This window comes from Heterocephalus glaber, unplaced genomic scaffold (genome assembly GCF_053883595.1).
Source record: "Heterocephalus glaber isolate CG9 unplaced genomic scaffold, H.glaber_assembly_v1.0 deba00001481, whole genome shotgun sequence".
NCBI classification, from domain to species: domain Eukaryota; kingdom Metazoa; phylum Chordata; class Mammalia; order Rodentia; family Bathyergidae; genus Heterocephalus; species Heterocephalus glaber.
This window is the reverse complement of record NW_028258317.1, coordinates 66,611,651-66,900,008: the sequence shown is the minus strand read 5'-3', so window position 1 is coordinate 66,900,008 and position 288,358 is coordinate 66,611,651. Positions and strand designations below refer to the sequence as shown.

General features: G+C 42.5%; 2 protein-coding genes, 7 long non-coding RNA genes and 1 other non-coding gene across 26 annotated transcripts; 7 read left to right on the top strand and 3 right to left on the bottom strand.

The window, feature by feature from the left end:
* Window positions 1-2,483: 2,483 nt before the first annotated feature.
* LOC147826007 (uncharacterized) lies at window positions 2,484-3,954 on the top strand. Its single transcript, XR_015439947.1, has 2 exons — window positions 2,484-2,637; window positions 3,286-3,954. It is a non-coding gene; the product is annotated as an uncharacterized LOC147826007 (long non-coding RNA).
* A 1,558-nt stretch (window positions 3,955-5,512) lies between these two features.
* Window positions 5,513-7,528, top strand: LOC147826006 (uncharacterized). Its single transcript, XR_015439949.1, has 2 exons — window positions 5,513-5,689; window positions 6,722-7,528. It is a non-coding gene; the product is annotated as an uncharacterized LOC147826006 (long non-coding RNA).
* Window positions 5,684-69,360, bottom strand: LOC147826004 (uncharacterized). Of its 5 annotated transcripts, none has more exons than XR_015439936.1 (13): window positions 69,146-69,360; window positions 56,881-65,384; window positions 52,435-56,615; window positions 48,521-48,669; window positions 47,187-48,255; window positions 31,796-39,891; window positions 27,347-31,529; window positions 23,433-23,581; window positions 18,980-23,166; window positions 15,067-15,215; window positions 10,618-14,800; window positions 6,703-6,851; window positions 5,684-6,436 (listed from the first exon to the last, which is right to left on the bottom strand). It is a non-coding gene; the product is annotated as an uncharacterized LOC147826004 (long non-coding RNA). The 5 variants fall into 5 exon arrangements; XR_015439938.1 differs by having other exon boundaries at window positions 56,881-64,970; XR_015439937.1 differs by lacking the exon at window positions 69,146-69,360 and having other exon boundaries at window positions 56,881-64,970; window positions 65,236-65,377.
* LOC147826005 (uncharacterized) lies at window positions 44,300-45,770 on the top strand. Its single transcript, XR_015439946.1, has 2 exons — window positions 44,300-44,453; window positions 45,102-45,770. It is a non-coding gene; the product is annotated as an uncharacterized LOC147826005 (long non-coding RNA).
* Window positions 69,361-69,380: 20 nt separating the features above from the next.
* On the top strand, window positions 69,381-70,841 carry LOC147826003 (uncharacterized). The gene is made up of 2 exons (XR_015439948.1): window positions 69,381-70,055; window positions 70,173-70,841. It is a non-coding gene; the product is annotated as an uncharacterized LOC147826003 (long non-coding RNA).
* Window positions 70,842-75,380: 4,539 nt separating this feature from the next.
* On the top strand, window positions 75,381-78,157 carry LOC147826002 (uncharacterized). The gene is made up of 3 exons (XR_015439950.1): window positions 75,381-75,676; window positions 76,246-76,278; window positions 76,992-78,157. It is a non-coding gene; the product is annotated as an uncharacterized LOC147826002 (long non-coding RNA).
* Window positions 78,158-89,669: 11,512 nt separating this feature from the next.
* Window positions 89,670-125,731, bottom strand: LOC110345414 (uncharacterized). Of its 6 annotated transcripts, none has more exons than XR_015439943.1 (5): window positions 125,484-125,731; window positions 121,240-121,369; window positions 120,650-120,744; window positions 103,648-104,801; window positions 89,670-102,932 (listed from the first exon to the last, which is right to left on the bottom strand). It is a non-coding gene; the product is annotated as an uncharacterized LOC110345414 (long non-coding RNA). The 6 variants fall into 6 exon arrangements; XR_015439942.1 differs by having other exon boundaries at window positions 125,499-125,729; XR_015439944.1 differs by having other exon boundaries at window positions 103,648-103,769; window positions 125,484-125,715.
* Window positions 125,726-222,654, top strand: Ankrd26 (ankyrin repeat domain 26). 8 transcript variants are annotated; one of them, XM_087183520.1, is made up of 35 exons: window positions 125,726-126,089; window positions 130,214-130,328; window positions 130,487-130,660; window positions 135,457-135,563; window positions 143,015-143,070; window positions 143,923-143,958; window positions 146,033-146,066; window positions 148,862-148,934; window positions 151,524-151,584; window positions 151,679-151,839; window positions 156,433-156,559; window positions 156,837-156,892; window positions 159,422-159,515; window positions 161,363-161,461; window positions 162,018-162,046; window positions 162,137-162,209; window positions 166,975-167,030; window positions 174,631-174,800; window positions 178,863-179,030; window positions 180,786-180,819; window positions 181,192-181,333; window positions 193,403-193,616; window positions 195,854-196,037; window positions 196,762-196,899; window positions 198,293-199,231; window positions 200,696-200,848; window positions 205,024-205,094; window positions 205,478-205,571; window positions 207,272-207,381; window positions 208,891-209,014; window positions 211,682-211,969; window positions 213,331-213,545; window positions 215,292-215,523; window positions 220,702-220,747; window positions 221,761-222,654. In XM_087183520.1, the coding sequence occupies exons 1-35, from the start codon at window positions 125,881-125,883 to the stop codon at window positions 221,889-221,891; spliced, it is 5,013 nt and encodes a 1,670-aa protein (XP_087039646.1). In that variant the 5' UTR covers window positions 125,726-125,880; the 3' UTR covers window positions 221,892-222,654. The 8 variants fall into 8 exon arrangements, 7 of the variants coding, with proteins under 7 accessions (XP_087039646.1, XP_087039648.1, XP_087039645.1 ...); XR_015439935.1 differs by lacking the exon at window positions 221,761-222,654 and adding an exon at window positions 217,363-217,493 and having other exon boundaries at window positions 125,727-126,089; window positions 178,860-179,030; window positions 220,702-220,718; XM_087183519.1 differs by having other exon boundaries at window positions 125,727-126,089; window positions 178,860-179,030.
* On the bottom strand, window positions 167,374-167,477 carry LOC147826001 (U6 spliceosomal RNA). Its single transcript, XR_015440178.1, has one exon. It is a non-coding gene; the product is annotated as a U6 spliceosomal RNA (small nuclear RNA).
* A 44,894-nt stretch (window positions 222,655-267,548) lies between the features above and the next one.
* On the top strand, window positions 267,549-283,913 carry Zfp62 (ZFP62 zinc finger protein). Its single transcript, XM_087184170.1, has 4 exons — window positions 267,549-267,671; window positions 267,921-268,085; window positions 268,117-268,213; window positions 279,334-283,913. The coding sequence occupies exons 1-4, from the start codon at window positions 267,549-267,551 to the stop codon at window positions 282,117-282,119; spliced, it is 3,171 nt and encodes a 1,056-aa protein (XP_087040296.1). The 3' UTR covers window positions 282,120-283,913.
* The last annotated feature ends 4,445 nt before the right edge of the window (window positions 283,914-288,358 follow it).

Sequence of the window (288,358 nt, the reverse complement as noted above, 5' to 3'; positions counted from 1 at the left end):
ACTATCAGGCCGTAGCATGGATGCTGCTTGCTACTTTGAGCCAGGTTTGTGCTGAAAATGAGGAGCAAAAGCCCATTTAAAAACTTTTCAGTCCCCCGCCCCCCCCCCCAAGAAAGACCTGTAAAGATGGAGCAATGGACAGCCTGGTGGATCAAAGATTAGCATTAAAAAGAATCCAAGTACTTTACAATAGGACAATGGAAAAGATGCCCTGAAGACATATAAGGAACCCACAAGGCCCAACCTTTCCAAGGCTCACAGTTGCAAAAGGGAAAGACTTTGTTTTGAGAGGAGAGCCCCAGGGCACCCTGCTTGAGAAGGGCCACCTCGGCCGGGTTCCCTGGGATTCATTCAGTTCACGGTGCTCAGCCATCCAGGCCCATGGATGCTTCTGCAGCCACGATGCACAAAGGCCTAAGGACTGCTTGGAGCCAGTGGTAGAACTTTGTGTCATCTGCAGGGTGCTGTTTTCACGGGTATGCAGAACGCAAGAGTTGAGTCAGGAAGGCTTCCACCCAAATTTCAAAAGAAGGCCTGGCAGGCCAGGCTGGGTGTCCCTGAGAGAGGGCAGTGCATGCAGCTGTGAGAGTTAAGCCGAAGGTGCACTGGAGAACGCAGGATGAGGGTGCAGTCAGGAACATGGAACACCTGCGGAAAGCCACGCACCCAAACATGTAACCCTCATCTAATCAGGAAGGAGACATCGGGAAAACTTAAATTGAGGGACATTCTATAAGATATCAGCTCAGTCATCCTCCAAACTGTCAGCTCATACAAAACGAAAAAAGGAAAAATTGTGAAAACATCAGTCAAGAGGCGTCTGAGGGATGCAACGATGAAATGCAATGTGGCAGCCCGGACGGGACTGCAGATTGTTGTGGAGAGCAAGTGGTGAAGGTGGATCTTAGTTAGTAATTATACATCAGTATTTGCTCCCTACTTGTACAGGATGTACTAACTAATGGATGACATTAATGGCAGGAAATGGAAGAACTGGGTGGCCATCTTAATTGTATATAAATCTAAAACTCGTAATATATATAAGCTGTACTATGAGTTTGTTGTTTTGGTATTTTAGGTTTTTCTCTCCTTTGGTACCGGGGATTGAACTCAGGACCTTGTGGTGGTGAGGCGGGCATGGTGCCACTGAGCTGAATCCCTGGCCCTTCAAGCTCTGTTATGTACACGTAGCCACTCCCCAAGTGATTGTGAACTGCACAACAAAAATAAACAACAGTGTAAACAGCAGGCCTACTTTCTAACACTGAATCTCCCACCCTCAGCCATAATACAACCCTAAATGTATTCCTAAACCTCAACCAAATTCCAACAAAAGCCGCAACCCAAACTGCACCTTGCCCCTTGGTCCTAAGCCACTTCCTCACCCTAAATGTAGCGAAATTGTGAGGATGCGACCTCACTTGCTTGGTATTAGAACCCAGCGAAACTGGGTGCCCTTCGGAATCTGTCTCCCATCCTGACCCTTGGAGGGAGACAGAGAAGAGGGGAGGACGAGCTGTTGTCATTTTCCCGCTCTCCGACGGTCTAGCCACAGAAAGGACCGCCATCCGAGCCTTTTCCGACCTTGGCTCAGCTCTGGCCACAGGTGTTTCCAGCTAATGTTCAGGAGGAACCCACATGTGAGAGAGGCAGTGCAGTGCCCGTCCTGGACGTCCGCGCCAGCCGTGACCTCTCATGGGCAGTGCTTCCCCTCATGCTCAATGTATGTAAGGGGCCTGTTTGGACAGGGGCAGGCTGTGAGGTGTCAGAGCTCTGTCCCGCCGCCCCACCACACTTCAGCCCCCACTTCATGGCTGGAAGTACAACAAACATGGCAGACTGCTATGGTACGCATTCTTTTGTACTACTTTGCTTGGAGCCCAGCCCCAAGTGCTCAGGTGCACGGAGTTTTGTGCCTGCCTCGCTCAGAAAGGATCATCAGTGTGAAGTGGAAACCCATGTTAGCATTAGCCTCGGCGGGGGGGGGGGGGGGACAAAAGTCAGCCAAGGCTAGGGCAGTCACAGAGGGCTTGGGGTGGGGTCGGCTTTCCTCTACACGGAGGCACAGAGGACCACACAAGACATGACACTATCTCAGAGAGGCAGGATAGAAGACAAGCCCGGGCCTCTGAATCTGCTGCTCACTCGTCTCTCCCCAGCGCCGCCTCTCCCATTTTGGAAACCTGGTCCGAATGGCACCATCCACCGGACATTCCCCAAATCAAGATCAAAAGGGCCGGCTTGCAAGTGAACTCACCTGGAGCAGACATGGAGCCTCCCTTGTGCCTTCCCCTTGCTCAGGTGGCATATCTAGAACCCCACGAGGCCGAAACAGATGGTGAGGGCCACAGCAGTCTGGAAGGCTTTCATGGCTTTTGGCTGGGCATTTGAATCCCCCAAATGGCCAGGTTGTCTTTTCTATGCTCCACAGGGAACTGGCAAGTGACTAACCCTGCTGAGCTTTCCTCCTCCTAGCTCCGGCTCCATGTCCAGAACACCATGGGCTGGCTCTGCAGCCGGAGCCAGCACCCAGCACCGGAGAAAGAGCCTCCTCTGGAGACAGGAGAGAAGCAGAAGCCAGCTCCACAGCACTCCTGCCTCTCTGCTGCCGCTGACGAGGACAGGTCCTTGCACAAGGTGCTCTTAGCCTTCTCTCCCAAGCTGCTGGCAGAGCAGCTGACCTTGATGGGTGCGGTCAGCTGCTGAGCTCTGTGGGATGGGGTGGGGTGGGGCGGGGGACACCCATCCTTCTCGCACTGATCTCCTCAGCCCTGACATTCCCAGTTTACCAGATCAAAGTGCCTTCTTCTACCAACTGCATCGCCTATACTTGTCTCTCAGCCCCAAGCCACTCCTGTCTTTGGGTGGAGGTCGACAGTAGAGACAGGGCACGCACATGCCCACTTCACACAGTGACTGTGATGTCAACTGAGATTGGACAATTGGGAAAAAGGGCGGGGACTCAGACCAACTAGCAGAGGAGGGTGTGCACTGAGGCGCATGCAGGACCATGTGTCACCTTGCCATCATTCTAGGAGACCTGGCCAGCCTCATCACTTTGTAGGCATTTGAGATTCATGGGTTCTACAGCAGACACCCACACAGAGCCCCCAGTCATAGCTGTCCCAGGAAATGTGCCACTGACCTGGGCAAAGGAGCAGAGGGCAGGTGAGGTTGGAAAGAAGACAATACCTCAGAATGAGCGGGACTGACATGTCTGCTCACGCTGGAGGCTTGGGAGGATGGGCACGGGGATAATGCCACTGATTTTTGCATCCGTGCTAGGTCCTAGGCCATAAGTTGGACATCACTAGTGCGCACTGAAGAAAAACCAGCTATTTGCAGAAGTCTCTGTCCATATCTGCAGCTTCCTGATCTCCAGCTCAGGCCACGGCCACCTGCCTGTGGATGGCTGAAGCCATCGACTCTCTGGGGTGGCTTCTGCCCGTGTGATGCTGTCTTCCTCCACAGGAGCTGTTCAAGAATGTGGTGCCCTGGGACTGCCTGGGCTCCATCTGGACCCGGAGACGCAAAAAGGGCGAAGAACCTCTGGCGCCCACCGTTCGGGCCACTATCACACATTTTAATCCCGTGGCCAACTGCACGATCACCTCCTGCTTTGGGGGTCCCAGCACGAGGGCTGGAGACGGGGCCAGGGTGGTGGAGCACTGGATTCGGGTGGCCAAGCTAAGTGGTAAGAGGGCGCTGGCAATTTCCTCTGGACATCTACAATCTGCCTCTTTCCCTCCGTCAGCTCTTGGGACTGTAGGCTCTCTTCTAAGATGTTCCATGATCCCCAGTGCCTCCTTGTCGTGGGGACCCTGACCTCGACTCATAGGTCATGTGGTGCGGTGGGTGCTGTCATGTGATCTAAGCTTCTTTGAGTTTCACTAAAATCCTCCTCCCTGAAAGATAGCCTATTTAATAAATGGTGCTGGAACAACTGGATTTCAACCTGCCAAAGATTCGAACTAGACCCATACCTATCACCATGCACTAAACTAGCCCCGGCTCCGGGCTCGCCGGTGTCCACACACGCGTGGCCCCGAGGCGGAAAGGGGCTCCTCCACAGGCGGGACCCGGTGCTTCCTGGGGCCCGGCCAGGCCGGGCTGGAACCACCCGCGCAGCCTGGGACCCAGCACCTCAGGGACCACGGTCACCGCGCGGGCTCGCTGCGTGCTCTGCCCTTCGGCACCCAGGGGAGCGAGCAGCTTCCGGGGCGCAGAAGCCCAGCAGAGGCGGCCCCCCTACAGGCCTCCTCCCGGACCAGGACAGCGGGGACACGGCCACGCAGAGGACCGTGTGGAAGCCAGGAGAGCGGCTCAGAGCGCGGGCGAACAGGAAGGGAGGAAGCCGGGACCAGCGCGGCCCAGAATTCACTCTCCCTGTCAGCTCAGCGCAGCCACCGGGGTCCCTGAGAGGCCCTGGGGACAAGGAAGGAAGCGCCTGTCGCAGGACGCGGAAGGCCCCAGGCCACAGGAAGGCAGAGCGCCAGGGCGGCGAACAGCTCACTTCCGACCCCCCTGTGCCACTGCGGAGCTCAGCTCAGGCGCCCAGCGGAGCCCTCAGGGCAAGGATCCCAGCGGGGCGTCACTGTGGCCCCAGGAACAAACCATCAGATAACTGGGAAAGGGCAGGGTCCTCCTATGCAGAGGAGTAAGGAGTGCTTGTTGGAGATGCTCTGCCCTCTGGGGAGCCTAGGTCCCCGCCCTCGCTGGGAGCTGTGCCAGGCCAGCATTCTCTCAGTTTTCCTGGAAGCTAAACCTCTTCCAAACAAAAGTTAATCAAGAAATTTAAAGACCTAAATTTCACAAGCAAAAGTTCAGGGTGTGATTTCTAAGGTCACTAGGGAAAAACAAGAAACCAGGTACATCACTCCTAACTGCGAGAGAAAAGGAAAAGTCAGGTGTGGTGGTGCTCCCCGGCAATCTCAGATCTCGGACACTGAGCAAGACTCTTCTCTCTCTCTCTCTCTCTCTCTCTCTCTCTGAAAAAGAAACAGTGAGGTGAATTACTTCTGAAGAAATAACGAAAAGCTTCCAGCCTACTTAGAGGAAGCAAGACAGAGAGGAAGACAGAATCAGGTGCTAGAAATAAGCACGAATATACGAACATATTCTCCTTATGCTATGCATCCTCATACAATACTGGCAGAGCTGGGGCCCCTGGCAACCTCAGAGCGTGATCTCAGCGCAGGGCTCTGCTGCCCTCCGGTGGCCGCTCGGTGTCACTGCAGGCCCCGCCTGCTCTGGTCCCAGGAGGAGAGAGCTCCAGTTTGGGAAGCTGACCTGCAGGGATGCGCGCCCCTCCTCCTGCCCCCAAGGTCGCCCTCCCATCCCTCTCCCTTGGGGACAGTTTAGAGCTACCTGTCCACAGAGCCTCACGCACTCACAAGCCGCCTCTGGGAGGTGATTGCCTCATGGGCGTGGTACACCTGGGTTGTCAGGAGGTGGGATCTGGGCTGAGAGAAATCGCCTGGTTCAGGGCCTGGAAGCCTTCATCTCGCTGCCTCTGCTCCCGGGACCCTGCTTTCTCTCTGCCAGGCCCCTCTGCCATGCCGCGCCGCCTTCGAGCTGCTGACTAGGGACTGAAACCTCTCCTCCTCGGTTAACTTGTGTGTGTCCGGTAGCGTGTCTCGGTGACCAAGTCACTCCCCTCGAGGTCCTGCCCTCGACACCTGCACGGCACGTGAGTGACACCTCTCGGGGGCAGGTCCAACCTTGGCTCTTGGGGAGGTTCTGGAGACGCGGTGGGGCAGCCCCCGGTGAGTCCTGGACGGGTCTAGGCCCCTGCCCCAGGTGTGTGGTCAAAAACAGTACGGTGTGTGGGTGCAGGAGTGGCTCTGCCTGTGTCCGACGCTCTCCACAAGGCCCCGGCAGCTTCCCGGCCGGACCTGTGCCCACCTCAGCCTGAGGGTGTGGGCCCACCTGAGCCACACTAGAGCTCCTGACCTGGCAAGACCCGTGGGGTCCTGATCCTTCCACGAGCTCTAGGAAGGCTCGGTCGGTCTCTGGGAGGGCCTGACTCCCCTGCTGCTCAGCCACCACACAGCGCCCAGTCATGTCCTGTCCTCGTGGGAGTTCTTCCCCAGCTAGCAAGGGCGGTCCATTGTGACCTCACTGGTGTGTAGGGCTGTCTTAGTCTGCAAGCTGCAGTCCTTCTGCCCCAAGACCTCTGCTGCTTTGCTGATCTCAAGACACTGACAATATTGCTTGCTGTCTGCTCAGGGCCTGGTCGTCTCCATGGCAAAAGGCTTTGGCCATTCCTACCCGTGTCCATCCGTTGCCTCAGCCTTTCTCTTCGGCCATAGCAAGTGCCCTAGCAGAGGTTCTTCAGCCTTCGTCAGCCCACTTTAGCTTGGCTCCTTTTCTTCCTCATAGGCACAACAGGCATTGGGCTCTCCCATCCCAACAGCAGCATATGCATCCTTTTCAACTGGAATAAATTTTAAAGTGATTTTTTTAAATAATGTCACCCGTAATTCATTCATTCATCTGTTATGGCTGAATTTGGGACCCATATCATTTAACCATATTTCAGGCTAAAAGTAAGAAATAAATTTGAAAGCCTTAAGTCACAAAAAGCTGGTTTGTTTGTTCAATTCTGACATCTGACTTCAGGAAGGATTAAAAACCTTCCAGCATTCACTGTGTTGTTCTCCTCCCTCAGACCTGGCTCCACTTCTGGGTTCTGAGGCATACCTCCTCTTATCTATTCCAGGCTTCCCTCGGGCCGTAGCAGCTCTCAGATGATTTCCCAAGATGAGAAGGCTCTCATTTGCATCATTTCAAATAACATTCTTCACGTTTGTTCTGATTGGGTTTGTGTAAAGGATGTATTCATAACCAACCTGTAGAACCATGGAAATGACTATCCTCATTGGGTTTAATCCAAACAAAATCCCCTCCCAAAGGTACACAATGGAGGTCTTGGGTTGAAGGTGGAGGTGTTCTCCCCAAACAAGCTGCGATGTTCCTACAACTGTGCGTGACAACAAGTGTCTGTTACAGGGTTCCAACTATCCCTGGGCATAAACGTACACATCCCATCCTCTTCCTCAGACATTACGTTGCCTAAATCCTCACCCAATACAGTCCCAGCTTCCGTTCTTTGTTGCATTTCTAATTCAAACATTTAGGTGTGAAACACATGTCACGCACACACATCCTTGACATCCACACCTGATTCAGTCTGAGATCACCTAAGCTGAAATAGCCCTGATAGCCACACTGTTCTTGATTATCACTATTCAACGCTTCTGTGAAATTCATATCTACTGCTGATGCAGGTACAAGTGACCAAAAGAGAAAGGAGGAAAGGGACACAGTTCAGAAACCCATCTGTGCCCTCATCCCACAGTTATGACTACTTCAAGGACCAAACTACTACTGCAAACAAAACAGGGTATTGGAGCAAAACATTAAAATAAAGACTCATCATCAGTACTAACTCCCATTCTGTCCCTCATAATGTGCATTACTGAAAAGAAAATTGTCTTCAATAAATTGTAAGGGTTTATGCTCTAAATATTTCATAGATTTCTTATAACACTTCTAGGTCACTTATCAGAAATTGCATCCTTTTATGGAAACTACAGGTTACGGATTCTATCTGGATGTCACCCTCAAGCCGCTTGCACCCAGAGGTGAGGGCTTCCAGAGGGTGACTGGGTGATGGGGGTGCTACGCCAGGCTTGGTGTCAGGATGTGGGCCTGGTTGGAAGAGGTGGGTCAGCGCGGGTGTGACCTGGGAGGGTGTACCTTGCTCCCTGGCCCACACTTTACCATGTGCCTCCTGGCCTCCACCAGGCAAGCAGCATTTCTATCAATGTGCACCTCTGACATGCCACCCTGCCATCCTGGAACTAGCTAACTATGAACTGAAGTGTGAGCTGAAACAAACCTCTCTTCCCTTAATGTGTAGTGCTGAGTATTGTGTTCAGGGACGAGCAAGTGGGTGATACAGATGTTGGTACAAGAAGTCTGGTCACTGCAGCGACTGTACCTCACCAGGTGGTTCAGAGGCCTGTGGAAGTGGTCCGCAGCACTTTGGAAAGGTTGGGAGATGCCAGCTCCTGGAGAAGCAGCCCTAGAATGCTCTAATCTGAGCTTGATGGAAGATTCTGGTCCGAGCACAGAAGACCGGAGTGCAGATAGATTGCAGATGAGAAAGGCCAGACTTAGGAGGTTTCAGTTGAGAAGAAGGATGCCAGTGGCCGTTGGATCCAGGCCATGTGTGTTGTGCTCCAGCAGAAAATATGACTGTATTGTGTTCATGTCCTGAGATGTGTGTGAGACCGATACTAAGGGTGGAAGAATCATTCATCTGATGGAGAAAATATCAAGGTAGCCTAACTATCAGGCCGTAGCATGGATGCTGCTTGCTACTTTGAGCCAGGTTTGTGCTGAAAATGAGGAGCAAAAGCCCATTTAAAAACTTTTCAGTCCCCCCGCCCCCCCCCCCCAAGAAAGACCTGTAAAGATGGAGCAATGGACAGCCTGGTGGATCAAAGATTAGCATTAAAAAGAATCCAAGTACTTTACAATAGGACAATGGAAAAGATGCCCTGAAGACATATAAGGAACCCACAAGGCCCAACCTTTCCAAGGCTCACAGTTGCAAAAGGGAAAGACTTTGTTTTGAGAGGAGAGCCCCAGGGCACCCTGCTTGAGAAGGGCCACCTCGGCCGGGTTCCCTGGGATTCATTCAGTTCACGGTGCTCAGCCATCCAGGCCCATGGATGCTTCTGCAGCCACGATGCACAAAGGCCTAAGGACTGCTTGGAGCCAGTGGTAGAACTTTGTGTCATCTGCAGGGTGCTGTTTTCACGGGTATGCAGAACGCAAGAGTTGAGTCAGGAAGGCTTCCACCCAAATTTCAAAAGAAGGCCTGGCAGGCCAGGCTGGGTGTCCCTGAGAGGGCAGTGCATGCAGCTGTGAGAGTTAAGCCGAAGGTGCACTGGAGAACGCAGGATGAGGGTGCAGTCAGGAACATGGAACACCTGCGGAAAGCCACGCACCCAAACATGTAACCCTCATCTAATCAGGAAGGAGACATCGGGAAAACTTAAATTGAGGGACATTCTATAAGATATCAGCTCAGTCATCCTCCAAACTGTCAGCTCATACAAAACGAAAAAAGGAAAAATTGTGAAAACATCAGTCAAGAGGCGTCTGAGGGATGCAACGATGAAATGCAATGTGGCAGCCCGGACGGGACTGCAGATTGTTGTGGAGAGCAAGTGGTGAAGGTGGATCTTAGTTAGTAATTATACATCAGTATTTGCTCCCTACTTGTACAGGATGTACTAGACTAATGGATGACATTAATGGCAGGAAATGGAAGAACTGGGTGGCCATCTTAATTGTATATAAATCTAAAACTCGTAATATATATAAGCTGTACTATGAGTTGTTGTTGTTTTGGTATTTTAGGTTTTTCTCTCCTTTGGTACCGGGGATTGAACTCAGGACCTTGTGGTGGTGAGGCGGGCATGGTGCCACTGAGCTGAATCCCTGGCCCTTCAAGCTCTGTTATGTACACGTAGCCACTCCCCAAGTGATTGTGAACTGCACAACAAAAATAAACAACAGTGTAAACAGCAGGCCTACTTTCTAACACTGAATCTCCCACCCTCAGCCATAATACAACCCTAAATGTATTCCTAAACCTCAACCAAATTCCAACAAAAGCCGCAACCCAAACTGCACCTTGCCCCTTGGTCCTAAGCCACTTCCTCACCCTAAATGTAGCGAAATTGTGAGGATGCGACCTCACTTGCTTGGTATTAGAACCCAGCGAAACTGGGTGCCCTTCGGAATCTGTCTCCCATCCTGACCCCTTGGAGGGAGACAGAGAAGAGGGGAGGACGAGCTGTTGTCATTTTCCCGCTCTCCGACGGTCTAGCCACAGAAAGGACCGCCATCCGAGCCTTTTCCGACCTTGGCTCAGCTCTGGCCACAGGTGTTTCCAGCTAATGTTCAGGAGGAACCCACATGTGAGAGAGGCAGTGCAGTGCCCGTCCTGGACGTCCGCGCCAGCCGTGACCTCTCATGGGCAGTGCTTCCCCTCATGCTCAATGTATGTAAGGGGCCTGTTTGGACAGGGGCAGGCTGTGAGGTGTCAGAGCTCTGTCCCGCCGCCCCACCACACTTCAGCCCCCACTTCATGGCTGGAAGTACAACAAACATGGCAGACTGCTATGGTACGCATTCTTTTGTACTACTTTGCTTGGAGCCCAGCCCCAAGTGCTCAGGTGCACGGAGTTTTGTGCCTGCCTCGCTCAGAAAGGATCATCAGTGTGAAGTGGAAACCCATGTTAGCATTAGCCTCGGCGGGGGGGGGGAGGGGGGACAAAAGTCAGCCAAGGCTAGGGCAGTCACAGAGGGCTTGGGGTGGGGTCGGCTTTCCTCTACACGGAGGCACAGAGGACCACACAAGACATGACACTATCTCAGAGAGGCAGGATAGAAGACAAGCCCGGGCCTCTGAATCTGCTGCTCACTCGTCTCTCCCCAGCGCCGCCTCTCCCATTTTGGAAACCTGGTCCGAATGGCACCATCCACCGGACATTCCCCAAATCAAGATCAAAAGGGCCGGCTTGCAAGTGAACTCACCTGGAGCAGACATGGAGCCTCCCTTGTGCCTTCCCCTTGCTCAGGTGGCATATCTAGAACCCCACGAGGCCGAAACAGATGGTGAGGGCCACAGCAGTCTGGAAGGCTTTCATGGCTTTTGGCTGGGCATTTGAATCCCCCAAATGGCCAGGTTGTCTTTTCTATGCTCCACAGGGAACTGGCAAGTGACTAACCCTGCTGAGCTTTCCTCCTCCTAGCTCCGGCTCCATGTCCAGAACACCATGGGCTGGCTCTGCAGCCGGAGCCAGCACCCAGCACCGGAGAAAGAGCCTCCTCTGGAGACAGGAGAGAAGCAGAAGCCAGCTCCACAGCACTCCTGCCTCTCTGCTGCCGCTGACGAGGACAGGTCCTTGCACAAGGTGCTCTTAGCCTTCTCTCCCAAGCTGCTGGCAGAGCAGCTGACCTTGATGGGTGCGGTCAGCTGCTGAGCTCTGTGGGATGGGGTGGGGTGGGGCGGGGGACACCCATCCTTCTCGCACTGATCTCCTCAGCCCTGACATTCCCAGTTTACCAGATCAAAGTGCCTTCTTCTACCAACTGCATCGCCTATACTTGTCTCTCAGCCCCAAGCCACTCCTGTCTTTGGGTGGAGGTCGACAGTAGAGACAGGGCACGCACATGCCCACTTCACACAGTGACTGTGATGTCAACTGAGATTGGACAATTGGGAAAAAGGGCGGGGACTCAGACCAACTAGCAGAGGAGGGTGTGCACTGAGGCGCATGCAGGACCATGTGTCACCTTGCCATCATTCTAGGAGACCTGGCCAGCCTCATCACTTTGTAGGCATTTGAGATTCATGGGTTCTACAGCAGACACCCACACAGAGCCCCCAGTCATAGCTGTCCCAGGAAATGTGCCACTGACCTGGGCAAAGGAGCAGAGGGCAGGTGAGGTTGGAAAGAAGACAATACCTCAGAATGAGCGGGACTGACATGTCTGCTCACGCTGGAGGCTTGGGAGGATGGGCACGGGGATAATGCCACTGATTTTTGCATCCGTGCTAGGTCCTAGGCCATAAGTTGGACATCACTAGTGCGCACTGAAGAAAAACCAGCTATTTGCAGAAGTCTCTGTCCATATCTGCAGCTTCCTGATCTCCAGCTCAGGCCACGGCCACCTGCCTGTGGATGGCTGAAGCCATCGACTCTCTGGGGTGGCTTCTGCCCGTGTGATGCTGTCTTCCTCCACAGGAGCTGTTCAAGAATGTGGTGCCCTGGGACTGCCTGGGCTCCATCTGGACCCGGAGACGCAAAAAGGGCGAAGAACCTCTGGCGCCCACCGTTCGGGCCACTATCACACATTTTAATCCCGTGGCCAACTGCACGATCACCTCCTGCTTTGGGGGTCCCAGCACGAGGGCTGGAGACGGGGCCAGGGTGGTGGAGCACTGGATTCGGGTGGCCAAGCTAAGTGGTAAGAGGGCGCTGGCAATTTCCTCTGGACATCTACAATCTGCCTCTTTCCCTCCGTCAGCTCTTGGGACTGTAGGCTCTCTTCTAAGATGTTCCATGATCCCCAGTGCCTCCTTGTCGTGGGGACCCTGACCTCGACTCATAGGTCATGTGGTGCGGTGGGTGCTGTCATGTGATCTAAGCTTCTTTGAGTTTCACTAAAATCCTCCTCCCTGAAAGATAGCCTATTTAATAAATGGTGCTGGAACAACTGGATTTCAACCTGCCAAAGATTCGAACTAGACCCATACCTATCACCATGCACTAAACTAGCCCCGGCTCCGGGCTCGCCGGTGTCCACACACGCGTGGCCCCGAGGCGGAAAGGGGCTCCTCCACAGGCGGGACCCGGTGCTTCCTGGGGCCCGGCCAGGCCGGGCTGGAACCACCCGCGCAGCCTGGGACCCAGCACCTCAGGGACCACGGTCACCGCGCGGGCTCGCTGCGTGCTCTGCCCTTCGGCACCCAGGGGAGCGAGCAGCTTCCGGGGCGCAGAAGCCCAGCAGAGGCGGCCCCCCTACAGGCCTCCTCCCGGACCAGGACAGCGGGGACACGGCCACGCAGAGGACCGTGTGGAAGCCAGGAGAGCGGCTCAGAGCGCGGGCGAACAGGAAGGGAGGAAGCCGGGACCAGCGCGGCCCAGAATTCACTCTCCCTGTCAGCTCAGCGCAGCCACCGGGGTCCCTGAGAGGCCCTGGGGACAAGGAAGGAAGCGCCTGTCGCAGGACGCGGAAGGCCCCAGGCCACAGGAAGGCAGAGCGCCAGGGCGGCGAACAGCTCACTTCCGACCCCCCTGTGCCACTGCGGAGCTCAGCTCAGGCGCCCAGCGGAGCCCTCAGGGCAAGGATCCCAGCGGGGCGTCACTGTGGCCCCAGGAACAAACCATCAGATAACTGGGAAAGGGCAGGGTCCTCCTATGCAGAGGAGTAAGGAGTGCTTGTTGGAGATGCTCTGCCCTCTGGGGAGCCTAGGTCCCCGCCCTCGCTGGGAGCTGTGCCAGGCCAGCATTCTCTCAGTTTTCCTGGAAGCTAAACCTCTTCCAAACAAAAGTTAATCAAGAAATTTAAAGACCTAAATTTCACAAGCAAACGTTCAGGGTGTGATTTCTAAGGTCACTAGGGAAAAACAAGAAACCAGGTACATCACTCCTAACTGCGAGAGAAAAGGAAAAGTCAGGTGTGGTGGTGCTCCCCGGCAATCTCAGATCTGGGACACTGAGCAAGACCTTTCTCTCTCTCTCTCTCTCTCTCTCTCTCTCTCTCTGAAAAAGAAACAGTGAGGTGAATTACTTCTGAAGAAATAACGAAAAGCTTCCAGCCTACTTAGAGGAAGCAAGACAGAGAGGAAGACAGAATCAGGTGCTAGAAATAAGCACGAATATACGAACATATTCTCCTTATGCTATGCATCCTCATACAATACTGGCAGAGCTGGGGCCCCTGGCAACCTCAGAGCGTGATCTCAGCGCAGGGCTCTGCTGCCCTCCGGTGGCCGCTCGGTGTCACTGCAGGCCCCGCCTGCTCTGGTCCCAGGAGGAGAGAGCTCCAGTTTGGGAAGCTGACCTGCAGGGATGCGCGCCCCTCCTCCTGCCCCCAAGGTCGCCCTCCCATCCCTCTCCCTTGGGGACAGTTTAGAGCTACCTGTCCACAGAGCCTCACGCACTCACAAGCCGCCTCTGGGAGGTGATTGCCTCATGGGCGTGGTACACCTGGGTTGTCAGGAGGTGGGATCTGGGCTGAGAGAAATCGCCTGGTTCAGGGCCTGGAAGCCTTCATCTCGCTGCCTCTGCTCCCGGGACCCTGCTTTCTCTCTGCCAGGCCCCTCTGCCATGCCGCGCCGCCTTCGAGCTGCTGACTAGGGACTGAAACCTCTCCTCCTCGGTTAACTTGTGTGTGTCCGGTAGCGTGTCTCGGTGACCAAGTCACTCCCCTCGAGGTCCTGCCCTCGACACCTGCACGGCACGTGAGTGACACCTCTCGGGGGCAGGTCCAACCTTGGCTCTTGGGGAGGTTCTGGAGACGCGGTGGGGCAGCCCCCGGTGAGTCCTGGACGGGTCTAGGCCCCTGCCCCAGGTGTGTGGTCAAAAACAGTACGGTGTGTGGGTGCAGGAGTGGCTCTGCCTGTGTCCGACGCTCTCCACAAGGCCCCGGCAGCTTCCCGGCCGGACCTGTGCCCACCTCAGCCTGAGGGTGTGGGCCCACCTGAGCCACACTAGAGCTCCTGACCTGGCAAGACCCGTGGGGTCCTGATCCTTCCACGAGCTCTAGGAAGGCTCGGTCGGTCTCTGGGAGGGCCTGACTCCCCTGCTGCTCAGCCACCACACAGCGCCCAGTCATGTCCTGTCCTCGTGGGAGTTCTTCCCCAGCTAGCAAGGGCGGTCCATTGTGACCTCACTGGTGTGTAGGGCTGTCTTAGTCTGCAAGCTGCAGTCCTTCTGCCCCAAGACCTCTGCTGCTTTGCTGATCTCAAGACACTGACAATATTGCTTGCTGTCTGCTCAGGGCCTGGTCGTCTCCATGGCAAAAGGCTTTGGCCATTCCTACCCGTGTCCATCCGTTGCCTCAGCCTTTCTCTTCGGCCATAGCAAGTGCCCTAGCAGAGGTTCTTCAGCCTTCGTCAGCCCACTTTAGCTTGGCTCCTTTTCTTCCTCATAGGCACAACAGGCATTGGGCTCTCCCATCCCAACAGCAGCATATGCATCCTTTTCAACTGGAATAAATTTTAAAGTGATTTTTTAAAATAATGTCACCCGTAATTCATTCATTCATCTGTTATGGCTGAATTTGGGACCCATATCATTTAACCATATTTCAGGCTAAAAGTAAGAAATAAATTTGAAAGCCTTAAGTCACAAAAAGCTGGTTTGTTTGTTCAATTCTGACATCTGACTTCAGGAAGGATTAAAAACCTTCCAGCATTCACTGTGTTGTTCTCCTCCCTCAGACCTGGCTCCACTTCTGGGTTCTGAGGCATACCTCCTCTTATCTATTCCAGGCTTCCCTCGGGCCGTAGCAGCTCTCAGATGATTTCCCAAGATGAGAAGGCTCTCATTTGCATCATTTCAAATAACATTCTTCACGTTTGTTCTGATTGGGTTTGTGTAAAGGATGTATTCATAACCAACCTGTAGAACCATGGAAATGACTATCCTCATTGGGTTTAATCCAAACAAAATCCCCTCCCAAAGGTACACAATGGAGGTCTTGGGTTGAAGGTGGAGGTGTTCTCCCCAAACAAGCTGCGATGTTCCTACAACTGTGCGTGACAACAAGTGTCTGTTACAGGGTTCCAACTATCCCTGGGCATAAACGTACACATCCCATCCTCTTCCTCAGACATTACGTTGCCTAAATCCTCACCCAATACAGTCCCAGCTTCCGTTCTTTGTTGCATTTCTAATTCAAACATTTAGGTGTGAAACACATGTCACGCACACACATCCTTGACATCCACACCTGATTCAGTCTGAGATCACCTAAGCTGAAATAGCCCTGATAGCCACACTGTTCTTGATTATCACTATTCAACGCTTCTGTGAAATTCATATCTACTGCTGATGCAGGTACAAGTGACCAAAAGAGAAAGGAGGAAAGGGACACAGTTCAGAAACCCATCTGTGCCCTCATCCCACAGTTATGACTACTTCAAGGACCAAACTACTACTGCAAACAAAACAGGGTATTGGAGCAAAACATTAAAATAAAGACTCATCATCAGTACTAACTCCCATTCTGTCCCTCATAATGTGCATTACTGAAAAGAAAATTGTCTTCAATAAATTGTAAGGGTTTATGCTCTAAATATTTCATAGATTTCTTATAACACTTCTAGGTCACTTATCAGAAATTGCATCCTTTTATGGAAACTACAGGTTACGGATTCTATCTGGATGTCACCCTCAAGCCGCTTGCACCCAGAGGTGAGGGCTTCCAGAGGGTGACTGGGTGATGGGGGTGCTACGCCAGGCTTGGTGTCAGGATGTGGGCCTGGTTGGAAGAGGTGGGTCAGCGCGGGTGTGACCTGGGAGGGTGTACCTTGCTCCCTGGCCCACACTTTACCATGTGCCTCCTGGCCTCCACCAGGCAAGCAGCATTTCTATCAATGTGCACCTCTGACATGCCACCCTGCCATCCTGGAACTAGCTAACTATGAACTGAAGTGTGAGCTGAAACAAACCTCTCTTCCCTTAATGTGTAGTGCTGAGTATTGTGTTCAGGGACGAGCAAGTGGGTGATACAGATGTTGGTACAAGAAGTCTGGTCACTGCAGCGACTGTACCTCACCAGGTGGTTCAGAGGCCTGTGGAAGTGGTCCGCAGCACTTTGGAAAGGTTGGGAGATGCCAGCTCCTGGAGAAGCAGCCCTAGAATGCTCTAATCTGAGCTTGATGGAAGATTCTGGTCCGAGCACAGAAGACCGGAGTGCAGATAGATTGCAGATGAGAAAGGCCAGACTTAGGAGGTTTCAGTTGAGAAGAAGGATGCCAGTGGCCGTTGGATCCAGGCCATGTGTGTTGTGCTCCAGCAGAAAATATGACTGTATTGTGTTCATGTCCTGAGATGTGTGTGAGACCGATACTAAGGGTGGAAGAATCATTCATCTGATGGAGAAAATATCAAGGTAGCCTAACTATCAGGCCGTAGCATGGATGCTGCTTGCTACTTTGAGCCAGGTTTGTGCTGAAAATGAGGAGCAAAAGCCCATTTAAAAACTTTTCAGTCCCCCCCCCCCCCCCCCCCAAGAAAGACCTGTAAAGATGGAGCAATGGACAGCCTGGTGGATCAAAGATTAGCATTAAAAAGAATCCAAGTACTTTACAATAGGACAATGGAAAAGATGCCCTGAAGACATATAAGGAACCCACAAGGCCCAACCTTTCCAAGGCTCACAGTTGCAAAAGGGAAAGACTTTGTTTTGAGAGGAGAGCCCCAGGGCACCCTGCTTGAGAAGGGCCACCTCGGCCGGGTTCCCTGGGATTCATTCAGTTCACGGTGCTCAGCCATCCAGGCCCATGGATGCTTCTGCAGCCACGATGCACAAAGGCCTAAGGACTGCTTGGAGCCAGTGGTAGAACTTTGTGTCATCTGCAGGGTGCTGTTTTCACGGGTATGCAGAACGCAAGAGTTGAGTCAGGAAGGCTTCCACCCAAATTTCAAAAGAAGGCCTGGCAGGCCAGGCTGGGTGTCCCTGAGAGGGCAGTGCATGCAGCTGTGAGAGTTAAGCCGAAGGTGCACTGGAGAACGCAGGATGAGGGTGCAGTCAGGAACATGGAACACCTGCGGAAAGCCACGCACCCAAACATGTAACCCTCATCTAATCAGGAAGGAGACATCGGGAAAACTTAAATTGAGGGACATTCTATAAGATATCAGCTCAGTCATCCTCCAAACTGTCAGCTCATACAAAACGAAAAAAGGAAAAATTGTGAAAACATCAGTCAAGAGGCGTCTGAGGGATGCAACGATGAAATGCAATGTGGCAGCCCGGACGGGACTGCAGATTGTTGTGGAGAGCAAGTGGTGAAGGTGGATCTTAGTTAGTAATTATACATCAGTATTTGCTCCCTACTTGTACAGGATGTACTAGACTAATGGATGACATTAATGGCAGGAAATGGAAGAACTGGGTGGCCATCTTAATTGTATATAAATCTAAAACTCGTAATATATATAAGCTGTACTATGAGTTGTTGTTGTTTTGGTATTTTAGGTTTTTCTCTCCTTTGGTACCGGGGATTGAACTCAGGACCTTGTGGTGGTGAGGCGGGCATGGTGCCACTGAGCTGAATCCCTGGCCCTTCAAGCTCTGTTATGTACACGTAGCCACTCCCCAAGTGATTGTGAACTGCACAACAAAAATAAACAACAGTGTAAACAGCAGGCCTACTTTCTAACACTGAATCTCCCACCCTCAGCCATAATACAACCCTAAATGTATTCCTAAACCTCAACCAAATTCCAACAAAAGCCGCAACCCAAACTGCACCTTGCCCCTTGGTCCTAAGCCACTTCCTCACCCTAAATGTAGCGAAATTGTGAGGATGCGACCTCACTTGCTTGGTATTAGAACCCAGCGAAACTGGGTGCCCTTCGGAATCTGTCTCCCATCCTGACCCCTTGGAGGGAGACAGAGAAGAGGGGAGGACGAGCTGTTGTCATTTTCCCGCTCTCCGACGGTCTAGCCACAGAAAGGACCGCCATCCGAGCCTTTTCCGACCTTGGCTCAGCTCTGGCCACAGGTGTTTCCAGCTAATGTTCAGGAGGAACCCACATGTGAGAGAGGCAGTGCAGTGCCCGTCCTGGACGTCCGCGCCAGCCGTGACCTCTCATGGGCAGTGCTTCCCCTCATGCTCAATGTATGTAAGGGGCCTGTTTGGACAGGGGCAGGCTGTGAGGTGTCAGAGCTCTGTCCCGCCGCCCCACCACACTTCAGCCCCCACTTCATGGCTGGAAGTACAACAAACATGGCAGACTGCTATGGTACGCATTCTTTTGTACTACTTTGCTTGGAGCCCAGCCCCAAGTGCTCAGGTGCACGGAGTTTTGTGCCTGCCTCGCTCAGAAAGGATCATCAGTGTGAAGTGGAAACCCATGTTAGCATTAGCCTCGGCGGGGGGGGGGGGGGGACAAAAGTCAGCCAAGGCTAGGGCAGTCACAGAGGGCTTGGGGTGGGGTCGGCTTTCCTCTACACGGAGGCACAGAGGACCACACAAGACATGACACTATCTCAGAGAGGCAGGATAGAAGACAAGCCCGGGCCTCTGAATCTGCTGCTCACTCGTCTCTCCCCAGCGCCGCCTCTCCCATTTTGGAAACCTGGTCCGAATGGCACCATCCACCGGACATTCCCCAAATCAAGATCAAAAGGGCCGGCTTGCAAGTGAACTCACCTGGAGCAGACATGGAGCCTCCCTTGTGCCTTCCCCTTGCTCAGGTGGCATATCTAGAACCCCACGAGGCCGAAACAGATGGTGAGGGCCACAGCAGTCTGGAAGGCTTTCATGGCTTTTGGCTGGGCATTTGAATCCCCCAAATGGCCAGGTTGTCTTTTCTATGCTCCACAGGGAACTGGCAAGTGACTAACCCTGCTGAGCTTTCCTCCTCCTAGCTCCGGCTCCATGTCCAGAACACCATGGGCTGGCTCTGCAGCCGGAGCCAGCACCCAGCACCGGAGAAAGAGCCTCCTCTGGAGACAGGAGAGAAGCAGAAGCCAGCTCCACAGCACTCCTGCCTCTCTGCTGCCGCTGACGAGGACAGGTCCTTGCACAAGGTGCTCTTAGCCTTCTCTCCCAAGCTGCTGGCAGAGCAGCTGACCTTGATGGGTGCGGTCAGCTGCTGAGCTCTGTGGGATGGGGTGGGGTGGGGCGGGGGACACCCATCCTTCTCGCACTGATCTCCTCAGCCCTGACATTCCCAGTTTACCAGATCAAAGTGCCTTCTTCTACCAACTGCATCGCCTATACTTGTCTCTCAGCCCCAAGCCACTCCTGTCTTTGGGTGGAGGTCGACAGTAGAGACAGGGCACGCACATGCCCACTTCACACAGTGACTGTGATGTCAACTGAGATTGGACAATTGGGAAAAAGGGCGGGGACTCAGACCAACTAGCAGAGGAGGGTGTGCACTGAGGCGCATGCAGGACCATGTGTCACCTTGCCATCATTCTAGGAGACCTGGCCAGCCTCATCACTTTGTAGGCATTTGAGATTCATGGGTTCTACAGCAGACACCCACACAGAGCCCCCAGTCATAGCTGTCCCAGGAAATGTGCCACTGACCTGGGCAAAGGAGCAGAGGGCAGGTGAGGTTGGAAAGAAGACAATACCTCAGAATGAGCGGGACTGACATGTCTGCTCACGCTGGAGGCTTGGGAGGATGGGCACGGGGATAATGCCACTGATTTTTGCATCCGTGCTAGGTCCTAGGCCATAAGTTGGACATCACTAGTGCGCACTGAAGAAAAACCAGCTATTTGCAGAAGTCTCTGTCCATATCTGCAGCTTCCTGATCTCCAGCTCAGGCCACGGCCACCTGCCTGTGGATGGCTGAAGCCATCGACTCTCTGGGGTGGCTTCTGCCCGTGTGATGCTGTCTTCCTCCACAGGAGCTGTTCAAGAATGTGGTGCCCTGGGACTGCCTGGGCTCCATCTGGACCCGGAGACGCAAAAAGGGCGAAGAACCTCTGGCGCCCACCGTTCGGGCCACTATCACACATTTTAATCCCGTGGCCAACTGCACGATCACCTCCTGCTTTGGGGGTCCCAGCACGAGGGCTGGAGACGGGGCCAGGGTGGTGGAGCACTGGATTCGGGTGGCCAAGCTAAGTGGTAAGAGGGCGCTGGCAATTTCCTCTGGACATCTACAATCTGCCTCTTTCCCTCCGTCAGCTCTTGGGACTGTAGGCTCTCTTCTAAGATGTTCCATGATCCCCAGTGCCTCCTTGTCGTGGGGACCCTGACCTCGACTCATAGGTCATGTGGTGCGGTGGGTGCTGTCATGTGATCTAAGCTTCTTTGAGTTTCACTAAAATCCTCCTCCCTGAAAGATAGCCTATTTAATAAATGGTGCTGGAACAACTGGATTTCAACCTGCCAAAGATTCGAACTAGACCCATACCTATCACCATGCACTAAACTAGCCCCGGCTCCGGGCTCGCCGGTGTCCACACACGCGTGGCCCCGAGGCGGAAAGGGGCTCCTCCACAGGCGGGACCCGGTGCTTCCTGGGGCCCGGCCAGGCCGGGCTGGAACCACCCGCGCAGCCTGGGACCCAGCACCTCAGGGACCACGGTCACCGCGCGGGCTCGCTGCGTGCTCTGCCCTTCGGCACCCAGGGGAGCGAGCAGCTTCCGGGGCGCAGAAGCCCAGCAGAGGCGGCCCCCCTACAGGCCTCCTCCCGGACCAGGACAGCGGGGACACGGCCACGCAGAGGACCGTGTGGAAGCCAGGAGAGCGGCTCAGAGCGCGGGCGAACAGGAAGGGAGGAAGCCGGGACCAGCGCGGCCCAGAATTCACTCTCCCTGTCAGCTCAGCGCAGCCACCGGGGTCCCTGAGAGGCCCTGGGGACAAGGAAGGAAGCGCCTGTCGCAGGACGCGGAAGGCCCCAGGCCACAGGAAGGCAGAGCGCCAGGGCGGCGAACAGCTCACTTCCGACCCCCCTGTGCCACTGCGGAGCTCAGCTCAGGCGCCCAGCGGAGCCCTCAGGGCAAGGATCCCAGCGGGGCGTCACTGTGGCCCCAGGAACAAACCATCAGATAACTGGGAAAGGGCAGGGTCCTCCTATGCAGAGGAGTAAGGAGTGCTTGTTGGAGATGCTCTGCCCTCTGGGGAGCCTAGGTCCCCGCCCTCGCTGGGAGCTGTGCCAGGCCAGCATTCTCTCAGTTTTCCTGGAAGCTAAACCTCTTCCAAACAAAAGTTAATCAAGAAATTTAAAGACCTAAATTTCACAAGCAAAAGTTCAGGGTGTGATTTCTAAGGTCACTAGGGAAAAACAAGAAACCAGGTACATCACTCCTAACTGCGAGAGAAAAGGAAAAGTCAGGTGTGGTGGTGCTCCCCGGCAATCTCAGATCTCGGACACTGAGCAAGACCTTTCTCTCTCTCTCTCTCTCTCTCTCTCTCTCTCTCTCTCTGAAAAAGAAACAGTGAGGTGAATTACTTCTGAAGAAATAACGAAAAGCTTCCAGCCTACTTAGAGGAAGCAAGACAGAGAGGAAGACAGAATCAGGTGCTAGAAATAAGCACGAATATACGAACATATTCTCCTTATGCTATGCATCCTCATACAATACTGGCAGAGCTGGGGCCCCTGGCAACCTCAGAGCGTGATCTCAGCGCAGGGCTCTGCTGCCCTCCGGTGGCCGCTCGGTGTCACTGCAGGCCCCGCCTGCTCTGGTCCCAGGAGGAGAGAGCTCCAGTTTGGGAAGCTGACCTGCAGGGATGCGCGCCCCTCCTCCTGCCCCCAAGGTCGCCCTCCCATCCCTCTCCCTTGGGGACAGTTTAGAGCTACCTGTCCACAGAGCCTCACGCACTCACAAGCCGCCTCTGGGAGGTGATTGCCTCATGGGCGTGGTACACCTGGGTTGTCAGGAGGTGGGATCTGGGCTGAGAGAAATCGCCTGGTTCAGGGCCTGGAAGCCTTCATCTCGCTGCCTCTGCTCCCGGGACCCTGCTTTCTCTCTGCCAGGCCCCTCTGCCATGCCGCGCCGCCTTCGAGCTGCTGACTAGGGACTGAAACCTCTCCTCCTCGGTTAACTTGTGTGTGTCCGGTAGCGTGTCTCGGTGACCAAGTCACTCCCCTCGAGGTCCTGCCCTCGACACCTGCACGGCACGTGAGTGACACCTCTCGGGGGCAGGTCCAACCTTGGCTCTTGGGGAGGTTCTGGAGACGCGGTGGGGCAGCCCCCGGTGAGTCCTGGACGGGTCTAGGCCCCTGCCCCAGGTGTGTGGTCAAAAACAGTACGGTGTGTGGGTGCAGGAGTGGCTCTGCCTGTGTCCGACGCTCTCCACAAGGCCCCGGCAGCTTCCCGGCCGGACCTGTGCCCACCTCAGCCTGAGGGTGTGGGCCCACCTGAGCCACACTAGAGCTCCTGACCTGGCAAGACCCGTGGGGTCCTGATCCTTCCACGAGCTCTAGGAAGGCTCGGTCGGTCTCTGGGAGGGCCTGACTCCCCTGCTGCTCAGCCACCACACAGCGCCCAGTCATGTCCTGTCCTCGTGGGAGTTCTTCCCCAGCTAGCAAGGGCGGTCCATTGTGACCTCACTGGTGTGTAGGGCTGTCTTAGTCTGCAAGCTGCAGTCCTTCTGCCCCAAGACCTCTGCTGCTTTGCTGATCTCAAGACACTGACAATATTGCTTGCTGTCTGCTCAGGGCCTGGTCGTCTCCATGGCAAAAGGCTTTGGCCATTCCTACCCGTGTCCATCCGTTGCCTCAGCCTTTCTCTTCGGCCATAGCAAGTGCCCTAGCAGAGGTTCTTCAGCCTTCGTCAGCCCACTTTAGCTTGGCTCCTTTTCTTCCTCATAGGCACAACAGGCATTGGGCTCTCCCATCCCAACAGCAGCATATGCATCCTTTTCAACTGGAATAAATTTTAAAGTGATTTTTTAAAATAATGTCACCCGTAATTCATTCATTCATCTGTTATGGCTGAATTTGGGACCCATATCATTTAACCATATTTCAGGCTAAAAGTAAGAAATAAATTTGAAAGCCTTAAGTCACAAAAAGCTGGTTTGTTTGTTCAATTCTGACATCTGACTTCAGGAAGGATTAAAAACCTTCCAGCATTCACTGTGTTGTTCTCCTCCCTCAGACCTGGCTCCACTTCTGGGTTCTGAGGCATACCTCCTCTTATCTATTCCAGGCTTCCCTCGGGCCGTAGCAGCTCTCAGATGATTTCCCAAGATGAGAAGGCTCTCATTTGCATCATTTCAAATAACATTCTTCACGTTTGTTCTGATTGGGTTTGTGTAAAGGATGTATTCATAACCAACCTGTAGAACCATGGAAATGACTATCCTCATTGGGTTTAATCCAAACAAAATCCCCTCCCAAAGGTACACAATGGAGGTCTTGGGTTGAAGGTGGAGGTGTTCTCCCCAAACAAGCTGCGATGTTCCTACAACTGTGCGTGACAACAAGTGTCTGTTACAGGGTTCCAACTATCCCTGGGCATAAACGTACACATCCCATCCTCTTCCTCAGACATTACGTTGCCTAAATCCTCACCCAATACAGTCCCAGCTTCCGTTCTTTGTTGCATTTCTAATTCAAACATTTAGGTGTGAAACACATGTCACGCACACACATCCTTGACATCCACACCTGATTCAGTCTGAGATCACCTAAGCTGAAATAGCCCTGATAGCCACACTGTTCTTGATTATCACTATTCAACGCTTCTGTGAAATTCATATCTACTGCTGATGCAGGTACAAGTGACCAAAAGAGAAAGGAGGAAAGGGACACAGTTCAGAAACCCATCTGTGCCCTCATCCCACAGTTATGACTACTTCAAGGACCAAACTACTACTGCAAACAAAACAGGGTATTGGAGCAAAACATTAAAATAAAGACTCATCATCAGTACTAACTCCCATTCTGTCCCTCATAATGTGCATTACTGAAAAGAAAATTGTCTTCAATAAATTGTAAGGGTTTATGCTCTAAATATTTCATAGATTTCTTATAACACTTCTAGGTCACTTATCAGAAATTGCATCCTTTTATGGAAACTACAGGTTACGGATTCTATCTGGATGTCACCCTCAAGCCGCTTGCACCCAGAGGTGAGGGCTTCCAGAGGGTGACTGGGTGATGGGGGTGCTACGCCAGGCTTGGTGTCAGGATGTGGGCCTGGTTGGAAGAGGTGGGTCAGCGCGGGTGTGACCTGGGAGGGTGTACCTTGCTCCCTGGCCCACACTTTACCATGTGCCTCCTGGCCTCCACCAGGCAAGCAGCATTTCTATCAATGTGCACCTCTGACATGCCACCCTGCCATCCTGGAACTAGCTAACTATGAACTGAAGTGTGAGCTGAAACAAACCTCTCTTCCCTTAATGTGTAGTGCTGAGTATTGTGTTCAGGGACGAGCAAGTGGGTGATACAGATGTTGGTACAAGAAGTCTGGTCACTGCAGCGACTGTACCTCACCAGGTGGTTCAGAGGCCTGTGGAAGTGGTCCGCAGCACTTTGGAAAGGTTGGGAGATGCCAGCTCCTGGAGAAGCAGCCCTAGAATGCTCTAATCTGAGCTTGATGGAAGATTCTGGTCCGAGCACAGAAGACCGGAGTGCAGATAGATTGCAGATGAGAAAGGCCAGACTTAGGAGGTTTCAGTTGAGAAGAAGGATGCCAGTGGCCGTTGGATCCAGGCCATGTGTGTTGTGCTCCAGCAGAAAATATGACTGTATTGTGTTCATGTCCTGAGATGTGTGTGAGACCGATACTAAGGGTGGAAGAATCATTCATCTGATGGAGAAAATATCAAGGTAGCCTAACTATCAGGCCGTAGCATGGATGCTGCTTGCTACTTTGAGCCAGGTTTGTGCTGAAAATGAGGAGCAAAAGCCCATTTAAAAACTTTTCAGTCCCCCCCCCCCCCCCCCCCAAGAAAGACCTGTAAAGATGGAGCAATGGACAGCCTGGTGGATCAAAGATTAGCATTAAAAAGAATCCAAGTACTTTACAATAGGACAATGGAAAAGATGCCCTGAAGACATATAAGGAACCCACAAGGCCCAACCTTTCCAAGGCTCACAGTTGCAAAAGGGAAAGACTTTGTTTTGAGAGGAGAGCCCCAGGGCACCCTGCTTGAGAAGGGCCACCTCGGCCGGGTTCCCTGGGATTCATTCAGTTCACGGTGCTCAGCCATCCAGGCCCATGGATGCTTCTGCAGCCACGATGCACAAAGGCCTAAGGACTGCTTGGAGCCAGTGGTAGAACTTTGTGTCATCTGCAGGGTGCTGTTTTCACGGGTATGCAGAACGCAAGAGTTGAGTCAGGAAGGCTTCCACCCAAATTTCAAAAGAAGGCCTGGCAGGCCAGGCTGGGTGTCCCTGAGAGGGCAGTGCATGCAGCTGTGAGAGTTAAGCCGAAGGTGCACTGGAGAACGCAGGATGAGGGTGCAGTCAGGAACATGGAACACCTGCGGAAAGCCACGCACCCAAACATGTAACCCTCATCTAATCAGGAAGGAGACATCGGGAAAACTTAAATTGAGGGACATTCTATAAGATATCAGCTCAGTCATCCTCCAAACTGTCAGCTCATACAAAACGAAAAAAGGAAAAATTGTGAAAACATCAGTCAAGAGGCGTCTGAGGGATGCAACGATGAAATGCAATGTGGCAGCCCGGACGGGACTGCAGATTGTTGTGGAGAGCAAGTGGTGAAGGTGGATCTTAGTTAGTAATTATACATCAGTATTTGCTCCCTACTTGTACAGGATGTACTAGACTAATGGATGACATTAATGGCAGGAAATGGAAGAACTGGGTGGCCATCTTAATTGTATATAAATCTAAAACTCGTAATATATATAAGCTGTACTATGAGTTGTTGTTGTTTTGGTATTTTAGGTTTTTCTCTCCTTTGGTACCGGGGATTGAACTCAGGACCTTGTGGTGGTGAGGCGGGCATGGTGCCACTGAGCTGAATCCCTGGCCCTTCAAGCTCTGTTATGTACACGTAGCCACTCCCCAAGTGATTGTGAACTGCACAACAAAAATAAACAACAGTGTAAACAGCAGGCCTACTTTCTAACACTGAATCTCCCACCCTCAGCCATAATACAACCCTAAATGTATTCCTAAACCTCAACCAAATTCCAACAAAAGCCGCAACCCAAACTGCACCTTGCCCCTTGGTCCTAAGCCACTTCCTCACCCTAAATGTAGCGAAATTGTGAGGATGCGACCTCACTTGCTTGGTATTAGAACCCAGCGAAACTGGGTGCCCTTCGGAATCTGTCTCCCATCCTGACCCCTTGGAGGGAGACAGAGAAGAGGGGAGGACGAGCTGTTGTCATTTTCCCGCTCTCCGACGGTCTAGCCACAGAAAGGACCGCCATCCGAGCCTTTTCCGACCTTGGCTCAGCTCTGGCCACAGGTGTTTCCAGCTAATGTTCAGGAGGAACCCACATGTGAGAGAGGCAGTGCAGTGCCCGTCCTGGACGTCCGCGCCAGCCGTGACCTCTCATGGGCAGTGCTTCCCCTCATGCTCAATGTATGTAAGGGGCCTGTTTGGACAGGGGCAGGCTGTGAGGTGTCAGAGCTCTGTCCCGCCGCCCCACCACACTTCAGCCCCCACTTCATGGCTGGAAGTACAACAAACATGGCAGACTGCTATGGTACGCATTCTTTTGTACTACTTTGCTTGGAGCCCAGCCCCAAGTGCTCAGGTGCACGGAGTTTTGTGCCTGCCTCGCTCAGAAAGGATCATCAGTGTGAAGTGGAGACCCATGTTAGCATTAGCCTCGGCGGGGGGGGGAGGGGGGACAAAAGTCAGCCAAGGCTAGGGCAGTCACAGAGGGCTTGGGGTGGGGTCGGCTTTCCTCTACACGGAGGCACAGAGGACCACACAAGACATGACACTATCTCAGAGAGGCAGGATAGAAGACAAGCCCGGGCCTCTGAATCTGCTGCTCACTCGTCTCTCCCCAGCGCCGCCTCTCCCATTTTGGAAACCTGGTCCGAATGGCACCATCCACCGGACATTCCCCAAATCAAGATCAAAAGGGCCGGCTTGCAAGTGAACTCACCTGGAGCAGACATGGAGCCTCCCTTGTGCCTTCCCCTTGCTCAGGTGGCATATCTAGAACCCCACGAGGCCGAAACAGATGGTGAGGGCCACAGCAGTCTGGAAGGCTTTCATGGCTTTTGGCTGGGCATTTGAATCCCCCAAATGGCCAGGTTGTCTTTTCTATGCTCCACAGGGAACTGGCAAGTGACTAACCCTGCTGAGCTTTCCTCCTCCTAGCTCCGGCTCCATGTCCAGAACACCATGGGCTGGCTCTGCAGCCGGAGCCAGCACCCAGCACCGGAGAAAGAGCCTCCTCTGGAGACAGGAGAGAAGCAGAAGCCAGCTCCACAGCACTCCTGCCTCTCTGCTGCCGCTGACGAGGACAGGTCCTTGCACAAGGTGCTCTTAGCCTTCTCTCCCAAGCTGCTGGCAGAGCAGCTGACCTTGATGGGTGCGGTCAGCTGCTGAGCTCTGTGGGATGGGGTGGGGTGGGGCGGGGGACACCCATCCTTCTCGCACTGATCTCCTCAGCCCTGACATTCCCAGTTTACCAGATCAAAGTGCCTTCTTCTACCAACTGCATCGCCTATACTTGTCTCTCAGCCCCAAGCCACTCCTGTCTTTGGGTGGAGGTCGACAGTAGAGACAGGGCACGCACATGCCCACTTCACACAGTGACTGTGATGTCAACTGAGATTGGACAATTGGGAAAAAGGGCGGGGACTCAGACCAACTAGCAGAGGAGGGTGTGCACTGAGGCGCATGCAGGACCATGTGTCACCTTGCCATCATTCTAGGAGACCTGGCCAGCCTCATCACTTTGTAGGCATTTGAGATTCATGGGTTCTACAGCAGACACCCACACAGAGCCCCCAGTCATAGCTGTCCCAGGAAATGTGCCACTGACCTGGGCAAAGGAGCAGAGGGCAGGTGAGGTTGGAAAGAAGACAATACCTCAGAATGAGCGGGACTGACATGTCTGCTCACGCTGGAGGCTTGGGAGGATGGGCACGGGGATAATGCCACTGATTTTTGCATCCGTGCTAGGTCCTAGGCCATAAGTTGGACATCACTAGTGCGCACTGAAGAAAAACCAGCTATTTGCAGAAGTCTCTGTCCATATCTGCAGCTTCCTGATCTCCAGCTCAGGCCACGGCCACCTGCCTGTGGATGGCTGAAGCCATCGACTCTCTGGGGTGGCTTCTGCCCGTGTGATGCTGTCTTCCTCCACAGGAGCTGTTCAAGAATGTGGTGCCCTGGGACTGCCTGGGCTCCATCTGGACCCGGAGACGCAAAAAGGGCGAAGAACCTCTGGCGCCCACCGTTCGGGCCACTATCACACATTTTAATCCCGTGGCCAACTGCACGATCACCTCCTGCTTTGGGGGTCCCAGCACGAGGGCTGGAGACGGGGCCAGGGTGGTGGAGCACTGGATTCGGGTGGCCAAGCTAAGTGGTAAGAGGGCGCTGGCAATTTCCTCTGGACATCTACAATCTGCCTCTTTCCCTCCGTCAGCTCTTGGGACTGTAGGCTCTCTTCTAAGATGTTCCATGATCCCCAGTGCCTCCTTGTCGTGGGGACCCTGACCTCGACTCATAGGTCATGTGGTGCGGTGGGTGCTGTCATGTGATCTAAGCTTCTTTGAGTTTCACTAAAATCCTCCTCCCTGAAAGATAGCCTATTTAATAAATGGTGCTGGAACAACTGGATTTCAACCTGCCAAAGATTCGAACTAGACCCATACCTATCACCATGCACTAAACTAGCCCCGGCTCCGGGCTCGCCGGTGTCCACACACGCGTGGCCCCGAGGCGGAAAGGGGCTCCTCCACAGGCGGGACCCGGTGCTTCCTGGGGCCCGGCCAGGCCGGGCTGGAACCACCCGCGCAGCCTGGGACCCAGCACCTCAGGGACCACGGTCACCGCGCGGGCTCGCTGCGTGCTCTGCCCTTCGGCACCCAGGGGAGCGAGCAGCTTCCGGGGCGCAGAAGCCCAGCAGAGGCGGCCCCCCTACAGGCCTCCTCCCGGACCAGGACAGCGGGGACACGGCCACGCAGAGGACCGTGTGGAAGCCAGGAGAGCGGCTCAGAGCGCGGGCGAACAGGAAGGGAGGAAGCCGGGACCAGCGCGGCCCAGAATTCACTCTCCCTGTCAGCTCAGCGCAGCCACCGGGGTCCCTGAGAGGCCCTGGGGACAAGGAAGGAAGCGCCTGTCGCAGGACGCGGAAGGCCCCAGGCCACAGGAAGGCAGAGCGCCAGGGCGGCGAACAGCTCACTTCCGACCCCCCTGTGCCACTGCGGAGCTCAGCTCAGGCGCCCAGCGGAGCCCTCAGGGCAAGGATCCCAGCGGGGCGTCACTGTGGCCCCAGGAACAAACCATCAGATAACTGGGAAAGGGCAGGGTCCTCCTATGCAGAGGAGTAAGGAGTGCTTGTTGGAGATGCTCTGCCCTCTGGGGAGCCTAGGTCCCCGCCCTCGCTGGGAGCTGTGCCAGGCCAGCATTCTCTCAGTTTTCCTGGAAGCTAAACCTCTTCCAAACAAAAGTTAATCAAGAAATTTAAAGACCTAAATTTCACAAGCAAACGTTCAGGGTGTGATTTCTAAGGTCACTAGGGAAAAACAAGAAACCAGGTACATCACTCCTAACTGCGAGAGAAAAGGAAAAGTCAGGTGTGGTGGTGCTCCCCGGCAATCTCAGATCTCGGACACTGAGCAAGACCTTTCTCTCTCTCTCTCTCTCTCTCTCTCTCTCTCTCTGAAAAAGAAACAGTGAGGTGAATTACTTCTGAAGAAATAACGAAAAGCTTCCAGCCTACTTAGAGGAAGCAAGACAGAGAGGAAGACAGAATCAGGTGCTAGAAATAAGCACGAATATACGAACATATTCTCCTTATGCTATGCATCCTCATACAATACTGGCAGAGCTGGGGCCCCTGGCAACCTCAGAGCGTGATCTCAGCGCAGGGCTCTGCTGCCCTCCGGTGGCCGCTCGGTGTCACTGCAGGCCCCGCCTGCTCTGGTCCCAGGAGGAGAGAGCTCCAGTTTGGGAAGCTGACCTGCAGGGATGCGCGCCCCTCCTCCTGCCCCCAAGGTCGCCCTCCCATCCCTCTCCCTTGGGGACAGTTTAGAGCTACCTGTCCACAGAGCCTCACGCACTCACAAGCCGCCTCTGGGAGGTGATTGCCTCATGGGCGTGGTACACCTGGGTTGTCAGGAGGTGGGATCTGGGCTGAGAGAAATCGCCTGGTTCAGGGCCTGGAAGCCTTCATCTCGCTGCCTCTGCTCCCGGGACCCTGCTTTCTCTCTGCCAGGCCCCTCTGCCATGCCGCGCCGCCTTCGAGCTGCTGACTAGGGACTGAAACCTCTCCTCCTCGGTTAACTTGTGTGTGTCCGGTAGCGTGTCTCGGTGACCAAGTCACTCCCCTCGAGGTCCTGCCCTCGACACCTGCACGGCACGTGAGTGACACCTCTCGGGGGCAGGTCCAACCTTGGCTCTTGGGGAGGTTCTGGAGACGCGGTGGGGCAGCCCCCGGTGAGTCCTGGACGGGTCTAGGCCCCTGCCCCAGGTGTGTGGTCAAAAACAGTACGGTGTGTGGGTGCAGGAGTGGCTCTGCCTGTGTCCGACGCTCTCCACAAGGCCCCGGCAGCTTCCCGGCCGGACCTGTGCCCACCTCAGCCTGAGGGTGTGGGCCCACCTGAGCCACACTAGAGCTCCTGACCTGGCAAGACCCGTGGGGTCCTGATCCTTCCACGAGCTCTAGGAAGGCTCGGTCGGTCTCTGGGAGGGCCTGACTCCCCTGCTGCTCAGCCACCACACAGCGCCCAGTCATGTCCTGTCCTCGTGGGAGTTCTTCCCCAGCTAGCAAGGGCGGTCCATTGTGACCTCACTGGTGTGTAGGGCTGTCTTAGTCTGCAAGCTGCAGTCCTTCTGCCCCAAGACCTCTGCTGCTTTGCTGATCTCAAGACACTGACAATATTGCTTGCTGTCTGCTCAGGGCCTGGTCGTCTCCATGGCAAAAGGCTTTGGCCATTCCTACCCGTGTCCATCCGTTGCCTCAGCCTTTCTCTTCGGCCATAGCAAGTGCCCTAGCAGAGGTTCTTCAGCCTTCGTCAGCCCACTTTAGCTTGGCTCCTTTTCTTCCTCATAGGCACAACAGGCATTGGGCTCTCCCATCCCAACAGCAGCATATGCATCCTTTTCAACTGGAATAAATTTTAAAGTGATTTTTTAAAATAATGTCACCCGTAATTCATTCATTCATCTGTTATGGCTGAATTTGGGACCCATATCATTTAACCATATTTCAGGCTAAAAGTAAGAAATAAATTTGAAAGCCTTAAGTCACAAAAAGCTGGTTTGTTTGTTCAATTCTGACATCTGACTTCAGGAAGGATTAAAAACCTTCCAGCATTCACTGTGTTGTTCTCCTCCCTCAGACCTGGCTCCACTTCTGGGTTCTGAGGCATACCTCCTCTTATCTATTCCAGGCTTCCCTCGGGCCGTAGCAGCTCTCAGATGATTTCCCAAGATGAGAAGGCTCTCATTTGCATCATTTCAAATAACATTCTTCACGTTTGTTCTGATTGGGTTTGTGTAAAGGATGTATTCATAACCAACCTGTAGAACCATGGAAATGACTATCCTCATTGGGTTTAATCCAAACAAAATCCCCTCCCAAAGGTACACAATGGAGGTCTTGGGTTGAAGGTGGAGGTGTTCTCCCCAAACAAGCTGCGATGTTCCTACAACTGTGCGTGACAACAAGTGTCTGTTACAGGGTTCCAACTATCCCTGGGCATAAACGTACACATCCCATCCTCTTCCTCAGACATTACGTTGCCTAAATCCTCACCCAATACAGTCCCAGCTTCCGTTCTTTGTTGCATTTCTAATTCAAACATTTAGGTGTGAAACACATGTCACGCACACACATCCTTGACATCCACACCTGATTCAGTCTGAGATCACCTAAGCTGAAATAGCCCTGATAGCCACACTGTTCTTGATTATCACTATTCAACGCTTCTGTGAAATTCATATCTACTGCTGATGCAGGTACAAGTGACCAAAAGAGAAAGGAGGAAAGGGACACAGTTCAGAAACCCATCTGTGCCCTCATCCCACAGTTATGACTACTTCAAGGACCAAACTACTACTGCAAACAAAACAGGGTATTGGAGCAAAACATTAAAATAAAGACTCATCATCAGTACTAACTCCCATTCTGTCCCTCATAATGTGCATTACTGAAAAGAAAATTGTCTTCAATAAATTGTAAGGGTTTATGCTCTAAATATTTCATAGATTTCTTATAACACTTCTAGGTCACTTATCAGAAATTGCATCCTTTTATGGAAACTACAGGTTACGGATTCTATCTGGATGTCACCCTCAAGCCGCTTGCACCCAGAGGTGAGGGCTTCCAGAGGGTGACTGGGTGATGGGGGTGCTACGCCAGGCTTGGTGTCAGGATGTGGGCCTGGTTGGAAGAGGTGGGTCAGCGCGGGTGTGACCTGGGAGGGTGTACCTTGCTCCCTGGCCCACACTTTACCATGTGCCTCCTGGCCTCCACCAGGCAAGCAGCATTTCTATCAATGTGCACCTCTGACATGCCACCCTGCCATCCTGGAACTAGCTAACTATGAACTGAAGTGTGAGCTGAAACAAACCTCTCTTCCCTTAATGTGTAGTGCTGAGTATTGTGTTCAGGGACGAGCAAGTGGGTGATACAGATGTTGGTACAAGAAGTCTGGTCACTGCAGCGACTGTACCTCACCAGGTGGTTCAGAGGCCTGTGGAAGTGGTCCGCAGCACTTTGGAAAGGTTGGGAGATGCCAGCTCCTGGAGAAGCAGCCCTAGAATGCTCTAATCTGAGCTTGATGGAAGATTCTGGTCCGAGCACAGAAGACCGGAGTGCAGATAGATTGCAGATGAGAAAGGCCAGACTTAGGAGGTTTCAGTTGAGAAGAAGGATGCCAGTGGCCGTTGGATCCAGGCCATGTGTGTTGTGCTCCAGCAGAAAATATGACTGTATTGTGTTCATGTCCTGAGATGTGTGTGAGACCGATACTAAGGGTGGAAGAATCATTCATCTGATGGAGAAAATATCAAGGTAGCCTAACTATCAGGCCGTAGCATGGATGCTGCTTGCTACTTTGAGCCAGGTTTGTGCTGAAAATGAGGAGCAAAAGCCCATTTAAAAACTTTTCAGTCCCCCCGCCCCCCCCCCCAAGAAAGACCTGTAAAGATGGAGCAATGGACAGCCTGGTGGATCAAAGATTAGCATTAAAAAGAATCCAAGTACTTTACAATAGGACAATGGAAAAGATGCCCTGAAGACATATAAGGAACCCACAAGGCCCAACCTTTCCAAGGCTCACAGTTGCAAAAGGGAAAGACTTTGTTTTGAGAGGAGAGCCCCAGGGCACCCTGCTTGAGAAGGGCCACCTCGGCCGGGTTCCCTGGGATTCATTCAGTTCACGGTGCTCAGCCATCCAGGCCCATGGATGCTTCTGCAGCCACGATGCACAAAGGCCTAAGGACTGCTTGGAGCCAGTGGTAGAACTTTGTGTCATCTGCAGGGTGCTGTTTTCACGGGTATGCAGAACGCAAGAGTTGAGTCAGGAAGGCTTCCACCCAAATTTCAAAAGAAGGCCTGGCAGGCCAGGCTGGGTGTCCCTGAGAGGGCAGTGCATGCAGCTGTGAGAGTTAAGCCGAAGGTGCACTGGAGAACGCAGGATGAGGGTGCAGTCAGGAACATGGAACACCTGCGGAAAGCCACGCACCCAAACATGTAACCCTCATCTAATCAGGAAGGAGACATCGGGAAAACTTAAATTGAGGGACATTCTATAAGATATCAGCTCAGTCATCCTCCAAACTGTCAGCTCATACAAAACGAAAAAAGGAAAAATTGTGAAAACATCAGTCAAGAGGCGTCTGAGGGATGCAACGATGAAATGCAATGTGGCAGCCCGGACGGGACTGCAGATTGTTGTGGAGAGCAAGTGGTGAAGGTGGATCTTAGTTAGTAATTATACATCAGTATTTGCTCCCTACTTGTACAGGATGTACTAGACTAATGGATGACATTAATGGCAGGAAATGGAAGAACTGGGTGGCCATCTTAATTGTATATAAATCTAAAACTCGTAATATATATAAGCTGTACTATGAGTTGTTGTTGTTTTGGTATTTTAGGTTTTTCTCTCCTTTGGTACCGGGGATTGAACTCAGGACCTTGTGGTGGTGAGGCGGGCATGGTGCCACTGAGCTGAATCCCTGGCCCTTCAAGCTCTGTTATGTACACGTAGCCACTCCCCAAGTGATTGTGAACTGCACAACAAAAATAAACAACAGTGTAAACAGCAGGCCTACTTTCTAACACTGAATCTCCCACCCTCAGCCATAATACAACCCTAAATGTATTCCTAAACCTCAACCAAATTCCAACAAAAGCCGCAACCCAAACTGCACCTTGCCCCTTGGTCCTAAGCCACTTCCTCACCCTAAATGTAGCGAAATTGTGAGGATGCGACCTCACTTGCTTGGTATTAGAACCCAGCGAAACTGGGTGCCCTTCGGAATCTGTCTCCCATCCTGACCCCTTGGAGGGAGACAGAGAAGAGGGGAGGACGAGCTGTTGTCATTTTCCCGCTCTCCGACGGTCTAGCCACAGAAAGGACCGCCATCCGAGCCTTTTCCGACCTTGGCTCAGCTCTGGCCACAGGTGTTTCCAGCTAATGTTCAGGAGGAACCCACATGTGAGAGAGGCAGTGCAGTGCCCGTCCTGGACGTCCGCGCCAGCCGTGACCTCTCATGGGCAGTGCTTCCCCTCATGCTCAATGTATGTAAGGGGCCTGTTTGGACAGGGGCAGGCTGTGAGGTGTCAGAGCTCTGTCCCGCCGCCCCACCACACTTCAGCCCCCACTTCATGGCTGGAAGTACAACAAACATGGCAGACTGCTATGGTACGCATTCTTTTGTACTACTTTGCTTGGAGCCCAGCCCCAAGTGCTCAGGTGCACGGAGTTTTGTGCCTGCCTCGCTCAGAAAGGATCATCAGTGTGAAGTGGAAACCCATGTTAGCATTAGCCTCGGCGGGGGGGGGGAGGGGGGACAAAAGTCAGCCAAGGCTAGGGCAGTCACAGAGGGCTTGGGGTGGGGTCGGCTTTCCTCTACACGGAGGCACAGAGGACCACACAAGACATGACACTATCTCAGAGAGGCAGGATAGAAGACAAGCCCGGGCCTCTGAATCTGCTGCTCACTCGTCTCTCCCCAGCGCCGCCTCTCCCATTTTGGAAACCTGGTCCGAATGGCACCATCCACCGGACATTCCCCAAATCAAGATCAAAAGGGCCGGCTTGCAAGTGAACTCACCTGGAGCAGACATGGAGCCTCCCTTGTGCCTTCCCCTTGCTCAGGTGGCATATCTAGAACCCCACGAGGCCGAAACAGATGGTGAGGGCCACAGCAGTCTGGAAGGCTTTCATGGCTTTTGGCTGGGCATTTGAATCCCCCAAATGGCCAGGTTGTCTTTTCTATGCTCCACAGGGAACTGGCAAGTGACTAACCCTGCTGAGCTTTCCTCCTCCTAGCTCCGGCTCCATGTCCAGAACACCATGGGCTGGCTCTGCAGCCGGAGCCAGCACCCAGCACCGGAGAAAGAGCCTCCTCTGGAGACAGGAGAGAAGCAGAAGCCAGCTCCACAGCACTCCTGCCTCTCTGCTGCCGCTGACGAGGACAGGTCCTTGCACAAGGTGCTCTTAGCCTTCTCTCCCAAGCTGCTGGCAGAGCAGCTGACCTTGATGGGTGCGGTCAGCTGCTGAGCTCTGTGGGATGGGGTGGGGTGGGGCGGGGGACACCCATCCTTCTCGCACTGATCTCCTCAGCCCTGACATTCCCAGTTTACCAGATCAAAGTGCCTTCTTCTACCAACTGCATCGCCTATACTTGTCTCTCAGCCCCAAGCCACTCCTGTCTTTGGGTGGAGGTCGACAGTAGAGACAGGGCACGCACATGCCCACTTCACACAGTGACTGTGATGTCAACTGAGATTGGACAATTGGGAAAAAGGGCGGGGACTCAGACCAACTAGCAGAGGAGGGTGTGCACTGAGGCGCATGCAGGACCATGTGTCACCTTGCCATCATTCTAGGAGACCTGGCCAGCCTCATCACTTTGTAGGCATTTGAGATTCATGGGTTCTACAGCAGACACCCACACAGAGCCCCCAGTCATAGCTGTCCCAGGAAATGTGCCACTGACCTGGGCAAAGGAGCAGAGGGCAGGTGAGGTTGGAAAGAAGACAATACCTCAGAATGAGCGGGACTGACATGTCTGCTCACGCTGGAGGCTTGGGAGGATGGGCACGGGGATAATGCCACTGATTTTTGCATCCGTGCTAGGTCCTAGGCCATAAGTTGGACATCACTAGTGCGCACTGAAGAAAAACCAGCTATTTGCAGAAGTCTCTGTCCATATCTGCAGCTTCCTGATCTCCAGCTCAGGCCACGGCCACCTGCCTGTGGATGGCTGAAGCCATCGACTCTCTGGGGTGGCTTCTGCCCGTGTGATGCTGTCTTCCTCCACAGGAGCTGTTCAAGAATGTGGTGCCCTGGGACTGCCTGGGCTCCATCTGGACCCGGAGACGCAAAAAGGGCGAAGAACCTCTGGCGCCCACCGTTCGGGCCACTATCACACATTTTAATCCCGTGGCCAACTGCACGATCACCTCCTGCTTTGGGGGTCCCAGCACGAGGGCTGGAGACGGGGCCAGGGTGGTGGAGCACTGGATTCGGGTGGCCAAGCTAAGTGGTAAGAGGGCGCTGGCAATTTCCTCTGGACATCTACAATCTGCCTCTTTCCCTCCGTCAGCTCTTGGGACTGTAGGCTCTCTTCTAAGATGTTCCATGATCCCCAGTGCCTCCTTGTCGTGGGGACCCTGACCTCGACTCATAGGTCATGTGGTGCGGTGGGTGCTGTCATGTGATCTAAGCTTCTTTGAGTTTCACTAAAATCCTCCTCCCTGAAAGATAGCCTATTTAATAAATGGTGCTGGAACAACTGGATTTCAACCTGCCAAAGATTCGAACTAGACCCATACCTATCACCATGCACTAAACTAGCCCCGGCTCCGGGCTCGCCGGTGTCCACACACGCGTGGCCCCGAGGCGGAAAGGGGCTCCTCCACAGGCGGGACCCGGTGCTTCCTGGGGCCCGGCCAGGCCGGGCTGGAACCACCCGCGCAGCCTGGGACCCAGCACCTCAGGGACCACGGTCACCGCGCGGGCTCGCTGCGTGCTCTGCCCTTCGGCACCCAGGGGAGCGAGCAGCTTCCGGGGCGCAGAAGCCCAGCAGAGGCGGCCCCCCTACAGGCCTCCTCCCGGACCAGGACAGCGGGGACACGGCCACGCAGAGGACCGTGTGGAAGCCAGGAGAGCGGCTCAGAGCGCGGGCGAACAGGAAGGGAGGAAGCCGGGACCAGCGCGGCCCAGAATTCACTCTCCCTGTCAGCTCAGCGCAGCCACCGGGGTCCCTGAGAGGCCCTGGGGACAAGGAAGGAAGCGCCTGTCGCAGGACGCGGAAGGCCCCAGGCCACAGGAAGGCAGAGCGCCAGGGCGGCGAACAGCTCACTTCCGACCCCCCTGTGCCACTGCGGAGCTCAGCTCAGGCGCCCAGCGGAGCCCTCAGGGCAAGGATCCCAGCGGGGCGTCACTGTGGCCCCAGGAACAAACCATCAGATAACTGGGAAAGGGCAGGGTCCTCCTATGCAGAGGAGTAAGGAGTGCTTGTTGGAGATGCTCTGCCCTCTGGGGAGCCTAGGTCCCCGCCCTCGCTGGGAGCTGTGCCAGGCCAGCATTCTCTCAGTTTTCCTGGAAGCTAAACCTCTTCCAAACAAAAGTTAATCAAGAAATTTAAAGACCTAAATTTCACAAGCAAAAGTTCAGGGTGTGATTTCTAAGGTCACTAGGGAAAAACAAGAAACCAGGTACATCACTCCTAACTGCGAGAGAAAAGGAAAAGTCAGGTGTGGTGGTGCTCCCCGGCAATCTCAGATCTCGGACACTGAGCAAGACTCTCTCTCTCTCTCTCTCTCTCTCTCTCTCTCTCTCTGAAAAAGAAACAGTGAGGTGAATTACTTCTGAAGAAATAACGAAAAGCTTCCAGCCTACTTAGAGGAAGCAAGACAGAGAGGAAGACAGAATCAGGTGCTAGAAATAAGCACGAATATACGAACATATTCTCCTTATGCTATGCATCCTCATACAATACTGGCAGAGCTGGGGCCCCTGGCAACCTCAGAGCGTGATCTCAGCGCAGGGCTCTGCTGCCCTCCGGTGGCCGCTCGGTGTCACTGCAGGCCCCGCCTGCTCTGGTCCCAGGAGGAGAGAGCTCCAGTTTGGGAAGCTGACCTGCAGGGATGCGCGCCCCTCCTCCTGCCCCCAAGGTCGCCCTCCCATCCCTCTCCCTTGGGGACAGTTTAGAGCTACCTGTCCACAGAGCCTCACGCACTCACAAGCCGCCTCTGGGAGGTGATTGCCTCATGGGCGTGGTACACCTGGGTTGTCAGGAGGTGGGATCTGGGCTGAGAGAAATCGCCTGGTTCAGGGCCTGGAAGCCTTCATCTCGCTGCCTCTGCTCCCGGGACCCTGCTTTCTCTCTGCCAGGCCCCTCTGCCATGCCGCGCCGCCTTCGAGCTGCTGACTAGGGACTGAAACCTCTCCTCCTCGGTTAACTTGTGTGTGTCCGGTAGCGTGTCTCGGTGACCAAGTCACTCCCCTCGAGGTCCTGCCCTCGACACCTGCACGGCACGTGAGTGACACCTCTCGGGGGCAGGTCCAACCTTGGCTCTTGGGGAGGTTCTGGAGACGCGGTGGGGCAGCCCCCGGTGAGTCCTGGACGGGTCTAGGCCCCTGCCCCAGGTGTGTGGTCAAAAACAGTACGGTGTGTGGGTGCAGGAGTGGCTCTGCCTGTGTCCGACGCTCTCCACAAGGCCCCGGCAGCTTCCCGGCCGGACCTGTGCCCACCTCAGCCTGAGGGTGTGGGCCCACCTGAGCCACACTAGAGCTCCTGACCTGGCAAGACCCGTGGGGTCCTGATCCTTCCACGAGCTCTAGGAAGGCTCGGTCGGTCTCTGGGAGGGCCTGACTCCCCTGCTGCTCAGCCACCACACAGCGCCCAGTCATGTCCTGTCCTCGTGGGAGTTCTTCCCCAGCTAGCAAGGGCGGTCCATTGTGACCTCACTGGTGTGTAGGGCTGTCTTAGTCTGCAAGCTGCAGTCCTTCTGCCCCAAGACCTCTGCTGCTTTGCTGATCTCAAGACACTGACAATATTGCTTGCTGTCTGCTCAGGGCCTGGTCGTCTCCATGGCAAAAGGCTTTGGCCATTCCTACCCGTGTCCATCCGTTGCCTCAGCCTTTCTCTTCGGCCATAGCAAGTGCCCTAGCAGAGGTTCTTCAGCCTTCGTCAGCCCACTTTAGCTTGGCTCCTTTTCTTCCTCATAGGCACAACAGGCATTGGGCTCTCCCATCCCAACAGCAGCATATGCATCCTTTTCAACTGGAATAAATTTTAAAGTGATTTTTTTAAATAATGTCACCCGTAATTCATTCATTCATCTGTTATGGCTGAATTTGGGACCCATATCATTTAACCATATTTCAGGCTAAAAGTAAGAAATAAATTTGAAAGCCTTAAGTCACAAAAAGCTGGTTTGTTTGTTCAATTCTGACATCTGACTTCAGGAAGGATTAAAAACCTTCCAGCATTCACTGTGTTGTTCTCCTCCCTCAGACCTGGCTCCACTTCTGGGTTCTGAGGCATACCTCCTCTTATCTATTCCAGGCTTCCCTCGGGCCGTAGCAGCTCTCAGATGATTTCCCAAGATGAGAAGGCTCTCATTTGCATCATTTCAAATAACATTCTTCACGTTTGTTCTGATTGGGTTTGTGTAAAGGATGTATTCATAACCAACCTGTAGAACCATGGAAATGACTATCCTCATTGGGTTTAATCCAAACAAAATCCCCTCCCAAAGGTACACAATGGAGGTCTTGGGTTGAAGGTGGAGGTGTTCTCCCCAAACAAGCTGCGATGTTCCTACAACTGTGCGTGACAACAAGTGTCTGTTACAGGGTTCCAACTATCCCTGGGCATAAACGTACACATCCCATCCTCTTCCTCAGACATTACGTTGCCTAAATCCTCACCCAATACAGTCCCAGCTTCCGTTCTTTGTTGCATTTCTAATTCAAACATTTAGGTGTGAAACACATGTCACGCACACACATCCTTGACATCCACACCTGATTCAGTCTGAGATCACCTAAGCTGAAATAGCCCTGATAGCCACACTGTTCTTGATTATCACTATTCAACGCTTCTGTGAAATTCATATCTACTGCTGATGCAGGTACAAGTGACCAAAAGAGAAAGGAGGAAAGGGACACAGTTCAGAAACCCATCTGTGCCCTCATCCCACAGTTATGACTACTTCAAGGACCAAACTACTACTGCAAACAAAACAGGGTATTGGAGCAAAACATTAAAATAAAGACTCATCATCAGTACTAACTCCCATTCTGTCCCTCATAATGTGCATTACTGAAAAGAAAATTGTCTTCAATAAATTGTAAGGGTTTATGCTCTAAATATTTCATAGATTTCTTATAACACTTCTAGGTCACTTATCAGAAATTGCATCCTTTTATGGAAACTACAGGTTACGGATTCTATCTGGATGTCACCCTCAAGCCGCTTGCACCCAGAGGTGAGGGCTTCCAGAGGGTGACTGGGTGATGGGGGTGCTACGCCAGGCTTGGTGTCAGGATGTGGGCCTGGTTGGAAGAGGTGGGTCAGCGCGGGTGTGACCTGGGAGGGTGTACCTTGCTCCCTGGCCCACACTTTACCATGTGCCTCCTGGCCTCCACCAGGCAAGCAGCATTTCTATCAATGTGCACCTCTGACATGCCACCCTGCCATCCTGGAACTAGCTAACTATGAACTGAAGTGTGAGCTGAAACAAACCTCTCTTCCCTTAATGTGTAGTGCTGAGTATTGTGTTCAGGGACGAGCAAGTGGGTGATACAGATGTTGGTACAAGAAGTCTGGTCACTGCAGCGACTGTACCTCACCAGGTGGTTCAGAGGCCTGTGGAAGTGGTCCGCAGCACTTTGGAAAGGTTGGGAGATGCCAGCTCCTGGAGAAGCAGCCCTAGAATGCTCTAATCTGAGCTTGATGGAAGATTCTGGTCCGAGCACAGAAGACCGGAGTGCAGATAGATTGCAGATGAGAAAGGCCAGACTTAGGAGGTTTCAGTTGAGAAGAAGGATGCCAGTGGCCGTTGGATCCAGGCCATGTGTGTTGTGCTCCAGCAGAAAATATGACTGTATTGTGTTCATGTCCTGAGATGTGTGTGAGACCGATACTAAGGGTGGAAGAATCATTCATCTGATGGAGAAAATATCAAGGTAGCCTAACTATCAGGCCGTAGCATGGATGCTGCTTGCTACTTTGAGCCAGGTTTGTGCTGAAAATGAGGAGCAAAAGCCCATTTAAAAACTTTTCAGTCCCCCCGCCCCCCCCCCCCCAAGAAAGACCTGTAAAGATGGAGCAATGGACAGCCTGGTGGATCAAAGATTAGCATTAAAAAGAATCCAAGTACTTTACAATAGGACAATGGAAAAGATGCCCTGAAGACATATAAGGAACCCACAAGGCCCAACCTTTCCAAGGCTCACAGTTGCAAAAGGGAAAGACTTTGTTTTGAGAGGAGAGCCCCAGGGCACCCTGCTTGAGAAGGGCCACCTCGGCCGGGTTCCCTGGGATTCATTCAGTTCACGGTGCTCAGCCATCCAGGCCCATGGATGCTTCTGCAGCCACGATGCACAAAGGCCTAAGGACTGCTTGGAGCCAGTGGTAGAACTTTGTGTCATCTGCAGGGTGCTGTTTTCACGGGTATGCAGAACGCAAGAGTTGAGTCAGGAAGGCTTCCACCCAAATTTCAAAAGAAGGCCTGGCAGGCCAGGCTGGGTGTCCCTGAGAGGGCAGTGCATGCAGCTGTGAGAGTTAAGCCGAAGGTGCACTGGAGAACGCAGGATGAGGGTGCAGTCAGGAACATGGAACACCTGCGGAAAGCCACGCACCCAAACATGTAACCCTCATCTAATCAGGAAGGAGACATCGGGAAAACTTAAATTGAGGGACATTCTATAAGATATCAGCTCAGTCATCCTCCAAACTGTCAGCTCATACAAAACGAAAAAAGGAAAAATTGTGAAAACATCAGTCAAGAGGCGTCTGAGGGATGCAACGATGAAATGCAATGTGGCAGCCCGGACGGGACTGCAGATTGTTGTGGAGAGCAAGTGGTGAAGGTGGATCTTAGTTAGTAATTATACATCAGTATTTGCTCCCTACTTGTACAGGATGTACTAGACTAATGGATGACATTAATGGCAGGAAATGGAAGAACTGGGTGGCCATCTTAATTGTATATAAATCTAAAACTCGTAATATATATAAGCTGTACTATGAGTTGTTGTTGTTTTGGTATTTTAGGTTTTTCTCTCCTTTGGTACCGGGGATTGAACTCAGGACCTTGTGGTGGTGAGGCGGGCATGGTGCCACTGAGCTGAATCCCTGGCCCTTCAAGCTCTGTTATGTACACGTAGCCACTCCCCAAGTGATTGTGAACTGCACAACAAAAATAAACAACAGTGTAAACAGCAGGCCTACTTTCTAACACTGAATCTCCCACCCTCAGCCATAATACAACCCTAAATGTATTCCTAAACCTCAACCAAATTCCAACAAAAGCCGCAACCCAAACTGCACCTTGCCCCTTGGTCCTAAGCCACTTCCTCACCCTAAATGTAGCGAAATTGTGAGGATGCGACCTCACTTGCTTGGTATTAGAACCCAGCGAAACTGGGTGCCCTTCGGAATCTGTCTCCCATCCTGACCCCTTGGAGGGAGACAGAGAAGAGGGGAGGACGAGCTGTTGTCATTTTCCCGCTCTCCGACGGTCTAGCCACAGAAAGGACCGCCATCCGAGCCTTTTCCGACCTTGGCTCAGCTCTGGCCACAGGTGTTTCCAGCTAATGTTCAGGAGGAACCCACATGTGAGAGAGGCAGTGCAGTGCCCGTCCTGGACGTCCGCGCCAGCCGTGACCTCTCATGGGCAGTGCTTCCCCTCATGCTCAATGTATGTAAGGGGCCTGTTTGGACAGGGGCAGGCTGTGAGGTGTCAGAGCTCTGTCCCGCCGCCCCACCACACTTCAGCCCCCACTTCATGGCTGGAAGTACAACAAACATGGCAGACTGCTATGGTACGCATTCTTTTGTACTACTTTGCTTGGAGCCCAGCCCCAAGTGCTCAGGTGCACGGAGTTTTGTGCCTGCCTCGCTCAGAAAGGATCATCAGTGTGAAGTGGAAACCCATGTTAGCATTAGCCTCGGCGGGGGGGGGGAGGGGGGACAAAAGTCAGCCAAGGCTAGGGCAGTCACAGAGGGCTTGGGGTGGGGTCGGCTTTCCTCTACACGGAGGCACAGAGGACCACACAAGACATGACACTATCTCAGAGAGGCAGGATAGAAGACAAGCCCGGGCCTCTGAATCTGCTGCTCACTCGTCTCTCCCCAGCGCCGCCTCTCCCATTTTGGAAACCTGGTCCGAATGGCACCATCCACCGGACATTCCCCAAATCAAGATCAAAAGGGCCGGCTTGCAAGTGAACTCACCTGGAGCAGACATGGAGCCTCCCTTGTGCCTTCCCCTTGCTCAGGTGGCATATCTAGAACCCCACGAGGCCGAAACAGATGGTGAGGGCCACAGCAGTCTGGAAGGCTTTCATGGCTTTTGGCTGGGCATTTGAATCCCCCAAATGGCCAGGTTGTCTTTTCTATGCTCCACAGGGAACTGGCAAGTGACTAACCCTGCTGAGCTTTCCTCCTCCTAGCTCCGGCTCCATGTCCAGAACACCATGGGCTGGCTCTGCAGCCGGAGCCAGCACCCAGCACCGGAGAAAGAGCCTCCTCTGGAGACAGGAGAGAAGCAGAAGCCAGCTCCACAGCACTCCTGCCTCTCTGCTGCCGCTGACGAGGACAGGTCCTTGCACAAGGTGCTCTTAGCCTTCTCTCCCAAGCTGCTGGCAGAGCAGCTGACCTTGATGGGTGCGGTCAGCTGCTGAGCTCTGTGGGATGGGGTGGGGTGGGGCGGGGGACACCCATCCTTCTCGCACTGATCTCCTCAGCCCTGACATTCCCAGTTTACCAGATCAAAGTGCCTTCTTCTACCAACTGCATCGCCTATACTTGTCTCTCAGCCCCAAGCCACTCCTGTCTTTGGGTGGAGGTCGACAGTAGAGACAGGGCACGCACATGCCCACTTCACACAGTGACTGTGATGTCAACTGAGATTGGACAATTGGGAAAAAGGGCGGGGACTCAGACCAACTAGCAGAGGAGGGTGTGCACTGAGGCGCATGCAGGACCATGTGTCACCTTGCCATCATTCTAGGAGACCTGGCCAGCCTCATCACTTTGTAGGCATTTGAGATTCATGGGTTCTACAGCAGACACCCACACAGAGCCCCCAGTCATAGCTGTCCCAGGAAATGTGCCACTGACCTGGGCAAAGGAGCAGAGGGCAGGTGAGGTTGGAAAGAAGACAATACCTCAGAATGAGCGGGACTGACATGTCTGCTCACGCTGGAGGCTTGGGAGGATGGGCACGGGGATAATGCCACTGATTTTTGCATCCGTGCTAGGTCCTAGGCCATAAGTTGGACATCACTAGTGCGCACTGAAGAAAAACCAGCTATTTGCAGAAGTCTCTGTCCATATCTGCAGCTTCCTGATCTCCAGCTCAGGCCACGGCCACCTGCCTGTGGATGGCTGAAGCCATCGACTCTCTGGGGTGGCTTCTGCCCGTGTGATGCTGTCTTCCTCCACAGGAGCTGTTCAAGAATGTGGTGCCCTGGGACTGCCTGGGCTCCATCTGGACCCGGAGACGCAAAAAGGGCGAAGAACCTCTGGCGCCCACCGTTCGGGCCACTATCACACATTTTAATCCCGTGGCCAACTGCACGATCACCTCCTGCTTTGGGGGTCCCAGCACGAGGGCTGGAGACGGGGCCAGGGTGGTGGAGCACTGGATTCGGGTGGCCAAGCTAAGTGGTAAGAGGGCGCTGGCAATTTCCTCTGGACATCTACAATCTGCCTCTTTCCCTCCGTCAGCTCTTGGGACTGTAGGCTCTCTTCTAAGATGTTCCATGATCCCCAGTGCCTCCTTGTCGTGGGGACCCTGACCTCGACTCATAGGTCATGTGGTGCGGTGGGTGCTGTCATGTGATCTAAGCTTCTTTGAGTTTCACTAAAATCCTCCTCCCTGAAAGATAGCCTATTTAATAAATGGTGCTGGAACAACTGGATTTCAACCTGCCAAAGATTCGAACTAGACCCATACCTATCACCATGCACTAAACTAGCCCCGGCTCCGGGCTCGCCGGTGTCCACACACGCGTGGCCCCGAGGCGGAAAGGGGCTCCTCCACAGGCGGGACCCGGTGCTTCCTGGGGCCCGGCCAGGCCGGGCTGGAACCACCCGCGCAGCCTGGGACCCAGCACCTCAGGGACCACGGTCACCGCGCGGGCTCGCTGCGTGCTCTGCCCTTCGGCACCCAGGGGAGCGAGCAGCTTCCGGGGCGCAGAAGCCCAGCAGAGGCGGCCCCCCTACAGGCCTCCTCCCGGACCAGGACAGCGGGGACACGGCCACGCAGAGGACCGTGTGGAAGCCAGGAGAGCGGCTCAGAGCGCGGGCGAACAGGAAGGGAGGAAGCCGGGACCAGCGCGGCCCAGAATTCACTCTCCCTGTCAGCTCAGCGCAGCCACCGGGGTCCCTGAGAGGCCCTGGGGACAAGGAAGGAAGCGCCTGTCGCAGGACGCGGAAGGCCCCAGGCCACAGGAAGGCAGAGCGCCAGGGCGGCGAACAGCTCACTTCCGACCCCCCTGTGCCACTGCGGAGCTCAGCTCAGGCGCCCAGCGGAGCCCTCAGGGCAAGGATCCCAGCGGGGCGTCACTGTGGCCCCAGGAACAAACCATCAGATAACTGGGAAAGGGCAGGGTCCTCCTATGCAGAGGAGTAAGGAGTGCTTGTTGGAGATGCTCTGCCCTCTGGGGAGCCTAGGTCCCCGCCCTCGCTGGGAGCTGTGCCAGGCCAGCATTCTCTCAGTTTTCCTGGAAGCTAAACCTCTTCCAAACAAAAGTTAATCAAGAAATTTAAAGACCTAAATTTCACAAGCAAAAGTTCAGGGTGTGATTTCTAAGGTCACTAGGGAAAAACAAGAAACCAGGTACATCACTCCTAACTGCGAGAGAAAAGGAAAAGTCAGGTGTGGTGGTGCTCCCCGGCAATCTCAGATCTCGGACACTGAGCAAGACTCTCTCTCTCTCTCTCTCTCTCTCTCTCTCTCTCTCTGAAAAAGAAACAGTGAGGTGAATTACTTCTGAAGAAATAACGAAAAGCTTCCAGCCTACTTAGAGGAAGCAAGACAGAGAGGAAGACAGAATCAGGTGCTAGAAATAAGCACGAATATACGAACATATTCTCCTTATGCTATGCATCCTCATACAATACTGGCAGAGCTGGGGCCCCTGGCAACCTCAGAGCGTGATCTCAGCGCAGGGCTCTGCTGCCCTCCGGTGGCCGCTCGGTGTCACTGCAGGCCCCGCCTGCTCTGGTCCCAGGAGGAGAGAGCTCCAGTTTGGGAAGCTGACCTGCAGGGATGCGCGCCCCTCCTCCTGCCCCCAAGGTCGCCCTCCCATCCCTCTCCCTTGGGGACAGTTTAGAGCTACCTGTCCACAGAGCCTCACGCACTCACAAGCCGCCTCTGGGAGGTGATTGCCTCATGGGCGTGGTACACCTGGGTTGTCAGGAGGTGGGATCTGGGCTGAGAGAAATCGCCTGGTTCAGGGCCTGGAAGCCTTCATCTCGCTGCCTCTGCTCCCGGGACCCTGCTTTCTCTCTGCCAGGCCCCTCTGCCATGCCGCGCCGCCTTCGAGCTGCTGACTAGGGACTGAAACCTCTCCTCCTCGGTTAACTTGTGTGTGTCCGGTAGCGTGTCTCGGTGACCAAGTCACTCCCCTCGAGGTCCTGCCCTCGACACCTGCACGGCACGTGAGTGACACCTCTCGGGGGCAGGTCCAACCTTGGCTCTTGGGGAGGTTCTGGAGACGCGGTGGGGCAGCCCCCGGTGAGTCCTGGACGGGTCTAGGCCCCTGCCCCAGGTGTGTGGTCAAAAACAGTACGGTGTGTGGGTGCAGGAGTGGCTCTGCCTGTGTCCGACGCTCTCCACAAGGCCCCGGCAGCTTCCCGGCCGGACCTGTGCCCACCTCAGCCTGAGGGTGTGGGCCCACCTGAGCCACACTAGAGCTCCTGACCTGGCAAGACCCGTGGGGTCCTGATCCTTCCACGAGCTCTAGGAAGGCTCGGTCGGTCTCTGGGAGGGCCTGACTCCCCTGCTGCTCAGCCACCACACAGCGCCCAGTCATGTCCTGTCCTCGTGGGAGTTCTTCCCCAGCTAGCAAGGGCGGTCCATTGTGACCTCACTGGTGTGTAGGGCTGTCTTAGTCTGCAAGCTGCAGTCCTTCTGCCCCAAGACCTCTGCTGCTTTGCTGATCTCAAGACACTGACAATATTGCTTGCTGTCTGCTCAGGGCCTGGTCGTCTCCATGGCAAAAGGCTTTGGCCATTCCTACCCGTGTCCATCCGTTGCCTCAGCCTTTCTCTTCGGCCATAGCAAGTGCCCTAGCAGAGGTTCTTCAGCCTTCGTCAGCCCACTTTAGCTTGGCTCCTTTTCTTCCTCATAGGCACAACAGGCATTGGGCTCTCCCATCCCAACAGCAGCATATGCATCCTTTTCAACTGGAATAAATTTTAAAGTGATTTTTTAAATAATGTCACCCGTAATTCATTCATTCATCTGTTATGGCTGAATTTGGGACCCATATCATTTAACCATATTTCAGGCTAAAAGTAAGAAATAAATTTGAAAGCCTTAAGTCACAAAAAGCTGGTTTGTTTGTTCAATTCTGACATCTGACTTCAGGAAGGATTAAAAACCTTCCAGCATTCACTGTGTTGTTCTCCTCCCTCAGACCTGGCTCCACTTCTGGGTTCTGAGGCATACCTCCTCTTATCTATTCCAGGCTTCCCTCGGGCCGTAGCAGCTCTCAGATGATTTCCCAAGATGAGAAGGCTCTCATTTGCATCATTTCAAATAACATTCTTCACGTTTGTTCTGATTGGGTTTGTGTAAAGGATGTATTCATAACCAACCTGTAGAACCATGGAAATGACTATCCTCATTGGGTTTAATCCAAACAAAATCCCCTCCCAAAGGTACACAATGGAGGTCTTGGGTTGAAGGTGGAGGTGTTCTCCCCAAACAAGCTGCGATGTTCCTACAACTGTGCGTGACAACAAGTGTCTGTTACAGGGTTCCAACTATCCCTGGGCATAAACGTACACATCCCATCCTCTTCCTCAGACATTACGTTGCCTAAATCCTCACCCAATACAGTCCCAGCTTCCGTTCTTTGTTGCATTTCTAATTCAAACATTTAGGTGTGAAACACATGTCACGCACACACATCCTTGACATCCACACCTGATTCAGTCTGAGATCACCTAAGCTGAAATAGCCCTGATAGCCACACTGTTCTTGATTATCACTATTCAACGCTTCTGTGAAATTCATATCTACTGCTGATGCAGGTACAAGTGACCAAAAGAGAAAGGAGGAAAGGGACACAGTTCAGAAACCCATCTGTGCCCTCATCCCACAGTTATGACTACTTCAAGGACCAAACTACTACTGCAAACAAAACAGGGTATTGGAGCAAAACATTAAAATAAAGACTCATCATCAGTACTAACTCCCATTCTGTCCCTCATAATGTGCATTACTGAAAAGAAAATTGTCTTCAATAAATTGTAAGGGTTTATGCTCTAAATATTTCATAGATTTCTTATAACACTTCTAGGTCACTTATCAGAAATTGCATCCTTTTATGGAAACTACAGGTTACGGATTCTATCTGGATGTCACCCTCAAGCCGCTTGCACCCAGAGGTGAGGGCTTCCAGAGGGTGACTGGGTGATGGGGGTGCTACGCCAGGCTTGGTGTCAGGATGTGGGCCTGGTTGGAAGAGGTGGGTCAGCGCGGGTGTGACCTGGGAGGGTGTACCTTGCTCCCTGGCCCACACTTTACCATGTGCCTCCTGGCCTCCACCAGGCAAGCAGCATTTCTATCAATGTGCACCTCTGACATGCCACCCTGCCATCCTGGAACTAGCTAACTATGAACTGAAGTGTGAGCTGAAACAAACCTCTCTTCCCTTAATGTGTAGTGCTGAGTATTGTGTTCAGGGACGAGCAAGTGGGTGATACAGATGTTGGTACAAGAAGTCTGGTCACTGCAGCGACTGTACCTCACCAGGTGGTTCAGAGGCCTGTGGAAGTGGTCCGCAGCACTTTGGAAAGGTTGGGAGATGCCAGCTCCTGGAGAAGCAGCCCTAGAATGCTCTAATCTGAGCTTGATGGAAGATTCTGGTCCGAGCACAGAAGACCGGAGTGCAGATAGATTGCAGATGAGAAAGGCCAGACTTAGGAGGTTTCAGTTGAGAAGAAGGATGCCAGTGGCCGTTGGATCCAGGCCATGTGTGTTGTGCTCCAGCAGAAAATATGACTGTATTGTGTTCATGTCCTGAGATGTGTGTGAGACCGATACTAAGGGTGGAAGAATCATTCATCTGATGGAGAAAATATCAAGGTAGCCTAACTATCAGGCCGTAGCATGGATGCTGCTTGCTACTTTGAGCCAGGTTTGTGCTGAAAATGAGGAGCAAAAGCCCATTTAAAAACTTTTCAGTCCCCCCGCCCCCCCCCCCCAAGAAAGACCTGTAAAGATGGAGCAATGGACAGCCTGGTGGATCAAAGATTAGCATTAAAAAGAATCCAAGTACTTTACAATAGGACAATGGAAAAGATGCCCTGAAGACATATAAGGAACCCACAAGGCCCAACCTTTCCAAGGCTCACAGTTGCAAAAGGGAAAGACTTTGTTTTGAGAGGAGAGCCCCAGGGCACCCTGCTTGAGAAGGGCCACCTCGGCCGGGTTCCCTGGGATTCATTCAGTTCACGGTGCTCAGCCATCCAGGCCCATGGATGCTTCTGCAGCCACGATGCACAAAGGCCTAAGGACTGCTTGGAGCCAGTGGTAGAACTTTGTGTCATCTGCAGGGTGCTGTTTTCACGGGTATGCAGAACGCAAGAGTTGAGTCAGGAAGGCTTCCACCCAAATTTCAAAAGAAGGCCTGGCAGGCCAGGCTGGGTGTCCCTGAGAGGGCAGTGCATGCAGCTGTGAGAGTTAAGCCGAAGGTGCACTGGAGAACGCAGGATGAGGGTGCAGTCAGGAACATGGAACACCTGCGGAAAGCCACGCACCCAAACATGTAACCCTCATCTAATCAGGAAGGAGACATCGGGAAAACTTAAATTGAGGGACATTCTATAAGATATCAGCTCAGTCATCCTCCAAACTGTCAGCTCATACAAAACGAAAAAAGGAAAAATTGTGAAAACATCAGTCAAGAGGCGTCTGAGGGATGCAACGATGAAATGCAATGTGGCAGCCCGGACGGGACTGCAGATTGTTGTGGAGAGCAAGTGGTGAAGGTGGATCTTAGTTAGTAATTATACATCAGTATTTGCTCCCTACTTGTACAGGATGTACTAGACTAATGGATGACATTAATGGCAGGAAATGGAAGAACTGGGTGGCCATCTTAATTGTATATAAATCTAAAACTCGTAATATATATAAGCTGTACTATGAGTTGTTGTTGTTTTGGTATTTTAGGTTTTTCTCTCCTTTGGTACCGGGGATTGAACTCAGGACCTTGTGGTGGTGAGGCGGGCATGGTGCCACTGAGCTGAATCCCTGGCCCTTCAAGCTCTGTTATGTACACGTAGCCACTCCCCAAGTGATTGTGAACTGCACAACAAAAATAAACAACAGTGTAAACAGCAGGCCTACTTTCTAACACTGAATCTCCCACCCTCAGCCATAATACAACCCTAAATGTATTCCTAAACCTCAACCAAATTCCAACAAAAGCCGCAACCCAAACTGCACCTTGCCCCTTGGTCCTAAGCCACTTCCTCACCCTAAATGTAGCGAAATTGTGAGGATGCGACCTCACTTGCTTGGTATTAGAACCCAGCGAAACTGGGTGCCCTTCGGAATCTGTCTCCCATCCTGACCCCTTGGAGGGAGACAGAGAAGAGGGGAGGACGAGCTGTTGTCATTTTCCCGCTCTCCGACGGTCTAGCCACAGAAAGGACCGCCATCCGAGCCTTTTCCGACCTTGGCTCAGCTCTGGCCACAGGTGTTTCCAGCTAATGTTCAGGAGGAACCCACATGTGAGAGAGGCAGTGCAGTGCCCGTCCTGGACGTCCGCGCCAGCCGTGACCTCTCATGGGCAGTGCTTCCCCTCATGCTCAATGTATGTAAGGGGCCTGTTTGGACAGGGGCAGGCTGTGAGGTGTCAGAGCTCTGTCCCGCCGCCCCACCACACTTCAGCCCCCACTTCATGGCTGGAAGTACAACAAACATGGCAGACTGCTATGGTACGCATTCTTTTGTACTACTTTGCTTGGAGCCCAGCCCCAAGTGCTCAGGTGCACGGAGTTTTGTGCCTGCCTCGCTCAGAAAGGATCATCAGTGTGAAGTGGAAACCCATGTTAGCATTAGCCTCGGCGGGGGGGGGGGGGGGGACAAAAGTCAGCCAAGGCTAGGGCAGTCACAGAGGGCTTGGGGTGGGGTCGGCTTTCCTCTACACGGAGGCACAGAGGACCACACAAGACATGACACTATCTCAGAGAGGCAGGATAGAAGACAAGCCCGGGCCTCTGAATCTGCTGCTCACTCGTCTCTCCCCAGCGCCGCCTCTCCCATTTTGGAAACCTGGTCCGAATGGCACCATCCACCGGACATTCCCCAAATCAAGATCAAAAGGGCCGGCTTGCAAGTGAACTCACCTGGAGCAGACATGGAGCCTCCCTTGTGCCTTCCCCTTGCTCAGGTGGCATATCTAGAACCCCACGAGGCCGAAACAGATGGTGAGGGCCACAGCAGTCTGGAAGGCTTTCATGGCTTTTGGCTGGGCATTTGAATCCCCCAAATGGCCAGGTTGTCTTTTCTATGCTCCACAGGGAACTGGCAAGTGACTAACCCTGCTGAGCTTTCCTCCTCCTAGCTCCGGCTCCATGTCCAGAACACCATGGGCTGGCTCTGCAGCCGGAGCCAGCACCCAGCACCGGAGAAAGAGCCTCCTCTGGAGACAGGAGAGAAGCAGAAGCCAGCTCCACAGCACTCCTGCCTCTCTGCTGCCGCTGACGAGGACAGGTCCTTGCACAAGGTGCTCTTAGCCTTCTCTCCCAAGCTGCTGGCAGAGCAGCTGACCTTGATGGGTGCGGTCAGCTGCTGAGCTCTGTGGGATGGGGTGGGGTGGGGCGGGGGACACCCATCCTTCTCGCACTGATCTCCTCAGCCCTGACATTCCCAGTTTACCAGATCAAAGTGCCTTCTTCTACCAACTGCATCGCCTATACTTGTCTCTCAGCCCCAAGCCACTCCTGTCTTTGGGTGGAGGTCGACAGTAGAGACAGGGCACGCACATGCCCACTTCACACAGTGACTGTGATGTCAACTGAGATTGGACAATTGGGAAAAAGGGCGGGGACTCAGACCAACTAGCAGAGGAGGGTGTGCACTGAGGCGCATGCAGGACCATGTGTCACCTTGCCATCATTCTAGGAGACCTGGCCAGCCTCATCACTTTGTAGGCATTTGAGATTCATGGGTTCTACAGCAGACACCCACACAGAGCCCCCAGTCATAGCTGTCCCAGGAAATGTGCCACTGACCTGGGCAAAGGAGCAGAGGGCAGGTGAGGTTGGAAAGAAGACAATACCTCAGAATGAGCGGGACTGACATGTCTGCTCACGCTGGAGGCTTGGGAGGATGGGCACGGGGATAATGCCACTGATTTTTGCATCCGTGCTAGGTCCTAGGCCATAAGTTGGACATCACTAGTGCGCACTGAAGAAAAACCAGCTATTTGCAGAAGTCTCTGTCCATATCTGCAGCTTCCTGATCTCCAGCTCAGGCCACGGCCACCTGCCTGTGGATGGCTGAAGCCATCGACTCTCTGGGGTGGCTTCTGCCCGTGTGATGCTGTCTTCCTCCACAGGAGCTGTTCAAGAATGTGGTGCCCTGGGACTGCCTGGGCTCCATCTGGACCCGGAGACGCAAAAAGGGCGAAGAACCTCTGGCGCCCACCGTTCGGGCCACTATCACACATTTTAATCCCGTGGCCAACTGCACGATCACCTCCTGCTTTGGGGGTCCCAGCACGAGGGCTGGAGACGGGGCCAGGGTGGTGGAGCACTGGATTCGGGTGGCCAAGCTAAGTGGTAAGAGGGCGCTGGCAATTTCCTCTGGACATCTACAATCTGCCTCTTTCCCTCCGTCAGCTCTTGGGACTGTAGGCTCTCTTCTAAGATGTTCCATGATCCCCAGTGCCTCCTTGTCGTGGGGACCCTGACCTCGACTCATAGGTCATGTGGTGCGGTGGGTGCTGTCATGTGATCTAAGCTTCTTTGAGTTTCACTAAAATCCTCCTCCCTGAAAGATAGCCTATTTAATAAATGGTGCTGGAACAACTGGATTTCAACCTGCCAAAGATTCGAACTAGACCCATACCTATCACCATGCACTAAACTAGCCCCGGCTCCGGGCTCGCCGGTGTCCACACACGCGTGGCCCCGAGGCGGAAAGGGGCTCCTCCACAGGCGGGACCCGGTGCTTCCTGGGGCCCGGCCAGGCCGGGCTGGAACCACCCGCGCAGCCTGGGACCCAGCACCTCAGGGACCACGGTCACCGCGCGGGCTCGCTGCGTGCTCTGCCCTTCGGCACCCAGGGGAGCGAGCAGCTTCCGGGACGCAGAAGCCCAGCAGAGGCGGCCCCCCTACAGGCCTCCTCCCGGACCAGGACAGCGGGGACACGGCCACGCAGAGGACCGTGTGGAAGCCAGGAGAGCGGCTCAGAGCGCGGGCGAACAGGAAGGGAGGAAGCCGGGACCAGCGCGGCCCAGAATTCACTCTCCCTGTCAGCTCAGCGCAGCCACCGGGGTCCCTGAGAGGCCCTGGGGACAAGGAAGGAAGCGCCTGTCGCAGGACGCGGAAGGCCCCAGGCCACAGGAAGGCAGAGCGCCAGGGCGGCGAACAGCTCACTTCCGACCCCCCTGTGCCACTGCGGAGCTCAGCTCAGGCGCCCAGCGGAGCCCTCAGGGCAAGGATCCCAGCGGGGCGTCACTGTGGCCCCAGGAACAAACCATCAGATAACTGGGAAAGGGCAGGGTCCTCCTATGCAGAGGAGTAAGGAGTGCTTGTTGGAGATGCTCTGCCCTCTGGGGAGCCTAGGTCCCCGCCCTCGCTGGGAGCTGTGCCAGGCCAGCATTCTCTCAGTTTTCCTGGAAGCTAAACCTCTTCCAAACAAAAGTTAATCAAGAAATTTAAAGACCTAAATTTCACAAGCAAAAGTTCAGGGTGTGATTTCTAAGGTCACTAGGGAAAAACAAGAAACCAGGTACATCACTCCTAACTGCGAGAGAAAAGGAAAAGTCAGGTGTGGTGGTGCTCCCCGGCAATCTCAGATCTCGGACACTGAGCAAGACCTTTCTCTCTCTCTCTCTCTCTCTCTCTCTCTCTCTGAAAAAGAAACAGTGAGGTGAATTACTTCTGAAGAAATAACGAAAAGCTTCCAGCCTACTTAGAGGAAGCAAGACAGAGAGGAAGACAGAATCAGGTGCTAGAAATAAGCACGAATATACGAACATATTCTCCTTATGCTATGCATCCTCATACAATACTGGCAGAGCTGGGGCCCCTGGCAACCTCAGAGCGTGATCTCAGCGCAGGGCTCTGCTGCCCTCCGGTGGCCGCTCGGTGTCACTGCAGGCCCCGCCTGCTCTGGTCCCAGGAGGAGAGAGCTCCAGTTTGGGAAGCTGACCTGCAGGGATGCGCGCCCCTCCTCCTGCCCCCAAGGTCGCCCTCCCATCCCTCTCCCTTGGGGACAGTTTAGAGCTACCTGTCCACAGAGCCTCACGCACTCACAAGCCGCCTCTGGGAGGTGATTGCCTCATGGGCGTGGTACACCTGGGTTGTCAGGAGGTGGGATCTGGGCTGAGAGAAATCGCCTGGTTCAGGGCCTGGAAGCCTTCATCTCGCTGCCTCTGCTCCCGGGACCCTGCTTTCTCTCTGCCAGGCCCCTCTGCCATGCCGCGCCGCCTTCGAGCTGCTGACTAGGGACTGAAACCTCTCCTCCTCGGTTAACTTGTGTGTGTCCGGTAGCGTGTCTCGGTGACCAAGTCACTCCCCTCGAGGTCCTGCCCTCGACACCTGCACGGCACGTGAGTGACACCTCTCGGGGGCAGGTCCAACCTTGGCTCTTGGGGAGGTTCTGGAGACGCGGTGGGGCAGCCCCCGGTGAGTCCTGGACGGGTCTAGGCCCCTGCCCCAGGTGTGTGGTCAAAAACAGTACGGTGTGTGGGTGCAGGAGTGGCTCTGCCTGTGTCCGACGCTCTCCACAAGGCCCCGGCAGCTTCCCGGCCGGACCTGTGCCCACCTCAGCCTGAGGGTGTGGGCCCACCTGAGCCACACTAGAGCTCCTGACCTGGCAAGACCCGTGGGGTCCTGATCCTTCCACGAGCTCTAGGAAGGCTCGGTCGGTCTCTGGGAGGGCCTGACTCCCCTGCTGCTCAGCCACCACACAGCGCCCAGTCATGTCCTGTCCTCGTGGGAGTTCTTCCCCAGCTAGCAAGGGCGGTCCATTGTGACCTCACTGGTGTGTAGGGCTGTCTTAGTCTGCAAGCTGCAGTCCTTCTGCCCCAAGACCTCTGCTGCTTTGCTGATCTCAAGACACTGACAATATTGCTTGCTGTCTGCTCAGGGCCTGGTCGTCTCCATGGCAAAAGGCTTTGGCCATTCCTACCCGTGTCCATCCGTTGCCTCAGCCTTTCTCTTCGGCCATAGCAAGTGCCCTAGCAGAGGTTCTTCAGCCTTCGTCAGCCCACTTTAGCTTGGCTCCTTTTCTTCCTCATAGGCACAACAGGCATTGGGCTCTCCCATCCCAACAGCAGCATATGCATCCTTTTCAACTGGAATAAATTTTAAAGTGATTTTTTAAATAATGTCACCCGTAATTCATTCATTCATCTGTTATGGCTGAATTTGGGACCCATATCATTTAACCATATTTCAGGCTAAAAGTAAGAAATAAATTTGAAAGCCTTAAGTCACAAAAAGCTGGTTTGTTTGTTCAATTCTGACATCTGACTTCAGGAAGGATTAAAAACCTTCCAGCATTCACTGTGTTGTTCTCCTCCCTCAGACCTGGCTCCACTTCTGGGTTCTGAGGCATACCTCCTCTTATCTATTCCAGGCTTCCCTCGGGCCGTAGCAGCTCTCAGATGATTTCCCAAGATGAGAAGGCTCTCATTTGCATCATTTCAAATAACATTCTTCACGTTTGTTCTGATTGGGTTTGTGTAAAGGATGTATTCATAACCAACCTGTAGAACCATGGAAATGACTATCCTCATTGGGTTTAATCCAAACAAAATCCCCTCCCAAAGGTACACAATGGAGGTCTTGGGTTGAAGGTGGAGGTGTTCTCCCCAAACAAGCTGCGATGTTCCTACAACTGTGCGTGACAACAAGTGTCTGTTACAGGGTTCCAACTATCCCTGGGCATAAACGTACACATCCCATCCTCTTCCTCAGACATTACGTTGCCTAAATCCTCACCCAATACAGTCCCAGCTTCCGTTCTTTGTTGCATTTCTAATTCAAACATTTAGGTGTGAAACACATGTCACGCACACACATCCTTGACATCCACACCTGATTCAGTCTGAGATCACCTAAGCTGAAATAGCCCTGATAGCCACACTGTTCTTGATTATCACTATTCAACGCTTCTGTGAAATTCATATCTACTGCTGATGCAGGTACAAGTGACCAAAAGAGAAAGGAGGAAAGGGACACAGTTCAGAAACCCATCTGTGCCCTCATCCCACAGTTATGACTACTTCAAGGACCAAACTACTACTGCAAACAAAACAGGGTATTGGAGCAAAACATTAAAATAAAGACTCATCATCAGTACTAACTCCCATTCTGTCCCTCATAATGTGCATTACTGAAAAGAAAATTGTCTTCAATAAATTGTAAGGGTTTATGCTCTAAATATTTCATAGATTTCTTATAACACTTCTAGGTCACTTATCAGAAATTGCATCCTTTTATGGAAACTACAGGTTACGGATTCTATCTGGATGTCACCCTCAAGCCGCTTGCACCCAGAGGTGAGGGCTTCCAGAGGGTGACTGGGTGATGGGGGTGCTACGCCAGGCTTGGTGTCAGGATGTGGGCCTGGTTGGAAGAGGTGGGTCAGCGCGGGTGTGACCTGGGAGGGTGTACCTTGCTCCCTGGCCCACACTTTACCATGTGCCTCCTGGCCTCCACCAGGCAAGCAGCATTTCTATCAATGTGCACCTCTGACATGCCACCCTGCCATCCTGGAACTAGCTAACTATGAACTGAAGTGTGAGCTGAAACAAACCTCTCTTCCCTTAATGTGTAGTGCTGAGTATTGTGTTCAGGGACGAGCAAGTGGGTGATACAGATGTTGGTACAAGAAGTCTGGTCACTGCAGCGACTGTACCTCACCAGGTGGTTCAGAGGCCTGTGGAAGTGGTCCGCAGCACTTTGGAAAGGTTGGGAGATGCCAGCTCCTGGAGAAGCAGCCCTAGAATGCTCTAATCTGAGCTTGATGGAAGATTCTGGTCCGAGCACAGAAGACCGGAGTGCAGATAGATTGCAGATGAGAAAGGCCAGACTTAGGAGGTTTCAGTTGAGAAGAAGGATGCCAGTGGCCGTTGGATCCAGGCCATGTGTGTTGTGCTCCGGCAGAAAATATGACTGTATTGTGTTCATGTCCTGAGATGTGTGTGAGACCGATACTAAGGGTGGAAGAATCATTCATCTGATGGAGAAAATATCAAGGTAGCCTAACTATCAGGCCGTAGCATGGATGCTGCTTGCTACTTTGAGCCAGGTTTGTGCTGAAAATGAGGAGCAAAAGCCCATTTAAAAACTTTTCAGTCCCCCCGCCCCCCCCCCAAGAAAGACCTGTAAAGATGGAGCAATGGACAGCCTGGTGGATCAAAGATTAGCATTAAAAAGAATCCAAGTACTTTACAATAGGACAATGGAAAAGATGCCCTGAAGACATATAAGGAACCCACAAGGCCCAACCTTTCCAAGGCTCACAGTTGCAAAAGGGAAAGACTTTGTTTTGAGAGGAGAGCCCCAGGGCACCCTGCTTGAGAAGGGCCACCTCGGCCGGGTTCCCTGGGATTCATTCAGTTCACGGTGCTCAGCCATCCAGGCCCATGGATGCTTCTGCAGCCACGATGCACAAAGGCCTAAGGACTGCTTGGAGCCAGTGGTAGAACTTTGTGTCATCTGCAGGGTGCTGTTTTCACGGGTATGCAGAACGCAAGAGTTGAGTCAGGAAGGCTTCCACCCAAATTTCAAAAGAAGGCCTGGCAGGCCAGGCTGGGTGTCCCTGAGAGGGCAGTGCATGCAGCTGTGAGAGTTAAGCCGAAGGTGCACTGGAGAACGCAGGATGAGGGTGCAGTCAGGAACATGGAACACCTGCGGAAAGCCACGCACCCAAACATGTAACCCTCATCTAATCAGGAAGGAGACATCGGGAAAACTTAAATTGAGGGACATTCTATAAGATATCAGCTCAGTCATCCTCCAAACTGTCAGCTCATACAAAACGAAAAAAGGAAAAATTGTGAAAACATCAGTCAAGAGGCGTCTGAGGGATGCAACGATGAAATGCAATGTGGCAGCCCGGACGGGACTGCAGATTGTTGTGGAGAGCAAGTGGTGAAGGTGGATCTTAGTTAGTAATTATACATCAGTATTTGCTCCCTACTTGTACAGGATGTACTAGACTAATGGATGACATTAATGGCAGGAAATGGAAGAACTGGGTGGCCATCTTAATTGTATATAAATCTAAAACTCGTAATATATATAAGCTGTACTATGAGTTGTTGTTGTTTTGGTATTTTAGGTTTTTCTCTCCTTTGGTACCGGGGATTGAACTCAGGACCTTGTGGTGGTGAGGCGGGCATGGTGCCACTGAGCTGAATCCCTGGCCCTTCAAGCTCTGTTATGTACACGTAGCCACTCCCCAAGTGATTGTGAACTGCACAACAAAAATAAACAACAGTGTAAACAGCAGGCCTACTTTCTAACACTGAATCTCCCACCCTCAGCCATAATACAACCCTAAATGTATTCCTAAACCTCAACCAAATTCCAACAAAAGCCGCAACCCAAACTGCACCTTGCCCCTTGGTCCTAAGCCACTTCCTCACCCTAAATGTAGCGAAATTGTGAGGATGCGACCTCACTTGCTTGGTATTAGAACCCAGCGAAACTGGGTGCCCTTCGGAATCTGTCTCCCATCCTGACCCCTTGGAGGGAGACAGAGAAGAGGGGAGGACGAGCTGTTGTCATTTTCCCGCTCTCCGACGGTCTAGCCACAGAAAGGACCGCCATCCGAGCCTTTTCCGACCTTGGCTCAGCTCTGGCCACAGGTGTTTCCAGCTAATGTTCAGGAGGAACCCACATGTGAGAGAGGCAGTGCAGTGCCCGTCCTGGACGTCCGCGCCAGCCGTGACCTCTCATGGGCAGTGCTTCCCCTCATGCTCAATGTATGTAAGGGGCCTGTTTGGACAGGGGCAGGCTGTGAGGTGTCAGAGCTCTGTCCCGCCGCCCCACCACACTTCAGCCCCCACTTCATGGCTGGAAGTACAACAAACATGGCAGACTGCTATGGTACGCATTCTTTTGTACTACTTTGCTTGGAGCCCAGCCCCAAGTGCTCAGGTGCACGGAGTTTTGTGCCTGCCTCGCTCAGAAAGGATCATCAGTGTGAAGTGGAAACCCATGTTAGCATTAGCCTCGGCGGGGGGGGGGAGGGGGGACAAAGTCAGCCAAGGCTAGGGCAGTCACAGAGGGCTTGGGGTGGGGTCGGCTTTCCTCTACACGGAGGCACAGAGGACCACACAAGACATGACACTATCTCAGAGAGGCAGGATAGAAGACAAGCCCGGGCCTCTGAATCTGCTGCTCACTCGTCTCTCCCCAGCGCCGCCTCTCCCATTTTGGAAACCTGGTCCGAATGGCACCATCCACCGGACATTCCCCAAATCAAGATCAAAAGGGCCGGCTTGCAAGTGAACTCACCTGGAGCAGACATGGAGCCTCCCTTGTGCCTTCCCCTTGCTCAGGTGGCATATCTAGAACCCCACGAGGCCGAAACAGATGGTGAGGGCCACAGCAGTCTGGAAGGCTTTCATGGCTTTTGGCTGGGCATTTGAATCCCCCAAATGGCCAGGTTGTCTTTTCTATGCTCCACAGGGAACTGGCAAGTGACTAACCCTGCTGAGCTTTCCTCCTCCTAGCTCCGGCTCCATGTCCAGAACACCATGGGCTGGCTCTGCAGCCGGAGCCAGCACCCAGCACCGGAGAAAGAGCCTCCTCTGGAGACAGGAGAGAAGCAGAAGCCAGCTCCACAGCACTCCTGCCTCTCTGCTGCCGCTGACGAGGACAGGTCCTTGCACAAGGTGCTCTTAGCCTTCTCTCCCAAGCTGCTGGCAGAGCAGCTGACCTTGATGGGTGCGGTCAGCTGCTGAGCTCTGTGGGATGGGGTGGGGTGGGGCGGGGGACACCCATCCTTCTCGCACTGATCTCCTCAGCCCTGACATTCCCAGTTTACCAGATCAAAGTGCCTTCTTCTACCAACTGCATCGCCTATACTTGTCTCTCAGCCCCAAGCCACTCCTGTCTTTGGGTGGAGGTCGACAGTAGAGACAGGGCACGCACATGCCCACTTCACACAGTGACTGTGATGTCAACTGAGATTGGACAATTGGGAAAAAGGGCGGGGACTCAGACCAACTAGCAGAGGAGGGTGTGCACTGAGGCGCATGCAGGACCATGTGTCACCTTGCCATCATTCTAGGAGACCTGGCCAGCCTCATCACTTTGTAGGCATTTGAGATTCATGGGTTCTACAGCAGACACCCACACAGAGCCCCCAGTCATAGCTGTCCCAGGAAATGTGCCACTGACCTGGGCAAAGGAGCAGAGGGCAGGTGAGGTTGGAAAGAAGACAATACCTCAGAATGAGCGGGACTGACATGTCTGCTCACGCTGGAGGCTTGGGAGGATGGGCACGGGGATAATGCCACTGATTTTTGCATCCGTGCTAGGTCCTAGGCCATAAGTTGGACATCACTAGTGCGCACTGAAGAAAAACCAGCTATTTGCAGAAGTCTCTGTCCATATCTGCAGCTTCCTGATCTCCAGCTCAGGCCACGGCCACCTGCCTGTGGATGGCTGAAGCCATCGACTCTCTGGGGTGGCTTCTGCCCGTGTGATGCTGTCTTCCTCCACAGGAGCTGTTCAAGAATGTGGTGCCCTGGGACTGCCTGGGCTCCATCTGGACCCGGAGACGCAAAAAGGGCGAAGAACCTCTGGCGCCCACCGTTCGGGCCACTATCACACATTTTAATCCCGTGGCCAACTGCACGATCACCTCCTGCTTTGGGGGTCCCAGCACGAGGGCTGGAGACGGGGCCAGGGTGGTGGAGCACTGGATTCGGGTGGCCAAGCTAAGTGGTAAGAGGGCGCTGGCAATTTCCTCTGGACATCTACAATCTGCCTCTTTCCCTCCGTCAGCTCTTGGGACTGTAGGCTCTCTTCTAAGATGTTCCATGATCCCCAGTGCCTCCTTGTCGTGGGGACCCTGACCTCGACTCATAGGTCATGTGGTGCGGTGGGTGCTGTCATGTGATCTAAGCTTCTTTGAGTTTCACTAAAATCCTCCTCCCTGAAAGATAGCCTATTTAATAAATGGTGCTGGAACAACTGGATTTCAACCTGCCAAAGATTCGAACTAGACCCATACCTATCACCATGCACTAAACTAGCCCCGGCTCCGGGCTCGCCGGTGTCCACACACGCGTGGCCCCGAGGCGGAAAGGGGCTCCTCCACAGGCGGGACCCGGTGCTTCCTGGGGCCCGGCCAGGCCGGGCTGGAACCACCCGCGCAGCCTGGGACCCAGCACCTCAGGGACCACGGTCACCGCGCGGGCTCGCTGCGTGCTCTGCCCTTCGGCACCCAGGGGAGCGAGCAGCTTCCGGGACGCAGAAGCCCAGCAGAGGCGGCCCCCCTACAGGCCTCCTCCCGGACCAGGACAGCGGGGACACGGCCACGCAGAGGACCGTGTGGAAGCCAGGAGAGCGGCTCAGAGCGCGGGCGAACAGGAAGGGAGGAAGCCGGGACCAGCGCGGCCCAGAATTCACTCTCCCTGTCAGCTCAGCGCAGCCACCGGGGTCCCTGAGAGGCCCTGGGGACAAGGAAGGAAGCGCCTGTCGCAGGACGCGGAAGGCCCCAGGCCACAGGAAGGCAGAGCGCCAGGGCGGCGAACAGCTCACTTCCGACCCCCCTGTGCCACTGCGGAGCTCAGCTCAGGCGCCCAGCGGAGCCCTCAGGGCAAGGATCCCAGCGGGGCGTCACTGTGGCCCCAGGAACAAACCATCAGATAACTGGGAAAGGGCAGGGTCCTCCTATGCAGAGGAGTAAGGAGTGCTTGTTGGAGATGCTCTGCCCTCTGGGGAGCCTAGGTCCCCGCCCTCGCTGGGAGCTGTGCCAGGCCAGCATTCTCTCAGTTTTCCTGGAAGCTAAACCTCTTCCAAACAAAAGTTAATCAAGAAATTTAAAGACCTAAATTTCACAAGCAAAAGTTCAGGGTGTGATTTCTAAGGTCACTAGGGAAAAACAAGAAACCAGGTACATCACTCCTAACTGCGAGAGAAAAGGAAAAGTCAGGTGTGGTGGTGCTCCCCGGCAATCTCAGATCTCGGACACTGAGCAAGACCTTTCTCTCTCTCTCTCTCTCTCTCTCTCTCTCTGAAAAAGAAACAGTGAGGTGAATTACTTCTGAAGAAATAACGAAAAGCTTCCAGCCTACTTAGAGGAAGCAAGACAGAGAGGAAGACAGAATCAGGTGCTAGAAATAAGCACGAATATACGAACATATTCTCCTTATGCTATGCATCCTCATACAATACTGGCAGAGCTGGGGCCCCTGGCAACCTCAGAGCGTGATCTCAGCGCAGGGCTCTGCTGCCCTCCGGTGGCCGCTCGGTGTCACTGCAGGCCCCGCCTGCTCTGGTCCCAGGAGGAGAGAGCTCCAGTTTGGGAAGCTGACCTGCAGGGATGCGCGCCCCTCCTCCTGCCCCCAAGGTCGCCCTCCCATCCCTCTCCCTTGGGGACAGTTTAGAGCTACCTGTCCACAGAGCCTCACGCACTCACAAGCCGCCTCTGGGAGGTGATTGCCTCATGGGCGTGGTACACCTGGGTTGTCAGGAGGTGGGATCTGGGCTGAGAGAAATCGCCTGGTTCAGGGCCTGGAAGCCTTCATCTCGCTGCCTCTGCTCCCGGGACCCTGCTTTCTCTCTGCCAGGCCCCTCTGCCATGCCGCGCCGCCTTCGAGCTGCTGACTAGGGACTGAAACCTCTCCTCCTCGGTTAACTTGTGTGTGTCCGGTAGCGTGTCTCGGTGACCAAGTCACTCCCCTCGAGGTCCTGCCCTCGACACCTGCACGGCACGTGAGTGACACCTCTCGGGGGCAGGTCCAACCTTGGCTCTTGGGGAGGTTCTGGAGACGCGGTGGGGCAGCCCCGGTGAGTCCTGGACGGGTCTAGGCCCCTGCCCCAGGTGTGTGGTCAAAAACAGTACGGTGTGTGGGTGCAGGAGTGGCTCTGCCTGTGTCCGACGCTCTCCACAAGGCCCCGGCAGCTTCCCGGCCGGACCTGTGCCCACCTCAGCCTGAGGGTGTGGGCCCACCTGAGCCACACTAGAGCTCCTGACCTGGCAAGACCCGTGGGGTCCTGATCCTTCCACGAGCTCTAGGAAGGCTCGGTCGGTCTCTGGGAGGGCCTGACTCCCCTGCTGCTCAGCCACCACACAGCGCCCAGTCATGTCCTGTCCTCGTGGGAGTTCTTCCCCAGCTAGCAAGGGCGGTCCATTGTGACCTCACTGGTGTGTAGGGCTGTCTTAGTCTGCAAGCTGCAGTCCTTCTGCCCCAAGACCTCTGCTGCTTTGCTGATCTCAAGACACTGACAATATTGCTTGCTGTCTGCTCAGGGCCTGGTCGTCTCCATGGCAAAAGGCTTTGGCCATTCCTACCCGTGTCCATCCGTTGCCTCAGCCTTTCTCTTCGGCCATAGCAAGTGCCCTAGCAGAGGTTCTTCAGCCTTCGTCAGCCCACTTTAGCTTGGCTCCTTTTCTTCCTCATAGGCACAACAGGCATTGGGCTCTCCCATCCCAACAGCAGCATATGCATCCTTTTCAACTGGAATAAATTTTAAAGTGATTTTTTAAATAATGTCACCCGTAATTCATTCATTCATCTGTTATGGCTGAATTTGGGACCCATATCATTTAACCATATTTCAGGCTAAAAGTAAGAAATAAATTTGAAAGCCTTAAGTCACAAAAAGCTGGTTTGTTTGTTCAATTCTGACATCTGACTTCAGGAAGGATTAAAAACCTTCCAGCATTCACTGTGTTGTTCTCCTCCCTCAGACCTGGCTCCACTTCTGGGTTCTGAGGCATACCTCCTCTTATCTATTCCAGGCTTCCCTCGGGCCGTAGCAGCTCTCAGATGATTTCCCAAGATGAGAAGGCTCTCATTTGCATCATTTCAAATAACATTCTTCACGTTTGTTCTGATTGGGTTTGTGTAAAGGATGTATTCATAACCAACCTGTAGAACCATGGAAATGACTATCCTCATTGGGTTTAATCCAAACAAAATCCCCTCCCAAAGGTACACAATGGAGGTCTTGGGTTGAAGGTGGAGGTGTTCTCCCCAAACAAGCTGCGATGTTCCTACAACTGTGCGTGACAACAAGTGTCTGTTACAGGGTTCCAACTATCCCTGGGCATAAACGTACACATCCCATCCTCTTCCTCAGACATTACGTTGCCTAAATCCTCACCCAATACAGTCCCAGCTTCCGTTCTTTGTTGCATTTCTAATTCAAACATTTAGGTGTGAAACACATGTCACGCACACACATCCTTGACATCCACACCTGATTCAGTCTGAGATCACCTAAGCTGAAATAGCCCTGATAGCCACACTGTTCTTGATTATCACTATTCAACGCTTCTGTGAAATTCATATCTACTGCTGATGCAGGTACAAGTGACCAAAAGAGAAAGGAGGAAAGGGACACAGTTCAGAAACCCATCTGTGCCCTCATCCACAGTTATGACTACTTCAAGGACCAAACTACTACTGCAAACAAAACAGGGTATTGGAGCAAAACATTAAAATAAAGACTCATCATCAGTACTAACTCCCATTCTGTCCCTCATAATGTGCATTACTGAAAAGAAAATTGTCTTCAATAAATTGTAAGGGTTTATGCTCTAAATATTTCATAGATTTCTTATAACACTTCTAGGTCACTTATCAGAAATTGCATCCTTTTATGGAAACTACAGGTTACGGATTCTATCTGGATGTCACCCTCAAGCCGCTTGCACCCAGAGGTGAGGGCTTCCAGAGGGTGACTGGGTGATGGGGGTGCTACGCCAGGCTTGGTGTCAGGATGTGGGCCTGGTTGGAAGAGGTGGGTCAGCGCGGGTGTGACCTGGGAGGGTGTACCTTGCTCCCTGGCCCACACTTTACCATGTGCCTCCTGGCCTCCACCAGGCAAGCAGCATTTCTATCAATGTGCACCTCTGACATGCCACCCTGCCATCCTGGAACTAGCTAACTATGAACTGAAGTGTGAGCTGAAACAAACCTCTCTTCCCTTAATGTGTAGTGCTGAGTATTGTGTTCAGGGACGAGCAAGTGGGTGATACAGATGTTGGTACAAGAAGTCTGGTCACTGCAGCGACTGTACCTCACCAGGTGGTTCAGAGGCCTGTGGAAGTGGTCCGCAGCACTTTGGAAAGGTTGGGAGATGCCAGCTCCTGGAGAAGCAGCCCTAGAATGCTCTAATCTGAGCTTGATGGAAGATTCTGGTCCGAGCACAGAAGACCGGAGTGCAGATAGATTGCAGATGAGAAAGGCCAGACTTAGGAGGTTTCAGTTGAGAAGAAGGATGCCAGTGGCCGTTGGATCCAGGCCATGTGTGTTGTGCTCCAGCAGAAAATATGACTGTATTGTGTTCATGTCCTGAGATGTGTGTGAGACCGATACTAAGGGTGGAAGAATCATTCATCTGATGGAGAAAATATCAAGGTAGCCTAACTATCAGGCCGTAGCATGGATGCTGCTTGCTACTTTGAGCCAGGTTTGTGCTGAAAATGAGGAGCAAAAGCCCATTTAAAAACTTTTCAGTCCCCCGCCCCCCCCCCCCAAGAAAGACCTGTAAAGATGGAGCAATGGACAGCCTGGTGGATCAAAGATTAGCATTAAAAAGAATCCAAGTACTTTACAATAGGACAATGGAAAAGATGCCCTGAAGACATATAAGGAACCCACAAGGCCCAACCTTTCCAAGGCTCACAGTTGCAAAAGGGAAAGACTTTGTTTTGAGAGGAGAGCCCCAGGGCACCCTGCTTGAGAAGGGCCACCTCGGCCGGGTTCCCTGGGATTCATTCAGTTCACGGTGCTCAGCCATCCAGGCCCATGGATGCTTCTGCAGCCACGATGCACAAAGGCCTAAGGACTGCTTGGAGCCAGTGGTAGAACTTTGTGTCATCTGCAGGGTGCTGTTTTCACGGGTATGCAGAACGCAAGAGTTGAGTCAGGAAGGCTTCCACCCAAATTTCAAAAGAAGGCCTGGCAGGCCAGGCTGGGTGTCCCTGAGAGGGCAGTGCATGCAGCTGTGAGAGTTAAGCCGAAGGTGCACTGGAGAACGCAGGATGAGGGTGCAGTCAGGAACATGGAACACCTGCGGAAAGCCACGCACCCAAACATGTAACCCTCATCTAATCAGGAAGGAGACATCGGGAAAACTTAAATTGAGGGACATTCTATAAGATATCAGCTCAGTCATCCTCCAAACTGTCAGCTCATACAAAACGAAAAAAGGAAAAATTGTGAAAACATCAGTCAAGAGGCGTCTGAGGGATGCAACGATGAAATGCAATGTGGCAGCCCGGACGGGACTGCAGATTGTTGTGGAGAGCAAGTGGTGAAGGTGGATCTTAGTTAGTAATTATACATCAGTATTTGCTCCCTACTTGTACAGGATGTACTAGACTAATGGATGACATTAATGGCAGGAAATGGAAGAACTGGGTGGCCATCTTAATTGTATATAAATCTAAAACTCGTAATATATATAAGCTGTACTATGAGTTGTTGTTGTTTTGGTATTTTAGGTTTTTCTCTCCTTTGGTACCGGGGATTGAACTCAGGACCTTGTGGTGGTGAGGCGGGCATGGTGCCACTGAGCTGAATCCCTGGCCCTTCAAGCTCTGTTATGTACACGTAGCCACTCCCCAAGTGATTGTGAACTGCACAACAAAAATAAACAACAGTGTAAACAGCAGGCCTACTTTCTAACACTGAATCTCCCACCCTCAGCCATAATACAACCCTAAATGTATTCCTAAACCTCAACCAAATTCCAACAAAAGCCGCAACCCAAACTGCACCTTGCCCCTTGGTCCTAAGCCACTTCCTCACCCTAAATGTAGCGAAATTGTGAGGATGCGACCTCACTTGCTTGGTATTAGAACCCAGCGAAACTGGGTGCCCTTCGGAATCTGTCTCCCATCCTGACCCCTTGGAGGGAGACAGAGAAGAGGGGAGGACGAGCTGTTGTCATTTTCCCGCTCTCCGACGGTCTAGCCACAGAAAGGACCGCCATCCGAGCCTTTTCCGACCTTGGCTCAGCTCTGGCCACAGGTGTTTCCAGCTAATGTTCAGGAGGAACCCACATGTGAGAGAGGCAGTGCAGTGCCCGTCCTGGACGTCCGCGCCAGCCGTGACCTCTCATGGGCAGTGCTTCCCCTCATGCTCAATGTATGTAAGGGGCCTGTTTGGACAGGGGCAGGCTGTGAGGTGTCAGAGCTCTGTCCCGCCGCCCCACCACACTTCAGCCCCCACTTCATGGCTGGAAGTACAACAAACATGGCAGACTGCTATGGTACGCATTCTTTTGTACTACTTTGCTTGGAGCCCAGCCCCAAGTGCTCAGGTGCACGGAGTTTTGTGCCTGCCTCGCTCAGAAAGGATCATCAGTGTGAAGTGGAAACCCATGTTAGCATTAGCCTCGGCGGGGGGGGGGGGGGGACAAAGTCAGCCAAGGCTAGGGCAGTCACAGAGGGCTTGGGGTGGGGTCGGCTTTCCTCTACACGGAGGCACAGAGGACCACACAAGACATGACACTATCTCAGAGAGGCAGGATAGAAGACAAGCCCGGGCCTCTGAATCTGCTGCTCACTCGTCTCTCCCCAGCGCCGCCTCTCCCATTTTGGAAACCTGGTCCGAATGGCACCATCCACCGGACATTCCCCAAATCAAGATCAAAAGGGCCGGCTTGCAAGTGAACTCACCTGGAGCAGACATGGAGCCTCCCTTGTGCCTTCCCCTTGCTCAGGTGGCATATCTAGAACCCCACGAGGCCGAAACAGATGGTGAGGGCCACAGCAGTCTGGAAGGCTTTCATGGCTTTTGGCTGGGCATTTGAATCCCCCAAATGGCCAGGTTGTCTTTTCTATGCTCCACAGGGAACTGGCAAGTGACTAACCCTGCTGAGCTTTCCTCCTCCTAGCTCGGCTCCATGTCCAGAACACCATGGGCTGGCTCTGCAGCCGGAGCCAGCACCCAGCACCGGAGAAAGAGCCTCCTCTGGAGACAGGAGAGAAGCAGAAGCCAGCTCCACAGCACTCCTGCCTCTCTGCTGCCGCTGACGAGGACAGGTCCTTGCACAAGGTGCTCTTAGCCTTCTCTCCCAAGCTGCTGGCAGAGCAGCTGACCTTGATGGGTGCGGTCAGCTGCTGAGCTCTGTGGGATGGGGTGGGGTGGGGCGGGGGACACCCATCCTTCTCGCACTGATCTCCTCAGCCCTGACATTCCCAGTTTACCAGATCAAAGTGCCTTCTTCTACCAACTGCATCGCCTATACTTGTCTCTCAGCCCCAAGCCACTCCTGTCTTTGGGTGGAGGTCGACAGTAGAGACAGGGCACGCACATGCCCACTTCACACAGTGACTGTGATGTCAACTGAGATTGGACAATTGGGAAAAAGGGCGGGGACTCAGACCAACTAGCAGAGGAGGGTGTGCACTGAGGCGCATGCAGGACCATGTGTCACCTTGCCATCATTCTAGGAGACCTGGCCAGCCTCATCACTTTGTAGGCATTTGAGATTCATGGGTTCTACAGCAGACACCCACACAGAGCCCCCAGTCATAGCTGTCCCAGGAAATGTGCCACTGACCTGGGCAAAGGAGCAGAGGGCAGGTGAGGTTGGAAAGAAGACAATACCTCAGAATGAGCGGGACTGACATGTCTGCTCACGCTGGAGGTTTGGGAGGATGGGCACGGGGATAATGCCACTGATTTTTGCATCCGTGCTAGGTCCTAGGCCATAAGTTGGACATCACTAGTGCGCACTGAAGAAAAACCAGCTATTTGCAGAAGTCTCTGTCCATATCTGCAGCTTCCTGATCTCCAGCTCAGGCCACGGCCACCTGCCTGTGGATGGCTGAAGCCATCGACTCTCTGGGGTGGCTTCTGCCCGTGTGATGCTGTCTTCCTCCACAGGAGCTGTTCAAGAATGTGGTGCCCTGGGACTGCCTGGGCTCCATCTGGACCCGGAGACGCAAAAAGGGCGAAGAACCTCTGGCGCCCACCGTTCGGGCCACTATCACACATTTTAATCCCGTGGCCAACTGCACGATCACCTCCTGCTTTGGGGGTCCCAGCACGAGGGCTGGAGACGGGGCCAGGGTGGTGGAGCACTGGATTCGGGTGGCCAAGCTAAGTGGTAAGAGGGCGCTGGCAATTTCCTCTGGACATCTACAATCTGCCTCTTTCCCTCCGTCAGCTCTTGGGACTGTAGGCTCTCTTCTAAGATGTTCCATGATCCCTAGTGCCTCCTTGTCGTGGGGACCCTGACCTCGACTCATAGGTCATGTGGTGCGGTGGGTGCTGTCATGTGATCTAAGCTTCTTTGAGTTTCACTAAAATCCTCCTCCCTGAAAGATAGCCTATTTAATAAATGGTGCTGGAACAACTGGATTTCAACCTGCCAAAGATTCGAACTAGACCCATACCTATCACCACACAGTAAACTAAGATCAAAGTGGATTTAATATCTAAATATTAAGAGAGAAACACTAAACTTCCTGGAGGATAAGGTAGGTAGAATGCTGGAAGACATTGACATAGGAAAAGACTTCATGTACAAAACCTCACCAGCCTAGGAACTAGCAGAAAGAATTCTCAACTGGGTTCTCATCTTATTAAAAAGTTTCTACACTCCAAAAGAAACCACGAACAGAGCTAACAGACAACCTACGATATGGGAAAATTTTTTTAGCAACTGTACCTCAGTGAAAGTACTGCTATCTCGAATATATAAAGAATTGAAAACAATCAGACCCCCCAAATTCAAAGACCCTATTCAAAAATGGGCATCTGAAATGAACAGATATTTCTCACTCAAGGAAGTAAAAGCAGCAAACAAATATATGAAAAAATGTTCAACATCTCTCTTCATTCGAGAGATGCAGATGAAAACAACACTGAGATTCCACCTCACACCACAAAGAACTAGCTGCTATCAAGACATTGTCCAATAATAAATGCTGTTGGGGTTGTGGGGAGAAAGGAACCCTTCTCCATTGTTGATGGGAGTACAGACTAGTGCAACCACTGTGGAAATCAGTATGGTGATACCTCAAAGACCTAGGACTGGAAGTCCTACTTGACCCAGCTATTCCCCTGCTGGGTATCTTCCCAAAAGAATGAAAAGAATCTTACCACAGTGATATATGTGCACCCATGTTCATAGCAGCACAGTTTGTAATAGCTAAAGCTTGGAAGCAGCCCAAATGCCCATCAACTGGGAACTGGATAAAGAAGATGTGGGTTTTTTTTTTTAATAAAATGGAGTACTACTGAGCCCTAAAGAACGAGAAACTAGAGTCATTTATAGCTAAATGGATGCATATTGAGGCCGTCCTCTTAAGTGAAATAAATAGGACACATGTGTGTAAATACCAAATAGTTTCTCTAGTGTGATAAACTGATTGTGTAAACAAGGGTTAAAATGATTAAAATGAATAATTGACAATTTGAAATAGGAAAAAAGGCCCAAAGACAAAGGGGTGAAGGGAGGGGAAGGGGAAAGGAAAAGAAGGAAAGGAAAAACTATGAGAAAAGAAAAAAAATGAAACAATGTCTATGTAAATAGTGAAGGGTGGAGGGGGTGAAGGGCACACAGGGAATGGGGAAAAAATAAGAACCAAGATGCATCATGTACAGGTACAAGCACCCAATGGTAAATGTAAATGAATTGTATACCTAAAATGTACCAATAAAAGAACTAAAAACAATAAAATAAAATAAAAACTCTTCCTCCCTGAGAGTGCTGTCATTTGGGCCCAGTTAGTCCCTGCCATGGCTCCCTGGGCATCATCTCACCCAGGAGGGGAAAGGCAGCTGAGGTAGCTGAAACTGGAACAGGCTGATCTCCAGCTGCCCCACCCTACATGCAATGGTTTCCTCCCTTCTCTCCCTAGGAGTGCCTAAGGCTCAGGAGCTTCTCCTCACTGCATGCCATCATCTCTGCTCTGCAGAGCACACCATTCCATCAGCTGAGTAGCACCTGGGCAGAGGTATCCAGGTGGGCCTGGCTTTCTCCATAGTGACACTGGGGCACACAAGGGCCCGTCTATTGTAATAGTTCTGACTCTGCCTCCTACATGACCCTGGGAGGGTTTGGGAAGCCAGGGACACAGAGGGGAGCCATCACCTTGTAGGTGGGATCCCTAAGCTTCCCTGCACTCACTTCCCTGGGTTTCTGACTCAGGTTACTGTTTTAGTTTCTTTTCTCTTTTCTGAGACAAAATAACCCACATCCAAAGTTAAAGGAGGAAAGGTTTAATTTCCTCACAGTTTGTAGTCAGTCTAAATTTGTCTGGCTCCCAGGAAGGGAGAATGGCAGAGGAACGTTGGAGAGGAGAAGCAGTTGATGGCAGAGTAAGGCAGGCCTAAGGAAGCAAAACAGCAAAGTAGTGAGGATGCAGCCAGCAGCAAGCAACAACAGCAGCCCTCTTCCGGTCCCTTACATTCTGTCCAGGATGCACACCGTTCAGGCGGGTCACACCCACAGCCAGGGTGGGCCTTGCCCTTATGTGCACCCAGAATTACGCCAAACCAATGAGTGGACTCATTTAGTAAGCACACCCCATTGATCCCAGCATCACACCCTCTGGATCCAGCCACCTCTCAGAAGCATGACTTGCCCCCACATGGGGCTCTGAGGGGACAAATAGACACAAGCCATAAGAGTTACTTAACTGCCAGGCACAGTTGTACACAAGGGTCTTTCAAGTGAGCACTAGACAGCAACAGAACTATTTGCCCAGCTGAAACCATAACTGCCAAACCTGACCAAACAGATGATCAGTGGAAATGGGGAGGGGACCCAGAGGGTCAAAGGAAAGGTCCCATCCCTGTCCTGGGGCTCTCATACATTTTAGATGAACCCAGCTAGACTCACTCACTCAGGCAGGTTGTGTCCTCTGGGTTCTCAAATAAAATGAATTTGAACTCACATACCTCCTATTATTCTGCAATTCCTCCTCACTGTTTCCCCTCTCAAACAGGAAAAGCTTCAAAAATTTCAATAAGTTGTGTGCCAAGGACACACAGAGAGCAGGAATCTGCTCATGAAGGTAATTTGGAGGCTCAGATCTGGGGTGAAAGTGTTTGAAACAGAGAGAAAGGGGTGACATTGGAAAAGGTTCTGTGCCAGATGGGATTGTTTTTCTCATTTGAAGCTTGAGAAATTCCAGTTGTATCTTCTGGAATCAGAGGACTGGCTGTATCTGTCTTTGTTTAAGCTGAAGGCCTGGGGGCACATGAGGCTTAAGGGATGTTGCTGGGATCTCCAGGGAGGGTGGATGAGCTGGCAGAATCAGCAGGTCTCTGGCTGCCATGCTGGTCCCTCCTGCTGGAAAGTGGCTTCCCCCATGCAGTTGGCTGGAGGTGGTAAGGCTTCCTTACTCCAGCAACTTGGCCCACAATATTTTAGGAAATCAGGACTTGTTCCTCTTCCATCTTCACTAAAGCTCTGACAGAAGGGGGCACCCTGACTATAGCAGAGAAATCCCACTGGGACAGGTGGTCAAGGGGAAGCTCAGCTCCTGTGCCAGTGGGTACACTTGGGACTGATTCATGGGTGTGCTGTCACTCCCCTCTGCTCCTTTGCTCACACTGATGGGCCTTCAGAGTCCTACTTCAGTGTCCCATTGGCAGCAACGCTGTCTCCTGATGGATGTTAGAACTATCTCGAGGATGCATGTATTCAATAGTAGATCCTAACTGATCCGATCTCAGAGCCCATTTCCCAAGGAAATCTGTCCTCATCACTCAGAGTTGACAACTTGGGAGGTCACATTCTCCGTGGCTGAGCAGAGGCTCTGTCAAAAGAACTCCCTTGGGGGATTCATAGGAGGAGGTGAGGTTGGGAGTGGCCTCCCATCTAGCTGTGGGGCAGAGACTGCGGGGGTCCAGGACAGGTAGGAGCTTCTCAAACACACTGTCTGAGACACGCTGCTCTATTCCATTGTGCATGGGCATGGCAGGGTCTCCAGACACTCATCAGGAGCTCAGAGGAGGGGACAGTGGGCAGGGCTGGTGCTGGGATGTGGGGTGAAAGGAGCTGAGCTTTTACTTCCAGTGGGCGAGAGGAGCTAGCTTCCCTTATACTGCTCTGGGAGAGTCTTTGTGCAGGCAGCAGTGTGGCAAGGAGCGAAAGTTGAGGTGCTTCCTCCTGGATGCTCCTCAGAGGGGTGAGGATTTCAGCAATAATTATGTAACATGGAGCCCTCAGGAGGTGCTGTGGGGCAGGTGCATGTTGAGATGGGGAAGCGTGCTCAGGGTTTCCAGGCCACACACCCAGGGTGACAAACCAAGGCAGCATGGGAGCTGGGAGTGAATGGCCAAGCATAGTCGAGTAGTAACAGAGCTGTACCAGCTGACAGGAGCCAGCTGTGCAGGGTCTCAGCTCAGGGAGGCAGTTTTATAAGGGCAGAAAAGTCTCCACATCCCTGCCTAACCTGGCAGGAGGGGCTCTCCAAGGAGGCCACCCTGGAGAACAAGCCCCAGAGAGCCCAGATGAGGCAGCAGCAGCAGAAGAAGGTGAGGGTCCAGGGGTAGGGAAGGTCCCAGGAGTCAGAGGACAGGAGAGCCTCCCTTCCTTCCAGAACATTTCACACCCAGAGAGCAGGGTGCCTTCCTCCTCCAGCCTTTCCCTGCTGTGCTGGAGATGCATCCATCAGAGAGGCCAGAGCAAGACCCTGGAAGGGCTGCACACAGAGCACACATGGGCTAGAGCTGGAGACAGGCACAGCATCATGTGACCCACACCAGTCATCCCCAGGGAAGCCAGGAAGGGTGGCACATGCCTGCAACCACGGCACTCTGGGAGGCTGAGGCACAAGGATCACAAGTTCGTGCCCAGTTTAGGCAACGTAATGACTTAGGAGGTCCCTGTCCCTGGGTGAACAATAAAAAAGGCTGGGGATGTAGCAAGGTGCAAAGGCCCTAGTTCCAGTCCTCAGGAGGAAATAAGAAAATCAGCACCAGGGAGGTAACTCAGGGTGTTCGGTGTCACAGGAAGCCTGGCAGGAAGATGGGAGGGAGAGAACTGGAAGGACTTAGTTCAGAGTTCCAGAGGGGGACAGGAGATGGCTGTGTGCAGGTTCAGGGGGACTTCCACGCTCTAAGTGGGAGCGGGGCTGGGTGCTCATCCTCTCCACTCCCCGACAGCACAGGGTTCCATCCCCTTCCTTGGCACGTTCCTCACTGACCTGGTGATGCTGGACAGAGCAATGAAGGATTACCTGGATGTGAGTGACCCTCGGGCAGCAGCTTTGGGAACAGGATCCTGGGGCTTGGAAGGGAAGGCCCCTGTGTTGAGTCCTCAGGTCCTGGCACTCAGCAACCTCACACCTGGCCCTGGGTGCTGGAGGCTCCAAGTCCATCCTGCCTAGGGGTGAAGCACCCTCCACAATGACCCCAAGTCCCTCTTTTCCAAATCCTGAAGCCGTGGAACTGCCTGGCTGCAAAGCTGCAGAGGCCCTTGACTGAGCTGGACTCAGTCTCTCCTTCAGGTGGCGTCCAAGGGAGGAGAGAGAAGGAGGGACCCCAAGGCCAGGAAGCACCTCCATGGCCAGTACTCCCTTCCTCTCCGAGGCCTCAGTTTCCCTGTCTGACACCAACTGCCATTTGGATTTACGTCCCTCAGCCTCAGCTCCCCTGTGCGTCCTCTGCAGAGCCCAAACCTGCCCGGGGTCCTCATCCTTCTCCATGCACTCCTGGTCCCAGGGGACCCTGCCATGATTCCAACAGGACCAAGGCTGGGGTGTGCTATTCATGGCTCAGGCTTTCTCATGCGCTTTTGCTATCTGCCTTGCAGGGCAATCTTGGCAACTTGGAGAAAATACAGAAGGTAAGCAGCTGTGTCCTGCACCTCCAGGAGGGTGGGAAGGCAGAATTCAGAAACCTCCGGGCTGGACGCTCCTTGGCTTCACCCTCTGCATTGTGCCTTATTAGGAGGGTTTTGTACACACAGAAAGATGGAAACCATCCCGATGGAGTGTGTGCACAGGAGACTGGACCCGACACATGGACAACTGCCTGGACATGGGGCAGTTTCGGCCCACGCCCGAGAACAGCTTAGGGCTCGGGTGGGATTGAGAGGATGGGGGGACAATTAAGGGAAAGCCCTGCAGGCCAGCCCTGAACTCTTCCTTCCTTGCTCACGGCCCTCACCTCATGTCCAGTGCCAGCCCTCTCAGAACCCGCCTGTTCCTCTTGCCCCAGGAAGCCAAAATTCTTCAGGAGATGCAGCTGTTCCCGGTGGCAGCAAGGAAATATCATTTTCAGTGTGAGGAAAATGTTGAGGTCTGGTTCCACTCGAGGGAGTGGCTCAGTGAGAATGAGGGGTGAGGCCAGGCAGGACTCGTGTGAAAGCCCAGGGTTGGGGGGGCTCTCCCTGGCTGCCTGCTGCGGAGAGCCTGTGGCCACGGCTCCAGTGTCAGCCACAGACCCTGCTGCAAGGCGGCTGCAGAGGCAGCAGGACTCGGGCTGCTGGGCGGGCCCTGGGAGGGAGACTCCAGGTGGGGCTCTCAGTGGACTCACAGATTCCTCTCTGTCCCACAGCTACAACCTGTCCTGCCTTCTGGAGCCCCGATCCCAGCAGGACAGCAGCACACTCAGGCAGAGGAAGACTTCATCCTAAGTCCCAGGAACCCCTGAAGGCCCGCGCCATCAGGCCCAGACAGGCTCGGCACTCAGTGAAGTCTGAGCTGTGAGCTCCCGACAGAGCTGGCTGTCATGTCCAGCTCCACTCTGACCAGCCTGGGATCAGGGTGGGGCGTCTCACCACTGTTCCTCAAGCCCCATTGTCACCAATTTGATTTGCCCTTCCAATGCCTTTTTCCTTTTTACATATCTTATTTACTCTGTGCTTCTCTTGTTTCTCAGTATTTTTATTCAAATTAATATAGATAAGTTATACATTGTGTTTTCCTCTTTTTGTGATTTTTTTCACTTTAGGCCATATAGTCTATAGGTCACTATAGGTCAATGGAGATCATTCCTTATGAATGTATTTCATTTTCTGCTATTAAATTTGAGTCTATCTGTCCGTCCATCTATACCACAGTCATGAAACATCTTTACAGCTTGCGGCTATTATAAAACCTGCACTGAGGCCAGATGCATGAGCTTCTTGATCTCTTCCTTCAGGAGGTTTACTGGACCACATGTGGTGTCTGTCTGTCTCTCTCGTATGCTTTCTTGCATGGGTTTTAGAATCCAGCTTCCAGCTGTCTAGTGCTACAGTGTCACCCTCTCTTTGCAGTGTTCCCATATTCATGATGTTTCAGCACTGCAGATCAGTTAAATCCTCAAAGAACACAGCCCAAGCTTCCACTGCCTCAGGGTATCACCAGGGAAAAGGCATAAATGTTAATTGTGTATGCTAGGTCAAACCCTGCTCCCACTCTTTCAAAATTGGACTGAAGAAAACATTTCCAAATTTACTTTAGAAGCACAATGTACCCTGGTACCTAAGCCAGACAAGGGTGTACAGGAAAATTATAACCCAACATCCATCATAAACATATATACAGAAATTCTAAACACAATTCTAGCAAGCTAAACTTGGCAGTATATTGCCAGGGCCATTTACATGATTGTGTGGAGTTTATCCTTGTGATGCCATGATATCTGAACACATTCAAGTCAGGAAATGTGGTGCCGCACAATAACAGAATAAAGGGGCAAACACCTAAACAGTCACCTCACCTGACACAGAAGGAACGCGTGCTAACATCATGCATCTTTTTATGATAGATGCTCTAAGCAAATCGAGTACAGAAATGTAAGACAACACAATGGAGGTCATTATCACAAGCCCACAGCTGGCATCATGCTTAGTGGTGAAAAGCTGAAAGCCTTGAATGTGGGAAACAGGACAAGGATACTCACCATCAACAATTCTTCTCAACATGGTGCTAGAAATGCGAGTCAGAGCAATGAAGAAAGCAAAAGAAATAAAAGTCATCCAGACAGAAAACTGCTGAAGAGCCTTTGTCACTCTTTAGACAGGATCAAAAGCTGTTAAAACAAATGCAGTGAAGTTGCAGGACACAAACCAACATACAAAGTGACACATGCAATGCACAAAAGAAATCAAGAGAACAATCTCTTTAATGAGCCACAAAAAAGAAAATAAAAACTTGGCCCTCTCTTTTTGAGAAGGACTTGTCCTGGTTTCAGAAGCCACTGTGGCTTCAGGATGTGGACAGACCTCTCAGTGCCACACACAGCACAACCACGGTGGCAGGAAGGAAAGGAAGGAAGGAAGGAAGGAAGGAAGGGAGAGAGAGAGAGAAAGGAAGGAAGAGAGAGAGAAAGAGAGAAAGAAAGAAAGAAAGAAAGAAAGAAAGAAAGAAAGAAAGAAAGAAAGAAAAGAAAGAAAAGAAAAGAAGGAAGGAAAATACTAGGAGTCTTTCCCTACATGCTTGACTTCCAGGTGCAGGGCTTGGTCCATTTTCTGGCCCCCTCCCAGGGTGTTGGGGTCACCAGAATATTTACATCACTGAGCCAAATGCATGCTGGGCTCAAGCCCTCTCTTTCTGTCCAAGCCCTGAAAGTCCAGTATAAACACATGCCCAGCCTTGGTAGGAAGTTCTCCACCCTTACAAGCTAGTGGGAAGTTTACATTGTTTTATTTGTTCTTCTTTTCAAAATTCCAGGCCTTGGACAATGAGCAGGGCCATGTGGATGGACAGGATAAAGAAGGACCGTGACAGCAGTAAATTCTGGGGTGGCCCTCCTCCAATGTTGATATCAGAAGTAGTATTGCTGGGGCCCCTTGTCTATTCCCATGGACTGCCTCGGCCTCCCTGACCTCACCGAGGCGCATGTGTGCCCTGCTTTGGCCCGATCCAGGCTCACCCGACCCCAAACCTGGCCTGGTTTTAGCACTTTGTTGTCACTGAGACACATTCCCTGACACCCACTGGAAGGAGCACAGATTTGTGGCCAACAGGGTCCTCTGTGTGGGTCCCCTGCACAGAAGTCTTCAGCGGGGTGCCCGGGACACCAGGTCTCCAGGGTGTCTACACGCACCAGCTCCCTGGCACATGCGTCCTCCACGTGCTGATTTGGACATCCAGGGGACCCCAGCCCAGAGTTCTCCCTCCCTTCAGAGGTGCCTAGCCCTGCCCTATCCCCAAGCCCTGCTCTCAGCCACCGGGCCCAGGCGCCTGCGGTTTCCGAGGGCGACTTCAGCAGGCGGTCCCTGGAAGCGGGGCCAGGACAGGACGGCGACGACCACAGGCGGAGGACGGCGCGCCAGGCTGCACTGGACAAGGTGAGGGGCACTGTCATCAGGGGGCCCAGGGCCGGAGTGCCCCGCCGTCCCCACTGCATGGGGCTCTGTGGCACGGTGAGGACCTCCGCCAGTCGCAGTCCAGACACTGCAGCGCCCCTGGGAGGCCCGCACCCCCTGCCACTCCCCGCGGTCTCTGCGCGGCCCGCGCGCCCCCTGCTGGTCCCCGGGCGCCACTGCGTCCTCCTGGGCCCGGCTCTGGGCTCAAACTGGGTGCGGCTTCCGTGCTACAGGAGCCCCAGCTCTGGGCTCACCGGTGTCCACACTCGCGTGGCCGCGAGGACAAAATGGCCTCCTCCGCAGGCGGGACCCGGCATCTCCTGGGTATGGAGAACACCTTAAAATAAGATGGAATTGTATAACTCTAAGTGTGGTGTAACCCTAAAGTGTGCTGTGACTTTAAGAGTGCTGTAACCTAAGTATAATACAATCATAAGAGTGATGTGTAACCATAAAATATGAAAGTAATGAAAGTAGAACCTTAAGTGGTAGGGAACTGATAAGGGTGTGGCCCAAATTGGACGGGGTGTACCCCCGAACTGGACAGGGCGTACCCCAAATTGGGCAGAGTATCGCCCAAGCTGGACAGTGTGATAAGTCTGAACCAATACCACGAACGCCCAGCTAGAATAGTATAAAAGGAGCTGAAGACCCCAAGCAAGTCGACGATCCGTCCCACCGACCAGTTGGCCAGTCAATCTGATGATCTGACTACCCACCAAGACATCTGCACACCTGATCCCGCTGGGAGGAGCATCGCCGCCGGCCAGACGAGACCAGAGGACGAGGAAAGCGGAGAGGCGGACAGCCTAGCGCCGACTCGACACCCTTCGTCTACGGATCCGACCCTCTGACCCTGCGGGAGGAAACGTCGCGCTCCCATTAAGGACTTGCGCAGTACAGGTACAGGGACATGGAAATTGGCAGACTTAATATTGTGTGGTAATTGTATTGAAATGAATTAGGATAATATAAGATAAGTGTGTGAATTGCCGAGTCCGAGTCCTCTTTACCCACGGTACTTCCTCGCGACACTGGGGCCCGGCCAGGCTGGGCTGGAACCACCCACGAGGCCTTGGTCCCAGCACCTCAGGGACCGCGGTCACTGCGTGGGCTCGGGCGCCCCCTGCTGGCCACGCAGGCTCGCTGCGTGCTCTCCTTGTCGGCACCCAGGGGAGCGTGGAGCTTCTGGGGCACAGAAGCCCAGAAGAGGCAGCCCCCCTACAGGCCACCTCCCGGACCAGGACAGTGGGGACACTGCCACGCAGAGGACCGCGTGGAAGCCAGGAGAGCGGCTCAGAGCGCGGGTGACCGGGAAGGGAGGAAGAGAGGATCAATTTCCAACAAAGCTACCAATAGCTGCCATGTGCTAGATACCATGATGTTCTACAGCAGGATGTCAAGCAAGTTCAGTACATGATGTGATGTTCACACACATGACCGTGTTAAACATGTGAGCATATGCATACTCTTAGAATTTGAGGATATTGGTCTATCATTATCCTTTAGCTAGCAGGAACCTGAACTAAGTTTAACTAAGTTTTTAAAACTCAAGCTGAACCTTGCAGGGCTTTCCACTTTTATCCTTGTAACAATATTTTCTCCCAGACTACATATAGATTTGCATTTTAGAAAAATCAGTACCCTGAATTTTCCTGGAGCGTGGTGAACCTTTGGGTTATACCTACATGTGCTTATCTGTGTGTAGAGCTTCCTTCATATTTTGACTCGTCTTTTTCTCTTCTCAGGAGCATTGCTATATTCCTAAGGTCAGTTCTATATTCCCAGTTTTCTGTGTCTTCCTCATCCCCATCACATTCTCATGACTGTCCTTTTTCTCTACGCTGTACGTATTTCCTAATCTTGGTTTCCAAATATGTGCTCTTTATGGCCTCCAATATGAATTTCTACTCTGCCTTTAATGTTTTGGTGTTATTTATCCTTATATACATTTAAACATATCCTAGCTTTATGCTCATTCTTTGTTTTTTTTTGTTTTTTGTTTTTTTTTGGTACCAGGGATCGAACTTGGGACCTTGTGCTTGCGAGGCAGGCGCCAGAACCACTGAGCTAAATCCCCAGCCCAATGCTCATTAATATAAGTCAATTTTGGTTATAAGAAATCCGCTTCATGAGAACTTTCTTTTAATACCTGTACTTTGGCTAATGAGGCAGATCTTCAGATTTTTGTTTGCTTCTTGAAGTATGATTTAAACTTGATATCGCTCACCCTTTTTAGGTATACAGTCTTGTGAATTTTGACACATGTATGCAGCCCTTAAACACTATCACAAATACATATATTACACATTTCAATTAGTCCTTACTAGATCTTAACCCTTTACCCTTAGCTCTAGTGACCACGTTTCTGATTTGTCCTTATCATTTTATAGTTTCTTCCAGAATATGATATAAGGTGCTACTTTTGAGTCAGAGTTTCTCATATAGCACAATGCCATCAAGAGTTATAATTTTGTTGCATATGTCAATAGTTTGCTTCTTTTCCGCAGGGATATTCAGAGTGAAAAACATCAATGAAGAGTACATAGGAAACCAGTAGATAAAAAAACGGGTGGGTAATGCTTAAGTTTCATGAGATATATTTCAAGAAAGCTTGGTTTCTGATGGAGAGCAGAGAAGAAAGGGGTTTAATGACACAAAAATTAGCAACCAAGGGATTGTGGAGAAAGCACTACTGTTACATTAGGATTCCACAGAACAAGAAGTGAAGAAAACACCACTGGAGACAGCCCCCAATTCAGAGCAGTATGAAAGGGCTTGAAAGGAGGGTTAGCCCTGCATGGTTAACATATTTACAGCAGGATCATAATTTAGAAGTCTTGCTGCCAGGTGGCTTAAACCATCGATGGCACATGTACGACTGTCCCATCAGGTGGTTTTTTATTAATTGTACTGGTAAAAATATCAATGAAAGTGATTAGATGTTTGCATCACCAGTGGTACAAGCTGCCTAATGGGACAGTGGTGCATGTACCACTGGTGGTTCAAGCTGATGGTAACATGTTAAACTCCAAGGTTAACAGCTGGCAGTCCTGGTAGACTCCTAGAGTAGTTTGCTTCTTTTTGTCTTTAGTAGTAGTCTTTTTGTGAATATATCACAATTTGCTCATCTATTCATCACCTGGTGGACATTTTGGTTCTTTCTAGTTTTTAGGGATTTTGACTAAAGCAATTACAAACATTCAGGTACACATTCATGTATTTATTTCTCCTAGTTAAAAACAACTAGGTAGCATTTCTAGGTTGTATCACAAGTGCAGATTTGATTTTATAAGAAGCTACCAAACTGTTTTAAAGTGGCTGGATCATTTTGCTTTCACAGCTTCAATATTCCTGCTGCTCTGCATGCTTGTCAATGCTTGGTACTTTCAGTTTATTTTTTGTTATTATTATTATTATCATTATTATTATTTCTTTTTCATTGGGGTTTTTGAGCCAGGACCTCCTTTTGTAGTTTAGGCTGGGCCTGAACTCACTGTGTAGCCCAGGCTGGCCTCAAAATCCCAGCGATCCTCCTGCCTCAGCCTACCCAGTGCTGGGATCACAGGCATGCACCACCATGCCCGGCTTCAGTTTATTTTTAATTATTATCCATTCTAATGTGTGTTGCAGTGCTTTTGTTTATTTTGCAGTGCTAGGATTGAGCTAGGGGCTTTATGCATGGTAACTTTCAATGTGGTTTTAACTTAGATTTACATAAGGACTCCTGATGCATGGAGGTTGGTACCATACATCTTTCCATGTGCTTCATGTGCTTGCTTACTGTTCATCTTTTTATTTATTTATTTTTGTGGTACTTAGGATCAAATTCAGGACCTTGCAATTGCAAAGCACGCATGGTGCCAGGGAGCTAAATCCTCAGCCCTGTTCATCTCTTTTTTATGAGATATCTTTTCAAATACTTTTAGTATAGATTTATTCAGATATTAAATTTTGAAAATTTATTATGTAAATGAACATATCAGAAAAACATTTGCAAATATTTTCTCTTGATCTAAGGATTGTCTTTTCATTTTTTGTTGTTGTTAAATTCTTTTATTGCTACATTTTAGGTATACAACACAATTACATTTCTCATTGGAAACTGTACCTTGACATAATGCATCTTGGTTCTTATTTTTTTCCCCATTCCCAGCCCTCCCTTCCCTATTTATAAAGACTTTATTTCCATTTTTTCCATTTCTCATCATTTTTCCTTTCCTTTCTTTCCTTTCCCCTGCCCCTCCCAAAACCTCTACCCCTTTGGACCTTTTCTTCCTATTTTGCATTATTGATTATTCATTCTAATCATTGGTACATTTTAGGTATACAATATAATGACATTCATCATTGGAAATTTGCACCTTTACATAGTCTCTCTTGGTTCTTATTTTTCACCCTTGCCCAGCCCTCCCTTCAACCCCTCCATCCCTCCCTATTTACAAAGATTTTGCTCCTATTTTTCCATTTTCTCATATTAATCCCATTCCCTTCTATCCTTTCCCCTAGCCCTGCCACTTCCTTCCCCTTTGCCCCTTTTCTTCCTATTTCACATTACCTATTATACATTTAGTCCTTATTTACACTTTCAGTTTCTCACACCAGAGAAACTATTCAGTATTTATACATGTGTGTCCTATTTATTTCACTTAAGAGTAGTGCCTCAATGTGCATCCACTTAGCTATAAATGTCTCTAATTTCTCATTTTTTATGGCTGAGTAGTACTCCATTTTATTTTTTAAAAACCCCACATTTTCTTTATCCAGTCTCCAGTTGATGGGCATTTGGGCTGCTTCCAAGTTTTAGCTATTACAAACTGTGCTGCTATGAACATGGGTGCACATATATCACTGTGGTATGATTCTTTTAATTCTTTGGGGAAGATCCCCAGCAGTGGAATAGCAGGGTCAAATGGGACTTCCAGTCCTAGTTCTTTGAGGTATCTCCATACTGATTTCCACAGTGCTTGCACCAGTCTACAGTCCCACCAGCAGTGGAGCAGGGTTCCTCTTTCCCCACAGCCCTGCCAGCATTTGTTATTGGTTGATTTCATCATAGCAGCCATTCCTTCTGGAGTGAGGTGGAATCTCAGTGTTGTTTTCATTTGCATCTCTCAAATGACCGGTGATGTTGAACATTTTTTCATGTGTTTATTTGCTGTTTCTACTTCTTTGTCTGAGAAATGTCTGTTCATTTCAGATGCCCATTTTCGGATTGTGTCTTTAAATTTGGGAGGTCTGATCTTTTTGAGTTCTTTATAGATTCAAGATCGTAGACCTTTGTCTGAGGTACAGCAGGTGAAGATATTTTCCCACATTGTGAGTTGTCTCTTCACACTGCTGGTGGTTTCTCTTGCTGTGCAGAAGCTTTTTAATAAGAAGAGATCTCACTTGTTCATTGTTTGTGCTAGTTCATGGGCAACTGAAGTTTTGTTCATAAAATCTTTTCCTACACTTATGTCTTCAAGAGTTCTACCTAACCTCTGTTCCAACTGGTTCAGACTTTATATTTTAATATTTAGATTAATCCATTTTGATTTTAGTTTAGTGCATGGTGAGAGATGTAGGTCTAGCTTTAATCTTTGGCAAGTTGAAACCCAATTTTTATGGCACCATTTATTAAAGAGGCTATCTTTCCTCCAGTGAGGATGTTTGGTTCCATTGTCAAAGATGAGGTGGCTGAGTGTGTCTGAAATTGTTTCAGAATCTTCTAATCTGTTCCACTGGTCCTCAAGTCTGTTTCTTTGCCAGTACCATGCTGTTTTTATCACAGTAGCTTTGTAGTATAGTTGCAGGTTGGGGATTGTGATATCACCTGCCATGTCTCTGTTACCTAGAATTGCTTTTGCTATTCTGAGTCTCTTGTTGTTCCAAATGAATTTTTGGATTGTTTTCTCAAGGTCCATGAAGTATGCTGCTGGGATCTCAATTGGAATTGCATTAAATCTATAGAGCAGTTTTGGAAGTATGGCCATTTTCACTCTATTAATCCTTCCGACCCAGGAGCAGGGGATGTCTGTCCATTTTCTGATATCATCTTCAATCTCTCTTTTCAGAGTGCCATAGTTTTCAAAGAGGTCTTTGATTTCTTTCATTAGGTTGATTCCTAGGCATTTCAGTTTTATGGATGCCATTGTGAAAGGAATTATTTGCCCTATTTCTCTCTCAGTGAGTCTGTCATTGGTGTAGAGGAAAGCTATTGATTTTTGTGTGTTGACCTTGTAACCAGCTACTTGACTGAATTTGGTTATTAAGTCTAGAAGACTTTTGGTGGAGTTCTTGAGGTCTTCTATATAGAGTATCATGTCATCTGCAAATAATGACAATTTGACTTCTTCATTTCCTATCTTTATTCCATTTATTTCTTTCTGTTGTCTAATTGCTGTGGCTAATGTTTCCAGAACTATATTGAACAAGAGTGGTGATAGTGGACATCCTTGTCTTGTTCCTGATTTTAGTGTGAAGGATTTCAGTTTTTGACGATTTAGTATGATATTGGCTGTTGGTTTTTCATAGATGGCTTCTATCAGTTTGAGGTAGAGACCATCTATTCCAATTTTTTGTGGGTTTTTTTTTTATCATAAATGCATTTAGGATTTTGTCAAATGCATTTTCTGCATCAATGGAGATAATCATATGGTTTTTGTCCTTGGCTCTATTGATATAGTGTATTACATTGATTGATTTGCATATATTGAACCATCCCTTCATCCCTGGGATGAATCCCACTTGATCAGGGTGTATGATCTTCTTGATGATCTTCTGCATTCTGTTTGCCAGTATCTTATTAAGGATTTTTGCATCTATGTTCATTAGTGAGATTGGCCTATAGTTCTCCTTTTCAGTTGGATCTTTCTCTGCTTTGGGGATCAAGGTGATGCTTGCTTCCAGCCACGAATTTGGGAGTATTGCTTCCCTTTCAATTTCATTGAAGAGTTTAAACAGTAGTGGCAGCAGTTTCTCTCTAAATGTCTTGTAGAATTCAGCATTGAAGACTTCAGGGCCCGGGCTTTTCTTAGTTGATAAGTTTTTAATTACATTTTCAATTTCATTGGATGATATTGGGTTGTTCAGAATTTTTAGGTCTTCTTCGTTCAACTTTGGTAATTCATATGTATCTAAGAATCTGTCCATTTCTTCTGTATTGTCCATCTTATTGGCGTATAGGTTCTGGAAGTAGGTATTGATGATCCTCTGGATTTCTGCTGGGTCTGTTGTAATTTCACCCTTTTCATTCCTAATTGCATGGATTTGGGCCTTTTCTTTCCTTTTCCTGATAAGGTTGGCTAAGGGTTTGTCAAATTTGTTGATTCTTTCGAAGAACCAAATCTTGGCTTCATTGATTTTTTTTTGTCTTTCTCTTAGTCTCCATTGCATTGATTTCTCCTCTGATCTTTATAATTTCCTCCCTTGTATGAGCTTTGGGGTTGTCCTGCTCTTCTTTTTCTAGAAGCTTGAGGTTCAGCATCAGGTTGTTTAATTGGGCTCATTCTGTTTTCCTAATATGCATATTCACTGCTATGAATTTCCCTCGTAAGACTGCTTTCATTGTGTCCCATAGATTCTGATATGTTGTATTGTCATTGTCATTTAATTGAAGGAACTGTCTGATTTCTTCTTTAATTTCCTCTGTGACCCACTGGTTATTCAGAAGTGTGTTGTTCAATTTCCAAGTGCTTATGAAGTTTTTTGAGTTTCTTTTGTTATGGATCTCCAATTTCATCACACTATGGTCTGATAATATACAGGGGATAACTTCAATTCCTTTGCACTTACTTAAACATGTTCTATGTGTGAGTATGAGGTCTATTTTGGAGAATGACCCATGTGCAGCTGAGAAGAATGTGTATTCTGATTTTGTGGGGTGGAAGACTCTGTAAACATCTGTTAGGTTCATTTGTTCAAGAGTTCAATTGAGTTCTAGTATTTGATTACTTATTTTTTGTCTAGTTGATCTATCTATTTGTGACAGTGGGGTGTTGAGGTCCCCCAGTATAATTGTATTAGTGCATATATGGCTTTTCATGTCCATTAGTATTTGTTTTATATAGTTGGACACACTAGTGTTTGGTGCATAGATATGATTGTCATCTCTTCCTCTTGGATTCTTCCCTTTACAGGGATGTAGTGTCCTTCTTCATCTCTCTTAATCAGCGTTGGTTTGAAATCTACTTGATCTGCCAAGAGGATAGCTACTCCTGCTTTTTTCGGGTTTCTGTTGCATGGAGTATTGTTTTCCACCCTTACCTTTCAGTCTATGAGGTTTTTTTTTAATTGTGTTTCTTGTATGCAGCATATTGTTGGATTTTGCTTCTTGACCCATTCTGCCAGTCTATTTCGTTTGATTGGTGAATTGAGACCATTAACGCTGATGGTTATAACTGAAACGTATTGACTTGTCATTGCCATGACTTTTTCTTTTTGTTGGGTTCTCCCCCTTTACATTTAATTTCTTGTCATGCCAGATGGGTTCATTCTGCTTTGCTTCCTGGGGTTGTGATCCTCAATGTCTGTTCCTAGGATATTGTGTAAAATTCTTTGTAGTGCTGGTTTGGTATTCACGAAGTTCCTAAGGTGCTCTTTTTCATGAAAGTATCTTATTTCTCCATCAGTTTTGAAAGATAGTTTTGCAGGTGGCATCAATCTGGGTTGGAGGCTGTTTTCTTTTAGGGCTTGGCATATGTCACTCCAAGCTCTTCTTGCCTTGATGGTTTGTGTTGAGAAGTCTGCTGTGATTCTGATGGTCTTTCCTTTGTATGTGATTTGTTTCTTTTCTCTAAAAGCTTGTAGAATTTTGTTCATCTGTCGACTTTCTGGAATCTTAACAATTATATGCCTATGTGTAGATTTTTTTTTGATCAAGGCTAGCTGGAGTCCTATATGCCTCATTTATCTGTATGTCAAGCACTTTTCCCCTGCTTGGGAAGTTTTCTGCCATTACTTCTGTGAAGAGTTTTTTATGTCATCTGCACTCTCTCCTTTTTCTTTATTGAGCCCAATCAGTCTTATGTTATTCTTCTTTGCATCATCTAGCAGCTGCTGGATTGATTTCTCATGCTGCCTTATAATTTTGAGGCAATTTTTCTTCTCCTGGTCACTAATTGCAATCTTATCTTCTATATCTGAAATTCTGTCCTCACATTGGCTCATTCTGCTGTGTAGACTTTCAATGGAGTTTTCATCTCCTATAAATCTATTTGCATCTGTTTTATGGATTCCATTTTTTTCCTATGTTGGGATTCCATCATGTTCCTCAGCTCCTCTCTAGATTTATTAATCATGTCTTGCACTAGGAGCACAATTTCTCCTGTTATCTGAGAAATTATATCTGATTTCATTTTTTCCAGATCCCCTTTTGTTGCCAGTTCAGTGGGTCCAGGTGGTTGAGTATCAGAGTGTTCCATCTCATTTCCCTTTGGGGTTGCTGTACGTGATCTGGAAGGTTGGTTTTGAGACTTATTTGTTTTCTCATTTCAACTGGGAGGCGGGCACTGTTGGCGCCTGCATGGATTACCTCCTCTGAGCTGGGAGAGGTGGGACAGGGGCCGGGAGCAGTGGTAGGGATGGTGACCCAAAAGCCCTTTCCTCTGGGCTGGGAGCAGTGGGAGGGATAGCAGCTGTGAAGCCCCTTCCTCTGGACCAGAAGCAGTGGGACAGCAGCTCAGAAGCCCCTACCTCTGGGCCACGAGCGGCGGGACTCAGTACCATGGTCTGGTGGTCCGGTGTCCTCTGTGTCTTTGTAGTGTGGAACCAGGTGGCTGCCTGTCTGCAGTGGGCTGATTCAGCATGTTCTGCACAACTCTCAACCTCAGTAGGGCTGTCTTTTCATTTCTTAATAGTACCTTTCTCCCAAGCATAATTTACAAATTTTGATGATGGTATATTCATGATAAGTTGCTTTTTTATTTTTAAATGTATTACTTTCTATTTATTAAGTCTTTATTAAGTCTTTTTCTTAAGCTCTACTTTATCTGATATCAATATAGCCAATACACCATTTCAAAGTACGATATTTATGATATATTTTTTCTCTTGGGGGCTTCTCTTTCTACATTTCTATTTCTATTTTTTTCTATTTCCCTTTGCACTCAAAGTTCATCTCTTTTAAAAAGAATTTGACTTGACACTGCTCTTTTATCCAGTCTGATAATCTCCTTAACTGAATGCTATATCTTTTAAATTCAGTGAAATTACCTATATGGTTAGTTTTCAGTTTACCATTTTGTTATGTGTTGTTTCTTTGTCATATTTGTTCTTTTTCTCCTTTTCCTCCATTCCTCCCTTACTCTGAACTGCTATTGCATCACTTTGGGTATAAGAACTTTATCTTTTTGAATTTTTGTGTTATTGATGTCATCAATTTTCCTTCCATGTGTATTTTAATAAAAACTTGTTATTATTTTTACTTTAAGCTGCAGGTTGACAAATATATTCTTTTTTTTTTGTACTGGGGATCGAACTCAGGACCTTGCCCTTACAAGGCAGGCAGTGGAACCATCCGGCTAAATCCCCAGGCCCAGACAAATATATTCTGTAATAGGGAAGTTAGTAGTAGACTCCTGAGGCCCAGGAAAGTTGTGCTCCCTACAAGTTGCCTTCCACACCAGGACAACACTTATTTATTTTCAAAGCTCACTTATTGATTGCAAAGTGCCAACACTGCAATTAAACCTGAGTACTGAGGTGTTAGTTTAGAGAAAATCAACTCTTATGTGATCCTCAGCTGCCAGGGCGACTTAGCTCATGTGGCAAAGGAGAGGGTTCAGGGAACCCACGGGAATGGGCACCACAGGTTCGCCACACCTGGTCTGGAGGACCTTGTACAACTCACGATACTGCAGGGAGTGGTGTGGCCTGCTTGCTAATGTGACATGAGAGTATTCAAGCCACATTTCACCTCAACAGAAAATTTAAATATATATCCATACACATATGGCCCAGCATTCTCTAGCTATGTTCACTCATGGTCCCCTCTGCTGTAAGACTTCCACTGGAGCCTAGAGACCTCACTACAGAGCATCAGGAATGCATTCTGCGTCTCAGGCCAAACTTGCTCAACGTTTGAGAAGTAGCTTGTGCCTTTTACAAGAGCCTAAACCCCTATTTAGGATCAGTATCTGAGATTGCCACTGAGCCATTTCTGGAAATAAGCATCTCCCTCACCCTACTCGCTTACCCTGCAGTATGGCACACACTGTCCAGCAGGGAAAGGTCCAAGCCTTGAACAGTTAGATCATCTGGCACTGTCATTCCCTCATGAAGATGCCAGTTGAACATAAGTGCCAGCTGTGTTTCTGGATGGTGGCTCAGTACACTTCTCAAAACTTCTCCTACTGACGTGTTCTAAGCCATATTCACTTTCAAGGTTTTTGGCAACTATAAAACATTAAACATTAAACTTGTTTAATTTCACATATTCATTGGTAAACCTTACTTTCAGGTTCTGGTTAATGACATCAACAACAAACTATTCTCCATATTCTTCAAACAAATTTTACAGATAAAATTGCCCCATTTTACTGAATTAACAATTGTCAAAGATCAGTTCTTATTACTTCAGGTTTGTGGCTAGTGAATCTGGTAATGAGCCAACTGTGTGTGTGTGTGTGTGCGTGTGTGGGGCTCTGTGTTTGTTTTACAACCAAACCGATGTTTAACCGATGCCTTTCCTGATTCATGTGGTGGCAAAATTCTTCACAGCACTGTGCTAATACCATGTGTACTCTCAAATATGTGTGCCATGTATTTGGCACTATGTGAAAAATGACAGTGAAATAACCTGTTTCTGTGGTTACCACTCCCAACTGTCTGTTTACAGATTTCACACTGCACCCTATACAGTTAATCATTTAGGAAATAATTTTTTCATACCTAATATGATAACAGTGATTTATAGCTCACAGGCAACTTTTCTTTGGTGACCTTATTTGATATTTTCAACAATGAAATGAGAAATCAGATTGTTGTGTCTATATTTACTCCTTTGCTCTAGATATCAATATCCTAAAGTTGTGGGGAAATATCATCATCTCTTGACATGAAAATGACTCTTTTGTTATGTTAAGAAGTTTAAATTGTCAGACTTTACATCTGAAGAGCTGGACTTTGTCTTTCCCCTTCAGTCTCTATGCAGTCGTGGAACTCTATTGTTTTTCTTTGAAATATGTCCTGTATCTCTTCTTTTCATTTTCTTCTTATTGTGACCAACTACTATTCATGTTGTACTCATGACATCTTGAAATACAACAACCAATTTTTGCAACAATTGTCTTAACAACCACAAAAACTACAGTTCAAGTTATACAAAATGCAAACATTACAGGAGTAAAGTGTACCAATTACCTTTTCAACAATTATTAAGATTACTGATTTGCACTTTAAAATTCTTCAGTTACTGAGGATTGAACCCAGGACCTTGCGCATGCTAGTCAAGTGCTCAACCACTGAGCAACACTCCATCTGTTCTTAAATTTTATTTATTTTTGGTACTAGGGATTGAGTTTGGGACCCTGCACTTTAGAGGCAGGTGGCAGCACCACTGAGCAGAATCCTATGCCCTTTAAAATTTGTTTTTAAGACAAGGTCTCACTAAGTTGCCCAGGATGGTCCCAAACTTGCAATCCTCGTGCATCAGGCTCTTGAGCCACTGGGATTATGAGTGTCTGCCACCACCCCCGGCTGGTTTGTACTTTATCAACTACGGTCATGCACCATTTAACAATGGGATATGTTCTTATCAGTACTGCTGTCTAGGATGTCCATGATACAGAAAAATACTATGATTGTCAAGAACCACCACTGTGTGCATGGCTGGCATTGACAGAAGTGTCACTCAGTGTATGACTATTACTGTAGGAGTGTATGTTTATAAAATATTTAATACATTTTAAACATATACTCGTTTAAGATATTGTTCAAGGTTAGGGTTAGTGCAGACTATTGCCAGGCTATTTTGGTTTGGGCCTATGTTTCAAAGTTTACTGGACAGATGAAGAGCAGGCATATCTGCCCTTGTTCCCCACCTTCGGGAGAAAGCATTGTATCATCTCCATTCATATAAGGCGTTTTTGCTGGAAGAATGGAGTACATGGCTTATCTGTTGAGAAGGTTCTGTTCTACTTCTAGTCTCCTGATAGCTTTTACCATGAACAGCTGTGGAATTTAGTCCAATACTTTTTCTCTAACTAGTGACAGGATCATATGGCTTTTTCCTTTCCTCTGTTAAAATGATGACTTTTGGGGGTGGATCTTCCAATGCTGAACCAACACTGCTATCCCTATAATAAAACCACTTTCTACATCCTGCCAGATCTGACTTCTAATTGTTTTGTTAAACAAATTTCTATCTATGTTCATACTTTTTCTTCTATTATCTTTATCCAGTTTTAGGATTAGCACAATGTTGATTTCCTAAACTGAGGGGAGAAGTGTTCCTTCTTTTTTCTGCTTTAAATGTTTGTTATAATTTATCAGTTAAAATGTTTATGAGCCTGTTGTTGTCATATAGGTAGGTTTTCAAGCTAGGAATATACTTTCTTTAAAAGGTGTTCTTCAAATTTTATATGTCCTCCAGAGTTAGTTTCATTAATTTGTCTTCCAAGTTACTTCTTAGAAGTTGTCAAATTTATTTCAAAAAAGATTTTTGTAATATGCTTTCTATATCCTTTTAAATTCTGTAAAATCTGTGGTAATGTCTCCTAGATCTTAATATTGTAATTTTTAAAATGTATAACTGATATTGTGTAACAGGAAGAAAAGGTCTAAAAGAGCAGGGGAATTGGGAGGGGTAGGGGAAGGGAAAAAAGGAAAAGGAAAAAATATGAGGAAAAAATGGAAACAAGGTCTTTGCAAATAGGGAAGGGTGGAGGGGGTGAAGGGAGGGCAAGGGAAGGGGAAAAAAAATAAGAACCAAGAGACTCATGTAATGGTACAAGATCCCAATGATGAATGTAACGGTATTGTATACCTAAAATGTACCAATAAAGTTAATGGGGGGGAAAAGATTACTATACAATTCTTAAAATTTTTTGAATTATTTAGTCTTCTTCCTAGAAGTACCTGTATTTTATTAAAGCAATATTCAGAGAGTATGGTTTTCAGATACATTTGATGAAATTACCTTTACAGAGTCCCAGTAGCCAAACGAGCTTGTATACTTGTAGGTAAAGCCAAGCATTTTCTGGGCAAGGTGTGCTGATACTGCATCACATGTCTCAAACAAACTCATGCACCCACCAGTTTCATATTCAATGTATATTGTACCATGTGGATTTTCTGAGCTAAATGTACAGAAATTATTGGTATCAAAAACTTCTCAAATTCTTACTAATGAGAAAAATCATAGAACCTAATATATCTGGTGGGAAAAAAGTCATTCATGCACAACACATAGACACTTCTGGTGACCACTTCAGTGTAACAAACAGGTCTTTTCCAGCCTCCAAGTGGCTAAGTGCTGGCAGCTAACCCTCCTCTGACCCTGTGAGGGCTCACAGTTGCTCTTGATTTATGGAATGGTTTTCATTATTAAGTGGTACTGACAAAGGAAACAGAGGCCTAAAATATGTGCTTCTTTTGAAATGTAATCTTGAAATAAGGCATTAGCCAGTTTGCCTTGGTTTCATGCTCAAATGTTACATTTTGAATTATGAAAAATGAAGGAAAAGTCATAACATGTATCATTTGTAAATTATTCAGATCTGTTTCAAATATTTCTCCCACTTCACTTCTCAGGCGCTCAACTGCATCAATTTCCTGCTCATCTTCCTCACTCATCTCTTCCTCATCTTTTGTAAAGACAATGTCATAATCGTCCTCATCAGGCTCTTCCTCATCATCTTCTCTAACACTAACCTAAGAAAGAAAATATTCCCTTTCACTACACACTCAGCATATGTGCCAAATGACACTGGTAACACATCAGCAGGACTATTTTGTAACAACTTGGTATTAGTTGGTATCCTGTAAAAACAGTCATCTGGTAACAGTAAAATTTTAGATATCTGGTGTTCAAGACTGACACCACAGCAACCCCATTCGTAAATAAATAGATGAGTATTAAATGCTATTAAATGTGTAGAGTTGTGAGAATGCTACTTATTTTTGATGGTCTTCAGAAACAATACATAATGCAGCTCAAAGAGCATAGAAAATGTATTAACAGTATTAACTGGGATGAGATTGGTTCCCTTACCTGTAAAATAGGAGCAATAAAAGTGAGGTAGCTTACAAGGCTTAGGGGAACATTAAATGACTTAACATAGCAAATTTTCTTTCTTTATTCATTCATTGATAGGCATTTAGGCTGTTTTAAATGACTTAATAAATGGGAAGCAAAATCCAGTTATGATGGCGTGTGCCTGTAATTCCAGCACTTGGAAGACTGAGGCAGGAGGATTGCAAGTTCAAGCCCAGCCCCTACAACTTCATGACTTAGTGACTCTGAGACTGTCTCAAAATAAAAAGTAAAAAAGGTCTGGGTATATAGCTCAGTGGCAGCGTGTTCCTGGATTCAGTCCACACTACCTGAAAAAACATACACACACACACACACACACAGAAAGTTCCCAGAAAAGTCTGTGGCACATGAGGAACAATTGTCGTTTGATATAAAGCACTGTACTGATAATGTCACTGCCCTGACCTTTTAGGAGACTATAGCCTTCCTGAGAAACAGGATTATTTCATGAATGATTCTTAAAGATCACGGCAAGAATTTGGTACTAAGTTGTGTACAGAGACATAGAGTTTAAATGCTATTGTTCCTTTTGCACACACAAAAAGATGTTTATTATGTGTCCCCTCTGCCCTGCCTCCACATTATTCTCCCTGCAGTAGTCCTTGTCTCAGTTGGAGCTTGCCTGGCCCAGAAGCCTCCTCCTGGGTGCTGGAAGTGGCTCACTTCTTCTGTGCTGGGAGTGATGGAGGTACAGCAGCCTGGAAGCCTCCTCCTGGGTGATAGGAGTGGCTCACCTCCTCTACACTGGGGGTGGGGTGGTACATCGGTCCAGAAGCCTCCTCCTGGGCACTAGGAGTGGCTCACCTCCTCTGTGCTGGGGGTGGCAGTGGAACAGCAGCCCAGACACCTCCTCCTGGGCCTGTCTTTCAAGTGAATACCCGGCCCTTGTCACACCACCACCCTGCTTGGCCGACCACACTCAGTCACACTGAACATTCTCCTATGTGTGTCTGCTATCTGTGAATGCAACAGGGTGAAAACACATCTCTGCCACATTAGCACACATGCTAGACTGAGCAAGGTTCTCCTATGGCCCCAAAAGGGTCTCTTTCTCTCTCCTCTCTCTCTCCCTCTCATCCTCCCTTCCTTTCTTTCTTTAGAAACACATTTATTTTTCTGGAATGGCTTTAGGTTCATGGCAACTTTGAGCAGAAGGTAGAGAGTGCTCCCAGGTCACTGGCTACACTGATAGATGACAGATGAATGCATGCACTCATGCACAGCCAGAGTGTTCCAGGAATCACTGTCACCCCAGCCACCTCAGTATTGTCCTGCTTCTAGGACCTAGCCATATTTCTAATCTGCCCTAATCCTGTTTGTTCATCTCTAAGGATGGGAGCCACTGTTTCCCTGTTCGGGAAGGTTGACTGAAAATGGTTGGATCAAAGATGGGCACAAGCATGACCACCAGACAACCAACCCTGCCCTCCCTCAGAATCCCCTACCTGCTGGACACCACAAGGCTTGCCCCTCGGTGCCATGACAGTTGATGGTTGCCATGACAATGAACCGAAGAAACTGGAAGAGGGGCTCCACCAAGATTCGCAAAAAACTTCCACCCCATTTTCAGAAAAGACATGACAACTTCTCCCCTCCTTAAGCCCACCAATGCCACCCCCACCAACCCCCACACACACTTCCTTTTCTCCTACTTCAGTCACCCCCCAGCAAGGCCCTGTTCCCTCCCTCTTCCCCACTTCCCTCCTGGGCCAAAAAGCACGTCTGTCTGCAACTGTGAACAACCTCCCATTTCTCCCATTTTAGGCCAAGAACAGAATTTTCTCCTCTGTCACTGTTTCCACAACCCCATGAGGGGGCAGAGGGAACTAGCATGGGGGTTAGAAATCCATAGCATGAAACTGGACTAAGGAAAGAGACTGGTCTTCACACTCCCCCACCCAGAGTTAACAAGAGGGCTCGCTCCTCCATCCATTCCTGGCTTTCACCAACCAATGCTGCCTGCGCCCTTTCAGATTAGTTCTCACCTTCCCAGGGCACACAGTGCAAATTTCATGTCACCCACAAATTCAGGCCCAGCCTGGGAAACTCAGTGAGACATTGCAGAGAGAGAGAAAGAAAGAAAGGGAAGGGAAGGCTGGGGAATGTCGCTCCAAATGTCAGATACATGAAATGGAACCTTAAACCTAAACCTAATCCGAACCCTAACCCTAAACCTAAGCAACAGAATCAAATCCCAATATCCAGGTACCTGACATTTGACATTATCCCTAACACTCCCCATGAACTTACACTAATACTAACTTTCCAACCCACACTGGAAGACACAGGCATTTCAATGTCAATCCTATCTATCACCCTGACCCTAACCCTAACCCTAACCCTAACCCTACCCTACCCCTAAGTCATTCTCAGGTACCTCTATTTCAGAACTATCCAGGACACATGGGAAAAGAAGAACCCTAACCCTAACAATCATAACCATACTCCAAATATCAGGTACATGAATTGGAACCCTAAATCGAAACCAAATCCTAACCCTAGCACTAACCCTAAAGAGCGGGACCAAAACCAAACACCCAGGTAACTGACATTCGATATTATCCCTAACCCTCCCAATGAACTTACGCTAATGCTAACTTTCCAACACACACTGGAAGACACAGCCATTTCAATTTCAATGCTATCTATCACCTTGACCCTAACCCTAACCCTAATGATACCTTAACCCTAAGTCACTCTCAGGTACCTCTACTTCAGCACTATCCATGACCCTTATGAAAAGAAGAACCTTAAACCTAACAATCATACCCACACTCCAAACGTCAGGTACATGAATTGGAACCCTAAACCTAAACCTAAACCTAAACCTAATCCTAACCCTAACCCTAACCCTAAGTAGGAGGACCAAATCCCAATACCCAGGTACTTGACATTCGACATAATCCTTAACATACACCATTGACTTCTGCTGATACTAACTTTCCAAACCACACTGGAAGACACAGTCATTTCAATTTCCCTGCTATCTATCACCCTGACCCTAACGTAACCCTAACCCTAATCCTACCCAAACACTAAGTCATTCTCAGGTACCTCTATTTCAGCACTATACATGACCCTTATGAAAAGAAGAACCCTAAACCTAAAAATCATACCCACACTCCAAATGTCAGGTACATGAATTGGAACCCTAAATGTGAACCTAATCCTAACCCTAACCCTAACCATAAGCAGCGGGACCAAATCCCAATACCAAGGTACTTGACACTGGACATTATCCCTAACACACACCATTAACTTACACTAATGCTAACATTCCAACCCACACTGGAAGGCACAGGCAATTCAATTTCGATGCTATCTATCACCCTGACCCTAACCCTAACCCTAAACCTAAACCTACACTAACCCTAAGTCATTCTCAGATACCTCTATTTCAGCACTATACATGACACTTACAGAAAGAAGAACCCTAACCCTAAGAATCATACCCACTCTCCAAACGTCAGATACATGAATTGGAACCCTAAACCTAAAAGTAAGCCTAACCCTAACCCTAAGCCTAAGAATCGGGACCAAATCACAATAACCAGGTACTTGACATTCGACATTATCCCTAATCCTCCCCATGAACTTACGCTAATAATAATTTTCCAACCCACAATGGAAGACTCAGGCATTTCAATTTCAATGCTATCTGTCACCCTGACCCTAACCCTAAGATTAACCCTAACCCTAAACCTACCTTAACCCTAAGTCATTCTCAGGTACCTCTATTTCAGCACTATCCATGACCCTTATGAAAAGAAGAAGCCGAACCCTAACAATCATAATCAACCTACAAACGTCAGGTACATGAATTGGAGCCTAAACATAAACCTAATCCTAACCCTAACCCTAACCCCAACAATCATACTCACACTCCAAACGTCAGGTACATGAATTGGAAGCCTAAACCTAAACCTAATCCTAACGCTAACCCTGACCCTAGGCAGCGGGACCAAATCCCAATACCCAGGTACCTGACATTCGACATTATCCCTAACCCTCCCCATAAACATACGCTAATGCTAACTGTCCAACCCACACTGGAAGACACAGGCATTTCAAGTTCAATGCTATCTATGACCCTGACCCTGACCCTAACCCTAACCCTAACCCTAACCCTAACCCTAGCCTAACTCTAAGTCTTTCTCAGGTACCTCTATTACAGCACTAACCATGACCTTTACGAAAAGAAGAACCCCAATCCTAACAGTCATACCCACACTCCAAGCGTCAGGTACATGAATTGGAACCCTAAACTGAAATGTAATCTTAACCCTAACACTAACCCTAAGCAGCGGGACCAAATACCAATACCTAGGTACTTGACATTGGACATTATACCTAAGCCTCCCCATGAACTTACACTAATGCTAACTTTCCAACCCACACTGGAAGACACAGGCACTTCAATTTCAATGCTATCTATCACACTGACCCTAACCCTAACTCTAACCTAACCCTACCCTAACCCTAAATCATTCTCAGGTACCTCTATTTCAGCACTATCCATGAACCTTACAAAAAGAAGAACCCTAAACCGAACAATCATACCCACACTCCAAACGTCAGGTACATGAATTGGAACCCTAAACCTAAACCATATACTAACCCTAACCCTAACCCTAAGCAGTGGGACCAAATCACAGTACCCAGGAACTTGACATTCAACATTATCCATAAACCTCCCAATGAACTTACGCTAATACTAACTTTCCAACCCACACTGGGAGACACATGCATTTAAATTTCAATGCTATCTATCACCCTGACCCTAACCCTAACACTAACACTAACCCTACCCTGACCCTAAGTCATTCTTAGGTACCTCTATTACAGCACTATCAATAACCTTTACGAAAAGAAGAACCCTAAGCCTAACAATCATACTCACACTCCAAAGGTCAGGTACAAGAATTGGAACACTAAACCTAAACCTAATCCTCCCCCTAACCCTAACCCTAAGCAGCGGGACCAAAATTCAAGACACAGGTACTTGATATTCGACATTATCCCGAACACTCCCCATGAGCTTACACTAAAACTAATATTCCAACCCACACTGGAAGACACAGACATTTGAATTTCAATGCTATCTATCACCCTGACCCTAAATGTAACCCTAATCCTACCCTAACCCAAGGTCATTCTCAGATACATCTATTTCAACACTATACATGACCCTTATGAAAAGAAGAACCCTAACCCTAACAATCATACCCACACTCCAAACATCAGGTACATTAATTGGAACCCTAAATCTAAACCTAATCCTAACACTAATGCTAACCCTAAGCAGCGGGACCAAATCCCTATACCCAGGTACTTGATATTCGACATTATCCCTAAACCTCCCCATGAACTTCTGCTAATACTAATTTTCCAACCCACACTGGAAGACACAGGCATTTCAATTTCAATGCTATCTATCACCCTGACTCTAACCCTTGCCCTAACCCTAACCCTACCCTAAGTCTATGTCATTCTCAGGTTCCTGTATTTCAGCACTATCCATGGCTTTTACAAAAAGAAGAAGCCTAACCCTAACAATCATGCCCACACTCCAAATGTCAGGTACATATATTGGAACCCTAAACTTAAATCTAATCTTAACCCTAACACTAACCCTAAGCAGCGGGACCAAATTCCAATGCGAAGGTACTTGACATTTGACATTATCGCTAACCCTCCCCATGAACTTAAGCTAAATCTAACTTTCTATCACACAAGGGAAGACACAGGCATTTCAATTTCAATGCTATCGATCACCCTGACCCTAACCCTAACACTAACCCTACCCTAACCCTAAGTCATTCTCACATTCCTCTATTACAGCACTATCCATGACCCTTACGAAAAGAAGAACCCTAACCCTATCATACCCACACTCCAAACTTCAGGTACATGAATTGGAAGCCTAAACCTAAACATAATCCTAACCCTAACCGTGACCTTAAGCAGCGGGGCCAAATCCCAATACCCAGGTACCTGACATTTGACATTATCCCTAACTGTCCCCATGAACATATGCTAATGCTAACTGTCCAACCCTCACTTGAAGACACACACATTTCAATTTCAATGCTATCTATCACCCTGAACCCTAACCCTAACCCTAACACTAACCCTACCCTAACCCTAAGTCATTCTCAGGTACCTGTATTACAGCACTAACCATGAACTTTACGAAAAGAAGAACCCTAACCCTAACAATCATACCAAACTCCAAGCGTCAGGTACATGAATTGGAACCCTAAACCTAAACGTAATCTTAACCCTAACCCTAATCCTAAGCAGGGAGACCAAATCACAATACCCAGGTACTTGACATTCGACATTATCCCTAACATCCCCCATGAACTTACGCTAATACTACCTTTCCAACCCACACTAAAAGACATGGGGAATTCAATTTCAATGCTATCTATCACCCTGACCCTAACCATAACCATAACCCTACCCTAACACTAAGTCATTCTCAGGTACCTCTATTTCAGCGCTGTCCGTGACCTTTATGAAAAGAAAAACCCTAACCCTAACAATCATACGCACCCTCAAAACGGCAGGTACATGAATTGGAACACTAAACCTAAAAATAATCCTAACCCTAATGCTAACCCTAAGCCTAACCTTAACCCTACCCTAACCCTAAGTCATTCTCAGGTACCTCTATTTCAGCGCTATCCATGACCTTTATGAAAAGAAAAACCCTAACCCTAACAATCATACACACCCTCCAAAAGGCAGGTACATGAATTGGAACCCTAAACCTAAACCTAATCCTAACCCTAGTGCTAACCCTAACCCTAAGCAGCGGGACCAAATCCCAATACCCAGGTACTTGACATTTGATATTATCCCTAACCTTCTCAACGAACTTAAGCTAATGTTAACTTTCCAACTCACACTGGAAGACACAGGCATTTCAATTAGAAAGCTATCACTCTGACACTAAACCTAACCTAAACCTAACCCTGAACTGAACTCTAAACCCTAACCCTAACCATAAACCCTAACCCTAACTCATAACACTTAACCCTAGCCCCTAACCCTAACTCACTAACACTAACGCCCTAACCCTAACCCCCTTACACTAACCCTATCCCTAACCATAACCCCTAACAATAACCCTCTAAACCTAACCCTAAACCTATCCCTAACCCCAAACCCTATCCCTAATGCTAACCCTAACCCTTAAAGCCTAACCCTAACACAAACACCCAAACCCTAACCCTAAACCATAACCTGATCTCTATCCCTAACCCTAAGCCCTAACCACTAAACCCTAACCCTAAACCCTAAACCTAACCCTATCCCTAAACCTAACCTTAAGCACTAACCCAAACCCTAATCCCTAAATGCTAACCCTAACACCCTAACCATAACCCTCTAACCCTAACCCTAACACCTAACACTAAACCTAACCCTACCCTAACCATAACGCCTAAACCTTAACCCTAACCCTATCACTAACCCCAAACACTATCCCTAACCCCCAACCCTAACCCTAACTCCTAACCCTAACCCTAATCCTAACCCTAACCCTAACCCTAAGAGTGAAAATGAATGTACAACACATTATCATTTCAGGGACTCAGAAACAGGTACTTCAAAAGAAATTAAAAACAATGAATATACATATTACAAAAGTAGATAGGTCACAATATCAGAAAGTTAGAGAAACAGTAGCAGCATAAAAATGAAAATCACTCAACAAATAGGAAATTTTATTGCTCATTATTTGTATAATTATAGACAATAAGTTATTAAAGTATCAAAGGCATTATTCAATAATTAATGTAATCCATTAAATAAAATCTAGAGAACAAAAATTGTAAGATCTTGTCAGTGGATACAGACAAAGCAGAAGACTAAAAAGAAATAAGTGGAGGGGCCAGGGATTTAGCTCAGTGGTTCTGCCACCTGCCTCACAAGCACAAGGTCCTGAGTTTGATCCCTGGTACCAAAAAAAAAAAAAAAAGAAATAGATGGAACACACAAAATTGTCTTTACTTGCATATAATATCATGGAATATGCTGGAAAAATTAAGGTATTAACAAAAACCTAATGTAATTACTAAGACATTGTACCATAGAGTATATCCCTAGCTTAATATATAATAATATGCCATGTAATTATGTATCAGATATAAACAAATGGATTGGAAATTATAAACTTTACATCATATGTAGCCCTCAGTGACACAATTTTACAAACATTAAAATCCCATAAATTAAAAAGGATCTACACCAGATGTAATAAGCACAAGATAAAACTACAAAAATATAATAAAATATATTAGATGGACAAATATAAATAAAGCTATTCCACATGTTGGCAAAACGATAAGGCACATCTGTAAAATATTAGATGAATATTTCATATGAAAATTTTTATTTTGAATTTTCATCATTTGTACATCAGCACTTTTCTTATTTTATCAAAAATTCTAATTCATTATCATTTGAAGAAAATAATCAATAATAATAGTTTAATCACATCAAAAAGATTTTTTTTTAAAAAACCAACTTGCAATACCCCAAGCTCAGAGGCAGTAGAATAAGGGAATGAAGTGGCTGAAACATGAATTTCCCTACAATCCTATGGGCAAACATTTGAGGCAAAGAAACCACAAATAATCTTTTCAGTATAATAATAATGATATACTAACCTCAATTATTAATTTACTCAAAATTCCAAAGAATTGAAACCAAATTAACATTTTTGCTTGAAGAAATTGTTAAGGTCCAAAGAGCTTCCAGAAAATCCATCCTGTGGCCACCTTGGGGGAAACTAGATGAAATCAGAGAGATGCACTGGAAGAAACCATAGGTGGTTTGCTGACCTGCATCATAATTCTATGGATCTTTAGGCATATTTATGAGAAATGCAAAACTAGTCATTTACTTATAAACTTTTTTGCTTCTTCAGAGGTAAATCAATTCTCTATTCCTTTTTTTTTTTTTTTTTTGGTACCGGGGATTGAACTCAGGACCTTGTGCCTGTGAGGCAGGTGGTGGAACCACTGAGCTAAATCCCCGGCCCTCCATTCCATTTTTAACTGCAAAACTTACCCATCTCCAATAAATTTCCACCACCTAAGAGCACATTCAGACACTGAACTCACCAATGAATTAATAAACCAATCAACTTTCAGATTCATGGGACATTTAGGAGACACTGAGGATATAAATCATAATACCTGGTCTGCTGCTGAAAGAAAAAACAGGGAAGCCAACATATCAGTTTTACCCACACAGAAACCTCACATACGTGTCATGAGTCTCCCGTCAACTCTCCCGCTCCCTGAAAAGCATGGTGACTGAGCTGGCAAAGCCAGAGTGCTGGCCATGGTAAAGTCAATTCACTGGGACAAGACAGGATCCTTAAGTCCTGGCAGATGTCTCAGCCCTGCCCAGAGGGTTACCAAGGACCAAATGTGTACCAGTGAGAGTTCACATACAGGAACAAAGATTCCCCAACTGATCCAGGGAGGCCCAGATCCTGCCAAAGCTAGTTCTGTCCACTTCTAACCAGAAGTTACACGTCCACCACAAGACTTGCTCCTAGTGTGGGCCATTTGACCTTGAATAATCACCATTTTGAGGATTGAGAGTCTCCCAGGACCTTCCCATCCAGCCACACTCAGTAGCAGTCATAGAGCAAGTGAGGCCAAGCCAGGTTGGGAGTCTCGGCAGCACACTGGGAGCTTCTGACTTGAGTGCCTGACAGAGGATTCTATTCTCTGGCCAGTGTGGCTGACTGGATAGTTCATAAAACAGAAACTCTTCTTCACTGATACAAGGCTGCTCCATTTTCTGCCCACTGAGCCAAGAGGGAGAAGAAAAACAATACAATAGCTGCTTCAGTAAGACCCAAATGAAAGACTGTAGACAAACCCCTTCTCAGCCCAGGCTTCCTCCTTGAACACTGACTTGATCCAGCCTGTTGGATCACTGTATTGAGGAATATTTGCTCCTAGTTTTGCAGAGGTGCCTGTGTCTCCTTACCGGACTTATGGGCTCTTTCTTTTCTGTTGTCTTTGAAAATAGGATCACAACTGTGCCACTGAACTTTCAGAGTCAATGTCACATGGAGAGAATCACTAAACCCAAAGAAGAATCTCGATCCAGGCAAGAGAAGAACACAATGTAATAGAGGGAAAGGCCTAAGGTTGTCAGTGGGTAGAAAATTAAAGGAGACACTTAGTTTCATGGCACAGACTTCTCAAACCTTATCAACATTTTCATTAAATTAAATAAAATCATGCCAAAAAGGGAAATATGAATATGTAATAAATGAAAAAGCTGTTATAATATGGTGACAGTATTATGTTAAGGAATTAATGTGAAAGAAAAGGAATTATTTCTAATGTCTCAGACAGGAAAGTCACTTATTCCAAGATCACAAAGAATTCTAGAACTCTGAAGATTAATCTTAGGAGAAGGGCCAGAATAATATTTGCAATGTAGCCCCACCTTCAATCACTTCATGATGAGGTAGGAATAGCTAAGACCTTATCAGACTGAATTCTTTATAACATACTGTTCCTTTCTCACAGATTAAAAGTTTCTTCTCTCTTTCAACATATTAATTTCCCCAAGTAAAGTTCTCACCTGGTATCATGTGATGGTTAGACTTACTGTCAAATTTATTAGCCTGAAAGATGCTATTAGTAAATTATATGTCTGGGGTTGTCTGAGTAAGGCAAGGAGACATGACCTTAAATATTAACTCTGATCCAATACCCCTTCTTCTCACTCTTTCCCTACTAAAGAATCTCCACTGAAAGGTTGAAGAGTTGGCACTGGAAGCCTCAAGGAACTGGAGACCAACACCCAAAGGCAATAGCAGATACCAGAGCTCCTACATAGAACAGAGACTTCCTTTCTTCCCTATTTATTCCATCTTAGGTACAAGCTTATTGGTTGGTGCTAACACTATGCAGGGTGGGTTTTCTCTGCTTAGCTTGTGTCCCACAAGCCAGTCACTCACAGACACACCCAAAGCTTTACTAACTTGCTAGAGTTTCCTACTCATCAAGGGTATATCACAATTAATGACTACAAAAACCTAAATGTGTCTTTCTTTCTCTAAGCATTCCCTGCACAAACATTTTTCATATGTACAAATTCTGGTGTGAAGTCAGAAAATGTTTGCAAGTAAAACAGCAAACATTTTTCAGTAAAAGCCCTATGGCAATGTGAATCACCTCCACAAAAAACCAAACCCCCAAACCATCTGTACATGAGACACCTGCTTTCCCACACTCTGTAGCTTGTTATGGTCAAGAGTCCTTTATGTTGAACATAAATTTAAAGCATGAGAGTATTTTTTTCTTATGTAAAAGCAAAGGTGCCAAAAACTCATTTTTAAATAGCAAGATTTATAATAAAATATGAATTAAATGTGAATTGTCCACTTTTTCCTGAGCATTGGTTGCTTTCATGATTCCAGTTCAATATAGTCCCAAGCTGCTGTGTGCCTAATGACTGGCATGTTATGCTTATTTAACTTTTTTCTTTAACCCTACATCTCAATTGACCTATGTAGTTATTTCAATAATAAATGCTAAACATCCTAGAGGTTCCTCCCTCTTTCAAAAAGTACAACTTCCATACATTTGAATATTCCTGAGGCAGAACTGTATTCATCAGTTTAAATTGTCTATCTGAAGCAGTGTTAAAGGAAAGATGATAACATTTTAGGTTTACATTAAGGGCATACTTCTTGTGGCTATTCTAAATGGCCTGTCACAGGACAGGAAAAAATGAGAACACACATGGAATACTATATCGGGCTATATTCTATGGATTATGATGCAAGAGTTTCTAAGACTCTTTAAATCTATGAAAGAAAGAAGGAATAAGAAAATTAAGGAAGGAAGAAAGAAGAAACTAAACAACAGAGGAAAGTGAGGAAGAAGTGAGAGGAGCAAAAATGGAGAGAAAAGAAGGAAGAAAAATGGAGGCCATAGTGTCCCTATTAACTACATCTCTAGCCAAAATACTCTGAGGTAAGAGTTTTATGAGTAAGGCCTTTCTTATGTTGTTCTGATCCTTGTTCCTGAGGCTGAGTATGAGGATATTATGACTATTGTATGCAGGACTTTTGTGGAGTCTTTCTTATTTCTAAAATTGGTGTAGAAGTAAATGACAAAGGAAAATACAGAGTACTTTTACAAGCACAGTAAGGTTGATTGCTGGACATCTGCTGTCTTTCAGCAGAGTGGATCCTTCAAATGGCAGCCATCTGATGGCAGGAGAACACAATAACTACATAGACAATGAGATCTGACACATGATGATTAACATGCTTCAAAATAATTCAACATTCATTGCAAAATGTGGCAGAGACAATTTTGAGTTACATTTAGATACACATAAGAAAAGGGGCAAAATTATTATTGTCACCAAAATGCTGAAAATGAACAAATTTCTCTGAGTTACTGTTTCAGCACTGAGGTACAATACCCCATCACCCACAATTTAAAGGACAAAAGGTTTAGTTTATGTAGGTTATAATCCATAGTTGTCTGGCTCCAAGGCAGGGTGGCTTAGCAGAGGGTCATGGCATACAGAAAGCTTATACTTGGCAGGGTACTGGGAAGCAGCAAGCCATCAAGGGAGGAGGAATGATATATGTATACACCTTTCTAGGGCACACCTGCAGTAACCCACCTCTTCCCACCCGGCTTTACTTCCCAACATTATATACAGCTATAAACCCATTAATGTCTAATCCAGTCCCACACTCATGATCCAGTCACCTCTCAAAAGCTCTAACTATAAGTCCATGATGCTTTGGGAGAACACCTAGATTTAAACCTTAACAATATCTCAGGAAAAACTCCAAGATAGTCAGAGAGCTACTGCACAGAATGTAACACAGGGCATAAAAAGTGCATATAGGGGGGTTACCCAATAACCATGAAGAAGGGTTGAGTATAGCAAAAGCTGAAGAACATGCGATTAGCTTATGCCACATATGACACAGCAGTGGAGGCAGGACAGGTTGATAAACTTTGATTATCACACAGAACATAATTTTAGAGATGGAGAAAGCAGACAGTAGGTACATAAATGTGTGCAGTATACATTCACTGTAGACAGTACCCTCAATAGCAGATTCCCCAGCAGTGTGAACAAGTACATCAACAGGTGCAACACAATGAGCACTTGCAGGAGCTGCCACAGAAAAGCTAAGAAGCCAAAAATGATAAACCAAAATCAGGTCCAATAGCTCTAAACAAGCACTCCTGTTTTACCTTCTGGGATCCAGAACAGAATGAAGACACAATGGTGAAAACTCTGACTGTGACACAGCTCAAATAACAACTTAATTGTATGCTACTGAACAACTTGCTAGATCTTATAGTGCTTTTACATCTATTTAGAAATAAAGGTCATAACATTCACCATGTGAATGTTATTCACCATGTGAATGTTATTCACCATGTGAATGTTATTCACCATGGTGACAGAGTACATTAAGGGTTTAAACCAGGGTTTAGCAACTTACTGTGCTTTATTAACACTGACTACAGAAAAGTGCATGCATTTGGAGTTATTACTGATAGGAATGGAAAGAGGTATGCCAAATCTCATAGTGCACATATTCTAGGAAACATATATTTGAATATATTTATAAAATGTACTCCCCAAGAGTCCATCTGTTCTTGATATTTTAGAAAATACTGATTTACATTTATTTTATGTCTGTATGATTGTTATTCACTCCAGACATCAAACTTCCTGTTGCATGGGAAATGTAGGGAACTGAAAATGCTCCTACACATTTGCAAACACAGTTTCTATATTATCTAAAGCAAGGCAGTCACACTTTCAATGTCAAAATGGGCAATGTAATATGACTTTGTATTCCTGGGCAATCAGCATAAAATTGCAAATATATTTGAAATTTCTCAAGTACTAGAAACCATAATGTCAGACAGCTGTTAAGTTAAAATATTTAAATCACTAATACATAAGAAGTATGACTGAAGTTGCAAATTTTAACAAACTTCAAAACTGCATTGCAGCAATTATTTCTTCTAATATTGACACTATATATGAGACATATTTAGACTCTACAAAATAAAGAACAAGTAGGTAACTTAAAATAAATTTGGTAAGGTCATGAAATCTTTATATATATTATGATAAAATATAAATATTGTATTTACAAAATATAAAATTATAATAAGGAAAGGTCAGTATCACTCTCTTGCTTTCCACCTGGAGAAAGGTTTGAATTACTTTAAATATCTTTCCAAGCTACATATAAAACATTACTGTTTCCATCCCGTTTAGTAGATACTCATTTGCAGCTAGAATGAATTTGATTCAGTTTATGAGCTCATTCTTTCTTTTCAATTTGCATAGTTTAACATGCTTCAATTTTCATGGGCAACTACTAGAACAGTGACTATTTAACATCCGGGCAAAAGATGTTTACTGTATGATTTTTAAATGAATACAGACTTTGATGATTAAAAACACAGTGTATCCTAGTAAGCCTTTTGGCCAGAAGTACTTATGAAATTCAAGAATGCCAAAGCCACATTTCAGCAACAATAGCAGTTATAAGATTTAACTTTCTTTAGTTATGGAGCATTTGCTATACAATTTGTAGTCATATCCCTTAATATTAATTAATGCTTATATATACTAGAAGAGGGATACTGCCTGCTTCTTTTAAATCATGAACACATGACAAAATATACCAGAAAATATTTAAAATGACAAGCTGATGTATTTATACACTATTGTTATTATTAGCTGTTTGCAGTTCTACAAAACAGACGTTTAGAATCATGATTTAGTGTAGAGACTACTGGATGTGTCTGACCAAAAGTCCTTACTAAGGATTATGTGATCATGGAGCAGAAGGAGCTGTGGCCTTTGGAGAAGAAGGGAGAAGCTGTCACAGCGTACAGCTGATGCATTCTTGAGAACTGTTTCAGTTCAGCTCCATCATGGAGGAATTCTGTAATCTCAAACCTCCCATTAACAAGCCTAAGTAATAATACAAATTAGTTCTAAAATTTCTTCACAGGAGAGATCAACTTAAATATATAAGACCTGTTCTCTCTATTCTGACAGTTTAGGAATCCATCTTTTAATTCAATCCACTCCATTACAATGTCTTTCCTATGAGTCCTTTCATGATGTGATGACTTTGATTCACAGTCTGCGATTCAAATACCATGATTCATCATTTATTTGCCATTAAATATTTTATTCTTATGTTTTTTACAATTCAATAACTTTAAACAAAGTTTAATTTTCTGACCATACTTTCTTAAGAGCCAGAGGTTAATCAGAAAGGGCAATTATGCAGCACAGAGGAGGAGACTCCCGGGCTGATGTACCACTGCTCCCAGCACAAAGGAGGTGAGCCACACAGGCACAAGGAACCCCCCCCCCTTCAAAATGAGAAGACATGTAAACAAGCCTCAAAACCAGACTTCCAGATCATCTACAGCAACCCCAAAGGGAAACAAGATGGAACACTCTGATACTCAACCACCTGGACTCCCTGAACTGGCAATGAAAGAGGATCTGGAAAAAACAAAATCAGAAATAATTTCTCAGATAACAGCAAAGATTGTGCTCATAGTGAAAGACATGATTAATAAATCTAGAGTGGAGCTGAGGAACATGAAGGAATCCCAACATAGGAAACAAACGGAATCCATAACACAGATGCAAACAGATTTCCAGGAGATTAAAAACTCCATTGAAAGTCCATGCAGCAGAATGAGCCAATATGAGGACAGAATTTTAGATATAGAAGATAAGATTGCAATTAGTGACCAGGAAAAGAAAAACTACTTTAAAATTGTAAGGGACCACAAGAAATCATTCCAGCAGCTGCTAGACAATGCAAAGAATAACATAAGACTGATTGGAGTCAATGAAGAAACAGGAGAGAGTGCAGATGAAATTTAAAAATTGTTCACAGAATTGATGGCAGAAAACTTCCCAAGCAGGGGAAAGGAATGTGACATACAGATAAGTGAGCCATATAGGACTCCAACTAGTCTTGATAAAAAAAAATCTGCACTTGGGCGTATAATTGTTAAGATTCCAGAAACCCAACAGAAGAACAAAGTTCTACAGGCAGTTAAGAGAAAAGAAACAAATCACATACAAAGGGAAGCCCATCAGAATCACAGCAGACTTCTCAACACAAACCGTCAAGGCAAGAAGAGCTTGTAGTGACTTATTCCAAGCCCTAAAGGAAAACAGCCTCTAACCCAGATTGATGTACCCTGCAAAACTATCTTTCACAATTGATGGAGAAATAAGATACTTTCAGGACAAAGAGCACCTTAGGAACTTCAGGCATACCAAACCACCATTTCAAAAAATTTTAGACAATATCCTAGGAAAAGACAAGGAGGATCATAATCCCCAGGAAGCCCAGCAGAATGAATCCACTGGGTGCAACAAGAAATTAAATGCAAAGGGGCAGAATCCAACAAAAAGAAAAAGTCATGACAATGATAAGTCAATATGTATAAGGTATAACCATCAATGTTAATGGTCTCAATTCATCAATCAAAAGAAATAGACTGGCAGAATGGGTCAAGAAGCAAGATCCAACAATATGCTGCATACCAAAAACACATTTAATTCAAAAAGAAACTCATAGATTGAAAGTTAAAGGGTGGAAAACAATACTCCATATGATGGGTACCTGAAAAAAAGTAGGAGTAGCTATCCGCTTTGCAGATCAAATGGATTTCAAACCAACACTGATTAAAAGAGACAAAGGCCACTACATCCTTGTAAAGGGAACAATCCAAGAGGAAGAAATGACAATCATAAATACCTATGCAACAAACACTAGTGCACCCAACCATATAGAACATATTAACAGACATGAAATATCATATAAGCACTAATAAAATCATAGTGGGGCACCTCAACACCACACTGTCACAAATAGATAGATCAACTAAACAAAAAATAAGCAACAAACTACTAGAACTCAATCAAACTCCTGAAAAAATGAACTTAACAGATGTTTACAGAATGTTCCACCCCACAAAATCAGAATACACATTCTTTTCAGCGGCACATGGGTCGTTCTCCAAAACAGACCACATACTCACTCATAGAACATATTTAAGTAAGTGCAAAGGAATTGAAGTTATACCCTGTATATTATCAGACCACAGTGCGATGAAATTGGAGATCAACAGCAAAAGAAACCGCAAAAATTTCATAAACACATGAAAATTGAACAACATACTTCTGAATAACCAATGAGTCACAGAGGAAATTAAAGAAGAAATCGTACAGTTCCTTGAGTTAACTGACAATGACAATACAATATATTGGAATCTATGGGACACAATGAAAGTAGTCTTATGAGGGAAATTCATAACCCCTGTGTTTTCATATTAGGAAAACACAGTGAGCCCAATTAAACAACCTGATGCTGAACCTCAAGCTTCTGGAAAAAGAAGAGCAGGACAAACCCAAAGCTCAAATAGGGAGGAAATTATAAAGATCAGAACATAAATAAATGCAATGGAGACTAAGATAACAATATAAAAACTCAATGAAGCCAAGAGTTGGTTCTTCGAAAGAATAAACAAAATTGACAAACCCTTAGCCAACCTTATCAGAAACATGAAAGAAACGGCTAAAGTCCATGCACTTAGGAATGAAAAGGGTGAAATTACAACAGACCAAGCAGAAATCCAGAGGATCATCAATACCTACTTCCAGAACCTATATGCCAATAAGATGGAAAACACAGAATAGACAGATTCCTTGATAAGTATGAATTACCAAAGTTGAATGAAGAAGACCTAAAAATTCTAAACGACCCAATATCAATCAATGAAATTGAAAATGTAACTAAAAACTTACGAACTAAGAAAAGCTCATGTCCTGATGGCTTCACCACAGAATGCTACAAAACATTTAGAGAGGAACTACTGTCACTACTGTTTAAACTGTTCAATGAAATTGAAAGGGAAGCAATACTCCCAAATTCGTTCCTGGAAGCAAGTATCACCTTGATCCCCAAAGCAGAGAAAGACCCAACCAAAAAAGAGAACTATAGGCCAATCTCACTAATGAACATAGATGCAAAAATCCTTCATAAGATACTGGGAAATAGAATGCAGAAGATCATCAAGAAGATCATATACCCTGACCAATGGGATTCATCCCAGGGATGCAGGGATGATTCAACATGTGCAAATCAATCAGTGTAATAAACTACATCAATAGAATCAAGGACGAAAACCATATGATCATCTCAATAGATGCAGAAAAAGCATTTGACAAAATCCAACACGCATTTATGACAAAAATCCTACAAAAAATTGGCATAGACAGTCTCTACCTCAATCTGATAAAAGCTATCTATGAAAAACCAATAGCCAATATCATACTAAAAGGTCAAAAACTGAAATCCTTCACACTAAAATCAGGAACAAGAAAAGGATGTCCACTATCTCCACTCCTGTTCAATACAGTTTTGGAAACATTAGACACAGCAATTAGACAAGAGAGAGCAAGAAAAGGAATAAAGATAGGAAACGACGAAGTCAAATTGTCATTATTTGCAGATGACATGGTACTCTATATAGAAGACCCCAAGAACTCCACCAAAAGTCTTCTAGACTTAAAAACCAAATTCAGTCAAGTAGCTGGATACAAGGTCAACACACAAAAATCAATAGCTTTCCTCTACACAAACAACAGACTCACTGAGACAGAAATAGGGCAAACAATTCCTTTCACAATAGCATCCCCAAAACTGAAATACCTAGGAATCAACCTAACAAAAGAAATCAAAGACCTCTTCTTCGAAAACTATAGCACTCTGAAAAGAGAGATTGAAGATGATATCAGAAAATGGACAGACATCCCCTGCTCCTGGGTAGGAAGGATCAACATAGTGAAAATGGCCATACTTCCAAAACTACTATATAGATTTAATGCAATTCCAATTGAGATCCCAGCAGCATACTTCATAGACCTCGAGAAAACAATCCAAATATTCATTTGAAACAAGAAGAGACCCAGAATAGCAAAAGCAATTCTAGGTAACAGAGACATCGCAGGGGGTATTACAACCCCCAACTTGAAACTATAGTACAAAGCTACTGTGATTAAAGCAGCATGGTACTGGCAAAGAAACAGACCTGAGGACCAGTGGAACAGATTAGAAGATGTAGAAACAACTCCAGACACACTCAGCCATGTTACCTTTGACAAAGGAGCCAAACACCCTCAATGGAGGAAAGATAGCCTCTTTAATAAATGGTGCTGGTAGTATTGGGTTTCAACTTGCCAAAGACTAAAACTAGACCTGTATCTCTCATGCACTAAACTAACATCAAAATGGATTAAAGATCTAAATATTAAAACAGAAATGCTGAATCGGCTGTGAGAGGTTAGGTAGAACTCTTGAAGACATTGGTGTAGGAAAAAATTTTATGAACAAAACCTCAGTTGCCTGTGAACTAGCACAAAAAAATCAACAAGTGGGACCTCTTCTTACAAAAAAGCTTTTGCACAGCAAGAGAAACCACCAACAGAGTGAAGAGACAACCCACAATGCGGGAAAAAATGTTCACCTGCTGTTCCTCAGACAAAGGTCTACTATCTACAATCTATAAAGAACTTAAAAAAAAATCAGACCTCTCAAATTTAAAGACCCAATCCAAAAATGCACATCTGAAATGAACAGACATTTCTCAAAGAAGTAGAAATAGCTAATAAACATATGAAAAAATGTTCAACATCACTTGTCATTTGAGAGATGCAAATGAAAACCATGCTGAGATTCCACCTCTCCCCAGAAAGAATGGCTGCTATCATGAAATCAACCAATAACAAATGCTGGCAGGGCTGTGGGGAAAGAGGAACCCCACTCCACTGCTGGTGGGAGTGTAGACTGGTGCAACCACTGTGGAAATCAGTATGGAGATACCTCAAAGAACTAGGATTGGAAGTCCCATTTGACAGAGCTATTCCGCTTTTGGGTATCTTCCCTAAAGAATTATAAGAATCACACCACAGTGCTATATGTGCACCCATGTTCATAACTACACAATTCATGCTAAATAAAAGTTGGAAACAACCCAATCGCCCATCAACTGGAGAGTGGATAAAGACGTGGGTTTTTTTTTTATAAAATGGAGTATTACTCAGCCATAAAGAATGAGAAATTAGAGACATTTATAGCTAAATGGATGCACATTGAGGCCATACTCTTAAATAAATTAAATAGGACACACATCTGTAAATACTGAATAGTATCTCTAGTGTTAGAAACTGAACGTGTAAATAAGAACTAAAAGGTATAATAGATAATGTGAAATAGGAAGAAGAGGTGCAAAGGGGAAGGGGAAGTGAGAGAGGGAGGGGTAAAGAAACAAGGGAATGGAATTAATGTGAGATAAAGAAGAAATGGAAGCAAAGTCTTTGTAGATAGGGAGGGTTGGAGAGGTTGAAGGGAGGGCAGGGGAATGAGGAAAAAATAAGAAACAAGACGGATTATGTAAAGGTGCAAATTTCTAATTATGAATGTCATTATATTGTATACCTTAAATGCACCAATAAAATTAATTTTAAAAATAGATTTGTAGAATGCAGAGTGAATACTTCAGGTCCTGGGCTTTTTGTTATTAAATTCTTTATTACTGTGTCAATTTCCTTGTTTGTTATTGGGTGGTTAAGCATATTTATTTCTTGGGTTAATTTTTGGTAATTCATATATGTCTAGGAATCTGTCTTTTTCTTCAAACTTTAATTTGTTAGAATATAATTTTTCCAAGTATTCTATCTTCTGGATTTCAACAGTGTGTCTTGTGATTTCATCTTTTTCATTTCTTATTATAAATGTGAGTTTTTTCTCTATTTCTGTTGGCAAGTCAAGCTAAGGGCTTATCCATTGTACTTTTTCTTTCAAAGAATCAGCAGTTCAATTTGTTGGTCTCTTTTACTGGTTTTTTTCACTCTCAATTTCATTGATTTCTGCTCTCATCTTCATAATTTCCCTCTTTAATTTTGGTTTAGGGCTGGCTTCTTATTGTTTCTCAAGTATGCTGAGATTTTTCAATAGGTTATTTATTTGGGGCTACTATGTTTTCCTAACATGAGCATTGATTGTGATGAGTTTTCTTCTAAGAACTGCTTTCACAGTGTCCCAGAGGTTTTCGTGAGTTATATAATCATTGTCATTAACTTCTGGAAAAATTTTTCATTTCTTCTTTGGTTTCTTCTGTGATCCCCTGGTTCTTTAGGAATATGCTGGTAATTTTCCAGTAGATTTGTGTTGTCTGAAATTTCTTTTGTTCTTGATTTCTATTTTCATTGCACATTGGTCTGACAGCATGCATGGGGTAATTTCAATTCTTTTATATTTACTTAAGCAGGCTTTTGAACTAGTATGTGATCTATTTTGCAAAAGGATTATGTTCTGCTGAAAAGAATGTATATTCTATTGTACTGGGGTAGAACACTGTAAGTATCTATTAAGTACATATGTTCAATGGTGTGATTCATCTCTAATATTTCCTTATTGGTTTTTTTGTTTAGTTGATCTCTCTTTGTGAACATGGGGTATTAAAATTCCCTAAATATGATTATGTTAGTGTTTATCTTTTAATTTTAGCAGCTTTTATAAAGATAAGTGCTCCACTGTTTGGTGCCTATATCTTTATCAATGCTATCTCATTGGATTGTTCCTTTAACTAGTATGTACTGACCTTCTTTGTCTCTTCTAATAAGTTTTAGCTTGAAGTTTACCATGTCTGATATCAGAATTACTATTCCTGTTTTGGGGGTATGGTGCATAAAATATTGTTTTCCAATCTTTAATTTTTCATCCATGAATATCTTTTTGGATTAGATGAGTTTTTGAAAGCAAAAGATTGTTGGATTCTGCTTTTGATCCAGTCTGCCAATTTCCATCTTTTAATTAGAGAGCTGAGAGTGTTTACACTGGGAGATATGACTGAGATGTGATGATTATTTACTATCATCATCTTTTTTATCTATTGGCAAATCCTGGGGTTTTTTTCTTGACCTTTTCTATTGCTGTTACTCATTGACCTCACTAGTCTCCCTGTGCTTTTAGCTGTGTCAATTTCATTATTTCTGTCAAGAAGGTTCTTCATTATTTTGAAAACTGGTTTCCTACTCATATCTTTTCAGCTGGTTTTTGTCATTGAATACCTTACTTTTCCATCTATTTTAGCTTTGCTGGATTGGAAGTTACTACTTCAAGGGCTTAAAATACTTCACTCCAAGCTCTTCTAGCCTTTAAGGTTTGTGTTGAGAAGGCTGCTGTGATTCTAATTGGTTTACCTTTACATGTGATTTTTTTCTCTTTGACTGCTTTTAAAATTCTGGTTTTGACCTGGGCATGGTGGCATATTCAGGGAGCTGAGGTAGGGGAATCATGTGAGTTCAAGGCCAGCCTGGGCTACATTATAGTGACTTCAAGAACCTTGTCTTAAAAAAAAATGCAGGGCATTTAGCTCAGTGGTTCCACCACCTGCCTCGAAAGTGCAAGGCCCCAAGTTTAATCCCAGTAACAAAAACAACAACAAAAACAAAAAAACAAAATAACAACTAAAAAAACCATAAAATTCTGGGGGTTTTGCTGGATATCTGGTAATTTAATAAGGATATGCCTTGGCAAGCTTTTCTTATATTTGGAAAATTTTCTTCTATGATTTCTGTAAACATGTTAGTAAATCCATCTGTGTTATCTTCTAGTTCTTTTCTAACTCTAATTAGCCTTAGACTGGTCTTCTTCTTGTCATTTAGTAACTGTTGAATTATCTTCTCTTGTTCTCTTATCTTCTTTGTGGCTCTTTTGAGGACTTATCATAAATCACTATTTTGTCCTCAATTTCAGACACTCTGTCTTCACACTGGTCATTTCTGCAATTTATTAATTCTATACAACTTTTTATTTCAGGTATTTCTGTCTGACATTTTTCAAAGATTCTATATCCTTATTGAATCTTTCATTCAAATTTTGAACTGTTTTCACCTATTTCCCTGAAATTCACTATGGGTATATTGAGTGAAATTGCTGTAACTTTGGTCTTTCAGAGTCCTGCTACCTGGTATTTCCTTTTCTCTCCCTTTGTGGCCCCGTGCTCTGCCTTTCCTATGTGTATTTCTATTTTCCCCTCCTCTATTTCCCCCTCCTTTTTAGGGGAGTACTGCAGGTTGAGGACTAGAAGAGTGAAGAGACTTTGTGGTTCATATGGAAATTTTTAGTAGGATGTAGCCTCCCCATGAATAATTTTCAGCTTTGTATGTACAGTGCTACTATTTATTGCTTCTGTTATTTACTTTATGTGATTTTAACTGTGTCCCTATCATTTGCTGAAAGAATTACTTCTAGTTATAACAGCATCAACAGAGTCAGTCATATAACACTTCTATATGATAGTCCTTAAATTACATTTTCCCCTTTTGTTTATCCTCTAGGTACACTATGACGATTTTACTATTTGGAGTTGTTCTGCAATGAGGCAGGTGAACTGGAGGGAGAAGAGAAAGTGGGTGGGTGAGGAGTGTTAAACACTAAGGGGGAGGTTTAAGGAGAGACAGTGATGGATGAGAAGAAAATTTTGATGTGGGGTCTTACTCTATTGGAGTAATTTTAGTTAAGTTGAAGAGTTAGTAATGAGAGCTATCAGAGGATATTTGTGGAGGCAAGAGCAAGATATGGGAGAAAGGAGATTTTCTTTGTGATTGAAGAAACTATGTGGCTGTCAGAACCTGCTGATTGGGGAGACAATAGGCTCAGTAAGATATAGAAAAGCCAAAGGCTTACGATGGGGAGAATTGAGGGTTAATACTAGAGAAGACAGGAGTGACTGCGAGGGAGCTAAGTATGGAGAATTGAATACTTCAGAGGAGGAGTTTATATATTTGGAAAAATAATAAAGAAATATGGAAATAGTATTGCTTTGTGGGTTCAAGGTGAAGAAAACAGATATGGAGCTGCAAAGAGGGAGAGAATCTAGACACTTATTAAATCACAGCCAATGGAATTAAAATACCCAAAAGTAAAACACAATAAACACAAGAATCCATAAAAGAATATAACATAACCCCACATTAGTAAGTAAATCAAGAAACAAACAAAAACTCAAACCTATAAGATATCCAATGGGAACTCAGATTAAATATTCCAATGAGACCTTCCATACGTAATTCCTAAGTAGCTTTATCAGAGAGTCTGAGTACTCACACTCCCATAACTCTTCTGATCCTCTCACTGGAATACTGAAGCTAACTCAGACTCAGGACTTCTTTCTGCCAGTTTGCATGCATTCTTACACAGGCTGGTCCAGTCTGAGTTCTTGGGTTAGGAAATCTTGCGACCTGCTCTCTGAGTGTGGTGATAGAATCAGTGGACAGATTCACTGCACAAAAGTTTCCAGTGAGCTAGAGCATTCCTATATGCAGTCAAATCAGCTATAGTAGTAACAATCTAATCAGTTACAGTGGTATCTATCAGAGCAAATTGATAAATAACATACCATGAGATCCAAAGATAACCTTTAGCCTAGAGAAGAAATCCACAGTTACAGTGTTAAGCATCATAACAGCCCAAGTATTGACCAAAGCTAATATGCACTAAATGCAATAGCTATATCTCTTTTAATGGTGGAAAAAAGCATTCAACAGTAATTTTATAGAATCAATTATCTACAGCACAACAGGTTGTGGACCAGGTAAAGCCAGGGGATGGGAGGAGAAAAAACAAACAATAGTTTTTGTAAGTCTTCTGCTATGTGGTATGGGAAGGAGGAAATAGGAAGGGAGCAAAGGATCCTAATGGCAACAGAGGCCTGTTATATATTTAGATGTGGCTAACAAGGAAAAAGGTGCACAATCACTAGTGAGAAATGGGGATGTGAAAGGATTCTATGACTAATATAAATATCGGAGAAAAAGGGAGACAAATGAAAAGGGGGAGAAGCAAGAAAAGAAAAATAGAGAAAGAATAAGAAACAACAAAAATAAGTCAGGTAAAAAGATATGGATAAAAACAGAAAGAATAATAACAATAACAACAAGGGAGAACTACCTTAACCCACTATAAACTCTTTTGGAAGAAAAAAGAAAGAGGAAGAGAAGTACACACACTAATAAAGGGAAAATAATGGAATAAAAATGAGGAGATAAACAGAAAGAGGGAAACTGCAAGAAAGAAAGTTAGTTTTCTATTGTTTTAGATATGTCACTATTTTCCACAGCCTAGGATTAAGAAGCAGAGCTCAAGCCAAGATGTATCTCTGTTCACACTGGAAGACTAAGGTGCCAGTTCACCCCTGGAATGGTGCTGGATGCAGACATCGGCATACAGTGGTAACAGGGTGCCAATGTGACTTTCCAGTCCTGTGTAACTCAGGTTGAATCTGGCCTCCAGTTGGAAGAGCCAGATCCCCATTCACCAGCTCCAGCCTGCTCTCCAACCACCAGCTGTCTCCTGTAGCTGTCCTTCCCTCATCCACACTGGGAACCTGACTGTGTGGGGAATGGCTAGAGTCAAGGGTCTGCTCTGGGGCCCAGGTTCAAACACTGATCTCTTCCCTACAATGGCATCCCCACCAGGTCTCACTCTGCAATTGTGCTGGTGAGTGCTGCACCAAGGTTACTCACCAACTGTTGACTGTGGAAGGTCACTCTGGAAGCAGTATCCCTTGATTTTCTTGCTGGTTCCAACTGCCATTGATTCTCCCAGCCCCAGAGAAGTTCTGTGAGTGAAAAGTTTTTAGTTTGACTTTGTCTCCTGGGTGGACAGCTAGCCAGCTGCTCAGCTGCATGGTTTGCAAATGGTCCCCCTCTCCTTCTGTATCATTTAAGCCTTTTTTCCTCTTTTGTCAGTACTCTCCTGGTTTCCAGGTAACCTCTTCTCACTCTGATTCCTCTCCAAGCTACTGTTTTCTAAACTCTAGAGCAGTGATGGCAAACTGTTGTAGTCAGGATTCGGCAAGGGAATGTATCAAATACAGAACACATAACTTATAAGGTTTTTTATGATAATTACCCAAAGAGTCAAATGCAAAGGAGTACAAGAAATTAATCACACACTAGAAGCCCAAAGGATTCAACTGAGGGCCTAGATCCCAGCAGTTTTCCACACAAGTCAAGCTGAAGGCCTAGAGTCCAAGACAATGTCCTCCCAAGTCCAGCCAGTGGCCTAGAGCCCATGGCAATGTGTCATGCTTGTCCGTATTGAGGATCTGTACCTGGAGGGCTCAAAGGCCAATGGTGGAAGCCAGAAAATCCGTGCTGGTGAGATGAAGGATTTCTGCCACCAAGCTGAGGGATCCATATTGGAGTCAGGACGTGATGCTCACAGTAAAGGTCAGAGCTCCCCTGAAGAAAACAGCAGCCATTACCAGTGACAGGGAGGTCCCGAGCTCCTCCTCCGAGAACAGCCTAGTTTGCATCAGGAAAACTATCTGCAACAAGCTTCTCCTAGCAAATCAACAGGCCAAGATCTACTCCTCCAGTTCTCTTTTTATGGTGATTGGTAACAATCTGAAGGTGGATCTTTCATGCCCAGACCACACTAATTCAGTTCAGTTGGATGTTTCAAGTTAACCACTAGTCAATCCACCACACAAACCTTTTAGAGACTGCAGCTGTGGCACATGTGCCATAGGCTTACCACTGCTGCTCTAGACACTTTGTCCTGGAGAAGCTGAGTTGCTGGCACTCACTAGTCTCTGTTATTTTCCCTCCAAGAACTTTTATAAAGGAGTCTTTGGGAGCCTCTTCCATATTGTGACATGTGAGGACACAACTCAAAGTCACTATCTATGAAGAGTAGAGACTCAGCAGACATGGATATCTGCCATTGCCTTGATCTGGAAGTTTCCAGGCTCCAGAACTATAGACCATAAATTTCTAAGGCATTTTTTAAGGCACTCTGAGAGGATGGGGGAAATGACACAGGGTGCAATAAAGGACAGCCATGAACATAAAATTTAAAGAGGCACAGAGAGAGGTCCAGGAGGTTTCCCAGGGCAGCAGCCTTTGGCCCCATGCAATCAGGGTGTATGACCTCCACAAGGATTTCCTCATTGATTCCCAAAACTATACATTCCAGGGGTTTTTCTGAAGATTTAATCATATAAGCATCACCAACTGTTTAATCCATCTCTAGCTGATGGGGTGAGGGTTGAAAGTGCCAAGCATGTTGTCTTACTTACTTTCTCATTGTTGAGACACAATACCCAACACCCACAAGTTACAGGAGGAAAGGTTTATTTTAGGTCACAGTTTGTAGAAGTTTCAGTCTACAGTCAGCTGGCTCCAGAGCAGGATGGCATGGAGGAGAAATAGTCCATGGTATGCCAGGCAGAAGGCAGCAAAGCAGCAACATTGAACCTCCCTTTTCCTTTTATTCCACTCAGGCTACAAGCCTATTGGATCATGCTACACCTAGGGTGGGCCTTGCCATTATCCACACCCAGAACTACACCAAACCAATCAGTGGACTAATTTATTTATCATGCACCCTGAATCCATACTCACACACTGTAAATCCAGCCATCTAAAAAAAGCCCCACCTATAAGCATATAAGGCTTGGAAGGAGGGTCTAAATACAAGCCATAAGGCATTCATTTTTACTTACTACCTTCCATCCAGAGTCCTTATGAGAATAAAAGGCATGTCACAATAAATATTTAATTTACTAAAATATATTGGAATAATATTTAACTGATAAATAAAATGTAAAAAATTTTGAGGGGAATTGTTCCATTTATCAACCTTAACCACAATCCTAACCTACCTACTGAACCCCAATCTGAACTAGAAAACTATCACTAAACCCTAACCTGAACATGCACCTCACCCCAATTCTTACACTGTAACCCTGTAACCCTCACCCTAAACCTGAGCTTAACACTAATTTCTAACTTTAGCCCTAAACCCTAACCCTAACCCTAACTCTAATTCCTAACCCTAACACTAACCCTAACCTTGTATCTCACCTTAATCTGGTCTAACTCTAAACATAACCTTAACTCAACATTAATCCTAATCCCTACCCTAACCTAGCATTAAACCTACCCCCAAGCCCAACTCTAGTATTAAGAAACTAGGGCAGGGATTTAGTTCAGTGGTTCTGCTGCCTGACTCGCAAGTGCAAGGACCCGAGTTCAATCCCCAGTACCAAAAAAAAAAAAAAAAAAATATATATATATATATATATATATATATATATATATATATATAAAGAAACTACCATTGTATTGTGGAAACTCAGACCATCTGAACCCTTTCCAGACACCAGGGCTGGGACTGCAGACACCCATGCTGTGGCTAACCAACAGCATAGTTCTCACACTTCCTGCAATCCAGTTCCTTTCTTGTTTTGATTCTCCAGTTCTATGGATGGCTGTACTCTTAGTTTAGTATAGACTTATTTTTTCAATAAAGTGTTCATGTTGTTCAGTCCTTTACCACAGAGGCTTTGCTACTTTGAAGCTGTTTGTATTATAAAAATCTATTTTCTCTATTCAATCTTTCCTTTCTGTATTATAGCCACATTTTCACTGTCCTGGACTAATTTCCAAAATTCCTCACATGTCTTATGTTTTACTATGTAGATCAAGAATTTCTTTTGAGAAATAAGGTCATACAGAGCAGAAATACACAACTTATGGCCTACTTAGCAGATTCATCCTACTTTCTATTCCTCTGTGACTCATGAGTGCCATTTTTCTTATTCTTTTGATCTTTTTGGTTCCCTCTCTCCCTACCCTGCCCACTATCAAAAACAGATCAACTGAAAAACAAAAACCAAAACCAAAAAAATAGATCAACTAGACAAAAAAATCAACAAAAAAAATCACTAAACCAAACCTTCAAACAAATGGCCATGATAAATAACTACAATGTTTCACCCAACAACCACAATATACACATTCTTCTCAGCAGCACATGGAACTTTCTCCAAAATAGATCACATGCTATCCCGTAAAGCATGCTTAAGTAAATGCAAAAGAATTAAAATTATACTATGCATATTTTCAGTTCATAGTGCAATGAAACTAGATAATGGCAAAAGACATCACAGAAATTATTAAAACACATGAAAATTAAACAATACCCTCTTGAATAATCAATGCATTACAGAAAACAATCAAGAAATTATTTCATAGAATCAAACAATAAAGCCAGTACAACATACCAGAAATCTATGAGACACAATAAGAGAGAAGTTTACAGCTGTCAAACAGTGAGTCCAAATACAAAACCTAATAATGTGTCTCACATTCCTAGAAAAACAAGAAAAATCCAAATCCAAAAGTAGTATTAGGAAGGAAATTATAAAGATCAAAGCAGAAATTAATGAAATTAAGACAAAAAATACAAAGAATCGATGAATCAAATAGCTGGTTCTTTAAAAGAATAAATAAAATTGACAAACATCTAGCCAGTCTTACCAAAAAGAGGAAAGCAAAGACCCAAACTACTGCAATTAGAAGTGAAAAAGGCAAAATCACAACAGACTTTGCTGCAATCTAGAAGACCATGAGTAACTAATGGCCTCTAATAAAATGGAGGATTCAAAAGAAATAGAACCTAAACATATATGAACTACCAAAGCTGAACCAAGAATATATAAAAATCCTGAATCATCCAATATCAGACAATGAAATTGAAATTGCCTCTTTTTGGCAGTGCTTAATAGATGCATTTATTCTTTTCCTTTGTTTTCCAAACAATTAGTAAACCCTTTGGCTTTTCAGCTAAGTCAATCCCATTTGTGTCCTATGCTGGGTTTTACCATTTTGTTATTCTTCCATCTTGAAGTCTGTGCCCTGGCTACACGTGATGCCAGCCCATGGACATTATAGGAGTCACAAATGATGACATTCTAAGGACTAGCCTGATCCCTCCGTGCAGGTGGGGACACTGCGGAGGCCCCCAGAGACATGAGGACTCGGGCTGTAACTGCAAGAAGTCAGAACCAGGCCTCATATCAACTCTGCCTCCTCCAAACCAGGCCCCAGCAACAGGCAGCCCAGGGGCGGGGTCGGTGCTGGTGCAACTGTGCACAGCTGAGGAAGTGCAGGGCTGTGGGGTGACTGGCCCAGAGGGACCCTGAGGAAAGTCCTGTGGAACGAGGAAGCCCAGGCAAGGGGCCCTCAAGAAGGACCTCTCTTCTGCAGGGCGTGATGGTGCATAAACGATTCTGAAGGTGCCCGAACATTAACCAGGAGGTTGAGGGCTCCCGTCAAGAGCTCTGCGAGGGGATCCTCAGCTCCCTCCTGCAACCGCAGCCAGGGACAGGACAGGACAGACCACATCAGGCCATGGAAATCTGTATGCGCGCGTGCATACACACACACACACACACACACACACACACACACACACACACACACAAGCAAGCTAAAATCTGGGGACCCGAGGGGCCTATTTTTCAGGAGGAGGCCGAGCCAGGAAGGTTCTGATCATGATGCCCGCCACCTTCAAGCACCGCACATGGTTCCTCCTCCTCCTCCAAGGATCTCCATGGTCCTCAGCCCTCTGCCTTTGTCAGCGGCCTCGCGTGTCGCCCGGCCCCACGGCTGCCCACACCGCTCTGGAGCGCAGCAGCCTGCAGGGCCCACGCAGACAGCCGAACCAGTCCACACCGCAGGCATGCGCACCAGCGTACTGAGAAGGCCTGGTGAGCGTGCCCTGCCACCGTGGAGCTGCGCACGCGCAGGGGCCATGAGGCGCGTTGCTTGGTGACTCCACCAGGTTGGAAGCCAGCAGCAGAGCCCCCCGGTTGTGACGCAGCGGCGCGCTGGGTCGGTTTAACTTCCGGGGTGGAGAAAGGTTGAAGCGGAGGGGCGGTGCCTAGGTTGCCAAAGCCACAGCCATGAGGCGGGTCTTCGGCCTCAGCAGTAGGGGCCAAGCGCCTTCGGGCTCTACAGGCCAGCAGGGCAGCTGCAGGGGACCGTGGCCCGGCGTCCGCGTCAGGGCCGTGGGCAAGCTCCATAAAGCTGCCAGCGCTGGCGATGTGGCCAGGGTGCAGCATCTCCTCATTCTGGGGAAAAGTGGCGTCAATGACAGAGACGAGAAGCACAGGTAATGGGGCTTCGGGGGAGGGCTGCGGGTGGGGCTGGGACTGTGCTGGAGCAGTGGAGGTCCGAGGGTTGTGAGGGCCGGAGAGGGTGAGGAGCGGGGAGAGGTGGGCAAGGGGAGGTCCAGAGGGGGTGAGAAGGGGGTGAGGAAGGGGAAAGGCGGGCAATGGGAGGCCTGGAGGGCAGGCGGGGAGAGGCAGGGAGGGGAAGATCCCACCACCCGGGAGGACACCTTGGGGGGGAGGGGTGTCTATCCCTAGGCAGCAAAATATTTATCAGCCGCAAAATAAACACAGCTTTTTTTTTTTTGGTACCGGGGATCGAACTCAGGACCTTGCGCTTTCGAGGCAGGCGCGGTGCCACTGATCTAAATCCCTGGGGCCCAGCACAACTTTCAATCAACAGTTATAGATCACTTCACTGACTACTTAAAAGCGATTTAACTACAATGTGTGTATAGTATTTTAACAAATGTGTAGTATAGTATAGTAACAAATGTGTGTATAGTATTTTAGTCTTCCTTTGTGTGTGTGTGTGTGTTTGTTTGGTACCGGATGGAACTTGGGACCTTGGGCTTGCAAGGCAGACGGTGGAACCACTGAGTTAAGTCCCCAGCCCAGAATTTTATTCTTAATATCACATTAAGAGAACTGTTGTATTCATTGTAGAAAAAAAAAAAAAGACACTATGAAACATTTCCCATAATATATCAAATTCAGGGCTAAAACTTACTCTGTTAAAATCTAGTATCCATTTTCTATCAGTCTTCACCTGTGCATGTATGCTCTTTACTGAGGAATCTTACAAGGAAACTGAGATGGGAAGATGGCTCCATGTTCTTGACTAGAAGGATTCATTAGTCCCAAAATGTGAACTTTCTGTTTATGAGTTTTATATAAACTCAATAAAAATGTCACATAGCACTGGGGTTCACCTACCCTCTTTTGCTATTGTGGTGTCACTAAGAAAATGTAGTGAAGACCTGCCTTCCTAGGTATCAAAACAAGCTATTTTCACAAATTGTTTGCTAACAGCCAAAAAGACAGATAAATGAATGTAACTTAATAGAAAATCCAGAAACACTCAAATATCTGTAAGAATTTAGAACTTGATACTAGTGACATTCATATTAGTTGGAAAATCAGAATTACCCATGAATGAAATGCCTGTGAACTATTTCAAAATATAGATTTTTTTCTTTCACAAAAGATCCTGGAGTATAGATTAAAATTTTTAAGTAATACAAAATGAGAAAAGTACCAAAAGAAAACACAAATGCCTATTTGTGCCTTCCTAAGAATGACCTCAGAAGCAAGCACTCTTTGTTTTTTTGTGCTGGGGGTTGCACCTAGGACCTGGTGCCTGCTAAACACACCACCTGCATAAAAGCAGGCATTCTGAAGTTTGACTATCAAAAGCAAAAATAAACTCTCCTTTATATTAGAAAAAACTTAACAAAATGAAAGACAACATACTTGGAAAACATTTACAACATGCATCAGATGAAAAATGTATCTTCATTTTACGGAAAGATTTTTCAAAACATCAAGGAAATATACTGAATTCTAATTTATTTATTTTGAAGCTGGAGATCACTGCTAAGCTATACTGAACTCTAAATTGGGTATTCTTTTGCAGATCTACAAGTGACCTATAAACATAGAAAAAAAAATGTAGAGAGTCCCTGGTAAGGGAATTTAATTTTAAAAAGGAATGAAATCCTGTTTTACATCTACAAAGTTTGTGAAGATGAAGAGTGGTTTATACTGCTGCTTAAAATTTAAGATGGCTAATGACTTTTTCAAATAGACTGTACCACATTTTTAAAAAGCGTGTTTTCACCCATCAATTCCATGATACTAAAATATCTTTAGGACACAGAGACACATGTAATTTCCTTTTCTTCAGCATTGTTAAAAATAGCAGTGTTTTAAGAAGACTCCATCGAAGAGATTGTATCAATTGCAGTGCATTCATAGAATAGAATAATATGACCATTGAAGTTGGCATAGACATTGATGTATGTTGACATGGAAAGATGCACTTTGGTATATCAAGTGAGAAAAAAGTCAGTGTAATTTTGCATACATACAAATAGACTGAAGTCTTGTGTTAGCCAAAAAATGTGTACAAAATGGGGTAATATTTGTTATTTTCAGGCATTTGAATAAGTGAAGTTTTCTGTTCCTTTTTTATTATTTAGAAATTTGTTCTGTTCCTAATATTTAAGGGTTTCTCATTGTCTGTTTGTTTCTAACCTTACTTTCATTGACACCAGAAAATATACTCAGTATTCAGTATTTTGACATTTTTTACTTGATTTTTTTTTTTTGGTACCGGGGTTTGAACTTGGGACCTTGCGCTTGTGAGGCAGGTGGCGGAACCACTGAGCTAAACTCCCAGCCCTTATTTTGACATTTTTTTGAGTCTTGCCTTTTGGTTTATCATGTGATAAGTTTTGTCAATAGTTCCGTGTGCCCTTCTTTACTTTCTCTTATCGTGATTTCTACAGTGAATATGTATAAAATCCTAATAAAAGTTTACTGTTAATAAACAGAACAACAGGAATATTAATTAGCACAGATAATAACTTTTCACTTTCTGTGTGTGTATGTGTGTGTACTGGTATTTCTGCCAGCTCTTAGCTTCTTCAGAAATAAAGGGATCATCTGTGCTTATAGATTGTATTATGTGTATGCTTAATTATATGCATTTTATTATAGATTTAGTACCTATTTGCAAGTATAGATCATTTTAATTGTATCTTTATGGAAGTAAAAGATATCAAATATAAATGATTATTACTAATACAGAAATATTGCTTTACTTTATACTCCCATTTTTATTTATCCCATTCTTTCAGTCCATTTTTTCACCAAACATAACCTGAATACCTATTATGTATTCTATGTTCAGGATCCCTCCCTCCTTAAACCATCATGCTTACTTGTTCAGTCTAGCAGGTTGAGAGATGTAAAATTGAAGTAAGAACTCAATTTCAGTTGAAGCTTTTCCTCTTTTTTTTCAAACAAAAACATGCTCTGAAGATAGGAAATTATAAGAGACTCTTTAAATGCTCTTTTGAAAATGTGTGAGAGTACTAAATGCTAATATTAAGCATAAGAAATATTTGATTCCTCTGCATCCTATAAATATACTGAGTAAAATGGGCCATACCTACCCATTTGAATCCTGTGTTTTATTCGGCTTAAAATGAAAATCAAAGTAAGGCTTGTTATTTTATTTTATCTTACTTTATTGTTATTCAGCCCTTTTCCTTATAGTAGTTTTTATATACCAACCATGTGAGCACAGCTGCCAGAGACCTGTTGCTATATCACATTTTACTTAATGTATGGCACTCTGGAGTATGTGATGACTCTGTAGGAAGAAAACTTTTAAATGCCGTTGCTGCAGGAGTTTCATGTAGAGAGGGGAGACATCAAGGCCTTTTTCCCAGGAAGCAGCTTGATTCATGCCTGCACTGACTCAGCAGATTGGGATTCGTATCCAAAGGCTGAGTGCAGGACATGGCATAGTTGCACCTTCTTATGCAATTGATTTTATTTTACTTGATAGAAATGTTGTCTTTGTTAAGTAGAAATTAAAATATCTAATAATTATTGAGTTGTTATTTGTTGTAGAAACTGTTTTAAATATTTTGCATGGATTCTTATTTTAACCATCACAGTAGTGTGCTGTGAGATAACTGTTTTCAGTCATCATTTTGTAGGTGAGAAAGTTGAGGCATAGAAAGGCTAAAAGATAGCTAGAAAGTAAGAGCTTAAAGGAGAAATTAAATCCAAGTTGAGCTCAATCCAAAGCGTGCTCTTCCTGTAACAGGAGGCTGCTCTCAGCTGGGGAGGGGGAATGGCTCAGTGTAGAGCTCTTGCTGCAAGACCCTGGCTTTTATCCCTGCACTACACACACAAACACAAAATCACCTGGCTGCTCTTCCATTAGCTGTTGAGTAATATGTATTGTACATTTTAGAAGAAAATTAGCTACTTGTTTTGAAATCTATTTAGCGTTCACAATTACAAGAATAATTGTGCATTGTGAAGTAGAGCTCTGTAATTTCCTAATAATCTTTCTCACTGTCATATATCATATATCTTTCTCATATAGGACTGCTTTGCATTTTGCCTGTGCCTACGGCCATCCAGAAGTGGTAACTCTCCTGGTGGAGAGGAAGTGTGACATCGATGCCTGTGACAGTGAGAAGAGTACCGCTCTGATTAAGGTAGGAAGTAGGCACCAGTTTCAGCATGAGATGGATTGTATTTAAATGCTGAAAATAACAGTGAATCGATGTAATTTAAATGTCCCTACTTGGTGAGGCATGTGGAAGGTCTCTTTTGAGTTCCTTGAGTTGACAGTCTCTTGTTACAATACCCACAGGCTGTACAGTGCCACCAGGAGGAGTGTGTGACTATTCTCTTGGAACATGGTGCCAATCCGAATGTTGCGGATGCCAACGGCAACACTGCTCTCCACTATGCTGTCTATAGTGAAAACACATCGATAGCAGCAAAACTGCTTTCACACCATGCAAAGACTGAGGCCAAAAATAAGGTATAGATCAACCCATTTTATTTCCAAAATATTTGAAATAGATTCATGTTAATAGTGACATATAGGTAGGGTCCATTTTTCATAAGCTCAAGCATCCCATGAATGAAAATACAGTATTTAAAACAATTGTTAAAGATTTCACTTTAAGTGTTGATAATTTTAAAGAAATACTAGAGAATACAGGTTTCTTTTATGCATTTATGACAATATTTGTGAAAACACTAAATTTTTTCAAAGTAAATCTTTTTTTTTTTTCTGATATTTCCACCAAAGTTTTTTTTCCTCCCCTTAATTAGTGTAAAACAACACAGGACAGCAAAATTTGCCTTGGAAATAGGCTTTATTTTAAAACTTAAACAGAACAACAGCATCTTATAGTAAGTGGAAATCATGTTACTGTTGACAAGTCATAAAAGTGATTCATTTTCAGTGATCTCGCTTAAATGGGAAAAATGAAAAGGTTAAGTGATTAGAAATATGCAGGCCAATGGGGGTTGTTTGTTTTTGAAAAAATACTTTTCTGGTTTATGTATATAGACAAGATCCTCTTTAATTTTTTTTTTTTAATTTTTTTTTTTTTTTTGGAACCAAAACGTTATTGTAACATTTTAGATATACAAATGATGACACTCATCATAGGGAATTTGCACCTGTACATGATATATCCTGTCTCTTCTTTTTTCCAGTCCCCTAATACAAAAGCTTTGTTTCTATTCTTTCCTTCTATTTTCACTTTCTTCTGATCCCTTCTTTCCTATCCCCCTTCCCCTCCCTTGTTCCCTTTCCCATTTGAACATTTTTTTTTTGCCATTTCCCAATATCTATTACACATTTTAGTCCTTATTTCCACTTCTTTTCTCACACCAGAGAAACAATGCAGTGTTTAAACATGTGTGTTCTATTTTCAGTTTTGAGAATAAAAATTCTTTTTTTTTTTTTTCAATACTGGAGATTGAACCCAGGGCTTTCACACTGGGCTTTCATCTCCAGCTCTTTTATGTTATTTTTTTATTTTGAGACAGGGCCTCACTTAGTTGCCCAGGCTGGGCTTGAACTTGCAGTCTTCCTGCCTCAGCTTCCCACAGTGCAGGGATCCAGGCATGTGCCACTCTACCTGGCTTGGGAATAAAAAGCCTTAGGAGGGCCAAGGATTTAGCTCAGTGGTGCTGCCGGCAAGCACAATGTCCTGAGTTCGATCCCCAGTACCAAAAAAGATTCTTAGGAAAGAAATGTGTAGCTGCAAACCTGCAATTTTAGGAGCACTCTGAGGAAGCCAGATTGGCATTGGCTGGATGGTGACTAGGTGGAAAACAAGGGGGGATGAACAGATAATTAGCAGACTTTCTGTCCTTTTCAGGCAGAAACAGCAACCGATAGAAGAGTCTAAATTCTGCTTTCAAACCTTTGAAGTCTTGCTGGGAGCTGGGAAGTGAGGGGCTTATATAATGAAGTCAGTTGCATTTTGAATTTACTAGTCCCTGTTCTGCCCTAACCAAGAGGATTAAATGGAGCTATCTCTTACTTTCCCTTTTTAAACTATCTCTTACTTTCCCTCCTTTTGACCAAATCCCCAAATGGTGTAAAGAACTGGCTGTGTGGATGAGAGACGAGACTGAAGTGACCTTCTAGGTTCTCTAGTTCTCATCTAGACCTGTGTTTCTCAATGGTCTGGGGAAAGTTTTGAAAATGTACATGTTGAGACTCACCCCTGAGATTTTGATTCAGTAAATCTGTTAAGGCCTGGACATGGATATTTTAAAATATTTCCTCAAGATTCTGATATAGCTCAGAACCATTTAATAGATAAGTATATTGATGAATTCCTAAATCTCAGAAACTTAAGAAATCTGGAAGAGTTTGATGAAATACAACTTTTCTTCCAATCTCTCCATTCCAACACATTACACAACTTTCATTTGTCTTTCTCTACCTCTGTCAATGGGAAGTTAAAAGGAGTATCATTGGTACTGTTGCCATGCAAAATACCACCACTCTCCCGCCAACCTGCAGTCAGTCACTGCCATTGAGAAGCTCTGCAGAAATTCACTTATGGTTAAGCTGAGGCTGAATCTTTAAGAGTTTTACATCTCTCTATTATCATTCAGGGCGTGAGGTCAACAAATGTTGATGATTTGCAGGATTTTCTCAGCTGAATAGTAGCAACCATGAGCCTGTTTTTCGTTGAAGGCATGTGGTAGACTGTCTCAATGTGGTAAGTTCAGTGAGCCCTGGCAGAAATCAATGAAGTTAGTAAGAAAGTAGATGAGAATGGTTTTTTAAAAAATTTATTTGTGTGTGTGGTACTGAGGATTGAACCTAGGGTCTTCCCACTGAGCTACATTCCCAGTATTCGGCACTCCTCACCCCTTTTTAAAATTTGAGAGTGGGTCTCACTAAGTTGCCTTGACTGTACACAAACTTGGATTCTGTTGCCTGCCCCCACAGAGTGATGAAATTACTGGGATGCACCACCGCGCCCAGCTGGGAATTCTTTGATAATTTAATTTGAGCACTCCTATGAAACTATTTAATTAACAGTCGGGGAGAATTGTGTACAAACGGAGGATAAGTTAAAGTGTTAGAAAAATTATTAAAATAGGTATAATGAATCTTTTATTACATTGTGGGACCTCACTTTTTTTTTGGTACCAGGAATTGAACTCAGGACCTTGCACTTGCCGGGCATGCACAGTGCCACTGAGATAAAGCACCAGCCCCTGGACCTCACTTTTTGGTAAAACATGATGTTAAAGGAAGGATTTTACATGCAAACATTTGCTTTGTACACAACCATTTTGGAACCACATGCACAGCAAAGATATAAGCAAAAGACTATGGACTGAATGTGGCTATTAGCTATATTCAGTTTGCCTCCATACATTGAGTCCACATTGAAATTTCAGGAAACTCCACCAGAACTTGAGGTTTCAAGATTCTCTGAAAAGGGCCAGGGATTTAGCTCAGTGGTGCCGCCGTCTGCCTCACAAGGGCAGAGTCCCAAATTCTATCCCTGGTACCAAAAAAAAAAATTCTCTGAAAGAAGAGAATTAGTCTGTCTCTTCAGAGCCCATGTGTCTGTTGAGGCATGCCCCCTGTATCTGATGCTCTTGTGTTTTCTTCAGTTTGCTATTGACCCACCTCTGTATTTCTTCCTGTCCACTACTGTGTCTTTATGAGTTTACAGCTCTTCAGCTAAGAGTAAGGAGTTTCATGATATTTTATATTAATTTATAAGAATGTCATCTATATGCCTTGAAAGTACAAGGTCCCAAGTTCGATCCCTGGTACCAAAAAAAAATAAGAATATCACCTATATTTTATGGTACCATCTTAGAAATGGAATTGAATTTAGAAGTTGTTTTAAAAAGCTCTTTCTTGCACTATATTAATAATCATGTTCCTGTTAGAATGTCTACAAGTGTTATTAGGTTAATTATGATTACAATTGGGAAAGTTATGCCTGTTATCACCAATATTATATCTTTCTCTCCAGCATTGTCCCTTGAAAATACAAGTGACTTAGTGACTTTCATTATGATAAAATTAATCCATATTGGGCAGTATTGGACTTTTTAATTGATAAACCATCATAGTTTTGCCTCTGATTTATACATATTTTGCGTAAAACATAGAAATAACCTTAGCAATTAGGATGGGAACAGAATGAAAACTTATTAAAAGTTTTCATGCATGTGGATCCCAGGATTGTCATAAGTGAGTATCAAGGTTTTGTACTGAGCTTTCTATCAGCTAAGATAAAATTTTCATCTAATAATAGGAGAAAAACCCATAGACAGTTTAGTAATAAGCAGTTAAAGTTTATTTGGAGCCTGTTTCACAATTGAGTGAGCATGTCCTGTGGACTCATTTGGAGCAGAATTGGTTAACATTTGTATTTGGATCCTGACACTATGCATAGAATCCAGCAAGTTTCCTCCATAACCCAGAAGAAACTTCCATGTTCCTGGAAAGTTCTCAACACTGTATCCCTGAAACTCTTAATAATTCCTCAGATGTTGATATTTGCCAGAAAAAAAGTATTGTCAAATAGGAATAAAGCAAAGTTAAAGAGACTTTAATACTGAATGAATAATGCAGTTTTATAATAATTTCTCAAACATGATTAGTGAATCTGTTGAGGCATAGAACTTTTGGAAAATTATTCTTTGGAATATAGACTGAGAAACCCTGCACTAGACATAATTTAGCTCATCAATTCAATAAAAATACTTCAATCTTTTACTACTATGCTTTAGGGTATGGTGCTACTGAAATAAAAGCTACAGCCTCTGCCCTCAAGATGCTTTTGATTTAGGTGGGAGGCATCTCATAACTCCAAAGTACCATGATAAATGCTGTGATAGAAGGAAAGATACTTGGAATCAGTGAATGTCTGAAGAGAGTTTTGACACTGAGTTCATGTAGTAACTTTAGGCAGAGGTAATGCATTTCAGGAACAGCACATGTGGAAGCATAAAGAGGAGGAAGAGACTGCTGTGTATTTATTCTCTATACAGTGGACCTTCAAGTTATGACTGGCCTGACATATGAACAACTTGGGTTAATTAGGTTAATGGAAGATTCATCTGCCTCTTGTTATCTATAGCGTGTACGCAGGTAAATGTCCAGACCTCAGCTGTATTGAATTAGTTACAACCTGCCCTTGGAACTGATTGAGTTCATAAGTCAAGGGTCTACTGTATTAGGTCAGAGCGATGGGCTCTTTTACAAGGTTTTCAGTTCAGTTAAGAAGTAGGCAATTGTGTGGATTATAAATTGTTTCTGCTCGTTCACAGGATGACCTCACACCACATTTGCTTGCTCTAAGGGAAAACAGACAGCAAGTAGCAGAATTGTGTATAAAGAAAGAAGCAAATATTCACATGGTGGATAAGCCGGGAAGGTATAGTTGTTTGTTCTTTTTTAAAAACAAGACTTTAGTGGTGTTCTAGAGAAGTAGTAAGTCAAATAATCCACAGCCAAATAAATCAATAGGAAGAAGGCTAATTTACAATTAGTGGGATATAATGAAAAATATCAACACAAACCATCAGAAAGCAATTATTTGGATTGGGCAACCCAAAGAACACTGTATAGGAGGATTCATGCTCTGTTTTACAGTAATATTGACTGATGTTTGCTGTTTTTTATGAAAAAATAAAGTTTCATAACAAAATAATAAGAGAATAACAATAGTTAATACCCTGAGTATTGTTATCTTCAAAGTACTTCTTCAGAGTACAAGACATAAACCAAAATGATTCTTACAAAAAAGAAACATATAACACAAAGCTTTCTTTTCAGTGATCTAAGATAAACTAGTAATATAAATGAAACAGATCAGTATATATATTAAAATATTTTGAAACAATGAAATAGGTAGTTTGGGGGAGTATTTGAACTTCTCCCTACTATTTTGTACATTTATATATATATTGTTTATCATATAAGAGAATATTTGAGCTTGTGTGTCAGACTTATTTCACCTATCATTATATTCTCAAACTACATCCATTTATCTATGAATGCCTCAAGTTTATCTTTCTTTATGGCAGTGTAGTACTTCATTGTACATAAATGCCATTTTCCTTTTGCATTTATCTGTTGATGGACATGAACACTGTTTCAAAGATGTAGCTATTATAAATTGTGCTGCTATAAATATGGATATGCACGTATCCCTGTACTTTGATTTTAACCCTTTCGGAAGTTCTCTAGAAGGAGCATAGTTGGATCAAATGGAATTTCTATTTTTAGAGTTTTAAGGAATCTCCACACTGATTTCCCTAGTGGTTGTACTAGTTTACATTCCCACCAACAATGTAGAATACTTCCTCCCATCCCCCTATTCTCGTCAACGTTTATTATTAGATTTTTTTTGATGATAACCATTCTTTCTGAGGTAAAAATATTTGCAATGTAGTTTTAATTTGCATTTCTCTGATGGCCATCAATAGTGATAATTTTTTCATGTATTTATTGGTCACGTGTACTTCTGAGAAGTGTCTTTTCTTTTTGGTTGCCCATTTTTAAACTGGGTCTTTTATTTTGGGAGGTCTAATTTTTTTGAGTTCTTCATATGTTCTTCATGTTAGTCTTCTGCCTGTGGAATAGCAGGAAAAAATTTTTTCCCGTTCTGAAGGTTGTCTCTTCACTCTGTTGGTTGTTTCCTTTGCAGTACAGAAGTTTTTAATTTTATATGATCCCATTTGTTGATTCTCTATATTATTTCTTATGCCTTTGGGGATCTGTTCAGAAAGTCCTTGCCTATGCCTATGTCTTCAAGAACTGTACCTATTTTATCTTCTAGCAGATTGTTTCTGTTTTAACGTTTAGATCTTTGACCCATTTTGATTTTAGTTTAGTACATGGTGAGATATATAAATGTAGACTCAATCTTATGCATGTCGGTATCCAGTTTTCTCAGCACCGTTTATTAAAGAGTCTATCTTTCCTCCAGTGTATGTTTTTGGCTCCTTTGTGAAAGATCACACAGCTCTGTGCCTAGGGTTGTTTCTGTTTCTTCTGTTCTGTTTCACTGATGCACATGCCTGTTTTTGTGCCAGTACCATGTGGTTTTAAGCACTATAGCTGTATAGTATAACTTCAAGTCTGGGACATGATGCCACCTGCTTTGCTTTTGCTACCCAAAATTGCTTTTGCTATTCTGGGTCTCTTCTGATTCCATATAGGATTGTTTCTCTAGCTCTGTGAGAAATGATATTGGTGTTTTGCTTGGGATTGCATTAAATCTATACATCAGTTTTGGAAGTAAGGCCATTTTGACAATATTGATTATGCCTATCCAGAAATGGGATATCTTTCCATTTTCAGATGTCTTGAATTTCCTTTTTCAGACTGATGTAATTTTCACTGTAGAGGTCTTTCCTTCCCTAGGTTGATATGTAAGTATTTAATTTTTTTGATCCTATTGTGAATGTTATTATTTTCCTAATTGCTTTTTCAATGCATTCATTATTAGTATATAGGAATGCTGTTGATTTTTGTGTGTTTATTTTGTATCTTGCTGTTCTGCTAAATTTGACTATCAATTCTAGGAGTCTTTTGGTGGAGGTTTTTGGGTCTCATAAATAAGAATCATGTCACCTGCAAATAATGATATTTTGACTTTGTCCTTTCCTATACATATAACTTTTTTTTTCTTGCCTGATCACTCTGACTAGTATTTCAAGGACTACATTGATTAAGAGTGGTGATAATGAACTTCCTTGTTTTGTTCCTGATTTTAGAGGAAAGACTTTCAGTTTTTCCCCATTGAATATGATGTTAGCAGTAGGTTAGCCATAAATGGCTTTAATCATGTTGAGATAAAGACTTTCTATACCTATTTTCTTCAGGGTTTTTATCATGAATGAATGTTGGATTTTGTCAAAGGTTTTTTTCTGCATCTATTGAGATGATCGTGTGATTTTTGTTCTTGTTTCTATTTATGTGATGAATTACATTTATTGCTTTGTGTATATTGAACCATCCTTGAGTCCATGGGGTGAAACCTGCTTGGTCATGGTGCATGATCTTTTTGATGATTTGTTACATTTAGTCTGCCAGTATCTTGTTAAGGATTTTTACATCTATGTTCATTAGAGAAATTAGCCCGTAGTTCTCTTTTTTGGTTGGATCCTTGCCTGATTTTGGATCAGGATAATGTTAGCTTCCAAGAATGGCTTTCAAAATACTCTTTATCTTTCAATTTTATTAAAAAGTTTGAGGAGTATTGATGTGAGATCGTCCCTGAAGTGCTTGTAGAATTTCACTGTGAACCGTCAGGTCCTGGGTTTTACTTAGTTGGTTTGTTTTTTGTTTTTTTTTAACTAATTCTTAAGTTTCCTTGCCTGAGACTGGATGGTTCAGGATTTTTATATCTTTGTGGTTAAACTTTGGTAGTTTATACGTAAAAATAATTGAGATTGGGCCAAGGCGAAAAGATGGTAGATGTTACTCATTCTCATAACATGAATCTTTTAACCATAAGCTCAGTTCTGAAGAACAAGTTTAAGATAATGGAACATGTGAAGTCTGCTGTGCCAGTGAAGTCATTTTGTTGGACTTATGAACAAATCCAACTTACAAATGTTCTCCTGGAAGAGAACTCATTCATGAGTTGAGAAACTTACTGTATATATATTAAGTCCATTTGTTCAAGGTTTGGTTCAGCTTTGATATTTCTTTGTTGATTTTTTTGTTTAGTTGATCTAGTTGTGATAATGGGGAATTGAGATTCCCCAGTGTAACTGTATTAATGTTTATCTGATCTTTTATTTCCATTAGAGTTTGTTTTATGAAGTTGAGTCACTGTGGTTTGGTGCATACATGTTTATAATTGTTATCTCTTCCTAATGAATAGATCTGTTAACTAGTGTATCTTGTCTTGTGTGTATGTGTGTGTGTGTGTGCATGTGCCTCCTTTGACCAGCTTTGGCTTGAAAATAGGGTAGCTCCTGCTTATTTGGGGGTTCTGATTGCATGGAATATTGTTTTTCATTCTTTGATTTTTTACTCTATAATTTATTTTTGTGTTAAATGTGTTTCTTATATATAGCATATTGTTGGATTTTGTTCATGATCCTTTCTACTAATCTGTGCGTTTTGATTGATGAATTGAGTCCATTTACATAGGCAGTTATAATTGTTAGGTATTGATTTATTCCTGTCATTGTATTAATTTTTTGTTACTGTTTTGCTTTCTTTCCCTTCCACTTAGTTATTAGCCCTTCCTGATGTATTCATTTTATTGGATCTTTGGCATTGTTAGCTTTATTTTCTTCTAAGATATCCTTAAAAGCTTTTTAGAGTATTTTGGTTTGGCAGTCATAAACTTCTTTAGGTTTTCTTCAGAGTGGAAATATCTTATTTCTCCATCAGTTTTGAAAGATAATTTTGCAGGCTATAACAGTCAAGGTTGGAAGTTGTTTTCTTTAAGAGCTTGAAACACTTCATTCTGTGCTCTCTTTGCCTTTAAGGTGTGTGTTGAGAAATCTGTTGTAATTTTGATGGGTTTTCCTTTACAGGTGATTCATTGCTTTTTCTCTAGCAACCTTAAGATTCTCTTCTTGTGTTATATTTCTAGGTCTTTTATTTATGTGGCATGGAGTAGTGTTTTTTTCTGATCATGCCTATTCAGGGTTCTATATGCTTCATTTATCTTATGATTTCTGCTATTACTTGCATAAACAGGTAATTTATGCTGTTCATGTGTCTTCTGATTTTCCACTAATTCTAATTGCTCTTATATTACTCCTCTTTGAGTCACCTAGGAGCTGTTGGATCAACTTTTCATGTTCCTTTGTTGTTCCTCTAGGTCTGACAGTTTTCACATTGGTTTCTTCTGCTAACCATACTTTCAATCATGTTTTTGATCTCCTGGATTTCTGTTTGGACCTTTCTTATGGATTCCCATTCTTTTCTATCTTATGCATTCATATTTTGCATTTCTTTCTTTAGCTCCAAAAGCTGTTTATTAGTGTCTTTTCTATACTCACTGACCATTTGTTTCATTAGGGTCATTATTTGATTAGTTATATCTTCTTTAAATTTGCCAATTACCTTGTTGAACTGTTTTACCTCCATTGGTACCCTTTCAGACCTGTCTGCCATAAAGTTTATGATTTCCTTCCTGAGGGCCTTCTGAACTGGTTTTGAAGGAGTTGGAAGGTTTTGGAGGCATTTTGTTGTCTTTTCATGTTTCTGGGGTTTTTGTTTGTTTTTGTGATGGGGTTTGCAAATTCTTTTGCCTAGTGCCGTTTTTTGAGAGTAAGCCACAGTATGGTTTATTACCTGCCCCCTCAGGCCATCCAAATACTGGCATGGAGAGAAAACTGAATCCCAGACACTACTATGTTGCCTTGGCTATTGTAGTAAATTCAGCAGAAACAATGGCATCAAATTTCAACTGGATACTGACAAATCCTAGGCACCACTTATGAATGGCCCTTAACCAAAACAAAGAGGACCATCATTGAAGTGAAGACAATTAGACTACCCTTATGTTGACCTATAGTAGCTCACACCACTAAGTTCTGCTGGATGTAGGTGTCACAGCACAAACATAGCACTATATTAAATGCCTTCTTCAGAACTACCCCCTCTGACTATTACTGCTACCAAAACTGGCCTCCCACAACAGAATACAGGCCCTATGATCTTCCTGGTCTAAACCTGGACCTCCCAGGGGATCCCAGGAGATTCCTGTTTAACTGTCACCCTCTCCAGCCTATCTCCCAAGGGTCTCTAACCCGGTCTCTGTGGTAGGCTATCACTTCAGTGCTGAAGTGGAACTGTTCTCCTGGGTATTGATCTCTTCTTCGATCAGGTTGGCCTGTTGGTTATCACCTGTTTTCCTTATGCTGTGAGCAACACATGGGCTGGTTATGGGGTGCTCAGTTCTAGGTCCTCCCAACTCAGTATGCAGCCGAGGCAGGTGTTGGGTGAAGGTGGAGCACTCAGTTGCTGGATCCTCTTCCAGCTTAGTGCAGGGCCAGGTGGGCATCTGCATTGGCTGAGGATAGGGCACTCAGCCTGATATTTGCTCTTTATAATCTAATTTTGCTGGTCATTTGATTTTACATTAGCTAAAGTAGTTTTATGTTAGTTTATAAAGTACAGAAGTAGGGATTTCTGATTAGCAACTTGGATCTTGAAAGGGCTAATTTAGCAGAAAATCTTGTTACTTTCCTGTGGGAAGTATCTCCTACACCCTTCTCCTTGAATTTTCCAAGATCCTAAGAAATTCCTTAGGTCTAAGGAAGTCAGTCCTCTTTCACAAGTTGGTGTGATTTTGTTGTTTGTTTTGCTATTAAATTTGGTCTTTCAGTGTAGTGATGATTAACCTTTACTACCAGGTTGCCCTTACTGATCCAGATCCCTGAGTCTTAATGGTATTATACACTTAGACTTAAAAGTTGCGGCTTTTTTTAGTTTACATGTAGGTATGTTTTTATGCTCAGTTATTGTTTCTGAACTAGCAGCACTGTACTTTGGCAGCTGGTCCTTCTAGCTTAGCCACATGCATAGTAAATAAAATGATTCTTCCCACTTAGAATCCAATGTGGAGCCTACATATTAGCCTGGACCTTCATGGTGGCTTATCCTTTGAGACCTTTGTTAGTCTTCTGCCAGCAAATATGAGTTGGGATCATTGTAAACTACTGGAGAGGTTCAGATAATGTTCCAGAAAAAGATCAGTGTTTCTTTTTTCCTTTGCTACTACATCTTTACCCAAAGGCCCCTTTATACTTTGTAGCACCTTAGGTTGTGAAAAGTCCCAAATCACCTTTCTCCAAAGTTGGTGCCAGCTTCTCATTGGCCCCTGAAATGATCTGTTTAGTAATGAATATCTCTACTTGTGTCTCAGAATCAAGTTTCCAGAATATTTTTCAAATTCTAGTTCATACAGAAGCCATTAAATAAAATTATCTGAATCTGCAGTAGATTAGTTGGATTTAAGAGAGCTAAGCCTTATCATGACTTAATCAGTCTCCACGTATAGAAGAGGGCTTTGTCTTCCAAGTCAGTTGGAGACGTGTGGCGATTGAACCAGCAGATCTTTGTTAGAATCCAAACTCTGAACAAGCAGATGTGTGTTAGAATCACACTCAGAGTTTGGTTGGATAGAGAAGGAATAGTAGTGTATTCTAGGTCTTGACATCTGTTAGTTTTTTGTCCTTGGTGTGATTAGTTCAGTAGCATGGGACAGTTACATTATCTAATTTAATGAGATATTTATAAACAAATTTAGTTATAAATTATTAAAAAGTTGACTTGCCATGAATTATAAGCAACAGAGAATAGAACAGCTGATAATCAAAATTAGGGCCTAATATTTTCTGGTAACTACATTTGAGTATTAGAACTTGTGGAAAAAATACACATTGGGTTTTATTTGGGATTCCAAAATAGTTCAGCATTAAAGCACAGATCACTCCATTGCTTCACTATTTCTGGGAGCAAGTTTTTATGTTACCCCTTCAAATCTTCCTAACAACCTGGTGAACTAAGCAGTAAAATGCTTATTGTTTAGAAGACTTTGCACCTAAGAGAAATGACTTGTCCAAGAAAAAACAGCTGATGGTTTCAGAGCTGGAACTTCTGAGTTCAAGACAGTTTCCCTTAGGTTGAGCTAATCTTTAATTCATGGAGCTGTCTTGGCCTTTTTGGTTCATGACTGTTTCATCTTATTTATTTTCTTCTTTAATTACATGCTTAATAAAGGTTTGTAGATCTTACAAATTTGAAGTGTGTGGAATAAAGTTCTAATATTAGCTCTGATATTGGCTGAAATACTTAATAATTTAATATATTTTATATCAATATTAAATCAGTAATTTTTTCATATAGGCAAATTTTTGAATATGAAGATAAGAGACTTAAAAATCCTCAAAATAGTCATCCAGGTAAGACTTCTCATAGTGAATTACACTTGGTGGTCCTATCCTGATTAAAAAAAAAGTAAGAGTAGGGCCAGGGATTTAGCTCAGTGGTTCTGCTGCCAGCCTCACAAGCGCAAGGTCCTGAGTTCAATCTCTGTTACCAAAAAAAAGGAAAAAAAGGAAAAGTAACCCTGAGCATAGTGGTGCATGCCTATAATCCCAGCACTTGGGAGGCTGAGGCAAGAGGATCACTGTGAATTTGAGGCCATCCTGGGCTACATAGTGAGTTCAAGGCCAGCCTGAACTACAGAGTGGGACCCTGTCTAAAAAAAAAAGTAAGAAAGAAAGTTTTGAACCTAGAAGAGCAGTTTAAAAAAAAATCACTGTTTAAATTGCCTTTATATATTTTTAAAATTTCTTTCTTAATAGTCTAGAATTCAGAGTTATTTAAGAAATGAACTATAAGAAATTTATGATCTAAAACATTTCATTTATTTAATTTTGATTCCTGAAATCTTATACATGAAAAAGATTTTTAAATTAGTGTCTCTATTTTCTGTATACTAACATAATAAACTTTTAAATTTTTTAGTAAATGGATTCCATTTAGTAAATATTATTGCATGGTTGTGTCATTAAAAAGTGATTTGTGTCACTAAAAATAAAATGTTATGTCACTTTTATCAATTATTTCTTGCCTAAGTATGTAATTTAAATTATTCTATATATTTTCATATTCTCCAGTAGGAGAATATACTCTGTTACTTTGGTCTTTAATTATCTCAAATTTTAAAGTGACCATGACTAGCTATAATGTGGTAATAGCAGGTTCGGTGGCTATTTTTTAATTGGTAACTTTTTTTTTCTATTTTGCAGTGCTTGGACCTGAACCTAGGACCTCACACATGCTAGGCAAGTGCTGTACCACTGAGCTATAACCTATCTACTGATAACTTTGTTCTTTAAAGCAGGTTTAAGTTCACAGAAAAATTGAAGATACAGAGATTTCCTGTTTACTCTGTGCCTCCCACACGTAGGTTGCCTCCCTCCATTGCCAGTGCTCTCCTCTAGAGTAATACACTGGTTACAGATAACTTGCACTGGTCCATCATTATCCAAAGTCTGCAGTTAACATTAGGGTTCACTCTTAGTGTTCTGCATCCTGTGAGTTTAGGCAAATGTGTAATGATTGGTATCCATATTGTAGAGTCATATATAGAATAGTTTCATTGCCTTAGATAGCTCCTGTGTTCCATCTGGTCATAGCCTCCCCACCCCCCGACCCCCAACACTGCAACCACTGATCTTTTCACTGTCAGGAGAGCCTTGCTTTTACCAGAACAACTACATAGTTTGAATAATACAGTGGATATTTCTTGAATATTTAAAACAACAAATTTTCAAAGCAACCGAGTATAATCATTCAAAATGTTTTATTTGAACTACTTTTTCTTTTGGTGGGAGTGTTGCTAGTGATTAAAGCCAAGGCTTTGAGCATTCCACGCAAATGCTTTAACACTGAGACACACTTCTAGCCTTTGTTTTTCTTTTCTTGTTTTTTTTGTGTATGAATGTGAGCTGATGGCATATGCTCTACATATTGAGAAGGCATGCTCTTTATGGGGATTCCCATAATAAGGAGGGTTGAGAAAAATGATATTATGCTGAACTTCACAGCACTAACTAGACCATCCCGCTCTATTGGGTCCAGAGAGACCCTTTAAAAGATGGAGGGAGACACTGTCAAGGGCTGCACTTCACAAAATGCATCAGTCTTTCACACCTGCCTGGCACTGGGAAATAAGACCAGGGAATGAAGAAAACTGTAGGTGAATCAAAATGCTCCTCTTCATTTGAGGGCTAAGTATGAGAACTATATTATTATAACATGGCAGACTTTCTTTATCATTATTATTATTGGTCCCCACCCCCCAGTGTTGAGGATTGAATGGTCTTGTGCATACTGTTCCAGTGTTCTTACCACTGAGCCCCAGCCCCAGCCCTGACTGTCTATGAGTAGATTCTCTGTCATGAGAAGTCCAAGGCTTTTAGTTTTTTGTTTTTTCATAGTTTACATGAAGTAGAAAAAAAATTTTTTCTTTTACTTGACAGGTTCTGAGAGATTGAGTGAGTTAATGCTTTTATTTTTACGTATTTTTTCATATAAGATAATGCTCCTTGGCACTAGGTTGCAGCCTTCCCAGTGCTGGCTTTTAAGCTTCTCTGACTCTTTGGAGTGGACAGGCCTTTAAGGGACTGATCTTTGCAGTGGTTCTTTCCATGAGAAGTAAGGTAGCAGATAAACTTGAGTGTTGCTTGCATCACAGATAAGACAGAGAAAATAATTAGAACTAAGAGAGCTTATTAGCACCTTCCTTAGAAGAATATTAGTAAAGGTAGGTACACTGATTTTTTGTGAGCTCTTCTGCACTGGGACCTGGCAGTCTCTACAAGGATCCTTGTTTCACATCTGTTTCCTGTGTTTTGCTATGCTGCAAATTAGAGTGCCCATTATAGCTTCCTTGTGATAGAATGCTTCCTCCTAAAATTCAGCAGTTTCAACTGAAAACCTGGAGCAGCAGTGTTGTGTCATAAGAAATAAGTGTACTCTTATGTGATTGTTCCTAGTGCCATTAGTCCAGAAAAATCATGCTATTTGTTTGACACTGTCAGCTTATGCCACTGACACTGCTAATGATACCATTTCTGTCTGATAGCATTCAGTTAGGACTGAGTCATTGTACACAGCAATTTGCTTGTTTTTAGCTATCAAATTTTGATAAACTCCACTCTTCCATGTATTTGATAAATAAAAAATGGAAAGAGTTCTTAATGCCTTACCTATCAATAGTATAATTAATATTCATTCTAGAATAGTCTACAGGTGCAATCCAAAAGAATACTTTCTAACAAAGCATCCGTGTTTACTTTTAATATTTTATATTTCTTGTTGATTCAAAATATATTTTACCTTTTTCTTTAATAGTGGATGAGAGTTCTGAAGATGACTCTTTAACCAGGTAGGAATTTATAGATTTTTAAATATTATATGTTAACTAATTATGCAGAGAAAAGAAACTAATGCTTTTTTAGTGTTCTGATCCAGAATAGACAACTCTGTCTATTCTGTGCTCTTATAATGTATTTTTTACTAATAAGGCAGTTGTTATTAAGGGATATTGATTAAATGGCCCATGATCCCATAATTAAGTAGCTGATCCATGCTTTAACTGTCAGCCTGCCTGTCATTCCATTGCCTGCAATGCTGGGATCAAGATACAGGTCATATCAGATCATTTCAGAAAGTCACAGTTAGATGTGTGTCAAGTCTGTTTAGTTTTCCTGAGAAGCCTGTGGAGAGTCAAAGAGTTTTTCCTAATAATGCTTGCACTGATAACCAGTATCTTGTTTTTAATCATCAGAGGTTTTAGGTCAGATCTGGAAGTGAAGACCATCTATATGTAAATCATGTTATATTAATTATGCTGAGAATCTATTGGGATATTTTTAATGCATTTCTCTGCTTGCTGATTTCCCAGTTTGGTTTTCCTTTCAATCTACTACTCTTGCCTACTTCCATGAATTTTTTTCCTTCCTATTTTTTCCCCCATGAGTAAAATCTTTTCTTGATTTTTTTTAAGCTTTCTCTTCTGCTTTTCTTGGTATATTTTTCACTTCTGTTACCTTAGTATTTCTTATTGTTTTCTAGACAGAATCAAAAACATATAGAATTTCAGGATTTTAAGGAATCTAAGAGACCAAGCAAAATCCCCTCTGATGCTTCAACCTATGTTTAACATCCTTGCCAAATGGTTGTTATGGAAAATCTGAAACTCAGTGATATTAAAGTGATTTTTCTGAATATAGTACATGGCAAAAGTGAAATTTTGAACTCATTCCATAATTCCTAAGTCTAGTACTCTTCCTTATTTCTCACTCTGTGAGTGTTTTAATAATAGAATAGAGGAATGACTCTAGTTTGCCCAGTGGTAGAGGATAAGAATGGAATTAATACGGGAAGGACAGGTTTGAAGAACAACATCATTAAATTAGACAGGAGTAAGGTTTGAGAGAAGAAATCAGAATATTGAGGTTTATCACAAGCTTGATAAAAATAATACAGGAATTAAGGACACAAGATATTGGAAGTTATCTAGAAAGGCATATTAAAATTGGGGTTCAAGGAGTCCTGAACAGATTGTTCCTTTTTTGTTTAATTGGAGAAACTGACAGATTTCAAGATTTCTACTGAAAGATGTAATTTGAGCCACCAGGAAGTCTCTAAATAACAAATAGGAATGTACCATCACTTCCTTCCTCCTCAGTTTACTGAGTGTAGCTTAGAGCCCCTAACTCTCCCAGGGGACTGGAAGTGGCTGGACTTCATGACTCTGTGACCCAGGACAGTTGTCCCTCACCCCCACCTTTTTTCTCAACTTGCTGATCTCCTTCCTGTAGGGTAGGGCTGGGGTAGGATTGGCTGGAAGGTAGTTGTGGAGCTTCAGTTGATAGTTGGTAACATGCCTCTGCTGAGGCTGTGATTGTGACTCCATGTAGCTTGCTTTCTAGGAGCAGGGAAATAGATCTACTGTTGGTAGTTGAGCCCATCCTTGTTGCAGGAATCTATGCCTTTATAGATTGAAGATTTAAGTGGAGATTGCCATGGAGCCCTGCAAAGAGCAACCCGGGACTAGGAGCACTTAAAGGTTCTTTAGATTGAGTTTAGAGTAACAGCGGTGCAACTACCAGGGCCGATTTTCTGGCCAACTCCCACTTCACTGTCAGAGTGTCTATGAAAGGTTTGCTACTTTATGTGTACCTGAATAAGGCAGAACCACACAGGAAAGATAATTGGATTTTATACTTTTAATAGACAGATCTATCTAACTATTGACTTGATTTTTCTACATTTAGCTTTCAAAAATGTTTAAAGTTTCAGAGGTCTCCCTTACTGTTTTAGGATAAAGAGAAGTAATAGAGTTGTCTTACTTAGTAAGTGGTTTCTGTACCAAAAAAGAATGCCATTTCTGAGTTACCCATTGTTAATCACTTTCAATTATTTTCCCATCAATGGGACAAAATACCCAGCACCCACAGCTTAAAGGAGGAAACATTTATTTTGACTCAGTTAGCTGGCCTCAAGGCAGAAACAGCATGGTCGGGAGGCTTGGTGGAGGAAAGCTGCTTACTCCACAGCAGGAATCAGTGAGAGGGCAGAAGAGCCAGGGACATGGATATACCCTTCCAGCTCATGGCCTGGTGACCAGTCTCCAACCAGGCCCCACCTCCTGAGAGCATGTTCAGGTACTGAACTTGCAGATGGATGAGTGCACTCATGCGTATAGCATCCCCATAATCCAGACACCTTCCACACAGAAGAATTACAGTGGACATTTTCGATCTAAATCATCACATCCAGCTTAGTCGTTGAAACACAGACTATACAAAGCGGGCAGTGTATCTTTCTACCTTAAGGTTATCAGGTTTGCTTCAGTCCAGGTAACAAAACTTGTGTCAGCCATTGATTGGATTTTCAGTTCAGCCTTCAGGTTGGCCAATTTGTAAAGACAAATTATTCTCAGTCTCTGCCAGTCTGTTGGCTGTCACTCTTTGAGGTGGGAGTGAAAGTGAGTCTTCATTGACTGTTTCATAAATTGGAAGGAGATAGAAAAAAGTAACTAAAAGCTTTTTAAAAAGAGGTCAAATTTTAATTGTATCAACCAAGAAACACCATTCAGTGTACAGATAGCCAATCTTTCACTGGTTTTTAAGGACAAAATTCACCCACTTTTGTTTTTCTGTTTTCGCCTTAAAGGTTTTCTGACAAACCTGATCCTGATGATTCCTGGCCTACATCAGAGGAGGATGACTTTAATTTTGATAACAAGGTAAAGTACTCTTTTGTGAAATTCATTTTCTTCCTCTAAGTTTTGCTTTGTATAATGCTTAGTCTTAAAATTTAGCAGTAGTGTACCTACCATGGTTTTATATGGAAAATTTTTTTCTTTTTCCTTTGGTAAATAGCTGGTATGTACTCTGAGGTACTGGGAACTGAAAAAAGTAATAGGTTCGAAAATACGTAGTGACAGGAGAATTGAATTAGGCAAAGCTTTCTCACAATAGAGGAAATACGAAATTTGGTCAAGGATTATTTTGGTAAGTATACCTTACTGTGACTTTTAAATCATACTATCATAACTTTTATAATTCTCATGCCTAAATAAATCTTAAAATGGATCCTGTTAGTCTTTATAATAATCATGGAATTTTGGTGCCTTGATTTTCAAAACTTTACAGCACATAAAATATATTTGTTTCTTAAAACAACTAGAAATTGTTTAGACTTAGAAATTTTAAATATTTCTTAAAATTTGTATTACTACAGAATTACAGTATTTTTTGGTTGTTATTTTGCTTCTGGGAGTTGATTGTAGGGCCTTTGCAATAAGCTACACCCTCAGTCCCCTATGTATCTATCTATCTATCTATCTGTCTATCTTAGTCAACAAAATTGCCTCACAAAATTGCCCAAGCTAGGCTGGAACCTGGAGTCCTTGGGCCTCACCTCCAGAGTGCTAGGATTAATGTGGCGCCACATCTGACTGCACTGTGTTTTCTCAGTCATTCTTCCATTAGAAAGTACTGTATTTAGGGTTCTTCATCTGATTGAAGAATACATGTTTTACCCAAAGTACTAACCAGTTCTAGGACTAGATACTCTCAATATGGTAAATCTTGAAAAATTTTTTTTTGCTTTATAGTTTTTAAAAATATCCAATCAGAGGGCTGAGGATTTAGCTCAGTGGTTCTGCCACCTGCCTCGCAAGTGCAAGATCCTGAGTTCTATCCCTGGTACCAAAACAACAAAAAAATCCAATCAGAGTCCTTGTATCTCATTCTAACATATCAAGTTTCAGGAGTTTTTCTACTTCAAAACATTAATTTTAAAGCTCTTGCATTACCATGAGCTACTAGAGATCAAGAAATATGTTTGTGTGTATCCTGAACACTTGGAATAAGGTGTTTTGTATCTTAATACAGCAATATTTTTTTAATGTCAATAAATGGATTTCTACATAGTAGAATTTTACAAGTAGTATATGCATAATTTATGTAATAGTCAAGTCTATTAAATTTCTAAAGGTATAGCCTAAATTATATTTCCTTTTAATGTTTAGAATATATAATTTTAGGTGAGTTATCTTGAAGAAATATGTCATAAATAAGAAGGAAACAAATTAGAGGTATATAAATAGGAATGAAGGTTACAGTACATACTAGTATCCTTTAACTCTGAACCTAGGTTAGGATTTTATATTAAAATATCTTAAACTTTTTTTAGCACACTCCATGTTCTACTAAATACATCTTTTCAAGATGTACATTTCTCTTTAGAATTATGATTAGTAGTTCTTTCTCTAAATGGAAAATTGGTGGCACAATTTGTTTTTTCTTCTCTCTCTAGTATGAATGCTACATTTCTCAGGCAGTGGTAGATGGCATGTTTAATTGAATTATATTATAGTAATTAAATTAATCTATTTTAGTATTTATAAAATATAACTATAATATAATACAAACTGGTAATTTTTTAAAAAACTGAACAAAAGTCTTGGTTTTTTACATACCATATTCTTAATATTTTTCCTTCCTTGGTTTAAGTTAATATTCTGTTGATTGGTCCTCTCTCCCTTCTCTCTTCTCTGCCTTCTCTCTTCTTCCCTCACCCCCATGTGTATGTGTGTGTTTGTCCTTTCTTACCTCTTTTAAATGATTTACCTCTAACCCTAAGATTTTCTTTGCAGAAAACACACAGTGTCTTTCAGTCCACCTTCATGTTCATGACACATTTAGTTACATCTTTCTGTTTAGTGATTGTGTAGCTTTGATTTATCAATCACTGCTCCACAGGATTTATTCTTGTCTTTTTTTCTGTCTTGGAAGGAGCTGAATTGATACAATCATTTGTCGTTAGCTATTTGGCAATACAGAATAGAAGCAATTTATACTATTTGTAATTCTAAACCATCTAAATAAGATACTAGTAAAAGCTCAACTTAATTTTTCTCCTCATGAGGTAATTCATGCGAATATAAATCATGTAAACAAATTCAAAATATAACAAAAAATGAATTTTTATTTCATAAAATGTTAGTTTTCTCAAAGTACTCTAAACTACAGAGGGATTAAATATTAGTTTTTGGTTATTTTAGTTAAGAAAATACTCTAGTAAATGTCCTAGTATTTATATAATTAACTAGAGGTACGGGGAGTAACATTTCAGGCTGTCTCTGTCATCTTTCATAGCCTTCACCCCATGAAGAAGATGGGGATTAGAAAATGGCAGATTGGGGTTTGAATCTACATCTGAATAATTCCACACCCTGTGCTCTTAATGTTAGATCATGTAGTAATGGTGAATATTATTTTATCAGATTTGATACTTGTGATTCTTAAAGCTATTTTTTTTTTTTTAGAATGTCCCTAAAATAAACCTAACTGAGCTATGGGCTGCTGCTCAGCAATCCAGGAAAAATCGTAAGCTATTTGATAAAGATTGCCTACTCCTGTGCTATTGATCTGAAGTTGTAGATATTTTTATGTACAATTTACTTTGTTTTTGTTGTTGTAGAAGCAAAATATAGCACTGGGGAACCAGGAAACAGAACCTTGCTTGATAACAGTATTTCTGATAGTGAAAACAAAGATGTGGTTGAAACCCTTCCTAAAACATCCGTCAATGTCCAGAGCTTTTCTCAGTCTTCCTTTTTATCACCGTCACCTGAGCCAAAAGTAAGATCTTTTCTAAAATATTTTTCCCCATGCTTTTAGCCACATATTATCCTAGAAAGATAGGGCCATAAGATCATAATAGAAAACAAGTATAATAAGAGAGATTTACGTACAGAATTGAGGTCTGTAAAAGTTGATGGGATTAAAATATTCTTGGGTATGTCATTTTAGAATGAAAGTATTAGAAAACAATAAAAACAATGAGTATGAAGCTGAGATTGAGAAGTCTCATTTACAAGGCAAGGTAAGATTTCATAATAAGATTGACTAAGAGTCAGAATCAAATATTATAAAAACAAGGGTTAAATGACAGTCGAATCTCTATTATATGTTAGAAATTACATACTTTTAAATTACCTGTAATTGATTTTAAAGAACTGAAAATGTGATCTTTATTTTTGCTAAATTCAGTGAAGTGATATCTCCTATTTAATCCTGTGAATCTTATATTGGGAGATTATAGAAAACATTATCTTCTATTTAATCCTGCAAATCTTATATTCAGAGATTATAATATAGAGAACATTGTCAGTGACCCCTGCAGTGGGTCTCTGTCTCCTGTGAGACAAATACATTGCCTGCAAGATAGGAAAGAGATAGAGAACAAAAGACACAGACCCAGAGGCTTGAGAGAAGAAGCTTGGGCTGATGTAAGCTGCCCTGGGCAGCAAAGACCCAAGGCATCAGGGCCATCCAGGGTTTATTCCTTACACGTGTGGGAAGGAGGGGACCTGGGCAGGGCTCAGGACACCTGCTGGTAACAGGTATGGCAGGCAGGGGCGCTAGCATATCTTTACTGAAGAGAACAAATGGTTAACTCAGGGAGGAAGAATTTAGTTGGAGTCACTTGACCTTGGCTGCAAGTGAACTCATCCAAGCCCTGCTACTTGATGGAGTTAAGCGTTGGTAGCAGCTATTATTAGCAAAGGAGCAATACCAGCCTAACTCTGCTATCTGACATGCCCATTTGAGTCACGTAAGGCTTCAGTCAGACTCCTAAGATATTACAGCCGAATTATAGAGGGGCAAGAAGCTTATGCCACGTATAGCCTGCTAATACTGGGCAGAATTATCTGCTACAATAAATAATGCAAAATGAAATCCATTTGAAACCTTACTAAACTTATTATGAATTATTAATATTTGAGCTTTCATTTTTATGGTTTCTAGTTTAACTTAGTGCTTGGTGTATCTTTATTTAACATATTACTGTTGATGTATAATCTTGGCAAATGCTTTAGATCTTCTTGAGAATAAAGACAAAATAAATAAGCATTGTATTTAATTGTTTCATGAATTAAAATTCCCAGTTACATAATTGAGAGTCTTCTCCTATTCCCCAACTCTGGGGAACCCAGGGCCTCATGCATGATAGGAAAGCACTCTACCATTGACCTACACCTATCCCTCAATATGATTTTTTATCTGTATCCATTACATGAGAAAATAAATTTTAACCTGCACCACTCTTTTTTCTTTTAATAGAAAAACATTTACTGGTGCATTTTAGGCATATATAATGGTAACAGTCATCAGAGAGAATTTGCACCTGTACATGGTACATCCTACCTCTTTTTTCTCATTCCTCCCACTACAAGCCCCCTCCCTATGTACAAAAGCTTTGTTTCCATTTTTTCCTTCTATTTTCACTTTTTTTTTTTCTTGTTCTTTACTTTCTTTCTGCCTCCCCCCTCCCTTGTTCCCCTTCCCATTTGAACATTTTCTTCACATTTCCCAACATCTGTTGTACATTTTAGTCCTTATTTCCACTTTTGGTTTCTCACACCAGAAAAACAATGCAGTATTTAAACACGTGTGTCCAATTTATTTCATTTAAGAGTATGGTCTCAAGGTCTGTCCATTTAGCTATAAATGTCTGAAGCTCATCCTTCTTTATGGCAGAGTAGTACTCCATTGTATGAAAAAAACACATCTTTACCCATTCATCGGTTGATGAGCATTTAGGCTGTTTCCAAGATTTAGCTATTACAAACTGTAAGCTGCACCATTCTTAAAGAAAAAAATGTAGAAGAAATTTCTTTGGAATGATTGTGCTTTATCTTTTCCTAATAATGTCTTCATGGAGTGGAATGCATATGTATACATCAAATAAATGAAATCACAATTTGTGATTTTTTTCCCCAAAATACCTGTTACCATAGAATCATCAGGAAGAAAAGATTGCTAAGAGCATGCAGAATTGTCTCTGGTGTTTTAATTTTTAAAATCTCTCCAGCGATGGGGGCATTTCCTGGTATTCTAAGGAAGCATTATTAGATTCAGTAGTCATAGGTTTTGGGGGTTTGTTTTTCTGACTTCGGTCCTTAGGATCAAGCCCACCCCATGCTAGGCAAATGCTGTACTGCTTTGCTACACCCCAGCCTCAATATTACTAAGCCTTCCACTTAAATTTTCTCATCTTATCACTCAGGAATCCTGTTGATGAGCTAGTCTAGCCCCTTCTTCATATGAATGTTGAGTCCTGATTGACAGGTACTTAAACAGTATTTGAAAAGTATTTGAACACTTTTAAATCTTCAGTCTTGATAATGATGGCTTTACTTTTTTATACTAGATCCTTTCTTCAAGTTTTGTTTTTTGAGACAGGATCTTGCTATGTAGTTCAGGCTGACTTTGAGCTCACTATGTAGCCCAGGCTGGCCTCAAACTCACAGCGATCCTTCTGTTTCAGTTTCCTGAGTGTGCTGGGATTAAAGGCATGCACTACGAAGTCTGGCAACCTTTCCTCAATTTTTAACTACCATCCCATATAGTATAAATAGGAAATTAGAACTATTGGTATATGCTATTTATAGGGGAATAGGAAAGCAATGTGAATTTTGAAATAGGGTTTTACATTTCTTTTCTTATGTCATACTGGTAATTAAAAATGCCTAATTCTCTCCTCTCTTTTTTTTTTTTTGGTACTGGGGATTGAACTCAGGTCCTTGCACTTGCGCAGCAGGCGGCAAATCCACTGAGCTAAATTCCTGGCCCAAAGAACTTTTTTTTTTTTTTGGTGCCCGGGATTGAACTCGGGACCTTGTGCTTGCGAGGCAGGCGTCGGAACCTCTGAGCTAAATCCCTGGTCCAAAAATACCTAATTCTGTAAACCATCAGCATTTCTTTTCTACAATTTAAAACTTTTTTTTTTTTCTTTTTTTGGTAGTGGGGATCAAACTCAAGACCTTTCATTTGCAAGGCAGGCAGTGTCGCTGAGCTAAATCCCTGGCCCCTTTTTTTTCTTTTTTGAGATGGGGTCTTGTTATGCTTCCCAGGTGGGCTTCACACTCCTGGGCTGAAGTAATCATCCCACCTGAGCCTCCCACAGAGCTGCGAACACAGGTGCACATCACCATGCCTGACTTACATTAAAAACTTACAAGATTTGCTTGTAAACAGGAATCTTTTTGCAAATTTTTAAATATGGTATTTTAGAATTAAATCTCTTTATTAAATTTAAAAATTCATATTAGCATAAGATCCCATAAATAAATATTTGTATATATTAATGGCAGTATATGTTTATTCCTTGAATGAAATGTTGATGTATGTAATTGAAAATTTGAATCCCCTGGGTTTTCCCCCTTTTTGTTTTCATTTCAAAAATTTCAGAGTTCTGTGTAGGTTAGTGTCTTACATCAGTTTAATGTATTTTACAAATACTTATCTTCTTGAGTCCATATGCTTTCCTGAATAAGGTCATCTACTCCTTCTCCTAATGTGTTTACTCAGACCTGTCTTCTAAGTCCTCTGAGCGAGCTCCTCAAATTTGATGTTCCACCCTGAAGACCTTGACACTGACCCTTTCCTGACTATATTAATAAATGGCACTGAATCTCTGAAGCTAGGAAAATCCTGGAGCCTGGCCATCCTTCTGATCACGCATCCAGCCTCTCACAATCTGTGTTTCCTACCTGCTCACACAGATTTTTCACATCTGCATTCATTTTCTTTCCCATCATTTTGAAATAATACTCTTTTTCTGCCCCTCCTTCCCCCATTATGCTCATCTACTTTACACTGCTGCCAGGATATCCTTTTCTAAAGAATATTGGATCCTCATTACACAAAGGGCAAGGTCCACATTCTAGCCTGAGGCAAGTCTTGTGTGGTTGGCCCCTGATGCTCCTGTCTTATCTCTCCATGCCATTTGAGGGACTGTATTCTGGTTTTGTCACATTACTTGGGCATCCCTCATTTGCTGAGTTGTTTCATGGCTCATCTTTTTGTTTATGCTGCCCTGTTTGGAATGCTCTTCACACCCTTCCTGTACAATTTTTCTCCCTTTCAAACTGGACCATAGGTTTGTGGCTTTTCCTGAGCTTCCCAGGTAGAACTGACTGTTTCTTTCCTTGGACCCCAGTTGTAGAACCAATGAAATACACTTTTCTGTTCTTGTTTTCATATATCTCTGCATCTGCTTGCACATAGAGCAGAATGTGTTTTCGGTTCTCACTTCTCCCAGAGCAATCCCTGTGATTTGATTGATGTGTCTATGATTGTTTCCATTTGACTGACTGAGTGGATGGGAGGGGAAGTGTCTAAGTGTGTTTTTTGATGTTCCGTGATTTTTCTTTTTTTTATATATAGGAAGAAGCAACAAGGTCAGCAATTAGAAAAGAAGAAAATGGTACTTGTGTTATTAAAAATGATTCACAAGAACAAACAAATGACAACTTAACTCATGTTGATGGAGGGCACAAAAATTATAAAAGTGGTAAGTTATTGATTATCTGTGAAAGTTTTTTGTTTATATACTGTTATTTTTTAAAGTGTGTAGATCCAAAAACATGATACCCATTTCTTTTAAAATTTTTTCTTTTCCTATTTTCCTTCCACAACTTCTTCCTGAAACTGCTTCAACCATCTGAAATTCTTTTTACTGTTACTTTTATCTTATTGAAATATTCATGAGTGCAGATAGATTTGTACATGTATTTAAAATTCACAGCAATAAATGTTCTCATTAATGTGTCTGTGGCTACATTTTTTAGATATGATGTTTGCACTGGGATTAGGAGAAGATGATGAATCACCTTGGGATTCTGAGGTATTTGTAATTATTTTTTAAGTAAGCATTAAGTGAGATTTGAATATAAAGGAGAATAATTTGACTTTACTTTCTCACCTCTGCCATATGCTTTTAAGAAATTATTTCCTCACATTTTTTAACTTGTAGTTAATAAAGTAATCCCCTGGACAAGATGGCACATGTCTAGAATCCCGGCATTCTGGGAGGCTGAAGCAGAAGGATCATAATCTCCAACTCTAGACAATCTAGCAATTTAGTGAGTCTCTGTTTCAAAAAGTAAAAAGGACTATGGTTAAAGACCCTGGGTTTAATTCCCCCATACTGCAGATGAAGGAATGAATGACATCTCAGTACCTTACTGCTACATAGTACATTTCTGCTAATTTGTAGGATTCATTTAATGAAACCAGTGCAGTTAAAAATTAAGGCTTAGATGTCACAAGCAGTCAGCTTGGATTCTGAAATTAAGTTAATCTAAAACCTGAAGGATTATTCCAGGTCAGCCTATGGCCAATGAAATTCAGAGAAAATGTTTAGATCATAATTTTTACAGCTTGTAACTTGAAAAGTTAATGAGTGGGAATTGAAAGTGCTACTATATTTGGATTGCCAACTATTATGATTTGGGTCTGGATGTCCCCTCAAAGCCTCATTTGATCAGAGGTAGCTGAATGTGGAATGTGTGATGTTGGTATTAATGTCATGTGATTACTTAAGCACTACACATGAGTGATTTAGCACTGCCCTAATCCCGGTAGTCTGAATGGGATAAAAGAGGCAGAAAGATGCGGTGAAGGTCCTTTGTTGCCTTTGCTACCTTGTGGCCACCATGTTGTTTCTCTTTTGCGATGCCTGTTTGCTCTCCCTGCTTTGGAGCCATCCAAATATGGACTGAACCTCTACAACTGTGAGCCAAATAAACCCTTTCCTCTCTAACTTTGGGTGTCTGGTATTTTGTCTCAACAAGGAGAGAAAAGTAACTAACACAACAAATATAGATCTGCAATAAACAATTCAGGAGAAGGAAGAGATTGAGGAGTTTTAAATACATGGGATTATAGTCTTAGTTTGGTTTTGTTGTATTTTAAAAAGCAGAAACCAATTTTGAATGTGGAATGCATTGAGTATACCCTTTATGGCAGCCATGCCTGTAGTGACAAAAGTGTAAATAAGAACAACTTTTTTTTTTTGTACCAGAGATCAAACTCAGGTCCTTGTACTTTCGAGGCAGGCAGTGGAACTACTGAGCTAAATCCCTGGCCCCTAAGACAACTTATTTTAAGAGCACATTGAGGGAAAGGCCTGATCTCTTAGGAATAAGCAGCTGCTGCATCGCCTGGGGAGGTTAGAGAATTTTGAGAGGGTTTGTAGTTACGATGGGAAAGAGAGTGAACTGCTGCCAAATTAAAGATGAGAAGAAGCCAGCCATGTCAAAGTCTAGGAGGACATTCTGGACAGAGAGAGCAGTGAGCCACATCTGTCCATCGTTTTAACATACTAGAATGGCCTTGGAAGCAGGAAGTACAATAACTTTCCTCATAATCACATAGTTTTATAACATATAAAAAAGGAAATGTATAAATAAGTGCTTGGGACATTTTAGACACAATAAATAAAAGTTCTTATGCTGCCCTTTTTAATTAAGGCTTTTTATACTTTTTTGAAGTTCTTAATTTGAAAAAAGTTGCATACAGTGTCTAATATTTGTGTACAATTATTTGAATATAACATAAACTTATTATGCGTACATTTTTATTTTCAGCTATTTTTCCTATCAACAAAATTTTTACCAAAGCCATTATATATTTTCCCTGAGCTCTTGTTTACATAAATGAAGTTTCTTAGCTTGCCAAGTGTTTTAACACTAAAATGGCTTCTGTAATTTGAAATATTTAATGCTGAATTATAGCAGGTGTACTTCCAAGAATCTGTTTAATCAGCAAAGGGAAAGGGATAGTAGGGGGTAAAGGGAACAAAGGTGATCAAGAAATGATAATATGTGTACCAGTTCCCCAAAACAAATGTAATTATTATCTATCACAAACATACACTCATAAAAACAGCTTATAGTTTAAAAATATTTTATTTAAATCTGTATTTTTAAAAAATGTTATCCTTGTTGGGGAGTGCAAAGTAGAGTTAGGTATTCTGAAGCCAGATTAAAATAATGCACATCAGACAATATTTTCTCTTATGAATCTCTCCTGTGGCTTTCCAAGCTTGCTTTACAGAGTCAGGACCCATGAGGAGATACAAAGTGGGCTGGACATAAGGTTTTCTTTGAAATGCTCTGGTTTGCAGTACATGCTTCCCATTATTAAATCTAATTGCTCTTTTTGTCTTTTTGAGACAAGGTCTCCCTGTGTAGTTCAGGCTGGCCTCAAACTCATGGCAATCCTCCTGTTTCAACCTCCCAACACTGTGATTACAGGCATGCGCCACCATGCCCAACTCTTACTGCTTTTAAGATAGAAAAATCAAGTATCTTAGTAGACAATGATAAGGAAATCTTTCTGTAACTCATTCCTGATATACTAATTTTAACAGAGTGTCTCTGAGAATCTTCCACAGAAGTCTGTTGATCATTTATCTGGGGCTGCAGACGAAAAAGGAAAACATACAGGAAATAGACAAGTAGAAGGTAAGAAATATATATAAATATATGATTTTTTTAGAAAAGTCATTTGACAGCATTTTTATTTAAAACCAGAGCATTGCTGTATTCTAATAGCCAAAGAAAATTACCTATTAGGTGCATAGTAAGGAAAAAGAGAAGTAAAATAGTAGTAAGTTACATATATTAAGTTTCAGCAAAAGGTTGAATTTGAGAGAAACAAAAGGAGCTGAATTATTAGTTTCATTTCAAGCTATTATAAGGTCTGAGGGAAATTAGAAAATAAGAAAAGGAAAGGAGTGAAGAATAAAAAGGAATGGAAGGAATAAATGAAGGAAAAAGAAGAAAGTATGGAGGGTGGAAAAATAAAGTAATTCTTTAGAAAACAGAAGAGCAAGGTATGAGAAGTGTAAGAAGAATATAAAATGAGCTTTCAGTACCAACTCTTGATGGAGAAGTAGAGCAGAATTTTTCCATTTATTGTCTCATTGTTGGGAAGGCATTGAGGATTGAAGTACTGGATTATGCAGAGCTGTGTTTTATTTATTACAGATAAATATAAACATACATGGTCAGCCATACATGTGTTTTCAGTGGTACCTTGGTTCATGAACATATGATTCTGGTTGCAGAATTTCATATAAAATGTTGCCACTTTTAAAAGTTGCTGTTTCACCAAGTAGTATATCCAGAATAAGAGCATTGAAAAAAAGAAATGAATAAGATTCATTATGGAGAGGTCAGGAAAGTCATACTATCTTTAAAAAGTCCATTAGAAAGCTTATGACTTCTTATGCTTTTTCAATTTGGGGGACATGATGAGGAGAAACTTGACACTAGATTCTGGAAAGGTAAGTTTAGGTAAAGGGATTTGGAAGAGACTTGGTGTATAGGCTAGAGCTTTTCAACTGCAATGAAACCCCATGTTGGGGACTGTGTTAAATCATAACTCTGATTCAATAGGTCTTGGATCTTGTGTATCCAGTAAGTTCTCAGGTGATGTCGATGCTGCTTGTCCTGAGACCACTGGGAATGGCTGGGTATCAGCTTCCCTTTAGAGAAATCTGGACAAAGATCCATTGGATAGTAGTTCAAGACAAAACAGGGTCAAGGGGAAGCATAAATTTTGTTTTTATTTCTGAAAATGTTTCTACCCACAGGAGAGGAGCAAAGAAGAGAAGAAATAGAAATTATAATCCTATGATACCACTGCCAAATAAGTAGGAGGAATAATCCATAAAAAGAAAGAAATTGTCAGAATTGAGATCATAGATCTAGAGATCACTTTTGAAAGGTAGAGGGATTCTTTAGGGGAAAGAAGAGATGAAACAAGGAAACTAGACAGGTAATTTGGAATTAACAATGAGGAAACTTGAGAGAACTCACTTCCCATGGCCTCAGCGTATGTGAACACAAGTGGAAGAGTAGATTATTGCTGCTCCAGAGATGATTAGAAGGGAGGAATGCTAGAATGGGGTTGAACTGTAGCCCCTCACCTCCTCTCCATCCCTAACTGTCAGGCATCAGAGCTTTAGGTTGAATTTATAACTGGTTATTCACTTGAGATTAACTAGCATACAGAAGCATTGACTTTTTTTAAGATAACTAATTTTTGATACAATAGCTTTTTGTTGCAATAAAGGATATTCACACAAATCATTTAAAGACTGACAATGTACCAAACCAGTTTTGGAAACAGACATTATAGAGTTCATTCCTTGAATACCACAATTGTTACTTTTTGGTAAATATTACACTGATTTCAAAATATAAAAGGTTATTGCTATCTAATAATTCTATGACAATTCAGCTTATTTTCCCCTTTTTGATGACCATATTTCAATATTGAAAACTTACTGTGCATTATTTCTTAGATGTGATTTATATACCTTCTTGTATAAGTGGATCAAAAAACTTTAAGATGGCTAAACTGGAGGACACAGGAAATGTAGGCAAACCAGTAGCCCACAAGGGTATGGAAAAAATGAACATTTTTATGAACTATTATTCTACAAGTATATGTCCAAGCCAATCAGTTCAAAACCTTTATTTGATAAGAAATGAATCATATATTCCAGTGAACTGTTACCACAAGTTTGTACTTTCTGACAAATCCAGGACAAATTCTGACAATTTCAGGACAGATGGAAGAGCACAGTTAAATACTTGTAGGGTAATGGTATACCATCAGCTTTGACATTTATCCTCTCGGGGTCATGACTTGCTGAGATCACTTTCTCCATCACTCTGCATGTATGTGCATATTGGAATATGCTCACCTTTCTATTTTAGTTATGGCCTTTGGAAGCATAATCTCACTTTGGAAATCTTCCCTGCATGTCTTATTAGACCTGTATTCTGATTTTTCTGTCATGTTGTCCTAACCAATGGGGAAGAAAACCCAAAACCTAAAGTAATCATTTCCAAAGCAGAGCATGAGGATTCAGCTCCATGCTAACTCTGCATGAATGTGTGTTTGGCTTTCTTATATTTACATATAATTGATTATGTTTCCCTTTTGCTTTTTAGAATCACCTGAGAAATGTCTTCACTTGAAGGTAATAACTTTATATTTGCATCTTGAATTAACTACATACTTCATGAAATACATAGTATTTATTAAATATCTCACTTCAAACCCCATTCAGCCGGCCATTGAAATGAAAGATTCTGTTCCAAATAAAGCAGTAGCGGTGGAGGATTTACAGACATGCAAATCAGGTAAATTTTGCAATACAGATTACTATGGAAAGAAGTACAGTACATTAAAATGTTAGAGATGCCCATAATTTTCTCATTTTTTTTTCCCCAAATTTTTGGAAGGATTTGACATAGATAATTCAGATTTGATTGTTGGTGTCCATATTTGCAAATAAAGTGTTTGCAAGCATAATAGAAAAAATTTTAATGTAAGTGTTAAGCTGTTTCTACTTATGTTTCAATACCCTAATGTCCCCAGCTTGGATCCTTATACTTGATAGGGATCCACAGAGCTTATTACAAGATTTCAAGATGATTTCAAAGTTGGCAGATGCTCACTGGAGAGCTGGGCCCTGTGGTGCAGGCCTGAGTCCTGGTTACTCAGGAAGTTGTGGTAAGAGGTACCTTGGTACCCAGGATCCCCTTTCTAAAACAACAAAAACTGCTTACTGTAATTCTGATATTTACCTAGAGTAAAGCTCTGCTTGCTAACATGTCAACTGTGTTTCAATTTAATCATTTAATCTGTGTCAATATAATGATGATCGTAAGCATATAGATGTTCTCATTAACAGACTGTATGAGTATATATGTATGGTATCTCATATCTTTGATTATTAAAAATGGGAAATATAATCATTCTGTTTGGTTTTTTTTTGGTACTGGGGATCAAACTCTGGACCTTGCACTTGCAAGGCAGGTGGTGGAACCACTGAGCTAAATCGCTGGCCCCGATCATTCCTTAATGACTATTTGGTAGACACAGTCCTTCAAGACAGTGATTCTGAAACTCTTTAGCCATAGTATTAAAAATTAGTACAGATTCTATGGAACTTTTGTTTAAATACATTCACTCTATTGACATTTACTCTACTAGAAATTAAATCTGTAAGAGGTAAAATGCAAGCATGCAGTCACACAATCCAATACCCATTAGAGCTGTGACTCACTAATCATTAAAATTGTGACATGTGACACATTACATCTCTGAAAACACCACTGCCAAGCAACATTTGGTATTATTTGTGCTCTTAGACCCTTTGAATGGATCTTGAACTCTAGGGATTCTAACTCACTGTTAAACTACCATTTAAACAACATATAAGGTTCATGAAAGCCACATGATACAGGGGTTCTTCATGATGAACTAACTCTTAGCCTCTATATTTCCTTTTTCTTTCATTTGTCTTAAAAAGTGTAAATCTGACAATTTTGTCTATAAATAAAAAAGGACATTTTTCTTACAGTTTGATTTCCTGTCTCCTGGCACTTTGTAATCTTTGAATTTAGCATGGACCTAGACCAATGATGGTGAACCTTTTAGAGCTTTCAATGATAACAAACAGCCCACACACCATGGGTTCACCACCACTGACCTAGACTAACCCAGTTTTTACATGGGAACAACTGGGTCACTTAAAGCTACCAGTTTTCATATAAATTATGGTATTATCCAAGCCTTAAAAAGTGAATTCTGAAGATATTAGGATATTGAAGAAAGAATATCTTATTGTAGATTTTTAAATTTAGAGTTTTCATTTTTTGGGGTTTTTTTGGTACTGGGTATAAAACTCTGGACCTTGCACTTGCGAGGGTGGAACCACTGAGCTAAATCCCCAGCCCCTGTAGTTTTTTTAATTTAAAGTAGCATATTCATTAAAGTCCATGTCTTTAGAATGTACAAAGAATATTGTGTATATTTATATTTAAAATAGACAGTTTTTAATAAATTCATATCCCTAAAGACTTAATCTTAATATGGGAAAGTATATAAAAGATTGCTGGATAAATCAAAATAATACTAATAAATGAAAACAGAAGAATGAGACGTGACAATGATGTCAAACTCACAGGACCTGTAAAGTACAATAAGCCCTAGGCAGTAGTGTGTTGTGAAGCTGGGAGTGCATCTGAGGAAAGAATTTATGCAAGTTAGTTACATTTTTATTATCATTTACATCTTAATAAATAAAACTTTATTTTCAGATTTTTCTGATTGGAGTTCTGTGAGTTTGACCCTCAATAAAAAGACTTGTCAGAGATTGGGGAATTTGAAAGTTGATGACAAACATCCACTTACAACACAAGCAGTGACTAAAAATCTGTCAGCATCCACAGAATTAGTTAAGACAACCTTAATAAGTAAGAAGATGATGAATATTGGAGCTGTGTTTCTGTTAGGGAATTGTACTCACCATGTTGCATGAATCACAGCAACCAGAAAACACCATAAAGAAAGTAATAAAAAGCATAGAGAATTCAACCTGGAGCACCTCTGTATGATTTTATAATTCTGTAGTTCTAACTTTGCAGAAATCGTTTGGTGGTACAGTTGGCTTTGTGTTTTATTCTTCCTAAGCAACCAACAACCAAACTGTATCTTTTCACAAAGCAGTTGTACTCTTTCTATAACCAAAGCAAGGTACAAATAATAAAAAAAAAAATTAGGAGGCAGAGTAATTTTGTTTAGACAAGTATATAGCATAAACTTGAGAGTGGGTGCCAAGATGCTTAGAACTTCAAGAGTTGATGGAAAAACTAGGTAGAGATCTACAGATTGCTACTCAGACACAACACTTCTTTATTTTTATACCTCTGAATTCACAAGTATTATTAATAACTATGTGCAGTGTAACTCAAAAAAGAACTTTCCAAAGCCATGTATTAAATTATTTCTTATAATTTTTGTTTGTATAAATTGATTTTCACAATATTAATGGAAATCATGAATAATTTCCTATATAGGATCTCTTCAGCCATGTCCTCATCAGTCAGTAGTACACAAGGAATGTTGTTGTAAGAAGTACAGTATCATTTAAAAGTGATATATGAAAATCTAGCCAGGCACAGTGTATATGCTTTTAGCTCCAGCTGTTTGAAAGGCTGAGGCAGAGAGATCACTTGTGCTCAGGAGTTTAAGGCCATCGTAGGCAGCATAGCAAAACCCCACTTTTCAAAAAAAAAAAAAAATCAATTACTAGGATACATAGTCTATTTATTAATGGCATCTGATATGTATTCTACTTTATGTACCAGTTTAATGCCCTTAATCATGCCATCATGTCTGTAGTAACAAATCTTGCAACATAATAGATTATGAGTCATCTTCTGGAGTAGTGACTACAAGCTGTAAATCCAAAGTTAGTTACCCATACAAGTGACATTTTTGCTCCTCCTCCTCTCCTCTCCTTCCTCCTCTTCTTTCCCGCTGAGGATTAAGCTCAAGTAAACTCAGAGCCTTGCACATATGGAGCACACACTCTACTACTGAGCTACACCCTCAGCTCTTATGTGTTAATAAGCTTGGTAAACTCAAGAAGCAGGACATTTTAAACAAAACACTTAAATGAGCTCCCTCAACTTAGGAAAAGATGAAACAAGAACTACAAAGTAAACTCAAGCAACTTAAACAAATTCAAGTAGTTGATTTCATATCTCATTTGATACCTTTTGATAAGTAATGAGCAGAGTCTAGTTCTCCAGGGACCCGGGCTTATACATTTATTCATTTAATAAGAATTCACTCTACAATGGGCACTTATAATTTCATACCTGAAATATTTCTGAGAACAGAATTTGTGGGATCTTTAAGAGATTCAGGCCTACGCTAGGTTGATTTGGCCTGTTTCCTTCCATTAATCTGCCTCGCTTTATTCATACGGCCCTCACATTCATCCTCGTCGCTGTTGAGAGTGATTGATCTCCAAAACAAATTAACCATGAGGCACTCTTCAAAGCATTAATGACCAAGCATCTTAAAGTTACCTATAGGCTTTCATGATTTGACTTCTAATTCTCCATCTTCAGCCCTGTCCTTTTGTCTGCCCTCATCAATCTCTGGCTTTACTAACAGCTAGTGATATTTTCCTTTGTACTCCATTTTTAGACAAAGTACTATTTCCATTTCATACTTTCTTTCTGTTTTGCTACTGCCTTTTGTACTCTCTCACTTTCTTGCCCTCTGTCTGGGCAACCTCACTCTAATTCTGAGCTCAGGCATTACCTCTAGAAAAGCCATCCATGATACCTTTTATTTATACTCTTTAAACCCCAGTGCCTAGCACTTAGCAAGAATTCAATAAATAATTATTTATTAAAATGAAGGAAGACTATGTATACAAAGATGATTTCAAAGATTGTGCCATCCAGTCCAGGAGCAAAATGGTTAATAAAGAAATAAGTTTGTAGTTCAGGTAGTAAAAATCCAGTAGAAACATTGATAAAAGTACCAAAGAAAGAGGCAACTATGTATCTAGGGCAAATAATCATATCAAGGAAAACTTCACATAATAGACTGAGTCTTAAGAAAAAGATTTTTTTTTAAGTTGCCAAAAGAGTGGATGAAGACATCTCACTGATAAAGGTGTAAAAAGTAACAGTAATTTTAGAGACCATTAATGAGAACACACTTACTGGGTTGTTTAAAAGTAGCTGTGATGAGGTGGAGAATAATGTGTAGCATGTATTTTTGTGTTCCTGTGGTATTTTAAATGTTTCAGAGAGTTCATCTGTGCTGAGTTGATGAGTTCATGATGAATCTTTTAAGAGATCTATATGTCTTCAATGCGGTGACATATAATGTCTTTCCAAATGATTTGTTAATTTGGGGATAATTAAAAGTATTTTTAAGTAAGTTTTTCAGCTAAAACAGGCTTAATTCAAATTCTTAACTGGGAAAATAAAAATAAATATGTGTAATTAGTTTTTTTTGTATTTTATAAAGACCTTCACTTTTTATCTAACTGTTCTAAGTAGTTTATTTTACCTTTATATATACATATTTCAGAAGAACCAGAAGAAGAGCAAAAAAGGCTTCATGGCTGTGAAAATAGCCAGGAACAGGTAGGTAAAAATTTAAAATTTATATTTCTGGTTTAATATTGTTTTCTTTCCTTTTTTTTATTGTTTATTGGTACATTTTAGGTATACAATACATTTATATTTCTCATTGGGAATGTGTACCTGTACATGATGTATCTTGGTTCTTATTTTTTCCCCATTGCCTGGCCCTCCCTTCACCCCCTCCACCCTTCCCTATTTACAAAGATTTTGTTTCCATTTTTTTCCTTTTCTCATATTTTTTCTTTTCCCTTCTTTCCTTTCCCCTGCCCCTCCCATTTTCTTTATTCCTTTAGACCTTTTCTTCCTATTTCACATTATCAATTATACATTTTGATCCTTATTTAAAAATATGAAACACTTCACAAATTTGCGAGTCATCCTTGTGCAGGGGCCATGCTAATCTCCGTATCATTCCAATTTTAGTATATGTGCTGCCAAAGGGAGAGCTGTTTAGTTTGCTTTAATAAGGTAGTTTAGGCCAAATAAAATTGCTTTTCTGACTAGCCTTTTAGAATCAATAAATCACAATTTAATATTTAATTTTTTAATATTTTAGTTAATTATAGACAAGCTGTTCTTAGAATCTGTAGTACCTTATAGCTAAACTTAAGAATTGAGCCAAAATTTTTTTTCTGAACAATGTCTGTGCTTCTGTCTGTGAAATCTTCAATGTTAGAAACAGTGTAACAATGACAACCAAGTTGGATGCCTGTTTAACGTTGATTATCCCCAGAGCCTCAACATTGGAGTTTCATGTTACCAATTGCTACGTTAAAGATTCAGTTCGCCTCCTGGTCAGATTCAATGTCTACATTAAGGGGTCATCAAATCAACCCAGCTACCTATTAAGAGAATCATACCTTCCAAAATGAGAGTTGGTGTTAGGATACAAATAATAACTTTCTTATTTCATTTCAATATAAGGAATTGGTAACTATTACTAAAATATTTTCATCCACTCTCTTTGGTGCAAATCAGAATATGTTAGAACTGGACTTAATAGAGGTAGTTCATATAGATGCGTAACACTGTCATGGTTTATAATTTAAATCATTCTTATGGCGATTTTGTCTCTTAGTAATTTAAAGTTTGCCTATCCTCCAGTTACTACTCTTTAGAAAAAAGATTTTAATGCACTGTAAGGCCTCATTGTTTAAAGAATGATAAGGTAAAATACATGAAAAAAGATTTATAATATTAACCATCATCTAATTTATTTTTGGTAAATTTAGTACATACTTAAGTTTAGTCCAAACAAACATGGACAAAGTTAAGTTTGCTGGTTCATGTTTTTCTCTTGTTTTAGAGTAAGGAGTATTATTTTTCACTTCTTTGTTAGAATCCATTTCTTCATATATATGAAGAAATCAAACCAGCTAAATTTTAATTTTCTAGTTTTCCTTTTTTCCAAACCTTTTGATTAAGAATAAGATTATTGGGCCAGGGATTTAGCTCAGTGGTTGTGCTGCCTGCCTCGCGAGCGCAAGACCCGAATTTGATCCCCAGTAACAAAACAAACAAACAAACAAACAATCAAAGAATAAGATTATTTTAAAAATACACACCCTTACAGAAAAGACATCTGAGAATCAAACCAAGGAAACTAATGTTCCATTTTCACATCTGCAAAAAGTGTCTCAAGAACCAGAAAGGAATATAGCTGGTGATAGAGGGGATATATCTCCACACTTGGGGCCTCCTTATGTGAAAAAGCCTGAGGAAATACTGATCCTAAAAGAAAACTTAGAGCAGAAAATAATGTTCAGCTTATCCCAAATTAGCTAAAGCAGAGGATTGGTGAAATCTGTGAAAAATACAAAATTGCTTTGTCCTGAGCAAGAGCCACCACTTGAGAAGTCTAAAGGTGGAACAAACTTTTTTTATTAGTAATGTTTATGATATATAATAAATACATTCATCTTGGGGAGTTGGTACAGATACATATTGCACATATCCTAATCCTTTTTGCTTCCCCTTCCCCTCCTCTTCCTTAAATCCATCTGTAGGTCTCTTTCTACTTGCAAAAGATCTATCTCCCTGTATCCTATAATCTTTTATTTTGCTGTTTGAATTATTTATACTTTGGATTCCCCATGTAAGTGAAACCATCCGATCCATTAAGCTTCTGTGACTGATTTATTTCACTAGCATTTTGGTCTCAAAGTACATCCATTTTCCTACAAATAGCTATATAACTTCTATATAACTGAGTAGTACTCCATTGAATATTTTCTTTACTTATTCATCTGTTGATGAACATGTAAGCCACTTCCAAGATTTAGCTTTTATGGGTTGTCCTACTATTAATAATGAGTATGCGTGTATTACTCTGTGATGTCTTTAACTCTTCGGGGAAGATACTCAGAGAATAGTTAGATCAGATGGAATTTCTAATTTTGGTTTTTGGAGGAATCTCCATGGTGATTTACATAGTGGTTATTACTCTTTACACTCACACCAGCAATGCAGAACAGTCTCCTTCCCCGCAGCCTCTCCAGCATGTGTTGTTTTTGAGTTCTTGATGATTGCCACTCTTTCTGGAGTAAGGTGGAATCTCATTGTTATTATAATTTGGATTTCTCTAATGGCCAGTGATTTTGAACAATTTTTGTTTGTATTTCTTTTCAGAAGTGTCTGTTCATTTCAGTAGCCCATTTTTTATTAGGACTTTTATTTTGAGAGGTCTAATTTTTCTTGAGTTTTTTATATATTGTAGATATTTCTCATCATTTGAGGACACTTTTTCCCATTCAGTAGGTTGTCTCTTCACTCTGTGGTTTGCTATCTTTGCTGTGAAGAAGCATTTTAATTTGATATAATCCGATTTGTTGATTCTTTCTGTAAATTTTTTTATTTTATTAGCACATTTTGCATTTCATGTAGTTTACAGTCATCTTGGGGAATGGTTACATGTACATATTACAGCCTATTTCTTTCCTTTTTATTAAAATACCCTCCCAGAGGTCCCCTCCCCTTCCATCTCCTTCAGTTTTTCTATCCCATTTTTCATTCCTGTTGATATTATTTGCCTTAGCTCATATTAGAGCATACAATGTTTACATTAATTGAGATTCTTGGGTTCCTGTACATGGTATATCTTTATTATTCTTAGTTCCCCTTCCCCTCCTCCTCACCCTTTGCCCTTGCTACCACTTCCTTATTTTAAGAGATCCATCCCCTGTACCTTTCTGTCCATCCTTTATCATTCTCTTTGTCTCTACTTTGCCTCACTCAAATGAGAGATCCCATACAGTATTTAAGTTTGTCTGTCTGGTTTATTTCACTCAACATTATGTTTTCCATGTGCATCCGTTTTCCTGTAAATGTCTCAAATTTGTCATTCTTTACAGCCAATTGATATTTCATTATATATAGATAGCACATTTTCTTTATCCAGTCATCTGTTGATGGATATACTGGCTGCTTCCAGGATTTAGCTCTTAATGAATTTTTCTGCTATAAACATTGCTATGCATGTATCACTGTACTATGAAGTCTTTAGCTCTTTGGGAAAGATACCAGTCAGGAAGATAACCAGGTCACATTTGTTGATTCTTGGTGTTCTTTCTTATGCAATTAGAGTTCTGTTCAGAATGTCCTTGCCTATGCATATGTCTTCAAGAGTTTAATCTTTTTTTTATCTTCCAGCAAATTGTTTTGTTTTAAAATCTATGTGTTTGACCCATTTTTATTTTACTGCATAGGGAGATATATGGATCTGGATTCAATCTTCTGCGTATGGTGAACCAGTTTCCCACACAGTTTGTTAACGAGGCAGTCTTTCCTCCAGCATATGTTTTTGGCCCCCTTGTCAAAGATGAGATGTCTGCGTGTACTTGAGGCTGTTTCAGCATCCTCTGTTCTGTTCCACTGATCTGCATGTCTGTTTTTGTGCCAGTGCCATGCTGTTTTTAATCACTATCGACTTGTAATATAGCTTGAGCTCTGGGATTAGGATGCCTCTCTTCTGGTTCCATATAAATTTTAGGATTGTTTTTTCTAGTTCTGTGAAGAATGTGGTTGCTATTTTCATTTAAATTGCATTAAATCTATAAGTTAACTTTTTGGTAATACGGCCATTTGGACAATATTAGTTCTGTCTGTCCAGGAACAGAGGATGTGTTTCCATTTTATGGTGTCTGTAGTCTTCTTTATTAGAGTATGAAAGCCTTTGTTGTAGAGATCTTTTACTTCCTTGGTTCAGTTAATACCTGGTTATTTAATTTTTTTTGAAGCTATTGTGAATGGTATTGTCTTACTAATGACTTTCTTAGTGTGTTCATTATTGATGTACAGTAATGCTACTGATTTATGTATGTTTCTTTTTGTATCTTTCTACTTTGTGGAATTTGTTTATTCCATGAGTCTTTTGGTGAAATTTTTTGGGTCTTCTATGTTCAGGATCATGTCATCTGCAAAGAAGGATAGTTTGTCTTCTTCCTTTGCTGTATGTATCCCTTTAATTTCTTCTCTTGCCTTACACTCTGGCTAATGTTTCAAGTGCTATATTGAACAGGAATGGTAAGAATGGAAAACTTTGTCTTATTCCTGATTTTTGGAGAAAGGCTTTTCATTTTTTTCCATTTAGTCTGATGTTGGCAGTGGATTTGTCATAAATGGCTTTTATTAAGTTGCTATACAGTCTTTCTATGTCTATTTTGCTCAGGATATTTATTGTAAATAGATGTTGGATTTTGTCAGAGACTTTTTCTGCATCTGTTCAGATGACCTTGTGGTTTTTGTCCTTGCTTGTGTTTATGTTGTATATTAAACTTAGTGCCTTACATATATTGAACCATTCATGCATCCTGGGGATGAAGCCGATTTGGTCATGATGTATGATCTTTTTAATGATTTGTTGCAATTCTGTTTCCCAGTTTCTTGTTGAGGATTTTTGCATCTTATCTTCATTGAAGAGGTTGGTGTGAATTTTCTTTTTTTGTGAGGTTCTTGTCGGGTTTTGGTATCAGGTTAATACTAGCTTCAAAGAATGAGTTAGACAGTACTCCTTCCCTTTCAGTGTCAGTGAAAAGTTTGAAGAGTGTTGGCATTGGATCTTCCCTGAAGTTCTTGCAGAATTCAGCAGTGAATCCACCAGGTCCTGGGTTTTTCTTAGTTGATAGTTTTTGGGGTTTTTTGTTTTGTTTTTTATTTTTTCTGCCTCAGTTTCATTGCTTATTACTGGACTACCTTCTTGGTTCAGTTTTGGTAATTCATATGTATGTAGGCATCTGTCTGTTTCTCCTAGAGTTTGCCAATTTATTAAGTTTAGGTTTTCAAAGTAGCTACTTTCAGTGTTCTAGATTGTACCAGTATTCATTGTGATCTTGCAAAATCAGCAAAGGTTTAAGAATGAGATAAGCATGTTACAAGTAGAGTTCTTGGCTTTGGAGAAAGGAAAATTTAAGTGAGCTGAATGTAGTGGCACAGAGCTGTTATCACAGCACTCTCGGAGGCCAAGGCAGGAAGATAGCAAGTTTGCACCCAACCTGGGCAACTTAACAGCTTAGCAAAACCCTGTCTCAATATTAAAAATTTATAATAGGGATTCAGCTCACTGTGACAATCCTGGGCTCAATCCCCAAACAAAGCAGTAATCAACAGGTGTCTTGGTCCACATTTGTAATCTCAGGTACTTAGAGGCTGAGGCAAGAGAATTACAAGTGCAACCCCCTTTTGGGCACCTTAGTGAAATCCTGTCTCAGAAATAAAAAGGTCTGAGGTGTAGCTCAGTAGCAGAGCATCTGCAGAGTGTGCAGGGTAGTTCATATACTGCTGGTCCATTTTTCTCTTTACAGTTACATTCTAAGTTTCAGCTAATGAAAAGCTCAGGTATAAAATGGGGTTATCTAAATATAAAAATGTGTCTATGCCAGGAATTTAGCTCAGTGGTTCCGCTGCCTGCCTTGCAAGCACAAGGTCCCAAGTTCGATTCCCGGTACCAAAAAAATTTAAAAATTTAAAAAATAAAATTTTTTTTTAAATGTGTCTAAAAGTAGATAATTTCTGCTATCTCAATAATAGGAATTCCAGGCTGGGAGTTTAGCTCAGTGGTTCCAGCGCCTGCCTCGCAAGTGCAAGGACCCGAGTTCGATCCCCGGTACCAAAAAAAAATAATAATAGGAATTCAGAAATTCTCATAACCCTTGTTCAGTCCTTCAGTCTTTCTGTGAGTCTCCCAAGTGGCATGTAACCTGGGAAACTAATTTAGCCACATACCTGGTGACCTGAATCATGGTAAGCATAGAGGAAGTTGCTTTAAAAAGAAAACGATAAGCTCTAGGGTTTTATTTTTCTACTGGCCTCAAGAAAAATTGCATTTATTATGTTTAAACCATAAAAGAGGACTGAAATGAAACAGAAACAATGGGTGAGAAGAGATATAAAAATATATCTTTAAGATATACAAGTCCATCTGTTGTGTTCATGTATGCAAATTTACCCTTTGTATTCAAATCTTTGGAATGTATAATTCCAAGGTGACTACTTGAGGTGATTTTGACAAACCCATGCTATATCCCTCCACATATTTTTTATTACTGCTCTGAAATTTTGTTTCTGTTAAATTGGCCCTTTAAATTAAGTTGTTTTATAAAGTTTGGGCATATGTGATTTTATCATGAGTAGCATAAATGTTCAGTCAAAAATTTGGTATTTGACTCCTACATAGCAAACTAAGTTCTGAAGTACACTAGTTTTAAAGGCAAACAAAAATCTAGAGATATTCTTTAAAAGCAGATGAGGCTTCTCATACAGCCATTCCATCATTTTGTCAAAAATCACACTTGTAATTTACTGGATTGATTTGATGAATTCATCTGGTAATTTGTCTGGTCCACCGTTACGGAAATCTATCATCTCTTTTGGTGACATAAAATGCAGGGCAATGCCACTGAGGAGCTTTTCAGGAATCCTTTAAGCTGAGTCACTCCTGTACTTCTTGTGTTGTGGCCAACTAAGTATATATTTCAGTGAGTTCCTTCACTGTCTTGAAATCCCAGTTCAGTATCCAAATGGAAATGCAGAGAATGTAAGCTTTCTTTGTTACTGAAAGCCCCACAATAGCACATTCTCTAAGACAGAAGAAAACATACTTTGTCTTTTCCCTTTTGCTTCTACCAATCTTACAGGAAATGGAAATGTTGGAGAGCAAAGTGATTGAAAATAAAAGCATAAAATTAATCCTTTTTGAAATTTGGAAAGTTTTGTTTCTTTCACTCAAACAGAAATGGAACAGAATTTACAAAAAATTCAATGACCTGTAGTGATAAATTAGACACAAACGTTTTTTATCAGTTAAGCATGGTGGCACATGGCTGTACTCCTATCTCTGTGGGAAGCTAAGGCAAGAGGATCACAAGTTTGAGCCCAGTGAGATCCAGTCTGAAAATAAAAACTAAAAGGCTGAGGATATAGTTCAGTGTGAAGGGCCTGGGTTCAATCACCAGTACTGCAGAAAAAGAAAAAATATTTCTATGGACTGAAATAATGACAATTGAACTGAGTTAAGTGATAAAAATCAATGAATACAAAACAATAAATAAAAAAATCAAAACCAAGTGAAAAGTATGTTATCCTTTATATCAAACTTTCTTTAAAGGTTGAAGAAAAAAGGAAGCAAATACATAATGACATGGAAGTATCAGAAAACAAATATAGTGGCACTGTTACCGCTGCTGATGGTGACAATGATGGGTTAATTCAACAAAGAAAGAGTGGCAAAACTGATAACCAGCAATTTCCTATTAAGGAGAATGAAGAACATGACAGGTAAGACTATGGAAATACTTAATTATAGATAGTCGTTATTGTTTTATAAAACTAATTCTAATTTGAGCCAATATTTGTGATTAAGAAGTTACATGCTTTTACTAGATACTCAGCTTTGTATGCCTGTCAGAAAAATATAAACAGTGTTAGATACCATTTTTTCCAATTATATTGACAAACATTTGATTTTAAAAAAAAAGACTTGGGCCGGGGATTTAGCTCAGTGGTTCCGCTGCCTGCCTCGCAAGCACAAGGTCCCAAGTTTGATCCCCGGTACCAAAAAAAACAAAAAAGACTTGGTCAGTGTGAGGAAACAGACATTGTCACACACTGTTAGTAAATAAAATTATTAAGTACTTTTTTTTTTTGCGAGGCAGGCGGTGGAACCACTGAGCTAAATCCCCGGCTATCAAGAACTTTTTGAAGGGTAATTTAGTAGCATTAATAAAATTTCAGGGCCAGGGATTTAGCTCAGTGGCACCACGCCTACCTCACAAGCACAGGGTCCTGAGTTCGATCACCAGTACCGCAGAAAAACTTTTTTTTCAAATATATCATTCTCTTAATCTAACCCCTTCCCTTCTGGGGCTGAATCCTTCTGGGAGAGGAAAACATGACCTGTAAGCACACACATGCATATAGGTATTAAAGACATTTACTATAATCACCTATAACCTAAAATAGGTCAGTGTATATATTTAAAAAAAATATATATATATATAAAACATGAACATTAAGGCTGTATAACATGTAGATAATACTTATATAAATATGTTACATATGTACATTTGTACATTAAAAGGGATTTATTAGCATTCTCATAAAGTTGGAGATAGTCAAAATACTTATCAGTCAGGAAATAATTGAATTGTTATAGCTATAAAATAATGTAACATGCAGCCATTAGATAATTGTTCATTCTTATTATTTCACAAAGTATATTTATAGCATCTAGTTTAACAATATATCTTTAAGGGCTGGGGATTTAAGTGCAAGCTCCTGAGTTTGATCCCTGGTACCAAAAAAAAAAGAAAAGAAACAATATATCTTTAGGGGCCAGGGATTTAGCTCAGTGGTGCTACTGCCTGCCTTGCAAGTGTAAGGTCCTAAGTTCGAACCCCAGTACCAAAAAAAAATCTGTATCTATATATCTATCTAGATATATAGATATAGATATCTTTAGTAAATTTTGTTGTAATATTTGTAATATGTGCTGAATTCCAAAAGGAAGTTGTGTGCTACACTGATACTCTTACCTTATTACCAAGAAAATTAGTAGCTACTACACATGTTTTTTTGTTCTCAGGACATAATTGCTCTAATCTGGACCTTCACATTCATCCGACTATTGCTAAGGGATTGTATGAGGATCCATGATACATTAGTTTTCAGTATATTGGGTAAAACCTCTTAAAAGTGTCATGGAAGACTAAACCAGGAATTGGGTTTTTTTGCAAAAATCCAAATAGGAAATATTTTAGGCTTTGTGGCATGAAGTCTGTCTTGTGATAGTCCAGAATCTGGTGTAGGCAATAAATGAATGAGTGTGACTCCATATCAATACAATTTATTTACAGAGCTGAGGATAGTTCAGTGGTAGAGCACTGGCCTAGCATGCAAGATGCCATAGGTTCCATCCCCAGCACCACAAAAAAAAGAAAAATTTATTTACAAAAACAGGTAATAGGCTAGATTTACTCCACAGGCACTAATTTGCTGACCCTCATGCTAAACCCAAGTTTGCTGCTAATGTACCAAGTCTTCCTTTCAAAGACTCCCTGTGTGCATGTCATTATCCTTTTTAAAGATAATGCACTCCATTGTATTTTTCAGCAGTGACTCCATATATAACATACAAAAATTCAGTTTATAAAATAGTTTCCCTCCTCTAACATACTATATATCTTGCCTGTCTTATTTATTGATATTGAGTATATACTTCACTCTCAGGTGGAATTTGTGTTTGCTTACTACCGTGTCCTCAGTGCCTATAAAAGGCCCTAGCATACAGTAAGTAGCTACTCAATACCTACTAGTGAGTGAATGGAGTTTACTCTATCTTTTAAACAGTAGACTAATTTCTCAATTAGAAAGTTTGACTTGGGAAACTGAGGCAGGAGGATTGCAAATTTGAATCCTACTTGGGAAGCTGAGCAAGACCCTGTCTCAAAATAAAAAATTAAAAAAGACTAGAGGCATAGCTCAGTGGTAGAACACGCCTTGGGTTCAATCCCCAGTACTAGAAAAAAAGTTTCATGTAAGTTCATTCTGACAGTTTACTTGGCAAATATAGTGGACCCTTGAGTTATGACCAGCCTCCCATATGAGCAACTTGGGTTACAACTGGAATTTTAGTTTTGACTTACAACCAAAGTCTGAGTTACAGCCTGAATGTGGGCTGCTTGTGCAGTTGATAACAAAGACTTGTGATACCAGAAAAGCATATGTAAGCATACGTAAATGTCAGTCTGAACCCAGATGTGCATGTATGTGGATGTGATTTTGGTCCATGCTTTATATAATTGCTATGATTACTGGTATCAAAATGTCCCCCAAAAAGCTAGAAAAGAAGTTTATTTAGCTTTTTCATCTTAACAAGAGTTATTTCTATAACTTTTTTTATAAATAGTTGTGTTTTGTTGGGGGTTTTTGGTACCGGGGATTGAACTCAGGACCTTGCGCTTGTGAGGCAGTTGTATCAAAATGTCCCCCAAAAAGCTAGAAAAGAAGTTTATTTAGCTTTTTCATCTTAACAAGAGTTATTTCTATAACTTTTTTTATAAATAGTTGTGTTTTGTTGGGGGTTTTTGGTACCGGGGATTGAACTCAGGACTTTGCGCTTGTGACGCAGTTGGCAACACCACTGAGCTAAATCCCCAGCCCAATAGTTGTGTTTTTTACTATGGTACTTTTAGAGGCTCATGCTCTCAACATACTCTCCCATGGAAAATTTTACTCTCTTTGTAAATTTGTGCAGATGTGTGATAGTGTTTATTGCATAACTGTTCCATGTGGGTTTATTCCATAAAAAAGAAATTACAGTGATCTGTTTAAATCCAGCCTTTCATATTAGGCTTAGGTACTAGACTAGTATACAGAAGTTACAAAGTCTTATTTTCAAACAAAATCATAGCTATTCAAAATGTTCCATTTGTAAACTATGTATAATGATGTGGTTATTTTAAAGTAAGGTTTTGTCCTCAAGATATTTCCCCAATTTCTTCTCCAATACCCTCATGAGATTTTTTAAACTTTATTTAAATTCAGTATTGTTATATTTAAAAACAAAAACAAAATATGGCACAAATCTAGTCACTTCCATGCCTAAGAGGCCTTTGGTGCAGTGTTCCGGTTCAGTGAGCTGTAGTGTGCGTCCCTTACCTCTTGCCTCCTTTCAAGCTCCTGGGAAACACTTCGATGCCATGTATCTAACCTTTGTCTTACATTCTGTTCTCTAAGTGGAATGTTTTTCCACTACTTTTTTGCCTAGTGATCTCCTCTCATATTTTACCTCTTCTGTAAAGTCTTCCTGTGTTCAGATACAACTTTTCATTTATCAACTCATATCACATTGTACTGTTTGTATATTCACTTGTTTTTTGAAGGAATAAATGTCTCCTTGTTTTTAGCTAGTACTTCATAACTAATTTGTAATTCATAAGTGAATGAGCATTGGGAAGTGTTAACATTTTTCCAAAACTGCTTTTTAAAAAATTCTTTCAGTATAATGTGAAATAGGAAGAAATGGGGCAAAGGGGAAGGGGAAGTGGGAGGGGTAGGGGAAAGGAAAGAAGGGAATGGAATTAATATGAGAAACTGAAAAAATGGAAACAAAGTCTTTGTAAATAGGGAGGGATGGAGGGGTTGAGGGGAGGGCAGGGGAAGGGGGAAAAATAAGAACCAAGAGAGTATGTAAAGGTGCATATCTCCAATGATGAATGTCATTATATTGTACACCTAAAATGTACCAATAAAAGGATATACAAAAAAAAAATTTTTTTTTAATTCTTTCAGTTGACTAATTAGAAAACATTGGTTTTTTTAAATGTCTATTTTAAGTAGTGGCCCTGCCTTGCCTGTGAGGGAAGTAAAGAAAAATGAAAATGAACACTGGAGCTCCACAGAATCTATGACTTCCCCAGTGTTTGAGAAGGCTAATTTCCTTTCTGGTGGCCTACTACAAGTGAAGGGTGGTTGCAACTTCCATGACACAGATGAAAATGAAAGAAGGTAAAATATCTATAAATTTTTTTATTTTCTTTTAGAGCAATGTTAGCAGGAATTACTTTTTCTGGAAGTAGAACAGTGTTATCAACAGGGAAAGCAAGAGAATACTCAGCCACATTATTCCTGCTGAAAGGTTGGTTAAGGTAGGAAGTGAATTTGACAAGGAGCAGTTTCAACAATGTTCACACTGGAAGCTGACTTCTGTGGACAAATGTGGACAACGCCTCAGAAACATTTACTGGAAATGGCTGGGGAAGTAGGTGTTATTGAAGAAGAATATGAGGTTTAAGAGTTTTTTCTCTTAAGAAGCTTTTAAAGTACATTTGCATACTGGAATTTTTAAAAATATTTGCAAGATTCAGAAAAGGATGATAATATAAATCAACACATTCACAACAGGCCATACATACATGACTGTCTGATCTGACTAGTGCTTCAAGCCAGTGGGAAATGTTTATGTGATATTATATCACTCAAAAATACTAAACACTTGAAGATAAATATTTCACAACATACAGTATACCCCTGCGAAGTTGCAGTTCAGAGTTCATGACCTCAGTCATTCAGGAACTTTTCCTTAGAACCAAACTAAAAGTTATTTGAACAACCCCCCCCCCCCAATTTCATGGAAACTGCAAATATCCTCTGCAACCTTTTTTTGGGGTGAGAGGTTTGCAAGTAGCCAATCCAAGAGCATTAGTCAGTTCTCCTTGCTGATTGGCTGCTGTCTTGTAACCCATTTCTGGCAGATGCACCAGCATTCTGGCATCATAACAGCGTTCTCAATTTTGTTCTTCTTGAAAGATCCCTAACATGCCGCCAAAACACCTTGTGCCTTCTAAGGCTTTATTAATACAGTATTTCATTAAATTACATAACTGTGGGAAACTTAGCACATTTAGCGTTTAAATTATAAAAACAGGCATTATAGTCATTTTTCTGAACATATTTGAAATTTGGTTTTTCACAGTTGCTGGTGCTCTAGAAATGTAACCCCATGAATTTCGAGGGTCTACTGTACTGTGAAACACATTCCTAGGTTTAAATTCTTACCACCTCTATGCACTTGGGCAAGTTACTTGGCCTATCTTCACCTAGTTTATTCCTCTATAAAATAATGTTACCTGCCTCACAGAATTGTTTTTAACACATATATATGGTGCTTAGAATAATGCCTAGAAGCTACATAGTAGGTCCTGAAAAGTTAGCTTCTATCATCATTTTAAAAGGGTTTCCTTCTTATAGTGATGTAAGTAATGTTTTCTAAATGGGTTTAAGTGTGTGTAAAAGTTTGGTTTTGGTTTTATTAAAACTGATAGTAATAAAATGGTATGTTTTTTCTATCAAATAATGTAACATTTTTCTTCTGCTTTGACTGTAAGAAAGTTTAATCTAAATTTAATTATTTGTTATGATATTATTAGTAGTAGTAGTATTCTTTGTCCCTAAAGTGTTACACTTTGTTTATAGTTGAATACCCCTTCTAGAAAATCATCTTTTTTTTTTTTTGGTACCAGGGATCAAGCTCAGGACCTTGTGCTTGCGAGGCAGGCACCAGAACCACTGAGCTAAATCCCCGGCAAAAATCATCATATTTTAAATAGCCTGTAAACTTTATGAACAGGAGAAATAAATTACAAATGCTGAGATTTTATATAAAAAACAGTAGTTTTAGGTATTCTATGTGTTTTACATATTCAATATTTACCTGAAAATATTGTACAGGTTTTTTATTTTTGTTTTTTTATTTTGTTTCAGGTCCACAAAGAAAATATCTAATGAAAAGAGCAAGGTATTGTAAAAAAATAATCAAAAATAGTATATTATTGAAAATATACTATTATTATATAATAATATACTATTATAAATAATAAATTATACTATTATTAAATATACTAATAGTATTGAAAGGCAGTGATACATTATCATAAATACAGATACACAGTTTTAAAGATGCATTATAAAAAGTAAATTTTAAAAAAAGAGAAACAAAAGAGAATCTTTTGTTATGTAAAGACACCTACTTTGAAAAAGTTATTAAGAAACAGTAGCCAGTACTTGTGTTTCTGCTTACACGAGAAGAGGATATTTACTACTTCTGTATATTTAGTATATGGTATAAATATTTGGGGGACATTTTTAAATAACATTATTTATTTTATAGGTCAAAGAGCAGATAGATGGTGTGGATGACCTTGATGATTTATCTCAGTCATCTGAAACAGCTTCAGAGGACTGTGAATTGCTTTACCCTAAGTATGAGAATATTTTGCTGCTATTTGAACAACTTAGAATGGAGTGCAAAGGTAGGACCACTGCAAAAATGCAGGGCATCCTGCTGGATATTATAGTAGTGGGTGCACCCATTGCTCAGCACTGTGCCATCGAGCACAGATGTATTATGGTGCTGTTTGTGCCAAATCATGCTTTCTGTTAACATGCAATGAGAGGTATTGTACACTCCAGCCACAGAGGAGCAACCACTCCCACTGTACTTTCTCAATGTAAATAACACTCCCAGACTTTCTGTTGACTCTGCTTCTCTTCTGTGCCTTCATCACTGTCAGGTCAGGAAACCATAATCTCTCCCCGGAATACTCTAATTAAATCTGTTTTCCTTGCTAACCCACCTCCTGAAACCAAGATCTACTCTATAACCATAATTATATCTTTTTAGACCTGATCCTATTAACCCCTTGCTGAAAACCGATCACTTCTTGCCTGTAAGGTTAAAGCTCTCACTCTTCCATCTTCATCCCACAGCACTGTGCCCCAGCTGCCGGCTTAGATGTTTGTTCTTGCAAACTCTTTGTTTTCCATAGCTTGAAACGTAATGACCTGTGCATATGTAAAGTGTACAATTTGATAAGTTTTGACATGTATTAAACACACTTAATCACCACAATCAATATAGCTAACAAGTCTGTCACTCACCAAAGTCTCCTCCTCATGCTATTTTGTATTCCAATGTTGAGAAACTGCCAAATTGTTTGTACCACCTTCCATACCCATCAGTGGTATATGAAAGTTTCAGTTCCTCCATACCTCCACAAGCACATAGTATTGCCTCTGTGTGTGTGTGTGTGTGTGTGTGTGTGTTTGTGCATGTGTGTTGCCATTCTAATAGGTGTGCATTATACATATTAGTATAATTTTAATGGGCATCACCCTCATTACTAATAATGTTGAACATCTATCTGTGTGCTTATTTTTCATTTGTATATTATCATTGGCAAACTGTCTTTTCAAAAAAGTTAGGTTTTTATTTGTTGAATTTTAAGAATTTGTTCTATGTTGTAGATACCATTCCTTCATTGGCTGTATTTTTTGCAAGGATTTTTTTTTCCCCAGTTTATTGTTTGGCTTTTTATTCTCTAATAGCATTTTTTGAAAAGCAGAAGTTTTGAATTTTGAATATCTGATTTATGTATTTGTTCAATTATAGATTGGGGCTTTTATGTCATATCTAAGGAATCTTTGTCTAGCACAAGGTCACAGATTTTTCTTCTCTGTTTTCTTTTAGAAATTTCATAGTTGTAGATCTTACATTTAGATAGTGATTCATCTTGAGCTCAGTTTTCAGTATCCAGTTGTTCCAGCTGGATGGGTTAAAAGAGACTATCCTTTCTCCACTGCACTGTTGTGCTTTTGTCAAAAGTACGTTTGCTATTTATGTATAGGTCTAATTTTCTACTTTCTATTTTATTCCATTGATCTTTGGCTTTATGTCAGCATCACTGTTTTGATTAATATAGGATTTAATACTTGAAATCAACCTTCTTATCCCTCCTATTTTGTTCCCTTTTTTTCAAGATTACTTTTGCTATTTCTAGATCCTTTGCATTTCCATGTGATTTTTCTTTCTTAGTGCTGGAGATCAAACCCAGGATCTTGTGCTTTACCACTGAGCTGCATCCCCAGTCCTCCATATGAACAGTAGAATCACCTTCTCAAGCACCAGGGATTTAGCTCAGTGTTTCTGGCACCTGCCGTGCAAGTGCGAGGTCCCGAGTTAAATCTCCGGTACCAAACAAGAAAACAACATAGAATCACCTTCTCAATTAAAAAGGAAAAGCCTGCCAAGAACTAAATAGGGGAGAATTAACATCTTAATAATGAATCTTTTCTATGTAAATAGGGAAGGGTGGAGGGGGTGAAGGGCGCACAGGTAATGGGGAAAAAAATAAGAATCAAGATACATCATGTACAGGTACAAGCACCCAATGATAAATGTAAATGTATAGTATACCTAAAATGTACCAATAAAAGAATTTAAGAATAAAAAAAGAAAATGAATCTTTTGACTTCTGAACAAAGTGTATCTGTTTACATTGATTGCATTTAATTTTCTCAGTAATAATTTGTAGTTTTAATGTTTAAATTTTTCCATATTTTATCAGATTTGTCTGTGTTTCAGGTATTTTTGATACAAGTGTAAACTTTTCCTTTTTAAAATGCTTTTTTCTTTTTTTAAATTTTATTTTATTTTTTTATTTTTATTTTTTTTGCTTTTTTCTTTTTTAATTAGTCCATATTAATTATATAGAATGGACTTCATTTTGTCATATTCATACTTGTATATAATGTACTTGATCATTTCCACCTCCATATTATCTCCTCACCTTCTTGTGATGATCTGGATCCATTTTTCTGCAATGGCATGATTTTGTTCTTCTTTATGGTTGAATAATACTCCATATATTTTTTTCTTTATCCATTCATCAGCTGATGGGCACCTAAGCTTCTCCCATAACTTGGCTATTATGAATTGTGTCACAGTAAATGTGAGCGTGCAGGTATCTTTATATACTATGCAGAGTTTTAATTACGTCAGGTGTATACCAAGAAGTGCTACAGCTGTATCAAATGGTAGCTCTATTTTTAATTTTTTGAGGAACTTCCATGCTGATTTCCATAGTGGCTGCACCAATTTATGTTCCCACAACAACATATAAGAGCTCTTATTTCCCCACATCTACACCAGCATTTATTGTTTTTTGTGTTCGTTATAATAGCCATTTTGACTGGAGTGAGAAGGTATCTCAATGTAGTAGTGGTTTGCATTTCCGTGATGGCTAAATAAAGGTTATCATATAACTGTTAGGCATTTGTGCTTTTCTTGAGAAGTATTTGATCAGTTCATTTGCCTACTTAACTGTTGGAATTGGGGGGTAGTGCTATTAAGTTTTTTAGTTCAAGATTTTCTCCCATTCTCTAGTCTGTCTCTTCACTCTGTTAGTTCCATGGCCATGCAGAGGCTTTTTAATTTGATTCAATCCCATTTAACGATTCTTGCTATTATTTTCCTACCTGTTGGAGTCCTATTCAGGAAGTCATTGCCTGTGCCTATATCCTAATGTATTTTCCCTATGTTTTCTTCTAGCACTTTCAAAGTTTCAGGTCTTGGATCCATGTTCAGTTCATTTTTCAACAGGTTAAAGAATGGAAATCCAGTTTGTCTTCTAAACATGGATATCCAGCTTTCTGTAGCACCGTTTCTTAAAGAATCCATCATTTCTCCAAGGTTTATTTTTGGCCCTTTGTCAAGAATCAGATAACTGTAGGTGCATGAGTTTATTTCTGTGACCTCTATTCTGCTCCATTGATCTACAAATCTGTTTTTATGCTGGTACCCTGGTTTCTTTGTTTTTTGTATTTGTACATAATATATCTTAATTCTTATTTTTTCCCATTCCCATGCCCTCCCTTTAATCCCTCCACCCTTATATATTTACAAAGATTTTGTTTTCATTTTTTCATTTTCTCAAGTTAATTCCATTCCCATCTTTCCTTTTCCCTACCCCTCCCACTTCCCCTTTAAACCTTTTCTTCTTATTTCACTTTCACCTATTTAACTTTATCTGTTAAACATTTTGATCCTTATTTACACTTTCTCACATCAGAGAAGCTATTAAATATTTACACACGTGTGTCCTATTTATTTCACCTAAGAGTGTGGCCTAAATGTGCATTCATTTAGCTATAAATGTCTCTAATTTCTCATTCTTTATGGCTGACTAGTACTCCACTTATTAAAAAAAACAAATTTTCTTTATCGAGTATCTAGTTAATGGAAAATTGGACTGTTTTTAAGTTTTAGCTATTACAAACTGTGTCCCTATGAACATGGGTGCACGTATATCACCATGGTATGATTCTTTTAATTCTTTTTTGGGAATATACCCAACAAGGGAATACCTGGGTCAAATGAAAACTCTAATCCTAGTTCTTTGAGGTATCTCCATACTGATTTCCACAGTGGTTGCACCAGTATACACTCCCACCAGCAGTGGAGCAGGGTTCCTCTTTCCCCACAGCCCTGCCAGCATTTGTTATTGGTTGATTTCATGATAGCAACCATTCTTTCTGGGGTGAGGTGGAATTTCATCATTGTTTTCATTTGCATCTCTTGAATGACCAGTGACGTTGAACATTTTTTCATGCTTATTTGCTATTTCTACTTCTTTGTGTGAGAAATGTCTGTTCATTTCAGATGCCCATTTTCGGATTGGGTCTTTAAATTTGGGAGGTCTAATCTTTTTAAGTTCTTTATAGATTCTAGATAGTAGACCTTTGTCTGAGGAAGAGCAGGTGAAGATTTTTTCCCACATTGTGGGTTGTCTCTTCACACTGTTGGTAGTTCCTCTTGCTGTGCAGAAGCTTTGTAGTAAGAAGAGATCCCACTTGTTGATTGTGCTAGTTCACAGGCAACTGAGGTTTTGTTCATAAAATCTTTTCCTACACCAATGCCTTCAAGAGTTTTTCCTAAACTCTCTTCCAGCCAGTTTAGTGTTTCTGATTTAATATTTAGATCTTTAATCCATTTTGATTTTAGTTTAGTGCATGGTGAGAGGTATAGGTCTAGTTTTAATCTTTGGCAAGTTGAAACCCAATATTTCCAGCACCATTTATTAAAGAAGCTATCTTTCCTCCAGTGAGGGTGTTTGGCTCCCTTTTGGAAGATGAGGTGGCTGAGTGTGTCTGGAGTTGGTTCTGCATCTTCTAATCTGTTCCACTGGTCCTCAGGTCTGTTTCTTTGCCAGTACCATGCTGTTTTTATCACAGTAACTTTGTAGTACAGTTTCTAGTTGGGGATTGTAATAACCCCTACCTTGTCTTTCTTGCCTAGAATTGCTTTTGCTATTCTAGGTCTCTTCTTGTTCCAAATGAATTTTTGGATTTTTTTTCAAGGTCCATGAAGTATGCTAATGGAATTTAATTGGGATTGCATTGAATCTATATGGCCATTTTGGAAGCGTGGCCGATTTCACTATATTGGTTCCTCCTACCCAGGAGCAAGGGATGTCTTTGTATTTTCTGATATCCTCTTTGATATCTTTTTCAGAGTGCTATAGCTTTTAGAGTAAAGGTCTTTGATTTCTTTTGTTAGGTTGATTCCTAGATATTTCAGTTTTTTTAATGTTATTGTGAAAGGAATTGTTTACCCTATTTCTGTCTCAGTGAGTCTGTTGTTTGTGTACAGGAAAGCTATTGATTTTTGTGTGGTGACCTTGTATCCACTTACTTTATTGAATTTGGTTATTAATTGTAGAAGACTTTTGGTGGAGTTCTTGGGGTCTTCTATATAGAGTATCATGTCGTCATATCATATCATATCATATCTTATTTTTCTAACTATTTTGAAAGGCAGTTTTGCAGGGTACATCAGTCTGGGTCAGAGGTTGGTTTCCTTTAGGGCTTGAAATAATGTCTCTCTAGGCTCTTCTTGCCTTGAGGGTTTATGTTGAGAAGTATGCTGTGATTCTGATAGACTTTCCTTTGTGATTTGTTTCTTTTCTCTAACTGCTTGTAGAATTTTGTTCTTCTGTTGGGTTTCTGGAATCCTAACTTGTATATGCCTAGGTGTAGATTTTTTTTTTTTAATCATGGCTAGTTGGAGTCCTATATGTCTCACTTATCTGTATGTCAAGTTCTTTTCCCCTGTTTGGTAAGTTTTCTGCCATTACTTTCATGAACATATTTTTATGTCATTAGCAGTATCTCCTGTTTCTTCATTGACTCTGATCAGTCTTATGTTACTGTTCTTTACATCATCTAGCATCTGGTGGATTGATTTCTCATGGTTCCTTACTATTTTTAAGAAATTTTTCTTTTCCTGGTCACTAATTTCAGTCCTGTCTTCTATATCTGAAATTCTGTCCTCACGTTGGCTCATTCTGTTGTGTAAACTTTCAATGGAGGTTTTTTTTTTTGTACTAGAGATTGAACTCAGGACCTTGTGCTTACAAGGCAGGTGGCGGCACCAATGAGCTAAATCCCCAGCCCTCAATGGAGTTTTTAATCTCCTGGATATCTGTTTGCATCTGATTTATGGATTCCATTTGTTTCCTATGTTGTGATTCCATCATGTTCCTCAGCTCCTCTGTTTTTTTAATCTGTGTCTGCTCTAGATTTATTAAATATGTCTTGCACTATGGACACAATCTCTTTGTTAAAGCAACTTTTTGCTCACCCAGTCATCTTCAGTTCTCAGCAAACCACTGAGGGGACTTTTCTCAGCTGCTAACCCCTGCACCAATTCCTGGGTTCAGAATGATGGCCTTCTGGATCCCTGCACTGCCCTGTTGTTTGGGTAATGTCCTGGCTGCAGCCTGTGCACACTTGGGATGGTATCTAGGCATGCTTCTGGCTAGGACCTGCCCTCCCTACATAGCTGTTGTCTGGGAGGGCCTTTGGCTGGGGACATGCACCCCAGTGGCTGCTGTCTGGGCAGGCTTTGGCTGGGGTCTGCACTCACTTACCAGTGGTATCTGGGTGGGCCTTTGGCTGTTGCTTGTGCACCTGTGCAGCTTGATTCCAAGCAGGCCTTTCACTGGGCCTGTAGGTCCCACCTGCTAGGCTCTGGTTGGTGCCATGGCTGGGACCTGCCCACAACTGTACTGCTGTGGTCCATGCAGGCTTCTTGCTAGGATCTGTGTGCACTTACTGATGGTATCGGGGCGGGCTTGTGGCTATTGCTTGTGTGCCTGTGCAACTCTTTCTTTTCCAGTCAGGCCTTTGGTTGAGCCTGTGGGTCCAAGCTGCTGGGGTCAGGGCGGGGCCCTGGCTGGGACCTGCCTGCAACTGCAATGCTCTGGTCCACATGGGCTTCTGCATTCTTTTTTTTTTTAATATGGCTTTGTGGTATATTTTGAAATTGTGATCCTCCATCTTTGGTGTTTTTGTTATTGTTTTGGTTTTTTTTTTTGGTTGTTTGTTTGCTCAGGTTTGCTCTGGTTGTTCTGGGTGCTTTATATTTTCATATGAATTTTAAATTTGTTTTTTTCTAGTTCTTTGAAGAATGTCATTGGTATTTTTTTTTTTTTTGCTTAAATTCTTTTATTGGTACATTTTACGTATGCAGTACATTTACATTTATCATTGGGTGCTTCCAGCTGTACATGATGTATCTTAGTTCTTATTTTTTCCCCATTACCTGTGCACCCTTCACCCCTCCACCCTTCCCTATTTACATACTTTGTTTCCATTTTTTTTCTTTCTCGTAATTGTTCCTTTCCATTCTTTCCTTTCCCCATCTCCTCTCACCACCCCTACCCCTTTGGTCCTTTTCCTATTTCAGAGTATCAATTATTAGTTACTAATCCTTTTAATTCTTATTTACACTCTCAGTTTCTCGCACTAGAGAAACTATTCAGTATTTACACATGTGTGTCTTATTTATTTCACTTAAGAGTATGACCTCAATGTGCACTCATTTAGCTATAAATGACTCTAGTTTCTCATTCTTTATGGCTAAGTAGTACTCCATTTTATTAAAAAAACACATCTTTATCCAGCTATTCCCCTGCTGGGTATTTTCCCAAAAGAATTAAAAGAATCATACCACAGCAATACATGTGTACCCATGTTTATTGAGGCACAGTTTGTAATAGCTAAAGCTTGGAAACAGCCCAAGTGCCCATCAGCTGTCATTGGTATTTTAATGAGTATAGCATTGAATTTATAGATTGCTTTTGGTAATATGACCATTTTAAAAATATTAATTCTGCCAACCCAGGCTCATGAAAGGGCATTCCATTTCTACTGCCTTCTTCAATTTCTTTCTTCTGTGTCCTGTAAATTTCGTTGTAGAGGTCTTTCAAGGTCCTTGATGGTTACAGTTATTCCTAGGTATTTCTTTTTCATAAGTATTATGAATGGAATTGTTTTATTTATTTCTCAGCTTCATTATTAGCACAGAAAAAACTATTGACTTTCCTACCTTTATTTGCCTCTTGCCTACTTTGCTGAATTTATTAGATCTAAAAGTCTTCTGGTAGAGTCTTGAGGGTCTTCTAGATCATGAGTCCCCAAGCCACAGGCCAGAGACCAGTACTGTTTTATAACTTATTAGGAACAGGGCCTCACAGACGGTGAGCAGCAGGTCAACACAAAGCTTCATCTGTATTTATAGCTGCTCACCATCCCCTGACCTCCATCCACCTCCTGTCAGATCAGCAGTGGCATTAGCTTCTCACAGGAGTGTGAACCCTACTGTTAACTATAAAGTGCAAGGGATCAGGCTTTATGGGACTCTAATGCCTAATGATATGGGGTGGAGTTGAGGCAGTGATGGTAGCACTGGGAAGCAATTGCAAATACAGTTTAATATTAGAGAGGTTTGACTGCACAGAGACCATAATCACTTGCTTGCAGAATTATATCAGTGAGTGGCAAGTGACAAATAAACTACATCTGTTGGCAGACTTTGTAGTGATATGTGGGTTGATATACTCTAGTTGTACACCTGCATCTGTTGGCATGCTTTAAGTCAAAATCCAACACTTACTTTAGTCCATGTTGGCTCACTCATTATTTTATTTATCACTTCCATCCACTCATCTTTCCTGCACTCCACAGCCTCAGTCACAGGTTTAGTAAGCCCAGAAGCTAACCTGAGGTAAAATGAGTAAAAAACCAATGCCACTGGGGAGCTGCATTGAAAAGGGGAGAATAACCAATGATGAGACAGAAGAAAACTAAAAGACTGCTAACAAACAGAAAGCTGCATTTAAAAGAAAATACTAAGATTCTCACTTAAGTATGGGTTGATGGCAACAGTTGACTCACATTCTCCTGTATAGAGTGTGTGATGACCAGCTATCTAGTGAAGCCATGAAACCTTCAAAACTGCTTCACCATATGGAGACCAAGCACCCTGCATTAAAAGATAAGCCTTTGGAGTTTTTCAAAAGAAAAAAACTGAATGTGAAGAACAAAAGCAATAATTGAAGACCACCACTTCATCAAATGTGTCTATCCTGAGAGCATCACTCTTAGTGATTAACCACATTGTTCAGCAAAGAAGCACTTTTGCTATTGAGAGTTGATCCTGCCTGCTGCTAAGGATGGTTATTATAAAGTTTTAGGAGACAGTGCAGTTCAGAAGGTAACATATGTTCCTCTTTCAGCTAGTACCATAACTAGACAAAATGATGGAACCGAGGATATTGAGGCACAATTGTATTAGAGAGGATTAATGAGTCACCATGGTACAAAATCCAGGCTGATGAGTCTACTGATGTTGATAACAAGGCAACAAGGCTTGTTTTTGTGTGATATATTTCTCAGGATGTGCATGAGAATATGTTTTGTATACTTTGGTTGCTAACCAACACCACAGTGTCAGAGAACCCACCAACATGTTCAACCTGCTGCATTCAATGCTCAGCACAGGTTTAAAAGAGAGAATAACTACCAGTAACTGACAACTGAAAGTAATTCCATTAACCAAACAAGACAAAGAGAAATAGTAATACAGAATAGATTTTTAAAATAAGCATTAGTGAAAGTAAAATTTATACTAAAGTGTATTTTTAAAAGGAAATAATTAAGATATGTTAAGTACATCCTTAAGATGAATGTTACATTGTATACTGCAAACATGTGCTAATTAATAGTTATAATAAAAGAACAACTGTGTGTGTTCAAGTTGGCAAATAAAGTGTCTGCATTCAAAGCCAAACTGGAATTATGGAGGCAATAAGTGAACATTGGGTTTTTGACACGTTTCAAACATTAACACAGATTCCAAAAGAGACTGAGCCAGGGCCTTCTTGGTCCCAGCTGAAGCATTATCACCTATCTCAGCTTTCAAAAGTTTGAGCATTATGCCTCAACCAATGAAAGAGCCCCAGACTTGGAAGGAAATGGATCTGTAATCCACTTGTGAATCAGCTAGGTGAATCAACTTTGCTCATTCTAGAGGATGATCAGAGATCATGCTGGAGATAACAACTGTTGGTGGCCTTAAAAGTATGTTTGAGACAAGTTTCAATTTCCATACAGTCTGCTTTAACATCAAGGTGGAATATCCTGAGACTTCCTTAAAAGCACTGAAAAGCTTGCTTCCCTCTCCAGCATCCTATCTTTCTGAAACAAAAAAAACAAAAATGAAAACAAACCCTTGAGGAAAAATCCAGTCTTTTTTGTTTTTCTTTTCATTTCTATTATGATCTATGTCATTATTTTCTAATTTTATATATTTTTTCAAGATACCTTTAATTAGCTTTTTCTCTTTTCTTCCTTCTCTTATTATTCCCTTTCCTTCTAATTTTGCTTTCTTTCTCATCTCATTTCTTTTTCTGTCTCTTCTTCCTTAGAATCCAAGGCCCTAACACTGAGCTACATCCCTGGTTCCATTTCCTTTTTCTAATTTCTGTTACCTCTTTGACCCAGTTACTTAGTTATGTGTTACTTAGTTTCCATGTGTTACTTAGGTAGATGATAATTTTCCAGACATATTTTTGTTATTGATCTCTTATTTGATTGTTTTGTGATCAGGGAACATGTTTTGCACAGATTAAATCATTTTGACTTAATCCTTTTACTAATATGGTCTTAGAATATGTTCTGTTTTCTTAAGAATGGTGATGTTCACGTCTACTCTATTCTGATTTTCTGCTACTTATCCTATAATTCATTGAATAAGGGGTATTGAAATCTCAGATCATACTTGTGTATTTGTCTATTTCTTCGTGCAATTCTATCAGTTTTGGCCTCAAGTGTTTTTGAAGCTGTTATTGGGTCCATAAATGTTCAGGATTATGTATGTTCTTCAATAATTAAACCTTTTGTCATTATGAAATGACCTAGTTTGTTGTAGATGATAGAATTTTATTGTGAGAGGTCTACTTTGGTATTAAGATAGCCACTTCTGTCAGCCTTCTTTTGTCAAGTGTTAGGGTGGTATTTTTCCATCTTTTTAACCAATTTGTGTCTTTAAAATATATTTCTCAAAAGCCTCATACTTTTCATGCATTCTGACAACTTGCCCTTTTTTTTTGTCTTTTTTTTTTTGGTGGTGGTGGTTGTGGGGGGGTACCAGGGCTCAAACTCAGTACCTTGCACTTACAAGGCCGGTGCAGTGCCACTGAGCTAAATCCCTGGCCCAACAATTTGCCTTTTAATTGAAGTTTTTAGGCCATTTTCATTTAACATGAAGTGCCAACCCCTATGCAGTCAAAATCTGTATGTATATTTTGACTCTCCTAAAACTTAACTACTGATGCCTGCTGTTAAGCAGAACCCTTACCAATAACAAACAGTTGATAAACATAAATTTTTACATGTTAAATATTACATATGGTGAAAAATGCATGAGAACTGTAAGAAATCCCTTTTTACTGTGACACTTTACTGGAGAGATAAGCTGCTCACATGGAGATGATTAACCTTCTGTGGCCTTGTAAGTGGATGCTCTAACACGTGAGCTCACCACAGTAGCAACAGGAGGTGTCTCTGAGGTAACAGGGATACAGACCTACATTTTTGTGTTTGTATTTCTCTTGACTTCAGATTAAAGTCTGTGTGCATAAATGTTGGCAGATTTTAACTTTTTATAATGGATCTGTATCTATTCTATTATCTACATATATTGCATGCATTTGTGACTTTCTTTAACTTTTTTAATATTTCTAAACTGTGTGGTTCATCTGTAAGGTTTTTCAAATTATCTGAATATCTCCCAATAAAAACCTGACCTGTACAGTTCAAATCTGTGTTGTTCAAGGGTCAGCTGTAGGGTTGTTTTTCCTGCCATTTGATTGCTGTCCATTTCCATTGCTACAAATGCAATTTGGATTTAAAAAAATACCTTTCATGACTATCTTCTCCACTAGATTTTAAGATAAACAAGAGTAGAAGGGGCCAGGGATTTAGCTCAGTGGTTCCGCCACCTGCCTCACAAGCACAAGGACCCGAGTTTGATCCCCAGTACCAAAAAAAAAAAGAGTAGAAGTCTACCCTATCTGAAGAACTCATCAAAATGAGCTCACACACTATATACACACTTACTCAGTGTATGAATGATTGAAATGAAAATGTAATCTTAATACACAAAAAGTACTCATTTCCATCTTTTCTCCCTGATACAGATTCTGTTAGTGTATTAAAAATATGGGATGCATTACATTCATATAAAACATCAGTAGACCTTAAAAAAGATCATGATGAACTGCTTATAGGGAAAACTAAAAAACTGGAAAATAAGGTTAGAACACTACAGAAGGAACTAACAGAAACAAGAGAAGTGAAATCACAGTTAGAACATGAGAAACTACATCAAGAAGGAGAACTTGGCAATTTAAGGTATGGTATCTCTGTTTTAAAGAAATGTTTAAACTATATAATACTGAATATGAACGAGAAATTTTGTAATTGGTGCTTGTCGTTTTGCGGGGAAGAAAACTTACTAGCCTGTAGAGTACGAGTTCTTGGGAATGATATAACAAGTTGATAATTGTGAATATATCTAACAGTTAAATGCATACTCTTCTAAATGATAATTTTAGTGGTTATCTAGAAATCTCCCCATTTAGCAAATAGAATTTTGTGGTTTTGTTTTTGTGTTGTAGTATTTCTAAACTATGTGGTTCATCTGTAAGGTTTTTCAAATTACCTAAATTTCTCCCAATAAAAACCTGACCTGGAGCTGGGGATTTTGCTCGGTGGTTCCGCCGCCTGCCTCAGAAGTGCAAGGTCCCAAGTTCACATCCCCAGTACCAAAAAAAAAAAAAAAATCAAAACCTGACCTGTACAGTTCAAATCTGTGTTTTTCAAGGGTCAGCTTTAATCCTTAATGCAGGATTATTTTACTGAAGTATAAGAACTATTTAAAAGATCTTTGATCAGCATTTCTGAAGTGTTCTCAAGAAAGTTTATATTAATTTACAGTTTCTCCAACAATAGAAATGGCCACTGTCTTTGTTACTTTTCTTGTTGCTGAGATACCCAGAGTTAAAGGAGGAAAGGTTTATTTCAGCTCACCATTTATAGGAGGTTTCAGTCCATAATCGGCTGGCTCCAAGGCAGGGTGTCATGGCAGAGGGGCATCACAGAGGAGAAACAGTCCATGGCAAAGCAGGGCAGGTAGAAGTCAGTAAAGCAGTGAAGTAGAAAGCCTCAAGTGACAAATGACCACATTATCCCTCTTTCTATCCCTTATATTTTACCCAAGCTACCCACCCTTACTTTGGGTAGCACTCACACCCAGGGTGGGGCACCTTTAATCCTACTCAGAACTATGCCAAACAAATCAGTAGACCAATTTAGTAATCACACATCCTTAATCCCAGCATCACGGCACTCTAGATTCAGCCACCTCTGAAAAGGTTCCACCTGTGACCTCATGAAGCTTTGTAGGACATTAGACACAAGCATAACAGCCATTTTTTTCAACCTAGAAGAATGTTTTTAAAAGTGTAGTTTTCTTCCTCTTTCTTCTCCTCTTCCTTCTCCTCGTTTTCCTCCCCCAGCTGTTATTCTCAGCATGCATGAAATAAAAAGCAAATGGAAAGTGACACTGATTAGTTTATCCAACTTCTCTCTCACAGGTAATATTAGTTCATGTTTCTGTATTGAAAGAATATATTACTGTTTTGGGTTAAATATTTAGATCCTGTCTTATTCCAAAGAGATGTTTAAATTGTTTATAAAATACCTAATAGTCAACAAGTAAGTTGAAATTATCCCCCAAAATAAACATAGAAAGTGTGATAACAGGTACTAGACTCCTTAGCCCTGTCTTGGATTATATAGTGACATGTTGGGTAAAAAAATATCTGAAGGTCCTGTCTTACAGTATAGATCATTTTAAGGATACCTGTAATGTTTCATAAAAGGAAAATTTTATCTTTAATTTGTAAACATTGACTTTTTTTTTTGGTACCAGGGATCGAACTAGGGACCTTGCGCTTTTGAGGCAGGCTCTGGAACCACTGAGCTAAATCCCCAGCATAAATGTTGACATTTGAAAAAGCTAGTTAAGTTTATGTTTAATTGAGGAGTAATGACTATGTAAAAAAGGGGTGTTTTTGTTTTTGTTTTTGCTTTTGCTTTTTTGCTTCTCTTTTTGTTTACCAGTACCAGGGATTAAACCCAGGGAGTACTGAGCTACATCCTCAGCCCTCTTTTTCTTTTTTGAGACAGTCTCGCCAGGTTGACCAGGCTGGCCTCAAACTGATGATCCTTCCACCTCAGCCTCCCTAGTACCTGGGATTGATTACAGGCATGTTCCATCACACCCAGCTAAAAAAATAGTTTCAATTTGTAACTTTACTAATTTCAAAATTCCTTTTCTATAATGTTTACAAGCTATAATAGTAACAAATTCAACAGAATATTATTTTATTACTACCCTTCAAGTGTGTGTGTCCTTTAGAAGAGATTGAAGTGAGAGAATTAAAATATGAAAACTAGGAACAAAAAATATTTGAAAATATAGAAATTTTATTAGGGTAACAAATCAACATATGCAGAGCCAGATCACTAATGAACTTTTTATTCTCTAACAAACTGCATTTTTAAATAAGCATATTTAACTGCAGATTTGCCTTACAACAAGAAGAGGAGAAGAGAAGAAATGTTGATCAGTTTTATGAAAAAATTAAAGAACAGTTAAGAAAAAAAGAAGAGCAATATTACCAAGAAGTTGAAGCAAAACAGCAACTTGAAATTTCTCTTAGAACACTAGATATTGAACTGAAGACTGTAAGAAATAAATTGAATCAGGTAAATTAATCTTTGATAAGTTTCCTATTTCTGTCTTATCGATATTATAGTATTTCTCTGATTTAACATATAGACATGTGTTGCTTAACATTAAGGATACGATCCAAGACATGTATTGTTTGGCAATTTCATTATTATGCAAACACCATAAGTGTATGATCATGTCCACTTACAGCATCTATCACATCACTGAGCAATGTAATAATATAATCTTAAGGGCCACAGTTGAGTGTACCATCCATTGTTGAACAAAATGTTGTTATACACCATATTACTATATTATTTAGGTTGAAAACAAAATGTTATCTCACCCTTAAAAAATTAATGACATTTATAGCTAAAAATATTTATTATAAATCTTAACATCTAATAGCTCAGTATATTTTTTTGAATAAAGGAATGGAAAGTAAGATGGGTTTAATCGCGAACATAAATGTCAATTTAGGTATTTTTATGTTAAAGTTAACTAGCTTTGAAATTAAATATTAATGAAATTTTATTTCACAATACTGTGCCTATATTTAATAAATGTTTTTGCTCTTTAACAAAGATTAGCTGTCATTTATGCAGTTTAAATTTTGAGTCATTCATGTGGCATACAGGTCTTTGTGCTTTAATAGGCTGCTTCCTTTTAATAGTTTTTTTCCTTAAAGGTTCTGCTGGTAAACTTTTAGATCCCTCCCCAAAGGTATGAGTTGTAAAACATAATGAAATGCATCTCTAGGTTTTAGAGGAACAAAATGACACCCTGAGCCAACTTTCTCCAGAACAGAATTGCAGAATGTTACCAGATGGGATTCTGGCAAATCGCTTTTGTGAACAAAAGGAAATAGAAATGGCACCAGAGAAAATGAGTCCTGAGGTACTTTCTTTAGCCATTTTTAAATGCATGTGTTTGTCTTTGTACATATGTTAAAGGCAGTTCAATCCCCAATACCAAAAAAAAAAAAACCACATGAGTATGTTAAAGGCCAACTACAGACATATATGGAAAGCATGGAAGATTTTTAAACTATTTATGAGTGTACTAAATACAGTATACGTGTTGAGGGTGGTGCAACTTTGTACTTAAAAAGTAGTGATCTTCATTGACCTCCAGTGGTCTGCAGCAGTCATGTGGTCAAATTCACAATGGCCTCACCTCAAGGAAAGGTTTCTAATATTTCCCATAGGTATTAATGGTTTTTCCGTGATCTTAAAACCCTTGTCACTAACAGTAAATGTTCTAGTTTTAGACAGTGATTTCACCCCATTGGTGTGTTAATGTGGAGGTTTGTTTATTACCAGCACTATTGGGTGAGGAGGAAAAGTGTGGCCCGCAGAGATCCTATTTTGGATGGAATTTCTCCACTTTTGAGAAGAGTGATGGTATGCTCCAAGTAAAGAGCTGGTATTTTGTTTCTATTAAATTGGCTCAGTGTCTTTTCCTGTTTCACATTTACTAGCATTTCAGACACTGAAAAGGAAACAAAAAGTTATGCAACAGCACCTTATCTCAGGATTTTCTAAGAGGAGTGCTACAAATTTTATCTCATTTACCATAAGCATTTTAAAATATGAACCTTTTTATTTATATATTTATAATACAGAAAAAGCTGGTTGGATGAAGGAGTACTAGGTGTAGAGTCAAAGACCTGGAGCAAACCTGGTTGGTTTGCTTATATTTTAACCTCTTCTTTTCAGAATTAGATAACTAAATGAGTTCTTGATGTATGTAGAACTATTAGTGTGGTACTTAGATTTAGCATTTATCAATAACTAATTCTTACAACTGACTACAAAGATGTTAGAAAAAGGGACTATATAATATTTCCAGGATAAAAGAACTGAAAGAACTTTAGAAAACTTCATCTGTTACAATACCTGTAGAGCTTTAGGCCCCTACTATGGACTGGCTATATACATTAGATATCAGAATGTAAATCTGATTTTTAATGTGATCACGTTTTTTACTTTGTGTCTTAGATCTGTTGTAATTCAGAAAAAGTTTTTCCAATTCTGAGATTCCTAAGAATTACTGTTTCTTTTTTACAATTATAGATTGTGCCTTCATTTAAACTTTTTAAAAAACTTTTTAAACTTTTGGGAAGTTACACTTCTGTAAGCTTTGACATTTCTGTAAGCTTTTACTCAGTTGGATATCTATTTATTGCAGGCCTTTCTTTGTATAAATATGCAGGTTATTTAATTTCAGAGGAAATTGCAATATGTCATTTTATTGAGTGCTAGCTAAATGTCTTTTTTGTTTTACTTAGGTTTCTATTAGTCATGAAGAAGATATGTTGCATAAAAATCACAGATTGCAGGATGAAATTACCAGGTTAAGACTAGAAATAGATGCAATAAAAAATCAGAACCAGGTAAAGGAAAAGAAATATCTGGGAGATATTGAAATTGCAAATGAAAAGAATGATGACCTTCAAAGGACAATAAAGCTGAATGAGGAAACAATATTTCAGTCCAATGGACAGCTTAATAGTCTGACAATAGAAAATACAATGCTAAATTCTAAACTAGAGAATGAAAAACGAATCAAGGAAAGACTCGAAACAGAAATTGAATCATACCGTTCCAGACTGGCTGCTGCTGTACACAATTATGATGAAAGTCAGACCTCAAAAAGAGATGTGGAACTTGCTTTCCAGAGAGCAAGGGATGAGTGGGTTCGTTTACAGGACAAACTGAATTTTGACATATCTAACCTAAAAGATAATAATGAGATGCTTTCCCAACAGCTTTCTAAAGCTGAAAGAAAATTCAATAGCCTAGAAATTGAGCTCCATCATACAAGAGATGCTCTTAGAGAAAAGACTTCAGTTTTAGAACAGGTACAAAGAGACCTAAAGCAAACACAGTGTCAAATGAAAGAAATTAAACACATGTATCAGGATGAACAAGGGAAAGTGAATAAATATATGGGAAAGCAGGAATCTATAGAAGAGAGATTATCTCAACTACAAAGTGAAAATGCATTGCTTCGACAGCAGTTGGATGATGCTCACAACAAAGTTGACTATAAAGAAAGGACACTAATTAATATCCAAGACCAGTTTCATGATATTGTGAAGACACTTCAAGGTGAGAGTAAAAAACAAAGTCTCATGCTAGAAGACAGAAATAAAGAGTTAATCAATGAATGTAATCATTTAAAAGAAAGAGTATATCAGTATGAAAATGAGAAAGCAGAAAAAGAAGTAAGTATCAAGAAAGGTAAATATTTTTCAAACTTCCTAAAGGAAACTCAAAGTGAAATTTCACTATGGATAAATGTTTAATCTAGTTGGATATAAAAGTATATAGTTTATAAATGTGCCTCCTGTATCAGCCCAGAAACATCCCTTGTTTGCAGCAAATACAGCTCAGATCTGGTTCCTGACAGAGTGAGCCCTGAGGTGATGAGTGTCCCTGCTGCCCTGATCCCAGCAGCACACAGCTGTGCATGTTCTGAGCTGTCACCTGTACTGCAGAAATACGGAAAATTAAAAATCATGTCTTCATTAAACATTTTTTAAACTTTCAGAGTTATATAGAACTGAATTTGAAATCCACAAAGAAAAAGTTAGATCTGAGGTTTCTTTGTGTTGTTTTTAGTGCTGGGAATTGAACCCAAGGCCTGGTGCATGTTATATACATGCTGTATCCCTAACTTGCACCCAGCCATGAACTAATTGTCATCTTTGTGTTGCTGTACTTTAAGACCACGATGAAGATGATGAATGGAAATGCTCATGGGTATTTTTAAATTAAGATTCAATTAAATGGGATACTTTGACAGTTCATTCCAGATTTATATATATATAATTTTATTTTTATTCATGTTGTCAAGACCTAAATCTGAAAATGTTTATCTCAAATTATATATTCCTAGGACCTCTCAACTCTTTAAAAGGCATAAGCTTTTCATTAAATCATAAATTGGGGAAAATGTGCAATTTACAGCAAAACCATAGTTGATTTAATCTTCTTACTGGTACATATCATTTATTGAACATTTTATCAAGTAACTTTCTTGTGCTTTTCATTTTGAGGCTGTTCCTATTGTGTAAAGGATATGAATTATCCACTACAAAGATAATTATAGCAATCTGTGATATTACTTTGACATTGAATCTCCATTTTCAGCTAAGGAATTCAGGTGGTGGGATTCCTATACAGCAGGAACAGAGTGTGTAGGGGAGAGAGTTGTATCAGCTGAGGTCAGAGAAAGAGGTAAAGGCCATGTTACCTAGGAACTCACTTTTATTATGAGATAGGCACCTACTGGAGGGATATGAGCAGAGGGTTGAATATAAACTCTAACATAACTCTAAAGTTAATTTGAGTCTCTAACAAAAATGAGGGAAAATATGTGGAATTTACCACCACCAGCCCCACCCATGTGCCCATTTCTTCTTGAGACTTAAGTAGGTTGTAAACATTGCAAATTCATCAGAGGAGTGGATAGAGGGTTGACTCTAGTGTTCAAGTAACAGAAGAGTGATTGAGCAAGAAAACACTACCTTCTATGTCCCTAAGTGAACTCGGCAATAAACAGGAGCCATGAAGACGATTTAGAAAGATGAACTGATGTACATGGTGGTATTTTTCAGAATATATGTGAGTTAAATATTAACATGTCATAAGGTGATTTATAAAATCAGTAACAAATATTTTCTCAGGTAGTTGTGAGGCAACTTGAACAAGAACTGGCAGACACCCTAAAAAAACAATCTATGTCAGAGGCTTCATTGGAAATTTCATCACATTATCGCATTAATTTAGAAGATGAGACACGGGATTTAAAGAAAAAATTAAGTCAAATCCGAAGTCAAGTATGTATGAAATTTAACATGTCAACTGTTAATCTACAGCTGCTTAATAATATAAAGTGTTTTAGGATACCGATTTCAGTGGATTCTTTTGTATTTTCATTGGTTAAGTTCTAAATATGTTATTGTGATATGTCTACATTGGTCATCTTCAGAAGATTAATTTCTGTAGCATAAACAAAAGAGTGTTATTAGATGCTTTTGGTACTAAACTACATTGAAGAACATAGGGTTTTATATCATTGTGATATTTATTACTGCTCCTTTTCTGGTGTACATAATGTATTCATGCCCTCTAATTGTACAGGTCTTTCAACATACTGTTTATGGTAATAACCTTTTGATTCAGATATTTCCCTTTCTCTTACGCTTCAGCCACCTATGATAATAGGCACATTTGTAGGCTGATACATTTTCCTTAGATGACATCCTATAAAAAGATAGCTACTTAGGGATTCAACCACTAAAGCAACCATGATTGGCAATAATAACAGTCTTTTAACTATATTTTTTTATTCCAAAATGCTTAATATCTGGGTAAAATTATGATAGTTGAGTTCACTACTCCTCTTACAATGTTAATGTTATTGATCTTCTCTTCTGGGTGTTCAACAACCAAAGTTTAGAGAGCAGAACTAAAAGGTATCTGGGCCAAGAAGGCAGCCAATATTTTGGCCCTGGCCCTCCAAGGTCAACAGCAAAAACAACAAAAAGATCCAGGACATTAGGGAACCATCTCCAAGATCCTGCATCTTTGGTGAGTCACCCAACCTCCTGAGCTCCCCTAGGTTGCTGAACACCAAAGCAGTAAGATCCAACAAAAAGTGTGCCAAAGGAATGTCACCTGGAGGAAAAATCTCCCATGCTTTCACAGAAAGCAACATGGTCGAGCAAGGCTGTGATATAACTGGGCAGTTGACACTGACAGAGGAGCTAAGAGGCTCTATGCATGGTTCCAAGACAGTGCCTGAGGAGACTTAATTGAGCTTGTTAGATAGCAAGAAGTTAATTTTATTTAATATAGGTCTCATCATAACTTGGTCTTAAACACCCAATAGAAAAGTATAACTGAAGATAATATTTATTTGAGTTCAACAAGAGTTTTAAGTTTTTTAGCCAAAATTGTTTTAAAAAAATTATTAGATTTTTAATCTTTTTACAGCCAAAATTAAAAGAAATTATGCTTATTATAGATAGCTAAGCCAGTCAAACACACTATAGATCCTCACAATATATAGGGACAAGCCATTGTTGGGTGCACTCATTTTTCCTAAAAACACCCTCACATAAAAAAAAAAAAAAAAGGGAGATATGTTGGGAGCAATTCTGCATAATTTTGGGGAAAAGTCATTTGGTTAGCCTAGTTCTCCTGCCTACAGGCCAGCTATGGCATTTCAAGACATAACTCCATTTTGGCCTGGGGTCACAGCTAAGACCTCACTGGTCTGGTGATGCTGTGATGCTCCAGGACAAGATTACACCAGCTGAAGACATCCTGGGAGGAACAAAATCTTCATCTACTCAGTTCCTCAGTGTTCTAGGATTTCCACAGCCTCCCAGTCATTTGTTACATTTGTTTCTCCCAATGTACTGAATAAAGGTGAGGCAAGCTTGGGGGCTTTCATCTTTGCTACTCAGAGCAGCACTGATCAGGCCCAAAGCTCAGCTTCTTCTCAGTCTCATTTTTTCCTACCTTTCCTGTATAATAAGTTTGTGCTGTCCATGGTTCACAGGAGACTAGGACTTATTGCAGAGGTTCTAGTAACGTCCCCTTCCCCTGTTCCCTACAAAGCATAAATTAATTCACCCAAGGAGAGAATAATGTTTTCATGTTCATGTCATCACCTGTCCTTGAGTAAATTGAAAATATTTTTGCTTAACAGTTACTAGGAAAAAAATTGAGATTGGCCATGGTGGTGCATGCCTGTAATCTCAGCACTCAGGAGGCTGAGGCAAGAGGATCACCGTTTGGGGCCAGCCTGGACTACATAGTGAATTCAAGGCCAGCCTGGACTACATAGAAAGACCCTGTCTAAAAAAATTAAGTACTTTAAACTATAACCAATAATTTATTTGAAAGATTGACATAATGAGGTTTATATTACAAAGATATTTTAAGAAATATAAAATTGAAAGCACTTTATCTAGTAGAGGAGAATTTTCTATCAAATATTCATATTTTTCTTTCCATAGAAAAGAAATGTCTTTCTTCATTATATAGCTGCATCCGGGATTTATAGACCATGCATTTGACCAACTGAAAAGCTCTGTGTGATGTACCATACCACACACCCTTCATTTGCTCATCAGAGTGCTTGCAAAAGCAGCCCAGCAGTTACTGAAAACGAATTGATTTAGGAACCTTTATTTAGCAACAAGGTCCAATAGCTTCAGCTCAGTGGCTTTAGCCCCCTCTTGTGGTCATGTCATGCACATACTACTTAATCCAGGAAGCGCGGTCTGCAAGATCATTGCCCGCTGAGTAGGGCTGAGAGAAAATAAGCTGCAAGTTGTTACAGTAAAGTACCATTGGCTACTGGAATTAATCAGTGGGTCTCATCGATTAACCAATGGGGTGTGTTTTGGGCCCCATGCGCTGCATTTCTTTCTGCCTTCTTTGTGAATAATGGCCAGTTGAGTTTGTATAGAAGACCTCTTCCATTGCCTGCCATCAGATTTTGCTTTCTCTACCCTGAGGTCCGCTCAGGACGTACCAGGGAGCAGGAGAGTGAGTGTCTCTCTCCTTCCCTCCTCCAAATCCTCCTGGACCTTTCTGGCCACAGCCTCACCCAGAGCTGTGGTTCATCCTGAAAACTCCTCTATTTCCTCTTTACTGCTTCACCTTTTTAAAAATAAATTTTTCTGGTACTGGAGATTGAATCCTGGGCCTTCCACTGAGCTATATCCCAGGCTGTTTTTGTGTTTTATTCTGAGACAGGATCTTGCTAAATTGCCCAGGCTGGGCTTGAATATGCTATCCTCTGTGCCTCAGCCTTCCTGAGTGCTGGGACTATAGACATGTACCACTACACCTGGCCTAATTTATTTCTTGTTGGTTTTCGAGATAGGAGCTCACTATATATCCCAGGCTGACGTTGAATTTAGTATGTTGCCCCAAAGTATCCTCGAGCTTATAGCAATCCTGCCTCACCCTCCTGAGTGCTAGGATCACAGGTGTGTGACACCAAGGCCAGCTCCTTTTTTAAATTTTGAGGAATGGTCTCACTAAATTATCAAGGCTGGGCTTGACCTAGGCAACCTTGTGCCTCAGCTTCCCTAAAATATCAGATTTTATCAAATAGCAAAGATTTTATATAGCTTACTGTGTGTCACACTTCTAAGCTCTCTGTGTATATTCCCTCATTTAATTTTCCCAGCCATCTAGTGAGGTGTCGATGCTGTTATCTCCAGTGCATAGATGAAGAAAACAAGACAAAGTTCATCTTCTTACTGTCCCACTGCTGGTAACTGGTGGAGCTGGGACTCAGGGCCAGGCATTCTGGCTTCTGTGTAGATACTGTTTCTCAAACAGTTTCAGGGGCCATCTAGATGTTACTGAAGGATAATGTTCATTTTAGTATCACTGACATACCTTTTGTCGGGCATATGTAAGAATTTTTCAAATCATGGTTGATGAATGGTACTTGAAATACGAAAATATAAAAGTACAGTATAATGCTTGTAATATAAAAATACAACTAAAAGGACAACATGAGTAAAGGATTTCCTCTTTTTCCCCATTTTACCAAGTTTTTTTTGTTTTTGGTTTTTTTACTGCAACACAGGGATCTCCCTGTTATTGCCAAGGCTGGTCTGGAGACTCACTTTCCTGAGTAGCTGGGGCTCCAGGCACATAGCACTTGTGCCTGCCTTCCAGTTCTGTCAGTTTGAGTACCTATAGTGACATAGCTAAAATCAGAAATAGTGTGTTTCAGACTTAGAGCAGAGATCAACAAACTTTTCTGTAAAGGGCCAGATAGTGTTATTTTAGGCTTTGTGGGGCAGAGGATCCTTGCTTCAAAAATTTAGTTAACTCTATTGTTGCAGCACAGAGATAATTATAAACAGTGTGGAGGTGGAGCACTGTGGCTGTGTTCCTTTACAATTGTAGCGTGAAAACTGGTAGTGGACAGGTTATTAGTAAAGTTTTTTGTTTCTTGTTTCATTTTGTTTTTTAGTTGGAAGAAGAACAGAATCGACACACAGAGGCTGCGCAGTGTGCTGAGAAGATGCAAGAATATCTACAAAAGTATAATTTAAAGCAGCATACAAATAACTTGAGTATTTATAAAGCAAATGAGAAATATAGTATGAGAAAAACATCAGTTAATCAATAAATCTCTGTCAAACCATGTGAAATTCTAGCGCTCATAAAGTTATTTGGAATGTGTAATTTAGGGCTGTGCAGATAATGCAATGGTGAGAGCTTTACATATGAGGCCCTGGGTTCAATCCACAACACTGCAGAAGAAAAGTTAACCACGACCACAGCTAGAACAATGATAATTACCAAATCATCTAGTTTTTCCAATTTTTAAGATTATGTGTATTCTTTCAAATGTTCAAAAATTATGTGATTTTTAAAAAAAAAATAGGTCCATGAAAATAATTATTTTCAAATAAATATTTTAGGCTTGAACTTGAAAATTCCAGGTTAAAAGTGAAAATTAAAAAGCAAGCAGGAAAAACTGAACAGCTTCAGAAAAACCTGTTAAGTGCAAATTTGGTAAGTCAGTCTCTTTTTAAATTCTATCATTGTGAAAAGGAGTTTTTATTTCTCCGGTAGCTTATAGGAATATTTCAGGCAGTAAGAAAAATCTCATTAATAAAAATATTTGTCATAATCATATTGATACTACTTGCTCTACTAATAGTGAAGTCCTCAACTTTATAGCAGGTAGTTGAATTTATACAGTTAATGAGATTGGCAGTAATATTTTAATTAAAAAGATTGTGATAATCTATAATCAATATTTTATATATACCACATTTTGTTTATCCATTATCCATTAATGGACCTGAAAGTTATTTCCACATTTTGTTGGAAATAATGCTGCTCTGGACATTGATATATAACTATATATTCTGAGTCCTAACTAATATTTTACAATAACTTAGGAAATTTAATTATGTAATCTTGAATTTTGAATTTCTCTTGGAATCAAAGCCTTTTTGTGAGCTTTTGAGTATAATACTTGTAATTTATATTCTTATCAAGAAAACATACTAGGGCCAGGGATTTAGCTCAGTGGTTCCGCCGCCTGTCTCACAAGCTCAAGGTCCCGAGTTCAATCCCAGGTACCAAAAAATAAAAATTTTTTAAAAAATGAAGAACTTAAAAAAAAAAAGGGCCAGGGATTTAGCTCAGTGATTCTGGCGCCTGCTTCACAAGCGCAAGGACCCGAGTTCAATCCCCAGTACAAAAAAAAACAACAAAGAATACATACTAGATCATTAGGCAATCATTTTTTCCCAAAGAAACATTTATTTCTCTTTGACTGTAAGAAAAGGAAAAAGATGTTAGTAAAAAAGTAGAAATGGCTGTTTACCTTACAGAGTAACTAGTGCTGCTAGCATTGTACTTTCAGAATTTTTTCCAGCCATTTGAGCTAATCAGCTACTCAAAGAAATAACAGTCCAGAAGATTGATGTACAAGTCTGGTGACAGTTTGCTGATGTATAATGAAAACCATGTAACTGTTGACCAAGCAGAGCAGAGTCTCCTGTTTTCATGCTCTCCTGTGTGGAAATTAGGGTCACAGGATGCATTGTGTGCAAGGAATTGGAGCTGTGAGCCAGCTCCTTCCACCAAATGATTTCTTAAAGTCGCAGCAACTTAATCCATGCAGCTCCAACACAGAGATGCATGTTGTTCTGGCTGTGTCTAGATGTCCCCCAAAGCCTCATGTGGTCGTGGGTGGGGCTTTCTCAGAGGTGGCTGAATCTAGAGTGTGTGATGCTGGGATTAAAGGTGTGATTACTAAATTGGTCCACTGATTGGTTTGGCATAATTCTGGGATCAAGGACGGGATCCTGAGGGTGGGTAGCCTGGATAAGATAGAAGGGACAGAAAGAGGCTTGTCACTTGTTGCTTATTGCTGCTGCTGCTACTGCAGCTGCTTGTCTTCTCTGCGATGTCCCGCTGCCATGCCACGGTGCCTGGGAGCTAGCCAACTATGAACTGAAACCTCTACAAACTGTGAGCTAAATGAACCTTTCCTCCCTTAAGTTGAAGGTGGTTTTTGTCTCAGCAATGAGAAAAGCAAACTAAGACGTGTTATCAGGGGCACTAGAGTGTTCTGACTAATGTTTCTCTGAAAAAACATGGGAAACTAATTTTTTCTAGATTTCACATAAATTAGTCCTGTTTTATTACCATACTTTTCATATATGTAGCATAACAAGATTTTAAATTGTTTTTCAAAGTCGGAAGATAAAGAACAATTAAAGAAACTTTCTGAGTTAACAGAATCTCTGGAATTTACTTTGCATCAAGAAAAGAAGAAAAATGGTGAATTACAAAAAGAGCTAACTGGGTAAGATTTTTATATGTCAAATCTTAGCAACCATTCATTAAATGATTTCACTAACTTTACTAAAGCTAAAAACAGCTTATGTCATTCTTTAACAATACTAAAATTAATCTTGATTTATCTTATTTTTTTGGGTACTGCTTTCTTTTTTTAGTTATAAAATCTATCACAGAATTACACTTCTTTTGCATGGGTACTCCCATGTGTATGTGAGCTATACATATTATTAACCTTCTGTTTGCTCTGTGTGTGTGTGTGTGTGTGTGTGTGTGTCTTCACACACATATACTACATAAATAATGTACAGTCATCTCTTGATGTCTTCAGAGTATTGGTTCCAGGACCCCCTCAGGTACCAAAATCTGTGAACCCTCAAGTGTCTTTTATATCATGGTGTAGTGTTTGCATATAACCTACTCAACCCTCCCATACACTTTATATCATCTCTGGATTACTTGCACTACTCAATATAATATAAAATAAATATTATGTAAGTCATTGTTATATCATTCAGGGAGTTATTACAAGAAAAAACATCAGTATGTGTTCAGTACAGATGCAGAGTTTTTTTCTGAGTATTTTCAGTCAATAGTGATTGGCTAACCTACAGATAGAAAGTGGTGACTATATATATGGCTCATTATACACAAAATGCATGTATGACTTACAGATGCAAATGTTTCTACCACCAGATGAAGAAAATGGAATGTTTTCCAGTGTCTTGAAGTCCCCAATATGGCTGCTTTTCTATTATTTGTGAACAAATAATAATTTATGATTCTAATCAATATCTTTCTCTCCTTCAACTGTCTTTATATTGTTTTGTATCTTTTGCATTTCATCAACATTTTTGTAGTGAAGGCTGAAATGGCTTCTTGAAACAACCTGCTGGTCTACCCGTTATCTCTCTGCTGGTCTCCTTTCTCCTAAACTCTGCCTCTTTTCTTTTCCTCTCCAACTCAGACTTCAAAGGTCGTGCTTCCTCTTGTCTATTTTCTATTTTGAATGATCTCTTTGATGTTGTGTTTCCTTTTCTTTTGCTTTTTGTCTGGGATTTAACTTATGTCATTGTACGTGGGAAATACATTCTCTACCACTGAGCTACATCTCCACTCCTGTTCACCATGGTTAAAAGGTGCCAAAGTGTATTTTTTTATCTTTGTAAGCATTCCTATATAAATATATTTATATAAGTATATTTTTTTCACCTTGGTTACTGGGCTTTAGCTAACAATAAGAAGTTCATTTTTATGGTCACATGGCAAAGTGGATATTAATTATAAGAATCCTGTATATGGTTACAGTGTTAGCTCTTTACCTGTCACACATATATCATAAACTTTCTGCATATTATTCATCTAAGATTATAATTGCATCAGAATGCTTTTCAAAAATGTTAGGTGGAAACAAATGAAGGAGGGTCATAATTTCTAGATTTACTTCTTTTATGATAGAACATAATATCTGCTTAAACAATACTCTTTTAGAACTTCACTTTGTACATTCTTGCAGATTTAAGAAACTTTTTAAAATGACAAAAACAAAGTTAAATGAGCAGGAAAATGGAGACTTCTATTTTCATGGAGATTTAAAATCCAGTGAATTGGATATTCCAATTAACATGCTAATACACAAGGTAATTTTTTTTTTTTTTGGTGCTGGCAATACACAAGGTAATTCTTAATTAGTTTTGGAAGCAAAAACTGCTTGGTTTGGGGAACTATAAATCTCTCAGTATGTTGAGCAGTGAGATGAAGGGGTTTTTTTTTTTTTACTTTATAGACTTGCCATCAATGAAAAATGTACCACTTTTCTATTAAAAAGGCATACTGTTTTAAGCCCTGGCTAATGATATAAAACGAACCTATACACCATTACATGACCCCAAATCATGTGTACCAGATGGATTTGTTGGGGGGGGGGTTACATCTTTATTGAAATGCTGTTGACATACCTTAAATCTTAAAATTCTTAAATATATTCTTAAATATCTTAAAATTAAAATATCTTAAAATTCAGTCATTTAAAGTATGCAGTTTGGTGGCTTTTAGTATATTTACTGAATTAGCAATCATCACCAATGTTTTAGAACATTCTTTCACCCTAAAAAGAAAACTCATACCCTTTAGCCATCACCTTCCCTGCCCAGCCTCAGAGAACCACTGATGTACTTTGTAGATTTGCTCCTTCTGGACATTTTGTATCAAAGTCCTCACAGAATGTGTGCTCTGGCTTCTTTTTGGACTGTCTTCTTTCATTTAGCATGTTTTCAAGATTTATTCATGTTGCAGGTATCAGTACTTAATTTCTTCTTCTAAGTAATATCCCCTTTTGGGGTTTTTGTTTGTTTGATTTTGTTTTTCGGTACTGGGCATTGAACTCAGGACCTTGTGCTTTCGAGCAGGCAGTGACACCATTGAGCTAAATTCCTGGCCCTCTTACTGGATTTCTAATTCATCACTTGATGACCTTTTGGAATAGTTTCCATTTTGACAGTTATTAATGCTGCTATGGATGGATATACATGTACAGGTTTTTGTGTTTGCCTGTTTTCATTTCTCTTGGCTGATGAGTGGAATTGCTGAGTCATGTGGTAACTCTGTGCTTAACTTTTTGAGAAACTAGCAGTACTAGTCTGTTTACCAAAGTGGTGGTGCCATTTCACATTCCACCAGCATTGTACGAGAGTTGTAGTTTCTCTGCGTCCTTGCCACACACAGACCTTCTTTTTGATGGAAGAAAGATTCCATTCTAGTGAAGTGACCTGACCCCTCATTGTGGTTTTCACCTGGATTTTCCTGGTGACTAAGGAGTTGGCGTTCACCACGTGTTTTCATAAGCTGATTGGCCATTGGTACATCTTCATTCGAGAAATGTCTATTTAAATTCTTTCTCCATTTTTAAATTGGGTTGTCTTTTTTATTTTAAAATTATGAGTCCTTTATATATATCCTAGGCATAGACCCCTTATCAGATACATGATTCTCAGATATTTTTTGCCACTCATTAGCTTCACCTTTTCACTTTCTTGGTGTGGTGTGTTTTCAATCATATTTAATTTTGACAAAGTGTAGTTAATCAGTTTTTTTTCATGTTCACTGTTTTGTCTCTTAGTTCAAGCTGGTGAGTAGTGCTTTTGCTACTACATTTTCTTAACAATTTTGCATTTTCTGTAAATTTTGTTGGATTCATGCCCTGTGAGGAGCTACTTTTACAAATCTTTTTGACTTAAGCTCTCCATCTCAGGCTTCCTGTGAAGCTGTACTAAGGTGATTCCATTAAGATTTTTTATGCCCTGAAATCCTTAAGGGCATTTGAGGCACAGCCTTAAACCTTTGTGAAGTCTTACCAAAGGGTTTTGTAGTCATGGCTTTCTCTTCATCTTTAGACCATGTGTTCCCAGCAGCACCTGGATTTGATCTGATCCCAAAAGCCATTTATTTTAGCATTATTTCACATTATTATATATTAGTGTTACTTGGCAAAAATGTTAGCATTCTTTGACATGTCGAGAGGCTACAAATGAGAAGCAGATATTTGAACCCAGTAAATCCTGGTTTTCAGCAAGTCTCTCTTTAGCTCATCTCTCAGCAGTTTTTCTTTCCTCTGCTATGTAGCCAGAGTCCTCTCTCTTTAGGTATCTGTGTCATTTCCTTCACTGGCCTCAAAGCCCTTCCTCTCAGCCTCTTTGAGGGCCACCGATCTTCCACTAACAGTCCTGTTGGAGCTCTTTGGGTTTGCTTTCTTTTCTAGGTCCTTTCTGCTTCCACTTATGTCCAATCCAGAGATATTCTAGAATGTAATTCTAATTAACATAAAACATTTGCAATTCAGGGAAAGGCTTATAACTAAAATCCATACATACCATAGTCATTAATTAAAGTCTTATTTTCAAATGCTTACTCTGGTAACATTGATTAGTTGTGCTACTAAGAGGTGACTCAGCCATGTTAAGAAGGACAGAAATGAAACAATCCTAGAAAAATAGAGTCCAAGGTCAAGTGCACATGTTTTGTGACAAAGAGTGTAAACAATATATTTTTCTGACTCCTGCTGGTTTCAACTGTGTTCATTTTCTGAGTAATTCAAGGGAATATCTTCTAAGAATCTAGTACAGTTAATGTTTGTTAAAAGTGAATTTATGTCAGATTTTTTTTCAGTACCAGGGATCAAACTCAGGACTTTGCGCTTCTGAGGCAGGTGCCATGCCACTGAGCTAAATCCCTGGCCCTATGTCAGAAATTTTGATTCTATTTTCAGCCTACTTCCTTCATTACCAACCTGTGTTATTTTATTCATGCAGGTTGATGATCTTGCAGCAAAACTGGAAACTGCATCATCCAAATGTCTACATCTGGATAAAAATGATTTACTCCAGCAGGAGTTATTATCTATGAAAAATATACAAAAGAAGTGTGAAACACTAGAGAAGAAAGAAAAGAAGTTGGAAGAAGAAGTGGTTAACCTGAGAAGTCACATGGAGAAGAATGTGCTAGAACATGGCCAAGCAGAACAGTATAAGCAGGAGATTGAAGAAAGAGCCAGGAGAGATTTAGTAGAAAAATTAAAACAAGTCAATCTATTTTTACAGGTTAACTTATTTATCTTTAATGTGCTTAAATCATTTCACTGAAAATTATATTTTGAATGTTTATATTGTAAATATTTCTTCTACTTATAACTTTTGTGGATTTTCTAGGAGGAAAATGACATCTTGTCTTTGATTAAATATTTCTGTTTCATTATAACTATATTGATCTCTCAGAATAATGATATTTATTAGAGAATTGTATTTTTAAGACTAATGGACATAAAACTTTTATTAAGCACAAAGAAAAACTTGTGGTGTGACAGTTATACAATACTCTTAAGTTGTTGTCAGCTTGTTCAGTTTTTAAGTTTTGTAATTGTTTCTATCTTTGAATGATCAGATTACATGAGTATTAAGAATGACTCAAGACTAAGGATGGGAGGGCGGGGGGATTTATCTCAGTGGTTCCACTGCCTGCCTCACAAGTGCAAGGTCCCAAAGTCAAACCCCTGTACCAAAAAAAAACCCACTAAGGATGGAGCTCAGAGGTGGAGTGCTTGCCTTGCACTGGGTTGGATTCCTAGCACCACGAAGAAAAAAAAAGATTCAAAATTTTTATAATTCAGATTTAATGCAGTTACTATTGATGATAAATTCCAGCATCCTTTTCTTTTTTTGCAGTACCAGGGGTGAAACTCAGGAACTTGCATTTGCAGAGCAGGCAACAGTGCCACTGAGCTAAATTCCTGGCCCTCCAGCATCTTTTTTACATATATAAAATTCCCTTCTGAATCATTGGCTCAAAACTAAAGGAAATAAGTACAAAATAACTATGGGTTATGATCAAAATGTACAGTGAATGTTTTAAATATTTTTTAAATTTTATCACAATAAAAGAGACACATGAGTCTCCTTCAAAATACTCTCCCTCATTTTGAACATACTTGTTCCATCATTCTTGCCACTTTTTGAAGCATTTCTGGAGTCTTCCTTCATGAGCACCCTCAGTTGTGCTGTCATGGCTGTTTTTGATGTCCTGGACTGATGCAAAATGTTTTCTTTTCATGGTCATTTTGAATTTGGGAAAGAGCCTGAAGGCACATAGTGCCAGATCTGGTGGCTAAGGTAGATGAGGACACATCATAATGTTGTTCTGAGCCTGCCTTTCCATTGGATGGCACTCAGCAGCAGCATTTACTGTGTTTTTAATCACACCTTGTAAAGACATTCATGAAAGAGGATTTCCAGAACTGCTTCAGAAAGTGGCGTTCAAATGGAGGGGAAGTATTTTGAAGGGGATTCATGGCATTGTGTTTTTTACTGTAATAAAATTTTTGAATTGAAACACTCACTGCATATTTTGATCACCTTTTGTGTTTGGGTTATAATTATTTTTAAATATATCCTTTAATTTGCTTTAGACACAAGCAGCATCTCAAGAAAATTTACAGCAATTAAGAGAGACTAATAATGCTTCCATGAGAAGTCAGATGGAACTCAGAATTAAAGACCTGGAATCAGAGGTATCTAAAATGAAAACTCAAGAAGAGTCTAATAAAATACAATTGGAAAAATATAGGCAATGCTATCTAGAAGAATTCAATACTAGAAAGTCATTGTCCAGTAAACTAAACAAGTAAGTCAAAACAGAATCATAGAAAGTAAGTTAAGCTCATTAATTTATCTCTAAAGCATAATTTTTAGAGACAGGTTCATGAAATTAGTAGGATATAATGCTAATTAGTATAATTTTGGAAAATAAAATAAGTAAATGAACTTATCTTCAAAATGTTAGTCTAAGAAACTTTATATTTCTTCCCCCTTTTACTGGTTTTTGGCTTTTTGAGACAAGGTCTCACTTTGCAGTCCAGGATGGCCTTGAACCCACTATGTAGCCCAAGTTGGCCTCCAACTCATCCTCCAGAGTGCTGGGATTACAAGTGTGTACCATCACATCCAGCTTGGTTTTAGTATTATTTAGGTAATCTGATCTAGTCATTAAGCTATTTTTTATGTCTTATACTTAAGACAGTTATGTTGTTATTACATATTGGCATTCATTTAAGTAGAATTATTACTAACTTTAGTTTTGGAAGATTACAACATAAACCCAGAAGGTCAAGTACTACTACTACAGCTGCTCTGGGTGCATTCTGCCACTTGATAAAATAACTTTCCTTGACTGTGATCTTTAGTGCTATCACTAGAGGCTGCCTGGAGACAAACTGTACTGTATGTTTCTTCTACTCTACATAAAGTCATATTGTGATACAGGGAAAGATTCACACAGGGACAAGCAGAAGTATAGCTCACTAGTGTGAATTAGTGTGCGGAGTGGATGGAAGACAGAAGAGGCGGGCCCACCTGCTGTGCCTCTGTAGGGGTGTCCGGCCAGGAGCAGCCCTGGTTCTTTGTGATCACTGAGCCCGCAGTCTCCTCCCCTGGACATGGCTGCTCTGAATTACTTTCTCAGTGCCAGGTAATGGGGTGAATATGCAGGTGGGAAAGCAACCACTTGAAAATATCTTTAAGAAATGGTTTTTTAAACCCCTAACCTGGTTAACTAAATACAAACACTTCTAACTTTTCAGTTTTATTTTTGAGTTGTATATATGTAAGGAGAACAACATAATGTTTTCCTATGTCTGCATGTTGTACAGACACACACACATACATAAGTACCTTTTTTCTATTTTTTTTATTTTGAGACAGGGTCTCAGTCTCAGTAAGTGAGTTGCCCAGGCTTGCCTCCAACTTGTGATCCTCCTCCCTCAGCTTCCCAGAGTGCTGAGATTACAGATGTATATATTTATATAGAATGGAATGGCTTCTGCAGTCAAGCTAATTAACCTGTCCATTATCTCTCATAGTGATCCTTTGAATCCAAGTGTTTCTAGTGGCTTCCTCAGGAATCTTGGAAGTAGAGCTCTTAGAGGAAGTAGCAGTGTTTCCCATTAAGCCAGACACCACTGGCAGCCATTTCTTTCCTGATTTGTTAGAATTACTTGTTAGGAATTCCACTACAAATATATGTACTTCTTTAGAACACTTTTAATTGTTCTGTGATAGGCACGCTGTGATACATTTTCAGTGTTAAGGTGATAAAGACCTAATGCACAATAGGGCAGGCCTTTGTTGCCAAGCCCCCAGCCCCCCCCCATGTTTTTGCCCCAGAATGTTCTGTTCAAGCAGTGTAATTGTTTGTACTGCACTATGTTCCTTCCCAATATATCAAAACTTCTGTTTAAGCAGTGTAGCTTGTTGTGCTGCACAGCACGTAACTGTCCCTAGGATTTCAAGAATGTTCTGTATACTCACCCATCTGCCTCAGTGAGCACACTTGCTTGAGATACTTAGTATTTGCCTTTTGTAATCTTCGCAGGGCTAATGAGAGGCTAGAAGAGGCCAATACCAAACTTCTGGTGGAGCAACAACAAAACAGGTCTTTACTGAGCACAGTTAGTACAAGACCTGTCCTAGAATGTCCTTGTGTTGGAAATCTTAATCATAGTTTGGTGTTCCAGAGAAGTTTTCTTCCCAGAGAAAACTTAGTGGTTCCTCCATTAAACCTACAGCCTTCAAACACCAGCATTATTGAGAGCTACCTGACCAAGGTGAGTGATAGTTTCTTTTGAATCTCAGATTTCTGATTTAATTCTTGTTAATTTGGTGAAATACTGGGCAGGGGAAGTAGCCCAGTGGTAGAGCACTGGGCTAGCATGCATGAGGCCCTGGGTTTGATCCCAGGGGGAGGGGTTAATCTGATGAAATACTATGTTTAGTTAGTTGACTTACACATGTTAAGTAAAGATCACACTATTATGTGTTACTATAAAGAAAGGAAACAGAAATTTACAATTTTTTAAAAAGTCTCTGTAGCTCTCATTTTTCAAGAGATACTCATTAACCTTATTCAATAAGTGTAATTGACCTAGATGTAGTACTTAAATATTTACAGCATAGAAATAACTGGTCTGATGGATGAGCATTGAAAGAGTCAGAAGACCTGGGGAATTTCTGTGGCTTCCTCATACATATTTTTAACTTCTGTTCAGAATTGTGACAACTGCATGAATTCATTGATGTATGTAGACATAAGTAATACAGTGCCTAGATTTAGCATATTTCAAGTCAAGGTAGAAGAAAACATGGATATAAGGGTTATATCATCATCTTTCTTGTTGGGACTGCAGTGAGGTAGCAGAAAATGACCTCCCTCTGTCTATACTTAGAACATAGGTCAGATAGATCAGGATCGACATTGGAGCTTTTTTGCCAGCACATAACTCATGGGCAGATGTGGGTGTGTGAGTGCCTCACCGAGGATCATACACTTAAGCACACACTTGTTAGTGGAAGAAACAAGCACCTGGCATCTGTCCCAGAAGCAGCTGCTCACTGCAGAGACAACAGACCTGATTTCATGCTACCAGGATGTCCCTGCAAGGAGTCTATGGTGCCTCATCCTCCATCACCCCTTGGAAGCCACTGCTCCCCAGAGGGAGGCAAAGAGATTCTTAAGTCCATATGGTGCTTCTTCTGTCATTTGTGCCAGGACTAAGATTCAGATTAAGCCATGTCTTTGTATATCTCAAGTCGTGATGAGAAGCAGCTAGATGTATGCTAGATGATAAAGAGAAATGTGTTTTGTATTTTTAATTTTGCTGTAAATAACCCAAAACATGGATAATTCGTCAGATGATTTGAGTGAACCAAGTTTTGATTTTTCTCCTTCAAGTTCCCTGTTCTGTGATTTTTTTTTTAAAATTGTACTTCAAAATTGAGTGTATTTAATGGCTACTAACAATTCATATTAATTTGTTGCTTTATCTATATTCATAATTTTAGAACTCGGCTTATTAGAGAGCTGCTCTTTTTTTTTTTTTTTTTGGTACCAGGGATCGAACTCTGGACCTTGTGCTTGCAAGGCAGGCACCGGAACCACTGAGCTAAATCCCCGGCCCGAGAGAGCTACTCTTAATGTCTCTCTCACATTGAACAACATTATTGAGCTCCATGACAGTTTTACATATTTTCTCTAAGGTGATTTAAAAATGTATAATGTTTCCTGAATATGAGAGAAGTAACTGTATAAAACTCCAGGTTCAGCAAGATGCCTCCAATCCCATTCCAGCCTGACCCATTGGCTCTGTGACTTCAGCAAGTTATGACCTCTCTGAGCCTTTGGTGGCTCGTGTTTCAAGGACTTTCACAACTTTATAGGAAACATTTTCAAGGACCGGGGATTTAGCTCAGTGGTTCTGCCCCCTGCCTCGCAACTGCAGGGTCCCGAGTTCAATCCCTGGCACCAAAAAAAAATTTTTTTTCAAGTAGAACTTTTTTAAAGAAAAAAATGTTTGCATGAAACTGTTATATGAAGGAGAAGTAGAACTGTCTGGCTGAAGAAGGGATGGAGGCTCTAAAGGAGGACTTGTTCTCCATTCATTCTGCAGTCTTCAATGGAACCTTGGATTCTGCCGACATAGTTTGAAAACCAGCAGCTGTGAGAGAATTCTAATAAGCTGAATGCCACGGTGCACTGTTCTGCTGTGCACAGTTTTGTCACCTTATGTTTTTGGAAATGGCAAGTATAAAAGATGCTGCAGACTTGCTTCCCTTGTTAGGGCTGGACTTGCCTTCTCCAGCCTTGGAAGCACAATCCTCACCGAGATATAAACATCGAGCTACAGAGAAAGGAGGGTGTTTTCTTAAATACAAATATATATATGTATGTATTTTATATATTTTACATATTATGTATTTTTATATATTATATATTTTATATATATTTTACTTCACAAGAGTTAATATACCTTTTGATTTAGTAGTAAACATAAAGTAAACATTAGCAATGTATCAGGCTCTTTTATTTCTCCTGGCAACATTCAGTTTCTGCTAACCTGTTCCTTGACACAGGTCAGAGGCCTTTGATGACACCCCATCTAGCAGAAAAGATAGTGATTAGTGTCAACAAGACATTTTTTATAATATCTTCTGGGCACTGTAGTAAGCCATTCTACTGGGAATAAAAATTCTGAATTTATATTAAGGGAAATGTAAGGAAACTGTGATTTAATGGGAAAGTGAGAATTAAAGGGACATTTCTAAATTCACTAAATAGTCAGTTTTCACTTGTGAGCCAAACCACCCCAACCTCCCACCAACCAGGACAGAGCTGGAGCCTTCTGCTCTCATGACCTTGAGTGAGCTTTGGGGGTCACTTTCAGAGCAGCCCTCCCTCTCCATGTCCTGTGTCTTTTTTCCCCTCTAAGCTTTCTTCTCTCCTGAAAATCAGTTGGCCTCAGCTGTCATTTATGTGATAAAGTACTCAAGTGTCAGTGAAATGCTAGAGGAGAATTTATGGAGGTGGAGGCCATTCATGGCTGGAACAGAGACATTTTCTGCCAAATAGTCTTTAAGAGGAGAAAAAACAATGATTGTGGTTTAAATTTGCTATACCACAAGTATTTGCTATCTAGAGAGCTAAAATGTCTTCATTACAGGGCTGGGGATATCGTTTAGTGGTAGAGTCCATGTTCAGCATGTGTAAGGTCCTGGTTTCAGACTCCAACACACACACACACAGAGTGTTATTACTCATGTCTAGATGTCCCCCTAAGCCTTATGCACTCATAGGTGGATCTTTTCCATTCTAGGGTGTGTGAATATGGATTAAGGGTGTGTAGCAACTAAATTAGACCACTGATTAGTTTAGCATAGTTCTGAATGTGGATAATGGGAAGACCCACCCTGGGCGTGGGTGACACCAACCAAATAGGTTTGTAGCATGGGTGAGATATAAAGGGAAAGATGAAGGCAGGCTCAGCCTTCTGCCTATCATGCCATGAACTGTTTCTCCTCTGTGATGCCCCTCTGCCTTGGAGCCAGCTGACTCTGGGTTGAAACCCCTACAAACTGTGAGCTACAAACCATTCCTCCTTTAACTTTTGCTGTCAGGTATTTTGTATCAGCAATGCAGAAAGTAAGATAAAGAAGTAAGGAGAAAGACAAAATAGTTCTTCACAAAAGTAAACAATCTTTTGAGGAAAGTATTTCATTTTTATCCAAGCCAAATTTATGTATTACAAGTTTTTGAGGATGGGATACAAAGACATAAAATTTATTACTTATATGAAGAAAGTAGGAAAGCACTTTTGTAGGAAAAGATAATTGGTAGTTCTTTAATTCAAGTCTTGTAAAAGTATGATTTACATTTTACATGGTGTTAATTAGTGGTAATATAAGATTCTTTTAATAAAGCTTCTGCTTTCTTCTGGTATTCGTTACTTTTGTCACACTTGTCTGTAATCCTGTTGCTGCAGAAATGTGACAGAAAACAGTCTTTTGAAATATTGGGAAACCTGTCCCAAGAAACTTTTCACACCTAAAATTCATAAAGGCATTGAATATCACGTTATCATTGCTACCACAAAATATTATTATGTTGTGTGTGCTAGGTTCCACCATGCTTGGAGCATTAGTAAGAAAAAAGCTTTTGTAAAAAAGATTTGAGTAACCACATGTTAGCTGGGGAAAGTGCAAAATAGATTGGCGTGTTCCCACACATTTCTAGCAAACTGTAATTAGTCATATGTTTCCAAAGAATTGACTCCTAACTTCTGAAAAGATAACAAAGTTGCAGTAAGAGCTGTATATTGGGGCTGGGGATTTAGCTCAGTGGTTTCACCACCTGCTGCGCAAGCATTAAGGACCTGAGTTCGATCCTCAGTACCAAAAAAAAAAAAGAGCTGTATATTGTTTTCCTTGTTTCCATTTCTAGAAAGTGATGAACCAAAGAAAGTTTGAAAACTGGCTCTAACCCATGTTTATCCTTTATAAGCAGACTTTCTGAAATCTTTCTCTGTATTTTAAATATTTTGCCAATAGATTTTTTTGCATGCTATTATAACAATACCACTTTCTCCATTTCTGTATTTCAGATTCTGTGCTAAAAAATTAATAACAATATATGTTTAATTTTTAATTATTTTAAAAGTAGGGAAAAGTAGAGTTAACTTTCAGGAAAAATCTATTAAAGTGAAAAAACTGATTAAAGTTTTATAATAGGAAAAGTTTTGCTAAGCATTATAAACTAGGGTGGGGGATGTAGCTCAGTGGTGCCACACCTGCCTGTCAAGTGCAAGGTCCTGAGTTCAAGCTCCAGTACCCCCCCAAAAAACTATAAAATAATGCATTCAGTATAAAATATGAGCTTTATACTTTGCTTTAATAAAATATTATCTTTATATTTAATAGACTGATATTTTCCTTTTTTTGACTTTTATTAGTACATCTTTGCCACACATAATGATTACATTAGTTGTAGGGAATCAGTACATGCACTTAACACATTTCAATTCTTTTTTTCCCCTTTCCTCCACCCACTTTTATTTTTGCCAGCATCAGATTCATTTATTGATAATTTAGAAAATTATACCAGACATAATGATTAAAAAGCAGACTAACATAGGCCAAAAAAATATGTAAAACACAAGACAATTGTAATAAGATACACCTTTAGATACATTGTCCGCCCTGGGTTACAGTAACTTTCTCTCACTTTTTCCCTTTAATAGACCAATGAGATTACCTAACAGCACTGCGTGTATGTATTGTCTATTATCTAAACTTAAAAGTAAGGATTTTACTTATGTAATTTTTAAAGCATTCTTGAGGTTAGAGCTTGTCTCTATAAGTCTTAAAGGGCAAATTTTCTCAGTGATACATAATATTCCCAAGAAAATGTCTCTTCTTTACTTTTAACAGTATGAATACTGTTTGATTTATTTCAGATGCGGCAAGAGTTGGAAAAAAGTATAACTAGAGAAGTAAGAGAAGGTATGTTCCCAAAATTTATGATTTAAATTTATATTAATTGATTTTTGAAATAAATCATAAAAAGCAAATGACATCTCTTTCCTTACATTGGGTAATAGAGCCTCCATTCCATGTTTTATAACATCAAATGAAAGGTGTGAAAATTTAAAATTTCCAATAAAGGATATACTTAGGCCTCAGTTCGTCATGCTTCCTAACTCTAAAAGCCTCAGAAGCTTGTGTATCTCTGCCCTGGCTCAGCACCCTCGCTCCGGGGTCTCCCCTGAGACTCAGGGGCAGGCTGAAGCTGTGCTTGAAAAACTGAGGCCTCCACTGCTTCTCCGCTTCATGGCCACAGTCTGAACTCATCTAGGAGGAGTCACGCAAGTTGCAGCTTATAAACTGTTGCTTGACAAGTTTTGTTTTCAAGCTCCTGTCATTGATTTTGTCATTGGTTTACCTTTGGCCTTCAGAGAAATTTTAGATTCCTTAGCATGGAATAAAAGTACTCAGATCACTTGGATTCTTGTCTCCTGCCATCCCACCTCCCTTGGCCCTGGGCACTGCCTCCCTGCTAGGCATCTCCTGTCCCCCTTCCCACTTCCCGCTTCTCCTTCCTGGTGTGCTTTCTCCGTATACTTCAGGTGCCACCTTACATATCACCTCCACCCCAAATCCTGCACAAGTGACACCAAATGGATGCAGGTCTCTGTGTGTCCCAGCACTGCCACTTTCTACCTGTCCCAGCATCTGTGTGGATTCCACCTGGAACCTGTTCTTCCAGGTTACAGTGCCTGTTTGGCCCCTGCATTGTAATCTTGTCCTCCCAGGCCCTTAGCATATGGTCATGTCAGCTGCATGATAATTAATTCAGTGTGCAACTAGAGGCAAATTATGTTTAGTAATAATTTTGTATTATACTTGTACATATGGAATTTTCATTATCACTGATGAAGTTCTCAATTTTTTAAGAACCCATGTTTAGTTAACTGTGAAGTCTTTGAGATAAAGATTGTAACTTTTTTTCTTTCCAGCTACTGTCGAACTTGAATCTGGATCCTTTAAAGTTTCTCCCACAAGATCTGCTAATAAATCAAGCCAAGATCTAATTTCAGAAACATCCCAAGAATATCTGGAGATTTTAAGGAGAAGATATATGATTTGAAAAATTAATTTTATTTATTGAACTTTATATTTATAACATTTTAATTATTTCCCATAAGTTGTATGACATGAAAACTTTGTTTAAAGAAAAAAATGTTTGTATCATAGGTACATGATGAAAATTTGTATACTGTTTTAAACTGTTTCTTGACATCTGTAACTCTTAAGTGATATTTGCAAGTAAAAACCAGTGTTACTGAGTTTTATGTACTGAAACTTCCCAAATGCCAGCTACTTTTTTCTTTTTTCAGTACGAGGATTGAACTCAGGACCTTGCACTTGCAAGGCAGGCATGGTGCCACTGAGCTGAATCCCCAGCCCTGCAACAGCTATTTTAAATTCACCCAAACAACCAAGTTGTCATTAATACTTTGTTGGAGTGAAATGTCACTTTAGTGATATTTTGAAAATTGCATTTTCCCAGTTTTTATCATTCTCTATGGATCTAAAAATGTAGACATTATTTTGGTATAATGATGCTATAGCCACTATCAACACTAACGTGTTCCAAGTGCCATCAGACATACAATTTTATTATTTTTTTAATTTTAAGAAGTTATCTATAGGCCCAGCATGGTGGTGCATACCTATACTCTGAGCACTCAGGAGGTTGAGGCAGGAGGATTGCAGTGAGTTCAAAGGCAGCCTGGGCTACATAGTGAGGGAAAAAAATCTGTAATTCTTTTCTCACAGAGAGACATTTCCCAGCTTTTCACCTGTTTGTTTTTCTCCCCCCACTGGAGATTAAACCCAGAGAGCACTGAGCTACATCCCCAATTCTGTTTTTTTGTTTGTTTTGTTTTGTTTGAGACTGGGTCTTTGTAAATTGCTTTAACAGACTGAGCTTTAACTTGCAATCCTCCTACCTCAGCCTCTCCAGTAGCTGGGATTACAGGCATGTGCCAGCACACCTGACTGATAACTATAATACAAGCTTCACAATTAGGAAGTTACCACATTTTATCACTTAGTCCTCCATAGTGTCTCCAAGGTTTGCTCCTTGTCTGTTCTAGTAGAGGATTCCATTCAGATCCACAGATTCTGTTTAGTTCTATGTCTTAGTTCCAGTCTGGAACATTGTTCAACAGAGGCTGGGGCCACGTGCTGCCCAGTCCATCTCAGAGAAGGCAGGGAAAGGCCCTTTTATCCCCGGCAGGAAGAATGGGCATGGGACTGTGGTGTCACCCTGTCCAGCTGGAAGACAGCAGGAGGCTGGCTGCACACAGGGCTGAGAAAAGATGTTCTCTGGGCTGCAGCTTTGTCCTTGTGCCCTGTGGTGAGGGGAGATGCCACCCGCAGAAGTCTTCCTGCCCTCCCGCATCCCTATTCAGGCCCAGGGACCCCGGGAGGCTGTGGATGCCAGGCCCAAGCTAGCGCACTTTGCAGGAACACAGGGCACTTGCCACATGGAGATGGCGGATGCGGAGTTGAGTGCCTGCAGATGAACTTCAGTCCGGGGAACAGGAGCTCCTTCCTCCAGGATGACCCTGGGTGCACTGAACTCATGTAGCTGAATCCACCCAGTTCATTGCTGGATGTGCTGTTGGGAAGTAGAGTCTGGTTTGGAGATGGCCAGTCCCTGGGGTTGTGACCTGGTTTGTTTCCTGTTTTTTGAGAGAAGGCCTCTCTAGGTAGTTCAGGCTGGCTTTGAACTCACGGGGATCCTCCTGTGTCAGCCGCCTTTGTGTTGGCATCACAGGTTGGCACCATCACACCTGGCTGGCTGCATTTTTGTCCCAAGCCTCCTGCTCCTTTCTCTCTCTGCTCCCTGGCAGCCGTGGCATGAGCAGCTTCCTTTACGCTGCCCTTCTTGCCAGGCCTCCTCTGCCTTAGAGTCAGATGGCCATGGACTGAGCCCACTTAAATCATGAGCCAAGGAAACCACTAAGTTGGAGGCATCAGGTGTTTCATCTCAGCAAAAGGAAGCTGACTGATACAGTTCCTCTGCCCTTTAGCTGTTCCCTTTCTAGAATTTCTTCCCTGAAATGCTGTGGGATAATTACCAGTTCAAACTCTGGCATACTTGGAGGAAAATCAAAGCACTTAAACTAATAAATGAATTTAAAATTGAAAACACAATTCTTAGGAAGTTTTAAAGTGAAGACAGACAATGAATGCTTGTGAAATAGGGTTATGGTCAATTTTTAGTCTTGTTTTTGGTACCGGGGGATCAAACTCGGGACCTTGCACTTGCAAGACAGGTGCCAGAGCCACTGAGCTAAATCCCCGGCCAATTTTTAGTCTTTTTTATTAGGGATGTGAGTTTTCCCCATACTAGCTACCATGTATATAGACGTCCCACAAAGAAAACTCCCAGGACTGCTTTACACTGCATGTGTGATGAAGGCCTGGGGAAACAGACCCAGAGCTGAAACACTGGCCTGACTGGGACTCTGAGCCCAACAGACCTGAATCCCTTTGTGCTGCCCACCCCCTACCCCTCCCCGCCTTCCCCTCCCTTTCTTCTTTCCTTTCCCATAGGGCCCTGCTCTCCACCCCATCCCTTTTAATGCTTACCCCTCTCTCTCCCTGTGCATGGCGGTGAGGGCAAGGCAACCAGACCCGCTGCAGCCTTGACTTTACTCTCTGGTGCCTGAGTGCCCTGGCCTTTGTGTGGAGTCCTCTGTTAACTGCTTGGAAGGAAAATGCCTGGTCCTTCCAGAGCTAGCAGCTGCCTTTTGAAGCTGCCCATCCCACTTTGCTCCAGCTGCACGAGCCCCGTACAAGTGGTATGGGGGGCAGAGTGGGGGCGGCGAGACTTGTCCTCTCTGGACCTCCAGGTAAGGGGACCCTGCAGCCAGTGGCTCCTCATCTCCCTGCTCCCAGCTCTTCCATGTCCCCCACCACTCTGCACTGGCGTAGACAGTGCCCAGAGGGTCAGCTGAATCTCGGGATCTGGAAAAAATGAAGTTCCGTTATTTCCTGGACCTGTAATTAAAACATGAAAGTAAAGAGGCTAGAAAATCTTCTGCTATTCTCAACAATGATTCACCTATGCCTGAAACTATCCCTGAAATAGAGTGGTGATTGGCAGGTAAGAGAAAACACAGAAGGGACAGATTGTACATTGATTAAGAGAAAAAATAAATCCCAGAAGCCAGGGTCATCTGGCTTCAGGTGGGTGACATGCACGTGCAGCAGCCCTGGTTTCTGTGTAAACTGCAGCCCTGTGTGGGGAGGAGCAGTGTCCCTGAGGGACCAGGACAGCCGTGGGACCTCCACTCAACACTGCCCTCCTCACCCCCACCTCAGGCCCAGCAGACGTGAGCCCCCACCAGGTCATTCCCTGTGTCCTCAGGCGGTGGCAGAAGACGCCAGCAAGATCCCAATGGCAGCTGGTTCCCATCCTCAGTATTCACATTTCAGCACACCACAATGAAGGCTTGGTGGCCTCAGAGGGCAGGTCTCTTGTCATGTAACCTGCAGCACAAGGAAAGCAGTAGCGCCCCTCAACTAACAATGCAAAAATAGCCCTGTCTTCATGGGGAACGCATTTGAGAAGCAGAGTGAGTCCCAGGAGGCAGAGGGGACAGGTTGTTGCATTCGTCACCCACAGCCCAACAGAACCGTCCCCTCCCCAAGCAGCCCTTGAGGTCTTTAAAGCACACAAGTAACCAAACATAGAGGAAAACTTTCCTGAAGTGGAAAATTTTACAGATCAGAGGAAAAACTAGCACCTTCTTTTGTAATATATATGACCTACTCTGTATTTGCGTGCATGACCTCAGTACTTCTGTAATGAGTAAACTTAATTTTTTATTCAGAAACCCTGGGCCGAGGATTTAGCTCAGTGGTTTCAGCTGCCTGCTGCCTCGCAAGGACCCGAGTTTGATCCTCAGTACCAAAAAAAAAAAGAAACCCAAGCAGCTGAAAAAAACAAAAATCCAGAAATATACAATTAGTTTTTGTAAATTGATAAAAGTAATAGCATGTCACTGGCTTCCAAAGAAAAGGTTTTCAAATTAAACACCCATTGTAGATACTAGAAGAGAGGGTAACACATAAGAACACCAGGCCTGGATGAATGACAAAGGAGTTTAATCAGATGCCCAGAACACTCAGAAATCAAATTTCTGCTTCATCCCTAGAAGTACTTCTAGACACACATTTTTATCTTTAGAAAAAGTGGGCAAAAAACAGCCAACAGAGACAAGTGAGTGCTGAAGAGCTAGCCCTGAAGGGACAGCATCACAGGCCACACCCCAGCTCTGTGAGTCCCAGCAAGAAGAGTGCCAAGGACCCTGCCACATTAAAATTAGTCCCTCATCTCATAGATGCACCTCATCAGGAATCCAGGGGACATGCAACTCTGTTGGCCTCCAGGAAGGGACGTGGCTCTTTCCAGAGGATGAGTTGTCTCCTGAGTGCCACCAGCAACAGACACTGTTAGTGTGGCTCATGGCCAGCCTTTCTGTGTAAGACAGGAGCTTTACAGAATAGGGATTATACTGGTTTTTGTTTTGTTTTGTTTTTTTGGTACCTGGGATAGAACTTGGGACCTTGCACTTGCAAAGCAGGCAGTGGAACCACTGAGCTAAATCCCTGGCCCTATGCTGTGTATTTTATATCCCATTTAAAAACACCCAGTGTTACTGTAATCATTTTATAATGATTAGAAAGTTTCAATTGTTATATGATATTAACTCCAAAACATGTCCTAATTTATTTCACTATTTTTCCATACAACCCTTAGGGTTCTTCCCATGCAAAAAAAAAAATTTTTGTTTTGGTACCAGCGAAACCACTGAGCTAAATCCCTGGCCCCTTAATTTTTTTTTTGAGACAGGGTCTCACTATGTAGATCAGGCTGGCCTTAAACTCACTATGGAGCCCAGGCTGGCCTGCCTTGAACTTGTGGCGATCCTCCTGCCTCAGCCTCCAGAGTGCTGGGATCACAGATGTGTGCCACCACACCTAGGATTCCCATGTAAATTCATTACGGTTATATGATTGCATGATGAGCATTTGTCTGCCTCACTGTATTGTAAGCCCTCATGTTTGCTTTCAGCTGTGTATTTTCATTCTGGGTCAGGATGAGGTGCAGTGGGTAGACCAGCATTTGTCTAGTCAGTGAATGGAATATACTCTGATTCATGCTCAAACCAGCCTCATCCACAAACTGTTCCTGATTTTCCCATAAGTCATGCTTAGTAGCCTCCCTTACCTGAGATTTTCCTGTAGTTCTTTTATATAATTCCCTGGCAGAGAAAAGAAAAACAGTTTGTCAAGCAGTATGTCCTAGGCACATTCAACCCCAGTAGGGCACTTGGCCAAGAGTGTGGGCCAGAAGCACCTGCTGCAGGCTGTACCAGGGACTGTCCAGAGCTCCTCAGTGACCTTGGCAAGCAGAGCTCCTCTGAAAAGGCTGCAGTGGGTCCCCCGCCATCAGGGTCCCTGCCCAAGGTGCCAGAGCTCAGGGGACCTTCTGCAGCAAATGTCACAGCCAGGGACTCTTAGACTTGTGACTTCAAATGCAGAGGGCAACTTGGGATTGAAGTGTGACTGCTTGGGGGTCTCCAGACAGACCACTGACCACACTTAGTAGGAGCAAATATCAGCTTTATTGCAGGTGGTTTCAAGGGATTCAAATCACCTTAAAGTAAACAGAAGTTTACTCTCTTTATGTTTCTGTGGGAGGGAGAAACAGCAACTGTAATTACTGGGGAAACAGCCATCAATGTAAACTTAATTATATAAGCAAAGGGGCAGTGAAGAGGGGAGCAGGAGATTTGGCAGGGCTGTCTGAGATCGCCTTGCTCCAGTGAGCTTGCATTACAGTGGTGACTGCAGTTACAATGTATCTTCCTCAGCAAGTACAGTTACACAGTTAACCCATAGTTGCCCATTTTTACACTGAGGTACAGTTTCTTCCCTCAGGATGAGAAGTCAACAGCTGGTGCTGGAGGAAGGAGAAAAAAGTGTTCAAAGATGCTCTTGGGCCACCGAGGGCCAAGTCACAAGTCAGACACAACTGTGCGCTTGCTCCCCTGGGGCACAAAGTCTCTGTGTCTTTCCCCCATAAAGGACACAGGAACTAATGAATTCCTCACACCAAACCATGTTGTGTCCACAGAATCCACTGAAAATAATGCCAGATATTGACCGCCTTCGGGCCAGGCATGTTGCACAGCTCTAGTTATCATGTTTAAGCAGCAGAGCTGGTGTCTCATCCTCACCAGGGATGCCACTTTGCTTGGCTTCCTGGGACTGTGGCTACAATGGAGAGCATTTGGGGGTGAGGGAGGAGAAAGGATCTGGCTGTTCTGATGCTTGGCAGTGTTCAACATGGCCTGACAGAAATCCAGCAAGGAGGTGGCAGGTTTCTCTGTGGACAAACAGTTATTGGAGCACAAGCTAAACAGAGAAGACACCAGCTGGGAGAGGCAGGCACAGCAAGCCCAGTGCAAGGTCCCACTCTGTCCACTTCCCTGACACTGTCCCCTCTGCCCTCCCTGTCCTGACTCTCCATAATGGGTATGGTAAGGAGTGGTTGCCACACTTGAAGCTGAGGAGACTCATACACACAGGAGTCCACAGCTTCTTCACTCAGCCCCGGGCCAGCCCTGCCTCTGCTCCCTGTCCCTCCTGGACAGTGACTTCTACAAAGAGCACAAGAGCTTATTGGCCATGTAGCTCCTACCTGATCCTAGACTCTTCACTGAAGGCTTTTTAAAGCCTGTAGCAGCATGAAAAGCACAGATCTCATGCTTACTGCAGAGAACACTGAGAGACATCCTGACATGGTCCACTCAGAGAAACAGGAGAAGTGGATTTGTTTTCCCTCCCTAGTGCCCCAGAGCAGGTCAGAGCCGGTCTGGATGAGCAGTTCACCAGGAGCCATGGAACTTCCAACAGCTCCCTTGGACTCTGAAAACCAGCATTCCCAGCACACTTTTCTCAAGTATCAAGGGTCCAAAATAGATCACATTTTTCCCAAGCCACCCATCCTATCCCTGTCAAGAATTCCTACTTTCTTTTGTCATAAAATTTCCACCTCATTTTTTATTTTATGAAAAAACAAAATTTCCAATGAAGAGTATAACAAGTTGCAGTATTTACTACATTGTTTTATTTACACTACTAGTTCCTCTTAGTTCATTGAAAAGAAAGTTTTGTGCTGATATCTGTTTATGTCTTCTCTGTGAGAATCTTTTTTGTCAATATCTTATACTCTAAGAATTCCTACTTTCTTCCAATGATATTGCAACTCAAAATGTAGCTGTCACTTTGGTATCCACATGAGTCAAAAGGCAGAGATGTGAGAGAGGAGCAAGTGCTTGTCAGGTGCAGTGGAAAGCTGGCACCTGAGGAAGGGAAGGGTGGGGAGGGCAGGGCACAGGCCAGATGAGCTGTGCTGTGAGACAGTCCCTCTCTCCTGACCCTAACCCAGACCTCCAGCTGGCCCTCAGTGCAGGGCATCAGCAGGGAGCACCATGCCAGCAGGGTGGACAGAATTAACCACTGCTCAGGCTGTCCAGGATGCCAGAGTCCTCGCCTCTGCATCAGAATAGACCTGTGCGCCTTCTGAATAAATCAGACCTTGGGATCTGTTTATGAGGTGGCCTGCAGCTTGGGTCCTACAGAGTGTCCAGAGAGCATTGAGTCCACGTCTGAAATTTCCATGACCATTCGGTGGCCCAGGCAGCTGGCTGAAGAGAGCGATGAGTACTTCCTGCCTCAGTCACCCTCCAACACCCACGACCTCCTGCACCAGCTTCTCTGGAGAACAGGGTCATTGTCACCACTCACATGCTCACTGCTCAAGTGTTCCTTCTGCTGTGTTCTCCGTGCCTCTCCTTTGCCAGCTGTCACCTCCTGAGAACATCTTGCCCTCCTCCCACCCCAGTCCCCCTCCCAGCTCATCCCCACTATCCCACAGGTAACATCGAGAAAGTCCTCATGGAGTGCTTGGAGCCATCACTTGTGGCTGTTGACTCTGTGTCACACTGGCCCAGTGACACAGCTCATTTTGTATAAACCTGGGTTCTCTGTTCCCAAAATTAATAAATTTGAAGATAAAAGAGGAAATGTAGGAGAGAGTTTATTGACAATAATAACTGAAAAGCTCTTAGTGGATACCAAGAAAGGAAAGAAGTCCAACATACATTATTTGCCCTAGCTTTGTGTGTGTGGCGGGGTGCTTCAAAGAGAGGAGTTCAAAAGAAAACTGGTTATCTTGCATTTCTTTCTCTCTCCAGGCCAGGTTTGAAATCTATGTCTAAGACAGAGAGGAGCTGTTAAAACTATGGATTAATTTAGTTTCCTGGAGGGAAGAGTCCTTGACTCTCTATTCACATCCCACCTAACTAAACTACTACACTGGTTCAAGGTAGGCCCATAACATGGTCCAACATATACATGCATTTGACACATTCCTATTACACATTTTGCACACACATCTAGCACCTAACATCTCAGAAGTCAAAATATTAACAATGTGGATAAATTACTATGTACACTAATGGGAAAAGCCTGGGGTAGAGAAAGGAGCTCTTCATCTGACTCATGTGCCAGAGAAACAGAGAAGCTCATCTGAGGACAGTCTCCACATTCACTGTCCCGCTCCTAGGCTGTAGCACAAGGCAGGGAAGGATGAGGCCACTTTGGCAGCCAACAGCTCCTTGTTCAGACCTGAATCAGGCTCCTCCTGGAGCTCTCACCACGGGCCCTTGGGTCACCATCCCTCAGGCCAAAGAGGGTTCCCTGCACCTCTACATTTTCCATGCTATGACCAGCTTCATTTTCTTTCTTTTGGGGGATACCAGGGATCAAACTCGGGACCTTGCACTTTTGAAGCAGGTGGCAGAACCACTGAGCTAAGTCCCTAGCCTCAGCTTCATTTTCTTTTGTGTTTCCAAGGTTTAACCTTTGTGTCAAGACTGTGCCCACAGTCAGGTTGGTTCACAGGCTGCACCAGAAGGTGCCTCATGGAGTAGGTGGTTACCTCATCTCCCTGGGACTGGATTATCCATCAAAGACTCTGTATAGCCGACTCCAAAAGAAGGCAAGAAGCCAGGCTCTAGAGCCACTGACCTGGACCCAGGAGGGTGGGAGGGTGGGCAGTGTAAGCTGAGAGCACACAGACCTCACAAGCTCAGCCAGGCTACCTGGCTTCCCTCAGCATTCATCTCCTGATCTGCTGATGTGCCTAAAAGGCATTCAAAGGATAGAGATGTCTCAGCCAGTAGTAAATGCTATTGTTTTTTGTTGGTGTTAATATTGTTACCAGCCCTATTCAAGGGAGTGACAACTTTGTGTTCATTTAAATCAGAGCCATTCCAACTGAGAGTTGCCCCACACCCAGCCTTAAGAGCAACTAAGAGTAACAGTTTAAATGCTTTCCCACTGAATTTTTAAATACTGTTTGTTTTTTCCTACAGAAACTTCTCCCTTCCTCAACAACCAAGAAGAAAGAAAAGAGAAGAGCTGGGGCCCCAGGAAAACAGCCCCATATCTGAAGATTCATCCAGGGGGCTGGCCAGCCCCTTGTCTTATCTCCCAAGTGTTCTGTTAGGAAAATCAGCAGTTCTTTTGGACATGATGTTTTTCATGCCACAGAGATGTCTTATCTTGAATCGGGGGGCTACAAAGGCCACCTCTTTGTGCACATCTCCTTTCTCCTTTAGACAAGTTCCCCCAGGACCTGTCTTCTCCACCATGTATCCAGCCTGTCTCCTGCACCATCTCACAGGGTTCTGTGGAGGTCAGATCTTCCTGTTCTCATTGGAAGTTGAGGGAGCAAAGCTCAATGTCCCCACATGCTTCCTTGCTGCCGCTGTCTGCTCTGAGCCCTGTGCTGGGGCTCAGCCTGAAACATGGGTATCTGCTGGGAAGCTGAGGAACTTCCCCGTGGTGCCTTGCTGACCTCTGCTCTTACCTTGGGACACATTTGCCCAGAATTAGAGTGTCCCTTGGAGGACATGCCTGGAGGCAAGTGACTCCACGTAGAGCTCTAGCTTTTGGTGTTGCTCGTTTATCTTATCTGAACTACTGGGATTAGGGCTGTGCCAAACCAATCAAAGGATGGATTTAGTAATCACACACCCTTAGTACCAGCATCACACACTCTAGATCCAGCCACCTCTGAAAAAGCCACCTATGACTGCATGAGGCTTTAGGGGTACATCTTGACCCAAACCATAACAAAGAGGGACTCTCTGGATCCTTTCCTTGTGGGGATTTGAGCCCAGAGGTGTAGAGTACCTGCTCATATGAGCTGACCAAGAGCTGCACAGACACAGCAGGTCAGGACAAAGGCTAACAGGCCTCATGATGGCAGCCTCAGCCCTGGGAAAGGCTGAATCAACTCTCAGAAGTATAGTTAGGAAGCCAAACCCAGTGCTCTCTGGACACAACCTTCTTTTGGGGCCCCTTAGGCTGATGGGGTTGGCTGGGGCTGTTTGTGGTTATCAGAGAACCTGAAGGCCCACTTAGCATGTGGAGGTCCACTCAACACAAGGTCCCTCTGGCTCAAATATTCTAGAAATAAGCCAAGCATGGTAATACTCAAATTTAGATCATTTGTTCCAAATTCCTAATTTTTCTTTTGAGATGGGGACTCACAGTGTGGCCCAGACTGGCCTTGAACTTGAGGACTCAAGTAATTTCCTTGGACTAAGCTAGCCTAGTTGTTATACAAAATTGTATTACAGTACAAATTAGGAAGAGAAAGACAAGAGGTAAACATGTCTAAGGGAATAAACTGTTGATTTAATGTTAATTTAAAACTATTAAAAATGTTGTGTGTCTCAAACTTATGGCAGTTTGACATTGACTCTATCTATGTATATGTACATATGATTCAACTCATTACTTTTCTCAAGCAAATATTTACTGACCCTCTCCATGGGCCACACACTAAGAACAGAAACAAGATCGGTCCAGTATGGCATGACATCTGTCGTGGCTGATATAATTATGTCAGTTCGCATGGGTCATGGGCTGCCCAGACATTTGGTCAAACATTGTTTTGGGTGTTCTGAGTGGTTGTTTTTGGATATTAACTTTTTTTTTTTTGGCCCTGGGGATCAAACTCAGAACCACTGAGCTAAATCCCCAGCTGAAATTAACTTTTGAATTCCTGGACTTGGTGTGAAGCAGATTACTATCCATAATGTGGGCCAGCCTCATCTGGTCAGTTCAAGACCCAACTTAGAATAAAGAGGCCTGGGAAAGTGTGAATTCTACAGCAGATGGTGGTCATGCTGTCTGGGCCACAATTCCGATGTTGAACTTCCTGACTTGCTTGTATAAGCCAATTACTTACCTATTTGCCTGTCAGCTCGGTGGAAAAGGTTTCACACCTTTGGCTGCTATCCCAGGACTATGTTCCCATCTTCCTTCTCTCTACCCCCCTGCCAGGCAGAGAAAGCTTCTAAGTGGGTAGAAAGCATCCTGAGCTAAGTATACTCTGGCCATAATCCAATCTTCAATCACCTTGTGGGTTAAACCTGAACAGGTAGAAATGATGGGCTTCCTGCCAGGTGGACCTAATGGTGTTAGCCCCAGACTAGCAGTTCTTCAGATTTTTGGATCATCATGTTAGTCAGCCTTTTTGTCACTGGGACAAAATACCCTACACCTGCACTTCTAAGGAAAGGGGGTTTTTTTGCTCATGGTTTCAGTCTATGGTTGGTAGGTTCCAAGGCAGAAATGACATATGGTGAAGGAAAGTTGTTCATACCATGGCAGCCAAGATGCAAAGAGAGAGAAGGGAGGAGCCAGGGCCAAGAACACACTCTTCCAGGGTGGCCTACCTCCAACCAGAGCCCACCTCCTAATGGCACATTCAGGTTTGAACTCAAACCTGAGCTTTCATGATACTGTCTACAGCAATTCAGGATCCATGGACTCTGGCATTTGAGGGTGACAGTGCAGAGTGTGGTGGCTCACCCAACTATGGAGAGCAGGGTGCTCACTTGAGGTCCACTGTGCAGGCCCACCCAGCTGCCCACAGCTGGATTCAGTCTCCAGCCACTCCAGGATGGCCCCAAGTTCTTAAATGCTTATTGCTGGTCTTTATAGTATGGCCAGCCCCTACTCTAAGCTATACTATTAGAATACCTAGTATGGCCAAGCTCCCCAGGCAAGCAGAGATTATTGTGATAGCCAGCCTGACTCCATTTGTACAAAGTTGAATGATTCCAGGTGGTCACCTTCCCCTTCCCCCATGGGAGTCCCCTTAGTTAATGCATGACATACAGCAGCATCCTGTGAGAATCTGAAAGTACATTATCTTTAATACCCTGTTTTCCAAAATAGACCACATACTTGCTCATAGAACATGTTTAAGTAAGTGCAAAGGAACTGAAGTTATCCCCTGTATATTATCAGACCATAGTGCGATGAAACTGGAGATCAATAGCAAAAGAAACTTCAAGAATTTCATAAACACATGGATATTGAACAACACACTTCTGAATATCCAATGGATCACAGAAGAAATCAGACAGTTCCTTCAATAAAATAACAATGTCAATACAACATATCGGAATCTATTGGACACAATGAAAGCAGTCTTATGAGGGAAATTCACAGCAGTGAATACTCATATTAGGAAAACAGAGCGAGCTCAAAGAAACAACCTGATGCTGAACCTTACTCAAGCTTCTAGAAAAAGAAGAGCAGGACAAGCCCAAAGCTCATACAAGGGAGGAAATTATAAAGATCAGAGCAGCAATCAATGCAATGAAGACAAAGAACAATACAAAAAATGAATGAAGAAAACGCTTAGGCAACCTTATCAAAAAAAGGAAAGAAAAGTCCCAAATCCATGCAATTAGGAATGAAAAGGGTGAAATTAAAATGGACCTAGCAGAAATCCAGAGGATCAGTACCTACTTTGAGAACCTTTACATCAATAAGACGAAAAACACAAAAGAAATGGACAGATTGCTAGATATATATGAATTACCAAAGTTGAACAAAGAACACCTAAAAATTCTAAACAATCCAATAACAATCAATGAAATTGAAAACATAATTAAAAACTTACCAATGAAGAAAAGCCCAGGCCCTGATGGCTTCACTGCTGAATTCTACAAGACATTTAGAGAAGAACTATTGCCCCTACTCTTTAAGCTCTTCTGTGAAATTGAAAGGGAAGAAATCCTCCCACATTCATTCCTAGAAGCAAGTAACACCTTGAACTCCAAAGCAGAGAAAGACCCAACTGAAAAAGAGAACTATAGGTCAATCTCACTAATGAACATAGATGCAAAAATCCTTCATAAGAGACTGGCAAATAGAATGCAGGAGATCATCAAGAAAATCATACACCCTGACCCAGTGGGATTATTCCCAGGGATACAGGGATGGTTCAACATATGTAAATCAATCATTGTAATACATTATATCCATAGAGCTAAAAACAAAAATCATATGATCATCTCAATAGCTACAGAAAAAACATTTGACAAAATCCAACATGCATTTATGATAAAAAAAAAACCCTACAAAAAATTAGAATAGATGGTTTCTACCTCAACCTGATGAAATCCATCTATGAAAAACCAACAGCCAGTATCATACTAAATGGTCAAAAACTGAAATCCTTCACACTAAAACCAGGAATGACAAGGATGTCCACTATCACCACTCCTGTTCAATTTAGTTTTAGAAACATTAGCCATGGCGATTAGACAAAAGAAAGAAATAAAAGGAATAAAGATAGGTAATGAAGAAGTCAAATTGTCATTATTTGCAGATGACATGACACTCTATATAGAAGACCCCAAGAATGCCACCAAAAGTCTTCTAGACTTAATAAGCAAATTCCATAGAGTAGCTGGATATAAGGTCAACACACAAAAACCAATATCTTTCCTCTACATGAACAACAGATTCACTGAGACAGAAATAGGGCAAACAAATCCTATCATAATAGCATCCAAAAAACTGAAATACCTAGGAATCAACCTAATGAAAGAAATCAAAGAACTCTTCTCTGAAAATGAAAGCACTTGGAAAAGAAAGATTGAAGATGATATCAGAAAATGGAAAGGCATCCCTTGCTCCTGAGTAGGAAGAATCAACATAGTGAAAATGGCCATACTTCCAAAACTGCTATATAGATTCAATGCAATCCCAATTGAAATCCCAGCACCATACTTCATGTACCTTGAGAAAATAATCCAAAAATTCATTTGGAAGAAGAAGAGACCCAGAATAGCAAAAGCAATTCTAGGTAACAGAGACATGGCAGGGGGTACCACAATCCCCAACCTGCAACTATGCTACAAAACTACTGTGATAAAAACAGCATGGTACTGGCAAAGAAACAGACCTGAGGACCAGTGGAACAGATTAGAAGATGTAGAAGCAACTCCAGACACACTCAGCCACCTCATCTTCGACAAAGGAGCCAAACACCTTCACTGGAGGAAAGATAGCCTCTTTAATAAATGGTGCTGGAAAAATTGGGTTTCAACTTGTCAAAGATTAAAACCAGACCTATATCTCTCACCATTCACTAAACTAAAATCAAAATGGATTAAAGATCTAAATATTAAAATAGAAACACTGATTCAACTGGAACAGAGGTTAGGTAGAACTCTTGAAGACATTAGTGTAGGAAAAGATTTTATGAACAAAACCTTTGTTGCCCATGAAGTAGCACAAACAATCAACAAGAGGGATCTCTTCTTATTAAAAAGCTTCTGCACAGCAAGAGAAACCACCACCAGTGTGAAGAGACAACCCACAATGTGGGAAAAAATGTTCACCTGTTGTTCCTCAAAGGTCTACTATCTACAATCTATAAAGAACTTAAAAAAATCAGACCACTCAAATTTAAAGACCCAATCCAAAAATGGGCATCTGAAATGAACAGGCATTTCTCACACAAAGAAGTAGAAATAGCAAATAAATGTGAAAAAATGTTCACCATTAGCGGTCATTTGAGGGATGCAAATGAAAACAATGCTGAGATTGCACCTCACCCCAGAAAGAATGGTTGCTATCATGAAATCAACCAATAACAAATGCTGGCAGGGCTGTGGGGAAAGAGGAACCCTGCTCCACTGCTGGTGGGAGTGTAGACTGGTGCAACCACTGTGGAAATCAGTATGGAAATAACTCAAAGAACTAGGACTAGAAGTCCCATTTGACCCAGGTATTCACCTGCTGGGTATCTTCCCCAAAGAATTAAAAGAATCACACCACAGTGATATATGTACACCCATGTTCATAGCAGCACAATTTGTATTAGCTAAAACTTGGAAGTAGCTCAATTGTCCATCAACTGAAGACTGGATCAAGAAAATGTGGGGTTCTTTTATAAAATGGAGTACTACTCACCCATCAAAAATGAGAATTTAGAGACATTTATTGCTAAATGGAGGCACATTGAGGTGATACTCTTAAGATAAATAAATAGGACACACATGTGTAAATACCAAATGGTTTCTCTAGTGTGAGAAACTGAAAGTGTAAATAAGGACTAAAAGGTATAATAGATAATGTGACATAGGAAGAAAAGGGGCAAAGGGGAAGGGGAAGTGGTAGGGGTAGAGGAAAGGAAAGAAGGGAATGGAATTAATATGAGAAAATGAAAAACTGGAAACAAAGTCTTTGTAAATTGGGAGTGTTGGGGGTTGAAGGGAGGTCAGGGGAAGGGGGAAAAATAAGAACTGAAAGAGATTATGTAAAGGTGCAAATTTCCAATGATGAATGTCATTATATATTGTATACCTCAAATGTACCAATAAAATAAAATTTTTTAAACACAGTAGCATTTCATGAAGAAAGCATCTAAATAACACAGTATTTGCCCAGAGTACACTGGCTTTGTGCATATCCCTTCTTGTTACACTACATATGAAATGGGCTCAACTCAATTATTTTTACTGTCTTGTCTGAGGAATTGAAAAGTCATAGTACAAGGTTTTACACCATCAATGAGAATGTCCACACAGTGAAAAAAGGCAAATGATGTCAGCATTATTATAAAAATAGTTTTGACTTCACAAATCCCTCCTTTCCCAAAGAGTCTGGGGACCTCCAGGGTCCAGGAACCACACACTGGGAGTGCCTGTTCCATCCCATCATAACTGCTAATGTGCACATGCTTTAACCTGGGGGAGCTTTAGGGCTCTCCCATCTTTCCTTCCTCCTCCCTGCCCAAAAAATAGACAAAAGAGGCCAGTATGGAGGATCCACAAGAGACCAAAGACCCAGCCAAATTGAGTGTGGAAGATTAAAAAGACCTTAGCTTTGCTGTATAAGCTTCCCTGTATCCTGCTGGTGCCAGCACTCAGTTGTTTGAGTGATCTGCTGCTTTATATCCCAATGCAGGTCCCTGGAGGTGGCGCAGATTCCTCCCAAGCCACCAAATACTGCAGTAAACAAAGTCACTCAAACTGTTTGGTTTCCCAGTGCATATAGAAGTCATACACTATACTATAGTCTGTTAAATGTGCAAAAGAATTGTCTTTTTAAAAAATCAAAGTATAAACCATTGTGTATAAACCATGCCCAATGTGGTGGAGCATACCTGTAATCCCAGTTACTTGGGAGGCTGAGGCAGGAAGATTATGAGTTGGAGGCCAGTCTGCCTGTTTAGTGAGACCTTATGTTTTAAAAAATGCAAACAATGTATCTTACTTTTAAAATACTTTTTTTCCTAGGGCTGAGGGCAGGATAGCTCAATTGTGTTTGCGTAAGATGAGCATGGATTTGATCTCCAGTATCATGAAAAACAGTAACAATAAGAAACACTTTATTCCTAAAACTGCTAAGAATTTCTAGAGCTTTTGGTTCTCATATGGTTGCTAAATTCAACCTGTAAAAAGCAGAGTATCTGCAAAATGCAATGAAATGAAGTATGTCTGTACAGTCACATCCACTTCAATGCTCTGTTTACTCATGACCTGCTGTGTCCTTCACAGCTTCCTGCCCTTGGGATCCCTAACAGGGCCTGGGCACATGTCACTGCTCCCCATGCCACAGGTGATAATGGAATTGAAACTGAAGCAATCAGCATGAATTTACAGGATAAAATCTTTAATTGGAAAATAAAAGAGGAGCACAGCTATGACATCAAGACAGCCCTTAAAAAAGGAAAGTAAGAGTGTTCTGGAAATCATGGAAAGAAATACAGGGAGACACAGAATTGGGGCAAAATAATGAAAGTTTTACTTGCAAGCAGGTGGGACCATCAGAAACCGGTCTGGTCAGTGTCCACACACTGCTCTTTGTTCATCTCCTCTTTTATACCTTTGTTATTCATTATCTCATCCCTAGTGGTCTTTGTTAAGTAAATAAAATTCCAATTCCTGCTTAATGGTTAGACACAGGTGGTTTCTGTTACTGATTACAGTCCTAAACCCATGACAGGTAAGGCACATATATCACAAGTTTGCCCAAGCATTGCAACATTTTTCTTTGGAATTAGGATGTTACCTGTAAGAAGGCTATAGATCAAAAAGAGTCATATAACCTTCACTTTAAACAAGCAGAGCAATGGGCTAAGGCAAGTTTTAAAGTGATACACTACCTACTTTGCTTTTACAACTACTTTAATAACTAATCTACTAAGCAGTCTAAAACTTTTTCCCCATCATTCCTCCCTCTGTTTACTTCAGGATAATTCTCCTATCCACTATGTTTTGTCTAGTTTATCTACATTTTTTTAGCACTAGCATTTGATAGTGTTGAGCAGCAGCAATGTGCTACTGTATAAATTTTGAAATCCACTGAATGACAAAGGGACCAATCATTAATATTAATATTATAACAAGAAGGGGACTCAGAAGAGGTCCTATCTAACTTTTCCATCCTGCCAAAGTAAAGTTAATTCCATAGGATGGTTCTCCTATACCAAAGTCATTATCAAGAGCTTTGATCTAATCTTTAAGTTTGTCTAGTGATTCTTGTATTCCACCAGATTTATTAGAGTAATAACAGCATATTTCACTGAGAAATAAGCAAGTCCCTCCTTTCTGAGCTGTTAGCAAATTGAGAGCATGGCTATTCTGTAATACAACATTGGCCAGTGAATCTGTTAAGGTTTCTAAAGCCTGAATTGTGTCTCAAATTTCCTCAAGATCTTTTTTTTTTTTTTTTTTTTGTTAAATTCTTTTATTGGTACATTTTAAGTATACAACACAATTACATTTCTCATTGGGAATTGTACCTTTACATAATGCATCTTGGTTCTTATTTTTTCCCCATTCCTAGCCCTCCCTTCACCCCCTCCACCCTTCCCTATTTACAAAGACTTTATTTCCATTTTTCCATTTCTTATCATTTTCCCTTTCCCTTCTTTCCTTTCCCCTGCCCCTCCCACTTCCCCTACCCCTTTGGACCTTTTCTTCCTATTTCACATTATCAATTATTCATTCCCTCAAGATCTTTTCTAATTTCTTGTCCTAATGAAATATGTTTTCTTCCCTTAACAAGACTAGATCTGTACAAGTGTTTATCCCATTGTTCCTTTGTCCCCCAAGGAAACATGTACCATTTCCAATAACCCTGGAGGGGCATTTCAGAAGTGAATGCATACCTTCTCATATAAATTTGATACATTACTCCTTGTAGCCAAATAGGATCCCATGGGGCTGGCATATACATAGATATAGGATTACATTGACCTTGTGTACAATTGTTACAATTATCAGTGGCTTGTCCAACAAGAGGCCCATTGATCCAAACTTGTGTTTTCTCTTTGCAATATAATTTCTCATTAGAATAGCCCCCACAGTCACAAGCTACCCCAGGTCCCCATAATGTTTCTTTGGACAGGCATCAAAGAATATCATAAATGGCAAGCCCTCTGGTTCCCATTTTACCATTTTAAAAGTTACATATTGTTCATCAAACTTTTCATCACTACACTTAAACACCCACAGTTCAAAAACAAAGAAACTCAGAGCAGTGGTGATCTGGCATAGCACAATAGTCCATGTTGTCTTTCTCAGTGCTCCCATTCTTCAGCTATGTGTTGACTCACCAGCCTCTGGAGTGGTGAGATCAGGGCTTTGAGTGCATTGTCTTTCTTGGCTTTCAGCATCAGCTTTATTGTTACCTTGTGCAATGAAGTCTTTGCATTTCTGATGTCCTGAACAATGTATTACTATGACTTTGCTAGGTTCCCACACTGCCTCTAGCAACTGTACAATTTCTTATTTATTTCTAATTTGCTTCCCTCCTGCTGTGAGAAGACCTCGCTCTCGATAAATCATCCCATGGATGTGCAATGTAGCAAATGCATAGCGAGAGTCTGTGTATATATATTTACTTTTCTACCCTTTGCCCATTGGAGTGCCTGTATGAGCACCCAGAGCTCAGCTTGCTGTACTGATGAGCTAATAGGAAGAGGCCCCAGCTAGGATCACCTAACCCTTCATGGTTACCGCATATCCAGCATGACAAACCCCATCTTCCACAAAGCCGCTCCCATGCATGCAAAGAATAAGGTCAGCATTGGACAAGGGTGTCATTTGCAGGTCAGGGCAGCTGGAAAAGAGCTCACTGGTAACACTCAAGCAGTCATCATTGGGAGGACCTGTCTCCATGGGCAAGAAGGTAGCCGGATTTAAAGTTTTATAAGAATAAACTGTAAATGGGGGTTCTCACAGAGAAGGGCTTTGTACTGAGTAACTCTATTTACTTGAGAGCCATCGATGCTCTCTTGTGTTCAACAGTTCTAAGACCATGTGTAGTACCTGCACAGTCAGTTCCTGACCTAAAGTCAGCTTGTCTGCTTCTTGAATTAATAAAACTGAGGTCACTAAGGCCTGAAGGCAAGGAGGCAACACTTTTGCTATGGGATCTAAATTTTTAGACAAGTATGCCACTAGTTGGTTCCATGGGCCTACCTCTTGGGTCAATATGCCAAGGGCCACATGGTTTTTCTCAGTCACATATAGAACAAAAGGCTGCTTTACATCTGGTATGCTTAAAGCAGGGTCAGCTGCCAAAGTCAGTTTCAGTTTCTTAAAAGCTTCCTCCTGTTCTTTACTCCACAGTAGATAATTCTCTTCTTTTCCCTTTAGGGCTTCATAAAGAGGTTTAGAGATCTCTGCAAAACCAGGAATCCATATTCTACAAAAGCCTGGAGCCCCACGAAACTCCCTCAGCTGTCTGTTTGGGGTTCAGGAATGACACTAATAACCTGCTTTCTTTCATTTACTAGAAAATGCATGCCCTGCATTATTTGAAATCCTAAATATTTAACATGCTGTACATAAATCTGGGCTTTCATCCCTGATACTTTATATCCAGCTCCCTGAAAGTGTAACAACAATCCTGTGCCTTCCCAGCATTGTTTTTGCATCAGGCTGCATAATAGTAAATCATAGTGGTCTGTTCCACTGTGTACCATAAAGAACATATTTTGGCCCCCAATCATTATATTGACCATGTGCTCATGGGGGCCTAACCACATTGAGCCTAGTCTGTGTCAGTCACTAACTTCCATCACAGGCAATAGTGTGCCAGTATATTTTTCTTTCCTTTAATTCCTGTTTTTTCTTTTCTTTGAGCTCTGGGCAAATGTTCTTATAATGTCCTTTCTCTCTGCAATATGCACACTGGTCACAATCTAAGTCTTCACATTTAAAATCTTTCTTTTGGCTAATGTGCCATGACTCCCACTGCAAAGGAGGCTTCTGGGTTGGTGTGCAATGGCTCTGACTGCAGAGGAGCCTTCTTGGTAGGCATGCCACTGCTCCCAGCACAGAAGAGGCTTCTGGGTCAACCTGCCACAGCTGCCAGCACAAAGGAGGCTTCCAAGTCAGCATTCCACAGCTTCCAGTGCAGAGAAGTCTTCTGGGCCAATGTGTGACAGCTCCTGGTGCAGAGGAGGCTTCTGGGTTAGTGTGCCAAGGATCCCAGCACAAAGAAGGCTTCTACATTGGCATGTCATGGCTCCCAGTGCAGAGGAGGCTTCTGGGTAAGCATACTGCAGCTCCCAGCACAGAGGAGGCTTTTGGGTCAGCATGCCACAGCTCCCAGCACAGAGGAGGTGATCTGCATAGGTGTCATCAGAACCCACCTCCTTGGTCTAAATGAGAAGACATGTGAACAAACATCAAAACCAGAATTCCAGATCACCTAATGCCACCCCAAAGGGAAATGAGATGAAATACTCTGATACTCAACCACCTGGACTCCCTGAACTAGCAATGAAAGAGGATCTGGAAAAAATGAAACCAGAAATAATTTCTCATATAACAGCAGAGATTGTGCCCATAGTGCAAGACATGATTAATAAATTCAGAGAGGACACAGATAAAAAAATAGAGGAGCTGAGAAACAAGATGGAATCCCAACATAGGAAACAAAAAATGGAATCCATAAAACAGATGCAAACACATTTCCAGGAGAACAAAAACTCCATTAAAAGTCTATGCAGCAGAAGATGCCGAAACACCCCACTGCAGACAGGCAGGTCTGCCCATGCCCTACCAAGGTCCTGAGTTGCACAGAACAAACCAAATCAGCCCGCTGCAGACAGGCAGGTCTGTGCACACCTTACCGAGGTCTGCAGTCATGCGGAATATGCTGAATCAGCCCCCTGCACACAGGAAGGTCTGTGCATGCCCTACCGAGGTCCTGAGTCATGCGGAAGACACTGAATCACCCCTCTTCAGACAGGCAGCCACCTGGTTCCACACTACAAAGATGCAGAGGACACCAGATCACCAGATCAAGGTACTGAGTCCCGCTGTTCCTGGCCCAGAGGTAGGGGCTTCTGAGCCATCGTCCCACTGCTCCTGGTCCAGAGGAAGGGGCTTCCCGGTGACCATCCCTCCCACTGCTCCCAACCCAGAGGAAAGTGCTTTTGGGCCAACTTCTGTCCCACTGCTCCTGGCCCAGAAGAAGGGGCTTCCAGGCCACCAACCCTCCCACTGCTCCCAGCCCAGAGGGAGGGGCTGCTGAGCTGCCATCCCACTGCTCCTGGTCCAGAAGAAGGGGCTTCCCAGCCACCATCCCTTCTGCTGCTCCCAGCCCACAGGAAAGGGCTTTTGGGTCACCATCCCTACTGCTGATCCCAGCCCCTGTCCCACCTTACCAAGCTCAGAGGAAGTAATCCATGCAGGTGCTAACAGCCCTCAACCGCAGTCAAAATGAGAAAACACATAAATAAGTCTCAAAACCAGACTTCCAGATCACCTACAGCAACCCCAAAGGGAAATGAGATAGAACACTCTGATACTCAACCACCTGGACACACTGAACTGGCAACAAAAGGGGATCTGGAAAAAATGAAATCAGAAATAATTTCTCAGACAACAGGAGAAAATGTGCCCCTAGTGCAAGACATGATTAATAAATCTAGAGGGGAGCTCAGGAACATGATGGAATCCCAACATAAGAAGCAAATGGAATCCATAAAACAGATACAAATAGATTTCCAGGACATGAAAAACTCCACTGAAAGTCTACACAGCAGAATGAGCCAATGTGAGGACAGAATTTCAGATATAGAAGATAAGATTGCAATTAATGACCAGGAAAAGAAAAATTTCTTCAAAATTATAAGGGAACATGAGAAATCAATCCAGCAGCTGCTAGATGATGCAAAGAAGAATAACATAAGCCTGATTGGGCTGAATGAAGAAACAGGAGAGAGTGGAGATGATATGAAAATCCCTTCACAGAAATAATAGCAGAAAAGTTCCCAAGCAGGGGAAAAGAGCTTGACATACACATAAGTGAGGCATATAGGACTCCAAATAGCCTTGATCAAAAAAAATCTACACATAGGCATATACTTGTTAAGATTCCAGAAACACAACAGAAGAACAAAGTTCTACAAGCAGTCAGAGAAAAGAAACAAATCACCTACAAAGGAAAGCCCATCAGAATCACAGCAGACTTCTCAACACAAGCCATCAAGGCAAGAAGAGCTTGGAGTGACATATGCCAAGCCCTAAAAGAAAACAGCCTCCAACCCAGATTGATGTAACCTGCAAAACTATCTTTCAAAACTGATGGAGAAATAAGATACTTTCAAGACAAAGAGCACCTTAGAAACTTCGAGAATAACAAACCAGCACTCCAAAGAATTTGACACAATATCCTAGGAACAGCCATTGAGGATCACAACCCAAGGAAGCAAAGCAGAATGAACCCATCTGGCATGACAAGAAATTAAAGGCAAACGGGGAGAACCCAAAAAGAAAAAGTCATGGCAATGACAAGTCAATATGTATCAGCTATACCCATCAACGTTAATGGTCTCAATTCACCAATCAAAAGAAATAGACTGGCAGAATGGGTCAAGAAGCAAAATTCAACAATATGCTGCATACAAGAAACACACTTAATTCAAAAGGAAACTCATAGCCTGAAAGTTAAAGGGTGGAAAACAATACTCCATGTGACAGGAACCCCCCAAAAAGCAGGAGTAGCTATCCTCTTGGCAGATCAAGTAGATTTCAAACCAACACTGATTAAGAGAGACAAAGAAGGACACTACATCCTTGTAAAGGGAAGAATCCAAGAGGAAGAGATGACAATCATAAATATCTATGCACCAAACACTAGTGCACCCAACTATGTAAAACAAATACTAGCAGACATGAAAAGTCATATATACACTAATACAATTGTAGTGGGGGACCTCAACACCCCACTGTCACAAAGAGATAGATCAACTAGACTAAAAATAAATAATGAAATACTAGAACTCAATCGAACTCTTGAACGAATGAACTTAACAGATGTTTACAGAGTCTTCCACCCCACAAAATCAGAATACACATTCTTCTCAGCTGCACATGGGTCATTCTCCAAAATAGACCACATACTCACACATACAACATGTTTAAGTAAGTGCAAGGAATTGAAGTTATCCCCTGTATATTATCAGACCATAGCGTGATGAAATTGGAGATCCATAGCAAAAGAAATTCAAAAAATTTCATAAACATGTGGAAATTGAACAACACACTTCTGAATAATCAATGGGTCACAGAGGAAGTTAAAGAAGAAATCAGACAGTTCCTTCAATTAAATGACAATGACAATACAACATATCGGAATCTATGGGACACAATGAAAGCAGTCTTATGAGGGAAATTCATAGAAGAGAATACGCATATAAGGAAAACAGAACGAGCCCAATTAAACAACATGATGCTGCACCTCAAGATTCTAGAAAAAGAAGAGCAGGTCAACCCCAAAGCTCATATAAGGGAGGAAATTATAAAGATCAGAGGAGAAATCAATGCAGTGGAGACTAAGAGAATGATACAAAAAAATCAAGGAAGCCAAGAGTTGGTTCTTTGAAAGAATCAACAAAATTGACAAACCTTTAGCCAGCCTTGTCAGAAAAGGAAAGAAAAGGCCCAAATCCATGCAATTAGGAATGAAAAGGGTGAAATTACAACAGACCCAGCAGAAATCCAGAGGATCATTAATACCTACTTCTAGAACCTATATGCCAATAAGATGGACAACACAGAAGAAATGGACAGATTCCTAGATACATATGAATTACCAAAGTTGAACGAAGAAGACCTAAAAATTCTGAACAACCCAATATCAACCAATGAAATTGGAAATGTAATTAAAAACTTATCAACTAAGAAAAGCCTGGGCCCTAATGGCTTCACTGCTGAATTCTACATGACATTTGGAGAGGAACTACTGCCACTACTGTTTAAACTCTTCAATGAAATTGAAAAGGAAGCAATACTCCCAAATTCATTCCTGGAAACAAGCATCACCTTGATCCCCAAAGCAGAGAAATACCCAACTGAAAAAGAGAACTATAGGCCAATCTCACTCATGAACATAGATGCAAAAATCCTTAATAAGATACTGGCAAACAGAATGCAGAAGATCATCAAGAAGATCATACACCCTGATGAAGTGGGATTCATCCCAGGGATGCAGGGATGGTTCAATATACGAAAATCAATCAATGTAAAACACTATATCAATAGAGCCAAGGACAAAAACCATATGATTATCTCCATAGACGCAGAAAAAGCATTTGACAAAATCCAACATGCATTTATGATAAAAATCCCTACAAAAAATTGGAATAGATGGTCTCTACCTCAAACTGATAGAAGCCATCTATGAAAAACCAACAGCCATATCATACTAAATGGTCAAAAACTGAAATCCTTCACACTCAAATCAGGAACAAGACAAGGATGTCCACTATCACCACTCTTGTTCAGTATAGTTCTGGAAACATTAGCCATGGCAATTAGACAAGACAAAGAAATAAAAGGAATAAAGATAGGAAATGAAGAAGTCAAATTGTCATTATGTGCAGATGACATGATACTCTATATAGAAGACTCCAAGAACTCCACCAAAAGTCTTCTAGACTTAATAACCAAATTCAGTCAAGTAGCTGGTTACAAGGTCAACACACAAAAATCAATAGCTTTCCTCTACACCAATGACAGACTCACTGAGAGAGAAATAGGGCAAATAATTCCTTTCACAATAGCATCAAAAAAATGAAATACCTAGGAATCATCCTAACAAAAGAAATCAAAGACCTCTTCTCTGAAAACTATGGCACTCTGAAAAGAGAGATTGAAGATGATATCAGAAAATGGACAGACATCCCCTGCTCCTGGGTCGGAAGGATTAATAGAGTGAAAATGGCCATACTTCCAAAATGGCTATATAGATTTAATGCAATTCCAATTGAGATCCCAGCAGCATACTTCATGGACCTTGAGAAAACAATCCAAAAATTCATTTGGAAGAAGAAGAGACCCAGAATAGCAAAAGCAATTCTAGGTAACAGAGACATGGCAGGGGGTATCACAGTCCTAAACCTGCAACTCTACTACAAAGCTACTGTGATAAAAACAACATGGTATTGACAAAGGAACAGACTTGAGGACCAGTGGAACAGATTAGAAGATGCAGAAACAATGCCAGACACACTCAGCCATCTCATCTTCGACAAAGGAGCCAAACACCCTCACTGGAGGAAAGATAGCCTCTTTACTAAATGGTGCTGGAAAAATTGAATTTCAACTTGCCAAAGATTAAAACTAGACCTATATCTCTCGCCATGCACTAAACTAAAATCAAAATGGATTAAAGATCTAAATATTAAAATAGAAACTCTGAACCAGTTGGAACATAGGTTAGGTAGAACCCTTGAAGACATTGGTGTGGGAAAAGATTTTATGAACAAAACCTCAGTTGCCCATGAACTAGCACAAACAATCAACAAGTGGGATCTCTTCTTATTAAAAGGCTTCTGCACAGCAAGAGAAACCACCAGCAGTGTGAAGAGACAACCCACAATGTGGGAAAAAATCTTCACCTGCTCTTCCGCAGATAAAGGTCTACTATCTCAAATCTATAAAGAACCTAAAAAGATCAGACCTCCCAAATTTAAAGACCCAATCTGAAAATGGGCATCTGAAATGAACAGACATTTCTCAGACAAAGAAGTAGAAACAGCAAATAAACACATGAAAAAATGTTCAACATCACTGGTCATTGGAGAGATGCAAATGAAAACAACGCTGAGATTCCACTTCACTCCAGAAAGAATGACTGCTATCATGAAATCAACCAATAACAAATGCTGGCGGGGCTGTGGGGAAAGAGGAACCCTGCTCCACTGCTGGTGGGAGTGTAGACTGGTGCAACCACTGTGGAAATCAGTATGGAGATACCTCAAAGAACTAGGACTGGAAGTCCCATTTGACCCCACTATTCCACTGCTGGGGATCTTCCCCAAAGAATTAAAAGAATATATATATATAAGAATATACCACAGTGATATATGTGCGCCCATGTTCATAGCAATGCAGTTTGTAATAGCTAAAACTTGGAAACAGCCCAAATGCCCATCAACTGGAGACTGGATAAAGAAAATGTGGTTTCTTTCTAAAATAGAGTACTAGTCAGCCATAAAAAATGAGAAATTAGAGACATTTATAGCTAAGTGGATGCACATTGAGATGATACTCTTAAGTGAAATAAATAGGACACACATGAATAAATACCAAATAGTTTCTCTGGTGTGAGAAACTGAAAGTGTAAATAAGGACTAAATGTATAATATGTAATGTGAAATAGGAAGAAAAGGGGCAAAGGGGAAGGAAGTGGGAGGGCTAGGGGAAAGGATAGAAGGGAATGGGATTAATTTGAGAAAATGGAAAAATAGGAACAAAATCTTTGTAAATAGGGAGGACTAGTGGGGTTGAAGGGAGGGCTGGGCAAGGGTACTTTCTTGATCCAGTCTCCAGTTGATGGGTATAACTGAAACATACTGACTTGTCATTGCCATGATTTTTTCTTTTTGTTGGATTCTCCCCCTTTACGTTTAATTTCTTGTCATGCTAGATGGGTTCATTCTGCTTTGCTTCCTGGGGTTGTGATCTTCAGTGTCTGTTCCTAGGATATTGTGTAAAATTTTTTTGGAGTGCTGGTTTGGCATTCACAAAGTTCCTAAGGTGCTCTTTGTCATGAAAGTATCTTATTTCTCCATCCATTTTGAAAGATAGTTTTGCAGGGTACATCAATCTGGGTTGGAGGCTGTTTTCTCTTAGGGCTTGGCATATGTCACTCCAAGCTCTTCTTGCCTTGATGGTTTTTGTTGAGAAGTCTGCTGTGATTCTGATGGGCTTTCCTTTGTAGGTGATTTGTTGCTTTTCTCTCACTGCTTGTAGAACTTTGTTCTTCTGTTGAGTTTCTGGAATCTTAACAATGATATGACTTTGTGTAGATTTTTTTTATCAAGGCTATTAGGAGTCCTATATGCCTCACTTATCTGTATATCAAGCTCTTTTCCCCTGCTTGGGAAGTTTCCTGCCATTACTTCTGTGAAAAGTTTTTTATGTCATCTGCACTCTCTCCTCTTTCTTCATTGAGTCCAATCAGTGTTATGTTATTCTTCTTTGCATCGTCTAGCAGCTGCTGGATTGATTTCTCATGTTCCCTTATAATTTTGAAGCAATTTTTCTTTTCCTGGTCATTAATTGCAATCTTATCTTCTATATCTGAAATTCTGTCCTCACATTGGTCTTTCTGCTGTGTAGACTTTCAGTGGAATTTTTCATGTTCTGGAAATCTATTTGTATCTGTTTTATGGATTCCACTTGTTTCCTATGTTGGGATTCCATCATGTTCCTTAGCTCCTCCATAGATTAATCATGTCTTGCACTAGGAGCAATTTCTCCTGTTGTCTGAGAAATTATTTCTGATTTCATTTTTTCCAGATCCCCTTTTGTTGCCAGTTCAGTGGGTCCAGGTGGTTGAGTATCAGAGTGTTCCAGCTCATTTCCCTTTGGGGTTGCTGTAGGTGATCTGGAAGTCTGGTTTTGAGACTTATTTATGTGTTTTCTCATTTTGACTGGGGGGGGGCAGAGAGGGTGCTGTTGGCACCTGTGCGGCTCACCTCCTCTGAGCTGGGAGAGATGGGACAGGGGCTGGGAGTGGCGGTAGGGATGGTAGCCCAGAAGCCCTTTCCTCTGGGCTGGGAATGGCGGGAGGGTTGGTGGCCGAGAAGCCCCTTCCTCTGGACCAGGAGCATTGGGAGGCAGCTCAGAAGCCCTTACCTCTGGGCCGGGAGCAGCAGGACAGATGGCAGCCCAAAAGCCCTTTCCTCTGGTCTGGAATTGGCAGGATGGATGGCAGCCCAAAAGCCCTTTACTCTGGGCTAGGAATGGTGGGATGGATGGTGGCCCAAAAGCCCTTTCCTCTGTGCTGGGAGTGGTGGGAGGGATCTCATATTCCTTTTTAAGAGATGGAGTTTAATTCCCCTTTTCTTGAGTATGAGCTGGAATTAATGATTCATTTTTAATATCTAACATAAGACGAAAGTGATGGTTTGTAACAGAGACTGTGCATTAAAAGTACTGTGACTTCTGTCTTGGCTTTATGACTTAGTCTCCCCAGAGAGACATGAGTGTTTCCTAAGGCACTTCTAAGCCCACCTGTTTAAAATATCCTATGAGATTTTTCCCAAACAGTGGCAACTCTGAAGTTCCTATATTCTGGATGTTACAGCTGCAAGACTAAGAGGGAAAACTGACTTTATTGAAAATTATATGACCAACCAAAAAACCTTGTGTCTGGCCACTGGAAAGCCTAGTAGCTATTGTAGCCTATTTTAACCCATTCTGACTAAACTATTGTTCCCTTCTCATATCTCTGTATCTCTGGAGTGTTCTCAGAGGACACTACTATCCCTTCTAGCTTAATGTTTTGGGGATGTTTCCATGTGTGTGTGTGTGTGTGTGTGTGTGTGTGTGTGTGTGTGTGTGTGTGTTGGGAAGATCAAACCTAGAGTCCTGCACATGCTAAGCAAGTGCCCCATAACTGAGCTATAGCCCCAGACAATTAGAGTGCTTTATGCAGATTACTTTCAGAGTTTTAGGGATCCTGGTACCCACCGTCCAGGACCAGGTTCAGACCTGAGCCTTCCCTCTAATTGTCTATAGCCCAGCCAAGAGTAGGGAATCATGTTTCACTTTATTATTAGAATAAGCACCACTGGCCACTTGTGATACCCACACATTTTGAGTCTTTTCATGAGACACCTGTAGGAAGATTCCCTCCTTTCTTCATGCCATTTAGCTTCTGTTCTGCTTTCCTAAATGCTTCTCTGGGCTCCAAGAGAACACTTGTCCCAGGATAAACCTGCATATTTAAGTCTTCAGCTTTTCAAATCCTTTCTCTTCCAGAGGAGATAAACATGATCCAATCCTCTCATGAAAACCCAATATCTACAGGATTGTGACCACATTAGAACAATAGTTAATATTTATGCAATATTTATTATGTGGCAGGCCATGTTCTAAGTGCTTTACACATGCTAATTTCATTTTCACAGCAATCCTATGAAGTAGATACTTTTATTACCTATTTTTCAGATGAGGAAACTTGAGACCCATGGAAGTTAAATACCAGACCAAGGTTACATGGCTCCTCAGTTCTGTAAGAAACCCAGAGCCCAACACTGACTCACGGACAAAGATGCCATTTTCTAAGGGAAATTAGAGAAACAGAAAACAGTTCCTTTGATTTTCAATTTCCCTAGGGTCTTACATAACTGATTTATCTATGTTCAATTCTCTCTTTAGAAAAAGTTTTCTTTTTTCAAAAATATAAGAATTGGTGACAAGGATGTGGAGAAAAGGGAATACTAGCACACAGTCACTGTGAAAAAACAATACGGAAGTTTAAGAGAAAATGACAAGAGTCATACTTAAATAGGTTTATTGCAACAAGTGAGTTACATTTTCCAAGCTTACTTTGCATAATAGGTGGCAACTGGCTATCCAATAAAACTACAAAACCTTCAAAACTGCTTCACTACATGGAGACAAAGCACCCTACATTAAAAAACAAATTTTGTAGTTTTGCAAAAGAAAAGAATGAACACAAAGAGCAAACAAAATTATTGAAGACCTCCTCTTCATCAAATGAGTCTGCACTGAGCATATTATTCTTTTTTTTCCACATTTGAGATTTTATTGGTTGTGTTGAGGATCAGTACAGACACTTCACTTTGTACACAATTTGTAACATGCATACCGAAAAATCTAAAAAAGTATGTATTGTCTCTTTTTCAATTATTCCATTGACTTTCCACCTTCAAATTTGGAGGCAAATTTTCCATCAGAGGATTAAGTACCAGTATCTTTGAATGCTGATGAAGTGTTACTTAAGTCTCACCAATTCACAATTTCATATCGTATACACTACATACTCAAATTTTCCACCTTTCACAGCATATTAACAAAATGAGGCAAAATGGATCAGCATGACCAAAACAGATATTACAAAGTGCACACAATTCTGACAGGGCAATGATCAGGAAGTCATTTTCTTTAGGAAACAATTCTACTAAAAGCAACATGGGAATAGAAGTCATTTAAAATATTCAAGACATATTAAATGCATGATTGGGACTCCAAATTGTCATTTAGTATACTCTATATTGCAGGATATAAAACTAATCCCCACCTATGGATTTTTTTTTTGTATATCCTTTTATTGGTACATTTTAGGTGTACAATATAATGACATTCATCATTGGAGATATGCACCTTTACATACTCTCTTGGTTCTTATTTTTTCCCCCTTCCCCTGCCCTCCCTTCAACCCCTCCATCCCTCCCTATTTACAAAGACTTTGTTTCCATTTTTTCATTTTACATATTAATTCCATTCTCTTCTTTCCTTTCCCCTACCCCTCCCTCTTCCCCCTCCCCTTTGCCCCTTTTCTTCCTATTTCACACTATCTATTATACCTTTTAGTCCTTATTTACACTTTCAGTTTCTCACATTAGAGAAACTATTCGGTATTTACACGTGTGTCCTGTTTATTTCACTTACAAGTATCACCTCAATGTGCATCCATTTAGCAATAAATGTCTCTAATTTCTTGTTTTTGATGGCTGAGTAGTACTCCATTTTATTAAAAAACCACATTTTCTTTATCTGTCTCCAGTTGATGGGCATTTGGGCTGTTTCCAAGTTTTAGCTATTACAAACTGTGCTGCTATGAACATGGGTGCACATATATCACTGTGGTATGATTCTTTAATTCTTTGAGGAAGATCCCCAGCAGTGGAATAGCTGGGTCAAATGGGACTTCCAGTCCTAGTTCTTTGAGCTATCTCCATACTGATTTCCACAGTCCACCTAAGGAATGTTAAGCTGACACCCAGGACAGTCAAATCCTGCCTCTCATAATTCAATATCCCACTATTTTCTGGTTGCACCGAAAAATAACCAGCAAATGATTTCACCTCTAAAACAATCATTTACACTTAAAAAATGCGATGAGGTGGGATTCCCTCCTTTCTAAAAATGTTTCTAGAGCTATTAAAAAACTTGCATTTACAAAATAGTTGAAGAAAACATTCCTCTGGATTGTACAAGAAGGGAGATAGAGAGTACTGATAAGATGTGGTGTGTGCTAAGTCAGACTTGGCTTCTCTTTTGTTTCATCGGAGGCTGCACTCTCCTCGTTTTTAGTTTCTCTGTTTTCCGTGGGTAAATCTTCCTTAGTTTCTTGATTAGCCACTTCAGCCTGTTTTCCTTTTGGTCCCCTTTGTCCTTTTGCTTGCACTTTTTTGTCAGAGGATTTATCCTTTCCCGCTGTCTTTTTTGGCTCCGTTTCCACTTTTGCAGGAGCAGGTTTAGCTGACAACCTCGCCGATCTACTCTTGGGCTCCTCCTTCACCGCCCCTTTGAAGGGAGCTGACCTTTGTCTTGAATACCTTGGAGGCGTCTGGGCAGGGGGGTGGTGTGCGTGGAAGCTGTGGGCCTCGGCTCACGGGAGCCTTTAGGAGCTGGGACCTGCCTGAGAGCATTATTTTAAGTGACTAACTGCACTGCTAAAGCTAAGAAACCCCCTTCCTGTTGGTGACAAGATGATCCTGCTTGCTACTAGGGATTTATATTATGAACTTTTAGGAAAGGTTGTAGTTCAAAAGTTGGAAACTGTTCCTCTTTTGGTTAGCACTAAACTAGACAAATTGATGACACAGAGGATATTAAAGCATAATTATTAGAGAGGATTCATGAGCCACCATAGTACAAAATCCAGATTGATGAGTCTACCAATGTTGACAACAGGCAACAATGCTTGTTATTGTGTGATATACTTTTCAGGAGGATGTACATGAGGATATGTTATGTGCACTTTTGTTGCCAAACAACAGCACAGCTGAAGAACTATTGAAGACTTTGAATGACTACATACCAGGAAAACTGAGTTGATCATTTTGTACTGGTTATGTGCAGAGGTTGCCGTAACTGGACAGCTTTCTGGTTTCACTACTGTTGTCAAAGAGGTTGTTTTTAAATGTAACTCTACACACTGCATCATACATAGAGAAATGCTGGCTAGCCCCTCCCCATGTCACCTGAATTTAAGAAAGTGTGATAGGATGTCATTAAAATTATCAAAAGTATATGCCCATAAACTCACATCTGTTTGCAAGCTCTGTGAGAAAATATATACTCAGAGGACATGTCTCCTCTTACACACAGAAGTGAGATGGCTTTTTTAAGGTAGATCACTGGTCAGAGTTCTAGATGTATGAAAGCTGCTCCAGAGATTTCTTTTAGAAAAAGTCACCACATTTCATTGAAACAGAATTGAGACAGGAGATTAGGGCATGACAAAGCTGGCTGGGGAAGTAGGTGTGATCTGTTAATTTCAAAACTCCAGGACACATGTTCAAAACACTTTCCAAAACCCTGGACATGGACTTCTTGTGAGAATTCAAGCAGATTTTCAGTAGGATGGCCTAGAACTGATGTCAGTTTGGGAAAAGGGTGATGCAAAAAAAATAGTCCACTTTGTGTTTCTGACACTGTGTTCTCTCTTGTAAAGTGGCTTTCACAATGTAGTGTATATTCTTTTCCCACCTTTACTTGGCCCAAATTTGTTCTTCAGAGCTTCTTTTCCTACCTTTAATAAAATTTTGCTACCATTTGTGCTTGTCTTGACCAATTCTTTGTTCAAGACATAAAGAATCTAGAAACCACATCCAGAAGGAGACTCCAGCATCCCAAAACCTGGTAACATATTTGGTGAGCCAACCAGGAGAGCAGGTAACACCCTCTGGGCACATTTTTTGCTCTGTCTACAATGCGATGAAGGTGTTTTAGTTCTTCCTGTCACTTTCCCTTAGATTGGGGAACTCATGAGACTTTTCTCGTGGCACCAGGAACTATCTTCTGCTTTTCCACCATGTGGAAGGGGGTAGGGGAATGCATGGCCTCTCTGTTTTTCATCCAGTTATAATAAGCCTACAGGGCCACATGAAGAAGTTTATTTCCCCTTTTCTTCTCTTTCCCATATTTTGTCATTCATTGTGGATACAAATCAGTAAAGAATAGCCAGAGAGCCTGTTATTAACCCAGCTACAGAGCAGATCATTTAAGTACCATGTGTGCAAATTAGAGTTTAATATGTCTTTTTGACCTCATGTTTCTGTTCTCTGTGATGCTTTGCTCAGCTTTCTCACTTTTTTAGGTTAAAATATCTGTTGGCGACTTGGTAGTCTGCCTGAATACCCACCTACTTCAGTTTACTCCTCTTTTTGTGCTCAAAGCCTCATTTGCACCTTTCCCCTAGATGGCTATTCCTCAGTGTGTTATCTTAGTCAAGGTCACCATCTTGTCTCTCATATGACTTGCTGCCATCTTGGCTCATCATGTGACCAGCCACTCATTTTGGATCAACCACATGAGTTCCACCATGTTTTTTCTTTTATTTCTAATAAAATGCAGGTAATTTAGAAACATATGCCTGACAACCTGAGCAGAACAAAAGAACAGCCAATAAACCTTAACTCAAGTGACTGTGAGTCAATGGTAGAGCCATAATCATTCATAAGATTTTTTTTTCTTTAAAAAGAGGCTTCCATCTCTACTACCTTAATCAAATTACCAAAGTTTTTATTATCATGGTAAATGTAGCAGGCATTGTTTTTCAAGTGGCTTCACCCTGATGGGCTAGGCTAGCCAAAACTCTCATTTCCTGCTCTGGAGAAGTCCAAGGGAGCCTACAATGCCCATGTGCCTGGATATCACCATTTTCTGTGAGGAACCCTGGGCAATACTGAATGTTGTGTGTGAGCCAATTTAATACATTCTGTTTTGGCTTACTTCTCTGGAAAACTGTACTCTAGATCTATTGCCCTAGTTGGGATTGAGGGGAACCCTTGTCAGAGATTCCTTACTCCTGCTCCCACATTAACTTTGAAGGCCAAAGTAACCATGAGTTTCTAATTGCCCCAGAGGGTTCTACTCTCTTGCTAGAAAGAGACTTACTAGCAAAATTGGGGGCAGTTCTCAAATTCTGACAAAGGCTAAAACAAAATTTGCCTATTAGGACACCAGGTCTCCTTGACCAAACTAGCCAACAGGTGGATCCTGCTATATTATACTGTATTAAAATTATTGAGTCAAGAAAATCCTTCTTCCTGTACATATCAGAAAAGAGAGGAACTGCTTTGGGTGTCTTAACCCAAAAGTTAGGACAAGAACTCTGCCCAGTGGCATAATATTCAAAAAGTTAGCTGGAGGGTTAACTGAACAGCTACCTTGCCTGAGGGCAGTGGCAGCTGCAGTTATGCTAAGAGAGGAAGACTTCAGGATATAAACTAAAACTGCTGACTCTTTATCAGGTCAGGGAGTTTTTCTTTTTAATTTTTTTTTTTTGTATGGGGGATCGAACTCAGGACCTTGCACTTGCAAGGTAGGCAGTGGAACCATGGACCTAAATCTCCAGCCCTGGTCAGAGAGTTTCTTAAATCCAAAGGTTACCTGTGGTTAATAGGAAAATGGCTTGCCAAGTATCAGGCCATGCTTTTAGACACCTCCAAGGTTGTTATAAAAATTTGCACTACTCTTAATTCAGCCTCTTGATACCTACAGGCCCAGAAGTGAGCCACTTTTGTGAACAAGTGATTTTGCAGGCCTATGCAAGCAGGCAGGACATCGGTGACCTTCCCCTCCAAGATGTTGAGGAAGTGTGGTTCAATGATAGAAGTAGCTTTGTCCAAGAAAGACATCAAAAGGCAGGTTATGTAGTTGTCAGTTCACAACAGGTCATTGAAGCCAAAAAAATTTCCCCCAGGGACCTCTGCTCAAACAGCAGAGCTCATAGCTCTTAATCAGGCATTGATATTAGGAAAAGGCAAGAAGATATATATATATATATACAGGCTCCACATATGTTTATCTGGTGATACATGCCCATGCAATAATATGGAAAGGAGGAGCTTGATACTGAATAAGAAATCATCTATAAAAACACAAACAGGAGGGCCAGGGATTAAGCTCAGTGGTTCCACTGCCTGCCTTGCAAGTGCAAGATCCTGTGTTTGATTCAAAGTACAAAAAACAAATAATAATAAACAGGAAATTCTATAGTTACTAGAGGTAGTCTATCTTCCAAGAAGGACACTGTCATTCATTGCAAGAGATCCCAGAGACATGTCTAAAATCTCTTTGTGAAATCAAAAGGCTGACAGGGAGGCAAGAAGGGAAGCCTACAGCTCCTCAAAACCCTAGTCTTATTCCTAGTTCCTGAGGAACTACTCTGTTCCTTCCTCAAGGAACGCAGTGATAAGCTATGAAAACTCTACATGGGAAGTGGTCACTAGAATATTCACAGGAGTAAGAAGAAAGCCATTCCAGACAACCTGTGGGAGACCTGGGGCTCCTCTTTAGAAAGCGAGACTCTAGTGCTGCTTAGAGTGCAGATAAGTGGAGCCACTAATGACCTTAATTCACCACAGCTTAAATAGGCACTGTATTGAGCCCTTTTTTTATTATTCAGTAAGTTTGTTGGTACATTTTAGGTATGCATTATGATCACACTCATAATAGGGAATTTGTACCTGTACATGATATATCTTGGTTCTTGTTTTTCCCCCACTTCCCTTCCCTCTCTTCCACCCCTCCACCCCACCCTATTTACAAAAACTTTGTTAAGTAGATCTATTATGTGAGTAATCTTGCTAAGGGTATGGTTCTCAGGCTCTTGATCACTTATCTGACTTGCCTTTATGACATACTGTCCTCCATAGGAAGCATGAAAATCTGACATGCTCACCATATTTGGGGTAATAGCAAAGTTTCTTTCTCCTACTGAACAGACAGCTCAACAGTCACTATTTTTCCCCATTGTCTTCCAACAGCTTTTCTCTTCAACCCAGCCAGTGAGCCACAACACTCCAAGGTAGTTTGAGAGCATACAATCCCCAGTAGGGTGTACAGCCCCTTCCAGCCAGAAACAGCTCTAGAAGAGAGGCCTTCACTTTCTCACCACCACATAAAGAATTATGAGGATTTGTATCTCCCAGGGGGAAATGAGGTAGGAAATTAGGGCATGGCTTAGGTTGGCTGAGACAAGAAGGATGACAATATCCCAAGACACATGAGCAGAACAGTTCCCAAAGCTGTATGTGGTCTTTTGTGAGAACTCAAGCAAGTTTTCCATAGGACGGCCTGGACCTGCCATCATCCTGAGGAATGGATGATAGATAGTCATCATTTTAGCACTTGCAATTTTGCCTCTTCATGATAGCCAACCCTCACACTGTAGGGTATAATTCTTTTCCTGCTTTTATTTGGCCTAAACTTGCTCTGCAGAGCCTGTTTCTTTTCTTACTTTTGATAAAACTTTGCTACTGTTTGTGTTTGTCTTGGCCAATTCTTTGGTAAAGACAGAAAGGACAGGACCTAAAAACCACTTCCAGAAGGGACTCTAGCAACCCAAAATTTGGTAACAGTACTAACAACATGCACCACAGCACCCAGCTTATACTGTCACTGGGATGCTTCTGAGAGATTCCTGAAGCTAAAATGAGGAACTTAAGCCACCCTAAACAGAATGCTTAAAAGTTTCTTGACTCCCATCATGGAAATAGAATTTTCAGGATGTATGAGCATAAGAAGGGTTTATTAGGCAGAGATTTTAGGATGCACTAGAGAATGTAGTGCAGGTCCTTAGAGAAATGAGACACACTGCTCTTTGGAACTGGGAAACTGTTTATGTTTTGGGTGGTGGAAATCTATAGTCTATGATAATATATAATCTTGGTTTTGGTTTTGTGGGGGGGGGTACCCTACCCATAGTATGATAATGGTCCATTCATAGGGGAAAATCTAATGTACAAGTTAAAAGGTGGTCTATTCACAGGTAAAAGAGGATGTATGCAAGTAAAAATGGAATGGTGGAGCCCTTAAGTAGGTGAAAGGAAATTACCCAGGCTTAATATGTTCTAGAAGAGAGAAAAAATTAAATTTGGTTTGTGTCCTTAAGCTGCAGTTTTCATTTTTTAAATTATGATTTTCATTTGTTTCCTTTCTGCCTATTTTTTATTTCAGCACATTCAAGTATGAACATCAGTGGATTAATCCATGAGTATTGCACCCCCACAATCCAATCACCTCTCCAAGAGTTTCTTAATCTATTTAAGTTGACAATTCAGATTAACTTGCATGGAGACTTAATTAAATATGACTTGTTTCCTTGTAAAAGGTAGGAATATGCACCCAAACACTGTGTAATGATGAAGAAAGCCACTGGGGTAATTTGCCCACAAACCAAAGAACTCTAAAGATTTTCAGCAAACTACCAGGTTTCCTTTCACAGCCTCCAGAAGAAATGAACTCTACCCACCCCTTGATCTTCAAGCCTCTTAAACTGAGACAATCAATTTCTGTTAAGTCATCTTGTTTGTAGTACTGTTATGGCAGCTGTGATAAACTAACACATGTGGATGCATATGGATTTAATCATTGCCCTACTTTGGACTTTTAAGTTTTTTCTAACCTTTGACTGTAAAACTGCTGTAGTGAATAAGTTTTCACCCACAATTTCACAAGAACCAGTATGTGTGGTAGATAGTCAGCTTTCTGTCACTGTGACAAATACCTGAGGTAAATCAAATTAAGAGGAAAGCTTTATTTTGCCACAGGTTTCAGTTCACAGTTGTGTGGCCCTGTACTTTGGGCCTGTGGCAGCATAGTGCATCATGTTATGGACATGTGTTGGAGGAAACTGCTTACCTCATGTGGCCAGAAAACAAAGGGACAGAAAGGAAGGGGCCAGGATCCCAATATCTGTTTTAAGGGCATATCTCCTATAACCTAAATTCTCTTCACCAAGACCTGAAAAGTTTTACCATCTCCCAGTATTGCCATCAGCTGGTGAACAAGTCTTTAATGCATGGACCACTGTGGGTACATTTCAGATTTAAACTATACCAAGGGTGACTACACCAACATGGTGGACTTCTGGAATATAATGCCTGTGGCAAAGGATAGGTGGATGTTGATCTATACTTCCCAGTACTTTCTCTGGAAGCTAGATCAGTCCATGTGCCTGCCAATAGGGCAAAAAAGTACTTTTCCCCCAGGATGTCACCACCACCATGGTGTATTATCAAAACTTTTGGGTCTTTGACCTTCTGATAGGACAAAATTGTTATTTCTGTGTAGCTTGAGTTTACATTTCGATTGCAAGTCATTTGTATATACTTTTCTGTATTCTCATTTTTCTAGTGGGTTGTTCATCTTCTTTGTCAGTTTTAGAGAAACTCTCTATCAGAGAAATTTGCCCTCTGTGATACAAGATGCAAATATTTTCCCCAGATATTCATTTGATTTAAAAATTTTATGGTAGCTTTGCCATACAAAAATATTTTACTTTAATGTATTTGACTTATTTTTATTTTTATGGTTTCTGGATTTTGTGTCCTAGTTAAAAAAAAAAAAAAAAGGAAGAAAAAAGAAGAAGGAGGAGAAGGAGAGGAGGGGGTGGGGAAGGGGAGGGGGAGGAGGAAGAGGAGGAAAGGTCCTTACTCCTATATGATCAAAGAAATTTTCAACACTTTTCACTTTTATGGAATTGGCAGCAGGAGTGGTCATGGTTAATGTGTGTGCATTTTTATTTTTATTCATTTGAGACTGGATTTCAGCATGCTGCCCAGGCTGGCCTTAAACTCCCAGGCTCAAACAGTCCTCCTGCCTCAGCTTCCCATGTTACTGGGATTACAACCACACATCACAGTTCCTGCCTTGTGTATATGTTTTACATCTAAGGCTTACATACACGTGGAGTTTATCCTGGTATAAGGACTGAGACATGAATCCACTCTTATTTTTTGAAATGCTTCTGAGTTGTTTCCATCCCATTTTCCACCTCACTGATTTGAACACCTCTACTTTTATCAGATAGTAATTACCCATAACTATGTAGGTCTATTTTTAGGGTCTGTATGTTTCAGAATTACACCAGCTTAATTCATTATGCTTTAATAATGCTCCCATCTCTAGTGAGGTTTTTCCCCCCAAGCATTTTCTGACTAAAAATAAGCAAGACTGCATTTTCCCATGTGAACTTTAGAATCCACTGTGGTTTACCAAAGAAGATTGTTGTTATTTGTTATTGGGATCATTATAGATTGAGACAGAAATGACATCATTCTGATGCTGAGTTTTCATTCATTCAAATGGTGCATCTAAGAATACCTTCTCTAAGTTTCACTGGTCATCTGCATGCCCAGAAACACTGAAAAATTTGCATACAGATCTTGCACTTGTCTTGCTAATTCCTGAGTGTTTGGTCTTTTGCATATTTGCTTCTGTTCTAAGTGTAGCTTTCCTTCCATTATTCTAAATGTCTTTTGTACATAAGGAAATGTTTTGTGTTAATTTTGAAACCTGATACCCTACAGAATTTTCTTAGTGTTTATTCTAGTTTTTAAAGTTAAATCTCTTGGGCTTTCCAAAATAAAATCTTATTATCTGCAAATAGGATAATTATACTCCTGCTTCCCAATGTTACCTTCTACTTTTTTTCTTATCCAGCTGTAACAGTAAATTATGAGTAACATTTTTTTTTGGTTCTTTGCCCTGATTATTTTCCCTTTAAGCTTATTAATGCTTCTGATTCCCTATTGTGATTATTTGTGGGTGCTTATTTTTAAAATTCTTAAAGCTATTTTGTTTGTTGATTCAGTAATATCTCTTATCAATTATTCCAAGAGGAATGTGAAAAAAAGCTCTTGCACTGTATTATTTATTAAGGCACTTACTTTTTTTTTTTTTTAAAGAAAAGACTTGGAAAGAACCCCACTGATTAACAACATAATAGTTGAGATTAGAGTTCAATATAATATTACAAAAAATAACAACATAGCCGGGGATTTAGCTCAGTGGTTCCGGTGCCTGCCTCGCAAGTGCAGGTCCTCAGTTCGATCCCTGGTACCAAAAAAAACACAAAAAACAAAAAATAACAACATAGAAACTTCTAATGTATAATATCATTTATAAAAACACTGTACTATGCATTGATAACATGATTACAACCATCTGAAAAACATCCATAAACTGGCAATAGAAAAGGAAGGAAGCCAGGCATGGTGGTGCACACCTGGGATCCCAGCACTTGGGAGGCTGAGGCAGGAAGATCACCATAAGTTCGAGGCCTGCCTGGGCTGCATAGTGAGTTCAAGGCCAGCCTAAACTACATACTGAGACTCTGTCTCAAAAAACAAAACAAACAAAAAAAAGGTATACTAAGATGTTAACAGTAACTGTCATTAGGTAACAGAATTTCAAATGGATGCTTTTTCTAACTTTTCTCTGTTCCAAATTTCACATAGTGACCTGATGATAATTACGGTGTAATTGGAGAGGAACTTTTTAAAATATATTTGTGACCAAATTCAACAGCTAAATGTAAAAGTACATGAGGCCCCAAGCAATAGTAAACATGGGACAACACTGGGCCTGCATTAATTGGCCTTCTATCTAACATGAGCAGTGTATGTGATTTCTCATTTTTTAGTAAAGACATTTAAAAAGAAAGAGGTGAAATTCATTTTACCTGTGTATTTTATTTAACCCAGGGGAGCTAAAATAGTGCTACTTTAGCATATAATCAACATAAAAAATATAATTAAGATGTCTTACCTTCTCTCTTCTTACTTAGCTTAAAAATCCAGGGTAGATTTTACTTTCTCAACACATTATAGTTCAGACTAGCCAGATTATATGTTCTCAATAGCAAGATGTGAATAGTTGTTTGATACTGGACAATCTAGGTCTAGATGGTGCTATAATATGCAGATATACCAAAAAGACAGGTCTTGGAAAAAGGAGTGTTTGTGTGTGTGTGTGTGTGTGTGTGTGTGTGTGTGTGTCTTAATTACATGCCAAAAAAAGTTGCCTATAGTAACATGACTTGGAGGGAAAAGCATCATCTAAAATTAAAAACACTTGAAGTAAATTTATATAGTCCTCCAATGACATCTTTCCCTCATACTACCTTTACTGAGCAGTGTTCCAACTTGGATACAAACATTTTTATACATCATCTAAGTGGAAAAATTCAGTCTTGGGCTGCAGCCTTCAATTTGGAGTGTGAATTCTTCTGGAGGCTTATAAGTATAAGGTCTGCCCAAAATTCCTGCTAGGGCTACAAGGTCCAGTAAGGTAGCTAGCCACATGTGACTACTTATAAAAAGAATAATTAAAAATTCAGATCCTCTGCCAGAGCCTGGTGGCACAGGTCTGAAATTCCAGAACTCTGGGAGGCTGAGGCAGGAGAATCACAAGTTCAAGCGCAGGCTGAGCAAATTAGCAATGTAGCCAGACCCTGTCTCAAAAGAAGAAAAAAAAAAATTGAGGATGCAGCTCAGTGTGAAGGCCCTGGATTCAATCTCTAGTAAATGAATAAATAAATAAAATTGGCTCTGCACTAAGTACCATGGCACATGGCTATAATCTTAGTGGCTTGGGAAGCTCAGGCAGGATTTTCAGTTCAAGGACAATCTAGACAACTTAGCAAGATCCTATCTCAAAGTCAATAAAAATAAAAAGGTCAGGGATGTAGTTCAGAGCAAACACCTTGGGTTCAATCCTCAGTAACACACATATACACACAGATTCATATTCTCAGGCACCCTAGCCACATTTCAAGTGCTCAGCAGCTGATGTCTAGGATGCTGTTTAGGACAGCTCTAGAGAATCCCATTCTGATCTACAACTTGCTTGTGTTCTTGCCTAAAACTTCTTGGCCAGAGGAGGGCGTGGGGCTATGCTTCCCATTACCAGTCAACATTGCCCTCTGCTATTAACAGCACACCCACTGACCCAGATGCCTTTTGAGTTCTACGGAATTCTGCCCAAATACAGTCAAAGGTGTATTACTACAACAAAACTCCTACGCTCTCTCCTTAGCCATGGAAATAGCACTTGCACAGATAAAAATGAGAAGTATATGTAGAAGATGAAATTGGCTCATTCCAGTGATCAATAAAATTCATCCAACTAATATAATTTGAATTGTTTTTAAAACCCTTATTAAATCTGTGTTTCTCCAAAATCCATTGTTACTAGATTTTGAGGTTTCCTTCCGGTGGTGGATTCTGGGTTCTTTCTGTCCTGAACAAAGAATTGGTCAAGACAACCCAAATGGTTGTAAGGCTTTCCATTCATTAAAGGTAGGAAAAAAACCCAGGCTCTGCAGAGCAAGTTTGGGCCAAGGAAAAGTAGGAAAAGAATACACCCTACAGCATGCTGTAGGAGAGAGCACAGTGGCAAAAACTCAGTGTGAATGGTCCTTTTTGTATTACCTACTCCTCAGGCTGATGTGAGGTCTAGGCCATCCTATAGAAAACCTGCTCCAGTTCACATGAAGTCCATGTGCAGGCCTTTGGACATTGTTTTGTGCATGTGTCCTAGGATTTTCTAATTAACACAGTCACACCTACTTCCCCAGCCAACTTTGCCATGCCCAAATCTCCTGTATCACTCTCAATAGCAAAGAAATCCTGAGCAAAAAGCAATGCTCGAGGCATCACAATATTCAATTTCAAAATATACTACAAAGTCATAGTAACAAAAACAGCATGGTACTGCTGCGGATTTAGCTCAGTGGTTTTGCCACCTGACTCACAACCACAAGGTCCTGAGTTCAATTCCCGGTACAAAAAAAAAAAAAAACTAGCATGGTACTGGCACAGAATAGGATATGTAGGCCAATAGGATAGAATGTAAGACACAGAAACAAACCCATACAACCATCTCCTTCTTGACAAAGGGGTCAAAAATATGTTGGAGAAAATAAACCCAGTCCTCTTTTTTTGTTTTACTAAAGATTGGGCCTTTGTTCTGAGCTATATCTCCAGCCCTTTGTAAAAAATTTTTTTATTTTGAGACAGGGTTTAAAAGAGCTCAAACTTGCATCCTCCAGCCTCAGCCTCCCAGAGTGCTGGGATCACAAGCATATGCCACCATACCCAGTGAAAGATAATGCTATTAACACATGGTGCTAGGAAAACTGGATATCCTCTTGAAAAAGACTGAAACCAGATCCCTCTCATCCTGCACCAAAATCAACTGTAAATCAACCAAAGATTTAGCTGTAAGTCCTGAAACGTTGAAACTGCTAGAAGAAAACAGGAGAAACACGTGAAGTCACACAGAAACAGGCAAAGACTTCCTGAATAGGATTCTAGTATCAGCAAATAATAGCAACAATCAACAAATGGGGCTACATCAAATTAAAAAGCTTCTACAAACCAAAAGAAACAATTATCAGAGTAAAGAGATACCCTATAGGAGGAATTCTTTGTGAGCTATTTGTCTGAGGATTAATATCCAGAATACTCCATAAAGAACTCAAAAACAACACACACACACCCCACAAAGAAAATTAATAGGCAAATGAACAGACACTGTTCATTTCACCAGTAAGTATAGGAAGTATATGAAAACATATTCCACATCTTTAGCCTCTAGAGAAAGGCAAATCAAACCACATTAAGATTTAGCTCAGTGGTGCCAAAGGGGGAAAAAAAAGTTTTCCCTCTCACTACAGTCAGAAAAGTCAGAATGGGTGTCGTCAAGAATACAAAAGCGCAAATGGGCCGGGGATTTAGCTCAGTGGGTCCAATGCCTGCTTCGAAAGAACAAGGTCCCGAGTTCGTTCCCTGGTACCAAAAAGAAAAAGGATACAAAAGCAATAAATAGTGTCCAGGAGGGGGTTAAAGGGAAAGGAACCCTTCTACTGCTGTCGGTGGAAATGTAAATGAGCACACCCAATATGGAAATCAGTATGGAGGCTCTTCAAAAACTAAAAATGGAGCTACCATTTCATCTAGCTATACACTTAGGTATATTCCCAAGAGAAATAAAAGTCAGAATACTATGGAGATACCCGTATTTATTGCAGTACAATTCACAATGCTTAACTTATGAGACCAGCCTAGGTGCCTCTCACTAGATGAATGGTTAGACAAAATCTGGTACATATACACAATGGAATATTATTGTCATAAAGACAAACAAAATCATCTTATTTGCAGAAAAAAATGATTGGACCTGGAGATCATCATGTGAATCAAAATAGCCAGACTCAGAAAGTCAAATATTATGTATTTCACCTTATGCATGAAATCGAAAGGGGGAAAGGAAAAGAGGTCAGGAAAGTAGAAAGGAGACTATCAGACAATAAGGAGATGAAGAGAAAAGGGGTGAAAATAATCAAAGTGTGGTATATAATGTGCAAATATGCTAAAATGAAACTCACCATTCTGTATAACATGCACCAATAAAAAAATTAACTTGCTCTTCCCAATCATTTCCTTTTTTGCAGAACTGATCATAAAATTTCACATTTAAAAATGAGAGAAAAATTGTAAACTTCTAACTTCGTTAGAGATGTATGTAGTAAGCCTAAACACTTCAGACTAAGGGATCTCTAAAATTAGGTTTACTGAGCCATTGCAAATGCGAGCCAGGAAAAGAAAGAACAAGGTCCTGGGACAAGTTCCCACAACTACCAGCAGCAGGGTTAAGTAAAATTGGAAAAATGCCCATAGGACCAGAGAAGAACTTGGTCCCTGGGGTCTTGAGACTAGGGTTTCAATATATACTTAGTAAGAATGTGGAGCAGATTTGGGAGATTTGGGAGAGTTTTTAAGTTTGTTTTTGGCCAGAAGCTGTTAGCTGAATAGGCTCTTTTCATCTGTAACTACTTCCGGGCATTTCAGAATTTTACTTGTATTAAATGAAAAAAATTTAAAAAGCATAAAATACTTAACAGTAGGATAAAATTCAATGAGGTACGTGTAATGAAAATATTTTAGGTTAAGATAAAACTCCCACGAGGAGCATAAAAATTCAAGGTAAAAGCCCCAAAACGTAAAATTTTCGGTTACAAGTGCATGACTGTGTCAAACCTCCTGCGAACATCCTTTGCAGTAATTTTGGGCCTCGGGGTTGGAGAACGACGCGCGTGGTCTGGAGAGTGGGTACTGCCCGGCAAGCGGCTCCACAGGTTCGGGTCGGTGAGCTCGTTCCCCAGGACTCCTGGCTTTTGCCGGGGCTCGTTTCAGGAAGGAGTGGGGAAGCCCAGCCCCGCGCCCTCCCCTTCCCCAGCTCTCAGGCCACGCGGCCCGCTGGCACCCGGGACCTTCCTGCCGCCTCTGTAACAGCATGTTTATACGGACGTAGGCCGGACGTTAACTTGCACACACTCTACCAAATCATTGGTTTACTTCATTATCTATACCTCGTTCCCTATTCCACTTTGTAAGGTAAAATCCACAAAAACAGGAAAGCCCTCCAGTGATTTCCAGGCCACACCCCAAGGAGCTACCCCGCCAGCCCTCGACACCCAGTCCGAGGTGCTCCTCAGCCTCCGAAGCCGAGGCTGCCGAGCATTCCGCCGGTCACGTGCCCGATTGAGGACGAGCCATCGAGTCAGTCCTCCAGTGTCCTAGAGAGGGCTAGGAAGTGCCCTGGGGCCGACGGGGGTGCTTCCGGCCTGGCCGTCTGCGCTTTTGTCCCGCCGGCGGCCGGGCTCCCTCGGCGCCGCCACAGCCAGTACGTGAGTCCGGGGCCGCCCGCGCTTCCGCCCCCGGGCCCTCCCTGCCACGCCCTTCCTTCTTGGCAGGGTCCAGGCTGCCCCTCGGGTCTTGGGCGGGATCTGGGGGAAACCAAACCTTCCACCACACATCTCTGGAGGCGGGTTCAGGAGAGGAAAGGGGGAGAAAGACCTCGGGCCTGGCCCCAAGGGGTAGGATCCGCCCCTGGACAGCCTGGGAGCTCACTGGGCCTCGCTCTGCTTTCTGAGCAGGCCGGGGTCAGGTTAGGTCTGCCCGGTGCACCGGCAAGGGCCTGAGCCCCGCCACCGTGCTCCTCAGCTTCACATTACTGTCTCTAGTGAGCAGGGAGCAGAACCCCGAAAATTAGCTCTTTTAAAACACTACTCTGTATTTTTAAAAATACCACTCCCTCGCCCCCCTTCGCAGTTAAGTTTAGCCCTCGGACTTGGGAAAAACCGTGCGAGAGGGATACTTAGAGGTGATCTGGTCCGAGTCTGTCGCCCCCTATTCCGGTGGAAGGGTGGTGTTGAAACTGCTGTCGCAGGTGTGGTCGGAGCCCCCAGAGAGCGTGCACTGGATCTCGCCTTGGGGAAGCATCTGTGTCTAAGCTAACGTGCGCGCCCTAACAGTTAGCTGAGGAGGTGACTAGGAACAGGACTTGGAGGCTTCTGGACGCCGGAAATGCAGAGTGGGGATGTAAAGCAAACAGGTCGCAGGGCGCCATCACTGGGTGTGTTGCTATAGGAAAACAAGGCGGCCAGCAGGACTTAGCCAGCCAGGAATATTGATGTGTAGGCGGCCAACGGGACTTACTACTATTTAAAATAATTTTGAACATGTAATACATTCAACATAGTTTCCATATTAAAAGTGATAAAAAGTTGGTGAAAAGACCTTCATTCACTTTTCTCAGCTTCATTCCTAGCTCAACCTCCTTAAATAACCACTTTTGTTGATTTGAGTGTATCCTTCCAGGATTTCTTTATTCAAATACTGACCAGTGTAAACATAATTACTCCCCCCCCCAACACACCTTATTTTGACAGGTGTTAGAATACAGACCAGTCTGCCCCATTGCTTCTACCAACTATTATTATATTAACAATATTACAGGTTATTTTACACATTGGAAGACAGCAAGTTTGTTTTACAGTGCTGTGGTATTGGATTGGCCACTGTTCAGATGTTTTGGATGTTCATAATTTTTAGATCTATATGGGGACACTTCCGTTTCTTTTTTTTTTTTTCTCTTCAGATACTGAGGATTGAACCCAGCGAATGCTAAGCTACATCCCCAGCCCGATTTTTTATTTTTTATTTTGAGAGCATCTCAGAGTGTCCTAGGGTGGGCTTGAACTTCTGATTTTTCTGCCTAGTAGCTGGGATTATAGGAGAGCCCCTCTCATAGGCTGTTTCCAGCTTTTCTGTTAACCTTAAACAGTGGTATATTGAATGGCTTTGTTCTAGGGTAAAGTTGTTGGATTGTTTGTTGTGTGGTACTAGGGGTTGAACACAGGTCTTCAACACTGAGCTACATTCCCAGTCCTTTTAAAACAATTTGTGAGACAGAGTCTCACCAAGTCGCAAAATCTCTAAATTGCCCAAACTGAGTTTGACTTTTGCAGTCCTGCATCAAGCTCCCAGGCATTCCACTACAACACTTACAAGGCCTCAACCTCCTGTAAGGGCCTTTCAGGTGTACCACTACGCCCCTCAGTTTAGGGTAAGGGATTTTTTGTTTTAGGGGGGCTGGGTGAGAGAGGGTATTGGTATGTAGCCCAGGCTAACCTTGAACTCACTGCCTCAGCCTCCAGAGTGCTAGGATTATAGGCACGCACCACCATGCCCAGCAGGTAAAGGTTTTTAAGGAGGGGACTAAACAGTTACATTTTTTGTTTTATATTAACTCAGCTAGTTATTGACAGATTGATAAATATGTCAAGTCATTATTATAATATTTGTGTAAGGAGTTTATAGAACAAATACAACTAAGTAAAAATTAATCTTTCCCTCCTGAGACTTATGTATATGATGTTTAGTCCTACACTGGCCTAATAGGCTAGCTGTATCCATGATTCTCTTCAAACTAATTCCTTCCTCCTTAGGTTTAGAAAATCAACTTACCTTTCAGATTCTCTTTTTCTTACCTTCTTCTGTGGAATGATGAGAAATCTCTTCTCCTTTAATGAGGTACTGGAATATTCTATTACATTTTTTTTCAGTTTAGGGAAAAAAATCACCTTTGATCCTTATTTCTACTTTTGAGCAATAGAAACAACTCATGTTAATCATTTACAATTCAGATATCCATAAACTAAATTCCAGAATAACAAGAACACAAATCATAATCTTCTCATCTTCAAATCACTTCTTTCACTCACATTTTAGTTCCATCTTTCATGTGGCCAGATAATCTTGATTTGGTAAGCATTTTATGATCGCATTCCTTTTTTTTCTTTCTCTGTCCGTCTCCAAATCAAATACAAATAGCGAAGAATTTCAGATACAGAATCCTAGTTTGACACTTGAAATCATAGATTGCCTTGTAAATATGGCTGGACTCTGGAAATTCAAAGTAGCTGCTGGCATGTTGCATCTGTTTTTTTTTTCTTGCAGTCCATTAGTAGGAAAGGATTTCCAGCCAGAGTGAGGCACAGGTGCTAGTTAGGGAGTTGCCTAGACTTTTGAGAAGTGGCTCCTAACTCTTCTGGAGCAGAGACAAGAATTAAGTGCAAGTTCTTACTATCTGTATGAACTTTTTTGTTTTGGGTGTTTTTTTTTCTGAGACAGGATCTCCCTAGGTAGTTCTGGGTGGGCTTGAACTGATTATGTAACCCAGGCTGGCCTCGAACTCCTGGTGTTCCTCTTGCCTCATCCTGCCAAGTGCTGGGATCACAGGTATGCACCACCATGCCTGGCTCTGTATGAACTTTGTAGGCACTGATAACAGAATGTGAACAAGCACAGAAATGACCAGAGGTGTGGGTCACGTGTCATTTGTAAGGAAGGTAGAACACTGTGGCTGACTTTTGACTGATGTAACTGGGCTGATACTGTCATGCTTCCAGTTGGTTAAAAACTGGTTAGAGTGAGATTTCCCATTTAGTTTTTAGAACTTAAAAGAAATTCAGTCTTTTCTTGTTCTCTGTATGAACAAGTTGTGATTTTGGAGTAATTCTTGTGTCATTTTTTCTTATAAAAAAACACATACAGGAGAGTAGAGTTACTACAATGAACTCCCATAAAACCATCATTCAGATTCAGTAGTTTCAGGAATCTGCTATATTTGTTTCATCTTTCCCTTTTTATTTTTTTTCTTGGTTGAGATATCTTCAAGAAATTTCCAGACACCATGCCACTTTTCCCTATCATACTTCAGTTAGCATTAAAAAAAATAAAAGACACAATAGCTACAGTACCATTATCCCATCTTAAATTAACTTTGCTTCCCTGGTGTTAACTAATAGAGGTTGGCAAACTACTAGACTTGAAATCTGTTCTTGTATGGCCCACAAGGTAAGAAAGGTTTCTATATTTTTTAAAGCAAGGTTAAAAATAAGATCGAAATAAGCAAGTCTTACATGGTCCATAAAGCTTTTTAGTGTTTGCTGTCTGGCTGTTTACAGAATGTGATCACAACCCCTTATTTAATGAAATAAGTGATCTTCCAAAATGTATATCTGCATTTGCTACTCCTTTGCCTAAAATTCCTCAGGGTCAAGTCTGGACTACTTTATATAAGTCAGCCCCTCATGCAGCCCTTATTTTTGTCTGCCTGATAAGCTTTGCCTGCTGCCCTCTACTCCAAATGTCTGAAGGGTGCTGAACATCAGTTGCTTTGTGCCTGCTCTTTCCTTTGCTAGGAATACCTTCTCCTTTTTTCACAAAACTCTTAGCCCTTCAGGGCCAAATGTAACTCCTATAAAACTAAACAACTATTGGAGGAAAAACTGCAGGGATAAGAATGAAGAGAGGCTATTGCAGTAGTTCAAAAGAAGGCTTACACTAAGTCCTTAGCAAGATGGGGTGGAGGTAGAGGTGGGAGCTTGACACCTATTTGGGCAATAGAGTCAGGTGATCTAATGGCAATTTTGGATGTAGCTGAGGGAGATACAGGTAGAAGAGCCCACCTTTGATTTAGACAAAGGGGAGGGCAGGGATAGATAGGATTGTCTATAATTGAAGAGAGGCTCTAGGCTACAGATAAATATCTAAGAGACAGCTTGTAGAAGTGATAGGAGCCTTGTATATACCTAGTATATAGGTGGGGCTGCAAATGGAGAAGTATCCAAGTTAGAATCTAGGAGGAAGGCTCAGGATAGAATGAGAGGGCCAGGAACATCCAAGGGGCAGCAGCCCAGAGCGTAAGCAAGCTAATGTGGCTTGAAGAATCTAATGCCACATGGTCTGAAATCAGACTGAGTAGGTGAAGCTTGAGGGGAGATAGGGCATCAAATCTATATTTTTAAAAGCAGGAAGCAGGATGGTGAAAGTAGTACCTACAGGGAAAGGTATAGTTGATGTGATTGTAATTTACTTTTTGACATCTTAAAAAAACTTTTTTATCTGAAAATAATTTCAGGCTGGGGATTTAGCTCAGTGGTTCCGTCGCCTGCCTTGCAAGCGCAAGGACCCAAGTTCAATCCCCACTACAAAAAAAAAAAAAAGACAGCCTTGAAAATAATTTCAAATTGCAGCCTGCCTTGCAAGCACAAGGACCCGAGTTCGATCCCCGGTACCAAATAATAATAATAATAATAATAATAATAATAATAATAATTTCAAGTATGCAAAACAATTTCAAGAATAAGAACAGTAAAAAGATACTGTTTATTCAAATTCTCCTGAGGTTAGCATTTACTGCATTTTGTCCTCCTCGTCTCTCATACATCCAGTTTTGACCCTGAATGCATTTGAGAGTAACTTACATACAGTAAGCTGCATCCCAGCCTTTACTCTGATAATTGCAGAATGTGTTTTTTCCAATTTTATCATTTCTTCCACATTTACCAGCCAGTGCTCACATTCTACTGTAAAGGTCTCTCTGTCTCTCCAGTTTTTATTTGTATGGTCTTATTTGTTATAAATGGTTTGTGTGAGACCACTCAGGATAGGCTTTTGTGAAAAAGAAAGGTTTATTCCAGTGAAAAGAGACTGAAGTTAGGGGTACAGTTCAGCAGCTAGCTGAGGAGAGCCAATTTTATCACATGTGTGTGTGTGTGTGTGTGTGTGTGTGTATGACATTGAAAGAGAAAAATATCAGTAGCTAGCTGGGAGAGATTTCATCCATGTGTGGATGGGCTAACATGGAGAGAGAGGATTAGCAGCTAGCCGGGAAAGGAATTAGATTTATATAGAGCTTGAAAAGAGGGTTTTGATCATAACAAATATTTATGACTGAGGGTCCAAGGATGGTCAGTGCAGATGTGTAGACAATCACTGGACTTTTTGGTGCCAGGGAGATTGTATATGCCATCTTAATTTTTTTTTTTTGGTACTGGGGATCGAACTCAGGACCTTGCGCTTGCGAGACAGGCAGTGGCACCACTGAGCTAAATTCCCGGGCCCATCCTGATTTTTTTATGGCCATCTGTCCTGTTTACTGAGAATGGCCTGTTGTTTGCTGAGAGCAGCCTGTTTGCTTGCAAGTTCTCATTCAGGCCAGGCATGACATTATTGAAATTCTTTTTTTAAGTAGTTTATAATCCATTGCTCTGTTATCTTCAGTGCCTAAATTGGGTGGTCAAGTTGGCTCTTGTAATCTTGTGCCATTCCCCATCATATTTTTGAACCTCTCCTTACTTGCTGGTGTAACAAGATGCCCCAGTTCATTTTTATGCATATTCTGTTTCCAACTTAGAATCAACCATTTTTATAAGGATTTTGGTACCTTTTATCAGGGAATAGTAATAGAAAACAAGAATAGGCTATTGATAGACTCATTACCACTGAGGTGCTTTTGCTTTTGACTTTTTAGCAAACTGGGCTAAAAAAATATATATGCACATACATACCTATACATAAGAGTGAATATGCATACATTCATATAAATGTGCATACACACATACATATATAAGATAGAATAATGAGTTCATACAAATTCTCCAATTCATCCCTGCAATGTTCTTTCCTGCCTTTTACTATAGTGTTTTGTATTTTTATGTCCTTTCTTCATCCAGGAGAACCCTGTCTCCCAACAAAATCAGCACATTTTTATTCAGTTAAATGATATCGTTTCAGAATTGCTTTGCCTATACTACTAGAGAAAAGAAACCTGCTAAAAATAAGTTTTATTCGCTGGGGATTTAGCTCAGTGGTTCCTCTGCCTGCCTTGTAAGCGCAAGGTCCCAAGTTGGATCCCTGGTACCAAAAACAAAACAAAACAAACAAAAAAATTTTCTTTGCAATTCTTCCTACACCCTCCACCAGCTTTCCCAAGACTGAATGTATATATAGTGAAATATTGTTTCTAAATTACAGGGATTGTTTTCTTGTTTCTATGTTTGTTCCTGTCGTATGGTTTTGGTAGTCAAATGAAACACAAGTGGGTTCATTTGTTTCTGTTTCTTTCCTGTATTACCAGTTTCCCCTTGCTCATCCTTATTGATTTAATCTTGCTCTTTGAATATGCAGGACATCATCAGGTTTCCATAAGTAAAAAAAAAAAAATACAAAAAGCTATACTCAAGCGGGGGATTTAGCTCACTAGTTCCTCCACCTAGCTCGCAAAGCACAAGGTCCCGAGTTCAATCCCCGGAACCAAAAAAAAAAAAAAAAAAAGGACAAAAAGCTATATTCAACTGTGTTTCTTCCCTCTCCCCTTTTAAGTAGCGGTTGTTTTCTGGGACTACTTTAAAGATAGGAAGATGTTGGGCCGGGGATTTAGCTCAGTGGTTTCGCCGCCTGCTGCGCAAGTGCAAGGACCTGAGTTAGATCCCCGGTACCAAAAAAAAAAATAAAATAAAATAAAGATAGGAAGATGTGTTTTCTTTCTTACACATAACTTAGCATAGTACTCCATTGTATATGTGCCTTAGTTTACTTAACTAGTCTTCTATGCTTGGGCATTTAGGTAGGTCTCCAGATTTTGCAGTTATAAATAATGCTATAATGAATATCTTTTGTGTATTTTTGCAAGTATATCTTACATATAAATTTCTAGAAGAGGTATTTCTGGATTGAAGAGAAAAACATGTATTTTTGTTAGATAGCAGCAAATTCTCTACCATGAGGAGATTGTGCCAGTTTGCATTCCCAACAATATATGAACATACTTATTTCCTCCAAAGCCTCATCAACAGAGTATACTGTTGTCAAGTTTTGAATATTTGCCAAGGTGACAAATGAGAAATGGACCTTATTATACTTTATATTTTTCATTAGTGAAGTTGAATGTCTTTTCACATGTTTAATATTTCTTTTTGTGAATTGTCCATGTCTTTTGCTTGTTTTTCTATGGGATGTTTAGTCTTTATTTCCCTTTAGTGTTTGAAAATTTTTTTATTTATGTTTATTGGGTTATTTATTTATTTATTTGTTGCAGTACTGAGATTGAACTCAGGGCCTTAGCACTGAGCTACATCTCTGGGCCTTTTTAAAAAAATTTTTTGAGACAGGGTCTCTTTAGGTTACCCAGTCTAGGCTTGGATTTATGATCTTCTTGCCTTGGGCTCCCAGAGTACTGGGATTACAGGTGTGTGCCAACCTGTCCAGCTCGAAAATTCTTTATATCATTAAGAATATTGTCCTTTTATTTATTTCCATATCAGGAGTATATCTCAGAATATGCAATGTAAATATTTTTTCCACTTTGTCATTTATTTGTTTATGGTATTTTTACCATAAAATTTTATTTTTATACACTTAAACATTAGTCTTTTATTGCATCTGGATTGTAGCTAGAAAGCTTTCTCTATACCCAGGCTATGGAGGTATTTACCTGTATTCTCTTTGAGTATTTGTATAACTTTATTATTATTATTATTTAGAGCCCTGTTCCACTTGAAGTTTATTTTTGTGTTTGATGTGAAGAATGGATCTAATTTTAACTTTTTCTGTATAGCTTTTAGTAGTTGCAACACTGTTAAAATAAAGACTGGCTTTATTGACTCCCTCAATAATTTGAAACACCATCTTTATCATTTTTTTCTATGGGTAGTGAGGACTTGCCAAACTTTTCTATTTCATGTCTGTGTATATACTACTACCACACTGTTTTTTATATAGTACATTTTCGTATCTATTATAGCTAATCTCCCCTCATAGCTCTTCCTTTGCTTTTTTCTCTAGCAGTTTTTGAATGTTTATTTAAAGAGATTAGTTTTAGGATTATGTGAACTTGAACATCTTTTTGTCCTGTGAGTCCAAGGTGAGTAGAGGTAAAGGGGCCAAGATAGAAAAGGAAATGGATGGAGCAGGGCCCCAGTGTGTGTGGGAACAGCATTCAGAGTGCATTTACATTTCATTTCATTTCATTTCATTTCATTTCATTTCATTTCATCTATTTTATTTTATTTGTTTTTTTGGAGACAGTATCTTGCTATATAGTCCAGGCTGGCTTGAACTCATGGTGATTCCCCTCTCTAAGCTTCCTGTGTGTTGGGATTATAGGCATGTGCCACCATAACTGGCTACATTTAACTTTTATATCAGTGTGTTGCTGCTAATAGTTCTAGAGTTCCACTACCCACCCAGAAGCTCTCATTTCAGTAGACTGCCCAAACTAATAAAAGGAGGCAGAGAGGTAGGCCATGCTCCTATTCCTCAGTGATCTCTGATAATTTTGTAATATTTAATTATTTAAGTCATTTTGTGATATTTTCTCAGCTGAACCACTTTTTTGGTAGTCACTTAATATCTACTGAATGACTATTTGATCTTCCTGACAGTTTCCTGAGCTCTAGCTTCTCCTGTGCTGTTATTTTAATTTGGAGTACATTGTTCCTATAAACTTAAGTTGGATCATTTTGTGTGCTTTTTAAAATACATATCTACTCCAAAATATGTATTATACTTTGTTTTTAATTTGCTGTTTCTTGCTCACATGTTTGCATATAAAGTTTTCTGAAGAAGATTAACAGAATTTCAGAGTATTGATCCAAGAGCATCTGATAGCCAGGGGTAAGAGGAGATCAAAATTTTAAGTCAGTCTACTCAAAAATGTTTCATTGTCTAAGGTTTGGGGGTAGCTAACTTAGAACAGTTTCTTTTTGTCTCAGGAGTCAGTTTGTCCATGGGGAAATGATGATGGAGTATCAGTCATGTGTAGAATATCTTCACAGGATCAGAGAGTCCCTGCCTGGAGCCTAAAATCTGCTCTAGAAAGCCATGTGATTTCCTGAATCATGTATTTTATCCCTAAATTTCAACTGTGATCCAATAACCTTATCTTATTTTCTTAATTCTAATACTATAGTAAATAATAAATTTAATAAGTAGCATGCAGTAAGATACAGGCATTGTTGTCAGTGCTTTTACATGTGTTATCATATAATAGTCAACAATCCCGTTGCTTTCATTTTACAGATGGGGAAAGGAGTGCACAGAAAGATTAAATAAATTTCCCAGGGTCATACAGCTCAGTATTTGAAGTTAGGCAATATTCTAGTTATTCCTTGGTATCCACGGAGATTGGTTCCAGGACCCTACAGATAACAAAATCTGCTAATGGTCAAGTTCCTTATATAAAATGGCATCATATTTGCATATAACCTATGCATATCCTTTTGTTTGTTTGTTTTTTGGGTTTTTTTGGTACCAGGGATCGAACTCAGGACCTTGAGCTTGCAAGGAAGGCGGAAGAACCAATGAGCTAAATCCCTGGCCCATGCATATCCTTTTGTATTCTTTTTTGTTTTGTTTTTTTGTGGGTTTTTTTGGTACCAGGGATCGAACTCCGGTCCTTGCACTTGCGCAGCAGGCAGTGAAACCACAGAGCTAAATCCCCAGCCCTCCTTTTGTATTCTTTAAATAATCTCTAGATTACATATAATGCCCCAAACAGTATAAATGCTGTGTAAATCTTTGTTATACTGCATTGTTTAAGGCATAACAACAAGGAAGAAGCCTGTATATGTTGAGTACAGGTGGAATTTTGTTTTTCTGAGTATTTTGCATCCATGGTTAGCTGCTTTTATGAGGATGCAGAATCTGTATATACAGAGGGCCAGCTGTACTTCCTTTGCTTAATGGTTTGTGTCTGTAATGTGCTGTATCGTTAGCCTCTTCAGAAGTGAGAATGAAAGTGTTGTTCCCTGGCAGGTGAAGCATGTTCTTTTACATAGAGTTCTTCCCTAACGACAGTATGTAGTTTTCCAGGATCAGTGTTTGTTCCCTGGAGAGAAAGCCCAGGAGGCCAAACCAGTCCAAGTCCAAGCAGTTGCAAGTTGCTGTCTTTCTTATCTCAGCAGTGAATGTCCTCAAGATTTCATATCCACAGTTACCTCCCCAATATTTCTGTCCACATGCTGATTTCTTCTCTTATTTTTGCCTGTTCTTTGCTGTTTATGTATAATTTTACATAATAAAAAGTTATGCCCAACTTTTGTCTTATAAATAATCTGTTCTTTAGAGATTTTACCTGCCTTCTGTTTATTTTTCTATGAGTAGGTGACATTGTTCAGTAACTGTTCAGTGTTATCTACGGTTCCATGCATCATTTAACCCATTTCAGCTTGGCCTCATCTTAAGCTGTTATACCAGAATAGAAAAGTTATTTGGCCGTTGAAAATCCAGGGCTCTAGTGTGGGTTTTTTAGGTACTGGGGACTGAACTTGGGACCTTGCACTTGGAAGGCAGGCGCCAGAACCACTGAGCTAAATCCCCGGCCCAGAAAATTTATTTTATTTTTTTTTGGTACCGGGGATCAAACTCGGGTCCTTGCACTTGCAAGGCAGGCAAGAGAACCACTGAGCTAAATCCCCGGCCCCTCTAGTGTTTTAACATTAGCTTCATAAGGGCAGAAATTTTATGTCCGCCTTTATATCCCTAGTACTTAAAAATGTACCTATCACATAGCATGCAGTTAATAAATATTTACCGAGTGGATGAGTGAAGTTTGATGTTGTTCTCTAATGTTTTCTAAATGAAGTGAATGGGTTCCATTTTCATTTTTTTGGTTTAGTGTCACATTTGAAGAGGAACACTGAGGATGAGGAATCAATTGAAACAAATGAATATGTTGGAAATCAAGACTATAAGTGGCCCAAAGTGGAAGGTCTTCACAAGGATCATAAGCAAGAATCAAAGATTGGTGAAGTTTGTGATTGGAATAGCAAGGTGGAGAATCCATTGGAAGAGTCCAAGGGGAAAAGAATGAAGGGAGACCTAAGTGGCACTGTGGAAAAGATTGGCAAAACTGAGAACATGGCAAATATAAAGACAGAACAGGAAGATGAGGCATCTGAGAAAAGCTTACACTTGAGGTCAAAGCCTGTTACCCACCAGACTACTCCTACAGAACAGAAAAGCAATGAACAAAGCAATTGCGTGGAGAACATTAATGGAAACTCTTACAGCAGTCTACAGCAGAAAACCAGTGCTGTTAAGAAATCACATAAATGTGATGAGTGTGGGAAGTCCTTCAAATATAACTCCCGTCTTGTTCAACATAAAATTATGCACACTGGAGAAAAACGCTATGAGTGTGATGACTGTGGAGGGACTTTCCGAAGTAGCTCCAGCCTGCGAGTCCACAAGCGCATCCATACTGGAGAGAAGCCGTACAAGTGTGATGAGTGTGGGAAAGCTTACATGTCCTATTCCAGCCTTATAAACCACAAAAGCACCCATTCTGGGGAGAAAAACTGTAAATGTGATGAGTGTGGGAAATCTTTCAATTATAGCTCTGTTCTGGACCAGCATAAAAGGATCCACACTGGAGAAAAGCCCTATGAGTGTGGTGAGTGTGGGAAGGCCTTCAGAAATAGTTCTGGTCTCCGAGTCCACAAAAGGATCCACACAGGGGAGAAACCTTATGAATGTGACATCTGTGGGAAAACTTTTAGTAACAGCTCTGGTCTGAGGGTCCACAAAAGGATTCATACAGGTGAGAAGCCCTATGAATGTGATGAGTGTGGGAAGGCCTTTATTACTTGCAGGACACTTCTAAACCATAAAAGCATCCACTTTGGAGATAAACCGTATAAATGTGATGAGTGTGAGAAATCCTTTAATTATAGTTCTCTCCTCATTCAGCATAAAGTCATCCACACTGGAGAGAAACCTTATGAATGTGATGAATGTGGCAAGGCCTTCAGGAACAGCTCGGGCCTCATAGTGCATAAAAGGATTCATACAGGAGAAAAACCTTATAAATGTGATGTCTGTGGCAAAGCATTCAGCTATAGCTCAGGCCTTGCCGTTCATAAGAGCATTCACCCAGGGAAGAAAGCTCATGAATGTAAGGAGTGTGGCAAATCCTTTAGTTATAACTCCCTTCTTCTTCAACATAAAACTATTCATACTGGAGAGAGACCTTATGTATGTGATGTGTGTGGGAAAACTTTCAGAAACAATTCAGGCCTCAAAGTCCACCGGAGACTTCATACTGGGGAAAAACCATACAAGTGTGATGTGTGTGGGAAAGCCTATATCTCACGCTCTAGCCTTAAAAATCACAAAGGTATCCATCTTGGAGAAAAACCCTATAAATGCAGCTATTGTGAGAAGTCCTTCAACTACAGCTCTGCCCTTGAACAGCATAAAAGGATTCATACTAGGGAGAAACCCTTTGGGTGTGATGAGTGTGGAAAAGCCTTCAGAAACAATTCAGGCCTTAAAGTACATAAACGAATCCACACTGGGGAGAGACCTTACAAATGTGAAGAATGTGGGAAAGCATACATCTCACTCTCAAGCCTTATAAATCATAAAAGTGTACACCCTGGGGAGAAGCCCTTTAAGTGTGATGAGTGTGAAAAAGCCTTCATCACATACCGAACCCTTATAAATCACAAAAAAATTCATCTTGGAGAGAAGCCCTACAAATGTGATATGTGTGAGAAATCTTTTAATTACACTTCACTTCTTTCTCAACACAAAAGAGTACACACTAGAGAGAAACCCTATGAATGTGACAGATGTGAAAAGGTCTTCAGAAACAACTCAAGCCTTAAAGTTCATAAAAGAATACATACTGGGGAGAAGCCCTATGAATGTGATGTGTGTGGAAAAGCCTACATCTCACACTCAAGCCTTATTAATCATAAAAGTACCCACCCTGGCAAGACACCCTATACATGTGATGAATGTGGTAAGGCTTTTTTTTCAAACAGAACTCTCATAAGCCATAAAAGAGTCCATCTTGGGGAGAAACCCTTTAAGTGTGTTGAGTGTGGGAAATCTTTCAGTTACAGCTCTCTCCTTTCTCAGCACAAGAGGATCCATACAGGGGAGAAACCCTATGTATGTGATAGGTGTGGGAAGGCATTCAGGAACAGCTCAGGCCTCACAGTGCATAAAAGGATCCACACAGGTGAAAAACCCTATGGATGTGATGAGTGTGGGAAGGCATACATCTCACATTCAAGTCTTATCAACCATAAAAGCATTCACAGTGGGAAGCAGCCCTATAATTGTGAGTGTGGAAAGTCCTTCAATTATAGATCAGTCCTTGACCAGCATAAGAGGATCCACACTGGAAAGAAGCCATACCGATGTAATGAGTGTGGGAAAGCATTTAATATCAGATCAAATCTCACTAAGCATAGAAGAATCCATACTGGAGAAGAATCTTTAAATGTGACAAATGTGGAGAGTCATCAGTGTAGCACATCCCAGATGAGGATCTACGAGGGAGGGATTGCTTTGGCTGGGACCAGGATGAGGATGCCTCTGTGGGAGGCAGAGCTTACCAAGTCTCAAAGAACTCATATGGAAGAGAAACCATATGAATGTAAGAATTTCTGAGGTCCTTATTCACAGCTTATAATTTTCATAGTATCAATGAAACCATTCTAGATATAAGTAACTTTCTGTGATTTTTCACTCGGCCAGTAAGGAAGGGTCCAGTGTCAAGATAGTTGAGCCCTTTTGGAATATAAAATAGTCCTCAATGGGAATTTAAAGTATCAAAGCAGTGGAATATTTTTAAATTCTAAAAATGAGCAGATATTTTTTAACCTAAAATTTGCATATGAAGAAAGGACTCCCAACTAGAAATCACAGTCACCTTCAGATAGTTCATACTTGAGTACATTTTGTGAGTAGAAATGGAGGTAATTCAGGTGTATCTTTGAATCCCAATTGTATCTTGGTCAGTAGAAAAAAAATCTAAGAAGGGCCTCAAGGCAACAGGCAAATTCAGGGAGAGATAGGCTTCAGGGAATAGAAATTTATTTACTAGTGAACATGAGTTATACACAATGTAATTGAATGGTTTAGGGGAGGTGGATAACCACTTCTGAAACAGAATTTGGATTTCCTTGTAGGAAAAGTAAAAAAGCTTAGACTATTATAAATCTAACCTGAAGTAAGAGAGAGTCACTTATTAAAAATGCAAATTGAATGTACTATGCTAATACTCCAGTTGAATGGGTGAGACTTTTAAAGTTTCAAATGAACTCCTTCAATGAATGATGAATGTGTGATAAATGAAAACTTAGTATTCATACATTACAATAAACCAGTATGTCATGGAGGGAATTTTGGCACCTGTAATAGTTAATGGAACACATCTTCAACATGAATTTGCACCTTACAGAAAGAATTGATTCAGGGATTCCAATGAGTGGGAATGCTGTGGAGGACAGCATTTTATTACAAGAGTTAAAATGCTAAGTAGCTACCAATAATTGAGAGAGATTAGGAAATCTGTGTTTTTTTATTCTTCTGTTAAGTGTTTGTTTTGGAATTTGTTGTAAAGATTTCATGCACACATATGTACTGTATATTGTTTGTCGTAAAATATGAATACTTTGTTCAGGGCTCACTCTGTCATAAAGGCCAGATAAGGTGGCAAAGTAAGGTGGAACTCCAATAAAGAAATTCTTCACATGTAAACAGGCTGTGACTTGCTTTAGATGGAGCAATCTACAGAGCCGTTTGTGTGCCATATCTGTATGGAGTTAGTTATACCAGATCCATACCAGAGAGGGCAGCAGGAAGCACATCCCACAGGGGTAGTAGCACAGGTTTCACCAAAAGTTAGGTGATGCCTCCAATAAAACCACAGATGTATTTTGAGGGGACCAAAGGTAAGCACTGTGATAGTCTTAATGGGAGTGGGCAGATCATATGAAGGATTGGTCACGAAAAAATTTCTCAGGAACACATAGAATTTAACATGAGATATTGTTAGCTATGTAGAAGTGTTATCTAGGTAACTCAGATGCTTTAAGTAGACTCTCCTGAGTTAAGTAACCTGTCCAGGACTACTGAAGCTGGGACTTATCAATAGAGGGTGAACTATAGGTCTGGTCTCTGGCTTCAGAATCTGTCTTCAAGAGAACAATCTAGTTTCCTATCTCTAAGATTCCTATCATCAGGTAGTGTCCATGCCTCTAGGAATACAAAAGAGTACTTTGTTTCTAACCCCCACCACTAGGTTTTGGTGGATGGGGTGAGGACAGGGAGAGACAAAGTATGTCTGCCATTCAGTGCCAGTTGGGAAAGTCATAATCCCATTTACTGTATGTCCCCCTCTGCATGTAACATTGGCAAACAACTGTATCCATGGACTTAAATAAAAGTCTTCAGCAAATACTTGAGATTCTTCTATACATGATCCATTGTCGGAAGCACTGTACAGGGACAGAATGAAAGCAGTAATACCTGGTAGTTAAAGAGAAAGATGGCATGCAAAACCCACTCTAGTAGATGTGTGAACTGACCTCGGTAGGTGTTCAGAGGAAAGTGACGATAGCCAACCAAGAGAGGAATGGGTTTCAGAGACATTGAATTGTGTTTTGAGAGAGAAGTGGGAAATATTATGTCCTGGTGAAGGACAATAGCACACATGTTAAGGTGTTCTCCAGAGTAACTTCTCTGGCAAGGCTGGTGTCGGCAGAAATGAAGAGGATGCAGAGTAGCGATTCTTAGTGGTTGGAGCACAGATTGGTCTTCTATTTGTTCAAAATGAGAGCATCTCTGATTTTTGCTAAATAATCATATTACCTGAGGTTTCCATGTACCCTTGTGTCTAGAGCAGTCAGTATGCCTATGGCCAAAAGCCCTACCCCTTCCTTTACACATGTCCCTACCCCTACTTGAACTCCAACTGTACCTATTGCCCGCTCATTGAGAAAAAGACACATTAAGTATTAGGTTCACCACCTTTGAGATAGAGATTGCAAGCCCTCCAGTGTACTAAATGCTGGGGATATGCCCCTACTACAGACATTCCTCATTTAATGACTGAGTTCCAGTCCTAACTAGGTCGTTAATGATTGGTCACTAAATGAATTGCATGTAGTATGTACATTAAAATATTCAGAACAAAAGAAATTCCAACTTGATGACTTTACTTTTATTTGCAAAACTCTTACATGTACTAATATATAACAACATTAAACTATAATACTGTATAATACAATTACAGTACTATATAAACAAGTTGTACTGTACCAAAAAAAAAGACATTGAGGCTTTAGAAACAAGATGTACAGAACTATACCAAAAAAAAAAAAGGATGTAAGTCTGAGCAGTGGGTTGTGAGTCCAAACATCCTGCTTCAATTGTGTTTTGGGTTGTTTTGGGGTTTTTTTGGTTTTTGTTTTTTATTTTTGGTACCAAGGATCAAACTCAGGACTTTGCGCTTGCGAGGCAGGCAGTGGCACCACTGAGCTAAATCCCGGCTCAATTGTGTTTTGTTTTTGAGATAGGGTCTCACTAGGTAGTTCTGGCTGGCCATGAACTCACCATGTAGCCTGGGTTGGCCTTGAACTCATGGCAATCCTCCTGCCTCAGCCTCTGGAGAGCTGATTACAGGCTTGAGTCACTACACCTGCCTGCACCTCAGCTGTAAATCTGAACAGTTGTTAACCAGGTGGGATGTTAAATGGGGAACATTTGTATGGCCCTCATCTATTCACACTCTAGAAATGGTTCTCTTGGCCCCAGTCTTGAGCATAGGTAGGTCCAGATAGGGTGCTGCTCAGGGCGATTCCAGATGTATCCACATCTTCTGGTCTGTCTTCTCCCAAGTGAGCTTGTAGTGCAAATACAATGAGCCAGCGTGGGGGAGCCTCCACCAGCCAATCCAGAGGTGTGAATTAGTTGAAGACCATCTTTACCCTTTCCAGAGAAGATGGGGGTGGGGGCAGAATTGCCCAAGTTTCTAATTCACAGGACTGAAGAGTGAATTTAAATGTTAGACGGTAGGGAAATTGCAAGCTGGAAGGTCTACATAAAAGTGGGAAAGTGTTTATATTTGGGAAAATAGCCAAGATGTTTAGATTTTATAATCAAATATGTATGGGAAACTCAGGCAAATTTTAAAGGATAAAAATAAAGTACATAAATATAAAAATCTGGAATGAAAAAGAGTGGAATATTAGTTTCTGGTAAAAATAGGCTAGGTTATTTGGTTTAATTTCTCGCCTAAAACAATGAAGAAGACTGCTTTTTTTTGTTGTTTTTGGTACTGGGGATTGAACTCAGGCCCTTGTGCTTGGGAGGGAGGTGGCGGCACCACTGAGCTACATCCCCACCCCTAAGATTGCTTTTTTTAAAGATAGGTAGTATGCTGTCTATCTTAGTCCATTCAGGTTGCTATAACAAAATGTAAATTAGGTAGCTTATAAACAACATATTTGTCATAGTTCTAGAAACTAGCAAATTTAAGGTGCCCTCAGGTTTCATGTCTGGTGAGAAGCCACTCCTGGCTCATAGATAGGACCTTCTCAGTACATCTTTACCTGATGGAGGGGTCTCGGCCCTCCTGTCTAAGGGCACTAATTCCAGTCATGAGTGCTCCACCCTCATAACTTTTATCACTTCCAAAGATGCCACCTCCTAATATCATCACATTGGTGATTAAGTTTCAAGATGAATGGGAGGGAGCATTTAGAACATGGCACCCTACCTCTCCCTCAAGAGAATGTTGAGGCTGAAAAGACAATGTATGACAGTTTTAAAATGAGATACTATAATTAAAGAGGTGAACACCACAGCTCATGCTGTATACTGCAGAGGCTACTCAATGTGTGAGAGAAGTTCAGTCAGGTAATAGTGATGAATCTTTCCCTTTAGAAGTTAAGTAGAAAAAATAATAAAAATAAATAAATAAATAAATAAATAAATAAATAAATAAATAAATAAAAGTTGGCTTCCCAAAGTGCTACACCTTCAGGATAAGATCAGATCTAAACAGCTCCCCCTTCCTCAAATATAGAGACATGGCTTCTCAATGAGCAGAGCAATAAAAGAAAGTATCCCTGGCCCAGCCTTTACTTGGGTCTAGGTAAACATAACTTGAGACCTGGCAGATGGAAAAAAAAAAAAAAAGACTCTGCAGTCTTAACTCAGGTAACATAAATCATTTCTACAGGCAATATTCATCAAGCAGTCAAAAATGATCAGGTATATAGAAAAAAGATAACATAAGTGAAAAAAACAGCAGAAGAAACAACTGCAGACTTGCTATATTGAATTATCAGGTATATTTGTGAAAATATCTGTACTTAAAGGATGGAAATCATGCAGACTTGTTCTCTTACTATGCAGTGAAATTAGAGGTTAATAATAAAGATACCCAGGACATTGTCATTATATTCAGAAAGGGACAATTACATTCTAAATCATGGTTCAAAGAAGAAAATATTTTAAACAACGATAATGAAATACTGAATATCAAAACCAATGGGATGTTGCTTAAGCACTGCTTAGAAATTTTTTTTTTTAATTTAAAAAATTTTATTTCACTAAAAGAAACATTGCCATTAATTCCCCTTAATATACTCCCCCTTGCTTCAAAAACACTTATCCCATTATTCTTGCTACTTTCTTTTTTCCCCAAGTCTTATTTTTATCGGCACGTATTTACAGTACACAGTGATTATGTTCTTCATGGGGAACAATGCTTAGAAATTTATAACCTAAAAAATTTTAGAAAATCAGAAGATCTAGTAATTACTTAAGCACCATTTCAAGAAGTTAAGACAATTAAATCCCCAAAAAGTTAAAGGAAGTAATTAAGAGCAGAAATTAATGAAATTAAAAAGTACAATATGGAGGATTAACAATTCTATGTGTGCTTCTTTTGTTTTGGAAGACTACATACTTGAGAGGCCTCTAGTGATATTGATCAACAAAAAGAAAAAAAGCCAAAAATTGTAGCAATGTTAAATTTTCTTCTCTAAACATATACTGACCTCACTCTGGTATTGAAAGAATAACCCACTTTAAACTTCTTGAGTCAACATTTCTAAGAACAGCATGTAACACACCAAGATAAGTCAAAACAGCTCATTTTGGTAAGATTTCAACACCCATAACCCCCTAAAGCTCACCAAATTGCAACAGGCAATGTTCCTTTTATTTTTTTCTCCTATAATACTCATTTCACATGCTTCGAAAAACATTTCCTTTGAGAACTTTCCCTTCTGCAACTGTTTGAATAAAGTACCCATTGTCTTGGCATTTAAATGTCAGAAAATTTCTGAAGTTTGATGTTATAAAATGCTATAAACATGAAAACCATAAGAAATTACATTACAGTTTTATGATAATAAATTAGAAATTTTATATGAGAACATTCCTAGAAAAATATAATGTACCAAAATGTACTAAAGGTCTCACATCTTGTGGATGAGGACAATACAGGAAAGATCATGGAGTGAGTTCATTCTCCACTGAATTCTTAAGGAGAAGCAGTAAGCAGTTTGTGTGAAACCTGTACAGAGAAAAAAACAAGTATAGTAGCTAAGAATATGGTCCCTCCACCATGCAGCCTCTAAATAAGGACTCTTTCATTTATACCCAGATGACCTTAGGGAGGGAACTATACCTGTTTTTATGCTTGTGTGTCCTCACCTATTTTCTGTTTTTTGTTTTGCAGTACTGGGGATTAAACCCAGGGCCTTCATGCGGGGCTGCATTCATTTTCTTCATCTTTTATTTTAAGACAAGTTCTGACTAAATTGCTAAGTTGCCCAGACTGAGTTCAAATTTGCAGTCCTCCTGCCTTAGCTTCCCAGAGCGCTGATATT

Coding starts and splice junctions, on each gene's coding strand:
- Zfp62 (XM_087184170.1), top strand. CDS start 267,549: ATGACTGTGTCAAACCTCCTGCGAACATCCTTTGCAGTAATTTTGGGC. Junction 268,086..268,116: donor GATTGAGGACGAGCCATCGA/GTCAGTCCTCCA, acceptor AGAGAGGGCTAG/GAAGTGCCCTGGGGCCGACG. Junction 268,214..279,333: donor GGCGCCGCCACAGCCAGTAC/GTGAGTCCGGGG, acceptor TTTTTGGTTTAG/TGTCACATTTGAAGAGGAAC.
- Ankrd26 (XM_087183519.1), top strand. CDS start 125,881: ATGAGGCGGGTCTTCGGCCTCAGCAGTAGGGGCCAAGCGCCTTCGGGC. Junction 151,840..156,432: donor CACCGTCACCTGAGCCAAAA/GTAAGATCTTTT, acceptor TTTTATATATAG/GAAGAAGCAACAAGGTCAGC. Junction 181,334..193,402: donor ACTTAGAATGGAGTGCAAAG/GTAGGACCACTG, acceptor TCCCTGATACAG/ATTCTGTTAGTGTATTAAAA.